The sequence below is a fragment of the Falco cherrug genome, chromosome 1, assembly GCF_023634085.1.
Source record: "Falco cherrug isolate bFalChe1 chromosome 1, bFalChe1.pri, whole genome shotgun sequence".
Classification (NCBI taxonomy): Eukaryota; Metazoa; Chordata; class Aves; order Falconiformes; family Falconidae; genus Falco; species Falco cherrug.
Window position 1 is genome coordinate 12,650,575 of NC_073697.1, and position 277,834 is coordinate 12,928,408.

At 42.1% G+C, this 277,834-nt stretch overlaps 7 protein-coding genes and 1 long non-coding RNA gene across 34 annotated transcripts; 3 read left to right on the forward strand and 5 right to left on the reverse strand.

The window, feature by feature from the left end:
* Positions 1-780: 780 nt before the first annotated feature.
* On the reverse strand, positions 781-63,301 carry LOC114015844 (uncharacterized). The gene is made up of 3 exons (XR_003560008.2): positions 63,199-63,301; positions 4,064-4,184; positions 781-1,117 (listed from the first exon to the last, which is right to left on the reverse strand). It is a non-coding gene; the product is annotated as an uncharacterized LOC114015844 (long non-coding RNA).
* LOC102052488 (short coiled-coil protein B) lies at positions 55,174-70,254 on the forward strand. Of its 5 annotated transcripts, none has more exons than XM_055713127.1 (5): positions 55,178-55,369; positions 64,414-64,488; positions 64,592-64,675; positions 65,255-65,393; positions 68,615-70,254. In XM_055713127.1, exons 1-5 carry the CDS (start codon positions 55,306-55,308, stop codon positions 68,694-68,696), a joined length of 444 nt encoding a protein of 147 aa, XP_055569102.1. In that variant the 5' UTR covers positions 55,178-55,305; the 3' UTR covers positions 68,697-70,254. The 5 variants fall into 5 exon arrangements, with proteins under 5 accessions (XP_055569121.1, XP_014135432.3, XP_055569102.1 ...); XM_027805459.2 differs by having other exon boundaries at positions 55,181-55,369; positions 64,417-64,488; XM_027805460.2 differs by lacking the exon at positions 55,178-55,369 and adding an exon at positions 63,857-64,181 and having other exon boundaries at positions 64,417-64,488.
* On the reverse strand, positions 68,655-100,263 carry CLGN (calmegin). 4 transcript variants are annotated; one of them, XM_055713099.1, is made up of 17 exons: positions 100,128-100,263; positions 95,098-95,142; positions 93,634-93,716; positions 92,877-93,052; positions 91,928-91,998; positions 88,433-88,491; positions 85,266-85,407; positions 84,360-84,441; positions 81,163-81,355; positions 79,091-79,280; positions 78,359-78,472; positions 77,590-77,746; positions 75,114-75,329; positions 73,455-73,574; positions 73,138-73,273; positions 70,364-70,482; positions 68,655-68,778 (listed from the first exon to the last, which is right to left on the reverse strand). In XM_055713099.1, the coding sequence occupies exons 4-17, from the start codon at positions 93,036-93,038 to the stop codon at positions 68,698-68,700; spliced, it is 1,842 nt and encodes a 613-aa protein (XP_055569074.1). In that variant the 5' UTR covers positions 93,039-93,052; positions 93,634-93,716; positions 95,098-95,142; positions 100,128-100,263; the 3' UTR covers positions 68,655-68,697. The 4 variants fall into 4 exon arrangements, with proteins under 4 accessions (XP_055569074.1, XP_055569084.1, XP_055569092.1 ...); XM_055713109.1 differs by having other exon boundaries at positions 93,634-93,719; XM_055713117.1 differs by lacking the exon at positions 93,634-93,716 and having other exon boundaries at positions 92,877-93,039.
* A 5,069-nt stretch (positions 100,264-105,332) lies between these two features.
* Positions 105,333-120,056, forward strand: LOC114015851 (calmegin-like). The gene is made up of 5 exons (XM_055710654.1): positions 105,333-105,549; positions 107,087-107,206; positions 107,388-107,523; positions 110,179-110,297; positions 119,933-120,056. The coding sequence occupies exons 1-5, from the start codon at positions 105,397-105,399 to the stop codon at positions 120,011-120,013; spliced, it is 609 nt and encodes a 202-aa protein (XP_055566629.1). The 5' UTR covers positions 105,333-105,396; the 3' UTR covers positions 120,014-120,056.
* LOC129736117 (short coiled-coil protein) lies at positions 110,407-124,995 on the reverse strand. 4 transcript variants are annotated; one of them, XM_055710665.1, is made up of 5 exons: positions 124,913-124,995; positions 124,228-124,299; positions 124,041-124,124; positions 123,324-123,462; positions 110,407-111,458 (listed from the first exon to the last, which is right to left on the reverse strand). In XM_055710665.1, exons 2-5 carry the CDS (start codon positions 124,247-124,249, stop codon positions 111,305-111,307), a joined length of 399 nt encoding a protein of 132 aa, XP_055566640.1. In that variant the 5' UTR covers positions 124,250-124,299; positions 124,913-124,995; the 3' UTR covers positions 110,407-111,304. The 4 variants fall into 4 exon arrangements, with proteins under 4 accessions (XP_055566640.1, XP_055566644.1, XP_055566652.1 ...); XM_055710669.1 differs by lacking the exon at positions 124,913-124,995 and adding an exon at positions 124,535-124,653; XM_055710677.1 differs by lacking the exon at positions 110,407-111,458 and adding an exon at positions 119,895-120,096.
* Positions 124,996-128,587: 3,592 nt separating this feature from the next.
* MGAT4D (MGAT4 family member D) lies at positions 128,588-168,516 on the reverse strand. Of its 9 annotated transcripts, XM_055696824.1 has the most exons (17): positions 168,363-168,487; positions 167,343-167,503; positions 159,922-159,985; positions 157,193-157,351; positions 153,632-153,772; positions 151,567-151,700; positions 149,319-149,365; positions 147,085-147,198; positions 145,722-145,797; positions 140,567-140,678; positions 139,502-139,632; positions 135,562-135,669; positions 134,498-134,691; positions 132,285-132,363; positions 132,085-132,163; positions 130,224-130,336; positions 128,588-129,676 (listed from the first exon to the last, which is right to left on the reverse strand). In XM_055696824.1, exons 4-17 carry the CDS (start codon positions 157,335-157,337, stop codon positions 129,650-129,652), a joined length of 1,500 nt encoding a protein of 499 aa, XP_055552799.1. In that variant the 5' UTR covers positions 157,338-157,351; positions 159,922-159,985; positions 167,343-167,503; positions 168,363-168,487; the 3' UTR covers positions 128,588-129,649. The 9 variants fall into 9 exon arrangements, with proteins under 9 accessions (XP_055552799.1, XP_055552791.1, XP_055552814.1 ...); XM_055696816.1 differs by lacking the exon at positions 167,343-167,503 and having other exon boundaries at positions 168,363-168,497; XM_055696839.1 differs by lacking the exon at positions 159,922-159,985.
* Positions 168,517-173,859: 5,343 nt separating this feature from the next.
* ELMOD2 (ELMO domain containing 2) lies at positions 173,860-186,511 on the forward strand. 3 transcript variants are annotated; one of them, XM_055696876.1, is made up of 9 exons: positions 173,860-173,975; positions 174,177-174,324; positions 175,134-175,162; positions 176,477-176,571; positions 177,336-177,465; positions 178,402-178,535; positions 179,140-179,208; positions 180,342-180,475; positions 185,424-186,511. In XM_055696876.1, exons 2-9 carry the CDS (start codon positions 174,180-174,182, stop codon positions 185,495-185,497), a joined length of 810 nt encoding a protein of 269 aa, XP_055552851.1. In that variant the 5' UTR covers positions 173,860-173,975; positions 174,177-174,179; the 3' UTR covers positions 185,498-186,511. The 3 variants fall into 3 exon arrangements, with proteins under 3 accessions (XP_055552851.1, XP_055552835.1, XP_055552843.1); XM_055696860.1 differs by lacking the exon at positions 185,424-186,511 and adding an exon at positions 180,886-184,882; XM_055696868.1 differs by lacking the exon at positions 185,424-186,511 and adding an exon at positions 180,886-184,882 and having other exon boundaries at positions 178,402-178,520.
* Positions 186,512-190,414: 3,903 nt separating this feature from the next.
* Positions 190,415-245,636, reverse strand: TBC1D9 (TBC1 domain family member 9). 7 transcript variants are annotated; one of them, XM_055696760.1, is made up of 21 exons: positions 245,130-245,633; positions 230,047-230,157; positions 223,297-223,415; positions 221,419-221,647; positions 220,134-220,395; positions 218,770-218,977; positions 215,820-216,026; positions 213,841-214,011; positions 213,227-213,377; positions 211,484-211,698; positions 209,440-209,557; positions 208,212-208,497; positions 206,910-207,039; positions 203,344-203,442; positions 203,149-203,217; positions 201,557-201,797; positions 196,206-196,271; positions 194,904-194,990; positions 193,930-194,004; positions 193,692-193,792; positions 190,415-192,704 (listed from the first exon to the last, which is right to left on the reverse strand). In XM_055696760.1, exons 1-21 carry the CDS (start codon positions 245,254-245,256, stop codon positions 191,979-191,981), a joined length of 3,798 nt encoding a protein of 1,265 aa, XP_055552735.1. In that variant the 5' UTR covers positions 245,257-245,633; the 3' UTR covers positions 190,415-191,978. The 7 variants fall into 7 exon arrangements, 5 of the variants coding, with proteins under 5 accessions (XP_055552735.1, XP_055552728.1, XP_055552742.1 ...); XM_055696753.1 differs by having other exon boundaries at positions 193,692-193,795; XM_055696767.1 differs by lacking the exon at positions 193,930-194,004.
* Positions 245,637-277,834: the final 32,198 nt, after the last annotated feature.

The window sequence follows — 277,834 nt, forward strand, 5'->3', positions numbered from 1 at the left end:
GGCATTCTCTGCTGTGTTCCCTGAATGCCCCAGAAAGGGTCTGAAAGGACAATTTCCCTGATTCCTTCTGTACTGGATTTGAGTAGCAAGGTTTCAGTAGCAGAGGGGGCTACAGGGAAGCTTCTGTGAGAAGCTGCTGGAAGCTTCCCCCATGTCTGATGGAGCCGATGCCAGGCAGCTCCAAGATGGAGCCACCACTGGCCAAGGCTGAGCCCGTCAGTGATAGTGGCAGCACCTCTGGGATAATGTATTTAAGAACAGAAAAAAGTTATTGTGCAGCCAGAGAGAGGAGTGAGAGCATGTGAGAGCAGCAACTCTGCAGCCCCCCAGGCGGGTGCAGGAGGTGCTTCAGATGCCAGAGCAGAGATTCCCCAGCACCTCTGGTGAGGCAGATCCCCCCCGCATCCCCGGGACCCCAGCCTGGGGCAAGGGGTGCTCGAGAGGGCCGTGACCCGTGGGCAGCCTGCACTACCACAGTAGAAGAACTGCAGCCTGTGGGAAGGATTGGCATTGGACAGGTTCATGGAGAACTGTCTCCCGTGGGAGGGACCCCAGGCTGGAGCAGGGGCAGAGTATGAGAAGCCCTCCCCCTGTGGAGGAAGGAGTAGCAGAGACAGCTTGGGATGACTATGGACTGACCTTAACCCCCATTCCCCATCCCCCTGTGCTGCTGCAGGGGAGGATGTAGAGAAAATCTGGAGTAAAATTGAGCCTGGGAAGAAGACAGGGGAGGGGGGAAGGTGTTTTAAGATTTAGGTTTTATTTCTCATTAACCCACTCTGATATGACTGGCAGTAAATTAAACATATTTCCCCAAGTCGAGTCTGTTTTGCCCGTGACGGTAATTGGTGAGTGCTCTGCCCATCCTTACCTTGACCCACGAGCCTTTTGTTATTTTTGTTATTTCTTCTCCCCCCTGCCCGGCTGAGAAGGGCAGCGACAGGGCAGCTCTGGTGGGCACCTGGTGTCCGGCCAGGGTCAGCCCACCGCATCTTCCACAGTGAACAAGGATGCAAATGGTTCAGCTTCTCTCCAGAGACTTTGTTCTCCCTGGGAGTTCATTGTATATCCTTGTCATATTCAGACTCAGTGACAATGTTTTCTTCCTCTTGATGTGCTGGAAGAAGGATATTGAACTATTTTTTATTCTCTTAGCTAGTTAGATCTCAGACTCATCTTTGGTCTGCCTAATAATAATTTCAATAGTATATCTGTCAGTCTTTATGATACTTCAGGTTTTTTTCATTTGGACATGTTTTTAGCTTTTGGAAGGACACCTTATTCTAATAGCCTCTCTTTGCTGTTTGGAAATAACTGCTTCTTTTTACTTTCTCAGGCATGTCCAGTAAATCCTGTGCATTGGCATCATGCTTCCTCTTTGGTGTCCTTCTGTAGCCTTCATGCCCCCTTTACATATTTAATTGTCTTAGGTGCCACTCTGTTCATTCTTGGTAAACTTTCTCATTTTTACATAGTTCCACGTGTTGAAATGAACACAGCAGTGGTGAGCATTTTGGGCCCTAGTGCTCCCCAAAGATACTGAATCCATGACTGTTATGTCATTCTTAAAGAGCAGTCTTAATGTTCAGCAAGATATATATGCATCTATGTATATATATACACACATGTATGTGTGTGTATATATGTATTTATTATATATAATTGTGCACATTGAAATATAGGGCAGATGTGGCCAGTAAACTGAAAAGAAAGTGCAAAAGAATTTCTGGTTCTTCCCAGATATAACCAGCCATAAGCGAGGGTTTGTTTGGATCTAATCTTGTTTCTGAGTTTGCCTGAAATATACGCTGATAATAATTAGCATTTACTGCATGTAGCTCTCAAACCCTTCTAAGCATCATTATTCTTCTTTGCAGAGCAATTATGAGCCACAGAACAGTGAAGTGACAAAAGACAGTACCTATGATTCTTCATTTCACTCTGCTACATATATTGGCATCTCCTCTATTTACCAGGAACCACTAACTCTGCAAACTACTGGGGGCATTGCTTTCCAGTCATGCTGTTATCATTATAGTTGATTTTATGTGGTGAACATGCCCAGATGAGGTGTTCACAACCTTATTTTCAGTCTCTTTTCTCTGCATATAACAAATACTTGTGTTGTAACAATATAACATAGCATGATTTTCAGGCAATAGATACCTTAAGGTAACTTACTAGTTTCTTCAGCTTGTTTTGCATTTCATAGCTCAACAGGGCATTCTGATTGAATAAGGCAATACAGCCACAAAGCCATTGTTGTTGGGGCTCTGAGCTCAAGGATATACCCATGATTCATGTGGTACATATTCTAGAAAAATCTGGCCCTACAGACCAAGTAGATGTGGTGCTTACAGACATGGTTTGGTGGTGAACTTGGCAGTCCTGGGTTAATAGATGGACCTGATGATCTTAAAGGTCTTTTCCAACCTAAATGATTCTATGACTCTATGATAAGAATAGTAGAGCACTATCTTTCCAAAAGTACACAGTCTATAAACAATACCCCATAAAATAGGAAATAACTAATAGCATCTAACCTAAGTGTATAGATTTTCTTTGCCCAGTTCTTGTCCTATGAGATGTACAGTTATTCCTTTTCCACTTCACCTTTCTGACTCCAGTTTCTTCTAGTCTATGTTACTCATCCAGAACTCAGTAAAAAATAGCCTCAGCTTTGCATGTCTCACTCCCAGGGAGACAACCTGTCAGCACAATAATTTTGCATATTAGTCTGTACCGCTCTAGAGCCTACACCATTTTTTCCACAGTAACTTGCATATTGGTATTTTAAGTTCTAGGTCAGTTCACTGACCACAGTTTAATTTTGGGGGTAGAGTTACTTGCTTCACTAGCCAACCAATTTGTTTTGTTGAGACCTGCAAATGATAGAATATAGGAAGGGAGTACCTTTTCATTACAGGTTTGGTGGGGTTTTTTGAATCTACATTTCCTTTCTGCAAAAGGGAAACACATGCTGCCTCAGCTAGTATGGCACCAGAAGCTTGATGGTTTTTTCTCTGAATTGACCACTATCAGCCATTAATTATCAGTTAAAGCAGGGTCACAGGATTTACTTCCTGTAAGAACTATAGAGAAGAAAAAGCTGAACTGCATACTACCCAGTGGGTAATATTTATCAGCCCTTCCAGCACTCTCACACACTAGATGTAGTAATGCTTTGACGGTAAGTCAAGCTCTGTGTTGCATATCATCTTAAGCTGGAATACCCAGAAACTACTCCCGTTAACCCCATCTTACCAGTTTTGTCCCAAGTATAACTATGCACATTGCCAGCTGGGGGAAGAAAAAAAAAAGGCTTTCTTTGGTGGGCTTTCTTTAGTGTTTAATAGCATGCTGCTTCTACAATTTCTATGTCACTGTCACACCATTCAGTTGCTGTATGGATCAGGTACCTTTATGTACATAAGCGCATCTTGTGATCCATGAAAATTAATCAATTTGAATATTGTATTTATGAAAGCATCTAACTTTGTGCAGACAGGAAAAAACTGAGAGCTGAAGAGTATACAGTATCATTCCATAAACAGCAAAGATATTGTATTGACAGAGTTACTTATTCTTCAGCTGTCCACATCATTTTGTTACTAAATGAATATTTCATAAGAATGTATACTAGTTTGATAGACTTATTTATTTGTGGATGGTTCTTTGATGTGATTTTATAGTGGTGACACTAAGAGGCCAAATGCTGGATAAAGAGTTTCCCCATTTTTCTGTCTTGTGACTCAGAAAGAGGACTGTCAGCTCTCCCACATTGCCTGGTACAGTACCTTGATTGGAATTTCACCTCCAAGACACAGTAACAATAGAAGTTTGGTACTCTACCAATATTTAAAATTCCCTTACAGTCATTGCTAATTTACTGATTCTTAGCTCTGCTGAATCAGCATCATGGAAAGCAATGTCTTCCCTTAATCACTGACAGAAAGCAGTGCCTCTGCAAGGGCAGAGTCAACTAAGAACAGGATTAGGGTAGACTGACAGTAGCTGTATCAACTCCTATACAATCGTTTTAAAATTATCTAAAATCACTAACCTTTCACTTTTGGAGCATGGGGTTCAATTCTGTGTTTAGCCATGCATGAAAATGAGTCCAGCAATCTTGGTTTAGCCTCCACAGAATCATTCATGTAATTTGCCATGACTGGCAGATTTTGCTGTGGAGAAAGAGTGAATACAAATTAGAAAATAAAAGTGAGGTTTTGTCAGCTTGAAAAATCAAACATCAATAAATCTGAATGTCAGAATCACAGACAGCAAATCCAGATCTGAAAGCTTGGACCTTTGTGCAACCCTCACACGGACAGAATAAAAAATGGAATAGAAGGCAGGATCTACTGTAAGCACAACGTAGCAGTCATCATAGCATCAGTGGAGCAGTCACTGAAACCAATACTGTGAGTAGGATGGTTGCACACCAATGGACTACTGAACTCCACTCCTCGACACTCATGGTGTCTCCTCATCCACAGGAGGGGCTCTCAGAACTGCCCACCCGAGTATAGCAGGCAGCTTTGTGTCTCAGACATGCCCAACATCGTGCGAAGGCCAGTAGCCCTGCTTCACCTGTTGCCAGCAATTCTGGGGTGCCGCTCAGAATAGAAGTTAACAGTCTATTTCTGGACAGCGAGGAAGACTGCAAGTGCCTCTTCTCCATAAAGGAGCACTTTCTGAACAATAAAAAAAAACCAAATTAAAACCTATAAATACACATGAAAGAGAAAAAAAATAGGAAAAGATAAAAATAAGAGTGAGAGAGAAGTAAAGAATGGCAACCCCTCATCTGCCATAATCCTCTTCTCACTTGCTCTGGGTGACTAACTCAGATCTAAACCCGAGCCTCCCATACGAAATTAACCCAGGTGACAATCACTGAACTGCCTCAGTAAGGGCAGTGGACAGTCTTTTGACTCAGGCTGTACATAAAACTGCTCTGCGGTTAACTTTTTCTCTTTATGTACAATTTCTTTTCCTTCGACAAATACTAAACTTTGCATAATCAGAATTCTTTGAAAGTAACCACACTTTAATGATGCGCCGTCATTTCAAAGTTTAAACGGAACTGAAAAAATACGGTATCTTATCTCTTGTGACCCAAATCAAGACACGTGCCTGATGCAGATGGCTCATACACACTTTCAAGAAGGAAGGATGTCCTTATAATTGTTTACAGAACATCTGCCTCAAAAGGATACGGATTCTGACTGGAGCCCTGTGCATTACTGCAGTATAAATACTGTAAAACCCACCTACACCTTTCACTTATTGCTCTGTCTAAAAAATGAAAAAAAAAAAAAAAAAAGCCAAGGTGAAAAAAAGATAGAGAAGCACAAGAGGTTGGTTGGTTCAACATAAATATTAGCTGCAACTCTTCCTGTAAGATTTAACTGGTTTACTTTAATAAAAGCAGTAGCAGCATGTGTACAGCAGACACTAACAAAGGGGATGCCCAAAGCACCCACCACCTCTGCAGCTCTCCAGATTATAGTCAGCACTCCAGTCATCGTGTTACGTGGGGAACCCTGCAAATGCAACTCCAGCAAATCTAACCATCTTTGTTACTTAGCGAGGAAACTGCTTGTTTCCAACCAAAACCTTGCCCTTGCATGAATTCCTGTCTGATACACAGCGTAATTCAACCTGTTGTATACTAACTTTAATGTACAACAGCTGTCTAGCACAATGGTAGTCTATATTTGAATATCTAATAAAGATGTTCTGAGCTGTGATTTGTTGTAGAAAACTTTTCAGTTGTAGAATTTTTTTTAGATATTCCTTTCCCTTCTCTTGGATGTGTCTTCTGCATCAAAGACTATACAGTTAGGCTGGCGTTAGTGCTTTTTCCTCTCTGGATCTTTTGACAATGTGGTTTGCTTTTGGGAAGAGACAGTGCCACTAGCAGCAGGAATTAAATGCCCTGTCATACTCCTGTGTTGTAACATCAAGACAGGCTTTTAGCCCACATCTCATTTCCTCAATACTACTTCAAGAACTGTCATTTAACAACAAAAAAACAAGCAAAGCAAAAGAATGACAGCAAAATCTAATTTAACCATCCTTTGGCTAAATCCACCAGGCACATTAGAACCTAATCCACCATAGTCTTATTTAAAAATGGGTGGCTGAAAGGTGCCGTAGGATTTATAAAAAGAAAACAGATTGTCTCAGAGGCTGATGCCAAATAACTCATTGCCTGAGTTATCACTCTTCAATCAAAAAGTATATGAAGAAACTACATAAGTCATTTAGACAGCAATCACCATGGAGTTATGCTGGCCTCTCATGTCAGTGATGAAACAGCCAAATTCCCTGACAGTGGTGAGTTATTCCTTTTATCACTGGCAGAGCTGCCAAAAGAATCATCAAGGCTACAGGCATGGAAAACATGAGGCCTCTCCAAATTACAGTGATAAAAATACAAAGTGTTTTATTACTATACTTTCATCTTCATAATTTAAGTTTTGAAAAAAATTACAACAACATCAGCCACAGTTAGGCAACAATGTGATTACTTTAAACTCAGCATTTAATTCCTGTAAGGAAGCTTTCTTCCAGACCATGATCTTTGGGATTCTGTTCCCACCTCCCTCTGCCCCCAATCTCTCTCATAACTAAACACCTATCTTTCAGCCCTGACAAAGCTAGTATAAAATACTGGGTGTTTTATTACAAACTGTAATTCAGTCACTTTGGAGGTGGATTTTCTTTCTGTAGTTATAGCAATGCCTTAGTATAGGAAGTTGGTAATTTTTTATTACACTTTAACATTGCTAGAGAGGTCACATGCTGTAAGTGAGAGCATAGGTGTTTAGAAGTATTTTTCTGCCTGGCCTGATTGCCTTTAAAAATCCTAAAAAAGGGTAAAAATACATTCATTCTCTTGTATATTTTTAAATACTTGTTTTAAAAACCTAGCACGTACTGAAGAAATGCTAGTTTTGTGGGCCTGATTTCAATTTGAGCAGAATTTCAGTTAATAATGTTGCACACATAAACCCTCTTTTAACAGCCCATAATATTAAACTGAAGACAGGATTGCTAAAGAACTTTGTTATTTTTTCTCCCTATTAAATCAGCGTTACAGACTTTCAGCAGATGTCTTTAATAGACATGGTTATTAAAAAAGTATTACATAAAATAAATTCAGACCATTTCTTCTGTATTACTTACTCCCACCATTAAGAGCAGAATTTCTCCTGTATCTTCAAGTTATTACGTTTATGCCTAATGCAAATAAACAAAACCTCATCTCCAGACACTATAAACCTCTGTCAGCATCCATACAATACCTATATTTCGAAAACTGTCACTGCTTTGCATTTACAGTAACTCCCTATTTTTACAGGTCTAAAAGCTAGCCTTAAGAATGTGTTCTAGTAGATAAGTTTCAGACCATAAGCACTTTCATTTTTTTCAAGCTGGGAAAAATCTACCATCTTTTTTTCAAGCTCTTGGGTGACAAAGAGGTTTTGTTGTGTCAGGTATTTTTCTGAGCTTTTATAACTCAAAAAAGAATTTCAGTTTGGGGTTAATTTCTTGCAATGTATCAGCTAATAGATATGTACCTTTGCAATTTTACTGTTTGGGAAATGTTATTAAATATAGTCATTTTATTCATGGAAAATCTCACCACAGGTGATGTCTCTGGGTCAAACTGCCCATAATACTACATGCCTGAGATAAGCGTATGAAGTCACATGTATGCTCCTGCCATGAAATAAGCCTTGTGATGTGAACGTAACAGTTCTTTATCTCCAACAATTAGGCTGTTTATTCACCTAAGTAAATACAAATTTATGAGCTACAGATCTCCTCCATTTCCCTCCCATCTGCACAGGCATATAAACTGGGAGATGTCTGAGTACTCCTGAGTTCCTAGGCCTTGACCAGTCTTGTCTTCCTATTGGAATCAGCTTTCTCCCTCTACAGCCAGATTTCCACAGAAACCTAATGCACGATCAGATGGGAACAGTGGCAAGTTCTTGGTCTGAATAAGTAGGATACAGGAGCTAGGACAACCTTCAGAGAAACATCTGGAGACTCTGGAGTAACTGTACTGAAAGCAGTGAAGTTATTCTTACATATTTATATATCTATATAAATAAATATGTATTTTTAAACCAAGCAGACTATTTGGTCCATTGACAGTACATAATACTCTTTCTTAACACATTTATTGTGAGAGAAAGACAGAAACAATGGCATCATAGTTAGGTGGTACTATAGTTAAATGCACCTCCCCATCAGACCGCTAAATGTTCAACTTGTAACTCTACAATCGTCTCAACAAGAGACCTGTCAGGGTAAATGCATTAAACACCAATGCATGCAACAACTTTGAACTAGAAATACCATTGATGCATAGTTTTGTGTATTTCCTTGATGTTGGAATACAAAAAGATGCCTGAAAGCGCATCCAGAAATTCTTAGTATGTTGCCTTAAAGGTCCAAAGACACTTTGATTAGCTTTGAAGAGCATCACAGCTCTACGAATCCGATCTCAAGTGCTACGTGAATTGCTCATGTAATACTGGTGCTTTATTGTCACTGTTTGCTGTGCAAATCTTTACAGAGATATTCACAAAACCTTTAGGGTCATACTTTTTTCCAGCAGCAGGCTCTTTTATAGCCATTGAAAAGAACAGTTTAAGGCAATCATTAAGGGTTGTGGGATGAAACTGGAGCAATTTATTTCATAGAATAGAATATTTCAGTTGGAAGGGACCTATGACAATCAAGTAGTCCAACTGCCCGATCACTTCATGGCTGACCAAAAGTTAAAGCATGTTATTAAGGGCATTGTCCAAATGTTTCTTAAACACTGACAGGCACAGGGCATTGACCACCTCTCTAGGAAGCCTGTATAGACAGACAGAGGTACTTCCACACAAGCAGCACCCTAGCTTTGTGACTGAAGGGTCACCAGCTCAGGGTCATAAATTTAGTCAACTCACTAGATTTTCAGGCTTCAGGAAAAGAGTCTTCATTCAACAGTAATCATTATTTATGTTAAAATTTCAAGCTCTTTAAAAACTGGCAAGGAATTTTAAAGAAAATGAAAGCTATTTTCATTGTCCTCCTAATTCTGATGGAGGAAAATCACAGTGAGAATTTTTAAGTAAATTAGGAAATAAAAAACCAAAAGCTACCCCAAAGCTCTGATTGCCACTGAGGCATATTCCAATTCACACTATGAATTCTGATACTCCTTCATGGTGTTGAATGAAGAAACCTCATCTTTTAAACAGGAAAGCGCATCTGAGAAGCTTGTCCAAAGCATCCTAGTTTTAATATCCTCTGGTAGTAAAGCAGCCGTAACAACCTTGAGTTGCCCCCCAGACTCAAGACAGCTGTAGCTGCCTAGCTATATGTAGTATCCACATACAGCCCTGAAGTATGAGACATGAAGCACAGAAATTGTTTGAAAGAACTGCTGATGTGATTAGGCAACACCTGAATTGATCAGACACTTCATGGCATAAGTCATCTGGATGGCCCCAAGAAGTGTCTACATCTGAGAAAGGGAGTAAAAGAAGAAAAAAACCAAACCCAAGTCACAGTTCTGCTGTATCCCCAGATACAACGCAGCACAGCAGGTAGTCTTGCCCACCTTTACATCTTTTCTCTACTATGCACCTTGGCTGCTTCATCTGCTACAGACATAAATCACTGTTGCCTAGAGGGGCCAAAATTTATAAGGATGCAACCACAGACCAGGGAGTTGACGACTGTCGCTGACATCTGAGAATAGCTCTGAGTAAGCTGCTGCTTTTCTGTCAAGAGCAGGATCATTTTTTTCCCCTCTAGGTACACACATTTCATAGCAACACATTCTGTTGCTATTTAGGATTCACTGGCCACTTCCATTACAAACGTTCTTTTCCTGAGATTTACAACCAGAGCTTTTGTTACAATGTCCAGTGCCAGACAAAACTTGCCTCATTTTGGGTTTCACTGCAAAACCAGGACTACAGCCACCTTCACAGAAATTTTTGCAATTTTTTTTGGCGAGCTCGAGACAATTACTAGGTGATGTTAGAACAATACATGGCTTAAGGTCAAGAGTCCGCAAAACCTCTTCGACGGCAAAGTGATGTGGCTGTTTAAAAACCAAAAATAAGGAAACCTCTGCATTCAAAGCAGAATCAGCATTGAGTGGAGGGCTGAGTCCAATGACTGAAACCAAAGAAAATGTTTGTGTGAACCCCAGTGAGAATCAAAATAGCTGCATTTTGCACTGCTCTATTTATAACTCTATAATTTTAAATGGTAAGGCCAAAAATAGTCATTGCAATATGTCAGCTCAATGTAATTTTTCTTTCCAAGAGACATAAATCAGTCTAAATTTATTTTTTTTTAGAGAGTAGTGAAATAAATAATAAATAATTTTCCAGATAATTTTAGAGGGGTTTTTTGTACTGAAGTTTTAGTCCTTTGTGGCAGGAGTTCCTGGCATCTGAATACGGCCTTTCCCTCATCTGCCTTCATTTAGGCTATATGCCTATCAAGGGACTTCCAGAAATATGTAACGATTTAACAAGGCAGCTAGTTCAAGTGGGGGATAATTAGGCTTTCACCCTCCCCTTCCCTCTGTGCCACTGTTTTTACTCTCTCCGTCTCCATTGTACCCTTAAAAGCAGCGGATCTGCAGCCAAGCATTGCACACTCCCCACAGCCAGCAACTTCCTCTGAAGCTGCAGCGTGTAATTACAACCAGCTGCGAAGGGCTGCCGAGAGCAGGACAAGCAGCACCGTCCTGCCCAGACAGTAACCCCCAGGCTTCGCTCTGCAGACACCCCAAGGAGGCTCCCATGCTCCTGCATTAAAAGTTAAGAGTGAGCAACAATCTGCCCCCACTTCCCTGTACCAACCGAGATACTAAAAGGACGGGGTACTTCGGGCTCCATCCTGCTTCTCTCCTACCCCTAAATCCATTTCTTTGAAGGGAAGAAGAAGTTCTTCCATGGCCCCTGCTGCTCTGACAGACCCACGCCGGGGCTACCGGGCAGGCACACCGCTCTTTCCCCCCGACTGACAGCAGGCACTGCACACAGCACAGCGAGCTGTGCCATGAGGCTGTGGAACTGACAGTGACAGCAAATGGAGATTAAGACTCTTTTTTTAATTGTACTTGCTAGCTCCTGTGAGCTTCACCTGCAGTGCGGGATTTTAGCCTTTAAAACACAGAACCCTTGCTGCCAGTCGCCAAAGTTCAGGGTAAACCCAAACAGTATCACCTGAGGCGTTTGGGACTCAGGGATATCGGGTATATACAGACGGTGCAAATTGCCAAATGTTTTGCAGTCATTTAGCACCAAGACCACAGAACACATGCACTGATGAACTCTTATCTCTTAAAATTTATAGCTAAAGAAAGCAATACCAGCTGCATTGAACATTTTGCTCAAAACAACACAGAAATCTGTGATGGAGTTGGGAACTACAAAACTTGCATTCTTACCCTAAGATCACGTTAGAATTTCAGAATAATAGCATTCAGACAGTGAAACTGTATTATATACAGAACTGCAGACTCAAACTGTATAGATAGGTAGATACAGCTCAAGTGAAAGAATCCTACACCAAATCACCCTGGGTTTTCTCTTACAGGATGCTGACCTTCACACAGGTATGGTAGGAAGCTCTCACGAGGCTGCACAAACAGGAATTTCTGCAAAAGGAGGAGAATACAAAGTGCCCCATAAACCCATGGCATATACAATTAGGGCATCAGTATCGGCTGCATCCACGTGCAATGACTAATAACAGTAAATGAAAGTATCAGAAGGGCCGAAGTGATTTAGGAGCACAGCACGTATTGTCAGAATATATTTTACACTCTGGGAATTTAAAAATTCAATAAAAAATTCAATAATGGGGTTTGGTGTTTATAAGTCTTTTTTTTTTTTTTTTTCCTTCCTTTCTTCCTTCCTGGGTGGAGGAGCACAGTCAGAACAGTAAATGAAACCATCATTCCAAAGTCGCAATGTTTTTTTGTGCCATAATACATAGCTGTGTGGGAATCCTGCCAGGTTCACCATTTGCACTTTCCTCATGGGTGTAATGCCTTAAACACTCCAGCTTTCACGCCATACTTTTCTTTTGCATTAGCGTTGCCTGTACAGCACACGCATCTACCTTTCTTTGCCTCTCATTGCAACACCGGGGGGCATTGCACCCTCCTCACTTCTCAGGCTATAGTTTTGCATTACATTGGCTTTGGCACTAAAACAGGCTTAAGAAATTGCCCTCTGCTCTTTGCCTTGCCCACTCTGTTTATCCCGATTCATTTCACTGACCCCTTTCCAGCTGATCTCATTAACACTAGCAAAAGAGGGAAGCAAAGGGTGGTAAACTCTGGTAAAAAGAGGGATAAATGAGCAATGAGCAGACAGACGAAAGCATGTCCTGGTTTTTGCTGGGATAGATAATTTTCTTCCTGGTAGCTGGTACGGTGCTGTGGTTTTAAATTTAGTATGAGAACAATGTTGATAACACACCGATGTTTTAGTTGTTGCTAAGTAGTGCTTACTTTAAGTCAAGGACTTTTCATCTTCCCATGCTCTGACAACGAGGAGGGGCACAAGAAGCTGGGAGGGAGCAGAGCCAGGACAGCTGACCCGAATTAGCCAGAGGGATGTTCCATAGCACAGAACATCACGCTCAGTATATAAACTCGGGGGAGTTGGCTGAGAGGCATTGATCGCTGCTGGGGGACTGGCTGGGCATCACTCAGCAGGCAGTGAGCAGGTATATTGTGCATCACTTGTCTGTCTTGGGTTTTATTCCTCTCTTTTTGTTGTCTCCCTTTTCATCATCATCATCATTATTATTATTAATCTCAATTATTAAACTGTTCTTATCTCAGCCCATGGGGTTTACCTTTTTTCCAGTTTTCCTCCCCATCCCACTGGGGGGTGAGCAAGTGGCTGTGTGGTACTTGCATGCCAGCTCAGGTTAAGCCACAATGAAGTGGTAAACATTAAACCATCTTTGATGTGGGAGAACATACAAGGAAAAAGTGTTCTCAAAGAGCTTGGTTATTGGTAAATCAACTTTATTCCTTTGAATGCTTCTCTCTGTTACACATACTCCACTTTGCATGATTCAAAGTGGCAACCAGAACACTTGGAGTGGGACCTCAGAGCCTTCACAGACTGCGTAAGTTTCACTTTAAGCTAAGGCAACTGAGATAGGAAAGCAGAATGGGGGCATAAGAAATGCACAGGGCAGCAGAGCACAAGGACAGGAAGGGTGCCTATAGCTTCCTGTAACAAAGGGGAAAAAAATACTAATATAAACCCAAGTGCCTGAGTTACTCAAAGAAACATCCCCAGAAGAGACCTGGAACAAGAGCCCAGTCCCGACCGCTGTCAGGGTGTTTGTAATTTACGGAAGTCGCACAGGTAGCACAGGGAAAAGCACACACATGAACTACGAAACTTTAGTAGCGTTTTGCACTCATGGTGACCTGGTGTCAATGATGAGTAAGCAAAGTGGTGAAGTAGCAGGAGAGGCTATATAGGCACAAACATATACCGCTGGAGTGCCTACTTTTTTGTTCTGCCTTTTCAATTTCTGATAACCTTCTGAAATTTAATTCCTTATTCTTCTTCTTTAAGATCAATCCAAATTCCTATTTTTCTACCTTCAAGGATGGGCTCACACACCTCACATAAAATCCTAATCTTGACTATTCATTCTGAATGTTTTCTTGAGCAAGAGCAAGCCCAGATGACCACCTCATTTTGGGTGATTTGCAGCTCCCAGTGGCCTGGCTACAGGATTTGCTAAAGGAAAAATCTTAGACTCCTAACTATGAACAAGCTTAATACCCAAACAAAAATGTTTAGGTTTTCATACACCTAACATAACAAAGCACTAACAATTCAGCATGCAAACTCAGAAGACGCTGTCATACAATTACCACCCTGTTGGTACCACTTTCCAATCAAACCACAGATTAGCTGAGGCCAGGAGATACCTCTGGAGATTATCCACTCCAAGCCCCGTGCTCCATGCGGGTGGCTCAGAGGTGTGTTCTGTTGGGGTCTGAATATCTCTGAAGATGGAGACTCCACAACTTTGCTGGGCAACCTCTGCTTGGTCACCCTCACAGTGAAAAAGCCTTATTTTAGGTTTAAATTGAGTTTCTTGTATTTCAGTCTGAGCCCACTGCCTCTCGTCCTGTCACTGGATGCTACTGACAAGTCTGGCTCCATCTTTACACCCTTCCATCAAATATTTAGGTAATTTTTGTAGGAGGAACCATATCATAGGAAAAGGTTGACAAACACAAGCCTAAACCACAAAAGGTCATCACTTCAGTCTTGACACATAAAAATATGCTCCACTGCTATTTTGCTATCAATATAATTAAAGCTGCAAATTCATCATCTACCCTTTTCAGCAAGGATTCTGTTCATCTGCTTTACTTGTGTATATTCTCTATGTTCCTCTGCCTGCTCAGTAATCCCTGGGATGATTTGATAGCAACTAAGTTATTTTATGCTTACAGATATACCAGCACAGTTCCAGTTAAAAAATTCTGCTGATTTATTTGTGTGTGAAACAAGAGGCCAATCCTGACTAAAGGCAAGCTACAAAACTCTGCCCAGTTAGCAACCTATCCGTCAGCAAACTATCTTTTCAGCACTTGGTGAAAACAACAAAATCCTTTAATGTTTGTTTTTTTTTTTTTTTAAAGTGTGATACAAATCAGGGAGTTTCTCATTTTTAGCAAAGAAACAAAAGGTAAATTTCTGTTGAGGTTTATACATGTACCAGCAAGTCTTTCCAGACAGTCTAGGAAAAATTGTCAACAGTGTTGTCAGACTTCAGAAAAATAATGAGTATCTTATTTCAACGAATGCAATTTGATCACTAAATCCAACCTTCATGAAAGAGAAATGCAGTTGTAGGTTTGGGGCCTCTTACACCTTCCCCCAAAAAGCTGACAGTTAAAAGCTTGTAAAAGCTGATGGAGCTTTAAAATCAAAAGCTTACAAATTTCAAAACACCCCTGATCTGCAATATCCTAACATTCCCTTCCCCCAAGTCATCTCTGGATAAAGTGTCCCAGTGGTGACCGTGCTTGAAAGCATGATTTTCTTTGTTACATTCAAGTTCTATAGAACTGTTCACTATACATTCACTGAAAATTTGGTCTTGGCTAACTATTTTCCTCTGTTAGGTTTTGGTCTTAGCAAAGTAAAACAACTATTGCAGTTTTGGCACAGCAGAGTAGGAAATTTTGGCGTTGGTTTTTTGTTTTTTTTTTACACTCCTTTTGCATCACGAGCAGCTATTAACTTGCCCTGAAATCAGAATGTACCAGTGGGGTGTGGGAGACAGTTTCTGGCTACATTTGCAAGCCTGGTAATTAGAGATAATCTTTTATTTTTATCTGTACATTTTTGAAAGCTAGTAACTGTAGTGCCCCAAACCTGCATTTTTACCATTTTCCTTCAGAGAAAAACTGCGATTTCAGGTATGCTGATCATGAAAAAGTCACTCTCAAGAAAGTGGACATAAGATGGCAGTGCAATGAATAGCAAAAAATCCTTATTAGCCTACAGGCCAAAGCAGAGATGGTGTAAGACTGTAAAGATGCAGGCTAGGCATGGATAGCTGTTCTGATTAAGGGACAAAGCATTAAGAAAGAACACAGCTTGTTAGAGCTGTCAGTATCACAGAGTGGCTGGAATTACTTAGAATGGTTCAAGGTAATAAATCTTCAGCAAATTACTGTACTTAAGAAAGGAGAAATTTAGACATTTTTTTCTGAGATTTGACCTAACAGTGAAGTACAGAAGGTTATGGAATATTTGCCCGAAGGAAGAGAAACAAGGCTTATCCCTGGCAAGTTTTGAAACCACACCGGAAAAAGCACTGAAGTACCTGGTACACAATAATCCTACACCAGGAAGGAGAAAGGCTAGATGATCTAAAAGGGCTTTTCCATCTCTGCTTTCTGTGATTCAGTGGTAATTCCACTGGTCAGTTCTATCTTCAAATACAAAAAATCTAACATCAACTGTAAGCATCCCCTGTTGAATGCAAATGCTGTAGAGTAACTTACCTCTTCACCCCAGTACAGAATGCAAATGCTCTTCAGAAATGAAAACAGATCCCATGTTCTAAGCTACTTTTATTGGAATATGCCTACATTATGGTTAGAAGAAAACACAATAAAAATGTGAACACTCACTGTGCTTGTACTTACAGCAGTGATCAGGCGTGAACGACCTGGACACTCACAGTAAAATTTCTAAATGTTGAATGGAAATTGTACAGATACTGTTTAATTGAGGTAGATTCTGTAGGTACTGATATAATGTTGCTCAGCATGAGTAAGAGTGATAGAATGAGAATCTGTGAACTTTCAAAGGTAGGCTTATACCTTTCTTACTTGCCTTTTTTTTTTTTTTTTTTGAGCTGATGCTGAAGAAATAAAGAAAAAAAAGAAGTGGTATATTTTACATAGACTCCTCTGAAAATCTTAGTCTTTTCACCTAAAATAACCACTACCTAGTCTTGATCTCAGGTTTGGAAAGAACTGCAGTTATCTGCTCTTCTGAAATCCAGAGACACATGCTGTTCTTTGAAAGCTCTTGTTCTATCACAGTTGATCACAGGTGAGTAGCAAGGATTGGGCTGGCAGTCCCTCTAAACTTCATGGAACAGCTGAATTACATAAATGGTACTAAAAGTGAGTAAGGGTTGTAGGACTGGATGATGTATTAACAAAAAAGCATGCACAGAACGCATCAGCATTACCACATCAGTTCGTATGAGAAGTGTGCTTCTGAAGAAATTTCTCCTGATCGTTCCATCCTGTCTGGTTCATGCCGCTGAGCGGTGTGAAGCTGGATTACTCTTAATGAAGCTAAACTGGAAGATGTGTTGCAGCCATTACTGGCCATTCAGTCCAGTGCTCCAGACCTGAGCTAGTACGAAGTATCCTGCAAGGCATGCAGCACGGTCCTCAGCACCAGCTGGAGTCACTGTACAGATCCACTCCGGCTGCGTCACGCTACTTGCTAGCGCAGGTGCAGCCATAGCCCCTCCAACAGCCCCCTCCCCAAACCCGACACTAACGAGCCGGTCGGGAAGCTGATGGAGAACCCGGAGCAATACCACGCGCGTCAGAAGCGCGGCTCATCAGCGACTTCCACCTCCCTCCTCAATCAGGTTCTCTCGATCATCCCAGCACTGCATTAACTCGGGCCGAAATCCTGCGGGGCGGCTTTGCAGCCCGCACGCCGTTCGGTGCCTCGGGGAAGGGAAGGGAAGGCGGCCGCTCCAGCCGTTCCGCCCCGCCATCCCCGGCCACGCCGCCCCCGCCGCGGCACCGCGACCCGCCCCGGTTCCCCCCCGGCGCCCCAGCCGGCTCCGCGCTCCCTGCCGCCGCCGACCGCGGGGAGCTCCCCGGAGGGACCGGCCGAGCGCCCCGGGCCGAGCCCTGCGCTCAGGGCCCTCAGCCCCGCGGCACCGGCCGCCGGAGCTCCCGCCTCGCCCGCTGGGGGGGCGCCCCGGGCCCGCGCGTGCCCTGCGGGGGGCGCGGCTCCGCCGGGCGCTGCAGCCCCCGCAAGAAACAAGGCTGAGGCGGCGGCCGCCCGCACAGGGCCGTGTCTCGCCCGGGGAGCGGGACCGGCGGGGTGCGCCCGGCACCGGGCGCTGCCTGCCCGGCTGGCGCCGAGAGCGGGCCGGTGTGTCGTGTAACCCAGCCAGCAGTGCCACCGGCCCGCAGCGCCGGGGCTCGTAAGAACGGTGCCCGTCCAGGCGTGTCGGTATGTCGCATCCCGGCTGGGGGAAGCCGTGCGCTCACGCCTGGATCGGTGAACTGCTGCGCGGCCGCGGCCGCTCTTGGCTTCCTACCGCAAAGCTGCGGGGGCACCAGGACAGGGAGCAGCGCCCGGCCGCGGCCCCTGCCGCAGACTGTACTTTGCAGGGCTGGTCCAGGCCTGGCAGCGCCGGCACCCCCCCGGCAACCCCCCAGCCTCCTGCAGCTGCAGCAAACCGCCCCCGCGGAAAGCGGAGGGGCAAGGCGGAGCGAAATGCACCAGGAGTAGCTCGCCTTGGAGCTAACTTTACCAAAAATGTTTTTTTTTTTTTTTGAAAAAACAAACCTTTTTTTGGGGTAAGAGAGCAAATGTAAATGATGGAGATAAACAGGTGTTGCATTTTACCCGGTTTTCTATTTATCCCCTGCCAGATGCTGCAGGTTGGCCTTCTGCTTTGCAGCCACGCCAGTGCAGGAAAACAGAGGTCAAACACATAACACTGCCGGACAGGACCCTGACAACCACAGCACTCGTCACATGGAAGGAGACTGAAACATCTTGGCTCACAGGGCCTAGCAAAAGAAAGGGGACAGGGCTGCTCTTTGCACGGGTATCCACCACAGAGAATGTTCAGCCCTGAGAACAAGTGAAAACAGTGGAACTGGGCATCAGCACAAATATCTGAGCCACCCTCAGGTGGTGACGGAGGTCCTGCAGTGATCATCCAATCAACACAGCCTAGGCAAGAGGGAGAGCTCACATCTTAAGAATTTATAAAAGCAGCTGCTTCATGGACTTGGCAGTGTTAGATTTATGGTTGGACTTGCTGATATTAAGGGTCTTTTCCAACCTAAATGATGCTGTGAGTCTGTGGTGGTGCCTGCAGTAGTAACGGCTTGGGTGGCCTCTCAGTTTTACATTCCCGTTACCTCCTTACATCCAGTCTAGAAAGGATGAGGCAGCCCAATTCTGAAACAGCAAACAAAATGTCTTTTGAGCGCTCTCCACTCTGAAGAGGCACAATGCACAAATAAGAAGATGAGGAGAGCCCCTACCTACACATATGACAAAGGCAGGGTGGGCACACAGAGACCAGGCTGGGCCTGAGTGGTCGGGTGGCCTTTCTGCAGAAAAACAGACCTCCGACACGGGACAAGCAGTATGTATCAGCAGTGTCATTCTGTGGGAGAAAAGGCAAACGTCGTATCCGGTGTGTAAGCAGCAACTGCTCTGTGAGACGAGTGAAGTAACCCTCCTGCCTTACTCAGTACTATTAAGGCATCACCCATGACGGCAGTGCCTTGTTTTTGGCACCGCATTGCAAGAATCATGTTGATAACTGGAGAGAGCAGCAAAGAGCAATGAGTGATTAGAAAACACGACCTACAATGAAAGATCAAAAGACCTGCAATTGTTTAATATCCAGACTGGAAGACTGAGGAGGATTATGGTTTTCAAAGGAAAGGAGCAATTTGTTCTCCATGCCCATCATGAACAAGAAGTAATAGATTTAAATTTCAGCAAACTTTTTCAGTGATAAGCACAGTGAGATGCTGTAACACATTGCCTGGAGAGGTTGTGGTATATTTGTCACTAGAGAACAAGTTAAACAAACGTATTTCCAGACTGACATAAGCAGAGTGGAACTCCTAATGGGGATGTAGTTTATGACTGCCAGAGACCCCTTCCATTTTTTGCTGTTACTTTATGAGAGAAAAAAATGCCCTTTTTTTTTTTTTTTTGCTTTAAACACAATTATGATTCAATAAAGAGGGATACTATTTCCATTTCTTTTTACTGGCTTACTGCATGAATTGAGAAACCGCAAGTATTTCTGTATCTCAGCTCCCCATCAATAAAACGGAGGTAGTAATACACAATTTATGAGAGTACTGCGAGTCTGTAATGCATTATTGTAACCTTGTGGATGCTGGGAAAGAAGGCGGTATACAAATGTAAAATATTTCCAGACCCTCAGTTTCTTTTTCATACTTGGAATGCTTTAAATACTGCGATTTGTTTTCCTTGCTTCTCCAAGAGTTTATAGGCCAAGTACACTGTGATCTCTACCAGTAACAGCAGTGCAGCTCTTCCCGAAGAGGAACAAAACAGAGTTCAACACTGAAGCTGAGAAATGCCTCTAGGTTAAAAAAAAAGAATCACAAACCCTAACCCATTACATTTCATACTACTACAAGTTTCTTTTATCATGTAAATTTCACCAGAAGAAATTTCTGATTCAGAAACAGTGATCCTTTCTGCTCATATGCTGAAAGGCCTCCTGGAAAAAATCTACCTCCCCAAAACAATTGGTGAACGCGAACAGCCAACACTAGCAGTGGATGTTTAGAAGACCCGTCCAACTAAAGCAGAGCTGAAGTATCTCATTATTAGTTCCCTTCCAAGATGCAACAATGGCTTATATTCACTAGAACTTTAGAATATTCTTTGTTGTTAATAAGGTTTATATATTACAAAAAAAAAAAATCACGTGAATATGGCATACTGTATAATCCAGAGCGATAACTGCAGTTCAGATCCACTAAAAATGTTGATCCCAAATTTAAATCATTTTAAAAAGCCTTATTCAGACACCTCTTTCTAATCCTCTTATAAACAAAGACTTCCTTTCTGCAGATTTCTGCAACAATATCCAAAATAAACCCTGCCCCCTCTTGCCATGCCAGGATCCTGCTCTCCTGTCAGCCAGGCAGCCGTTCCTCTCAGTAACTGATACAGACCCCCAGAGCCCAGTTTCTCTGTGGTACCAGGATGGTGGCTGTGACAGCGCAGTGCCTGCCGGTGTCCAGGACAGAAACTCTGCACGGGGAAAGCAAGAAGGACAGTGCTGGAGATGGAAATACGGCTATGGTACACATCAGTGCAAGGCCTACCAAAAAACGTTGGAAAGCCCTCCTTGATCCTCGGCAGGAACATTATCCTCATTCCTGTTGTCTGCTCTAAGATGACATTTTCAAGTCCAGTGCTGACATACATGTTTCCAAGCACACGTATATATGTATCAGTTTAGCAAGAGACTGGGCTTATTTACACATAACTTGTTCCTCGTGTGCATCTACATTTAAATGTTTAATAACACAATTCTGGAAAAGTAATTTGAAAAATAATTTCCTTTTAGCATACCAGCTGATGAGATGATTAAGTCACTAATACTTTGTAAGTTCTCCAGCTCCCAAGAGACCTCTTGCATTTGGTATTACTTGTAGAAGTGCAAAATCCCTAATTCCTACCTAGCTTAAGTCAAAACCCATTGCAATCAACTCGCTCTCTTAAGAAAAAAATATTACAAAGATATCACAACAGACCTGCTGCTACATTCCATTGCTCTTTTTTTTTTTACAGCACTGCTTTTAAACTGATTACTTCTCATTTATTGAAACTGAAGACAAGTATTACAAACTAAATTTAAAAGCATATTTGTATTATTTTAACAACTAGAGTTCTATACAGGAGTTGGATTACTTTGCTCTATACCATTTGAAGATGCAAAGAAAAGTTTTGCTAAGATATGATCAGCAATCAAATGCTTATACCACATAGGAAGTCAAGGAAAGTCAGACACTTAACCCTCACCTGTGCTTATCAAAAGCCTCCTCTGCAAGATGTATCATATATGGCTTTTGCTATTAAAAAAAAAATAAATTAAATCACCGTGATGAGCAGAAATTGAGAAAAAAGAGATGATCTTATTAACAGGGTTGCTCAATATTTGGTACTATACATTATTTTGAACCTTTATTTTATGCAACTCTCTTAAGATTTCAAGTGATAGCACTGCAACTGCCATCTCTCTTCTGTAGCTGGGGAAATCCTTCAACATCCTTCAAAACCTTTTAGTGGGAAAATAAAAAAAAAAAAAACCAAACAGGAGAGTTGGTTCTCCTTGACTTCTGTCAACTTTCTGTTCTGTAATATTGTTTTTGTGTGCAAAGCCATCTACATCAACAGTTCTTCACTGGTCACTGTCAAGAGATTGTGATACTTTCTGGCTAGCTGACACTACGTACCAGTACAATTCAATGATAAAGCAAATTTCTAAGTTCTATCAAAACCAGTAAGTTGTACCTAGTCAAAGCCATCAAATTACAAACATACAAACTGGTGTTAGGCAATATAGTTTCTTGAATCAGCTACAGAGAGGTCAAAAGTAAGGCAAGAATGACTGCAGTTTTGAAGAAGGACCTTGTTTGTGGGTAGAGTCAATCTGAAAACTGAAGTAGGGAAGGAAACAAACATGTACTGTTCTGACAAGTAGTGCAGGAGTATGAATCACGGAGGGAAGTAAAAGATGAGAAAGGAACTGATTCATTAAGATAACTGCAGTAGCCAAAGAAAGAGTGGACCTGCAAACCAGAGAGCATCATAGTTTAGGCAGGATACTAGAGTATCTACGAGAACTACTCTGATGTACTAGGACCATGAACTGATGGAAGGGGCGGGAGGAACCAAAATTGTACCAAATATCTAAAGAAAAGACATGGCATCCAAAAGCAGTAGGTATTAGGAAGTGCTCAAAGAGTGAGTATAGAATCAGTCACTGCGAAAAAGGCCAGAGAAGCGAGGGGTCAGGAAGATGGGAACTAGTATTGACTGGTCAAGGACTGGAACAGGGAGCCTGGAGGGATTAAATAAGGAAGAGGAAATGAATAGGTGAAGAAAGCAGCATGGAATGAGGGCAGAGAAAAAAAGGATGACTAGGAGAAGGACAGTCTGGAGGAGGCAGAGTATAAAGGGTCATAGTTGTCCTTCTGACAGAAGCTATCATTGCAAAGCCTGGAACAGCCCCTGCCAGGCCCGAATCCCAGCTGTGGAACCCACTGCCAAAGGCCTTTTGCAGTGTATGTGGAAAACACGCACCAAAGCAAATCCAAGTTTTTGCAAAAGATCTGAAGTTACAGAAGTGCAGAAGATCTGTACAGATGCCAGTATGTTTATGCTATATGCCAAATACAAAATAGCATCTCCCAAAGACAACAGCAAGTTTTGCCAAGCTATGCACTCAAATATTAGCAAATGCCAGAACTACCCTTACCATGCAGCCTTTTTCGTGTATGTGTTATGACACTAATTACATGATCATGTGCTACTTTTCCCACAATGTCCTTACTTAAATAGAGCAGCTCTGGTGACAGCACAAAAAGCTATTCTCCATCTCGTTTCTGCTTCATTTGTTGCTGGAAATGGAAAACAGTAAGTGAAGCAGAGACTTCCAGAAAGAGAAAGGAGTATGTCACAGTTAAGACACCTGAAGAATACCTTGGTATGCTACTTCTATTCCTGCCCCAAGTTTTCCATGTAATTCTAGTTCCAGTGATCAACTCTGCAGACATACTCTGTATTCACAGTTTTGGTTTAGCCAGTGGAACTTGTGCATTCAACTTACCGACGTGCTATATATTAACTACTCCAAAAACTCAGATCTTATGTGCATTAAATGAGATGCTTGTAATTAATGCATACTCCTAGTACCTTCACATCTGATTTTGTCCTCCACAAAGCAGTATCAAGGCTTCCTTTTGTTCACACATGGGAACTGTGCACAGCGACTGTCCTTGACAAGCAACCTCCTTAATAGTCTCTAATATAGATTCCTATGCTTGTGAAACACTCAGGCATGTTATGGATGCACACCTATAAGGAAGGCCTCAGGCCACACACTGAACAAATATGCAAAACATTAACCCCCCCCCCCAAAAAAAATAAATTCAGTAAGTCTTTACAGCAAAAGCAGCATGTGGCTGTTAACGCAAATAAGCACCTCCATAACCCTGCTAGAGAGGTTAAGCAGTCATGGAAATGTGGCAGAGGTTTCAGTGCTAGATTGTAAAAATCCTCTAGGGAGACTGGGCACATATTTAAGTCATGCTACAACAAAACTGGAACCTTTACACCACTGACAGTGTTACCTGTACATTCTAAGTTATAGACTTCTATTTTGATGCACAGACTTATCTAACACTGTCCATGCTAGACACCAAGACAGACAAATGGGAAAAAAATGGGAAAAAAAAACCCCAAACCAACAGGATACAATGATAATTCAAACGGTACGTCACAATGAACATTAAGTAGGTTAAATAAGGTGTTAATTATGACACTCCTCGATTTTGAATACCTGACTTTGCAGTCATAATAATGTTATTCCAAAATAGTTGTGTGTGGATAGATTATGGACAGATACAGACATAAAATTATTCTCATAAATGAGTGTCAAGAGAAACAGTATGTTCAATGCAGTGATTTTAAAGAATATTTTAAAGCAATAAATTGGTTAGTGTCCTTACATCTTTATATTTTATTATGAAAAAAACTTTTATTTTGAACAACTGTTGGGTTTATTAATGCTATTTAATAGTATTCATCATTCTTAAAGCTGACAATTATTCCAAAGCAACTGATTATTTTATTTGTCAGCTACACATATTAGGGCAACAACAGCCTCCTTGAAACAGGTTCTTAATCCTCATTAAGTTGAAGAGCTGTCAGTAAATATCATGCGAAAGACAAGGGTATTGATATTAGAATATGTAACAGAGGTTCAAATCCTGTTGTCCCAAACTTGGTTACAAGAGAAGATATTCTGTCCAATTAGTGAAAGGTGAAGACATCTGGAAGCACAAGGATGTAATGATACAAGCACACTTAAAAAATAACAGGGCCCACATGTTAAGTGGGACTGTGGGATTTCAGCCAAGATACACGTGTGTCAATCCCGATTCAACTAAACTCCTCTTTTAGAATTCTGTCTGTGCTTATGTGGCTGCAAACATTCAGATCCAACGAAGTTAAAAAGAACTGATGGAAGCTACAGGATTTCTAATGAACTAACAGAAGCTGTTGTTCCAATAGACCAAGATGTCATAATTTAAGAAAATTAACACTGTCTTTTCATCTACTTGCTAAAACGTCCGTGGTGGTGTAAGTGATATTATTTATAGCATGCTATGAATAGCTTCTTTTCAAGTGTGGATACAGTTTTTTGGATAAAATACATTAGAACAACTGCAGAGAAGCTAACAAGAAGTCTACCCAGCCCAGTACGCTGTATCTCCAGCAGCAACCAATAGACTATGCACAGGAAGAGTATCACTATATAATTGCCATGTTCGTAAAGTGTTTGTATCTCAGGGATTTCCTTGCTCCAGAGTTAGAAGCTTAATAGGTCTGTCTTCTGTGCTTTGAAAATGCACCCAGTCACTTTTATGGGAACACTAACCTTCCTGTCATACTTTCCAAAGAATACAGCATGATAACGCAAAATAAACTGTGCATAGTTTCATGCCAAGTTTCAAGATTAGCTGTGATGCAGAACAGATGAACTTTTGAAGCAGCATTAGATAAGCTGTTTAATTAAGCGAGTTCAGATTTCTTAGGAAAGCTACCGGGGTTGTTTAAAAGAGTAAAGAACTCTGCAATAGTAGTAGTAGACATGCACAGTGTCAAGTCAACACCAGAATTAGAAGGAAAGGTGAAAAAGAACCTCTCTCTTATGATAACAGAAAAGTCCATCCAGAATTAGTAAATCATGATTCATTTCAGCAAATGACAGAAAGGTCAATAACTTTGGATAGAAAGCAGATTAAAAAAACTTGCAAAATCAGCTATCTCACTTCTGAGAAAGCTAAAGGCATCCAAGGTAAATAGAATTGCTGTAATCCCCACTGCTCATCCCAAGACAAATTACTGGTTTTAGATGAGACAAGGAAGTTTTTAGGATGCATGATTCTGTAACATCTGTGCAAAACCAGAAATGAGAATTATAGTTCCTTTTTAATGCATCAAGGCTATTGCCCATGTTATGTAGTAGCATGGGCTGATAGGAACATACTCATAAAATGAAAGACTTGGCAGTAAGAATCTGACAGCTGCCTTGTGTATGCATTTCAGAGTACTTTTATTCTGGAGCAGTGGTGTTGGAAGCTTTGTGGAGAGCATTATATTTAAGGAGTCAGTGATCTTGAGAAATCCATTTCTGCTCTTTTGGGCCTTGTACTTCAGGCTTGAGAAGCCTGTACATTAGCACGAGGAGCCTCAGTAACGACCGCATGCCCCACGTCAGCCTGTGCTGTGTGCCAGTGGATGCTGTAACATTCCAGCCCCTCAGGAGAAGATACACAATTCTGCGTGGTCCACAACAGAAAAGGCACCGTGGCGTGGGTGGGAAGAGGAACCTCTTCACAGACAGAATCTGTGCAGTGTGCTGTGGGAAAAATCCATTCAGGGCCCCTCAGATCCACAAATGCGGGGTTCCCACCGTCTGAAGGGCCTAACATCTACTCAATCTCTGTATTCTTCTTTTTATTCTACCTTATTAAAACAGCTATTTTATTAAGACCTTTGTTATCTCATCTTTCCTATTGAGATCCAGAAAGAAAGAATCCTGCACCATCTCTGTCTCTCCCTGGCCTGGGCAGAACACTAGCTGTAGGTTGATTCTATAGGCCTTTTAGTGTTTGGAGTATATGGAAGTGTGGTCCCGGTGCCCCACTGATTTCATTTCATCCAAGACGAATCAGTTTGTACACTTAGATCGATCCACGATTTGAACAAAAATCCCAGCAAGTGAGAGTGATCATTGCATTCATGATCTGACCAACACAAATGTAAATTCACCCCTAATTTAAGATTAGCAAGTAGACTGCCTAGGTTTTATGCACAAGTACTATGGACTAAGACCTGAGGAAGAAATGGAAAACAGGATAGAGAACAGAAATGAAAGGGAAAAGCGGCTTAATTTTTTGAAAGACATGTTTCAGGATTAGGTTAGGTAGTTTACATAAACAGGGAAAGGAAGTAAACGTATGATAAATAAGAACTGGGCAGTAACTTTCTCCGAGAAAGTTTTATATAAGAGTTGTATTGCAAAAATGGTAGGACAAATTCTGTTTTAACTTACACCAACATATAATCACACATATGTGCAGCTTCCCTGGAAACCTGTCTCCTCAATTTTCTCCAGAGAAGTTAGCTAACAAAATTTCTGCTGCTTTTAGCTGCTGAAAATATTGGGCATGGAATACATGACTAAGTAATTCTGCAGGAATCCCATTGTTGCCAAATCTGAATTTCAGTTTGAATTTTAGATTATTTTAAGTTAAAAACATTGTATTAGTCTAAGTTGAAGGACAGCATGTGCACTACTCCAGACACTTCAAGCCCTACTACTGCACATAAGAATTGGCGCTCTGAGGCAGATGCCACTGGCTCCAAAGAATTAATGCTTTTGAACTGGGAGACACACACTAGTTTTATTACCCAGTTAACTGAGCTCCCTGAATACACTTGGCTGTCTACAAACAGCAATGTGCTGTGACAGCTCAGGGATCCAAACTGTTATTACTGAAAAAAAAAGAAAAAGAGGGGATATCAGTTATTTAATTTGCACAACCTGTAATGTAAGTAGTTTAGAGAATGGACTATACAGAGAAGTTCAGCAGCTGCTTGTAGTATAATGTATTCAAAACAGGAGTCACTTCTGATTATGTACCGTTTCTAGTAAATCTCTAAAGTTAATTTCCTGTTATGCCCAGGAAGGCTCCCTCTTCAGAAAGGCAGTGTGTGGCCACAGGCAGCTCTGGGGGCAAGGAGGAGCAGGGAAGATTATAAAAACAGTGGAATCTTTCAGACCAGACTGAAGTATGTTTTTGCGGAAAAAATCCTTGGTAAGCAGCTGTAACCCATCGTAAGACAATGAAATTGAAGGAAAAGGAAAGAAAAGACTGATGCCTCCAACAAGATGAAGCTCAGTTCAGGTAAACAAATTTATGGGCATGTAGTGAGGCAGAACAGTAACAAAACCCACAGGCTGCAATGAGTTGTCAAGGTATGAGTCTTTGCAAAAAGACTTCTCTGATTTAATTTGATAAATAAAAAGTAAGAGGGAAGGGAAGAAATTGCACATGTAGGAAATTTAAAATGCCTTGAAGGTAGGAACAGGTACTGAGCTTCTTAACAAAAAAAAAAATTTAAAGAACCACCAGCAAAATAATTTCCATCCACTCCATCATAACCCAAATGTTTCCTTCTTTAATCTAAATATTCATGGTCCTGAAAGAAATGTGAAAAAGCTCCGAATTAAGACAAAAGTGAAATGATCAACAATTAGAAAGTTGTTTTCATATACACAACATTGCTGTAATTGTTGAAGGGTAATGAAACTGTAAACCAGGAATTTTTCTTAGCTCAAGAAACTCTGTGAAGATGATGTAAGAAGAATCTATGAATATTTTTGAAAGGAGATCTCCCATCTGGTTTTGACTTTCTATCTTGATCAAGGAGTTAAGTGGCTGAAAAAAGGACAGTGCACAGGAAATTCTTCATTATGTAAGAAATTGTTAACATGCGTTTCAGTTATTGCGAAGAGCGAAATGTCTGGGGAGACCTCCTTTTCACCCCAAAATTTTACAGACTCTCTTTAAAGTAAGAAATCAGAAGGAATAGCTGAACTTTACTAACTGAATCTTTTAGCAGTCCTGAGGTAAAACCTGAAAATACTCACTCTCCAACTGCCAGGTTGCAGTTATTAAGTGATGGCATTAGTAAAACAAATTTAAGATTACTGCAAATTCAGAAACCCCCCCAGAGGAAGCTGGCTGATTGCTTCGCCTTTTCCCAGGACCAAACCACAATATCTTTCTTCATAAGGCCACTGCAAAAGCAACATGACATTACAGGTTGAGTATTTCTTCGGCAAGATAGATTTCTCTGCTACAAATACATGTATGTAAAATTGTGATTCTCAGAATGTACTACAAACAAAAAGCAATCATTCAGAAATCCTAGCCTGTCTTTTAATCAATCCTGTGCTCTAACGAGCTGTCTCTCTTGCCTCTCAAATAACCTACACTTCATTGGTTTTCTTGCTTTCTGCTTCTGAAATACAGTCACTCACATCTCTAGTTCAGTGCCTTAGACTCTACGTTAGTTATCAGCAACAGGGAAACCTCTCATCTCCTCTGTTGGCTTTTCCAGATGTTTTTTGCCATGAAGACCATGCTATCACAGGTAACAACTTCTAGCGTTTCACTGCTGAAAGGAACTAATTCCATAAGGCCCAAGCAAAACATGGCTTTGCATGCCCCATAATTCCACCTGTGACTAGCTGGGGTATCAGATACACTCCCAGTCTGGGTCCCAAACGTCAGCTCTGAGAGTGACTTAGCCCAACACACAAAAAAAAAATAAATCAGCAATTCAACAACTGACTTAAGGAATGATTTACCTAACTTTTATCAGAACATTTTCATGAAAAAAACCCAAATATATTTCCACCTTGTCCATGTTACTCTACAGCTTTTTTTTTTTATTTTCTCCTTCTCTCCCAATTTTCTTTTAGCAAATCAGGAGAGGGTGTTTCTAGTTCATTCCTGACGTGGAGTGGCTGGACTAGAATATGAACATTCTGTTCTAATTCATTACTAGAAACTAAACCTGCAAATCATACATTATTCTTGTATCATGGAAGCTTTCAAATGCACTAGAGACTAATTGTGTTCTCTGTGTTCCTCCTTCCAGGGAACTAGGATATTTCCACTTCTGACAAGCAAGGAGGAAAAATGACAGCTGAGCTTTTATCAGCAGACACATTTTTCACTTCCCTGCTCTCCTGCATGGAAAGATAACACCTCGCAGCACTGTCTACAGACAGACACCACCAGCATGGTTTTGCTTATGCCTAGACTTAAGTGCAGCAGCAACATCACAATACTGTTTTTCACAGTCATGTGACATGTCCTGAGAACTCCTGAATCCAAAGTCCCCATCAAAGCGATGCACTTCATCTCCTGCCTACAAACTCTCTTTCATACAGCTGATGGTGGAAAAGTCCTGCAGGTTTAGTCACGGCTGTAAATTTCAGCTAGTGCAAGTAATTTCTCCATGGAGAGTCTCTCCTGTAGCAAGCTAGCAACATCATTTGTGTCCTGTGTCAGCCAGTAAGTTCTGAAAGTGGAGTCCAGCATCAAAAGGGCTCTGAAACAGGTGAGCTGAGAGCCACAAACTCCCTTTTCAGTTCTGAAAAATGTTAAATCATGCTGTTGACTCCTGGAATGGTTTGCCTTTTTCATCCAGCCTATGCAGTGGTTTTGAAATATGGGTAAACTTACAGATAAACCTTCTGTAATGGGAATGGAGCCCTTTAAAAACCTGCAGACCTGTGAGTTCTGGGGGAGTCAGACAGTTCTGCAGTATTTCCATGCTCCTGACCCCCCTTCCTCCAAGCAAATTCTTGTCTCACTAGTTATGCCTAAGGTGGCTTCTCTCTCTCTCCAGAACAACTGCTATTTCTTTTGCTGTAATTACAGATTGATAGCCTTCAGCTTATTCTAAATCATGTGCAAGAGTACAGATTCCTCTTCAGAGGTGTGGTAAGCACCAAGACATCTTCTACATGTAAAGAGACTCCTGATTCTCTATGAAGCTCTGAAGCTTCGTATGTCCCAAGCAAAAACCCAAACCCCATTCATATTGCCAAAGGCCATATCCTGCTGTGAAAAAAAATCTATTTCCTCATCTTTTAAAATGATTTGATTTTCAAATGGTCTACAGAGAATCTAATGCTAATAATTTTTCTCAAGTATATGCAAGACCCCAGAAATGGCCAACAGTGCAGTTAGATTATTCTGACAGATTTCCTCTGTGATCTGAAAAGCTTCTGCCCTCTTCAAAACTGCTTAATTAGCCAGCCCCTACCCCACACACCCATTTTGTACAGGATCAGTATAATAGGACTTGGGTCTTTGTTATGTTGGGGAAAAACATTCCAATGCCTAAGCAGATCTTGGACCATTCTATTGCACAGCATTTGAACATATAGCATAGTGCTGAAATACACTAAATAGAATCTCTTGACTGTCCCTGACGAGCATTTTTCTCTCAGCTGGTACTAGGTCTGCTAGCTCACACTTTGTGAAGCTAACCATCGCAGTTATTTCTCGCAGGGCAGGAATATTCAGCAACTGAACATGATCACATTGTTGTTCAGATCCACACAGACTTCAGCAGGTACAATCCCTTCAGGATTTTTCTTTCAAAATAAATCTTTCTCTCACTACGAAGTCAGCGTAACTTTTGAGCTTTGAGCTTTTACCTCTCAGATCAGGTAAAAGCATCCCACCCTAGCAATAAAAACATTTACCACGGGCAACCCTATAAATTTAAGAATTCTCCTTCTCCCCTTCTTTCCTCCAGCCTCCAATTATCAATATTTTTTCTGCTTCACTGCATTTTTTTAACATTGCCGCGCTTCCTTCTTTTAAAGAACAAACTTCCCTATCTGCAGGATTTTCAAACCTGCCATGAATGAGATTCAAACCTGCTTCCATTTTCCCTGCAACCACACCAGGGGTTGTAGGAGTTACAGCAGTGTCATCCCATCTCCCACAGCAGCAGCTCCTGCCTCAGTTGGCCCCAGCCCATGGTGAACTTGCCAGCCCCTCTGCAGCAGCACAGCCATCCCATCACCGACCTCAGCCCAGGACAACGCAGGTACTCTGCCTTTCAAGCTGTACTCAGCCAAGAATACTTCAACTCCACTAAATGTGAGAAGACATGCACTGAAGGAGAAGTACAAGCTTCAGGCCTCATCCCAGGAGACACAGAGCCATTCATATAAATGCTTAGCACCAAGGAGACTCTCCGTATTTTGTTAAATTAGATCCAGAGCAGCAAACACATTTAATTCAAAGTGCATTTTCATACACAAATACATGCCGTACTCTTCAGACCTTTTAGAGATTTCTCTAATACTGTGTTTTACTTCTCATGGGCTTAAACACAGTTTTCCTTAATTTCAATATAAAGATTTTGAGAATCCTTCTTCTGGCTTTAGAGAAGATATTACTGTGTTTTTTTTTTTTTTCTCCCCCAAGTTTAAAGAACTACCCTGTTCAGTAAATTTTGCTCTTCATATTCCAAAATTACAAGGATAAGTGAAGTTACATCATGTGAGTTATGAAGTGATAATGTCTTTAGTTCTGCCCCAATCAGAAGTGTAACTGTTTAAGGCTCATAATAATCATGTTCAAACATATTCAGATTATAATTACTTTTCTTCTGATAATGATAGCCCGTCTGATTGGATGATTACCTATTTGACTTTGATAAGTCTCGAAGGTCAAAGAAGATAATTACAGACATCTGTTTTCCAAGAAAAATAAACTCCTGGAAAATAATATTTAAAGTGACATCTGCAAATAAGCATTTTAATAGCACGGTGCTCATGTAAAAGTCACAGGCAGGCAAATAAAATAACAAAAGCAAATTGTAAAGTTACCAAGTTGTCACACTTCATTTGTAACTGTGCAAATTTTCTTTTGTTACTTACATAAGCATAAATAACTTCAGTTTGGCCAGAATATATTTGAGTAGACATTAAGAATAAAACCAAATGAAATAAAAGTAACATATGTTTCATACATGTTTAAACTATTCTCACAGGTATCATTTACTTGAAAAAGAAAACGGTGTGTTTAATCAAAGAGGGTAGCAGATTATGTACCCCACCTGTTGCTGTTTCCAAGGAAAGAGGAGGAATATTATTCAGAGAAAATGAACGAAAGTATTTCAGGGTCCTAGCATGCAGTGATCAGAATGAAATCACTTTGATTTGTGCTGTCATGCTCTCCAGTGGCCAAAGGTGCACTGATTAATCATTGGTACCAAGGCCACGGACTACTGAAGCATTAATAATTGGTAAACAAACAAATCTAAAGCAAAAGTCACATACATTTGTCTCCAGAAGAAGCAAGGAAAGAGCCATAGGACCTAAGACAAATTTTCTGTAATGTAATTGTTCTTCACTCGGATGCATTTCCTTTTGCCTTGTACCCTCTACAGCAGGTTTCTCTTCGGGGAAGTGAGCACAAAAATGCTGTCAAACCAAAATTCTCTGCTCTAATAGTAACTTATTCATTCTTAATCTTCACCCATTTCTTCTGCATCAACAAAATCCTGTAGTCTAAATAGCTTTCCTCCTCAGCAGGCACTCAAGTAGACACTTTAACAGAAGCTTCTGCACTGCTTTCCTTGTGCGTCTGCCTTCACAGAATGTAGATTTTATTTATTTTCTTTACAAAAAAAGGTAAGCAATTATACTTAATAACTTTATGGATGCTCCTCAGTGATGAAGACCTAATTTCTGTAGCTGAAGAAAAGACAGAAGTCACCATAACGTACTAAAGCCAACAGCTGACCAGAGACACATTTTCTTGCTGTTCTTTGTAATTCCAAGTCATAGTAAGATCAGCTTCAATTACTTAAAATATTCTGTTAGATTAGTACACACAATCATCCACTTAGTTTGATCTGTAACCTTTCCAGTTTTGTGAAACTTCACCTTGAGGCAGGATTCCTAAGTTCTTCTACTTAGAATATGCTGGTGAAAAGAAATCAAGATACTATTACGTATCTTCCAAACTAGTCTCCAGAGGTAGACTGAAATCAAGTTAGAATCACCATATCTTGAACAATGCATCCAGTTGGGCTGTATAATTGCAAATTAGGATATCATAAAACTGGGAAATACCTGTTCCAAAAGAGATCATACTAAGAAGCAAAAAAGACCATGCAACAGAATGAGGAAGAACACAAATTCTTGGATGGTGAAAACATGCCAATGAGCATTGTGTCTTACTCAGGAGGGAATACAGAAGATGATAATTAGGACAGTCATCGGCAACATTAGACTCAGGCAGCTGGCCCATGTCCTTGGAGAAGCAGCTAGATGAATTTCTATTTTGTACTTTGAAATATTAAATCCAAAGATCAGGGGCCTGAGAATTTACAATCTATTTTGAAAAAGAATAATCACACAGTTCAGTTAATTTTAAAGTATCAAAAAGTGTCATAATCTAAAGATAAGCAAATGGAAAATATAGGCAAGTAGGTTGCTTTTTCTACATTTCGTGAAAATCTGAAGACCTGAGAATCCTGACAGTCATAATGGACAGATCCTTTTCAGGTAAAGTCTGATTTACAGTATTGTGCTATAGCCCTCAAAATTATAATAGACACCTATCTTTTAAAACAAAGTCTGTTACCTATTGTCAAGGAAATACAATGCTGAAGAAAAGGGTACTCAAACTTTGTTAATATATGATAATAAAAATGTAGACATTCTTCTGAAAAATTTAATTTTTTTAATTTTTTTTTTAGAACAAATGCAAGTGAGTTTGGTAAGTACTGAAACAGGAAAAGTAACAAGGCATTAAATGAGAACAGAGATGAGTAACGGGATAGATTAACCACAACTAAAATCGGTAATGTACACGTACACACCAGCAAACAGTTCTCCAGGGAAAGATGAACAGTCTAAAGAAATGAGCCACAGAGATGACAGGAGAAAAGATATTCTCAAATTAGAGAAAGGGAAAAGAGCTCAAGACCCATTAATGACCTTGCCCGAACTTAGACTAGACATTTTTATCAGTGCTGGAGTTTTTTGTCTCCCGACTTCCTAGTCTCAATCTCTAGGAAGCATTCCTCTTCTCCTGCTTCCACAGTAGCACAGAATAAAAGAAAAGAAACAAAACCATTTGCCACGACTACTCTGATATAGCAAGACAACAAAGACCTGTAAGGCAGTCAGCAGCAGGCTAACACTACAGTTTACACCAGTAGAGGTAACTGCTGCTAAAATAGACACCAAACATCTTTGCACAGAGTAGCACTTCTCATTCTACCTGCCGATTTTCTGATCTCCCCAGCTCTGATCTAACTAGATCATGACTTTGGAGTAGGCATAGAAGAGCACCCAAGGGGCTGGTAGACCCCAGACTGAGGGGAAAAAAAAAATCTTGGGCTGTTCCTTATCTGCCAGGATGGAGGTGGGAAGAGAGAAGTAGAACCTGCTTTTCTCATTTGATGCTGAATCACAGACTACAGAACAATTGCTCTTGCTTTGAACAGCTTGATGGCAAAGGAAATAATGCTGAGGCTTCAGGGTGTATGCTGTATTTTCTGGCACAAGTACTGCCCTTAAGTCAAGCGGGATACAATGGAAAGGAAAGAAGAACTAATCCCTTGGGAAGTTTGCTACTTGCCCAGGATCCACGTCTGTCTTCTCTGTTCATTCATCTCCACTCAACAGCGTGGTCTTCAAGCTCCTTTTATTCTGTTGCCTACTGACTTAAAAGCAGGCTTAAATACACAGACTTTGAAGGAAAGCATAGGATGTCCTGAGTGTTCCCCCTGCCCCAAACAGGCCTTAAAGCAAATCATTATATTACTACATAATTAGCCTTATTACTATTATGCCAAACAGAGCAAGACATAAATAAATAAAAATAATTCATCTCGGAAACTCATGTTTGCAGAAGGTTATCAGCTGTGATAACATCCCCCTGAATGCAGGAACACTTAAAAAACTTAGGGAACATTTCAACAAACTAACACACTGATGTTACAGTTTCTTAGTTGTCCTAGCTCTTAAGAACTTGAACGTGTACTTCCCAGTGCATGTAAAACTTTCCATCTTTTCAGCCGTAACACCTAAAGAAGATGCATATAACAAATCCAGAGATCCAGGTTGTGTGCATCTATTGAAAAGCTGCACCCAAATCATCATTTTGTGAGTATCAGTGTTACCCTACTCGATGATCAGGAAAAAACACAGAACAATGGATGCACCTCTTTATTTTTTTAAAAAAAAAAAAAAAATTAAAGGTCAATTTTGACTGTAAAAAAAGTCATTTTTCAACAGGTTGAATGTCATTCAGTGCAAGAGATAGTTCATCTCTGCGAGCAGACTGAGCTGGCCTGTCATCTCAGAGAGGGTAAAGGAGTTATTTTGTAATCAAATTATATTTTTAGAGCATACACCAGGCAGTGGAAGAGAGACTTCTGAACCAGTTTTGACACTTCCTGGCAAAAGAAACAAATACTATAGACATGAGAAAGAATAAGTTCAAACTGGATTTTCAAAAGTGCTCAACATTGGTCCAACCTATGTTTTGACACACAGACCTTACTATATAGTCAGTAACAACAACCACGTTTTTGTACTATGTTTCTGGAGCTACATAATTGTGCTGCAACAATGTACACTAAGTATTTTACGTGGCAATAAACCAACACATATTTACAATATATGTGTGGGCAAGTTTTTAATTTCTTTAAGTAAAAGAGGAACAGCTCTCTGGTAGCGAATAACAAACGCCAAATCCTTGTTCCCGACATAGACGCCTGTTGCAGTAACTTCACAAAGGGGAAGCTGTCATTCAAGCACATTTGTAATTGCTATTCCTTTTGAAATTTTTATTGAAATATGAGACCCAGGTATAAAATGAGACCAAGACAACCTAAGAGTTAAATGTTATTCAAGTCTCTCATTGTTGGAACTATGGGTGAAATTAATGTGCCACTCAAGAAGCAATATTAACCAAACAAACATTATTTCACCTGATGAATGTTTAATTTTCTTTTCTTTCATAAGCTACCTAGGCAAAGTATAGCATCCTGAGATCTTTGAAGATAATTCAGTATCAGCACATTCTTCTGCTGTAACACAATTGACAGGAAAGGAATTTTAACTTCTCTAATGCTTGAAGAAGACCTTGTCTGCCTCCTTGGGCTGTGAAATCTTAACCAGACAGCCTTAACAGAAAAGAGGTGTCACATCATCTATAATATTGCATGGTAGGTTAGATGACTTTTGAGCATCCTAGAGAGAGAAAAAGGTATAAACCTTTAAGTAGGACACCACATTTTTTGCAGCACATAATGAATTTTAAGAGCCAAGAAGCGTTCTGCAGACAGTGACTGAGTAGGCCTTCCAGGATAGTCTTTCCTCACATGAAATCACATGGGTTATGGCTTTCCCTGGCTGCCACAAACAACAGAAAAATTAACATGATGGAAAAGGCTGTTTGTCCTTACAGCTGTAGGAACAACAGAATCAAACACCATTATTTTACACCATTTAGTCACCCTGAATGATTCCCATCAATCTCCCTTCAAAATTATCCATCTGCATCTGGGGAGCAGTGTGTATATAGGGGCCTCCTCATAAAGGCAGCACAACAGCAAGGAAATGCCTTTAAGTTTCATGAAGCAGTCATGGGCATTTATTAGTTTTCAAGACCTGTACTCTTCAGTTCCCTAAGCTAGTTTGTTTTAGCGACAGATGCTAGAAATTCTAACAACCAGAAAAAGTGAACATGTCCCAGGAAAACTGAAATTTCCTGTGAAAGGACACAGGACTACTAATGTCAGTGACAGGTCCAGCTGTCAAACTGTTCCCTGGAAAAAGGATTGTACAATGCCAGGTGCGTTGTGAGTGTACCACAGAAGTCAGAAGCAACAGCAGGTACCTCACTGTTACAAAAACACTGTAGTTGAAAGACCGCTGCAGTGACTGACCCAGACAGAAATAACTCACAGCAGAACATGATGGACCATCAGTATTTTCCACCCGTAACTCCTTCATGTCTCACCATGCAGTGCTCTCTCCTTACATCATGTACTGCTCTTCAGGAACAGGAGCCACACATTTATGCAGAACCGTAAGTCTCACCTCCCTGTGTAACAAGCCTGCTGCCCTTTTTTTTGCCTTCTTTAAGCAGCTAAGTCACTCTACCAAAAAAATTCCCAGGTCTCTGCATTCTTCTCTTATACTTCTAAAATCTACATGCAACTGCAACTTTAGTGAATTAAGAATTTATTTTCAGCACCCAATCAAGTAAAAGGAGTAGATACCAACACATTATCTTGTTTGGAGCAGCAAGCATCCTTCCCTCACATTAACTCTCAACAAGATTTCATGGGGAAGTACTTCAAGAAAGTTCTTAGAGCTACAAGCTAGCTTTCAGGTGAACTAACATTTTGGTACATAGGAAAGACTGTTTGGGAAACATATGAGAAAGGTCCCCAGCAACAGAACATGGTGATGACTCAGCTAGGATTTAAATTTTTTTAGAATCATAAAACCATTTAGGTTGGAAAAGACCTTTAAGATCATCGAGTCCAACCATCAACCCAGGACTGCCAAGTCCACCACTGAACCATGTCCCTAAACACCACATCTACACGTCTTTTTAAACACCTCCAGGGATGGTGATTCCATCACCTCTCTGGGCAGCCTGTTCCGACGCTTGACCATCCTTTCAGTCAAGAAACTTTTCCTGGTATCCAATCTAAACCTCCCCTGGCACAACTTGAGGTCATTTCTTCTTGTCCTGTCACTTTTTTCCTGTGAGAACAGACCTACCCCCACCTGCCTACGGCCTCCTGTCAGGCAGTCGCAGAGAGCAGTAGGGTCCCCCCCAGGGTCCTTTTCTCCAGGCTAAACACCCCAGCTCCCTCAGCCGCCCCTCACAACACTTGTGCCCCAGCCCCTTCCCCAGCCCCGCTGCCCGTCTCTGGACACGCTCCAGCCCCTCCGTGTCCCTCCTGCAGCGAGGGGCCCAAACCTGAACACAGGATTCCAGGGGCGGCCTCACAAGTGCCCAGTATAGGGGAAAGATCACTTCCCTAGTCCTGCTGGCCATGCTATCTCCAATACAAGCCCGGATGCTGTTGGCCCTCTTGGCCACCTGGGCACACTGCTGGCTCATTGTGTTCAGCCATGCATCAACCGGCACCCCCAGGTCCTTTTCCTCCAGGCAGCTTTCCAGCCACTCCTTCCCCCAGCCTGTAGCGTTGTGTGGGGTTGTTGTGACTCAAGAACAGGACCTGGCACTGAGCCTTCTTGAATCTCATACAATTGGCCTTGGCCCATCAATCCAGCCTGTCCAGATTCCTTTGCAGAGCCTTCCTGCCCTCAAGCAGATCCAACACTCCGCCCTGACTTGGCGTTGTCTACAAACTTACTGCAGGTGTACTCAATCCTTTTGTCCAGACCATCAATAAAGACATTAAGCAGGACTGGCCCCAGTACTGAGCCCTAGGGAACACCACTTGTGACCAGCCACCAGCTGGATGCAACTCCACCACAGTTTTTTGGGCTTGGCCATACAGCCAGCTTTTAAGTCAGCTAAAAGTGCACCCATCCAAGCCACAAGCAGCCAGTTTCTCCAGGAGAATGCTGTGGGGAACGGTGTCAAAGGCTTTAGTAAGGTCCAGGTAGACAACATCCACGGCCCTTTCCTCATCCATTAGGTGGGTCGTCTTGTTGTAGAAGGAGATCAGGTTAGTCAGCCAGACCTGCCTTTCATAAACCCCTGCTGGCTGGGCCTGATCCCCCAGTTGTCCTGTGATGGCACTCAGGATGACCTGCTCCATAACCTTCCCTGGCACCAAGGCCAGGCTGGCTGACAGGCCTGTACTTCCCTGGATCCTCCTTCCTGCCCTTCCTGTAGATGGCTGTCACATTGGCTAACCACCAGTTTTCTGGGACCTCCCTGGTCAGCCAGGACTATGACGGAAAGCAGCCTGGCAAAGCTCCTCTGCTGGCTCCCTCAGTACCCTCAAGTGGATCCCACCTGGTCCCACAGACTTGTGCGTGTCTAAGTGGAGCGGCAGGTCACGAATTGTTTCTTCCTGGGCTGTGGGGACTTCACTCTGCTCCCCATCCCTGTCTCCCAGCTCAAGGGGCTGAGTACCCATAGGGTAACTGGTCTTGCTACTGAAGACTGAAGCAAAGGCGGCATTAAGTACCTCGTCCTTTCCTACATCCTTTGCCACTGTGTTTCCCCCCTGCTCCCTCCAATAAAGGGTACATATTCTCCTTGGCCCTCCTTTTGTTTCTAATACATTTGTAAAAACATTTTTATTATCTTTTATGGCAGTGGCCAGCCTGAGTCCTAGCTGGGCTTTCACTTCTCGAATTTTCTCCCTGCAGAACCTCGTGACATCCTCATAGTCCTCCAGAGTTGCCAGCCCCTTCTTCCAAAGGTGGTAAACTCTAAGTATAATACACCAAAGCAGAATTATGTATCTTTTTAGCAACATAAATTATTTTTACAATAAAGCTTTATTCCAGGGTTCAAACATCAGAAGAACAGGTCCAGTTATCACCCTTAGAATTTCTAGAGTAGCAAATTCTGTGGTCGCTTGTTTGTCAGATTCTGCCTGTTTTCTTAACTCTAATGAACAAACTGCTTAACTTGTACACGAACTGGGAGAAAACTCTGAACTTTCTACTCCGCCCAATGTCATTTTTCAGTAAGTAACACTTAAAGACCCAAACATTACTACCGAGTAAGGAAGGAGATCAAGCCAAACTTGACTAGTAAGTGGTTACTGTCAGTGCAACACAGGGCTGGTAAAAACCCATAAATCAGTAAACAGGGCTTGGTTAATAATTTAAGCCCAGTCAGCTTCTCTGCTGGTGTTTGAGACTCTGTATTTATTCAGTCCTGCAGGCCCTTATGTTTCAGTTTAGCTTGTGAGAATCATCACCTGTAAGGGCGGACATACAATGCTTATGCAAGGTTACAGTACCAATGCTGCTCATATGAGGAGCACTGAAACAGTGAAGAAAAAGACCAACTTTGACCTTATAATCAGATTTATGCAGACAGACTCTGGCTGCAGTACGCTGCCATATGAAAGCAGGGCTTTGAAAACCCTTGCTACAGCTTACTGTTTATCTCTTTCACCTGTCTTTTCACCCTTCCTCCCAGTTCCTCTCAAATGAACAATTTGATAACTGTTTTAATAAACACCTGCTGGAGACAGATGACCCCTACTTCCATTAGAAATTAATTTGTTCAGCACAAGCAGACTACCTGTGTATCTTGTACATTCTTGCTGTACAACATATCTAAGCCATGACTCTACTTATCCATCCACACAGCTGAAACTGATTCTCATCTCGATTACCACATCCTTCTCTTTGGCCTTGACAGATGCAATCTTGCCTGTCTTATTTCATTCAAAATACTACTGACAAAGATGATTTCTCTTAGCTCATTCTTTTGACCAGCCCATCTCCCTTCTTCTAGTTTTCAAATAGCAGCTGTTTCTCTACTACAAACTCAGCTCACTTGGTTTAGTTTCTAAGGCTTCCCAATCCTCTTCCTCCCTCATCTTCTTCTGTCCTACAGATATGCTCCATTCTGATCACACCGTGATGCAAGCTTGCATGCCTAATCGTTACATTCCCGAGCTTTCTGCCATGTTTTCCCCCGGTGATTAGGAGATCCCTAAAGATAGCTGCAATGTATTGGCAATATTGCCCTATTATCTTTCTCCACAATTCCCGTCAGAACCCCGTTTCCCTTGATGCCCTAAAGAAAAGATTTGACAATAGTCAGACTGTCAGTGTGTTGAAAATACTGCCTGGCATATTGCCAACATTATCCCGCTGTTTCCTCACATCTCCTCCTCTTTTTAGTTTGTCTTAATTGCAACCTCTTTGGAGCAGCGATTGTTTTGTTCTGTATTTGTACAGCATCATAGTGAAATCCCCATCTGCAGCTAAGGATCAGGTACACAACATAAATATAAACAATAACAAAACTAAAGAGGTTCACAGTTTCTTTGAGAAAATACTGCACGGCAGAGTCTGAAGAGCTGCCAGTAAGCTCGAGTCATATTTGTAAGGAGGACTACATTTATGTAAATTATGCTGGCACACTTTCTCATTTCAAAAGGACGTCATAATATCTCTAAGTACCGTTTCTGGCAAAGCATTATTTAAAAATATATTTTGGCAGAAACCAAAAATATTTCAGAGTTAAAAAGTTACAAAAAAGCATTCTGCTAGGGCTGTTGGCACAGCTGTAAACAGGATCCTCAAATTACTGCACTCTAGATTAAATCCAGAGGTAAGTTTTACTATGAAAGCAACTATGGTGCAGGGAAACTCGGCATTACAAACGCTTTTTTCCTCCCCTGTGTCTCATGAGTTCAAGTATTTGAGGTAAGCATCTCACCTGCCCATCTGCACAGCTTTTCTTTATTCTTAGTTTCACATGAATGAATTTAATACACCCAGTTACACAACCCAGTCCAGCTCTCCCCAAAAAGCACATCTCCCTTTCATTTTATCCAGCCTGGTTCTCTAGAGTCTCTGGTGATTGAGAAGGTTTACACACTTGGTATAACCTGACTACAGTTGCCCTGTAGTCAAAACAGCTTGATCTGGATTAAATTTTACTCCACTAAATGTCATCCTTTCACTTCTAGCATACCACTCCATGTAACTCTTCTCCATCTTTGGTACTTACCTCATCCAAATATCCAGAAGCATGTGGCTTTGCTAAGGTAAAGCCATAAAATTCATCTAATCTCTCCTCATAAATAATATTTCTTCTGAGGATGTGTTTCATAATGGATTTAGTACTGACTAGGACACAGGAAACTCATGATAAGTTCCCAGTTCTGCTGCCAGACTTCAACTGGAGGCATTCACTATATCCCTTTCTGTTCAATGGGGATCAGAGTATCAGCTTGTTTTGTGAAGTACCTCGTACCAAATTATGAAATCTGAGTAAAACCAACAGAGTTTGAGGTATGTGAGATCATCAGAAATATCCATACAGCTTCTCTTTTTTGTGATTTAACTATCCAGTTTGGGCACATTTAGAAATACACTAAAATAAAAGATACAGATAAAACATCCAAACTTGTGTTTAAAAATTCACACTGAATTTGCTTCTCATTATTATTTCCACAATTCCATTCAAAAGCCCACTCCAGAAAGGAGCTCTGTTGTACAAAGAGAATTAATGATTGTCTCTTGACTACGTATGCTCAGAAGAAGCATGATGAATGACTACCCCTTCTTGCATGTTTCCAACGTTCTTTGAAGTTCATGCAAGTTTTTAATATTGCCAGTGTTCTTTATTCATCAGTTTTATCTTTTGCTACAGGAAGAAACCAGCCAGCTACTAAGCATGTCCCTTTGTCCATGACTTCACATCTTATCTAAGGTATATTAGGTCAGGAATCAATTCAAAGACAACTGAAACGTTTCTCAATAAGCTCTGAGACCTACACATCAAATGTCTCCCATCACAGAAACTGTGCCAAAGTTTTGTAAACCCACGGATTCTTTTCATATCCCTTGCTACCTTCAGCATTCTTCTTTCTTTTCTTATATGAAATTCTGTGTGGCTTTCCAAGGCATATTGTCACTATCTCTCACCAGTCTTCCCTTGCCATTGTCTGTTTTCACACAACAGAAAACAAGCAGAAGTATCCAGTATTCTTCAGACTGCCTTTCTCTTACTGAACTACTGCACTGCATTAGAAAAGCTGGTTCTCTAACCTAAACGGGCAGGTTACTGAGCTCAGTTCTAAACCCCACCCTTATCAGACATAATTAACTTTATCATACTACTGGTTTTCCAGAAAAGGAAGAAAATTGTAAAAAGTACCCTTTTAATTATACTGTCTAAAATGACTTCAGACTCCAAATATCACTCCAATTATTTCTAAAAGATAAGTCGTATTGCCACGTTACACACAATAACTAGCTAGTGAATCTCCATACAGTGTAACTGTCAGCACACAGAGAAGAAACTCCATGCTCTCCCAAAAGAGGTCACAGGAAAACTATGTTAAGATCATGGCATTTAAGAGATCCGTGCATTATTTATCCCCATATTTAACAAACGGTCACATGCTTGAGCTACTGGAAAATAACTGCAAGATTGCCTCAAGCCTGCACCACCGTGCAGTCCTGTGCATAGGCATCCGATATGACCAAACAGTGATACCCCATGCACAGCTGTAAACACCTTAAAATGGGTATGGCTATAAAGGCAATGAGCTGTGGGATACTGAATGTTTAGCCTCAATATAAACAGAGAGGCAGAAAGAGGAAGAAAGTGAGCGTGTACATCTCCACTGATGTTACTCAGTGACGCTAGTGCACTATAGCGAGTAAATGATGCAGCTTTACACAGAAGCTCAGCTTTTTGTGTCCTACCATCTTAGTTGCTATGCTTCTTGCTTAGCTACCAGAAGAGCTTGAATTCCTATAGTTTATTCATCTGTCCCAAGGCCTAACTTTTCAAATCTTTGTGCACAGGTGACAACTGCATTGCTTACTTGAGCCTCATCACCCAAAACTGATTTAAATTAGGGATGTGTGTTGTGGATATTAGATTCATAGCATTAAAGTGCTAAGATTAGGAGTGAACAACAACAAAAAGCAGAAGTACAAATGCTGAGCTTTGACTTCCTTGCTCTGCGTGTGTAAGAATTCGTTGCTGAATTTTATTTCTCTGACACTCCTAGAATCAAGCAAACATTCTCTTCAAAACTAGGCGCTTTTATAGATTTAGTTCCACTGTCTATTCTACTCAGAAATACATTCTGTAAAAAAAAAATAAAAATAATAGTTACAAAAACTTTACATAAATGTTGGGTATATTCAGCAGAATTAAATGCAACTGAACTATCCTTGGACTTTCCGAATTAGTCTGTAGTAACTACATGCGTTCCTGGTACACCACAGCTATGCTGCAGAATGTCTTAAGTTTAACTCACCTTTGTGAGCTGCTCTGTGAGCTTATGAAAATACTCATTGCCTCATCCATAATTTAAAATCAATGACACTGTATCAGGCAATGATTTAGTAAAATGTATTTCTCCATTAGCTGCTGGTAATTGGAAGCTGACCATGCTCTCTGCTGACCCAAGCAACAACTGTCACAGCAAGTTCAATTAAAAAATAAAGTCTTTCAATGAGACCTCTTTTTCAAACAACAGAAAGAACATTTCCCGTTAAAAAAAAAGAAAACACTGCCCTCCTTTGGATCACACATCAATGCTCTTCTTCAGTTTAGAATGTAGCAGGAAGATCTCTTCTGGAGGAATGTAGCCTGGCACGGCATCATTTAGCAGATTCCTGTGTAAGGTCCATCTTGAAAGAGACCTTGCAAACCACAGGCCACATTTTGTTCTAAAATACCAGAGTACAACTGTACTGTAATTTAAAGCAAAAAGTGGGAGAGCTTGCTGGTTTGCTTTTATAGGGGACTGAGAGCCATTTTAATATTTTTTACAAAGTTGCAGACATACCTGGAGAGAAAATTAAGTGGCACAGGAAAACAGAATTTTTGCCTGCTGTATGTAGATGTTGATGAAAGCTAGATAAACCATAATTAACCAAATTAGAAATCAGAGCAATTATCAGTGATCAAAATTTAGAAAAAAATAATCATGGTTTAAAATCTTATCTAAATGATAAAACCCTGAAAAACCATGCATCTCATGCTATGTTTTCTGTGGACCTGGGAGTATTTATTAAATTTAACACTTTATGCAGTAGCCCCTGGAACCAGCCCCCACTGAAATGACAACGGCACACTTCTAGACACTTATTTAGGGACATTACAAAATGGCTTGGCAACGCCTCCCCTACTTTCAATAGAGAGGATAATTTGCATACAAAGCAATGGATTTTAGCAAACCTGTAGGTAGCACTCTCAGCTAATCAAAAAAAATAGCTGTAGAGATCTGGTTTCCATACACATGCAAAGTAAACAACACACAAGCATGAATAGTTAGCATTAATGAATGTCAAACTCATCACTGAAGACTGGTTGTTGATTCAGAACACTGCTGGAGTGTGGAACTACCACTCCACTGGGAACTAATACAAGGAAAGGGTCTGAAATCTACTGGGAAAGTCAAAGATGAAGGGGACCTTCTGTGCAAAGAGTATTAAGAAAAAATGTTTCTTTTTCTTGTTGTAAGGCAAATACACCCTCTGACAGTTTGATTAAGGATAAAGTACTTTAAGAGTCACATCCTAAGAGTTTATTTAGGTGGTTGTTGTTTTTTTTTGTTTGGTTGTGTGGGTGGGTTTGTTTTGGTTTGGTTTTTTCAGCCACAGTTCTTCCTCAGAGTTGTCAAAATTAAAACTGAGTAGGCATCTTAGGATCTGGCTCTTCATACATTAGCTCAATGTACAGAACTAATAAGCCTTTTTTACAAAGAAACCATGGAGCTTAGAAAGCTGTTTATCCATTAATTTCATGTACATGCAGACTCAATCTTCACTTTGTCAGAAATTTTTCCACTGGATGCCACCTCTGAAGTTATTGCATTCCCAAAGGGTAAAACTCATGATAATGTAATTATAAAACAATTCTTCATTTTCCACTATGAAGGCATTATTTCACATTAAGCTGTTCAGTATAATTTTCCTAAAAATAAGACCAGATTTCCCACTCATCCCTCCCCTGTGGAGCAGCTACTAGACTCTTGCTTTATATTTATGATCAAAGAGTAGGGAGCTGTGAACCACAGCACAGAGGTAAGATACTGCCCATCAAATAATAGTAATTTGCCCCTGTGGGAGGCAACCTACTATACTGGGTCTGCCAGAACTCAGCAGGAGTCAGGACTTGCACAAAGTGGCTTCCGACAGAAATAGGTTCAAGTAAAGAGGGCTGAGAAGGCAAGAAAAGGTAAAGGTACACAGGAAAAGGGCTGGAGCAGGAGAAGGGCTGGAAGCATGAAGCTGGGATACTGAGAAGAAAAGCGTGTATCAGAATGAAGCAAGGAGAGGAGAAAAAGGCAGATGTCACAGCTTTGCCTTAGTCTACAGAAATATTCTTCCCTAAGACACATAAAACTAGGGGTGTTCAGGGCTGCCTTGTATTTGGGTAGGTACAAAGCCTCTGTGATTAATCCTGTGAAACTGCATTAAAGGTCAGATTCCCTTCGGTGGCTAAAACTGCATCTCAAGTGAAACAGAGGAGACCCGAGACCATGGGAAGCTAACAGATGTGTTACTGCCATTGTCCCTGGCTTTTCACCATGACAGAACAGCTTCCAGGTCCACCCCATGTTACACAGAAACTTCAACAGGGGCATAGACAGAAGACGACTTCTTGCTGCTGCTTCACTTGGTCCCTTTTTTGGCCCATGCGAGCTAATTCCACCGCTAGACTTGCAACATCTGAGAGCAACTTCTCTGCTACTTGGCTTTTGGTGAATTTTTTGATAACAGACATTCCCATACAATATGTACTGTTACTGTTGCACAGACCTTGCAGCTGGTTCTCACTAAATGAGATATTACAACTGTTACAATTTTATCCTGGACTGTGTTAACATAATGGTGTATTTCTTCCAGCCTCAACTCTTGAACTGATATACTTTGATAACATCTTAGGCTTTGATGCACTATTTAATAGAAAAATAAATAAATAAATAGAAATTTACTTGGGCCTGAAGGGGTGTTAGAAGCATTAATGCTCATGATTAAAGAAAGCCAAGACTAATAAAACAATCCCAATATGTATTTGTTTTTTGAGACTGAACCATTTACAAAGTAGCACTTTTGAGTCTCTGGGTTTGGCTTTACTATCACAGCTTCGTTCTTTCCTTCTTAAATAGTTTACTTGGCTTGGAAATTGAAATTCGAGTTTGTTTACCACACTTACCTGTTTTCTTCCCCCCCCCTTCTGCTTTCAGGTTTCCCAACTGGAAACCTTCACTCCAGCGGGATGCAACTGCCACCCAGGTAAGTTGGCAATGGAAACCACTCAAACACAAATATAAGAGATAATACCTTGTAACAACCACTCGCACAGTCTCAAACTTTTTTTTTTTAAACTCCTAAATAAAAACCCACCTTGATAAAGCATTTTTATGAAGTGACATATGGGAATAAAGTGTTCCACCATTTAAGTGTTGTGACTCCAGGAATTAGATTCAAAGTAACAGAATTTTTTCTTAATACATTCAGATTCTTCACATTTGTGTTCAGCTTCAGCCGCAGCTCACAGGTATCGCTCTTTTAAACTTTCATTCCTTGTCACAAGTCTTGCATTTTAAGAATAATAAAACAAGAAAAATATGATTAGATAATTTCAGACTTTTTTTAAGGAAACACCAACTATTGTTAAGACTCATGATAAAACTAAGAACTGGGCACAATTCTATTAAAGTCATTGGGAAATAGCCCGTTTTATAGGGGTAAAAATGTGTTCCAAGATCCCTTCCTCCAAAAACTGTTTTAACATACATGAGGACTCTCTCAACTGAGATTTCTCTGATATTGTATTATTACAAGCAAAATTGATCATCAAGTCCATTAAAAGCATTAGACACCTTAAATAATTCATGTCTCCAGACTAGCCTTGGCCACAGATACCATTGGCAATAACCTTCCAGGAGACTCATACTAAAGAAAAGCCAGCATAACTGCAGCTTAAATAGGCAACGTCCAAGAATAAGCAAGACACAAATGACTGAGCAAATGTGTCACATGATTACATTCCACTGGGGATTTCTCAGAATTCTAGAAACCAGGTATGTGACAACAGGCAATGTGAGATCTTCAAATGGAGCACCTGTATGCAAATGATAGCAATACTCATTAAAGTATGGGACATTGAAAAATATGTATTATAGACTTTGTCCTTCTCATTGTCAGCCTTTTCCAATCTGACTGCTGACTGACCGACACCTTATTCTGCAGGGTGCTGCACGGGCCACTCAGCAGGCAAAGTGCAGCAGCCTGTTTAGGTGCTTTTGCAAGTGTTTCAGATACGTGACAGACCACGAGGCAGGCAGCAGCAGAGAAAGTGACAAATGCCCAATTTGTTTTCGCTAATAAATTGCCAGGGCTTTGGAATTCTGCCTGGTACTCTGGACCCAGTCTTCTTCACCAGTGGCACATTACAGAGCTATGAACAAGTAAAAATACTCTGTAAAGAAAGTCCCTTGGTATACAAAGTATGCAAGACCAGCATATGCAGTTCCGCACGACCCTCTCTTTCAAAGCCTGTGGCAACAGCAGGCATCCCAGTCAGAATACTTGCAATGAAGCTGATGAAGCCCAAGGTAGGCAGAATTAGGCCCTGAAGAGATCACATTTGTTTTTTCAAAAAAGGTTTGAAATGGCAAAACACTTTAAAACATCTCCCCTATTTTCCTCCTTGTTAAGTGCTAAGATTCAGAGAAGATACAGAAAAGCCAGTGGGCTGACATACTGTCAAGACTGCGTACCAGTATCTGCCTCACCGCTGTAGCACAGGGCTCATGAAAGCCAACTTACTCTGCTCCTGAAGCTAGCAGTTAACTCTGAAGGCAGCACTGAAATCTCTGTTGCTACAGCTAGACTGCTTAAGTACGCAAACTAGCTATCTCTGCACCTGAACTGTTTTGCAGGAAGTTTCTATGGTTGCATTGAGATCCACCCGGCTTTGCAAAACAGAGTAAAATCTGTTAGTATTGTATGAATTTAATTGTTCATTAATCAACAAATGTTGATGTTTGTGGGACCTCACCCCACCCCACCCCCCATCCACTTAATGGTAGTTTTCATGACTACACATTTTAAATCTTAAATGTTTTGCATTTAACTGCACTGTGGAACAGAAGAAACATGCGAGTTAGCTGGTTACAGACCAGGAGGGCTCTAGGAAGGACTGAAAAGAAGGAAAAGTTCCTATGTTCTGACTGGTCACACTCACTTTAGAAGGATGCTAGTGGTCAGACACATTAGAGAACACTGTCAAAAGCATAAGGAACGCATACCCTGGAATAGTGTATGCACTGCCTGCCTCTCTGCATCTCTGTATTACAAACAAGTGGAGGAAACATTTCGTGTGACTATAGAGCGATGAAAGAAAAAACGGAGTCTTAGCTTGTTGGAGAGTACCAGTATAGAAATGGCCAACCAATAATTTCCTAGTATCTTTAACGAACACAATGAAAAATTACTAGACATGTAGAAATTATTTGAGCCAACACTGTTCCTGAATTGCTGCCATCTCTAGAATTATAGATCAATAGAGTGAAGCAGAACGGGCTTTCATTCAAAGGGAAAAGCAGATCGATCATTCCAAAGTCCAGTGGACAGCCCTGTTCTGCTGCACACTGCACATGCCAAGTCACCTAGTTAAGAATTATGAGACAATGACGTATCAGATGAAAGAGAAAGGAATGGGAAATGGAAGAGGACACACTAGTAAAATATAGATAGGCTCGCTCATTGCCCGGTCAGGGTTTTACTGGAACCATAATCAAAATAAACTTTAAGAAGTATTTGAAGTACTCTGAAGCAGTAGGGGGGTTTTATTATTTTTGTTTTTTAATTTAGCGGGCAAATGTTCTCTGAGTCTAGGCAGATGCACAAATCTGGAATCTGAGAGCAGAATGGACAAGTGTGAAGGAAAGTGTGTCTATTTTAAGACATACATACCAGATGTTATGAACAAGTCACTCATTTTCAGACTGCTTATCCAAATTTGAAAAAAAAAATACTAATGCAGAAGAGAACATGCTTGCATTTATGAAAATTAAATGCAATAAGTAAGTGGATATAAATGCAAGTGGGCAGTTGTGGAGGGTTTCCAGGTGGCCAATTTTGGATGTAGCTTCAGAAGCAGCATTTGCAAATAATGATGCTCATTTGAGTAACATGCCTTTGAAGAGTATCTCAAAATATGCAAGACCATCTCAGCCACAACATGGTTTGTAAGTATCTTACACTGCTAAGTGATGAGTGAGGAAGGAAGCAGGGAGAAGAGAATATACACCTAGGAGACTTACTGACAAGTATAAATATACCTCAGTTTACAGGTTAAATCTGCAAATGACACGTTTAATAAGCTTCTGTCACCACCCTAGTAAACTGCTGTTCTGCAAGTAGGTTACTGTCATACAGTGTCAGTCAGACTAGCTTTGAACATCCTGTGAATTTACTAGTACGATTACTGCTTTATTAGCATGCACTAAACACGTGCCACAGTTCCTTTCTGTCAAAGTTCATTAAAACAGAAATACACTGGCAGCTGTCATTTCCTAACAAGGCACATATTTTTTAAAATGCTGTGTCTTATATACAGTGTGAAAATGGTACACTGAATGCATTTTTACAATGTTTGTGTAAGAAAAATAATTCCAAACACTTTGTCTGCTAGAAAGTATCGGCAAATTTATACAAATGTGTATTACCCAATTGTACAGTCAGAGCTGGATTCTACTCTTTACTCAAACCTTACTGTCTTACTTGAAAAAAATACAAACCAAAAGGAATATTTTTGGTTTTGCTTTTAAATGTGCTGACTAAAAGCAGGAGGATACAGTAACTCCTAAGAATGTAAACCATAGTTTTCCTATTTCAGAATCCTTTAGTCGTTTACTTAATATACTGTGTTGCTTACATCATATACATCCACATTCGCAAACCTTGTCTTCAAATTGGACTCTTGATCAAACCACTGTATAACAAAAGCAGATGAACGCACTGAGACTGTATGGTGCAAGCTGATGGAAGATCAGCCATCACACCTGTGTTGCAACAAGGATTTAACCCACGCAGAGTACTCTGACTGTCCCAGTATTCTCTGAAATCAGCAGAAACCTTCTTTTACTTGAGTGTTTTTCTGACTTAAAAAAAAATAAAATATCTTTCCTATTATTGATACTTAGAAAGTATCAGAGCAACAGCAGGCATCTCTACACAATTACACTCTTCGAACAAGGAGTCAGTGAGGTTTTGCCGAGTGATGCAGACAGCAAAAGTTTCTCTCAACTGATCAACCTCCTGTCTCTGACCCCACTCTTCCCTCTTGCCTTCCCAAGCTAGAAAAATATTTGAAGTACAGCCACTGAAAAGTGTTTCCAAAAGGCACTGCAGCCATGGACTTCCAGGGATAACAAATTAGCAGTGTAACAGGAAACAAGGGAAGCAGGTGAAAAGGGCTGTTGAACTTTTGATGTTGTAGCTCAGTTCATAAGTGCAAGGCTGAACCCTAAGAAAAAAAAAAAAAGAAAAAAAAGAAAAAGAAAAAAGTGGTATTGAAGTCTGCCTAAACCACACTATAAGCACTGTTCCACTCTTAATGTAAGGAGGAATCACAGCACATGCTGTGGTTTAGCTCAAATGTTCCATACATCTGTACTTAACTCTGAGCCAACTTCCTATTCAGGTCACTATTAAATCATTTTAATTAGGAAATAGTTACATGGTACTTACAGTAATAAAAATATGGACCTACTACCAGGCAGGTTTAGCTACGGTGTTTTAAATCTAAGGATCTAAACCCCCCTGTAATTCTGTACTTGGCACAAAGTTGCCTTACCCGCTACAAAATCCTGGGCCTGGAGAATGATTTCAGTACCAAACCTGAAGACATTCTTGGGCATTCATCTGCATCATTCATGACCATCGCATCCAGACAGTGGTATGTTAATGTGCTTGTTATCAATTTGCATCAAAACTGGGCTAGCACATGGCTACATCAACTGACGTTGTTGCTGTAAAGTCAAACAAAAGGCTCACAGGAGTGGCTGTAGGAGAGGCTGTCCCCATACTTCCCCTCCCCTCAACCCCCCTCTGATAGTTTATGCCACCTATTTCAAAAGTCAGCCTGACAGCTGCTAAGTACTCCACAACCTCTGTTCAACTTAGTAATGAAGCCCTCAGAAAGATGAACTGGTGTGTTATAACCAAATTAACTTTTACATTAATGTCCATTACTCCGGTGAAAATAATTCACACATGGCAATAGCTACACTCACTGTACTCTGACAGTTAATTCCATTACACTGCTTTCTTTTAAGCTGGTCAGAGTTCCTCTGCTGTGGTTCTTTTTGTGTTCTTCCTTATAAAAGAAACATAGGACAGCAAGAAATGGGTACTTGGACTTTACATTTACATGGCATCTCCTATGCACAAACTTTTATTTCACTAATAAAATATCAGGCCACCACCAAAGAAAATGTTTCTCACCACAGCACACAAAACCAAGCAAGCTACAGATATAACTCTATAATGCCTTTAAAATTTAGAACACAGATGTATGGTTGAACATGAAGAGTCTTTTGGGGAATAAAGAAACAAGATCACATCTGTAGATCCTCTCAGTTAAACCCCCTCACTCTTGCTGTTGGTAAATGAGTCTCTATTTCCATGAACAAGCTGTGTAGGTCTCCTCCAAACCTCTGATTCCCAGGTCCTCACAAAAAGCAAAGGCTGTCTGTAAAACAGTGTAGCTCCAGAGTCCTGCGTTGGTCTTTGCTTATAGAATCATAGAATCATTTAGGTTGGAAAAGATCTTTAAGATCATCAAGTCCAATCGTCAACCCAGGACTACCAAGTCCACCACTAAACCATGTCCCCAAGCATCACGTCTAAGTGTTTGGTTTTTTTTTTTTTTAAACGCCTCCAGGGATGGTGATTCCACCACCTCCTTGGGCAGCCTGTTCCAGTGCTTGACCACCCTCTCAGTCAAGGTATTTTTCCTAACATCCAGTCTAAACCTCCCCTGCACATACACATGCACCCAAACACGTATATCTATACTTTCCACGCTGTCCTTTGGAAGTAGAGGCCCCGACTGAGGAAACAAGCAAGCAAACTGTCCAAAGGCCTCTTTCAAAGAGAGCTTTAATGAGGTCTGAAACACTTGCAGAGCAGCCTTATTTTTGACCCCTGACTCTGTAGGGCAGTAAGAATAACTCCTTGGGTAACCCGCTCTTTGGTACCACTTGAACCGAATGCACTTGGCACAAAGGCAAGAGCCTGACTCCGTAAGTTGCAGGGATCAGTACATCTCACATGAGGTAGCCAACCTTCTCCCCGAATCATATTCTCCTGCACCCTGAGGAGTCTTTCTTGCTGACTCTTATTAAAATACAGCTTTTACTCTGCATCACTTTTACTAATGGCTTTGATCTAGACATGAATAACAACTGCACAACATCCATATCCGCTAGGCTACCGTGAAAGTCTGTCTAAAACCAGCTAATAATTTACATGGAAATTGTATCTACCAGAGGGAGCCCATATGGCCAACGTAACAGAACAATATTGACACAGGCTAAAGTAGTTAATGAAAACTTTTAGATAAGGGCTACACAGTTCAGACAAGATACAACCCTCAATTCCAGAGGTGTATGATTTTAGAAAATTCATAGGTAACATATGATATAATTGCACATGGCTTTAGGATCTGCCCTTCCAAACTGAGTTATTGAAATAAATAATATTTATTATTGAAATATTAAAATACATATTCTACTGTATGTAACATGTATGAGAACAATAGAAGATGTAATAAAGACAAATGATCAAAATGTTTTCTAGCTTTACTATTATCACCATGAGAGCTTTGAAGCATGATGCTACATCACTGGAAAAAACAAAAAACCCCCCACCTAACGCAGACCACCCCTGTGATACTCAAGTATTTAGAATGAAACCAGCAGGTCTCTTTACATAGACTACTCAAGACCAGTAAGGTAAATTTTGAACCGGTTCTGAGCAATGTGAAGCAAAAATGAGTAACTCTCAACACAATTCTGAATCTGCAAGATGTGCTTGGCTTTCATCAATCTCTGAAGGCAGCTGTCAGTAACTTCACTGACACCAACAGAAAAGCTTAAATAAAATGAAGCAGTTAAAGGACAAGAAGTAAAACCTAAGTAGCTGCATTACATTTGCGATTTCTGTAAGCTGCACCAATTCTGATACTTAGTGTCTCAGGCCCTTTGTCCTGCAAAGTCACATGCATTTACCTTTGCACACAGAAGACATCTCGGGAGTCCAAATCAAGATTATGTCTAGAAGTGTGAAATGCAAACTGTAAATTCTGAGAACTATCTCATTCTGCTGTTCGACAGTGCTTCACAAAATGAAGATTCAGTTTTAGTGAGCCTTCAGAGAGGTTCCTAATAACAATTAAGAAAAAAAATTATCTGTTGACATCTTAAACTTACAGCCTTTTTCTAAATACAGATTAAAAAAATTAAAAGATGGGTAGATTCTTATGCAGCCCCACTGAAAACGAATTGGTTCCACTATTCACCCTACTGTCTTTAATCAAGATGAGGGCGATTTATACTTTTAAACTAATTGCAAAAAACATTCTATTCCAGGACTACAAAAGAAAGCTATTTCTAAAGAGGCAAGTAGTTTGAGGTGAATTTCTAGTTTATATGCTCAAACTATGTCCAGTTTTCTTTAAGAAGCTAAACAAGATTATTGAAGTGTGGTTTTCTTTGAACTCGATTTCTCTTCCCTCCTCCCGCCTACTATCACAGAACATCACATGCTCACTTACATAACTTCACTTGTTCTCATTACCTGATTGGTTTTGATGCAACTGTTCATGTAAGTAAAATTAGTCACATTCCTAAGTATTTGGAGATTGCATTTTAAATTTGCTGCTCCCAGATCTATCCATTGCATTTCCTTGGACTGCAAATAACTTTTTTGAACACTTGAAGTTACTGTCTCTCTTTTCTCTGTCAAAAAGCCCTCCAAGAAAAACCCATACACAGCCCTAGAGAAAATCAACAACAACAAAAAGCCAGCTAGGGTGAATACACAGGTTTTTCACAGAAAGAACCTGCAGTAACAGCGTTTGCTCAGCACATATCTGACGGAGCAGAACTCAGAAACCTTCTAGCTTAACAGCTTCCGGAAAAGAGCTCAAGGTTCAGATGAGATACCACACAGAGTAAGGCGAGTGTAGTTGCCAACAGTATGCAATAACACCTGTGTGTTGGACTCATTAAAGATTTAACCAGAGAAGTCACGTGCACGCTGAAAAATGGCTGACAACTGCCATGCCTAACGCATGTCTGAAAAGCTTGGAAAAAAGGAAGCAAAATGGAGTTACCTTCGGATGAGGAGGATGGCACTTTCACCAACATTTCTTTGGCAGATGATTCAGGTAAGAAACTACAGTAATCTACTGATACAATACGAATTCCATGGGTTGTTTAATAGTACTGGGTGAGCACACAATCTGTAGATCCTAATTACCAGGTACAATGTATTTTCAGCAAATGCCCTCAAGTAAACTTTTCTAGTTGTTTAGCTGAATAAGCCTTGTGATTAGCTAAGAATTGAGATTTTGGGGGTATGGAGGATACCACTTTTCACATAATAGCATATGGTAATACACATTCATAATCTGAGCACATACAGCCTTTCAGCGTTTAGAAAAAGTTCCAGAAATGTTAACTCGGTAGTTACTACTGTCACAGAAAATACACATAATGTTGGCGCTTTCTCCTGAATATGGAATGCTAATCTCTTTGACATACTCTAGTGAGAGCTCACAAGAAGTGATGCAAATTAATTGTAATGGAAATAAGCTGATCCATGTAAATCCCCACTATTACGCATCTAATTATTTTAAAAGAAACTACAAAAGCAAAGACTGCCTCCCTTTTCCTGCCCTTCTAGCTGATGGAATAAAAATTATTTGGCACGGAAAATAGGATAGTTCTACATACTGAAAAAATGAAGTGAGTTAATATGAATTGATAATAAATTATTTAGAAAGGTGCGGCCAGAGTATCAAGTTGATCACATCAGCATGGCTGCCACAGAGCTGTGCTAATTTACACTAGCTAAGAATATGGATTTCTTATTAATAATACAAGTCCTAGTCCCCCCCTGGTTTTTTTTTCTCTTTTTTTAATTTTTAGCATAAAGAAGGTTGCTGCACATGCCATCTTTACCTCCTACATGAAAACAAACCATGGAGTTAATCTTATTTTTAGAACACCATTTTCTGGCAATTTCATATTAGTGTGATGGTGCTGAACTGGATGTTCGAATGCACTTAATTTATATAGCATATAGCTTAATGACATCAAGATGTGGTTGACCCAAAGTATTCACAAGAAGGTAAAGTGGCAGACCTTGGTCCAAGTTCTGCAATAATTAAGGGTTCTCCTGACAGTGAATCTCACTCTTCCCCCATAGCAAGGTGTAGAACAGTAAGGAAAAGGTATCCTATGAAACACCATTTCATGACTTGCTGCACAGCTGATAACATGGCAAGAACAGAGGAGGGGCAGCATACAGCAGCAAGATTGTCTAGTCTTTGAAAAGCATCCATAAGTAGCTGATCTAGGGATGACTCCATAACACTGGATGGATTTGAATCTGCTCTCCCTCACAGATGGGTGTTTTTGCCATATTACTTGCTTAGTCTTTCAGAAGATGTCAGGTTGCTTTCTTTAGAAGGTGAATGCTCACTAGCCTCCTCTACTACTCTAACCTCAGACCCCTGCAGCTTGGAAAACGTTAATACACATGAGAAAACTAAGGCACAAAGTTAAAAACTCTCTAATTCAAGCACCAGCTGACACCAGATACCCAAGTCAACCTAGGCATGCAGGGCTCGATACTCACAAATGCCAAGCCCTGACAGATGTCACTGCTATAAAAGCAGCTGCTCAGCAACAGTGCAAATAAGATTCTACTGCATCTCAGAAACTGAGCCCTTCACTTCCACTAGACTCTTGACTTCAGTTACACATCCAAGGTCACAGAAAGCTCATGTTCACAACACAGAGAGGACCACAAATAAGACGACTTTATGCAAGATCTGCTACCAATATCAGAGCTTTTCCTCTAGCAGGAGGTGGGGACAGTCACTCAAAAGGAGAGAGATAAATTTAGAGTAACTGAAAATAAGTGACATTTTCAGGCAAGCTTTTAGCTTGAAGGCATAGAGGAATAACCCTGGTCTGTTTCATCTGCCAGAAGGAAACACCTGGAGGCTAGAGAGAAAGGTATTAGAAAATTTCTAACATATAATAGGAAGAGGCTATCATATACTTTGTAGGAAACAGTCTTTCTTATCTCTCCCAACTGAAGTTAAGACTTATTACAGTAACAGGGGCACAGAAGGCAACAAACAGAATGTGCCTTGTAGCTGTAACTGTAAGGCTGGAGAAGAATGTTAATACTAGAAGAACAGGGAGGGTGAGAGAGAAAAAGATTCCTTACGATGGACAACAGCAAGTTCAAGCAAAGAATAAGGAAACTAGACTTCCAGTATGTAGATCATAAGTGGACTTTGAGGATGACCTGACGTTTTAGAAGCAAGTGTTCCATAATTAAATTTTAAGTAGGATCACAAAGATGCTCTGGTTTTAATGACCTTGAGTATGTTTGTAATTGTGTAAGGCTTCCCCCCCACATCTTCTTAAAATCTACTGGAAAAGATACTGAACAGCCAAGTAGAACAACATGCTGTGCATGTACAATCTGAAGCATAATCAGAATACAGCCTTCATATCACAGTTTCTTTAGTACACTGAAAGGCCATTGTGGCAAAGCAACAGGGGTTACTGAGCCTGGTTAACTGAGCGCAATGCATGAAAATTTAATAGCTATTGTTCTTTCAAAATAGCAGTTTCTCTATTTAAGTACACAGGTATTAAAATTAAGTTACTTCCATGTAAATCAAGATGAATGCAAAATGGTAGCAAGGCAGAAGTTTCTTGATGTGTATTTTAATAGCAGTATCAAAACCACATGAAATCAAGGAAAGCATTCATTAAAAGCATTTGTGGAAATATTTTCACCTTTGATTATAAATGAAAATACTTCTTTCAAGTCATATCTCTGGATAAAGTTCCCTCAACAGATGACCTATTCAAACAAGAGCACAGAGGAAATTAAATCAAAAATATATCAGTGAGATGCCCCACAGCTACAACAATTTCTTTATTGTTCTTCTGATCAATGCTGTATAAGTAAACCAAGGCTATCTTTCTTTGTCGTAAAGAACCTAGAAATTATCTCACTTTTTTTCAAATACGCTTTACAGAAAGCCAGCATTGAGGACTACATTTCTCACGTAAAACCCTCCTTTTAAAAAGCAGATACAAACCCCTAAATATTTAGAAATGCAAACCAATTTTTCATCTCATTAAGTTACCAGTAAAGCTTTATGGAACCCCGCTAAATTTCCTTCCACAAAATCTGATGGCAAACCTATAGCTGGTGATTACCAGGAGGACGGAACTGTTCACAGGCCAACATTATGTCATATACGTCAGTATTCACAGCCTAAAGCTGCAAAGTATTCGGTTGCTCAGTCTATTTAAAATTTTTACACAACCTTGCAAAAGATAGAATGCGATTAGTTAGAAGGCAGGCCTCTTCAAGGTTAAAAAGAAAACATGACTTTCTAAGGCTTTCTTCTTGTAGACTTTCTAAAGAGACTGAATCTTTCTTTTTTTCCTCCAACTGTATGCTCACAGGTTACGTCACCTGATGAGGTCCCGCTCTGATAAAGGCCCTAAGGCACTACTAAAACAGTCACAATAAGTAAGGACAAAGACAACAGTCAGACCAATGTAAGCTGAAATAGCTGCTCATTTTCCATCGTTTCATTTGGTTGAAAATGTGCAAACTAAGAACTACTCAAATTCTGCATTTGACAGAGGTCTGAAATTGTAAATTTGCATAAGCCTGTTGAGGTTACTCAGAAAGAGTAACAAGAATTGCAAAGAATTCTGGTGTAAAGCGACATTACTTGAAAAAAAACCTCAGAGCCTGTCTCTTATTTCTGCAGAGAAACAAAATTACCAAGATTTGTTGTAAAGGGCCTTGTGAGTTAGCATTGCAAGGAAAAATAATTAAGCCGTTTGTATTCCTTTTTGTCTTTGTGGCAATAATCAGTTAAAGGAGAAAACGGTACGGTTCAAATTGCAAATTCATCTCGGAAATATGTACTATACTTTCCTCTGTTAGTGAAAAGGAGAATACATTTCTATTCTAGTGGTGAACAGCGAAGCCTCTGTCATCAGTCAGCTTACGCAGCCGCCTCTAGTGCCTGTAACGCTGCCAAAAAGGAAGTGAAAGGCTTGTTGGTTTGCACTGTGTACCAAGGAAAAAACAGAACATATACCAGAGTTTTAGACATAAACCGTCTGAAAACGTACGTCATTAGCAGCAATGACTTAGAAGCCCAGTCCAGAGCAATAAAATGACCTCCTGTAGTTTTGTAACTGTACGCATATATGCATTCAGGTTAACTATCAGTGATGCTCCATACCCTAGTCAGATTGTTGCCATTTTAAGCAAAAAATGCTCCTTCAGTGAAACTGAATTAATTCCTTATGCCAGCAACGCGAGCTAGCTTAGGAAAGCTTATTTGGAACTTAGGATACAAGTACAGATAATTGCATTTGTAAAGTGAAAATTGTCGTTCCTATAAATTTAATACAGATGACAATATTATGAATGCCTCTTCCACTTTAACCAAATGCCTTAGAAACTATAAAATGAATTAGTAAGAAAGAACGGGATTAGCACCTGTTCTTAGTTACCTCCAAGTCAGTTTTGACTTCAGGAGCTCTAACCCACTGCTAAAAATCATGAGCTCTTTTTATAACTCTTCAGTCAGAAAGTAGACTTACCTGAAGCGATCTAATGTGTAATGTAAAACAGTTCAATAAACCAAACGGTGGAACACTACTTAGGGCAGTGTTCAAGTATTTCCAGTAATAAAAGAGAATCCTCTTATTTCTTCTTTTAAACTGCAGAGTGGCTATTAGCATGTTGTTACGCTGCTCCACAGAAGAAAACGACTAATTTCCACCATTTGTGAATATTATTTAATTTTCTTGATAAGGTATATGTTCTCTAAAGTAGAGAGCTGTAAGTTTGTAAACAAAACTAAAAAAACCTGCCCAGTCTCTCAGCCTCGTGCCACATATTACAAAGACTCCAAGCAAACAGCCACATAGCAAAGCTGACAAATTTGCTCACACTTACACGTAATTAGTATTTACCCCATTAATTTTGCCTCTCCCAGTGAGTGGGAAACCACAGAGAAGCAAATGCTGCCAGATCCCTGTCAAACAGCAGCCAGTCTTTAGAAGGATTGTTTCAGGTTCTCCTGGGAACAGTCCCCAGACAAGACTTGCCATGCTGACAACTTACAGAACAAAGAAATTACACTTCCTAACACAAGAGTTAACAAAACACTACGGGCTGATAAAAGCAAGAATTGTTACTCAAGGGCTTGAACTGGCCACCTCCAGCCAAAGGGGACACAAAGCACCCCCCTAAAATACAACATACTATTTGGTTACTTGACACACATGCGTAAGTATGCCTTCCCTGGGACACATTCTGCATTATAAAAGGAATCTGATTGTTTGGGATATGCTGTAAATCCCTAAAGCTTCAGGTTCAAAGAGCACAACAAATGTCATTGATGATGTGTTACCCAGTGCAAGACAGGTGAGGTAAGGAATTTGAAAAACCAATGGGTAAGTCATGTAATATGCTACGCTTCTGTCGTTTTGGTCGATCTCTCACAAAAAATACTTTGAGCGGTGGGCTTTTTTCTCTGGTGTATTGGGCTTGGGTTTGTGCTTGTTTGTTTAAATCTAGTAGCACATCAGATATTTAGAATACTGGCATTGAGTTCTTTGTGCTGGAAAACAGAGAGAGGGTTAGGAAGGCAAACCACTTCCAGGGAAAGCAAGATGAGCAAGGCATTCTCCCTGTGGAATTTGTACCCATCAGCATCAATCCAGCAGTCTTGGTCCCTGGACTCTGCAGACCTGCAGACAGCAGGCTCAGCACTTAGCACTTCCCTCGGCAATCAGGAGATGAAGGACAGGTAAAGAAAAAAAGCAACATGCACGGATCTTGCCATGACAAGGAGCCGTGACATAGCCAGTTCACACAGAAACAGTTCCTAAACATTGGGGCCCAGGAGCGCAGGCCAGCTGCACAATCTCAGATACTAAGGTAAAGGGATTCATAGTAAGCACTTACAGTAGGAAGAGGCATTGTGTAAGATCAAATATGTCAGAGTATACTGCAGTACAAACCTAAGGAAGCATCTGCGCGACTGTTTAACACTAACCTAGTAACACACAGCACCATGTAGACTAACGATGCCATCTGTTCTCCGCTGACAGCCCCTCTGCAATGCTAGCAGCAGAGGCTCAGATAAGACAGTTTTCTCTAAAGGAAAACCAAAAGACCTCTCACAAGTTAACTTCTGAAAAGGACTGTCAGCCTAGGGCTCATGCTCAAACATCAGAGTTAAGAATCAAAAGAAAATACTCCAGTCAGAAACCACAATCATGCAAAGTATAATGAACCCTCCTCAACAGTTTACGAGCCAAAGTGGAAACAGGAGGTAAACCAGCAACTCTTGGAATTACTACTCTGTTTTGGCTACAACAGCATAAGAGCCAATATGTCTGGTTTCCATTCTGTCCCATAATTTCAATGTCAAGGATTTTCCCACTTTCCTCATTTGGGGACAGTTTAGACAATAAACTACAAGTGTTACGCACTGAGCAAAGTGGAATTTCCGCAGCAGAGAGGTGCATTTCCCCAAGATTAGCCTGCAATATTCCCCCCTGCCCCATCTTACAGCATAAACACTGCAAGATCTTCACCAGGTAAGCAAGCTCTCCATCCATCTGTATATTACCTGAAGACTCGGGCCATAGTTTTCCCTGTTAATCAGAGTGCTGGAGACTGTCTCACTAGAAAGAATGAAGAAGCCTGATTTCCAGGCTTGCCACACAGCAAGTGCAGCAAGCAAGATTGTAACAGGGTGAGAAGCACCTGTCATTTTAAAAACAGCAATCAAAGAGAGTTACTAGCAAACCCCTAAAGCCCAGCCACCACCTGAGAGGACGGCTTGCAGGGATTAAGGAGGATTACTGGGTGAGTTAAAAAAGCCTTTTATAGAGAAGGTGATAGACTTTTAAGTAAACCAGCCAATGGAACTGAGAACAACAGGCTCATTTTTCAATACAAACAGACTGCAGGAGTTTAATTAAAATACATTTTCTTAACTTGAACAGCATCCAGTCCAATCTGAATTTAACCAACTGTGAGGTTAAAAGAAGTTATTAACAGGCTGTTAATCATACTGTGGAGGCACCCAGAAGATGTAAATGATAAACATGTATTTTCTGAAGTGTATTAAAAAAGCACAGCAGAGGGCACAGTTCCCAAATACCTTATCCCCCTGAGTATTTAAACAGCATCAAATTATTTCTTTATAACCAGATACATTCTTGCAACACATGGGTGCGATATCAATGTATTTCACTGCAATATATGGTTTAAGCAACACAGTCCCTATAAAGATAGCATGGGTTATGCAGTGCAGTCACTTCCGTGAGGCCACTAAAACTAGCTTGGGTCCTGCATGTTGAATTTACTGTGGCACACAGGGTCCAAATGGAGCACGACATGCAGCACGTTCTGCAAGGATTATTCCCTCCAGGGAGTCAGGAAAGAACACAGAGACTGGGCCTTGGTCTGGAGCTACCAAGCTATGAGATGAGAGCAACTATGAGAAAGTTTCCACACCATGCGATCTCCAGACGCAAGGAGCTAAACCACACATTTCATAACCTGGACAATGCTGCACAAAAAGCTTATCGATCTGCCAGGCGGGAAGCAGCTTGGCCAGAGCAGGTGAACCCTGCTGGGCCCCGGCCCAAGGCCCTGCTCTCCCAGAGCTCCAGGTGCTACCCTGAGAGTTAACTGCGACCGTGTTTCAGCTTTCAACAGCTCCCCTCGAGCTCTGCCAACCTACCAGGCTCCGAGCTCCAAGGGAGCAATGCTGCAGCCTCCTACTGCGGGCTCAGCACACCCTGCCTCGGCCCGAACCCCTGTGCTGGCCCACCAACACAAACCCCACGGAGCAAAGAAACGGCAATAGCAGTTAAAACACACGCTTACTAGCGACTTCCACTGTTTTACCTGCAGTTCAGCGGGGTCTAACGGGAAGGGCCCGCGCAGAGTGACAAGCGCCCCTCAGGCAGGCGGGAGGCCCCGCCGGCTGCGCTCCCCTCCACCCGCCAGAGCCACCTGCGGCCGCACCGGCTGGGGCGGGCGGGCTGCGAGTCTCGGACCGGGACCAGCGGGCAGTGGGCTTCGAGGCAACTATTTGTGTGCGGGGGGGGCCCGGCCGGCGCCTGTGTGTGTGCGGGGGGTGCGGGGGGTGCGGGGGCGGTTGGGCCGGCCGCGCTGGCGCAGCCGCCGCAGGCCGGAGGAGCGGGGCTCCCCGCGCCCCGCCAGCCGGGACACGCGCCCCGCACGCGGCACGGGGCGGGGCGGCCGCGGGGCTCCGCCCTCCCGCCCGCCCGCCAGGGAGGTGTCGAGGCCCCGCCCATTGGCTGGCGCGGGCGCAGCGGTGCGCGCGCGCAGGGCCAGCCGGCGGGGAGGCGGCGCAGGCGCAGAGCGGCGGCCGGGCCGGGCCGGGCGAGGCCGGGCCGGGCCGGGGGCGGGGCCGGGGCGGGCCGTGCCGGGCCGGGCCGGGCCGTGCCGGGCGGGGGGCGCAGCCCGCGGGGAGCCGGCGGCGGCAGGTGAGGAGGCGGGGCGGCGCGCCGGGCCACGGCCGCTCGGGAAGGGGCGGGCGATGCTCTAGGCCGCGGTGCTGGGGGCGGGCGGCGCGGGGTGCTGCGCGGGAGGGCCGCGGCGCTCCGGCGGGCCCTGCGCTGAAGCCCGCTGCGGCGCTGCCCGGTGCCCCGGCGCTGCTGGGCCGCCCTGCGGGCAGGGGCAGAGCCGCCGGGGGGCGCGGGGAGGGGCAGTGGCCCCGCGGGCTCGGCCTCCGCGATGGCCGCGACGCGGGGTGGGCAGGGCAGGGCCCCGCCGCCGCCTGAACCGCCCGTTCCAGAAGGATCGGCGCTGGGAAGGCGGCAACGGCATCGCTGACACGCCGGGTTATTTTATGCGGATCTAGAGTAAGCCAGAGCTGTTATTTTTGTACGCTGAAGCGTAGTTACTTGGAGAATCATGTTTACGTACTGCCTAAAGCTCTAGGAAAAAGAACCCGGGAACGTTAAGAAATGCTGTTCTGCCTCAGGCTTGAGCGCTGGCTTTCAACAGCGGTTAGAAAACGCACCTGAACCCCAAAGGCGGTTAGGTTTACTCTTGCCTCAGCTTTTTGTTTTGTTGTTGTTGTTTATCTTTAAGCAGACCATCATTCCGGAATACGCTCTTCAACAGTGGAGAGAGCCCATTCTACAGTGATGAACGCCGACATGGATGGTATAAGTTCTTAATGTTCTTGTTCTTCATTGTTATTTTTTCTACTTGATATGATTTCCAGCTGTTACAGAGGTTGTATTCAAACTCATATGATTTATTGCAGCTGTTGAGGCTGAAAATCAGGTGGAATTAGAAGAGAAAACACGGCTTATTAACCAAGTGTTGGAACTGCAGCACACACTTGAAGGTCAGCAGTTTGATGCATCAGCACTGGGTTTTTTACAAGCAGGCAGTAATGAGCAAAACAAGAGAACCTTACTGCTCTGCCCTACCTTAGCCAAAGTGTCTAGAAGTATGTCACTTGGGCAGCTGAAGGTACATAAGCAAGGTCTCAACTATTTTTTTTCCCCCCTCTTTCTGCAACATCATGTCTGCTCGACATATAATACACATCAGGCAGAAGGGGGGCAACAGTGAACTTTCCCAGGCTCATTAGCTGACGTGTATCTTTGAGTCTGCTCATCACTGAACTTTTGTTTCCGTACAGTTTAGCCTGCAGTAGCTTAAATCAAAAATTCAAAAGAATAAAGGTACAGACTAACAGTAAGTTTACGGAACGAGTTGGTCAAAACACTCCGCTGCAAAATAATACAGGAAAAATGGGCTTTAGATAAAACTTGTGAGTAGCACAGCGTCTTTTAAGATAGTACCTTATAGACAACGTTTCCCTCATTAAAGTGTGAATAGTTTGATGTAGGCACGTAGAACGTACTCATTATTGTATGTGATAACGTCTAATATTTTTCTTATACCATCACCTTCGCAGATCTCTCAGCACGAGTAGATGCTGTTAAGGAAGAAAACTTGAAACTGAAATCAGAAAACCAAGTTCTTGGACAATATATAGAAAATCTGATGTCGGCGTCTAGTGTTTTCCAAACAACTGACACAAAAAGCAAAAGGAAGTAAGGGTTGACTCACAGATGATGTCATTGTATTGCTGCTGTCTTTTTTTGTTTTAATGGGCACAGGCTACATGAGCTCAACTACCTTAGTTTGTGGCTTTACTGGATACCTGAAGATGATAAATTTTGGTGATAAACAGAATTAAGGACATATTGTGTATTGTTAAGATTAAGCAATTTGCAAATGTAGCGTAGAGACTTACTAAACTTTTGTATTTGTTTTTAAAATGAGCATACCTTGTTGAAAACTGGATTTGGTTTGTCAGGTGAAACAAAAGTCTGTTGGTGCTCTTTGAGGTCTTAGGGTAGGATTCGTGACTAGCAAAATAATACGGTTATAACCAAGTCGGGAAAAATATTTGAATTGCATCACCTCTTTGACTTAAAATATATTTAGTGTCTAGTACTGTTAATAGCTCTGCAAAGCACCTTTAAACAAAAACCTATAAACCAGTTAAAGAATTTCTGTGAGGTAGTGACAGCATGACCTTATTTGTAGGGTTTGCGTACAGAAAAACACTTAAGATGTTTTGGGAAGGGGGAGGGTAAGGGAAGAGGAACAAGGTTAAGCAACTTCATCGGGGAAATACCAAGCTGATGCAGTATCGGAGTGTAAGGTGTACACTTCAAACAGTTTTCACTTTCCTGTTTCCTCAAAGAGTGATCAGGCACAGCATCACCATGTATAATCTTCCAGAAGTTCTTCAGTTTTTGATTAAGAGTTAAATTAAAATCTGAGTAATGAGCTTTACAGAAACAGGTCATCAGTGTTGCTCACGCTCGTTGTGACCAACCTGCCGTGAGGAACCGAGTACAGGTCTTTCCTTGCCACCTGTTACTTTCTTCTGCAGTGCCAAACTTGTCATTGCTTCAGGCCTTAGAGCCACTGTTTTCCTGCCCCAGAGGCTCAGCTGGTGAAGTGCTTCGTGAAGGTGGAAGCTAACCGAGGAGCAGCTTCAGTTGTAATTAAATAAGGCGGCCTTGGTACTATTTAGTCTTCCCTGACTATAGAAAATTCTCAGTCTGGGATCTGGCATCCTCTCGGGAAGACCACTTTTACTAAGCTACGATGTGGCTGGTGAGAGTGCAGGCTGCAGAGGTCCGATACTCTTGGAGTTCCAAAGATGACCGAGTTTTAATAGCAAGGCATCCTGGAACTGGATTATCATCAGTTTGTTAATTTCAAAGCACTTTCAAGCAGCCATGATAGCAAGGTCAAGTATTTTTCCTGAAATACCTGTTCAGCTATAAATGGACTACACGCAGGAACTGCGTGTGAAACCTCAGTGTTAAAAGTGTCAGTGGAAGGGTGTTCCCCTTTTGCCTGGCTTTCCAGATCTACAGCCTCAGATCCCCTAAAGCTCTGACATTTCTCCCCCAATTACTAGCATAACACTAGATCCAAGTAAGCCAGCATGCAGAAGGATGTCTTCTATCTCCAGGTTCCAGATAGTCAAAGTCATTAAGTCTGTGTTAGAGTGAGACGGGCCTTAGCGAGTCAATTACTGCGAAGCGCACCCTTGAGTCGTGGCCTCACAAGACCATCTTACCCATAACAAATGGCTCCTTATTTACTGAAGCGAGGCACAAGCAAAAATGTTGATGGGGCATTAATTAAGACTTTCTGGGAACCCGAAGTTCAAAACCCTAAGGGAAGACTAGCATCCCCTGCCTGCCGGGGTGACCAATCCCTGGGGTAACTATATCACAGCACAGAAAAAAAGCCACCCCGAAACCACTCCCAAATACCGGAACAATTCCAAAGGACTTTTACCAGGCTCAGACAAGATTCATTCAAACGGAATGCCAGACTGTTCCCTGACAGCTCACAGTAGCTGTTACTAGCGGGATACGGCATTGCTCGCAACTTCCATTGCTGAGAAGGCACAGGCAGGCAGAGTGCTCACTTCTTAACCTTTTGCATGTAGACCCTAAATAAAGAGGGGGGAACCTGCATTTAGCTGTCAAAACCCCAAGCAAAAGGCCAGAGGCCTTTCCGTGTAGTTTGCACAAAACGGAGCCCCAAATAATTAGTTTTTGAACACTTCAACACGAGCACTTGAAGACGCTGGCTTCCTCATTAGGGTTAATTAAGCATTCGTTTGTTAAGAGACTTCCATGGAACCTTTGCTGACTTTACTTGTTGTGAGAATATTTCGGTGAACTAACTTCTTGTCAGGCATGAGGAAATCTGTTAGGTTCCTTAGGAATTAATGTATTTCTACTTGGGTTTAAGGTAGAAGTGCTTTTGCTAGCCTTTTACGTTCTACTAACAGTATTGGCAGCTGCCAAGCAGCAAGAGGTATCTGGTGACTGCAGTTTTATTGTTTGTTTTAACATACAGCTGAACTTTAACAAAACAACGTTTCTTTCACAATAGGCAGTTTATTCAAACTGTATTATGAGAATGCCCAGTTACTCACATCTGTAAAAAACTTTTATCAATCAAAAATTCTTATCTATATTAATAAATTTCATGTTAAGCAAGAATTACTAAATATTTTTAGGAGGCAATGTACACTTAGCAAGTGTTCTATAAACAAAGGTTATCCCACTCTGGCTTGGAACACAAGAACTATAAAAGTTTGGAAAAGTTGCCTGTGGATCACTTCTGCAGATTTGGTATCTGCATCCGAAAGTGAAACAAGTCATGTCAATTATCACTTGCTCTAGGAATGTTCTACTTTAAAATATCTCTTAAAAATAAATTACTGTTACCAATGTCTAAAGTGAACAGGTGACCACCAATCTAACAAGATCAACTAAGATAAATAATTTACAATAAAATTGTAAATCATCATACAAAAACAGTTATTGCATTTAGCTCTGCACAGAAAAAGAGTACCTTTTCTCATAGCAGCGTGAACTGCTATAGCTGTGACCTATCTCTACTATCATCCACTTGTAGCTGAAAAGTGTAAACAGCTAATTTTGTGCTAGAGCTGCAAAAATATGATAAATTATTAATTTTAAAAAATACTTGGAATAAGTTTATCCCCAACTAGTATTAATTTCTAGGAATCTTCACACTGTAAGAATCTTCACCTTAAAATCAGTTGGCCAGCTTGTAATTTCACTTCTATTCTGAATTCAAAACATCACTGTACTCCTCACAGATAGTATTTCTCCTTAAAAAAAAAAAAAAAAAAGAATCAAGGAAGTTATGGAAGGTTAAAAGAGGTTACATAGCAGTGAGTCCCCTTTTTTCCTTCAAATCGCAGGAACTTGCATGCTGTGAGGCCTGCTGAAGTGGCATACCAAAAGTTACTGTTAGTTAGACCTACAAATACTAGCTGGAAGTAACTCAGTGCTTTTGTACTCTCCTTTTGCGCACCGATTTCAGCGGACCATCTACAGAACCTGTGCTTTCATCAGCTTCTTTCATCTGAAAAAAATAAAAAAAATCCAGCATTAAAATTGTAAACCCATTTTAATTTATTGAAACTGTCATGGTACTTCATTCCTCCTCCTAACACCCCCAATCACATTATCACTAAATGCAACACTGAGGCGATAGGACATTTCTTTTTCCACAATACTAATTTAACAATGGAGTGGGTAGAAGACTTTTCCTTTCTGTATTCAGAAAGAATAGTACCATCTAAACTGATGCCAGAAATTTGGTTTTGCCCATTTACTCGCTGGCTTAAAAGCAGTGACACTAATGAATTTAGCAACTTCCTTAAAGTGTACCTTAAGAATGGGAAATTAAAATTTGCATAAGTAGTATTTTAAAGATTTTAACTGCTGCCTTTGAAGAGCTACAAAGAGAAGAAACTGTTCTTAAATCAGATGTGTTCTTCTCAGTTTAAAAGTGATTCGCTTGCAGAGGTGCATGAAAAGCCTTTCCAACATGAACTCCGCTCGGACAATGCATTGCTTCCTCACTTTCCTGCACCACCTAATGGCGAGCACCCCATTCAGAAGGAACAGCTCACAGAATGTGGCACAACCTGAGTGAGGACATGGTGACATGACGTCTCTCAAGTAGGTCACTAATTCATGACAGAAACTTCTACGCCCTGAAAATACCCAGAGAAAAGCAAGTCATAACCTCAGTGCGATACCGTGTAATGGTATACACACATTGAGATCTTGTAATTACTTTTACAAAGAGTCATACGCATTTTAATGGGGTTTATCAGATACTCTTTTCCTAGGGAAATGTACCAGGGAAAAAAAAAAAAAATAATCTTACAGGGACAAGAGGAAGTACTGAATAAGGGGAAATTGGTGAAGAATCTCAGTGGTGAAACAATGCACAAGATGACCAACATAAATACCGTGGGTGGGTCTAAAGCATTTCAGACATACCCGAGTTTCTAAATGAAAGGATAATGAGTAGCTGACAAGCAAGAAAAGCACACAGAAATTCCATTCTACAATATTATTTTAATGAAAACATTTTACAGATTATCTAGTGACCGGATTAATCTGCACAAGAAAAATGTAATTGCAAGTGCTGAATTCAAAACCAGTATGGTCATTTTGCTTAAAACCTTATTTTGGAATTAGCAATCAAAAAAAAACCAACCTGGAAGCTTAAGGTTTTTCTGTGTCTCACTGAAGGGCTATTCAGTTAGAAACATATTTTCTGTTAAGTATCGTGATAAAGAGATTGACGTCTACCACAGCACCCGAATTTTCAAGACTTGCAATACATTTAATAATCTGTTAAAAAATTATACTCCTGTAAAAATGCTTCATGTTCAGAGACCTGCACGATCACTTCTATACTACAGCCGTACTTTACAATAAATATCACCTCCTAGCCAAAATTGCACAGAAAGAGACATATTTCACAGACTTACACAGAGCATTTGCGGCGTCACACAAATAAAAACACATTCCCGCCTCGTGATTGGTTTAATGGCTCAACGGAAGAACTCTCTTCCTGTAGGTAACCAGGCTTAGAGGTGCGATGTTGGAGAAGGGCAAAGACAAAACTGGCAGACAAAACGTGAGCTTACCTGATCTTCTGAGCCAGATTTATTTGACTTATCACCTTCTTCTTGACTTCCATCTGCAACTTCATTTTCTTCTTGCTGTTCATCATCATCAATATCTTTACCACCTTCACCCTCCTCTTCTGCGAAGAAATTAATTTTACTTTGTAAACATAACTGCATTAAAAATGCACTACATCCAGGCACACTAGTAAGGAAAAGAAGCCCATTTCGGTCTTAGAAGGAACTGCTTGTTTACAATAACCCATAAAAACATCTCTGTGATCCAGAGTAGAATTCTCATGAATTAGTAGAAATCGATCACCGTCGGATCTAATAACGAATTTTAACAGCTTCCAACTAGCCTCTTTTCGCAACAGCATATGCTCTCTTCAGACTTGTAAGTGACTGACTAAAATGAAAACCTTAAGTTGGTTTCCTTTAGGGAAGTGCTGAAGTCCAAGTATTCTATTACACAGTTTGAGACTGGAGTCCAAAACAGGACAACTCGGGCATCACAGATCTTTGCCTAAATTCTGACTTGGCAAAGTACAATACTGCAGTCACCAGTCATCCACCGTGGGGGACACCTACATCCTAAGGTAATCCCCTCTGCAGCAGGGAATTCTTTTGGCACGCTGTTTTGGTTGCGGGACAAGCAGCTCTGTGCTTACCCCCTTCTTAGGCATTATTGCAATACAGAAACCAGTCAGAAAAGCACTGTACTTCCCTCAGCTCACCTGAAATATGCCCACTACCCACAAATCGGTAAGCTTTCTATGAGACCTGAAGTCAGTTAGACCTTTGAACTGACAGGGACTGGAGAAGAAGGAGGGGAGCTGTAAAAACCCTGTCTTTTTACTCTCCAGAATTCCCTGGACAAACCATAGGCTAAGCAACAGAGGGGGTTTCTGCTTTCTTACTGGGGCCACGTCACTGCACTAGAATAATGCGTGCCCAAAGTATCGCGAATTCTAGGCTGCTCTCTGATCAGCACATAGGTTGCCCTTCTAGGGTAACCAACTCTATAGATTCTGCGTGTTTTATGAAGGAGGCCAGGCACCCAACTGTTTTGATTTCTAGTTTTTGGGCTTCAGTACTTACAAGCAAGCACTCCCACGCCTGCATTTTAGGTATCTGTGCTCGTTATAAAAGCTAAACCTCAGCAACCACAGCATGATTCAAAGAGAAGTTACTGAGATTTGGCAAGTCTCTACTTCAAACTGAGGTCTTAAAGTGAAAATTTCTAGAAATTGAGTACCCTTTGCAATACTTTCTATCAAGAGCAAACAAGAAATCATACCCGCATCTGACAGAAAGGACGTAAGATGGCAATTTACAACTAACAGTCTGCCAGTGGCTCAGTTACAAACAGTAATGAAGCAGTGCTCAATTCTGTCCTTGTCAGGTCATGCCTGCGTCCCATAAGCACCACCTTCAGCGTTAAAAAAACAAAATCACAAAGCCAACACCACCGACACCTCCAATTCTTACTGCTTCAGCTCAGTAAAACCGAAACAAAAGTAACCATATAAATTCAAACAGCAGTCACATATAAGAGACAGATATAAAATGCAGGAAGTTACAATGCTGAAGTGCTGTACCTACAGTTTATGCTAATGTAAAAAATACACGTAGCATAACTACAATAATTAAAGGCCTAGGTAAGGCAGATGGACCAAGCGTGATGCGGCAAGCATTGCGCCAACAATGTACTCCATTCTCTAAGTAGTGGCGTGGGAATATCTGAGGGGATGCCGAGCAAACTTTGAAGTCATACAGGCAGAAGCCGTCAGCACTCATGGAACACAGTGCAGAGACAGATGAAACCCACAAAGTTTCAGTCAGTAACACAAAGTGATGTCAGTACTAAGAAAGAAAAAACAAACAAAAAAATTAACATCTGCTAGGTTTCTAGCTTTCCATGCTAGTCACTTGACACTTTCTTTGTTCCTTCCGAGGAAAAGTAAAGGGGCAGAATCTTGCAGAGGTCTGAGGCTAAGGATTTTCTTGTGGAAGTCAAGATCTTGTACTGTAGGTTAGGTGATTTGCTTTTTATCCATTCCTATAGACTCTGGGAAAAGCTAAGAGAACCTCAAAGCCATAGTTGAATAGTACCAGTAATCTTTGGCACAGTAACAGAACATTATTTTCTCCTTGGATGCCAAAGCAGAGCTCAACTACTGAATCATTAATTTCTCCCTTGGGGCAGCAGGGCAGACCTCGGCAGGTATGCAGTGCGTTGCTAGAAGGCAACACAAAGGAAGCAGCGGACTTCAGTATTGCAATTCTACTACGTTTTCAGGCTTTATGAAGAGTTACTAAAATCAGTGACCAACAGAATAGTTCCAGGTAGAAACCCTGACACAGATGCATCAGCCGAAACCTTTACATTTAAGGCTTAAAGCTATTCCAGACACGTTTTAAAAACAACAATGTGACTTTAAACACTTCATGTACCCAAATCTGAACCATTCAAATGTGGTCGATACATGAAATATTTAGAAGGGAGAAAATATGCATCACTGTCTACAAACATGACTGTTGGAGGCACGTTAACTGACTGAAAGTGAAAAAGCACTAAGGAGAGCCATACTTCCCGCTTGTATTATCAAAGAGCTATTAGCCACGGACCACCACTCGCTGGAGGTTGCCAAAGAGAAAAAGGAGACCCGGAGCAAGGCTGGTTTCACACCTTCTAAAACAACTGGTTGTAATTATTGGCAATGTAAGCTGTGAACTAGTCCTATTCATGTTTTTATATTTAATCAGGCTGCAAGCTGGCTTGCTCATCTTACCATCTTCAGCAATTTCTTCGTTTTCTTTTTCTGCCATTTCATCATCTTCTAACTCCTCTCTCTCTTGTTTTGGTTCTCCCTTTGTAATTGGCTTAGATATATCAGGGGGTTTTAAGTCAATATCTTCATCTGTTTTCTACAACAGATTAAGAATCAATTTACATTTAAGCTGAAATTAAGAATTACACATAACAGCCACTGTAAGCTAAACAGTATCAACAGCACATTAAAAGTGCATCTTATTGCACAGATGCTCAGAGTTGTCAAATAAAATATTAAGAATAAAGCCAAATAAAAATACAGTAAATTTCTCTAACCTTTGCTGGCCAGCAAAACAACACACCTAGGCCAACGGGGAGACCCAATGTCAAGATGTAAAGAACCCAGAGCCATGGGTGGTCTTCCGCAGCAGTCACCAGTTGACTAAACATACCAGGCTGTATTAAAAAACAGTAATAAAAAAATTTTGCATTTACGTCCTTTTCAACATTTTAATAGGTTTAAAAAGTCTACTGTATATATTTTAAGCTTTACCTTGCCCAAAGTAAACCCTTCTTTACCTTCGCTTTTTAATGACTAAAACAATATCTATTTCGGTAGTCGTAAAGGAACAGCTTAACACACTGCAAATAAACAGCAGGTGCTGGGTAAGAAGGAACAAACCTGGTACTCCAAACATACCAGACCGGCCACTACTCAGTTTTGTAAAGTGGCATTTGGAGTCTTGGCAACCTCCCACTTTACACCCTTCCCAGCTGTGCTATTTTCTCCCCATGCTGTACTAAGTCAGCTGAAAGATCCCGAAGCATCAAGAACCTCAGAGCATCAGCCGGCCTCCTGAAGAGCAATGTCTTGCTGCGTCTGTACTACCATAGTCTCTCCCCTGAGAGCCGATTATTCAGGGCGTAAACTGTCCTCCCAGCCCAGTTCTGACTTACACGGTAGAGGTAGGAAGGCAAGTGCCTGGTCCAGTAAGACCTCTGAAAAGGGTACATCAGCAGCTAAGGTAGGACATTTGAGAGGCACAGGGGAGGGAGGAGTCTCAAGGGAATGTTTTTTGCTATTGTGCATGCAGGGACAGATGCAAGTCCAGACATAAACCCAAAAGATTTCAGAAAAGGGAAAGACACCGGGAAGAGGTGGATTTCCTCACTGCATGGGCCGATTTGCTGTTGCTACTTGCTCATCCTGTGACAAACAGCAGCTGTCAGGAATTGGCCACATTTGCCACCAACCCATCGCTTCTTTCCCACAACTGCTCTTGCCACTCAAGGAAAACACAGGCCTGATAGAAAGAAACTGTAGTCAGTAAAGGCAGCCACTAGAGGGGCTCAGGGTCCCACACGTCAGGACAAGTTCATCCTACAGCACAGGCCAGAGATCTAGAAAAACCTGTGGCAGCTGGCCAAGTGCAGTATACAAACAAAATGTGGATGCAGACGTAGAAACAGAAGAACAGATGCAACTCCGTAAACATACGTGCACTATTTTCAGAGCTGCATAATGTACGTCTAGAGCAGCCAGAGCCATAAAATTACTAAACAAAAAAACCATATGACTATATATCCGTTTGTCTCCCATGAGGAATATCTAAAGAACATCTATAATGGAGTTAGCCACAAGGGGAGGGGGGGGGAAAAAAAGAGGTCTTTGAGTGTAAGTAACTCAGCTTCCATTTGCTGACAGGAACTGAATTTCTAGCATCACCATGAAAAGCAGAAATCCCATTAACTGTAACGCGGCCCATTTCTTGCTAGGTGTTTAAGGAAGGTGTTACAACCTTTTAAATCAAAGAGCATATTGATCTAGGAAGGGCTAAATGCCAAACTACAGGAAAAACCCTATCATAGTTACTCAGCAAGATTATTAACTGAAGACAAATTAATATTGTCAGCATTAATTGACAGAAAACTCTTCCAACCGTTGCACGTCTTACTCGCTGCTTTCAGCTATCGAGAACGTAGTGAAGTTTATACCTCATTAGCACTTGCTACGAATTTCTTCAAGCCCCAGCCATCTGCTGCCCAACGGTCTGCTACTTCTTTTTCTGAACATATAATGAAGTTATCAAAGTAGATATCGGGTGTCATAGACCAGAGTTCTAAACCAATAGCACTGACAGTGGTCATCTTGAATGGGTGAAGATCTTCAAAATAGTCTGGGTTCTGTATTTTTCGAGGGCTCCAGATCCCCTTTTAAGGAAAAAGGATGTAATCGCGTTACCTATCCCCAACTCAAAAACAAACCAACTGAAACAAATTTTAAAATAATTAGAACTTCCTGGTTATTTTAAATGCATAATTTAAAAAGACAAGCAGTAGGGTTTAACCTCCATAAAAACCAGAGACCGGCAGATGGGTGTCAATTTTCTGGCTTAGAGCAGACCTCTTAAAATTAGGGGGTTTTGCCCACACAGGGTTACAGTAGTAACTTGACTGTACAAAGTACCTCTTGTCCTCCTGGTACTGGTGGTTCCAAGCACAGACTTTGTAAGCTTCCTAGAGTAAGCCTAGGAAATACTGCAGGGAAGTAAGACATTGGTGTTACTTCTTCCCATAGTCTCTCCCTACGTAATACAGAGTTTTGGCTTTTGTTCATCAGTGTGAGCGGACTGAGAACGGGCTGAACGGCGGAGCTGAGAGGGCTGCGACCAGCAGCGCAGAGCCCAGCTGGAGGCCTGTGGCCAGCGGTGCTGCCCAGGGCTCAGCGCCGGGCCCAGTCCCGTTCAGCTGATTCACCGGTGACCTGGGCGAAGGCACAGAGCGTCCCCTCAGCAGGCTGGTGGCTGGTACAAAGGCGGGAGGAGCGGCTGATGCCCCAGAGGCTGCGCTGCCATGCAGCGAGAGCTGGGCAGGCTGGAGAGCTGGGCAGGAGGGACCTGATGGAGCCCAGCAGAGGCCGGTGCCAGGCCCTGCCCTGGGGGGGCACAGCCCCACGCACCAGCAGGGGCTGGGGGCTGCCTGCGGGGAGGCAGCTCTGCGGGGAAGGGCCGGGCAGTGCCGGGGCACAGCAGCTGCCCCTGGGCCGGCAGCCAGCCCCGGTGGCCCAGGAGGCCGGTGGCGCCCTGGGGGGCGTGAGGAGGAGCGTGGCCAGCAGGCGCAGGGAGGGGATCCTGCCCCTCGGCTCGGCCCTGGGGAGGCCGCCCCGGGAGTGCTGTGCCCAGCGCTGGGCTCCCCAGTTCCAGAGACAGGGAGCTGCTGGGGAGGGCCCGGCGGGGGCTGCGCAGGGGGTGAGGGGCCTGGGCACCTCCCGGGGGAGGGCAGGCTGGGACACCCGCGGCTGCTCAGCCTGGGGAAGGGAGGGCTGAGAGGGCTCTGATCGATGGCTGCAGACATCTTCAGGGCCAGCGGCAGGAGGACGGGGCCAGGCTCTTTCAGCGGTGCCCAGCGACAGGGCGAGGGGCAACGGGCACACGCTGAGGCACAGGCAGCTCCCTCTGAACGGGAGGAAGAACTTCTTCACCGTGAGGGTGGCAGAGCACTGGGGCAGGCTGCCCAGAGGGGCCGGGGGGTCTCCTTCTCTGGAGACACTCAGAACCCGCCTGGACGTGATCCTGTGCAGCCCGCTCTGGGTGACCCTGCTTTGGCAGGGGTTGGGCTGGGAGGTCTCCGGAGGTGCCACCCAACCCCGATTGTTCTCTGATTCTGTGAATACAGCATATACATTTTCGTAAATGTACAATATTTTGTGGCCAGTGATGAAATCTTCCGAGGTAAGCATCTATTGCCTACTGGCCTAAGACTGCAGGGGAAATACCTGCCATGATCCACACGGTCCCTTCCAGTATATAAACTGACAGCGACTGTAACCAGACAGGTTAGTGAAAATCTTAGGGTAGAAAAATTCAGCCTTGTAACGCCTGTGCAAATCAGAGCCAAATTTTGTTTACAAATGTGCTTATAGGACCTTGGGCTCAACACAATCCCCAGCCGTAACTAATACAATGTAACTACCTTTAATATCCAACTGACTACCTCTTATATCTGGAGGGGAGGAGGGGAATTTAGTTATCCAAAATTGATGCTTCCTCTAAAGCTTGACCTAGTACATCAATCTGCTTACTGAAAGGTTTCATTCTTTTAACAGACCCATACTTAAAACCCCAACAAAAGAGAAAAGTATTTCATTAAACGATAACATAATTGAGAATACAATTCTACAGAGCACATTGAATAAGCGGTACCAGTGCAAATCATTGCAAAAGCAACTTCCAACAGAGAAAGTGTTTTACTATAGAGAGCATTTCTATTTTCTAGTATACGTGAAGAAAAAAAGGTGCATTCAATACAAAAAAGCTCAAAACGTTCAGTGAGTGTATTCAAACTCATTTTAAATATAAATATACTGTGAAAGAGCCTAGCTAAATATACTTTATATTTAAATATAAATACACTTGACTCGCTCGCTCTGTTGAAATCTCTACCTTTTAACAACCTACAATATTGCTATTACCTGATAATTAGGATTATCGATCAGAGGTGCTTTCCATTTTCCTTTATAGTTTGGGTTATTCTTCATAGGACGCACCCAGTGTCCACAACCAGGTGCAGTCTCACACTTTGGATTAGGGATCCGAGGAGCTTCCCACTCCCCATCCATTTCTTCATCCCTACAGGAAAAAAAAATAAATTGCCAACAACCTATTTGAGACTGGACTAGCCTGAGCCCTAACACTCAGTCTGAAGTTAGGGTCCACACACATTTTGCTATAACAACCGCAGAATTCTGACCAGCTCACAGAACTTTACCCAACAGTATAAACCCCCTTTTTTTTTTTTTTAAGGAGTACTACACCATTTTGTTTTGGGTTTGTTGGGTTTTTTTTTTAAAAGGTCGTAAGTTCCTAACTGCCACTTGAAACACTTCTCTGTAAGAAGCTTAGCAATACCCTTGAGACTATAAATTGGTAACTTGAAATTATCATGTAAAACTCTTTCATGGTTTAACACTGTAGCAAATTCTCTCAAAGGCACTCTTCATATTCTGTTTTTGTTTATATATCTTCAGAGAACAAAAGGCAACGGACACGTTCATGTTTTTCTAAAAGCAGTCCCAAACCAACAAATATTTGGCCATACCTTATACATTCCAACTTACTGCCTCAAAAGACTGTAAGATTTGGATTGAATTCTGATCCACAACTCCTAGTTTGCCACAGAGAATAGGTGGGCTTACCTGTAAGATGCATTAGCCACCTGCACTTACTGAACCAGGTTCTTACCAGTCCTTGGGTTTTTTTGCATTAGGGTCTGGAACATACTGTGGTTCATCATCAAGCCACCCCTCGGGCTTAACAGCATCACGGTCTTCTACTTTGGAAGGCTCATCTTCATCCCTTCAATTACAGACTTATGTTAGGAAATACAGCAGCCTGACTTTGAACCAACACTCCATTCAAAGGACTCAAACTGGCATGAAAGGGATTATTTTCATAGGCACCACAGAATTAGACACACCAAATTAAACATCCAATTAACTGTTTCTAAATATCTGAGTTGTATTTACATTATTTCAAAGTACTACGTAGCCCAGAAATTGCTACCATCAATCAGAATAGAAGGTGTCAGTCAGGTCTTTCTATTAAGTTTTTCCCTCCTCTTCCCACATTACCACATGAACCACAGTTGAGGAAGCAGAAATCACTGAAGGTAAATTAAGACTATTCAGTGAAAAAAAACCACCCCTCTTCCTAATCTTTCAGGTACAGTAATCTTAGCTATTAACTGCTATCATGGAAGGTACAAAATCAGCAAAAAGCACAATTTTTATTTCTCTCCTTAGAAGATGACCAGATCCTTGTACCCACAACAATTATGTCTTCAACTTTAGTGCTTTTAGTAGTGAAACACAATCCCATTGTCATTAGCAAAAAACCAAAATAAAATCAGTCAAATCCTTCAAATTAACAACCTGCGTGTGAGAAGTAGTGTACAGATAAAAATGTTCTCCTCACCAATCATCTGGTTTGACAGCATTTGGATCAGGTATTTTTGGTCTCTCATCCCAATCATCAGGCTTCTTATCACTAGGATCCTCTATTTCTTTGGGAGGGTTTACTGGAGGAACCATATCCTCAAGAAGACTTCCTTTACTAACAACCGATTGGTCAATTAACATTTCAAATGTGTCATCTGGCTTTAGCACTACATTGAAGAAATTCGTATTAAAGGAATAAGGGAAGCATTCACTTTACAAATATCTTTAACCAAAACCTATATAATAAACACAGACTCAGACAATTAATGGCAAACAGGATCCTCGCTATAGCAGAGCAAGAGACAGACTCCCCACTCAGGTACTGGATCTGGACACAAAACATTAAAGTGGCTACAATTGCACAACGTATGACCAGCGTCAGGCCCCCCAAAATGAAGCCTCTAACAAATCCAATTGCTGGATCACATCCAAGCACATTCTAAGAGATTTTTCAAAAACCTACCACTTAGCCAAAATTCTGCTTCATTTATTTATTTAAAAATAGAGACAAAGACAAACCTCTGCCCCAAAAGGCATCTCTGCTACCAAATTACAATTTCACACTTGAAAGCATAGAAATACAAGAACTGTGTCAGCAACACAGCTGAAGGATCATCAAAGAAGTAATTTCTCTCCGATTCAAATCTCTGATAGCTATTTCCCTCAAATGCCAGACTGCAAGTACAGAAAATCCTCTTCAAATGTTTAAGTATTTTAGCAAGTGTGAATAACTGAGAAGCCAGGGTCACAGAACTAGGCAGCGTCACTCAGTAACAGACATTGTATCCAGATCCATTTCTCATAGCCCGTAAGCATATTTGTAAGTGCTTAACAAGTATATTCAAATGTCCATTCAACACAACAACAGTTATTAATTCAAAATAAATACTGTTCCACTTTTACAAATGGTTTTCTAAAGATGGATCATGAAAACCAGAGTAACAGCGTTACAATGACAGTCTGGTAATACGTAATTTAGCTCTTGCAGCCTAGAAGTTTAACAGTATTAAAATATACATAAGTGCAAAAATTAAACACCCCTATAACTTTAGATACAATACAAAGAATTTATTTTTAAACTTCTGTTATCAGTCGCATTAGAATCACACAGCTCTATGGAGTCTATTTGAACAATTAGAATAAATGCAATCCAAGTTTAAGTAATTTTAATCATAATTTCTTAAGAACAGCCCAAACACAAGAACACATGCATTCCCTTACCACAAGGACAGTGTTTACTTTCACTTATTCATACTATCTAAAAGTGAAAGTCTGCCATGGCACACTACAGTAATCTATTTTAAAAAACAGTGTTTTCCCATGGCACAACAGTTGAATATGCCTTCCATTATTACGCAATGGAAGTTCAAAAGTACAGTCAATTTTGCTGTATTTGCAGCATGCCACAGATGAGCCTTTCTCTGACTGTTTATTCTTCCACAGAAATTAGAAAGGGGGGGGGGGGGGGGGGAAGAACCAAGAAATTCAACTTTTATCTCTGCTGTACTGTTCATTGGTACAGAAAGAGATGTCCCATGAATTAAACCCCGTCCATATTCATTTATTCACCTTCAGAGAATGTGATTAACATATCTGTTCATGCACACTGCTGCAGATGCAGGTGTTAGCGAAAAAAATCTTAACACATGGAGGAGAGTGGCGGGTGGCGTGCTGCAGATTTAACTGAATTCCTGTGAATTCTTAATGTCTTCCCAGAGTATTCAACAGTTGTATGTGTCTTTTAATATTTTTCTTAACAAAAATATTGTTATCATGATAAGTACCTGGAGTACTAAGCAATTCTTCACACTAAAGGCTGGCTAGGGCTGGTATGTTTTTTCCTGTAATCGAATATCAAACAGCAGCATTTGAAAGCCACTTTTATGTCCTGCAGTTAAGCCCAGTCATTACATCATTTAAGCACAAACCATTAAGCAGCCACCCCTCAGAATGAGCAAACAAACAAAAACGCAAACAAATACGAAGCTTCAGCAGACAGAAATACATTTTTAATCTTTCCAATTTAAACTTTCAAGAATTAAACAGTACCTAGAGTATATAGATGTGTCTTCTTGTCCAAATAGAATTTTTTTAGATCTACATCTGGACGTTTTGCATGTTTTTCATCATATTCTCCAGTTTTAGGATTCTTATGTCTGAAGATAAAGTGTAGTTTGTAATCTTCTCCACATTTATCTGGTCCAAACATAATAGTATAAGGTGTTTTGTCAAAAAAGTATTCCTGTAGAAGCAAGAAAGCTAAACATGTGTTATACTGTACAGTTTATCAAGTGATTTTGGGTACTTTTCCTTGATGCTGTGGCATACAGCATAGTCTCCTGAAAACTGGTATGATATGTCATGAGAAGAACTGAACAGTCCTCATGAGTTTCGGGTGCTCCCTGTTCTCAGGGAACAGCCTAACCATAGGGATCACTTAAGCCTCCTCAAGGAGGACGAATATATTTATTTAGAGCTTACCCTTACATAGAAATGCCTGTTACAAATCAAAACACCCCATATTTATATCCTTCTACAAACAGTATACTAAAAGATGGAAAGGAAGTAGGTACTTTCTTTGTAACACTTATTCTTCCATAAAGATAAAACCCAGGATATTCTTATTCTGTATTTTATCAGTTCCCTTGCTCCACATTAAATGACAACAACCACCAACACTGGAAATATCAGGTATAGTTATTCTCTCCTTCAGAGTATGTTGCATGACGCTGTTCAGACATGTCAGTATTTTTCAACTATTTATATGATTTTTCTATTTGGAATACACAGTAATGCCTTATATTCTTAAACAATTGCTTGAAGGAAGAGGACCGCATGATTTCCGGAAGTTTTCTCCTTGAAGATATATTCTGACGCAAATGTATTGTTTGAAATGAGTCTGTATTTTTAAAAATGTTTTGAATGCAAAGTAAAATATTTTCAGTTCACACACTAGAGAGTGCATGTATTTAAGCTTGGTCCTTCTTACAACATTCTGCAGTCTTAGGAAAATGTTACTGATAAGAATTAACAACAATTAAGTGACTATTCTAGTAGCAATAAGCATATATACAGCATTGAGACATGTCCAATTTTAAAGTTAAAACCCCCACAAAATAAGAAAGAGAGAACACTGACTCTTAAATCACCTCAACACACAGCCAGTGAAATTCCAAAAAGAGTACCGGATGAATTGTGAGCCAGGCCATAAACAGGCAAACTTTGCATTTGCTGTCTTCTGGTTTACCTTCTAGTAAGACGACAGATGCTGGAGAATTACAGTTTCATGTGTAACTGAGCTGAATCCCTTTGTCTCACACCTTTTAAAACGTAGAACTTTTCAGTTTTACTACCATTTACACACCTTTCTGTTATGGCAGATGCCATGCCTCTACTTGTTCTCCTACAGCCTGGGTGTTTTTCTTATCTATTAGTACTCAAGTTATTTACGCACAAAACACATACTGCCATATGAATTTTAGGAAAATGGAAGAGCATTAGGAAGCTGCATTAACGCTTTTATCACTTCTTAGAAATGCTTGCAGGTAACTTCTTATGTATGTCACCACCTCCTAAACTCTTGCAGAGGTACATTATATGTCATGAAGAGTCCCACTGTTAAGTAGCTCTTCCTGACTGATGACTTGTAAGTCAGGTCAAGCAGTGTCTTGAGCCTATCCTTAGCAATCTGCTCTTCATTTTGCACATACACAGGGCATCACACTTCACTGCTGTTCTCCTCAGTACTTGAAAGTCAAGGGTATGGCCTCACGGGTCAAGGCAGCAGCAGTAGCACAGACATCTCAGGGATAAAAGCACAGGTGAAGAATCTTACCCAGAGAGAAAATTATGAATTCCACCTGCGCTCCTGTTAATAGGGTTGGTTTTTTTTCCAGACTATTCCTTATTATTTTTCCCATGAGCTTGCCTTTCTAGCTTACCAAATCTTGGTGAGCAAATGAAATCTGATGCATCTCAAACACAACAACCTCTATAGCCTATACAAATTATTACTCTGATTGCCCTGCAAACTTCTGTTACTACACTACTGCATGTTGGTTCAAGAACACCAATTAGCCACAACCCTGTAGCAGTTAGGGTAGTCAGCTTTCAAGTAGCTACAGCAGCCTGCTTCAGGATTGGAAGTACCCTTATTTCGTGTTTGTACTGCTGACTCAGCACAAGTCCACTAGCTCATGATGTAACATAACATTTTGAAACCACACTGGTTATTCCAAGTCTGTCCAAAGCACGACCCTGTTCTGTAACTGTTGCTATATACCAAAAGCACCAGCTCCCATCAAATCAGCTGCAGCTACCACTGTATGCATCAGCCACCCTTACTCTGTCAACACAAAATCTGCATTGCCCAAGCTCCTACGCAACAATTCACTGCCAGTTCTGAACATTAAAAAAAATTGCTAAAATATCCTTTATTACAGGCTAGAAAGCTTACATCTACACCTCAGTGTAGCGTCAGAAATACTGAAAGCAGAAACTACCAGTCTGCTTATGCTACAACCAAAACTTGACTAGAACAGGCATTTTAAGTAAGAAATACTTGATTGCACTGGCATGGTAATAAAGAGTTTTGCAGACAAGTTTGGAAAAGGCAGGCAAGTTCACATCAATATACCGAGAAACAATCTACAAAATGGTCCAGCATACCAAGGCACTTACTAATTTTTCCACATCTGATCATTCAGACCTTTTCCTGAGAACAGAGATTCTCCATCACTTTCAGTTTCTAAACCCAAGTTGTGGCCCTTTCTAAGATGTCACATTGCATGCCATGTAGTAAAAACAATTGCTTCACAAGTTATGAGTTGAGATTCTATGGCTTCTATTATTGCAGAAAGACAGACTAAACAGATGCAAAAGTCTTTTGTCCTGGACATAAGACATCACTCGTGCAAAACCAAGAGTATGTTAACCACAGCAAACTATCTACATAGCTTACTTGAAGTTTTAGACTACCTATAAGTTTCATTAAAATAAATGGAAATTATAACAAGAATAGCATTATCAAATATTCCACCAGTAAAAAAATGCACAACTTCAAAGGTTTTGTGTATATATAATAAATTATATGTATATTATCTTGCCCAATCTTCTGCTTAAACATTTAGTAAGCCTTTAAGAATTTAGGATGCATTAGGAACTAGTTTCTTATTGACATTTCACAAGAACAATTATGCATTCCTCAAATGAACAACTGATAGAAAATGTTAAGTAAGAGGACATACCAGATTCAAGTCATCACTACTGGAGAGAAGTTTAATATATGCACCACCACAGTCAATGCCTTCTTGAAAATTCACTTCATATCTGGGCAAAGAGCAAGTTAAAAAAGCCATTCCAAGTATCAAATACAAATTAACTTCTAATCTGCAGTTCTAATTATGAATACATTAAGACCGTGCATTAGTCACTACTGCCAAAACACTTCTACAGGACCAAAAGTTTTTAAATGCCACACAAGCTATGCCAGCCGCGATGCCAGTCAAAAAACACCACAGTAACAATTGCTAACTAACAATTGGTATCAACAGTAAGAAAAATTTCAAGGTGGTATCAACAACATGCAAACATCAAAGTGAAATTGGAACCGGAGAGAGTTCTAAAAAGTTTGTGCCATCTTTGAAACTGCCTGTATGGCACACTAACTTTAGCCCAAGGAGTTATCTGCGTATCTGTTAAGTACAACAAAGCAAGTCCAAGTATCTGAAAAAATGAGTCATATTGCCACGGTGCTCATCATCATTAATATTGCTATAACACATTCAAGATTCAATTTGCTTTTACAACCTACACAGAAGTATTCTGTAAATGGAAAAACACTGTATTAAGACTACACAATTTAGATCTTTTAGAGCAAAGACTGAAAATTAATTAGCTTTTTCAGCTATCTCATAAAACATTAGATTTCTGTCCAAAAGTATTTTACAAGAGTTTAAATATCACTTCTTAACACATATACTACAATCTTACTTGATTATTCAATCATTAATACATATAGTTCTGACGGCTGTGGATATGATAGGTCAATGCTATACAGAAGCCAGTATTTTCTACAGGGGTTCACATTACTTTGACTTAAAGACTCCAATAATAGTAAATATTATGTAAAAAAAATATGAGGGATTACTTACTGAACAATCAAAGGCTTATTATTGAAAATAAATGCTTTTGTTAACTTAGCTGATATTGCATGGTGCTTTGCCACCGATTTTAACACTAATCCTCTGTCTCCAGGCATTGCGTTTTCTTTCAGCTCTTCTACTTCCCATCTTCCTAAAACAGACATACACAGTCTTTCAAAAAAATGTAGGCTGAAGTAAAGAAATCAGTCTTGTTGAAAGCAAAGAGTTAGCAGCAAATAAAGACTAGTTGCCAAAGCATGGAAAAAATCTTGGTATCTGATGACAAAGAAGTTAAACACTAATCATCCAATTAATTGTTGGCAATTCTACTGTGGCTACAAAACATTGCTCAAGTCCAGCTTACACTTCCCCAAATTAAGAGCTCTACAGCACTCAAAAAACCCCACATTCATTGTACACAAATTTGCTGCTTTTATCTTTCTATCAAATCAGGGATAGAGTGTTCTAGCCCGTACTTTTCAAGAATTGGAACCAGAATTCCAGCTCCACAGTTAGGTGATAAAATAAAATTTGTGTGATGCCAAAGACCCATCTAACCCAATGTTCTGGCTTAGACAACAAAGAGAAAAGAAAGCTTAGGGAAAAAGACTGCAAGCAGTTGTAACAAGTGAAAAGCTGCTTCTTTCTTCTTTCCCCAAGCAGCTGTTTCTACAGCAGTAAAAATCCCTGTTTCACAACTGATTACAGCCAAAAGAAAGAAAATTAACAAATAAAACTGAGATTTTGATAAACAGAATTTTCCAAATAAAATAAAAAGCCAGTCATGGACACCAAAGTAGGAAAGAACCGCATCTTTACCATAATCCACCATAAAGCAATGAAGCTGAATAGAAAAGCATATACATTTAACAAAAATTGTTTTATATCACAAAATTTAAATCTATTGCACAAACCTGTAGCATATGTGAATATCCACTGGATCTCTGTTTAATTGCAATATTATATGAAAGAATCAATACATTCTAGATACGTCATTTTATTCAAGCCTAAAGCTTGCACTGCAAATACAGAAACTGTTTCAAAGCTCTGGTTTGTATTAAACAAGTTTTATTGTAAAAAATCTATTCCAGTCTTAAAATATTGGTGGATAATTAAAGAGATGCTTACACTTCAGGTATGCATAGCTCTACACAGAAAAGCCTACTCTCCCATTTCACTAAAAAGGTATTCATTCTAGACTATTAAGGTAACACCAGCTTTCAGTATTTTAAAGATGACACGTGTAAAGTATATGTTATTCCTTGTTGTTTTCATATTTACAGAAATCTACAAGAAAACTTCAATATTGTGGATCTCTATACTTAGACTGTGGTATCACACAATGCCTAGAGGAACATAAAATATTTCTCCAGATTTCAGATTTTAGATTTTAGATTTATTCCTACCATCGTCACAAAAAGCATTAGTCACAAGGCACTGTGTAAGCTAGATATCCACATGGTTCCTCCACTCCTGCTTACATCGAATTAGAATCTTTCAGGTCAAATCTAATCACATGGGAGATGAAGGTCCCCATGCAGAGTCTTTCCAAGAATTAGCAGATTTCATCTTAAAGACAAACAAGCAAGCATACAGCTTTAAAAATAAAAATTAGATAATTATAAATTCTCCAAGTTTGGGAAAAATACAGTTGATTACACATGTGGGCAATATCCAAAGAACAAGATTTCTAAGAGGGTAGTTATATTTTCTCAGAGATTAGCAGCACAAGATTCACTGATTTTTTTTCCAGGAATGAACACAGCACAAAATAAATAAGACTTTGACAACTCCCTGTAATCTTGTAAGAAGCCTGTGTCAATGTGAACAAAAGGCAGGAAATGTAACTGCAGCATGTGTTTTAGAGAGATTCATAAACTGCTAAATCCAAATGAAACAGCTATTGACTTTTATGCAACTGAAGCGCGATTTGTGAAAGGTCATTAAGGAAGGGCTGATATGTATGTCAACAAATCCCTAGTTTCTTCCAGTCTGCTCAACAGAAGAGAGGAAAATCCCCTCCTCTTCAATAGTGCTCCTTCCTGGAAACTAAGGCCAAGCAATAATGCCAGGCAAAACAACGAGACCAGAACAAAACCCACTAAGTTGGAAAATAGTTCAAAAAGGTCTTTTCACCACAGACTTAATGTTGAATTGTCCGGGTGACTTTTAGAAATATGACTGTTTCAACATCAGAGACAATTTCTATCTGAGGCCAAGTAATGAGATGTCTGTTCTTACAAGCATCTCATCTGTATGGGTATCTGCTCTGCAGCTTCTTTTACCAGTTATATCTGGTAACGACTAAACCTAAAAACATCTATTCTGTACCATTTTGCACACCAAAGTCCTACAAGTTATGTTTGCTTACCACTTTCTATTAACATTGATTTTATTTCACATAAGAGCAGTAGCAAATACTTTTCTTTTGCAGCAGTAACTTTTTCTGTTCTCCCCACTTGCTCTTCAATTGGATAGATGCATGTTGCAAAATTGTTGCCACAGATGACGTATCTGTCAAATAGTTTAAAATTACATTCAAGGAGGCAGTTCTAGCCTATGAATTTTTAAGTCGAGCGCAAGCCCCAATGATAAAAACCATCGAAACAACTTGTCAGTATTACTTCCCAAATTTTAGACTACTGTAAAAAACCATTCAAGAAACACTGGAGAACGCTACATGCAAGTACAGATGATCTGAAAAAGTATTTTAAAGAAAAAATCATTCCATTTAACTTTTGTTTCAGAAGCCAGACTGGGAGACCAACCCGTGAATCAGTAGGACAGACGCAGCAACATGGAACGTGCTGCTTTAGAAACGTGTTTAACAGCTGAAAACAAAGCGGTAAATCTCTCTGATGCTTTCAGAGAAGGCATTCTCAAGAAGCACTATTCATAAACAATCCACACTGAGCACTCAGATGCCAGAGGGTATTCTCGTATGACTCATTGCAACAGGTTGTTGGGATGACAAAAAAATTATCTTCACGCTAAGTAACCCAACAAGCAACATTTCACATCTTAGTTTCAGGATAACAGTTGTTACACAAACTAACACTTCTGACCCATGTAATCTCAGATTTCAAAGATAAGTTCAGTGTAAGGGGTAATTACTTCTCAAAGAACAACAGAACAACAGAAATTATGTAGTGGAAGTAAACATTAAAACCACTTACCATCGTATTTAGCAATGTTATCATCCGTGTCTTCTTTCTTGGTTTTAGACAACACCCACCTAAAACAAGAAGCGTAGCAGTTACTGAACTGTGTAATGCTGTATTATTTAACAAGCACAGGAAAACCAGCTTTTGCTTCTAGGCTGTGAACCTGTGATGATGATTTTGACACTCAGCATCATGGAACTTAGTTTAGTTCAAAGAACATGGAAAGAAAAATTAAAATATATTAGTCTAAAATAGCATTTCAAAATACTTCCTAAGACTATAGATGAATATACAGTTACAACTCTAAAGTCATTCAGTTGTTCTCAATAAACTTCAGTTTTACATACAAGCTGAGTTTGACAGAATGTAACAATATTGCATAAGCATAAAATATCAAAAATACATGGGTAATAGCACGGTTCAAGTGTAAAACCTTCAATATGATAAGGAAAAAAATTACCCAAAGAAACCTTAACACTATCTGACAGTAACAGTACACACGCATAGCAGAGGATGAAAGGAAGAGGCAAAAGTGTCCATATGATGCAGGAGGGGGCCTGGAAAGCAGGACCACAAGTAACAACCAGTTAGTTGAAAGGAATGTGCTTGAGCTTGTGGGTCACAAGCCCTGGTGATAAGGGACATGAGAAGTTACTGAAGGGTATAGAAACAGGGACTAAGTATCGAGCTGAGACTACACAAGGAATAAGGCGGTCTGTTTGTCAGCTTACTCAAGGACGTGGTGCGAGAACTGCAGACATTGTTATCTTTAACTATTGCTGAATTGCTAAATAGCAAGAGATCTCCACACGAGCTGCCACACAGTTATAGAATAAGCAAGTTTTTTGACCAATCAGAATAAGATGTAACAATTGCTTGTGTGTATATAATCATGATATTAGGCTAATTAAAGTGACATTTGCTTGCATCAAGCTGCATCCCGTCTCTCAATCGCGGCAATATCACAAATGTAATTATGGACTGAACAGATTCCAACAGGGATCCCAACAGGGCAACAAATTCCTGACCTCCTTGATAGTACGAACAAGGCAAACTCAGCTTATCATATTAAGGGGATAAGCACATACCCTACATACAAGCATTCATCTGGAGCAGAGAAGTAAAAAGAAAAAAAAAAAAAAAAAAAGGCAGTCCACTCATCTGGTCATACAGTGGTTCTATCCTGAGCCATGCACAGGAATATCTTAAGCCAACACTGTCACTGAACTCTTCATTGTACCAACTACAATACTACATTCTCATGCTTACTTCTGTAAAGCACTATTTTCATTCATTCTGAACTATCCTCTGCATAGACTGTTTCAGGGATGAATCTTTATCTTGTCTGCCTTGAATTTCAGTCAGATTTGTTCACTGTTAACAGAAATACTGGGAAAACTTCACAGTATAAATGGCAAACTAGAGCCTTGGTCTACCAGAAGACTGACCAACGAGGAAATAAAACAACTCTACAAGTCATGCAGATTTTCAGGGCCCATTCTCAAGAAATAATTTCTTTTCCGGTGATTTACCTAGTCAATTTATATGTACACTTTTCCCTAATTTTAGGGAAGAAAGGCAACATGCTGCTTACTTTCTCATACTTCCATACTTGGTATTGTTATGTAAATTATGTACAGCTAGACCAAAAATCCCAAGCACTGTAGCTGAAGCTTGTAGTATTAGATTTAGTAAGGCGACTAATCTTTGAACAGATGACACAAAACTAGAAACTGAGATAAATTATATCATTCAAGTACCCCAGTTAGGTTTTTGCATTTGTTAATCAAGGTTTTCAGTTGTTTGGTGTTTCTTTTAAAACACCACTTACAACCTCTTCTATTTTATAATTTTCCTGTCATCATTGGTACTGCTTTTGTATTGCACTTCTTAATATTTAGAAGTAACATTAAGACAAGTGATACATCGAAGACAGGAGCTTGTTAACTTACTGTCCTTCTACATCTGATCTAAATATATATCTAAAATAAAAGAACATGAAAAAACATAATGTGAGTAATGACAGGCTAATGTTCAGTGGCCTGAAGTTCCCTGTAACTCTACAGCAGAGAACAGTTCAGAAACAACTGGAAAAGGGAGTAAGATTCTATCTTACAGAAGTTACTGGTGCTTGTTACCATGCTATTTTGTTTACAGTTTAACTAGTGCATCCTCAACAGACATAAACGTCTTAGGATTGTAAAACCTCACTCCTACAGTAGTTGGATCTTAGTCTTCTGACAGGAGGTAAAATATAGGCAGCTTTAAGTTCTATCACAATGAATATATCACATTGCATCTCCTTTCACCTCTATGTCTGGATCTTCATAGGAGAGTTAGTAGTTCCATTGATTTTAGTAACATAGGAAAACACCTTTTCCCATGATTGTTCACAAATCAAGGAGATGGGTCTTTTGTTCAACAGCAAAAAAAAAAACCAGCAAAAAATATACCAATGACAAGGTCTGACTTGTCATTAGAAGAGAGACTTACTTTCATATTTTAAAAGCTTTTTTCATAGTAAGAAAGTACTCGTAACAACTCATCACACCAGCTCTTATTAAAGAGATTTCTACTGTATTCACAGATTCTGCCTGGATACACACTTACTTAACTTGAGCCAGTAAAAGCATACTAATCTGGTTTGATTCAAAAAAGAAAAGTCAGTGATCATACAGATCACATTTACATGGTACTCATTTGTTTTTCACTGGTATTCTACACTCTTTACATCTGAGCTAGAAAGAGGACTGAAAGCCAAGCTGTTTCCCACCTAAAAGTAGTAAGTCTATTCCAGAAACAGAAAATAATAGATTATATTCACTCTTATTGACAGTGCATCAGTGGCAACTGACTATAGCTCACAACACACAGGTTTTCATTGAGCAACACAGATCACCCAGAGTACAAGTTACACCTTACACTGCCATACTGTTGGAAGAAAACTTGTAAGATACAGACAAGACAAAAATGTCTGGCTTAAGAATTGTGAGATAAACCTGAAGATTATTCTAAAATGTCAATGCAGTAAGGTCAAACTACCTAGAAAATACTTCAGTAGTCTCAAATATATAATACTTATTGAGTATGGGAAGTAATACAATAAATAAAAAAACCCACTAAAAAAAAACTTAGCTACAATGCTGAAGACACTGCCCTCTTACACATAAATAAGCAGAAAGAGTTTGCTAATGCAGTGTAATAGCTATGCACTTCACCTTGCAGCTACCTGAACTGGCTAAATCTTTAAATTATATTTCTTTATGTTGATTAACGTAGAGTTTATTACAAGCTTCCTTAAAACACAAAAAATAGCAACATACCTGAAATGTTACCTGTCCAGCTTAACATTATGATGTATTTGGAGCAAGTATTACCAGCCTTTCCAATTCTAACCCCTGTAAAACTTAACTTTTGTAAAGATACTAGCAAAAAATACAAAGTCAGTCCTGCCACTGTAAGTTAAACTGCCGAAAGTAAGTTTATGCCTTATAACTTTAAACTTACCCAGTCAATACTCCATCAAAGGTTTCTGTAAAATACACTTCCCCAGTTGGCTTTGGAGTCTGGTACACAACCTAAAAGACATGTACAAACATACACACTAACCTAAATTACAATTTTTCCATTTGCAATACACTATCATACCTCCAAAAGTAGCCCACCCAGACAGACCACCAGATTTCGTTCGTTAGAAATACCTAGCAGCATAAAACAATTTTCCCTGTCCCCAACTCCTCTCATTTCTACAGTCTGGCCGCATCCCTCTAACAGTGAGCAATTTCACATCTGTGAATTTTAAAAATTGCTTCCCGTGTTCAAAGCTAATAACATCTTATGTGTAACAAACACCCTGAAAATTTACTGAACTTGCACCAGTACTCTGCTTCCTCCCTACTTCTTTCTGTATGGGTTTTCCATCCTTCTGTTTTCCTGTCTACTTGGCACATCACAGCTGGGCTACATATTAAAAAGGAAAAGTTGAAAAAAATAACTTATGAAGTACAGGATAATAAATGCAGAAAGATTTTCTGGGAATAAAGACAGTGTCAAAAGGCAGCTGTGACAGATGAAATCAAGAAACTGGCCTAAAGTCAAAACACCAGTAAGACCAAGATTCTTTCTGCTTTCTTCTCTAGAAATGGCATGTTAGGATTTACAACAAAAGGTTCTGGCACCTAGATTGAAGCACAGACTAGCGAAACCTTCTTTATGACTATTTACCACAGGCAGATCTATTTTACACATTGGCATATTACAGTCATTCTTTAAGCCCGTCTTACACATCACACACAGCAACTAAAAAACTCTGGCTGATGGGTTTGACCCACTCAATTGTCAGCTGCATATTAACTTGCTTTTTTTAAAAATGCATTTGTCCACCAATTTCTCTACTAGTTATAACTGTGTATCTTATAATTAAACAAGCTTTAGTTAAAGACTTCCGTAATCTTACCTCTAAGGAAGATTTATCTCTGTCGACATCAGCTTCTTGAGACTGCTTGTCAAAATCCTCCACTTCAACATCTGCATCCAGGTTTTCTTTGTTTTCAGTTTCTGCAGTCACTGAGCTAATTATCAGGACACCCAAGCACAGCCAATCCCACTGGAAGTGCATCCTGGTTATATAAACTGAAAGTTTTAAATATCATCACAAGGACATTATCAATACTATTACAATTTTACTCCAGACTATCTACAGTAAGAAATAAAGATCATAAAGCGTTGTCAGTACAGTATTTTAGTATAGTGCTATATCTTAATTTGGAAAAGTTCTTACTACACAGCCCTGACTTTTTCCCTTCCTGTTGTCCCTCCAGGAGTGCTTGTAGCCTGTTCTCTTATCTTGCCACATCATTCATACCAAGAGTGAATCTGACTGCAGTATATATGTGTTTTTAAGAACTAGGTAAGACTGCTCTTATTTTTCTCATTCCTTAACAAGCTGAATAAGTAATCAAATTTGATCAGTCTCTATAATGTAGCAAAAATAACATCCCTTTTCATTAGGGACAATAAAATGGATAGATTTAGGACATATCTACTGCCAGAATTACTCATTTGTATCTGGCTCTTCTTCCACTGTCTGTCTTTATAAGAGTGCAGAGTTTATAGCAACTCCAGCTGAAACTGTCAAAAGAAAGTATAAGATTGTTTCAGAAAACATTTTAAAATTATTCAACCAGCAAAAGTTTCAGCTTAAATGCAAATACCTTTCTAAGATCAGGGAAACCAAAAAATCTTTAGTCTGTGTGACTAGCGATAGCAGTTAACGACCCCAGCCTCTCGATCTGACCTGCTGGCGAAAAAGAAAAGATTTTGCCCAGTATGTTTTGCTTCACATCTGTAACATACAAAACCAGTTTTATATTAGAACATCCAGTGGTTTGGAGCAATGCAGTATCAAGCACAAGTTTCCTCAATGGTCCTGCCAAAAATGCTTGTTTCCGAATCTGGTTTTGTCTGAATTTGGAAATAGAAGGAAGACAGATTCTAGATACCACTGCACAGGTATTTATCCTTTGGTTCTTACTAATTTCTATCCACAATAAGTTTAAAAAGATAGACGAATACTGATATTTAGTTTGCTATTGTAAGACATTTCCAAACCTTTCATTACTTTCAACTAGTCATACTAAATATGCTGCTACTGAGGTGCTTTCTGCACCTGAGAAAGCAGTCACCCTCTTAGTTGTTTCAACACTCTTTAGAGATTAAATTAACTCTACAACCCTAAATATCCCAGAAATTCAAGACACCACCTTATACTGGAAGTGTGAGTCACCTTCATTCTTCCTGGCTTTATCAGATTTGCTGAGCAATTCAAACATTCAAGTTTCACCAATAATTACTAATCATTCAATTTATAACACCTGCAAGTTCTATCAAGCAACACATATAGAGATCAAACAGTATCAGGGCTAAAATACCCCACATCCCAGCATGACTGTACTACAAGCATCCAAGAAGAAAACTAATTATTTTTCCTTATTTAAGATCTATTAATTTGATATTGACTGCACTGATTATACTTACAGCCAAAACCTAGAAGTATCATAAAGAACTGAAGTGTTTCACACACTAACACTATGTCAGCATCATGAAATCATCAAAAGCTTCCTTTCTTGGGACAAACACCTATTTTCCATAAAACTAAATTAATTACCATTCTTTTTTTCTCCCCCACTATTAACTACAATCCCTACCACATGTTGTGGGACTTTCCACCCTGCTGTGCATTTCACTTGAGGGTGGCAAGTCTATATAGTTCCCTCTTTTTTTCAGTTATTAACACAGTGATGCATCTCAAAAGTTACCTCAAGTTTCAGTAGTTTTTTGGGTTTAGGTTTTTTAAAAAATTTTAAATACTGCAGATACTGTTAATTCATGCACTTCCTTGGCCAATTCTAGAACTTCAAACAATCCTGCCCTGAAGACTTCAAGTCTTTCAATTTATCATACATGAGCATTCAATCTTACGGTGCACTTTTGAACACCATTGTCTGGAGGTTATCACAGTTAGTTCTACCATCCCCATTTTCTTGTTCTTAATCATATTAGGACAAACAGTTGAAGAACGTCATATCAATGCCTTCTGGGCCTCCTTAGCTCTTAGCTAAAGTGCTATATATTAACCAGGTATTAGACTTGCTTTCTTAGCATAAAATTTTGCCTACCTTACTTTAGCTAGTTTGTCACACAGGTGGTCTCCTCCTCTTCTCCTAAAGCAGATGAAGAGATACATCTTTCTTGGTCAATATATTTCAAGTGTATTTTGACGATCCAAAATGCCTTTCACTTACATAGCTGTAATTTTACTGTAATTGGCCCCATCTACTTTTGTTCCATACACACACTAGCAAGGGCATCCAAGAAATCAGACTAGTACTCACCTTTCCCACAGTTCCCTTCCAAAACTACTGATGCTTTCACTTCGTTCACACCAAGTCTTATGACTACTCCCTGACCCTAGCCTAGGACACTCCTAATTTCATTTAGTCTTCTATTGCAACTCTTACTTTTCCCTTCAAGAAGAGAAGGCACGCTTTTTCACCTTTAACTTTTAAACACTTTTAAAATAATCCCAGAAACACTGAAATACATCACCAAGAACAATTACAGTTATCACTAAATTGCCAGGCAAAGATGGTTTTAAACAAGACCATTACATCTTTTACTTTTGTGAACTCTGCCAGCACTACAGTCTTAGAACGTCCAATATATCTATCAACTAAGCTGAAGATTCAAAACAGAACTTCACACTACACATTTGTCTTTACACCCTACTGAACTTTCATAATTAACACATGAAGGCCTATGAAAAACTTCTCTTATTCTTTCCTAAGGTGACCATAAAAACAAGGCGAAACCATCCCCACTGTCAGAAGTTCCTCAGCAGAACAGAACAAGTTATCCCAGTCTATGGCACTCACACAAACGACGACCATGTTCACTAGCAGTACTGGCTAAATGCCAAAGACCAGGGACTTCCAAACCATCTTTCACGGAGCTACAGCAAATAGGTAATTGCAAAACCATACATCTTGACAGCAGTTTCAATTAGGAACATGATAATAGTTATAGCATGACCCATGAGAGAACTGGATAGCTTTCTTCAGATTTCAAAGCTGTAATCACAGAAACTGAGTCACAGAAATTCATCCAATAATTGCACCTCCAAAACAGGATTCCAAATCATTCCTTTTGGGATGGGCAGCTTACATTCTGCTTGCTCTCTATGTATATATTAATGGAATTGTCAATATGTTTCACTTCAGACCTGTAATTTTTAAACTTAATTACTGCATGGCTTGGTCGCTCTTTACCATGGGGATACAGGTAACTACAGAACTTTTGACACACCAGAAGAGACATCTGAGCCAGCAGTACTACTGCAAAGCATGCTCTTGGGACCAGCCACCATGCTGCAACATCAGTATACTATTGCACCTAAATTAATGAGTCACAGTTTCTGAGACACATACTAGTATTTAGGAAAGACAACAGGCATAAACTGAAAAAATATTCTGACTAGACTATTAGAAATTCTTTTCCCCATGAGAGCAGGGAAGCTGTGGTACAGGCTGCCTAGTCACAGTCCTCAGGGTTTTCCAAGACCAAAGGAATAAAGCTCCGAGCAACCTGAACTGGCATCAAAGCTGAGCCTGCCGTGGTGCAGCACATTGGAGCACAGACTTCCTGGGGACCCTTCCCACCTGAATGACTTCATTTCTGCAGATGGTTGAACACCACAAGTACATCAATCTTCAGACCTCTGCACCACGATCTTTTGAATATTCTACACATGCTATTACATTAATGTCATTGTCATTCTACTTGATGCAGAACTATGCAGAGGTCAGGATCCTTTAGAATATTACTAACCTTTCCCTGGACTTTGAAGGGAGCCCTGCCTTTTTCATGAAACACTCAGTTCTGCATTCTCAAGCAGAAAGGAAATCAGACTGCTGTTAACAGCCTTTCTCTCTCAGAGGTCTAAAGCTCCTGCATCCAGTACCATCTGTACCCAGTAGCAACACATGGGCTTCTCCTATGGCCACAAATCAATTCCATCCAGGGCAACAGAAAATAGGGGGGTTTTCCCTTCTTCCATCCATGATCATGTGCTGCCTTATTACTCCCCTATACAGCTGTACCGGCATCAACCTCACCAAGGACAACATCCATCTAAAACTAAAACTGCTCCACAAAAAGCACCCAGGAGTTCTTACACAACTTTCTATTTTTTATTTTGTGTGAAAATTATACTATCTTTTGCTAAAGTGTTAAACCCACTTACTGAAGTGAATACTAAATGCATAATTTAGCAATTACTCAAGACACAACGCTGCCGTCGTGCAGGTGCTTTTTCAAGCTATTTTATTGCTAGAGTCAGCTTGACTAAAACCTCCAGGAAAACGTTATTAAAAAAGGAAAACAAAAGTTTGCATCAAGCAGCCACTCAGTGTTCAGGCAGCGCCCATGACAAACCAGTTTCCCGCATGTCATACGGAGCCCGCTTCTCGAAAGACCACGGAGGGAGGGTCCGCAGCGCCGCAGGAGCGACCCCGGCCCCCGCGGGGCGGCTCGCCTCGGGCACCGGCGCAGGAGCGACCCCGGCCCCCGCCAAACCCACCGGCGCAGGAGCGACCCCGGCCGGCCCCCGCCAAACCCACCGGCGCAGGAGCGACCCCGGCCGGCCCCCGCCAAACCCACCGGCGCAGGAGCGACCCCGGCCGGCCCCCGCCAAACCCACCGGCGCAGGAGCGACCCCGGCCGGCCCCCGCCAAACCCACCGGCGCAGGAGCGACCCCGGCCGGCCCCCGCCAAACCCACCGGCGCAGGAGCGACCCCGGCCGGCCCCCGCCAAACCCACCGGCGCAGGAGCGACCCCGGCCGGCCCCCGCCAAACCCACCGGCGCAGGAGCGACCCCGGCCGGCCCCCGCCAAACCCACCGGCGCAGGAGCGACCCCGGCCGGCCCCCGCCAAACCCACCGGCGCAGGAGCGACCCCGGCCGGCCCCCGCCAAACCCACCGGCGCAGGAGCGACCCCGGCCGGCCCCCGCCAAACCCACCGGCGCAGGAGCGACCCCGGCCGGCCCCCGCCAAACCCACCGGCGCAGGAGCGACCCCGGCCGGCCCCCGCCAAACCCACCGGCGCAGGAGCGACCCCGGCCGGCCCCCGCCAAACCCACCGGCGCAGGAGCGACCCCGGCCGGCCCCCGCCAAACCCACCGGCGCAGGAGCGACCCCGGCCGGCCCCCGCCAAACCCACCGGCGCAGGAGCGGCCCCGGCCGGCCCCCGCCAAACCCACCGGCGCAGGAGCGGCCCCGGCCGGCCCCCGCCAAACCCACCGGCGCAGGAGCGGCCCCGGCCGGCCCCCGCCAAACCCACCGGCGCAGGAGCGGCCCCGGCCGGCCCCCGCCAAACCCACCGGCGCAGGAGCGGCCCCGGCCGGCCCCCGCCAAACCCACCGGCGCAGGAGCGGCCCCGGCCGGCCCCCGCCAAACCCACCGGCGCAGGAGCGGCCCCGGCCGGCCCCCGCCAAACCCACCGCCGCAGGAGCGGCCCCGGCCGGCCCCCGCCAAACCCACCGCCGCAGGAGCGGCCCCGGCCGGCCCCCGCCAAACCCACCGCCGCAGGAGCGGCCCCGGCCGGCCCCCGCCAAACCCACCGCCGCAGGAGCGGCCCCGGCCGGCCCCCGCCAAACCCACCGCCGCAGGAGCGGCCCCGGCCGGCCCCCGCCAAACCCACCGCCGCAGGAGCGGCCCCGGCCGGCCCCCGCCAAACCCACCGCCGCAGGAGCGGCCCCGGCCGGCCCCCGCCAAACCCACCGCCGCAGGAGCGGCCCCGGCCGGCCCCCGCCAAACCCACCGCCGCGGCCCCGGCCGGCCCCCGCCAAACCCACCGCCGCGGCCCCGGCCGGCCCCCGCCAAACCCACCGCCGCGGCCCCGGCCGGCCCCCGCCAAACCCACCGCCGCGGCCCCGGCCGGCCCCCGCCAAACCCACCGCCGCGGCCCCGGCCGGCCCCCGCCAAACCCACCGCCGCGGCCCCGGCCGGCCCCCGCCAAACCCACCGCCGCGGCCCCGGCCGGCCCCCGCCAAACCCACCGCCGCGGCCCCGGCCGGCCCCCGCCAAACCCACCGCCGCGGCCCCGGCCGGCCCCCGCCAAACCCACCGCCGCGGCCCCGGCCGGCCCCCGCCAAACCCACCGCCGCGGCCCCGGCCGGCCCCCGCCAAACCCACCGCCGCGGCCCCGGCCGGCCCCCGCCAAACCCACCGCCGCGGCCCCGGCCGGCCCCCGCCAAACCCACCGCCGCGGCCCCGGCCGGCCCCCGCCAAACCCACCGCCGCGGCCCCGGCCGGCCCCCGCCAAACCCACCGCCGCGGCCCCGGCCGGCCCCCGCCAAACCCACCGCCGCGGCCCCGACCGGCCCCCGCCAAACCCACCGCCGCGGCCCCGACCGGCCCCCGCCAAACCCACCGCCGCGGCCCCGACCGGCCCCCGCCAAACCCACCGCCGCGGCCCCGACCGGCCCCCGCCAAACCCACCGCCGCGGCCCCGACCGGCCCCCGCCAAACCCACCGCCGCGGCCCCGACCGGCCCCCGCCAAACCCACCGCCGCGGCCCCGGCCGGCCCCCGCCAAACCCACCGCCGCGGCCCCGACCGGCCCCCGCCAAACCCACCGCCGCGGCCCCGACCGGCCCCCGCCAAACCCACCGCCGCGGCCCCGACCGGCCCCCACACACACACGACCCCCAACCCCCCAAGGCCCTCAACCTCCCTCCCCGAAACCCACCCCCAGGGTCCCGACCCACCCGCTCCCACGGCCCCGCCGCCGGCCAGGAGGGGCGGGCGGGCTGGGGGCGCTACAGCTCCCCCCTCCCCACCGTGTGCAGCCTAACGGACGGTAACGGCCGGCGCCAGAGGACCCCCCACGGGAGGGGGAGAACACGCACGCTGAAGGGCGGGAGGCCCCACCTCCACACGCGGCGCGCCGGCGGCGACCCGCCCTCGCACCAGCCGGGCAGCGGCGAGTGAACGGGCGCTGCAGGGGCCCACCGCCGCGGGCCCGGCCGGCCGCCGTGCCCCCCCCCGCCCCAGTTATCCAACACCGCCACGCAGACAGTGGCCGCCCGGCGCCGAGGACCGGCCCCCGCGGCGGGCCCAGCACATCCCCTCCCCGCGGCAGGCGCGCTACCTGCGGCGGGATGCGCTCCGCGTCCCGCTGGCCGAGCCCTGCCGCCTGTCCGGAGCGTTAACGGGCAGCGCATGCGCACAAACCCCCACCGCTCTCAGAGCCTCGGCCGCCGAGCAACAGGTGCTGGCGCTGCGCCGCCTCAGCCAATCAGAGCGCAGTAAGCGCAGCACTGCCCAATCCGCCCGCGGATCGCCACCACGACTGGGCGCCGCGGGAGGCGTGTGGGCGGAAACGACGGGCAGGTAGCCCCACCAATCGCGAACGCCCTCCGTGCGGCATGCACCAATCGCGACCTCGCCCGGGGATGACAGCCTCCCCGCACGTGGTGCCCGAGCCAATCGCCCCGCAGCACCGCCCCAGGCCGCTCCTCGGCCTCGCCGCCGCGACGCCGTTGGGCGGGCGAACTCCGGGTGCGGGAGCGGGATTGCTCCCCCCGCCCCTTCCCCCGAGTCTGTCTCCTCCCCGACCTTGGGGCCAGCACCGGGCCCCGCTGTGAGGGAAAGATTCGGTCACGCTGGGTTTGACGTGATTCGGGGGGGTGGGGTGTGCTCCAACATGAAGCAGTTAAGATGGACTCTGGTGACAGGACTTTCGGATGTGAGGGCCACAGCCAGTGGGACATGATGTTTACGCGTGGTGTTACCATGCTGTGGTCAGTGATGAGAAAAAAAGGGCTTTTTCTGCATCTCTAGTTGGAGTGATTTAGCTCAAATTAACATCACCCTTTATTACAATTGGAGACACAGCCTGGTGATCCAGTCTGCACTTGAAGGATCACTAGGTACTGCTTCAGTTCCTGAGTTTTGGAAAACCTTGCCCAGGCCTGCTACTCTGAGGTGATTCCTGGCTTGAGTCAAGTTGTACCTTTACACTTTGGGCAGGGCACAATTTATGAGCATTTAAAACATCACTCACAGCACCGATACTCAAAACGTGCAGGAGAGGGCTGGGACAAAAGCGATTCCTTGAGGGATCAGGAGGAACACAGAAGTTGTTCTATTTGCCCAGCTGCTGACAAACTGGGTCAGGGATTGGTATATTTGTATGTGACACTGTGTCACTTGGTGACTCACAACGTCAGAGCCTCCTAGCCAAAGGCTGTAGGGGCTGCCGTCCTCATTTCAAGCTTGACGTTTGTTGGGGACACCAAGCATGATGCCAGTACTTGTGAGATGAACCATATAACTACTGCCACTGCCTTTCATTCTTACTGTTGAATCTCTTCAAAGGGTGCATCCGCAGCTCTTCACAGAAGACTGAGACTGCTTTTAAAAAGTACACTTTCAGGCAGCCAAATGTATCATTGCAGTACCAGCCATCCCCTCCAATGTGGGCAGATTTCACTGCCCAAGAAATTCTATTAAGGCACATACACAGAGTTTTTCTTTCTATGGCCAATGAACTGTGGGTCTGTGGAAGATGAGAAGGAAGGAAATCCAAAAATTGTTGATAGCCATAAGAAAAAGTGTTACTTTTTACTCATAAGTCAGCCTCTTTCAGTCAGTGCTCAGGCCACAAGAATCTGGTTTATGTTATTTAGTTCTTACCATGTTGAGGAAACTGTCTTTTGGACTTAACAGTTACGATCTGTACACCATTAAGCTAAGCTTCCCCCTCTCCTAGAATAATTTATAACTTACAATAATTTTTATAGGTTCCTCCATTTCGTTTATGTCTACCACATACTAGTTTGTTGACTCAGAATGGTTTGGAGTTGCCATTAGAATGTGTAATAGGAATTGTAAATCCAAATGCTCTTTTTTTTTTTTTTTTGTGATATTCTGCCTTTCAAGTGTTCCAAGGTCACTGTAAACTGATGCACAAGCTTAAAACTTACATCGATTATATTTCTCTTTTGATAGTGTCATCAAAACTTAAGCTTGCCATAGATTATTACAAGCTCCAAAGAGCAATGTAAACTTCACAACTTAAACACAGTGCATATTTATGTCATAGAAAAATGGCAAAATTTCTTCTCTTGTTAAGGCTTAGCTAGAGCTGTCTAATTGTTTAAGATTCTGTAGGACTATGGCACCATTTCTCAATCATATGATTCTATGATTCTAATGCTGATCAGGAAAATCTGCTGTGCCTTAATTCAAATCCTTAATTGTACTTAATTCAAAAGTACATTATTTAATGTACTTTTGAGAAATGGTACCATAGTCTTACAGAAACTTCAATACAGCTAAAAAAAAAATAAAAATTAATGTTCTCGAGCAATCCATCATGAAACCAAGTGTTGTAGTTTAAACCCAGCTGGTAACTAAGTACCATGCAGCCGCTTGCTCGTTCCCCCCTCACCCATGGGTGTCGGAAGGAGAATTGGAAAGGAATGTAAAACTCTGATATTAAGAACAGTTTAAGAATTGAGATACAATAAAAAACAAAAAACCAATAATAATAGTAACAGTTATAATGTAAAAGAGGGAAAAGGAGAGAGGAATGAAATCCAAAGGGAAGGGAAAAAAGAAAAGCAATGATGCACAACACAACTGCTCACCATTTCAGACCAGTTCCCCCTATTCCTCAAGCAATGATCAGCAGACCCAGCCAACCCCACCCCCCACCCCCAATTTATACACGAAGCTCGTTGCCCAGTTTGGGTCAGCTGTCCTGGCTGTGCCCCCTCCCAATTTCCTGCACCCCTCCAGCCCTCCCGCCTTTGGCAAGGCCTGAGACACCATAAAGTCCCCAACCACACCATTCCCACACCAAATCTAAAACACAGCGCTGCACTAGCCACCAAGAAGAAAATTAACTCTGTCCCAGCTGAAACCAAAGGAAACAAAGACAGATGAAAACTATCTTCGCAGCTTGAAGTACGCATACATTCTTTTAGAAGCATTTGCAGAATTAAAGATTTCTGTTTACTGCAGAATTGTTAATATTCCAACCGTTCATTGTAAGCCCTCTGTGAAAGATTTCTCTGGAATCTTACATTTATGCGAATAAATGATAGTTTAAAAAAAATCCCACAACCCAAAACGCTCTCAGATAAAACAATTAGTATGTGCAACCGATAGTATAGCTAACAAATTTGTGACTTACGAGTAATAGAAAAAGTAAATGTTGGGGAAAACTGGGATCCTTGTGTAGTGGACACTATCCACTTACTTCCTCAAATGTGACAAAGATTTTCAATTCAGTAAGCAAATACATCTTCAGCTTTGGATTAAGTATCTCCTGAATAATTTTTAATAGATATTTGTGTTAAGAGTCTAGTGTCTTCTCAGTGTACATTTAGCATGCATTAGCATTTACAGTACATGTTTGCTTGTATTAAGCTGTGCAAAAAGTCACAGTGACCCTGATGAGATTAGGGGCCTACATAATGAATGGAAATAAAAACATTTTAAAAAATCAGTAAAGCCAACTTCATAACTGCCTTTTGAAGACAACTGTTACTCCCCTTTCAAAAATCCCTCAAAAAATTTAAGAATGGAGACACACTGTTCAGAGGAATGAACAACTGTGCTCCAGCAAAAATGAAATTGGGTTGAATAAGCCTCCATTAATATTGAATTACCTTGAAAAATGTGCCTTCTTCCCATGCAGGCATTTAACCTGATTAGGTATATGTACAATGAGCCTGAGGTAGTCAATATTTTTGAGACTATGTTTTAAACTATGTGGAAGTACTGAAGTAAAATTTCCTGCGGAAAGAGCTTGGTGATCTGGTATGGAACCTGAAATTTCTTTCCAGTGCTCTGCCACCCTCACGGTGAAGAAAATGTATATGCTGTATTCACAGAATCAGAGAACAATCGGGGTTGGGTGGCACCTCCGGAGACCTCCCAGCCCAACCCCTGCCAAAGCAGGGTCACCCAGAGCGGGCTGCACGGGATCACGTCCAGGCGGGTTCTGAGTGTCTCCAGAGAAGGAGACCCCCCGGCCCCTCTGGGCAGCCTGCCCCAGTGCTCTGCCACCCTCACGGTGAAGAAGTTCTTCCTCACGTTCAGAGGGAGCTGCCTGTGCCTCAGCGTGTGCCCGTTGCCCCTCGCCCTGTCGCTGGGCACCGCTGAAAGAGCCTGGCCCCGTCCTCCTGCCGCTGGCCCTGAAGATGTCTGCAGCCATCGATCAGAGCCCTCTCAGCCCTCCCTTCCCCAGGCTGAGCAGCCGCGGGTGTCCCAGCCTGCCCTCCCCCGGGAGGTGCCCAGGCCCCTCACCCCCTGCGCAGCCCCCGCCGGGCCCTCCCCAGCAGCTCCCTGTCTCTGGAACTGGGGAGCCCAGCGCTGGGCACAGCACTCCCGGGGCGGCCTCCCCAGGGCCGAGCCGAGGGGCAGGATCCCCTCCCTGCGCCTGCTGGCCACGCTCCTCCTCACGCCCCCCAGGGCGCCACCGGCCTCCTGGGCCACCGGGGCTGGCTGCCGGCCCAGGGGCAGCTGCTGTGCCCCGGCACTGCCCGGCCCTTCCCCGCAGAGCTGCCTCCCCGCAGGCAGCCCCCAGCCCCTGCTGGTGCGTGGGGCTGTGCCCCCCCGGGGCAGGGCCTGGCACCGGCCTCTGCTGGGCTCCATCAGGTCCCTCCTGCCCAGCTCTCCAGCCTGCCCAGCTCTCGCTGGATGGCAGCGCAGCCTCTGGGGCATCAGCCGCTCCTCCCGCCTTTGTACCAGCCACCAGCCTGCTGAGGGGACGCTCTGTGCCTTCGCCCAGGTCACCGGTGAATCAGCTGAACGGGACTGGGCCCGGCGCTGAGCCCTGGGCAGCACCGCTGGCCACAGGCCTCCAGCTGGGCTCTGCGCTGCTGGTCGCAGCCCTCTCAGCTCCGCCGTTCAGCCAGTTCTCAGTCCGCTCACACTGATGAACAAAAGCCAAAACTCTGTATTACGTAGGGAGAGACTATGGGAAGAAGTAACACCAATGTCTTACTTCCCTGCAGTATTTCCTAGGCTTACTCTAGGAAGCTTACAAAGTCTGTGCTTGGAACCACCAGTACCAGGAGGACAAGAGGTACTTTGTACAGTCAAGTTACTACTGTAACCCTGTGTGGGCAAAACCCCCTAATTTTAAGAGGTCTGCTCTAAGCCAGAAAATTGACACCCATCTGCCGGTCTCTGGTTTTTATGGAGGTTAAACCCTACTGCTTGTCTTTTTAAATTATGCATTTAAAATAACCAGGAAGTTCTAATTATTTTAAAATTTGTTTCAGTTGGTTTGTTTTTGAGTTGGGGATAGGTAACGCCATTACATCCTTTTTCCTTAAAAGGGGATCTGGAGCCCTCGAAAAATACAGAACCCAGACTATTTTGAAGATCTTCACCCATTCAAGATGACCACTGTCAGTGCTATTGGTTTAGAACTCTGGTCTATGACACCCGATATCTACTTTGATAACTTCATTATATGTTCAGAAAAAGAAGTAGCAGACCGTTGGGCAGCAGATGGCTGGGGCTTGAAGAAATTCGTAGCAAGTGCTAATGAGGTATAAACTTCACTACGTTCTCGATAGCTGAAAGCAGCGAGTAAGACGTGCAACGGTTGGAAGAGTTTTCTGTCAATTAATGCTGAATATTAATTTGTCTTCAGTTAATAATCTTGCTGAGTAACTATGATAGGGTTTTTCTTGTAGTTTGGCATTTAGCCCTTCCTAGATCAATATGCTCTTTGAATTAAAAGGTTGTAACACCTTCCTTAAACACCTAGCAAGAAATGGGCCGCGTTACAGTTAATGGGATTTCTGCTTTTCATGGTGATGCTAGAAATTCAGTTCCTGTCAGCAAATGGAAGCTGAGTTACTTACACTCAAAGACCTCTTTTTTTCTCCCCCCCCTCCCCTTGTGGCTAACTCCATTATAGATGTTCTTTAGATATTCCTCATGGGAGACAAACGGATATATAGTCATATGTTTTTTTTGTTTAGTAATTTTATGCCTCTGGCTGCTCTAGACGTACATTATGCAGCTCTGAAAATAGTGCACGTATGTTTACGGAGTTGCATCTGTTCTTCTGTTTCTACGTCTGCATCCACATTTTGTTTGTATACTGCACTTGGCCAGCTGCCACAGGTTTTTCTAGATCTCTGTCCTGTGCTGTAGGATGAACTTGTCCTGACGTGTGGGACCCTGAGCCCCTCTAGTGGCTGCCTTTACTGACTACAGTTTCTTTCTATCAGGCCTGTATTTTCCTTGAGTGGCAAGAGCAGTTGTGAGAAAGAAGCGATGGGTTGGTGGCAAATGTGGCCAGTTCCTGACAGCTGCTGTTTGTCACAGGATGAGCAAGTAGCAACAGCAAATCGGCCCATGCAGTGAGGAAATCCACCTCTTCCCGGTGTCTTTCCCTTTTCTGAAATCTTTTGGGTTTATGTCTGGACTTGCATCTGTCCCTGCATGCACAATAGCAAAAAACATTCCCTTGAGACTCCTCCCTCCCCTGTGCCTCTCAAATGTCCTACCTTAGCTGCTGATGTACCCTTTTCAGAGGTCTTACTGGACCAGGCACTTGCCTTCCTACCTCTACCGTGTAAGTCAGAACTGGGCTGGGAGGACAGTTTACGCCCTGAATAATCGGCTCTCAGGGGAGAGACTATGGTAGTACAGACGCAGCAAGACATTGCTCTTCAGGAGGCCGGCTGATGCTCTGAGGTTCTTGATGCTTCGGGATCTTTCAGCTGACTTAGTACAGCATGGGGAGAAAATAGCACAGCTGGGAAGGGTGTAAAGTGGGAGGTTGCCAAGGCTCCAAATGCCACTTTACAAAACTGAGTAGTGGCCGGTCTGGTATGTTTGGAGTACCAGGTTTGTTCCTTCTTACCCAGCACCTGCTGTTTATTTGCAGTGTGTTAAGCTGTTCCTTTACGACTACCGAAATAGATATTGTTTTAGTCATTAAAAGCGAAGGTAAAGAAGGGTTTACTTTGGGCAAGGTAAAGCTTAAAATATATACAGTAGACTTTTTAAACCTATTAAAATGTTGAAAAGGACGTAAATGCAAAATTTTTTTTATTACTGTTTTTAATACAGCCTGGTATGTTTAGTCAACTGGTGACTGCTGCGGAAGACCACCCATGGCTCTGGGTTCTTTACATCTTGACATTGGGTCTCCCCGTTGGCCTAGGTGTGTTGTTTTGCTGGCCAGCAAAGGTTAGAGAAATTTACTGTATTTTTATTTGGCTTTATTCTTAATATTTTATTTGACAACTCTGAGCATCTGTGCAATAAGATGCACTTTTAATGTGCTGTTGATACTGTTTAGCTTACAGTGGCTGTTATGTGTAATTCTTAATTTCAGCTTAAATGTAAATTGATTCTTAATCTGTTGTAGAAAACAGATGAAGATATTGACTTAAAACCCCCTGATATATCTAAGCCAATTACAAAGGGAGAACCAAAACAAGAGAGAGAGGAGTTAGAAGATGATGAAATGGAAGAAAAAGAAAACGAAGAAATTGCTGAAGATGGTAAGATGAGCAAGCCAGCTTGCAGCCTGATTAAATATAAAAACATGAATAGGACTAGTTCACAGCTTACATTGCCAATAATTACAACCAGTTGTTTTAGAAGGTGTGAAACCAGCCTTGCTCCGGGTCTCCTTTTTCTCTTTGGCAACCTCCAGCGAGTGGTGGTCCGTGGCTAATAGCTCTTTGATAATACAAGCGGGAAGTTTGGCTCTCCTTAGTGCTTTTTCACTTTCAGTCAGTTAACGTGCCTCCAACAGTCATGTTTGTAGACAGTGATGCATATTTTCTCCCTTCTAAATATTTCATGTATCGACCACATTTGAATGGTTCAGATTTGGGTACATGAAGTGTTTAAAGTCACATTGTTGTTCTTAAAACGTGTCTGGAATAGCTTTAAGCCTTAAATGTAAAGGTTTCGGCTGATGCATCTGTGTCAGGGTTTCTACCTGGAACTATTCTGTTGGTCACTGATTCTAGTAACTCTTCATAAAGCCTGAAAACGTAGTAGAATTGCAATACTGAAGTCCGCTGCTTCCTTTGTGTTGCCTTCTAGCAACGCACTGCATACCTGCCGAGGTCTGCCCTGCTGCCCCAAGGGAGAAATTAATGATTCAGTAGTTGAGCTCTGCTTTGGCATCCAAGGAGAAAATAATGTTCTGTTACTGTGCCAAAGATTACTGGTACTATTCAACTATGGCTTTGAGGTTCTCGTAGCTTTTCCCAGAGTCTATAGGAATGGATAAAAAGCAAATCACCTAACCTACAGTACAAGATCTTGACTTCCACAAGAAAATCCTTAGCCTCAGACCTCTGCAAGATTCTGCCCCTTTACTTTTCCTCGGAAGGAACAAAGAAAGTGTCAAGTGACTAGCATGGAAAGCTAGAAACCTAGCAGATGTTCATTTTTTTGTTTGTTTTTTTCTTTCTCAGTACTGACATCACTTTGTGTTACTGACTGAAACTTTGTGGGTTTCATCTGTCTCTGCACTGTGTTCCATGAGTGCTGACAGCTTCTGCCTGTATGACTTCAAAGTTTGCTCGGCATCCCCTCAGATATTCCCACGCCACTACTTAGAGAATTGAGTACATTGTTGGCACAATGCTTGCCGCATCACGCTTGGTCCATCTGCCTTACCTAGGCCTTTAATTATTGTAGTTATGCTACGTGTATTTTTTACATTAGCATAAACTGTAGGTACAGCACTTCAGCATTGTAACTTCCTGCATTTTATATGTCTCTTATATGTGACTACTGTTTGAATTTATATGGTTACTTTTGTTTCAGTTTTACTGAGCTGAAGCAGTAAGAATTGGAGGTGTCGGTGGTGTTGGCTTTCTGATTTTGTTTTTTTAACGCTGAAGGTGGTGCTTATGGGACGCAGGCATGACCTGACAAGGACAGAATTGAGCACTGCTTCATTACTGTTTGTAACTGAGCCACTGGCAGACCGTTAGTTGTAAATTGCCATCTTACGTCCTTTCTGTCAGGTGCGGGTATGATTTCTTGTTTGCTCTTGATAGAAAGTATTGCAAAGGGTACTCAATTTCTAGAAATTTTCACTTTAAGACCTCAGTTTGAAGTAGAGACTTGCCAAATCTCAGTAACTTCTCTTTGAATCATGCTGTGGTTGCTGAGGTTTAGCTTTTATAACGAGCACAGATACCTAAAATGCAGGCGTGGGAGTGCTTGCTTGTAAGTACTGAAGCCCAAAAACTAGAAATCAAAACAGTTGGGTGCCTGGCCTCCTTCATAAAACACGCAGAATCTATAGAGTTGGTTACCCTAGAAGGGCAACCTATGTGCTGATCAGAGAGCAGCCTAGAATTCGCGATACTTTGGGCACGCATTATTCTAGTGCAGTGACGTGGCCCCAGTAAGAAAGCAGAAACCCCCTCTGTTGCTTAGCCTATGGTTTGTCCAGGGAATTCTGGAGAGTAAAAAGACAGGGTTTTTACAGCTCCCCTCCTTCTTCTCCAGTCCCTGTCAGTTCAAAGGTCTAACTGACTTCAGGTCTCATAGAAAGCTTGCCGATTTGTGGGTAGTGGGCATATTTCAGGTGAGCTGAGGGAAGTACAGTGCTTTTCTGACTGGTTTCTGTATTGCAGTAATGCCTAAGAAGGGGGTAAGCACAGAGCTGCTTGTCCCGCAACCAAAACAGCGTGCCAAAAGAATTCCCTGCTGCAGAGGGGATTACCTTAGGAATGTAGGTGTCCCCCACGGTGGATGACTGGTGACTGCAGTATTGTACTTTGCTAAGTCAGAATTTAGGCAAAGATCTGTGATGCCCGAGTTGTCCTGTTTTGGACTCCAGTCTCAAACTGTGTAATAGAATACTTGGACTTCAGCACTTCCCTAAAGGAAACCAACTTAAGGTTTTCATTTTAGTCAGTCACTTACAAGTCTGAAGAGAGCATATGCTGTTGCGAAAAGAGGCTAGCTGGAAGCTGTTAAAATTCGTTATTAGATCCGACGGTGATCGATTTCTACTAATTCATGAGAATTCTACTCTGGATCACAGAGATGTTTTTATGGGTTATTGTAAACAAGCAGTTCCTTCTGAGACCGAAATGGGCTTCTTTTCCTTACTAGTGTGCCTGGATGTAGTGCATTTTTAATGCAGTTATGTTTACAAAGTAAAATTAATTTCTTCGCAGAAGAGGAGGGTGAAGGTGGTAAAGATATTGATGATGATGAACAGCAAGAAGAAAATGAAGTTGCAGATGGAAGTCAAGAAGAAGGTGATAAGTCAAATAAATCTGGCTCAGAAGATCAGGTAAGCTCACGTTTTGTCTGCCAGTTTTGTCTTTGCCCTTCTCCAACATCGCACCTCTAAGCCTGGTTACCTACAGGAAGAGAGTTCTTCCGTTGAGCCATTAAACCAATCACGAGGCGGGAATGTGTTTTTATTTGTGTGACGCCGCAAATGCTCTGTGTAAGTCTGTGAAATATGTCTCTTTCTGTGCAATTTTGGCTAGGAGGTGATATTTATTGTAAAGTACGGCTGTAGTATAGAAGTGATCGTGCAGGTCTCTGAACATGAAGCATTTTTACAGGAGTATAATTTTTTAACAGATTATTAAATGTATTGCAAGTCTTGAAAATTCGGGTGCTGTGGTAGACGTCAATCTCTTTATCACGATACTTAACAGAAAATATGTTTCTAACTGAATAGCCCTTCAGTGAGACACAGAAAAACCTTAAGCTTCCAGGTTGGTTTTTTTTTGATTGCTAATTCCAAAATAAGGTTTTAAGCAAAATGACCATACTGGTTTTGAATTCAGCACTTGCAATTACATTTTTCTTGTGCAGATTAATCCGGTCACTAGATAATCTGTAAAATGTTTTCATTAAAATAATATTGTAGAATGGAATTTCTGTGTGCTTTTCTTGCTTGTCAGCTACTCATTATCCTTTCATTTAGAAACTCGGGTATGTCTGAAATGCTTTAGACCCACCCACGGTATTTATGTTGGTCATCTTGTGCATTGTTTCACCACTGAGATTCTTCACCAATTTCCCCTTATTCAGTACTTCCTCTTGTTCCTGTAAGATTATTTTTTTTTTTTCCCTGGTACATTTCCCTAGGAAAAGAGTATCTGATAAACCCCATTAAAATGCGTATGACTCTTTGTAAAAGTAATTACAAGATCTCAATGTGTGTATACCATTACACGGTATCGCACTGAGGTTATGACTTGCTTTTCTCTGGGTATTTTCAGGGCGTAGAAGTTTCTGTCATGAATTAGTGACCTACTTGAGAGACGTCATGTCACCATGTCCTCACTCAGGTTGTGCCACATTCTGTGAGCTGTTCCTTCTGAATGGGGTGCTCGCCATTAGGTGGTGCAGGAAAGTGAGGAAGCAATGCATTGTCCGAGCGGAGTTCATGTTGGAAAGGCTTTTCATGCACCTCTGCAAGCGAATCACTTTTAAACTGAGAAGAACACATCTGATTTAAGAACAGTTTGTTCTCTTTGTAGCTCTCCAAAGGCAGCAGTTAAAATCTTTTAAATACTACTTAAGAATGGGAAATTAATATTTGCCTAAGATACACTTTTGTTACTGAAATCTTGGAATGATGAACTTATCAACACCAATGTGATGTAGATAAGCAGACACTTCTTTAACAGCTGGGTGCGTGAGTGAGTGAGTCCTCTCATGATCAACGCACACCAAGTTTCAAAATCATACACCATATATAGAACGTATTCATGCATATTCATTAAGTATTCATGCATAATCATAGTATTTCCCAAAAATCATTAACATACTCTCCTCCCATATCCGATTCTGCGCAGTAAAGGTTAGAAAGGTCCACAAATGGGTCTGGGGTACGATTTGCGTAGGTGGTATATGAGTCGGTGGTCGCGCTCTCCCCCTGCCGGAATTACCTTTTACTAAAGTTCATGGTTTCTTGGCAGGTCACTACAAGTTGTTCCAGTCGACCCTCCCCAGTTCCCATTAATTCTATATTCCAACATTTCAATACACTTTCTACATACAGAAGACTAGTCAAATGCACAGAAATCTGTAAAATCCCAAATCTGTTACCTAAGTTTTAAACAATGATTCTAGCCCATTCTTCTGGCCTTGGTACAGGGCTGTACAAAGGATTTCATAGCAGCTTTTGCTGTGCAACTACAAGTTTCATTAAAATATATTTCTTATTCCAAATGATTTTATAAAATCAAATAAAGTCAATTAATTCTAACTTATTAGCAGATCTGTAACATTTCCCCCCTTTGAATGTGTTGAAAATTATTATTTCAATACTTTCACATTATTTACATAACATTTCTTTCAGCATATTTTGGTGGTGGACTTTATCTTGGTGGAATCAGTTGCTACTTCTCTCATGATCATGCGATTGACTGCAATTCTATTGGTAAACTGTTTCTTCAAACAAGCATATACTAGCATGAGCATCAGAAAGACAATCAGTAACAGAAACAAAGTTTTGATTATGGACTGTATCCAAGAGCTTAGATTCCATCGTAATTTGCTAAAAATTTTTCCCAGGCATTCTTCTGACATATTTTCTTGAATTGATTCTGTTTCCTTTTCAATTTTACCCAGTAACTCCAGATCATGTTCCACATCTTGGGTGACATTTGGAATATGAATGCAACAGTGGTCTAATCTATCCTTGAGATATCCACATACCCCATGCTCTTTAAATAGAAGCATATCTAATGCCATTCTGTTTTGTAAGGTCATCCTGGAAGTCGCCTGTAACTGTATAGTCAATTCCTTAAACCCTTTCTTGGTGACGTTTGCTAACTTTTCTCCTTGACCTGTTAACTGATAAAGCCGTTCTCTATTTCTATATGATGCTATAGGATTCAAAAGTGATGCAAGAGCCCAGCCAATTTTTACTCCGGTTGATGGTTTGTTCCAAGTATCATCATCTGTTTCAGACCTCTTGGTTCATTTTAATTTCAAACTTTCCAAGGGTCCTTTAAATGGTATTTTTTTCCAAATTGGACACAATGTTGACATGCCTAAAGTAATTTGTTTCACCTTACTATCTAATGGTAAATGAGTTGTCCAGGTTCCATCACTTAATGCCCAACTATATGTCCTGGATTTTGAATAGTAGATTTTCTGCAACTAAACAGAGTTCCTTCCCTAGGTGTAAAGGTGCTGGTTAAATTGAGAGTATTCTTAAGACCTCGGCAAAACCAACCATATTTTAAAGCAGCTGCCAAAGGAGGAATTCTTTGAATTATTAAATCTGCATTGCTGCAATCGTACACCTTTCCACATTTCCACTGTGGCACTATTTTGTGCTCCTTCTCTCTCAATGAAGTTGCTTTATCATTGACTGAGGGTAAAACTGCAAAAGCTTTTCCATCCCAAATAAAACACCAAGGAGTTCTGGCCATGTACTGGAATTGGGAAAATATGGACATGGACCATATAGAGTCCCATTGTCCTACTAATTGTGTACCTTGGCCAGTTTTGTTACACTTCCATTCCATGATACTTTTGTTCACATTGGTTTTAAGTTGTACATCATAAGAACACCATCCTAACTGGGGATTTGGACCCCCAGGAAGAAGAACTCGAGCTACGGCACTAGGTCAGGATCCTGTTATAAAATCATAATTCAGTAGTTTTTTACAATCTGTTTCTTTACCTGGCGACTTCCACTGTTTTCTGATAACCTTTACTTGTTCATACCATTGAGTTACTGGCCTTTGTTCACAATAAGTGGTTTCATTTTTATGTTCCAGATTGGTCAGATTCATAGTTAAAATTCCCCATGGAATAGATTCATCTACTGCCCTCGGTATTGGTAAACAAGCAGTAATCTGCGTAACATTTTGCAAAATGGCAAATCCTTTAATCAATCCTAACATCAATTTTTCCTCAAACATTTGTTTGGCAATGTTAATCACTTGTTCTGTTTCTAATTGTCTTTTGTTCCTGTCCACCAAGTCAGTCCATGATCCTACCAACACTACTGACCAAAATAAAAGAACAATCAAAACCTGATATTAAAAAAATAGACATGTTTCAAAGTCAATTTTAAAGTCTCTGAGTCACGGTTAACAATCTTCCATGGAGTAGGTGCTTTCTTCACCCCAGTATAATGTATCCAAGTACCTGATTCTGCAATCTTGATAGCTGTAACAGCGGTTAACAGCATCTGAAAAAGGTCCTCTCCAACGTTCCTGCAAAGGTTTGGAGGTCCAGGTCTTCACATAGACCTAGTCTCCTGGTAGGAAATCATGCATTGAATTCTCCAGGGATAAAGGTCTATTCCAAATTGCAGCCAAAGTTTTCCCTTGAGAAAGCAAATAGTTACACACATCCTGTTTTCCTTTTACATGTATGTTTGGATTTGGTTCTGGAGACTCATATGGTTTTTCATATAATAATTCATGATGACTAACTGAGGTTCCACTCTTTGGCTGTACCCTGATTCATAGTAATGCCAATGGAAGTGCCTGAGGCCACTTTAGATTAGTTTCTTGACAAATTTTACTTATTTGTCTTTTTTAAGTCTGACTCATCCTTGCTACCTTCCCACTAGATTGTGGCCTCCAGGACGCATGTAAATCCCAAATAATACCCAATCCTTTGCTAATACTTTGAACTACTTCTGCAACAAAGTGTGGACCTCTGTCAGAAGAAATTCCAACAGGAACTCCAAATCTTGGAATTATTTATTGTAGTAACCAGTTCACTACTTCTTTTGCTTGTGTGGTGCGACAGGGAAGGGCTTCTGGCCATCCTGTAAAAGTATCAACCCCCACCAGGATGTACCGATACCCATTTTGTCTAGGTAACTCTGAATAATCTACTTGCCAATAATCTCCAGGTTCTGTACCAGATTTCAATCTACCCATTTAAACTTTTTTCTTAATCACTGGATTATTTTTCAAACATACTTCACATTTTGCAGTTATCATTTTAGCTATTCCCAACATTTTAACTGATACTTCTTGTTTCCGTAAAGAAGTTACTAAGGCTTCCGCTCCCCAGTGACATTCCTGATGTCTTGTTTGAATTACCTCTCTCATCAAAAGAGGTGTAACCACTACCTGTCCATTAGGGGTTACCCACCATCTGGCTAGGTTTTTCTTAGCATTTAATAACTGACCTAATTTGTCATCTTCTTCTGAATATCTTGGTTTCTCCCTGGGAAGGATTACTGTTTTAGAAGGAATTACTGGTATTTGTAATGCTTGTTTCTTTGCTACCTTTCTTGCCATTTTGTCAGCCAAATTGTTTCCAACAATTATTTTTGTGTTCCCAATTTGATGTGCTTTACAGTGCATGATTGCTACTTGATCTGGTTTCTGAACTGCTTGCAATAATTGTAAAATTTCCTTTTGATGCTTAATGTTTGATCCTTGAGAGGACAACAGCCCTCTTTCTTTCCACAAAGCCCCATGGACATGCACTACCCCAAAGGCATATTTTGAATCTGTCCACATTATTTACTTTCTTGTCTTTACTTAATTCTAGGGCTCGAATCAAAGCATTAAGTTCCGCTTTCTGGGCTGATGTGGTACTTGCCAATGCTCCTGCTTCTGTAACTGTAGTATCTGTTGTTACCGCATATCCTGCATATCAGACTCCTTGCTCCATAAAGCTGCTTCCATCAGTATACAATTCCCAGTCTGGTCGCTCCAGTGGTACATCCTTCAGATCTTCACGACTGGAATAAACATACTCGATAGTAGCCAAGCAGTCATGTTCCAGTTGTCCTTCTTTCTGTATGGAACTTAAAAACACTGCAGGGTTTACCAGGTTAGTTGTCTTTAGATTCACATCATCCTGTTCAATCAGTACCACCTGGTACTTCATCATTTGGCTCGGAGACAGCCAATGTATCCCCTTCTGTTCTAAACAGTTATCACCATGTGTGGGACACAGACTGTTATTGTTCTTCCCAAGGTCAATTTCCGAGCTTCTTGTATGAGCATCACTGTTGCCACCACTGCTCGAAGGCAGTTTGGCCACCCTCTACTCACTGTGTCCAGTTGTTTGGAGAAGTATCCAACTGGTTGTTTCCAGCTTCCTATCTTCTGAGTTAACACACCCAGTGCAAGGCGTTGTCTTTCATGAACAAACAACTGAAAATCTTCGGTTACATCCAGAAGTCCCAAAGCAGGTGCAGACATTAAGGCACGTTTTAACTCTACAAAAGCCTTTTGCTGTTGTGGGCCCCATACAAAGGGAGAATTCTTTTGGGCCTCATACAACGGTTTAGCTATTAGCCCATAGTTCATAATCCAAAGGCGACACCACCCTGTCACTCCCAAAAACACTCTGAGTTCATAAATATTTTTTGGCTCAGGTATACTGCAAATGGTTTATTTGCAATCTTTTCTAATTGTCGCTGCCCTTTTGAAATTTCAAAACCCAGATATATCACAGTCTAGCAGGCTATTTGGGCTTTCTTCCTGGATACCTTGTACCCATTTAGTCCAAGAAAATTCAAGAGGTCAATAGTCACGTAAACCTTTCTTCTGGTATGTCATCCACATATTGTAAATGTCCAGGCCTTGATTTGTCCTGTTTCCAGATTTCAAGCTCCTTTGCCAGCTGATTTCCAAAAATTGTTGGGCTGTTTTTAAATCCTTGGGGTAATCTTGTCCATGTTAACTGCATTTTTTGCCCAGTTTGTGGATTTTCCCATTCAAAAGCAAACAGTTTTCTGCTTTCCCTTTCCAAAGGTATACAAAAGAAAGCATCTTTCAAATCAAGCACTGTAAACCACTGGTAAGTCTCCTTTAACACTATTAACAGCGTATAAGGATTTGCTACTACAGGATAAATATCCTTAACTGTTTGATTCACTGCTCTCAAATGTTGCACCAGCCTATATTCACCCGAAGGTTTTCTGACTGGTAAAATAGGATTATTATACTCAGATTCACATTCTTCCAAAATTTTATACTCCAAAAAATTTATCAATCAATTTCTTTAGTTCCTGTCTATCTTCTGGTTTGATTGGATATTGCTTAATTTTTACTGTCCCTGCTCCTTTAAGTCTATTTTGACAGGCTCTGCTAGTTTCAATTTTCCAGGAATATCTGCTTCCCATACTGTAGGGATCACTGCCAAATCCACCTCCAGTGGAATTTCTTGCTCCTTTACTTTTTCTTGTATCATCAGGATTTCTCTCGTTTTTGACTCAGGTATTTTCAAGAAAAATTCTCCTTCCTCAAAAACAATTTGTGCATTTAATTTGGATAACAAATCCCTTCCTAACAAGGGTATCGGACATCCTGGTACATACAAGAATTCATATATAATTATCTCATTTCCAAATTTCAAATCCAGGGGTTGCAGGAATGGCCTGTTCTCTTCTTTCCCTGTTGCTCTTATTATATTGGCTGGTTTTGTTCCAGTTTTTCCTGTACAGGTATTTAGTAACAAAAACGTTGCTCCTGCATCCACTAAAAATTTAACTTCTTTTTCTCCCAGCTTAATTATAACCAGAGGCTCAGCTGGGTTCCCCTCCAGTCCCCTTCAATCATCTAAAACCATTACTTTGGCTATCTCCTGCTGAACATTTCCATTCCATCAAATCCATAACTGAAAAAGGCACTTTCACGTACAGTGGCCCATCATTACCAACTCCCTGTTGCAGGGGAGCTATTGTTTGTGTCTGCTGTCGAGTTCTCTGGGAAACAGGGGTATGAATTACAATCTCGGACAGTCCCTCCTCCACGTCCTCTGTTCCACTACTCTCCGGTTCCTCCACCTGCTCCTGTTCCCTAAATTCTCGACCCCAATTCCTTTCTCTCCTAGGAGGGGATATATCTAATTCTGGTCCTTCATCAATTTCAGAGGCAATTCTCTTCTTCAAACAGTCCTTCCCAATCTCACAGGTTGAGCAACAGGATTTTTTTTTTTCATTTTCTTATTATCAGAGAGTATAGCCATTACCAAATTATCTCTAATAGTTAGCTTACATTCATCCTGCCAATCTTTTCTTTGTCTTAAGTAAAAAAAAAAATCCACATATGGCATTTCACTCCATTTCCCCTCTCTTTTACAGTCCGGCATTAACTGCAGAATAGTGTTATAATTTAGTGTCCCATTCATGGGCCACTTTTCCTGATTATCCAACGTATACAGAGGCCACCAATTATTACAATACTCAATCATCTGGTTTTTTCGCAAATCATCATGTAAATCTCCCCAATGTGCCAATAAACATCCCAAAGGAGAATTTTTTCGGGATTTTGTCATTTGCAGTAAGATTACCCATACTTTTACTTTTAAACAACTGAGTTAACTTAGATGCCATGGTATAATCACTTTACAATACACAATCACTCAAATCTGTCACTCTGATCCGTAGATCTGAACTCCACAGTCGCTTTCGTGCTCAGTTGCACGTCTCACCCTTACAGCCACACTCACACTTTTCCACAATTGTTACCTTAAACAAAGGTATATAACACAATATTACACACTTAATTTTCTCCTCAATACACAACCAAAGTAAACAATTCTGTATCACACAAAGAAAACTTCTATCTTCTTGTTAAAGGTGCTGCCTTAGAGAACGCTATTAGCATATAGGTTCTTTTATCTCCGCTATGTTCTTTTATATCCGCTACTGTCCAACCCTGCAATAGCTTTCGCTTATGTCTTACAGGCAAACGCCTAAACTTCCACTTCCACAAGGATCCTTTAGTCCAACCCTGCGCAGCTTTCGCCGCGTCTGACAGGCAGACAAATACAGTGGGACTCTAACCCACTTCCTACAGTGCGCTTACTTTAGTGGAACTCTTAACCCACTTACTACAATTACAAAAAAAGAAGTGTCTTACCAAAATCCAGGGAATGTTGCGAAAAGCCTTACAGATCGGGAATCGATGGGTATCCCCGAGAAATCCTCGGTGCCGGCTGGAACTGATCAGGTCCCCAACTCCTCCAGTCTCCTTCAGCGAGGTCCCATCTGGGTCGCCAAAAACTGTTACCGAAATCTCGGAATGAAGAACTTATCAACACCAATGTGATGTAGATAAGCAGACACTTCTTTATTAACGGCCGGGTGTGTGAGTGAGTCCTCTCATGATCAACGCACACCAAGTTCCAAAATCATACACCATATATAGAACTTATTCATGCATATTCATTAAGTATTCATGCATAATTGTAGTATTTCCCAAAAATCATTAACATACTCTCCTCCCATATCCGATTCTGCGCAGTAAAGGTTAGAAAGGTCCACAAATGGGTCTGGGGTACGATTTGAGTCGGTGGTCGCGCTCTCCCCCTGCCGGAATTACCTTTTACTAAAGTTCATGGTTTCTTGGCAGGTCACTACAAGTTGTTCCAGTCGACCCTCCCCAGCTCCCATTAATTCTATATTCCGACATTTCAATACACTTTCTACATACAGAAGACTAGTCAAATGCACAGAAATCTGTAAAATCCCAAATCTGTTACCTAAGTTTTAAACAATGATTCTAGCCCATTCTTCTGGCCTTGGTACAGGGCTGTACAAAGGATTTCATAGCAGCTTTTGCTGTGCAACTACAAGTTTCATTAAAATATATTTCTTATTCCAAATGATTTTATAAAATCAAATAAAGTCAATTAATTCTAACTTATTAGCAGATCTGTAACACTTTAAGGAAGTTGCTAAATTCATTAGTGTCACTGCTTTTAAGCCAGCGAGTAAATGGGCAAAACCAAATTTCTGGCATCAGTTTAGATGGTACTATTCTTTCTGAATACAGAAAGGAAAAGTCTTCTACCCACTCCATTGTTGAATTAGTATTGTGGAAAAAGAAATGTCCTATCGCCTCAGTGTTGCATTTAGTGATAATATGATTGGGGGTGTTAGGAGGAGGAATGAAGTACCATGACAGTTTCAATAAATTAAAATGGGTTTACAATTTTAATGCTGGATTTTTTTATTTTTTTCAGATGAAAGAAGCTGATGAAAGCACAGGTTCTGTAGATGGTCCGCTGAAATCGGTGCGCAAAAGGAGAGTACAAAAGCACTGAGTTACTTCCAGCTAGTATTTGTAGGTCTAACTAACAGTAACTTTTGGTATGCCACTTCAGCAGGCCTCACAGCATGCAAGTTCCTGCGATTTGAAGGAAAAAAGGGGACTCACTGCTATGTAACCTCTTTTAACCTTCCATAACTTCCTTGATTCTTTTTTTTTTTTTTTTTTTTTTTTAAGGAGAAATACTATCTGTGAGGAGTACAGTGATGTTTTGAATTCAGAATAGAAGTGAAATTACAAGCTGGCCAACTGATTTTAAGGTGAAGATTCTTACAGTGTGAAGATTCCTAGAAATTAATACTAGTTGGGGATAAACTTATTCCAAGTATTTTTTAAAATTAATAATTTATCATATTTTTGCAGCTCTAGCACAAAATTAGCTGTTTACACTTTTCAGCTACAAGTGGATGATAGTAGAGATAGGTCGCAGCTATAGCAGTTCACGCTGCTATGAGAAAAGGTACTCTTTTTCTGTGCAGAGCTAAATGCAATAACTGTTTTTGTATGATGATTTACAATTTTATTGTAAATTATTTATCTTAGTTGATCTTGTTAGATTGGTGGTCACCTGTTCACTTTAGACATTGGTAACAGTAATTTATTTTTAAGAGATATTTTAAAGTAGAACATTCCTAGAGCAAGTGATAATTGACATGACTTGTTTCACTTTCGGATGCAGATACCAAATCTGCAGAAGTGATCCACAGGCAACTTTTCCAAACTTTTATAGTTCTTGTGTTCCAAGCCAGAGTGGGATAACCTTTGTTTATAGAACACTTGCTAAGTGTACATTGCCTCCTAAAAATATTTAGTAATTCTTGCTTAACGTGAAATTTATTAATATAGATAAGAATTTTTGATTGATAAAAGTTTTTTACAGATGTGAGTAACTGGGCATTCTCATAATACAGTTTGAATAAACTGCCTATTGTGAAAGAAACGTTGTTTTGTTAAAGTTCAGCTGTATGTTAAAACAAACAATAAAACTGCAGTCACCAGATACCTCTTGCTGCTTGGCAGCTGCCAATACTGTTAGTAGAACGTAAAAGGCTAGCAAAAGCACTTCTACCTTAAACCCAAGTAGAAATACATTAATTCCTAAGGAACCTAACAGATTTCCTCATGCCTGACAAGAAGTTAGTTCACCGAAATATTCTCACAACAAGTCGAGTCCGCAAAGGTTCCATGGAAGTCTCTTAACAAATGAATGCTTAATTAACCCTAACGAGGAAGCCAGCGTCTTCAAGTGCTCGTGTTGAAGTGTTCAAAAACTAATTATTTGGGGCTCCGTTTTGTGCAAACTACACGGAAAGGCCTCTGGCCTTTTGCTTGGGGTTTTGACAGCTAAATGCAGGTTCCCCCCTCTTTATTTAGGGTCTACATGCAAAAGGTTAAGAAGTGAGCACTCTGCCTGCCTGTGCCTTCTCGGCAATGGAAGTTGCGAGCAATGCCGTATCCCGCTAGTAACAGCTACTGTGAGCTGTCAGGGAACAGTCTGGCATTCCGTTTGAATGAATCTTGTCTGAGCCTGGTAAAAGTCCTTTGGAATTGTTCCGGTATTTGGGAGTGGTTTCGGGGTGGCTTTTTTTCTGTGCTGTGATATAGTTACCCCAGGGATTGGTCACCCCGGCAGGCAGGGGATGCTAGTCTTCCCTTAGGGTTTTGAACTTCGGGTTCCCAGAAAGTCTTAATTAATGCCCCATCAACATTTTTGCTTGTGCCTCGCTTCAGTAAATAAGGAGCCATTTGTTATGGGTAAGATGGCCTCACAAGACCATGACTCAAGGGTGCTCTTCGCAGTAATTGACTCGCTAAGGCCCGTCTCACTCTAACACAGACTTAATGACTTTGACTATCTGGAACCTGGAGATAGAAGACATCCTTCTGCATGCTGGCTTACTTGGATCTAGTGTTATGCTAGTAATTGGGGGAGAAATGTCAGAGCTTTAGGGGATCTGAGGCTGTAGATCTGGAAAGCCAGGCAAAAGGGGAACACCCTTCCACTGACACTTTTAACACTGAGGTTTCACACGCAGTTCCTGCGTGTAGTCCATTTATAGCTGAACAGGTATTTCAGGAAAAATACTTGACCTTGCTATCATGGCTGCTTGAAAGTGCTTTGAAATTAACAAACTGATGATAATCCAGTTCCAGGATGCCTTGCTATTAAAACTCGGTCATCTTTGGAACTCCAAGAGTATCGGACCTCTGCAGCCTGCACTCTCACCAGCCACATCGTAGCTTAGTAAAAGTGGTCTTCCCGAGAGGATGCCAGATCCCAGACTGAGAATTTTCTATAGTCAGGGAAGACTAAATAGTACCAAGGCCGCCTTATTTAATTACAACTGAAGCTGCTCCTCGGTTAGCTTCCACCTTCACGAAGCACTTCACAAGCTGAGGCTCTGGGGCAGGAAAACAGTGGCTCTAAGGCCTGAAGCAATGACAAGTTTGGCACTGCAGAAGAAAGTAACAGGTGGCAAGGAAAGACCTGTACTCGGTTCCTCACGGCAGGTTGGTCACAACGAGCGTGAGCAACACTGATGACCTGTTTCTGTAAAGCTCATTACTCAGATTTTAATTTAACTCTTAATCAAAAACTGAAAAACTTCTGGAAGATTATACATGGTGATGCTGTGCCTGATCACTCTTTGAGGAAACAGGAAAGTGAAAACTGTTTGAAGTGTACACCTTACACTCCGATACTGCATCAGCTTGGTATTTCCCCGATGAAGTTGCTTAACCTTGTTCCTCTTCCCTTACCCTCCCCCTTCCCAAAACATCTTAAGTGTTTTTCTGTACGCAAACCCTACAAATAAGGTCATGCTGTCACTACCTCACAGAAATTCTTTAACTGGTTTATAGGTTTTTGTTTAAAGGTGCTTTGCAGAGCTATTAACAGTACTAGACACTAAATATATTTTAAGTCAAAGAGGTGATGCAATTCAAATATTTTTCCCGACTTGGTTATAACCGTATTATTTTGCTAGTCACGAATCCTACCCTAAGACCTCAAAGAGCACCAACAGACTTTTGTTTCACCTGACAAACCAAATCCAGTTTTCAACAAGGTATGCTCATTTTAAAAACAAATACAAAAGTTTAGTAAGTCTCTACGCTACATTTGCAAATTGCTTAATCTTAACAATACACAATATGTCCTTAATTCTGTTTATCACCAAAATTTATCATCTTCAGGTATCCAGTAAAGCCACAAACTAAGGTAGTTGAGCTCATGTAGCCTGTGCCCATTAAAACAAAAAAAGACAGCAGCAATACAATGACATCATCTGTGAGTCAACCCTTACTTCCTTTTGCTTTTTGTGTCAGTTGTTTGGAAAACACTAGACGCTGACATCAGATTTTCTATATATTGTCCAAGAACTTGGTTTTCTGATTTCAGTTTCAAGTTTTCTTCCTTAACAGCATCTACTCGTGCTGAGAGATCTGCGAAGGTGATGGTATAAGAAAAATATTAGACGTTACCACATACAATAATGAGTACGTTCTACGTGCCTACATCAAACTATTCACACTTTAATGAGGGAAACGTTGTCTATAAGGTACTATCTTAAAAGACGCTGTGCTACTCACAAGTTTTATCTAAAGCCCATTTTTCCTGTATTATTTTGCAGCGGAGTGTTTTGACCAACTCGTTCCGTAAACTTACTGTTAGTCTGTACCTTTATTCTTTTGAATTTTTGATTTAAGCTACTGCAGACTAAACTGTACGGAAACAAAAGTTCAGTGATGAGCAGACTCAAAGATACACGTCAGCTAATGAGCCTGGGAAAGTTCACTGTTGCCCCCCTTCTGCCTGATGTGTATTATATGTCGAGCAGACATGATGTTGCAGAAAGAGGGGGGAAAAAAATAGTTGAGACCTTGCTTATGTACCTTCAGCTGCCCAAGTGACATACTTCTAGACACTTTGGCTAAGGTAGGGCAGAGCAGTAAGGTTCTCTTGTTTTGCTCATTACTGCCTGCTTGTAAAAAACCCAGTGCTGATGCATCAAACTGCTGACCTTCAAGTGTGTGCTGCAGTTCCAACACTTGGTTAATAAGCCGTGTTTTCTCTTCTAATTCCACCTGATTTTCAGCCTCAACAGCTGCAATAAATCATATGAGTTTGAATACAACCTCTGTAACAGCTGGAAATCATATCAAGTAGAAAAAATAACAATGAAGAACAAGAACATTAAGAACTTATACCATCCATGTCGGCATTCATCATTGTAGAATGGGCTCTCTCCACTGTTGAAGAGCGTATTCCGGAATGATGGTCTGCTTAAAGATAAACAACAACAACAAAACAAAAAGCTGAGGCAAGAGTAAACCTAACCGCCTTTGGGGTTCAGGTGCGTTTTCTAACCGCTGTTGAAAGCCAGCGCTCAAGCCTGAGGCAGAACAGCATTTCTTAACGTTCCCGGGTTATTTTTCCTAGAGCTTTAGGCAGTACGTAAACATGATTCTCCAAGTAACTACGCTTCAGCGTACAAAAATAACAGCTCTGGCTTACTCTAGATCCGCATAAAATAACCCGGCGTGTCAGCGATGCCGTTGCCGCCTTCCCAGCGCCGATCCTTCTGGAACGGGCGGTTCAGGCGGCGGCGGGGCCCTGCCCTGCCCACCCCGCGTCGCGGCCATCGCGGAGGCCGAGCCCGCGGGGCCACTGCCCCTCCGCGCGCCCCCCGGCGGCTCTGCCCCTGCCCGCAGGGCGGCCCAGCAGCGCCGGGGCACCGGGCAGCGCCGCAGCGGGCTTCAGCGCAGGGCCCGCCGGAGCGCCGCGGCCCTCCCGCGCAGCACCCCGCGCCGCCCGCCCCCAGCACCGCGGCCTAGAGCATCGCCCGCCCCTTCCCGAGCGGCCGTGGCCCGGCGCGCCGCCCCGCCTCCTCACCTGCCGCCGCCGGCTCCCCGCGGGCTGCGCCCCCCGCCCGGCCCGGCCCGGCCCGGCCCGGCCCGGCCCGGCACGGCCCGCCCCGGCCCCGCCCCCGGCCCGGCCCCGCCCCCGGCCCGGCCGCCGCTCTGCGCCTGCGCCGCCTCCCCGCCGGCTGGCCCTGCGCGCGCGCACCGCTGCGCCCGCGCCAGCCAATGGGCGGGGCCTCGGCACCTCCCTGGCGGGCGGGCGGGAGGGCGGAGCCCCGCGGCCGCCCCGCCCCGTGCCGCGTGCGGGGCGCGTGTCCCGGCTGGCGGGGCGCGGGGAGCCCCGCTCCTCCGGCCTGCGGTGGCTGCGCCAGCGCGGCCGGCCCAACCGCCCCCGCACCCCCCGCACACACACAGGCGCCGGCCGGGCCCCCCCCGCACACAAATAGTTGCCTCGAAGCCCACATGCATAACCCATGGTATCTATATAGGGACTATGTAGCTTAAACCATATATTGCCGTGAAATACATCGATATCGCACCCATGTGTTGCAAGAATGTATCTGGTTATAAAGAAATAATTTGATGCTGTTTAAATACTCAGGGGGATAAGGTATTTGGGAACTGTGCCCTCTGCTGTGCTTTTTTAATACACTTCAGAAAATACATGTTTATCATTTACATCTTCTGGGTGCCTCCACAGTATGATTAACAGCCTGTTAATAACTTCTTTTTACATGATAATTTCAAGTTACCAATTTATAGTCTCAAGGGTATTGCTAAGCTTCTTACAGAGAAGTGTTTCAAGCGGCAGTTAGGAACTTACGACCTTTTAAAAAAAAAACCCAACAAACCCAAAACAAAATGGTGTAGTACTCCTTAAAAAAAAAAAAAAAAAAAAAGGGGGTTATACTGTTGGGTAAAGTTCTGTGAGCTGGTCAGAATTCTGCGGTTGTTATAGCAAAATGTGTGTGGACCCTAACTTCAGACTGAGTGTTAGGGCTCAGGCTAGTCCAGTCTCAAATAGGTTGTTGGCAATTTATTTTTTTTTCCTGTTGGGATGAAGAAATGGATGGGGAGTGGGAAGCTCCTCGGATCCCTAATCCAAAGTGTGAGACTGCACCTGGTTGTGGACACTGGGTGCATCCTATGAAGAATAACCCAAACTATAAAGGAAAATGGAAAGCACCTCTGATCGATAATCCTAATTATCAGGTAATAGCAATATTGTAGGTTGTTAAAAGGTAGAGATTTCAACAGAGCGAGCGAGTCAAGTATGTTTATATTTAAAGTATATTTAGCTAGGCTCTTTCACAGTATATTTATATTTAAAATGAGTTTGAATACACTCACTGAACGTTTTGAGCTTTTTTGTATTGAATGCACCTTTTTTTCTTCACGTATACTAGAAAATAGAAATGCTCTCTATAGTAAAACACTTTCTCTGTTGGAAGTTGCTTTTGCAATGATTTGCACCGGTACCGCTTATTCAATGTGCTCTGTAGAATTGTATTCTCAATTATGTTATCGTTTAATGAAATACTTTTCTCTTTTGTTGGGGTTTTAAGTATGGGTCTGTTAAAAGAATGAAACCTTTCAGTAAGCAGATTGATGTACTAGGTCAAGTTTTAGAGGAAGCATCAATTTTGGATAACTAAATTCCCCTCCTCCCCTCCAGATATAAGAGGTAGTCAGTTGGATATTAAAGGTAGTTACATTGTATTAGTTACGGCTGGGGATTGTGTTGAGCCCAAGGTCCTATAAGCACATTTGTAAACAAAATTTGGCTCTGATTTGCACAGGCGTTACAAGGCTGAATTTTCCTACCCTAAGATTTTCACTAACCTGTCTGGTTACAGTCGCTGTCAGTTTATATACTGGAAGGGACCGTGTGGATCATGGCAGGTATTTCCCCTGCAGTCTTAGGCCAGTAGGCAATAGATGCTTACCTCGGAAGATTTCATCACTGGCCACAAAATATTGTACATTTACGAAAATGTATATGCTGTATTCACAGAATCAGAGAACAATCGGGGTTGGGTGGCACCTCTGGAGACCTCCCAGCCCAACCCCTGCCAAAGCAGGGTCACCCAGAGCGGGCTGCACTGAGCCGTGTCCAGGCGGGTTCTCAGTGTCTCCAGAGAAGGAGACCCCCCGGCCCCTCTGGGCAGCCTGCCCCAGTGCTCTGCCACCCTCACGGTGAAGAAGTTCTTCCTCCCGTTCAGAGGGAGCTGCCTGTGCCTCAGCGTGTGCCCGTTGCCCCTCGCCCTGTCGCTGGGCACCGCTGAAAGAGCCTGGCCCCGTCCTCCTGCCGCTGGCCCTGAAGATGTCTGCAGCCATCGATCAGAGCCCTCTCAGCCCTCCCTTCCCCAGGCTGAGCAGCCGCGGGTGTCCCAGCCTGCCCTCCCCCGGGAGGTGCCCAGGCCCCTCACCCCCTGCGCAGCCCCCGCCGGGCCCTCCCCAGCAGCTCCCTGTCTCTGGAACTGGGGAGCCCAGCGCTGGGCACAGCACTCCCGGGGCGGCCTCCCCAGGGCCGAGCCGAGGGGCAGGATCCCCTCCCTGCGCCTGCTGGCCACGCTCCTCCTCACGCCCCCCAGGGCGCCACCGGCCTCCTGGGCCACCGGGGCTGGCTGCCGGCCCAGGGGCAGCTGCTGTGCCCCGGCACTGCCCGGCCCTTCCCCGCAGAGCTGCCTCCCCGCAGGCAGCCCCCAGCCCCTGCTGGTGCGTGGGGCTGTGCCCCCCCGGGGCAGGGCCTGGCACCGGCCTCTGCTGGGCTCCATCAGGTCCCTCCTGCCCAGCTCTCCAGCCTGCCCAGCTCTCGCTGGATGGCAGCACAGCCTCTGGGGCATCAGCCGCTCCTCCCGCCTTTGTACCAGCCACCAGCCTGCTGAGGGGACGCTCTGTGCCTTCGCCCAGGTCACCGGTGAATCAGCTGAACGGGACTGGGCCCGGCGCTGAGCCCTGGGCAGCACCGCTGGCCACAGGCCTCCAGCTGGGCTCTGCGCTGCTGGTCGCAGCCCTCTCAGCTCCGCCGTTCAGCCCGTTCTCAGTCCACCTCACTGTCCATTCATGTAAGGTGCTAAAGCACTTCGTGTTAGGAGAGAGAATGACTTCAAATAACTCAATTTTGCCTTTCATTCATGTAAACTAAGTTGTGTTTTACTCCCTTGTACAAGCTTTTGTGACTAAGTATCTCAGACTCCTATATTAGTAGAGGGAAAAACATGACCTGAAAGGTGATTCTGAGCAAGGTCAGAGGGAGGTGGCTCTGCCCTCCTCATGCCAGGTAGTTTGCTGCAGAGCCACTTTATTTCCCTTTTTTCCCTAGCTGCAGTTTTAGCCACTGCTTTTTAACAAGACACTGGTCTCAGTTTCACTCAACCCTTCTTTTTACTGTAAGCGCTGATGGATAAAGTTGTCCCTCTCTGTGTCTCTAAGCGTTCTGGATTACTGCATTACTTCTTAACATGCATTAAACACTTAATCTAATGAAGGCTGCAGTATTTGATCCAAGAAATATATGCATACGTACGTATCTATATCTACACGCACAAATATCTAGCACCACAGTGTGTGATACTATAAATTATCAAAATAATATTAGAGATGGTCTTTAATGAAACTCCCTTCTGAACTGTTTTAACATTAGAAAATTATTTTCATCTTATTCTAAATAAAAATACTCTTACATTAAGAATACACTTCTACATTAATTTAACCCATTTAATACAAATCCATGCACAAGTGTACAGTGCAGTTTATTTCTCGCTGTCTGCTGTTACGATGCAATGCATGTGCAGGAGAATGAGGGCACAACCATGCTGCAAATATTAAGGAAGCAATCCAGGAATTCTGCACATTAACAGGTGGATGTCCAAGGTGGATTGTAATTTCTCAAAAACATTTCAAATCAGACTACTGTGGTATACCTTCTATTTTCAAATTTATATTGAGTTTTGCCTTGTGACCAAGAATTAAGTATCAGTACATACTGACTGTCAAATTATAGGATCCAAAACTTTATTTAAATAATTTACTTTCTACAAAAATATAGTCATACATAATACCCTTATTATTTTCTGTATTTAATTCAATGCACAATTCACTGAAAAGATTTACAATCCTCCAAACAATACCTCTTTAAGTTTCAAGTTATTCAAATGGTAAATTGTAGGCACTTCCTATTTAAAAAATATTAAACATAACTTATGCTACATTAAGGCTGAAACACACTTCTGTTAAGTTTGAGATTCATTTTCATGTTTTCAAGATGTTCCTATTTCTGTGGACTGCTCTAAATACTTGCAATGAATATTGACAACTTTTTTTTCAGTTTCTACTTTCCCTCCAAAACTGACTAGTTCTTAGTGGAGTTGAAAACTGTGTCCTTAATATTTTTCAAAAACATCCATATTTTTAGTTCTGGTGAAACTTACCATACTTTTTTGCTTAAGTCCCTGAGACAGGCTGTAATGCCTTATCAATTGTTTATCACAGTATGTATCGAATGTTGCCATGCTAAGGTGAGATTTTTATATAAAACACCTTATCAAGAATATCTTATAGAAATTACTAACATAACTGGGTTCTTTATATCTTTTAACTATTAAATCTTTATATAAAGAATATTATCTCAACTCTTTCCTAATACACAGTATTAAGAATTAAATGGGTTTGGATTTGTTCTTTTCACCCAGCCAGTTTTTTGTTGCTGTTGGCCTAGTTTACAAGCAATTTGTAACAAGTGACATGGCAAAAGAAATCGTTTTTTTCAGTTTTCAGATGCCTTGATAAGTACCTGAAAAAAACCAAAAATACATTATTTTCTAAAATCTGCAGAAGCATTGCCTAAGACATTAGCTTTTCCCTTGTTCCAACTATAGCTATAGTTTAAGGCTGTAGTAATTCTCAGTAATTCTCTCCAGTTACTTCTGCCAAATACTTCCTACTTATGGGTTCACATGCATTCAGAAACTTGGGTGAAACTTGAATAATAAAAAAAAAGTAACATGTTCATCTGAAAAAATGTGCACATTATACCTAATATCCAAGATAGTGACTGGAAAAGCTAGAAAAGTCTCCCTGTCTCCTTTGGTTGGTTGGTTTATCATGACCCAAATTCTGGTGGCTGTACTTACAGCACTGCAAAACTGGAGAATTGCCCCATTTGAGTATTTCCAGCACTTTCTATGAAGTAAATTTAAGTTCTCCCCTGAATAATTACTATAATTCAAAGTCCCATTCAAAATTAAATAAAAATTAATGATTATCAATACTGTATGGTAAGAAGAACTGAAATTCATTTAATAAAGTTTTAATTAAAATGTTTTTATTAACATGCTTACCTCACTAATGATTGCCCATACAGGAGAATCAGAATTGACCAATAAACGAATAGCCTGTATTTTTCCTATTGACTGATCGACACTGCCTTCTGCAATTCCATTTTCAAAAGCCCCTAAATAAAAAATAAAACAAGACCTGTAAAAGCTTATATCAGAATGAAATACACTTCCAAGTAAATTTATACAAAAGCTCTAAATTCCAAATTATAAATTAACTCCAGCGATAGGACATTAGGGGAAAAAATCTTTTGGAAGAGGTCAAACAGTAAGATGAAGCTATAAACAAGAAGGATTCATTCCTTCAGTTACAGCAACTAGGAGCTGGAGAAGAATACAAGAAAACAAAAAATCTATAGCTACAAATGTTAAAAAAAAATTTTATATGTGTTAGTAGTGACCATATACATATGGCGCACATGTTCATGTAAATAATCTAAAAGAGCTTTTTCTGAAAAGTAAGATTATTTTTAAAAAGATATTTTTAGGAATCATGGACCAGTTCTGCTGCATTTTTTCACCAGTTCAATGCTTTTGAACTAACCTTGTTAAACTGGCATTAAATCGCTGCAGACAAATGAAAAACGCTCATCCCATGTCTGATATTAATTTCTGATCAACTTGCTTGTGCAACTGTGAGTTGCCAGCATTTCAGTTTGGACCTCTACTTAGAACAAAACAGCCATGAGGAGCTAGGAGAGAGGAGCCGAGGTGGGAGAGAGGAGCAAGTCAAAGCAAACCAGAAGCCCTGGTGAGGTGAAAGTGGTTCATTGGGAGAAAAGTGCAGTTATGTGGTAGAAAAGACAGAAGAAAGTGGCAAGCAAAGCATATCTCCCAATAGTCTGTTTCTGTTTGCATACTAGCATTTTAGTTGAGGTAACAGCAGAACCCGGGCCTTGGCAAACACGCGGAGAATCCCCAGTTCATTTAAGAGAAGCCCCGCACCACCCTGAGGAAGGAAGAAGGGGAAGCAAGGGTGGGGGTCAAAAGGGGGTTCTCCATTGCCTTATGCTTCCCCTTCATTTCAGGTTGGAGCACAAGCTAATGCTGTCATAATCAAGAAATCCTTATCTTCAGCTAAGGCTGCAAAATCCAAACCAGAATCAATTATCCGATGTTGGGGGCTGACCCTGGCCGGACACTCGGTGCCCACCGGAGCCGCCCTGTCACTGCCCTCCCCAGCCGGGCAGGGGGAGAGAAAATGCAGCAAAAGGCGCCTGGTTGAGACAGGGACAGGGAGCGCCCTCCGTTACTGCCATGGGCAAAAAGGACCTGACTTGGGGAAATTAGTTTAATTTATTACCAATCAGATCAGAGTAGGGTAACGAGAAATAGACCCAAACCTCAAAACCACCTTCCCCCCACAGCTCCCTTCTTCCTGGGTTTACCTTCCTTCCCGATCGTCTCTCCCCCGCCACCCCCCCAGCAGCGCAGGGGAACAGGGGTCACCTCAGCCCCCCACATGCTGTCCCTGCCGCCCCCTCCCCCACAGGGGACCCCTCACACCCTGCCCTGCCCCAGCCGGGACCCCCGGCAGGCTGCCCCCCACCGCAGCCCCTCAGGCCCGGCGGGCTCCAGCGTGGGCCGCCTGGCATTGGCTCCATCGGACACGGGGGAAGCTTCCAGCAGCTTCTCACAGAAGCCGCCCCTGTAGCCCCCCTGCTACCAAAACCTTGCCACACAAACCCAATACATCCTGTTAAGACCTTGCAGAGACTGCAGTTAATGTGCAGTAGCGCAAAGGGTTTCTTTTTGTCACTAGTTCACCTTGGAATATTACAGAGTTACTAAAATTCTCAAATGCAGAAATATTCTATATGTAAGAACAAAATTTCTGGTTCCGAAGTGACAGTAATCAATTTACCTATTTTTAAATATCCGTCTTTGGTTGCTGGGTAGTTAAATTTACCTCCATTGTCAACCAGTTCTTTCCTTAGCATTTCCTGTAAAAAAACAAAACAATAAAATCTCCAGAAATATTTTCTAGGGCATGACATTTTATGCTGAACATCATTCTTAACATGAAATAGCACTGTGCATTACAGTTGGAAATGAGAGACTTACATCAGCTGGCAACACTTCCACGGTGGTGTTAAACAGTTTGTCACCTGGGTGCTCCATGTTACCACTCCTGAAAAAATACCTGATGATATGAAGGTATATTATTTCCAGGTATTCTATACTTTAGAAAAGTTCTAGGGAAGTAATTCTTTCCAGATTTGATAGAAAGTTTTAAATACCTTTTCTTTAATTAGTTGTGGGCTATAAAGAACAGAAATAGGCGTTGAAACTTCCCACTGTGTGATCAAATCATATTAGAAGCTTTTTATTTTAAACAGAACAAGCATTAAAACCGTCTTTTGCTGGAGCCAGGAATGCAAGTGTTCCCCCTTTCCAGTGCTCAATTTCTAAATAAATTAACTTTCCAGGTTTAAACAGCTAAGGAAGATCTGCCCTCTGATCTGTTCCTATCATCCTACAGCCAAAGGTGAGATGGGCCTTTGGAATGCAATGGCAGGAAAAATCCCTGTTTCTGCTAGACCATATGCTACATGCCAAGAGAATCCCCCTTTTTATCAATACTGTTCAATTCAGGTGCTTCTAAATAATCTCCTTTATAGCCAATGAACAGCAGCACTGTCAAAGCTAGAATCCAAGCAAAAAACAATTATGAGATTAAAAAAATAAGAATAAAAATCCCTGTTTGGTTTTAAATGTCTGGCATTAGAGTTCTTAGGCTTTTAGATCCCAAAAGGGCTAATGAAATTTAAAGCATCAGTCTCCCTTTTCTGGTATCAAACATTCAAGACGACCACCAAATATTACAGGATTAACTATACATTTTCACAGGATAGCAATGGGATGAGGCTGGGACTAGCGATTAGGCAATACCATCTGTAAATGAGTTTCATCCAGTACAGCTTCCTAATGACAGGGACATGCAAAAATACAGGCTACCCAAGCTTCCCAAAGCAAAATCTAGTTAACTGTTGATCACAGAACACCAGTGTTTATTACGACTGTTATTTAGCGCAGCTCACTAGATGGAGATACAGGCTTGCTTTCTTAAGATTTTTTTTTTTTTTAAATAGATGAGACATCTACAGTCTTTGCAAAAATGGAAGTCTCAGTTTTGTGACCAATTTGGCGAGGAAGTGTAACAACTGTGAAGGAGTTTTCTCTCTGAATTATCATTAGAGAGATATGGTCATTATGGTAATTTGTGTCAGAGACACTCTCCTGGAACCACATTTCTTGCTGGGTTATTTAACTCAGATCTGTTCTCCAGTCTGACACAGAGAGAAGAAGAAACTTTGCTGAACCAGGCAGAACTGCTTCTTTTGTTGCCAACCTCAGTTTGTATTGTTCATAAAGTAAGTCCTTCTGAAAAACACTTCCCTGTCTCCAGCTACAGGTGTCTCTTCCTTTCAAATACACCCAAGCTGAATGATTTGAAGATAGAGAAGACAGTTTCATCCTTTAGAATGAGAAAAACATGCAAGGTGGATTTTGGCTGTAGATCCAAACACATGAAATTAGAAGTTTGGCTGTGACCCAAGTGTTCAAGCTGTCATTACAGGCAATGGAGATACACTCCATGCAGTCACAGCAACTGACTCAGGTGACCAAACAGAGAATGAGATGAAGGTGTCTAGCTTCCACTGACTGCATCAAGTAGATCTCTGCCACATATAGTAGGAGCTTACACATCTGCCTTATGTAGACATCTCTACGGTAAACACCTACATTCAAGTCTTTGAATCTTCAATTGAATCCCACCTTTATTAATTCACTTTTCATCATTTCCCCACAATACTTGTATTTTCTCTTTGCTTTCACCTACGCTGCTAAGTGTGTGGTCTGGGACATGGCCTTTGACTTGACATCATGCAAACAACCTTTCTGTTGACAACTACAGAAATAAAGCTTTCACTGACTCCATTGATGAGTTATTATGTTATATATATTATCCTATATATTATCATTATAATATATCATTAATTAAAAACAAATTCCTTTGAGAATTATCTTAAGAGAATTTAACAGAAGAAATAAAGGGGAAAATATCCAAGAAGCTCTCTAATTACCAAGGAAAAAATGTATTTCAGGAGGGAAGGTCAAGAAAGGGAGCAGATAAATTGCAAATCATTGATTTTTTGTCAGTAAAGAGGCTATGGTTTATGCGCATGGTTAAGCCCTGGTGATTTTGAACAGACTCAGTAATTTCCAAACTGGACACATGTAGGCTTCCATATTCTATATCATGTGATACTTACTTTTCAACTTTTAGTGGATTTAAAAAGGTGAAGCTGATGTAGTCACCTGCCACTGGAGCTGAAGCCCAAAACCAGTCTTTTCCTTTATAAACTTTTTCCAAGGTATATTGCTGGTATATTCTTAGGCTTGTATCCACTTTTGCAGGTGGATTATTATGTGCTTTATGTAGCACGTTTTGGCCAAAATCTTTATCCTGTTGGATATAAAGAAATGTAATTTCGTTCATAAAAAAAAAAAAAAAAAAGTGCTCCTATATCTTGAATTACTACAGGAAGCTATTCCAGAAAATAATTACCTCAGTGTCAAAAATACACAATCTATTTCTAACACAAACAGAATATTCATTTCAGTGTAATCACTGAGACTTATGTTATAATTTGCAGACAGAGCTGTACCGATTGCTTCTCAGTTGCCTAGATTTCAAAATAAACTTCACCACAGTAGGCTATTTCATAGTTTTCTACTATGCCTTCTGCCAGAACATCTGATACTGGTCTCCGCTAGAGGCTAGGTGAACCTCTAGTCTGATCCAACACAGCAATTCCAATGATCTCACAGCTAGTCTAAATGGGGCCATCAGGACATCCCTGAAGTCTGGGGATTGCTCTTGTCCTTATCAGATACACGGTAGATCCGCAGTTTCCCCTCCAAACTCTCCCTAAAAATCTATGGCCGTCACAATAGCCACACCCTTACGGTACCAGTATACCTTCTTCTTAATAGTCCACGGTAGATTATTCAGCCAAAACAAATCATCACAGCCGTTTGTGTCTGTAATGGTGCAGAGCACGTGAAACCTTGTGCTGCAGAGAGGGTTCCTACATGCCATGAAATGCTACTATGACTGGTACAAGTGTTCAGATTAGAGATGCAAAGATGTCTGTGGAGCAGCAGTGTGCCCCACCTGCAGTTCAGATCCCAGGTCAGCGTTCTCCCCCAAATCTGTAACTGGATAGGGAAATGCCATCTAATGCCAAAGATGCAATGCTTGAAACTGATTTGAGAAACAAGTTGGAACACAAGCTTATAATTTAGAAATAGGGCATTAATTTCTTGTCCTTACTTTCAAATTTTGTATCTTCCCAGCCAATGATGAATAAATTCCTACATGCTGAAAGAGAGATGGTTTAGCACGGATACGTAACTTTGCCTTTTCCTTTTCACAGTGTATCTGGAAAGAAAGTAAAATAAAAGGGAATGAAGGTGTACTTAAATAAAGGAGAGAGACACTAAGTTCCATAAAGCAATTTCATTCTGTATTTAATATCTATATTTAAATGAATAACTGTTAGATTAACAGTCACCTTATTTCAAATACACTGTTTCTAGACCTGAACTTGTAATTCCAGTCATGGTGCTATGTAGATTTAAAGGCTCAACCACCACTAATGTAGGGATTTCTGCACTGTATGCCATCAATCACACCTCAGAGTGGCAAAAATGGATCTCAGATCTGAAACTGATTTTTTTTTTAACTGTTTCTGGTAAATTTCATTTCAACTCTTGGCCTTGCCGTATCATTCTAATTAAACTATTTTGACCAAAAGTGACCTTCTTGAGATAGGTTCTGGTTACATTTCAACCTTTATCATTTTGGCTCTTGCTGCTATGTTTGAGAGGCTTATAATGTACTGTACTATAAGTTATGTATCTTTTACCTTATAATCTGATAAAGCACTTGGGATACTGTATTTCAATCCCAATTTTCCAGTTAAGTACACTTTGTGACATGATATATACCATGGAATTACATAACTGTAATTGGTACTAATCTTGGAGTTTCTTGATTTTTGAATGATAGCAAATTACTATTTTAAATGTAATTTTAGCTCTGTATCTATAGAGCATCATAGTTTGATACAATGAAGCGAACATGCTACAATAATTAATGAGGTGTAATGAAGCATAATGGCAGGGAACAGAACAATGAGCTAAAATGAGACTCCTTGGGCTCTGCCCTCGGTTTTGCCACAGAATTATTATATGAGTTTGGAAGATCATTTAACTTCTCTGTGTCACAGGTCTTACATCCTTAGATTTGAGGGGATAATGTCTTTACCTCTTCAGTCAAGTGCCTTCAGTTCTATAAAAGAAAAATGTTACATAAACTTTATCAATACCTTCTGAAGCTAGAAGGGATAAAGACTTCACTCAGCTGGTTTAAACACCAAAACTCATGGGGGATTTATGGTTTCCACAGTAGTACTAATTAAAAGTTCAAAAACACCTGGAAGGCTATAAAAATAACCAAGTATTTTTATGTTTGCCCACAGCAGATGTTCAGCAAAACAATGTAAAAACACAATGCATGCAAACTGATCCATTGGCAGCTGTTTCTTTGAAAAGCACGCTATACTTTTGTTAGAAAAAAAAAATCATTAGAAGAAAATAAATTTGCGAACTTTCTACCGACAGGGTTTGCAGTTCATCCCCTATAATAACGCGGTCTCTAGCATGTCTCCTGTTATGCTACGGCAGCACCACCAAAAGAGCTACTTAGGGTAGCGGCTGAGAATAACCAGCAGCACTGGACTGGTGTGGTCATTTGTGCAGAAACTGAGATAAGGCTCCTCGCTGGGGCAGGGCTCCCGTCTGCAGCCTGCTGGTCCCCGCCACACTTGCTAGGTAATGTGCTGCTGCATATGATCACAGAGCCACAGTCTGGGTTCAGAGGGACCTTTAAAAATCATGTAGTTCCAACCCCCTGCCACGGGCAGGGACACCTTCCAGTATCCCAGGTTGCTCCCAGCCCCGTCCAGCCTGGCCTTGAGCACTGCCAGGGATGGGGCAGCCACAGCTGCTCTGGGCAGCCTGGGACAGTGCCTCACCACCCTCATAGTGAAGAATTTCTTCCTAATATCTAATTTAGATCTACCCTCTTTCAATTTAAGACTGTTGCCCCTTGTCCTGCCACAACAGACCCTGGTAAAAAGTCTTTCACTGTCTTTCTCATAAGCCCCCTTTAAGTACTGGAAGGCCGCTGTAAGGTCTCCCCGGAGCCTTCCCTTCTCCGGGCTGAACAACCCCAGCCCTCCCAGCCTGTCCTCACAGGAGAGGTGCTCCAGCCCTCCGATCATCTTTGTGGCCTTCCTCTGCACTTGCTTTAACAGGCCCACGTCTTTTGTACGGTGGCCCCCAGAACAAATGATGGTTCACAGGAGGTAAACATGAAGTTTCTGAACCACACAGAGATCTGATGGCTCTGATCATCACAAACTGTCTTTTCCAGCTCAGTGAACAGACGTGGCTGAATCTTGCTATGTTAATACTCAGCCCAGGCTGAAAACACGCCAGACACCCATCACCACAGGATGGCACATAAAAGCCACAACCTGGTGCCCCGTTGGCGCTCCTGTGAGGTGCAGTGTGTGATCACTTAGCGACATCCTTAGTTGCTCGGAAAGGGGAAAGCGTGAGGATTTCTGTCAGCTTGCCCTCTCTGGCACCTGTATGAAAGCCCACTGCCTTAATCTGTTGAACAGAGGAGCAGCAGCAGCTGGGACCCTTGTTCTTCTCCCAGCCTCCACTTTCTGCATTCCCACAAATAGTCCAAGCAGGTCATGCCGCTGGTCATTCTCACCCCAGGGCTGCTCGAGACTGACGTGTCTCAATAGGTTTTTGCAGCCCGCAGCAATTGAAATTGCAATTGCAGAAGTGAAACTCACTAGAAACTTGCTGATACCGCTCTGCTTCAGCTCGGCCAGGGCAGACGCGCCTGAGCTGCCTGCCTGCCTTTCAGGAGCACAGCTTTGTTTTAAGGGTGAATCAGGTCTTATAAGCTAGAAGACTCATTTAAAAAATAAAAGTAAAATGTTTCATTGAGTTGGCACATGCTAGAACAGATCTAGAATAGATGATGTTAACATAACAGTATCTTTTTTTTAATTCTGTTATCACAGGTTGGCAAGAACCTAAATTAAAGGTACTTGAGGCTCACTCTGACTCCTATGAGCCAGCCTAACCCATGCAGTAGGATGTCTTACTCTTATCTGTATGAAGTGGGAACAGAGACTCCTCCAGTGGCCTCACTAAGTGTAGAAGCAGGGACCTTCCGTTATCCCCAGGGGTCACCCCTGCTACGCAGTAAAACTTGAAGCTTGTTTGTTCCGCTCCCCTCCATCTCCAGCTCTGCACAACTCCTGTCTGTCTCTTCTCCCTTCTTTATTAATGCAAAAGTAAAAAAAACTAGCTACACAAATCAAATAAAACTCTTCAGCCTTAAAAACCAAGAAGGAGCAGAAGCTCTGGTCAGTCCTCTATGGCACAGTCTGTTATACAAGAAGCGTGTGGGCAGTGACCAGCACCAAAGACTGGTGAGAGAAAAAACACAAAAGGACATACAGAAATACTCAGCATATCATTTGGCTCACCTGTAGTGCTAGAAACGGCACCTTTTGCAATTCAACACAACTCTTTCTTTCATTTTTATTGAAAAGTGTCATTTAGTTCGATCAATCTACGTGTTTCCCTGCACGTTTGGTTATTTTTCAGGCAAACAGTCAGTGTTTTTCCCAGATAGCAAAAGATTTAAAGCAAAACACTTAAGTTCAGCTTCCTGAAAGAAAGGAATTGGTACGCAAAATTCAGAATGACTGTGATTGCAAAACTGTATGCTTTACTGACTTTCATATTAGCAGGTCAGCAGAAAGTTATGCAAGTGGTAGCCCACGTAGCTTTACATATGCAAAATTTTCTTTGGTGTTGCAGGGTTGCCTACGTGACCAGCTGCAGGCAGATGTGAGCTTGTGCTGTCCATGTTGTGAGCTGATGGAGGCAAAACAGCTCTGGTGTGGAAACGTGAATCTCTGTGTCAGGCATCTCCACGTGCCCTAATGGGCTCAAACACTGTGCCACTCTGTAGAGATCTGCAGCAGATCTTTCCCCACAAACTCCAAAGTAAGTCAGGTTTGAAAGATTTCTATTCTGTTTTTTGAAAATAAATTATTTTGCCACCAAGACTGTTTGAATATTACTTATGTTCATAAATTCATAGACATACTTACTGCATCCTTTTCTGGATTGCACACTTTAACCCAGAGCAGGTGGTCCATAAGCCAGTCTATGGGCTTATCTTTATAGAACATGAGAAAAAAATCCACTATGAGTGGCAAGTCTTCCGATTTAAACAATTTTCCTGAAAGCAAGACAAGAAGTTGCATATTCAGATATTTTCATTGCTGTGCAAAAACCACCAGCTTTATGTTTACTCCTGTCTTAAACACATGGATGTAATTCTGATAGTTAGTGAAAATTTCACACAGAGTCCAGCTTTGAAGAATTGCTTATCCTCCAGCTTGTTAGGATCTTGAACAGATTTCCATCCCATGCCTGGAGATATTCTCACACAGCCAACCAGTCAGTTAATAAAGCACACAGTTATATCCTGGTTCCAAACACAAATCTGCCAGTCACCTCTATCAGTGTGTCGGATAAAATGGAGTCTGAATAATTCCTTAAAATGCTACACATGCAATTTCACTGGCAATACTATACTGACTATCTTTAAATTAAGACCTAGGTATGAGAAGTGTTGCTTTTAAAATACTATCACTGTTCATTTCATTCTCTTGCTGTTTGTATCAGGATATTTTGTTAGGTTTCTTTGTTTGACCTAACACGTGTAAGGTGTGATCACAAGTAAATAGTATTAGAACCAGAGAAAAAATATAAAAAGAAAATTAGACTAAAAATAACAAAAATACTTCCCTATGATATGGGATGCATGTTCTGCTCCACAAAGGAAAGGAAGTGGATTTTTTTTTTTAATTGATTGTTCAAATTCCATTCCTGAAAAGACTACACACTACAGGAGCACATAGTACCCCGAGATGAAACAATTTGCTTCTTATGGGAACCCAGCCACTAGATCCTAAGCTGAGGACACTCTGCATTAAAAAGACAGTTTTAAAGAGCACAAAAAGTAAAAGACTTTTGGTAGGAGCTTTCCTGAAGAACCAAGGGAGTTTTGATACGAGTCCTTCCATGCTTTGAAATGTAATTCTGAGTGAGAGCTACTTGACCTATGCAGCTCCAAGTCCAACTGATCCTGCTGAGGTCTTAATACTTACCAATAAATCCAAGCTGGGAGAACTCCAGAATCATCCACTCTTGGGACTGCTTAGCAGCAAAGTCTTTTATACTTTGAATATAACCAGGTTTGGCTATTATATCATCTTCTAGCTAGGTGAGGGAAAAAAGCAACAAAAAAGAGAAGGCAAGTGGTAGTTTTATTGCTTGCAGAGGGGGTGGTGACGTTGCCGTGTGTAAGCGATAACTGGATTGTGTTTGACTGGTGTGCAGTGTGCACCGAAGCTGTGCCAAAGTACAGTGGATTGCTATTTAGCTTCTACATATATCTCTGTTTCAGTATCATTCACTAAGTATTTATTTACACAAGTGACTATAATGCCATGAGTGCTCCTCACTTTCTTGAGTAAAGACGGCCTCCCTACCTTAAGGGGATCTCACTTAACAGAAAACACGAAGCAAAAAGATAGAGGTTAAGGAAGAAGACAGCAGACAGTTTGTACTGAAGTTGTAGAAGCACTGGTAAGCAGCAGGAGCAAACTGTTTGAGAAGAGAGGCATCTAAAGCAAACGGATGGAAGATCTGTAGAGCAGCCTGGGCAGGCTTTGTCGTACCTAAAAGGTGACCGAGAAGAACTGTGGATGAGTCCTGAGACACTAGTAGAAAGCAAGTTGTTTCAGGGAATACTAGTCATGAAAGAAGGAACGTGCTGTGAATCGCACTGAAGGACAGGAATACACAGAGCTTTTGAGGTGTTATGAAGGCTGACGCCGAATACAGCAGTAGAGCCAGCTAGAGGATACTTGGAAAAGGAGACTGACATCCATCAAGGAAATGGGAAAGGCCTTGGCTGCATTTTTGCACGGCTTTCAGAGAAGAATAAGGGGATCTGAAAAGCCAGAAGCTGTTCCATTACTAAAGCTGAGGATAATGAGTCCAGACAAGGAGTTTAGAGGTAACAACACAAAGGAAATAAATGAATTCCAGAAATAATTAGGGAGCAAGTAATTCAAAGTTTGAATTCAGTACGGATGTGAAAAACACAGCCTTCAGGAGAATGCTGTTGGGATGCAGTGTAATGATACAGTTAATTTGATCTAACTGCTGTACTTTGTTGGCCCTGGGGCTTGCCTGGTGGTGCTGGAATCTGGTTCAGAAAGCTAAATAAGTAGGAAATGACTGTTAGGAGAAAAAAAAAACCCAACCCATGGATTCCTGCTGGGTTTGTGTCCTCAACTGACTCAGCACAGAGTCAGCAGAGCTTCAGAGAGCAGACCCACAGGTTTTAGCTAAATTTGGCCATTATTGCAGGTGTAGGGGTGGCAGGGGAGAAATGCCTTATCAACAGGGAACCCGGGAGGAAGCAGAACAAAGTTTGCAAAACAAGATTAAGAAATCTGGTTTGACCCTGTGAAGAGATCTGGTTTGACCCTGTTAGCTTTTGCTGATGGTAAGATAACAAAACCCAGACAGATGGAGACAAAACTGATCAAGATGAACGCATATTAACAGATTCTGAGATCTGGCGATGGCGCTGAGGTGACAGTTACGCAAAAGAGAACAACAGAAAAAAAAAAAAAAACCAAACATGAACTTACAAGAAATTTTGCATAACATTAAGTAAGATAAGAGTATTATCCAGTAGCTACATGTAAAGGGAGAAGAACAAGGAATCAGAGAGTTTCAGAGAATACTTAGAAGGAAATTGAGGAGCACCCAAAAAAAGACAAAGGGCAAAAAGAGGAGTATCTCAAAAACCTAGTGAGACCACCGTATCGAGAAACACTAGAAGAAAGCATACACAAGTAGTAAAGATGAAAAATACAGAGGCTGTGATGTAAAGGGAGTGTGAATGTGGTTATGAACTGAGAGCAGTTTTGCATAGTGAGAAGCCCGAAACAGTCTTGTCTGAAATTGACATTAAAAGGTGAGTATTAGAGAATGTAGTTTGAAATCCTACGTAGCACAGGACGTTAAAAGTTATTTATTTAACCCTGTACTGAACCCTATAACTTGTGTTCAACTAAAGCACGTCTTCTTGAAAAGCATCTGCCATTGCTTAAGAGATTTCAGTATCGGTTCTTTTTCAGTAAGTTACACTATGTGTGATTATGAACGTTTAGGATGTGGTACCCAAATTCTACTTCCAGTTTTTCTGGCTTCAGCTTACAGTCACTTGTTTTTCATATGCTCTTATCTACCAAAGGAGATAATGCAGTGGTTGCACACAGCTGGATCCGGAAGTTTAAGATATGAACTGTCTATTCCACTTGCCCCATTGTCATGAGGACACCAGCAGAACACACAACCGCAGCTGATTTCCCTTCACTCATCAGCACTTGGGGATGAAAAAAAGATACAGGCGCAATAGCAAGGCTATGTACAGTTCCTAAATGATAGACAATAAATGGGTTTTCATTCATTTTTCTTACATGGGTTATCCATCTAAGAGAAGTAAAAACAAAGAAGCAGCAAAAAAATGGTAGCATACAATGGAAGTGTAGGCATCAGACAGGAAAGGATCTCCCTTTCGAAATTAGGGTATTTTTATATTTTGAATCACTGTTCAAATTGTGTGTGTGTGTTTGTATCAATACAAAGATTAGTAATGGGTGTGTGTGTGTGTCTGTATGTCTGTGTGTGTGACACTGGAGAAATTGTATTAATGGTATAATGGTGCACAGATAAGTGCTGCTGACAATATATGTTACCAGTATATACATCTATGTTACATATAAATGGACAAAGCTTCCCCAACCTCTACAAAGAAAAAAATAATGAGGTTGAAAAAAAGCATGGCAGTAGTTCAGTTAACTAAATTTGAAGTTTTTAACAGATTTTTAACTGAAGATACTAAAAGATCTATTTAATGCGTGGGGTTTTTTGGTTCATCTGAGTGCTAATAGAAAACACTTCCCCAAAACTGCTGTATCTGAGTTTCTTTCAGGTGCTTGCAGATTTGAAATGTTTAATTACTACAGAATGAACTAAGTCTACAGACACAAAGCACAAATTCATGTCCTCACTGCTAGGCTGGGATCCGAGCGCCTGCTTTTATGGCTACGTTAGATCCCATTATCTTGTCTCTGACATTATCACAAGTGTCTCAGGGGGTGGACTCCAGGAAGTGGAAACAAGTATTTGAAAGTTCTCTTCGCTTTTTATTGCTGATTAAGAAGACTTCACAGAAAAGCCTGAAAGAAGAAGTAGCTGGGGCGGGGCAGGGGGGGAGTAAAACCAGCAAAGTAGAAGGGATGCTTCAAGTAGAAGAGATGCTTTAAGCAGGAGAGCTTGAGATGACTGATAGGATTTATTGTCTATTTTCAAAGATTATGTTTGATTGGTAGGTAAGGTTCACCCACAGTGTAACCCCATTAGCTTTAATGGGCTTCACTTCACAAAGCTACTTCATTAAATCCTGATTCAGCAGTATCCTAGAATGAGTGTTTACGTATTTATTCAGCAAAGATCTTGCTTGACTCATGACATCAACTGTTCTGTAGCCATCAAGACTAATCATGTATGCTTATCTTCTTTCGAAATTCAGAAGTTAATACCAGTCACCCAAATGATACTATTCCTGACAAAACGTTAAATAAAATCTAAGCTAGGTCAAGCGTTCCCTAAGATTGCTGAAGTAAATCTTTGTACAAGGCTGAGGAAAGGGATTTTTAAGTTATTTGCTTTCTGTTAATACAAGGCTTCCAAATGGAGGGAGATCATAACTAACTTCGTGGCAGCATGTGTTCCTCCTTTTCACCTGTACTCAGGGCAGACCAGCATCTGTGCTACATCTACTCTACACCTGTACTCAGGGCAGACCAGCATCTGTGCTACAGAAGCGGCTACAGACTGGACACACAAATGAAGAAATGGATATACTAGGTAACGGTATGAGGAAGGCATAGTTTCTTTCTAAGAAAATTCTGAATGCAGCCATAACTGCCACTAGCCCATCACAATCCAGCTGTAACACAGTTCAGTCCTTATATAATACATATAGGGATATATATAATATATCCAAATAACACAGTTCAGTCCTTATATGATGTCTCAGTTAAAAACCCCACATATTCTCAAAATTTCTTTAAAAATGGAAATACATAAGTAAGTAATTTCCATGCAAGCATGAATGCTCAGAGAACTTTGTAATAGAAAGGGCCATTAAGTATGCTTAACATTTCCCTTCACCGTGCCTTAATGCTCTAGTGCACTTAGAAGACTTGGGTAGCACTCTTGAAAACATATGAAAGTCATGGGAAAATACTTCATTTTCCAGTAAACCTTAACTGTTCAATAGATGACATTTTTCTTTGTCCACCTGTCTCTTGTGCCAACGCCAGATTTCAGAACAGAGCACAGGCTCCTGAGCAGCCCAGCTGCAATGCTTTTGTGTTAAATGCTGACGAGACTTGCCCAAGATGCCAGCTCTGGTGGTCATCTGCTTCTGGTAATCTTGTGATGTACTTAAGTGATACAGAGTCTGAGGCCTGTTGGAGCAGGAGAAGACCCAGGAAAACCAAGAACTAAACAAAACGCTGTTCTGAGTTTTTTTTAAAAAACTGTTGACATTCATGAGCTACATGAAATTTTCTGGAGGTGTTCCATTATTGAACAGTCATGATAAATTTGGCAAACTCTGGTGGCGATTATCATCTTTGTGCAGTGCAAATTAACAAAAACCTAGAATGATGGCTAAACTTAAGCCTGAATGCATGGGGATCTTCTTAAAGTCTAATACTCTAAATCCTCTGGAGAATTTAGGATCTGTACCAGCTTGCAGTTTAACCTTGTCTCCAGCATCGCGACACCGGTATGTTTCCGTGCCTGTTAAGGGGGTTTTGGTTCATTGTGATCTGGGCTACAACCTGGACCCACCACCACTCTTCTGTCTTGCTGCACCAAGTGAAAACACATTAAACTGACTTTCTTAACCTAATCAAATTAGGGTTTCATGCTTCAGTTACCTTTACTCAACCTCACAAATGACAGGAAGGTACAGATGGATTTAATCAAATAGTACCTGGCTGCAGGATGTATATAAACACAGAACGTTGTGGATGCTTGTAAAGACCACAGGCAAAATACACAGAAAATGACAACAGATTGCTGTTCTTCTCGAGGCCTTTGAAACAAATTAAAATTGCCAAATCAGTACAGATCTATTGCAGCTACTTAATGATAATATGAACATACCTGTAAATAAAATGTTCCCTTAGGCTGGGCATATAGCATTAAAAAGCTATAATCCAGATTCTGTTTAGTTCTCCACCTAAACATAAGCAGCAAATTCTGATAAGCTTTTTGGGGGGATTGCAAGAGTTATTTCTATAATAAAAGCATTTCTAATGCTTTGCAGTTTTTCCTCTACAGTAAAATTGTAAAGTTGAGCATTCTAACTCATTGTTAAGTGAATACAAATTCCTCTATAATCAGTGTAAACATTTGTAAACAATTGGACTTGCCTATAAAAGTTAACATTAACTAAGCAAAAAATTTTGATCTGTATTAATGCAGCCTGAAACTAAATGCCTAACAAGTACATTCATGTCAAATGACTTAAAGATTCTACTCATTACATTATGAACAGTAGAGGTCAGCACACAATGATTATTTAAAGATCAAAAATTAGGTACTTTTACTGATGAACAACACAGAAGCAGGCTGATAAGCTTCATTTTCAGGTTTAAATCTGTTTAAAACACAGATTTTTCTCTACAAAGTACAGTCTCTCATTTCACCAGATTATAAAGCTGATGTTTGCTATCAATGCTAAAAGACTAGAGGAATTAATCAATATTGGCATAAAAGTCTGATTCAAATCTAATCATATCTGAAACTTAAGTATAAATATGTAAACATGCTTATGCTCTGAAAGATAAAAGGTTTCTAAACCCAATATGCATACACTTGCTGATTTCCTCCAACCTAAACTGTCAGTACTGCAGCTCTCTTGCTGCACTGTCGGGAAAACTTCTGACAAATTAGTTATTGCTGATTGAGAGAAAATTACTTTCCTCCAATAAATCAATTTTGTTGAATTATAATCTCTGTCTCAGTGAATTTGGGGCGCATGAGCGACTGAAATCACAGTTAGGATATATTATTAACAGTAGTATAAAATGTCCACGATCACCAAAAGTTAGGTCATTAATTAAACCCACAGTAGCTGTTACTAGTCAGCTAAGGGGCCACATGGGGTTTCCTTTGTGTGCTCACAGAGCATCTCCCTTACCTGTCACATAAAAGATTTTCCTATTTTTTCCTTTATGACCAGATCATCTAGCCTATCGCCCCTTGGCATGATCCATCTGGTTTAAAACCTGCGGGATGCCTAGAATCAAGACCCAGAGGAGAAGCCTTGGCTCTGACCCTGACACTGCTGTGCAGCACAGCTTTCCTCAAAAACCCCTTGTGTAATAATTTTTTTTAAAGTACACTTGCTGTCCATTAGCTCTGAAATACAAAAACATTATCATCTCAAACAGTGTTGACTTTTGCAGAATTTTCCGTTTTATACTCATAGCAAAAGTTCTTAGATTTTATACAGCTATCTTACCTTACTCTGTCCTCCGAATCCCCAAGTGTTTTCTTCAGGTTGGAAAGATCTGGGTAATAGGAAGCAGGAGGAGAAATAACCTCTAAGACTCCAGACTGGATTTCTGTGGGGAAGCTGAGAAGAGAAGCTTAGTGAGACCCCATTCCTCAAAATAACTTTTAAGGGCAACCACGCACAGCAGCTCCACAGAGTTACGTCTGTTCCTCCAGAAATGCAATTCACAACTCCAGCAAAGAAACTAAGTCACAGGGGTGGCAAATTAGGAACCAAGAAGGGGTCTTTGACAACCACCAGAACAGACAGGACAGTAACTCATCATGAGTCTCAGAAAACAGTGAAAAAAAGTGTGTCTCAGAAATCCTGCCCTTCCTGCGTCTATAGATGCCTACTTGTAATCCTGAGATAGTGGCCAGAATGCAGCAGTAATTCACAATCAAATCCACTATCTAGAACTACACACAACTGTTCCCCCTTGCATGACAGCTCCTCACACTTGCTTGAACTCTAATTTTATGTTCTAGCCAAAATTATACTGTCCTGGAGTGGGAGTTTGGTATGGGCACTGTGGATCTAGTCTCTGCTCCAAGGATTAAATTTTCCATTGAAAAAGTCATTGAAAAAATGTGTAATTGACTTTAGGAGCCAAATCTGGAAGTCAAATCTCCTCCTTCCTGCAGAATATGTGGGGGAAAAAAAGGATCACTGATGCTTATGAGAAAGAATCTCAGTCTTACTGTGTAACACTGACAAAGCATCCACTCTGGCCGAATTTTTTTCAAAAAACATAAATAAATCATAAAAATTAATTCACTTCTGGGGGAAATCTGCACCCTAAATACAGCCTGGAAAAACCCTGAGTGGAGCAGGATGTGCAGAAAAGCCTCAAAAGTGAAGCAAAAGGGCCACGTTTCCAATGATCTTCTTCAGGGTTTTCTGTTTTGTTTTATTTTGGGTGGGTGTCCATCTCTCTTGCCAAGTAACAAGCGACAGGACAAGAGGAAATGGCTTCAAATTGCATCACGGGAGGTTTAGACTGGATATTAGGAAAAACTTCTTCACTGAAAAGGTCAAGGATAGGAACAGGCTGCCCAGGGAGGAGGTTGGGTCACCATCCTTGGAGGTATTCAGAAGATGTGTAGAAGTGGCACTTAGGGACTTGGTTTAGTGGTGGGCTTGGCAGTCCTGGGTTAATGGTTGGACTCTATGATCTTAAGGGACTTTTCCAACTAAATGATTCTATAATAAAACACTGATACAAAGACTGAGAGCTCTCTTGTAGTCATTTTAAAGAAGGAGAGAAGGGAAAGGCCGTTTCACCTCAAATACTGGCCAAAGTGGGGTCCTGTCAGAGTAACCACTTCACAAATAAGTCTGTGCGTCAAAGAAACCAGCAACACCAGTACGGCAGCATGATGCACATTTCATCTCTTGCTTCTTTCAGTCAGCTGGGCATCAGGGCCTTTAGCCTCACCTGTTTTGTGACTGTTGGCTACCCTCTACCATTTCTTAGAAAGCAGCTTTTGCAAGACAAAATAAACCTACTGAAGAGTGTATTTTTTTGCCCAAACATTTTAATTTAGTAGTTCCTCTCGAGCTGCTCTAAGGATTTTAACAGGCACAAGATGCTGTAAAAGTCTATAGGAAAGAACGATAGATAAGAGCAAGCAAAACTGCAGGGGGAACTAAGCCTTCATTTGACAGCTCTTGCAGTGATTTGGCATGGTAAAAAATACCCATCTCATGTTACCCGCCATAAAATAGTATTTCACGTTATAAACTTAATCCCATTGCTGTCCAAAGTCCATGCCTCTTCATGAAAAAGAGGCAAACGAGGAGACAAAGACAACTAGAAAACACGACAGACATCAGAATGCATTGCAGGGCTGTGAAGTCAGTGGGGACCTCACGCATGTAGCCTCAAGGTGCCTTGAATCGCATCGTTAACTTTGTGCAGAAAAGACTTCGGTTCAAGTAAATATTTAGCAGAGGCTTAAGCTGAGACCTTGTCTGATTAGTTAAGGCATATTTATGAAATAAGAAAAGGAAAATAAATCCTTCTGTTCTGAATTTCAGTGTGTTACGATACACATAGTGAGTGCACCTTTGCCTCATTCATTAGCGGTACCATTTCAGTATGGCAGAGCTGTAATTTATTGCTGAAATGCTCTAACTCTTTCCATAAAACCTCAGAATGTCTTTACTCGCTGTTGGGTGTTACACTCTATAGGACTTACCTGGTTTTAACACTTTCTGCAACTCTGTTAACATACTGTGCATTCACCTGAAAGAAAAAAAAAAAAAAGAAGGGGAGGTTCATTTCAAGTCACCCATTTTTGTATTCAGCAACATTTTGTAGGGAATACTTATATGCAAACACTTCATTTTTATTCTTTTCATTCCAAATAAAAGCAGTATGTTATAGCAGCATTTCTACTGAAGGACAGTATCGCATTTTCAAGCCAACCGAACTTTCAACGTAGTTGAGATTAGAACTGAACTATCTCCACTATGGTTTCTGCATTTTATTTTTTCACTGCTTCTGCAGGAGGCCAAGCCATTTTCTGCCTAAAGTTCTGTTCCAAAGCTTTCAGTTATGCCAGAAAATCATAGTCATATGACCGTCAGTAAAAAGAGCCATTTCAGGTTGATCACCCCAAAATCACAAAGAAGCCTGAGGCTGTTGAGCTGTCACCTAAGCAAAATTTTCTAAAGCTAGCGATACTTAGAATTTTTATTTAGAGCTTCTTCCTAATATAACAAGCTTACAGCTCTTAGTCCGGAAATTTTGAGGACGTACTTATTCATTGCTGTTTCGTAAAGTAACAGTTTTAGTGTGCAAAACACATCTGTTAGCTATACTAAAGAGTGCTAAGTTTTATGGATGTGATTTCCAAAGCAATACAATACCTGCCTTGGCAGTTCAGATATTTTTTTTTAGATACTCGTTTTGTAAAAAAATACTTGTTACCAGCTACATACTAAAATTGTAGTAAGTAAAAATGATGTGAAGTGGTAAGTAAAGAACTGTGCTAAGAAAAAAACACCCAAACCCCTGCAAATCACTTTCAGTCATTAAGTTACACTGACTTAACCTCTGATGTAAACATTTACATTGATCCTCTGAAACTTTCTGGGAAAAAAGGAGGTGTGGATCCATCATCAGTGAACACACCTGCCCTCCTCTCATCATAAAATGTTCCTATCACCTCTCACATCAGCACGATCAACCTGCTCTAATTTACTGCACGGCTGAAAAAAGGAAGCTGCAAGAACGCGACTTTGGGGATGGGAGAAAGGGGAAAGACCGATTTTTACAAATGTAGTTTAATCCTGAATTGGCTGAAATGGACTATTACTACAACCAAAGGTACTATTTGTTAAAAGTGCCCGGTTAGGACTGTCCACAGTGGGAGACTGTACTATTCAGATGTTAACCCTTAAAAACTCACAGAGCTCTCTGAAGCCCGGTAAGAGAAGTTTATCCTACTGGCAGCTAGGTAAAGCCCGTCGTTGCCAGGGCACTTCATTAGGAAACAGCGATTGTAAAATAAGTTCAGCTCCTGAGATTGATGCTTGAAGAGGATCCACAGTCACTAAAATCGGGCCTATCTACTTACCTCTGTGGTCCAAACAGAAAAGTGGAAGTCACGACCTAAATAAAATGAACTATGTTCTGTTTGACAGTATTACAGCTGCAAAAGCTGCTCTAAGTGATGACTGAACTAAAAAAGCAAACTTTAACAGTTAACGAACACTCGTATGAAATTTAATGTTCCTTATGGAAGGACAAAGAAATATGCAGAACAACTATGAAGTCTGAATAATCGCACAGTCTTTTTACCTTCAAGTAACTATCACTAGCTAATTCCCTTCTGTAGCTTTTTTTCCAATGTGATCAAGACATTTCGGAATGATAAAAAACGTCATTTACGCCTAATATTTTACCTTGACCACTGTTTACTTTCCTAAACATGGAATGGTTCAAGTCTCTGAACAGTTTTCTTTTTCACAAGAAAAGCCATCGCACACGAAGGCAGCGAGGCTCCCAGCATGTCAATGTCCTTTGTGAAGCATGGTACCAAACCAGCAGATAAATCATCTGAACTTTTGTTAGACCGAGTAAGTTTACTTTTTTCAGGTTCTAAGGAACTTTTCTGTGGAGGATTTGCATTTCGCTCTTGAAGTAGAATACTTTCAGAGAGAAATCATGAGTTGATACGGGTTTATTTGAAAATCTGACTGCCACAACTGTGTTTGTAAATGTGATACGACTTCTTACCCTTCGGTCATCTGAGTTACAGTGGGTTTCCCACATATGAATGCCGAGGCACTAACTCCTCACTGCCTCCTCCAGCCCTGAAGAAACCCCCCCCAAAGGCCAAGCTAGCAGTGTTTTGCAGCCTCTCCTACACAATCACACTAAGACATAAATCTCCACATTGTCTTTCTATCAGCATACTGCACCTTTCCGCGCAGACTTACCTCTGCTACAAAGATGATTATTACACAGTCATTCTTCTGCTCTTCAGAAAGTTCATACAGTAGGGAATGCAGCGTATTAATCAGATAATCTTGTTTTTCCCTTTTCACGGTAGGAATACCCATCACCAGTGAAACTGAAAAAAAAAAAGTCCACAAACCATGTAATTTTAAGCCAGGTAAAGGGAAACTGAAAATACATTCTAATTCTATTACAATTAAATTACAATTTAATTGTGATGTGACCATGAGACTTGGTGACAGTTAATTCTCCTATAGTACTGTGACAGCATTTGCTTGATTACCTGGAAGGGGAGAACTTTGCTAACCAGCTATGTTCAGGTTAGACACACCTGTGCCTGTGTATAACCACCAGGTCTATGCTGCGTGGGCTGTCAACACTTGAGAACTTGGAGGTATTACCACCTCCAGCAAACACACAGGTATCTGCTGCTGAGTTTCAAAAGTGGGTATTGCAAAACAAGTGCTAGCTCTTGGTATAAAGTTGGAGGTCTGAGGAGTAAGAGTTAAACCGACACTGCTCCAGTGAGCAAGTTCTCACAAGAGGTGAGCGCTGTGTATCTCAGAAAGGGATCCAACTCAAAGGTTTTTCCAAGCTGTTTAATTAACATGAATCAATGGCTTTGACATAATCAATGATAAGAAGAAAGGACCTTGGATGTTATTGTTATTAAGAAGAAAGGAACCAAAATTGTCTCTGGCAAAGACTCTACTGGTAGCAAACCTGTGCTGTATTACATCTTTAGATTGCAAGCAGGACATCTCCATTTTCACTGGTGTGGGCATTAACCTAAACCAGTTACCTAATACAGCTCAGTAAACCTGTGGAATTCTTAGTCCTTGCAGATGATTCCTGTTCACCAAAACCTTGTGAGTCTGGTAAGGAAGCAGCAGACTTTGAAGGAGTAGGTGCAGTTAGTGACTTGCTCCAGACTTCATCACCCATGCCAGCATCAGCTCAAAAATGTCAGAAAAGTTCCGGCGTTCCTTCCCAGCACATAACCTGCTAAACCGTTGGGGTTTTGTTTGGATTTGCATGCCAAAGGTCAACCTGTACTTGTTAAACTGCCGTCTTGCTATTGTGATTTTCATGTACAAATAAATGAAAAGTAAACACAGAGCATTCTTTTATTACTTATTATTTTTCTTCCTTTTTTCCTTTCTTCTTTTTTCCCTTGCTTGTGAGTGTATCTGGTTTTCTGACGGTTTTTTGCAAACCCCTTTGCTGACAACCTCTGATCTCCTGCAGACTGACACCGATCTACGGGCGCTCCAGTGAGAACTACAGCACTCAATCACGTTGCTACAACTACACCTACTAATGAGAAGACTGCAAAAAGTTATCCATTGTCACAGGCAAGGGCAAGGATTTTTTATAGTTAAATCACAAGTGGTGCAAACGTTTCTTTATGTAAAATCACCCCTGACAAAAGTCAGAATTTCAACAAAATAGAAAACCCAGCAAATTGTTCCTTGTTCGCTTATCGCTTTTGAATGTTCTTTTTACCTATCACTTAACAGTGAGGAGAAGATGAAACTTTGTAATTTGTATATAGGAATTAATTATCATTTGTGCAGGTGTCACCTGATTTCTCATGAGGATGAAAAAGTTACATTGAAGATTTATTAATATCCTTTAAGCGAACATAACGCCTTTCCATTTGCTTCTAACCTTAGCAAACTGAGGGCATTATAAATTCTCCTTGGCTTCCTCACTCGTACTAATTTTGTGGGGGAAAAATGTCAGCTAATGCATCTTAGCTATATCAATATACAAGTAAAGTAAAAAATAACACTGTTTTTCAATGATGACTACTTTTTGTTGGTATTTCAGAGTTTATCACAATACTTTGGGGTAAAAACTTGAAATTTGAATGGGCATGGTAAAAGCGCTTTTGCCATCCCTGTTCAAATTTACTCCGTTTGGCAACATTATAAAGTTTAGGGAGAAAACCCACTCTGAACCGCAAACTTCATATGCTTCATTGCTAGAACTTAATATAAAATATAAACATATGGAAAATATAAGCCAAACTTTATTTCCTACCTCCAGTTCTCTGTCGCCCAAAAATAATATCTGGGAAAATGGCATCTTCATACTCTCGAAGGTGAGGTAGATAGTAGTACATGTTTGTAAGATGCATGGGGAGTTTTCTGGTAAGGTTTAACATTTTCCACTTCGTATCATCTTAAAGAAACAACAAACCCACACACACACATAAAATAAAAAGCCAGCAGTGAAGCCTATTATTTCAAACTGTCTTCCTCAACCGAATACTAGCAGATTACCACACACGAGGTTGTTCAGTCGGAACTATTCCTCAGAAGTGATTATATGTTACCCTCCTGTGGTAATAAACAGAGAATTGCCCAGTATGACACCTCACCCCAGGCGATGGTGCCCAGCTCCGAGCCTGAATGTCCTGGTAACTCTGCCTGCCCTTCCCTGTGCCTAAACCGCTGCAGGACCCAGCCATCTTAAAACACAACAGCAGTCATTTTAAAAGCAGCAGGAAAAAAAAAACCCCGAACACCTGGTTTGACTTTTGCACAGTTGGCAAGTGACTTTTTAAATGAAAAGAAATACAGGTTCTTATTCACAGCTTTCTTAATTACTTAACACTTAAGTGCTTTCCCAAAAAATGTAACAGAGGGTGGTTTTCAGGGCTCAAACACAAGTTCTCAGGTTAGAAAAAGTCCTACGGCAAAAAGGACAACCCCATTCAGGCCTTTAGAAACTACTCAAGAAACAAAACGAACTTAAGAGAAAAGTAGGGATATTTTTTTTCTTTAGCAGTTTAAAATAAAGATGAAAATAATCAGAATATTTATTCATGTTGAAATAACTCAAGTGTGACCTTATAAAAATAATCCTGTTCTTTTTCTTTTTTTACTAAGCCATATAAAAACCAGATACCATTAATTTACTAATTTATCTTCCTTGATATATACATTCATGGATGTTCCGGTGGTGGCAAAAATTGTTTAGAACAGATTTAATAAAAACTTGAACAACTTAATTCTAACATCATTACAAAATTAATTATAAGCTTGAAAAAAAAAAAAGTGCTTAATGTACGATACCCATGGGGGCAGAAGCGATAATGCACCATGCCATTTTAAAAAAGGCATTTGAATGGCTTAAAATGAAGCTGTATTTATGAAGAATAGCAAATGGTCTTTCTCATATTTAAGAAAACTGCTTGGAAAGAAAACTGAAGATCACTCCAGACTTTATTTACCATCGTCTAAAGGCTTAAATCTTGCTTTCCTGACACAGGCAGCATATGGCTCTAGAATTCTGTCATTCTCCGTGGCTGAATTTTTCTTTACCCTCCTGGCTAGCTACAATGTGTACGTCTTTTTGCCCTGAAAGAAAAATAAAGCTCCCACGGATTTATCTAAGGTAATCATACTGCAGTGGGTGCCTCCTCCAGATGCCTTATCGGTTGTGCAAGGAGGCTGGTGCTAGGGCACGCCGCGATACCAGACCCACGCCTTAGCCTGAGCCAACAAAGTCATGTTAACAGCCCTGCAAGTCACAGAAAACTTGAAAATTATAGTTTCATAGTCAGGAAAGCCACAGAAGGTTTATTGACTTAGATGCACCGTTATTTTCCCAAGAAATGCCTCTAAGGTAACTCCTCCAATTTACCACCCTTCACAGTTACTTGCAACAAGTCCTACAAACAGCCACGTGCTCAGATCAGTGAAGCCCGAGGCTTACTGAGTGGGCAACATTTGTTTGAACTTTTTCAACTTCCAAAAGATATTCCCACTGAAAATTAGGACTCGACAGAGAGCTTCACCACTCTACAGAAAACTTTCAAAAAACAAAAATCCAAACCTATATACCTGTCCAGGCATTTGTGTATGAAAGAGAGACCCACAACTCCTCCCGCGCTGCTTTGCTGGAATTTTGCTGCATAGAAACTTTTTTTTTTTAAACCACCTTCATAACTTTTCAAGTATTTCCCGCTTTTATTTGGAAGCAGTACCTATCGAGGGTTGGGCAAGGGACTTTGGTTTTATAGCGTACAATAAACTTTTTCATTTTTGCTGTATGGTAAAACTCGGCTGGAATGGGAAACAGAAGAGGAAGTAAAAACAAAAGGAAAACTGTTCAGTGATTGTAAGAAATTTCAGCTTTGAACCCTGTGAACTGACAGCTTCAATGCTCTCCGATATCCAGCTGGCTCCAACAGGAATGAAGAGCAGAGGGAAGGGGAACTTGCACTCTCCTCTGCCGCTATCGGGCATCAGGCAGTAACTCCTCATCCGCAGGGTGTGGGGCTACTGGGGGCTGACACCGGGATCTCTGCCTAAAGCTCGTGAGGGGCCACAGCCCTGCCAACACTCAACCATTTGTTTATACGCATCTGAACAGTCCCAATGAATTAATATTGAACAAACAGACAAAAAGAGGCAGGGAAGAAGAAGATAACCAGCTGGCTACGCAAAGCTGGAACGCTCCTTGCTCCTTCTTCCCCTGTAACAATGCTGGGTAATTCCCTATTTTAATTTAACGCCAGCCCACGGTACTGAATGCAAATAAGGATTTTTAAAAAGTAGTTTTCAGTAGCATCCAGACTCTTTGAAGTCTTGATGTGTTGTGGAATGCCTCCAGCGCAGAGATGGATGCGCCTTCTAGTTCTCCTTCTCTCCCCTGGGAAGTAGCTCTTCCAGTCTGAAGAGGGAGGAAGGCAGATCCTGCACTACTGCATCGTTACTTTTAGGGGACAGAGTCAAAGTGCCTGATCTATGGTACACAACTACACTGTGCAGACAGATGGGGATGGACAACAGTCTATAAGCAAGGATCTAATCTATTTTTAAATAAAAGTTTAAAAAACAAAAAAGTTTAAAAAGTTTTTTTACAGTTTTAAAAGAAGTTTAAAAAGAAGTTTAATGGGAAGAAGCCAGATCGCTAGAGTCAACTTAATTGCATGTTGGTGTCCATCTTAAAGCAAAACAAAACAAAAGGCAAAAAGCTGAGACACAGACACCCACCCCCCCACCCCCCCCACACCCCCACCCCCCCATCAAAGGTTTTCTTTTAATTGGCATCACTTGCAAGCATTCGCATTTTCTTCAGGTTATTAACAAACTACTTGCAAAACAAAAATAAATTCTAGAGGGAACATTCTTAGGCTGTACCCCCGGCCAACATCACTCCACCTGGACAGCAGAGCGACCAGGACTGCGGAACATCTGACGAGGTGTACCTGCCTTCCAGATTAGACACAGACCTAGTATTTATCAGAGTGTAGTCACATAGTAAAAGCTGGTAAAAATACCTTAGTCAGTGCTCTGCTGGCAGCAAGGGAGGGCTAAGCAGTGTAAGAAACCCCATTAGCAGCATGTACAGCTTTGCTGTGATGGCACCGCTGAAGTCTATTGTGTCCTCCCTTTTTTCTCTTATTTACTAACCAATCCCATTTAAAGAGGGGCTACAGATTACTTCCCCACCCTTCTTTTTTAAAGCAGAAACTTCTACCTAATGCTAATATAATCTAATCAATTATTTTTCTCCACACACCAGTGATAAAGCAACTTGAGCACACAAAACTTTGAACTGTTAACACAGTACATTTGTATACATACAAACCTGTATGATTTGTTAAGTTCATTCTTTTTGCAACTACATGTTTAATTTCATCTAGGGCACTGCTCAGTTCGTGCGATCTCTTTTTATTTTCCTTTTCAGCATACAATAGTCTCTGTCGAAGTTCCAGAAACTGGCTTTGGTACATGTCTAACTCATTTCCTGCAATGAGAACATAATTTCTTTTCAAAGAGGTGAATCATGCGATGGAATAAAGAAAAAGTTTAGGAGACAGTTCAGAAGATGTGACCAGAAGTGTATAAACAATAATAAAAGAGGCTGCTCACAGCTTATTCATGGAATGAAGAAGCCTGGAAGAGTATTAAAAAGTAGGGTTTAGGTAGCATAGCTGGGTAACGGCTTGAAACTGAAGACAAGAACAAGAATATGACATCCATAAAATGGAAAAAGGCAGAGAAAGACTACAGCTTGCAGGGGAAGGTGCTATCCAGGAAAGCCAACAGTATTTTTCACTAAAGTGACAAATCTCGATGACACTAAGATTAAAATACAGATATTAAGTATTCAGCCTTCATCTGCAAGTTAAAAAGCATCTGCAGTATATTAAGAACTATTAATAAAGATGGTCATTTGCACTCTTGGATAATATTTAATTAGAGAACAACTGAAACCATGCTCTGGATTGAAGAATACCTCCATAATACGTAGCCCACCTTTGATGAAATACTCTACAATCGTATCAATATTACAAACACTGTACTCTCAGTCATGTTTTTCAGGCACCTCTGCTGTTCATTATCTTTAAGATAATGTTATGTTTACAGAAGATCCACTTTCCTGAGAAGCAAGTACCATTTGAACTTCCCCGATAGCACAGATGACATACAAGGCTCATACCGGTTGGTGCCTCCACTGCTCATTGCCACGAGAACAAAGAAAAGTTAGACTTATTAAAATGAATATAATATTCAGTAATGTCACTCACTTTGCAATGGGAAGTAAAAAAAAAAAAAAACCAGTGCAGAAGGGGCCTTCTACTTCACTTTAAAATGTTTTATAACGCTGGGGGGTTTTGGTGCTGTGTTTGTTTGGGGTTTTTTTAGTTAAATGTTGTTTAGACACTTGATCCATTGACTGTGCTGAGTCCCATCCTTGGCAGGACTCATTTTCTCAGACCCATCATTATCCCTCAGCACTCCCAGTAAATTGCCAGGGAATCTAGCCTGTAAAAGAGACTAAGAGCAAAATGCCAGATAATATAAATTCGTAAGGATTTGCAGAGGCATTTAAAACTGGAATTAATTTGTATTTTGGATAGACAGGGTTTTTTATTTACAGTAAACACAATCCCTTAATTTAATCAATAAATGTATGATTGAAAGACCTTGAAGTTTAAAACACTTAGGAAGAACGTAGCTAGAAAGAGAGAAGAAAACGTGTGATCTGCATTGTTATTATTATTATTATTGGTCTCACTAAAATTTTGAAGTATGTTTAGTAAAATGCCCGTAAAATGAATGCTTCCTAAAATTTTCCGACAGCCCTAAAAACATTTTAACTTGCAAGAAAGGCGTACATATCTAGCAGTATTTTGTACTATGCAACTATGAATGTATGTTTGGTGTTGTTGAAGGGAAGGGAAAACTGGATTATTTCAGCTGTGTGCAACAAGAAAGCTCTACTTCTTTCTATACAGCTATACTGTATATTATAATGTATTTCAATTATTAAACCGTTCTTATCTCAACCCTTGGGGTTTACCTTCCTTCCGATTCTCCTCCCCATCCCACCGGGGGGGGGGGGGGGGGGGGCAGCGCAGGGAGTGGCTGCGTGGTACCTAGTTGTTGGCTGGGGTTAAACCACGACACTATAGGAATGCACTGTCTTGTTTTATGCTTTTCTTTAGCAGCTGTGTTTGCAATGCCATAATCCAATCTTTACCTTTTTGCTTTAGAATGTATATGAATAAAATGGAAACAGAAGGTTTAAGCTGATTTAGGTGACAGACACTAATCATACTGTTTTCACAGCAAGAAAGTGGTCCCAAATAAAGCATCAATACATGTAAACACAGTGGAGATTCATCTTGCAATTCCAAGACTAATTCAGAGGCATAAACTACAGATACAGTAATGGATGGATTATTTTTTTTTAAGTTCCAATTGCCTTTGTTAGGAGTTAGATAGCATCAAGTGCCAAGAAAATGTGGAGGTTTGATGCAGTAAAGTTCCATATGCTCCTGGGAAAGCGCAAACAAAATCAGCATGACCACAGTCTTAGGGTAAATACATGTTATCACAGGAGCAACTTACTGCTGCTGAAAAGGGAATAAATCATTCTGTAATGGAAGTGTTTCTTCATAAAACGTTGGAAAGACTTGTTCCATTGACATTTCCAGTGCTGTATAATGTAAAATTTTGCTAAAACAAAGCAAAATTCCCCTCAGTGCAATATGTTACAGAAGGAATCAGTACGGAAATCGCAGCAGAATAACATTGTAGTTCCTCTCTCCAGAATTCTTTCAATTATCCAGTGTTAGCGTGACTCAAAACTAGCGGTGTCACTACTGGGCCGACGTTTTTGGTGAGCACCAAGTAACTGTATTTTTATTTTCTTGCTTACAGGCTATCGGTGAGTGCGCCCAAAGAAGCTGGCATTTGTCATCAGCCTTACCTAGTGCTTCAGGCAGAAGAGGGAAATAGCATTTTAGAGTCTTTCAGAATTGAAGCCTCTGTTCAGTTAGTAGAACAAGACTTTTAATAATTGCTTACCTCATCCGATTTTGACAGCTGGGGAAGCATGGGTTTGGCAAAAGGGATGTAGTATTCACTCACCCTTAGCAAAGAAGGAGTTTGTTATTATAAACATACACAGTTTAAAACAGAACCTGAAATGTTCTAGGTGTTACTAAAGCATAAGCAAATGAGCAGTATTAACTACCAGTAAACCTTTGACAGAAAATGAGTGTTTGGAAAGCAGTACTGAACTTTTTGTATTTTGCTATGCAATAAGGTGCTGCCATGAACAGTATTTGTTACCAATATAACTGTAGCAAGCTAAAGAGATAAAATTAGAAGCATTATGAAGCTAAATACTCTTAAATATTTATATGGTCATTAAGTTTAAATGGATTTTAGTGTGCGTGTGGAAAATGTTGCTCTTTAGGTATCGAAGGATCTCCAGAGAACTAAATGAGCTGCTTGCACTAGCTGCTTGCAAAGAAGCAGACAGGGCATTTTCACAAATATAGCTGGTTCTGGCAAGGAGGGTCAGGAGAAAGGAGCTTTGGTTTTATCATGAAACACTGTCTGCCCCCAGCAAGAGCCCGACTTGGCAACACCTCGTCTACCAGCAGTTCTATCAGCAACAGGCAGCGTCAGGCTGCAAGTAGAAAATTGTGAGATGAGGACCTATGGCAAAACTATAAGAAGTAAATGAAGGTAAAGGCTTCTTTTCCCTTCGGTGAGCTGAAGATGAATCACTGCTGGGCTAAGAAAACCCTACTAGGAAATTTCAGTGGGGTTACAACTGGCTAATAGTCTGGGCAGAAAACACCCCAACAACCAACACGCCAACCAGATGCAGTGACAGCACTCAAAGCTTTTTCAACAAAATTTCAGCTCTACTGCAGCATTTCCCCTGGCTATGCTCAACCATCATATATATTTTGTCATATATACTTACAGCTACTGTAATTCTAAGATGGTGATACTTAAAATGCTTTTAAATGTGGTTGTTATTTCCTAATATATATAGATATAGATATATACAAAACTTTTTGCACCGGATACTGAAACTGTTAAGAAAGAACGCTCATTTCTAAAGCAAATACTCATTCTAAAAGTCAACTGATTTTTTTTCTTAGCTCAATGCACACATACTTCCTATTATCATAATATGCTTCCAGTTTTATTAACAACTGATTTCTGGCAATACCCAAGAGCTGCAAAACAATTCATCACTCCTAGCATTCAAAGAAAAAACAAAATAAAAGGAAAATTGGGAGTGGCAGAGAGTAGGGAAGAAAACATCCCAAAGTCTAGCAATGACTCTTGTTCTTATTTCTTGATTACAAGGCACGCTGTTGATAAAGACACCTAAGACCTGTTGATAAAGCACCTAAGACTCTTTCTTTCAGAAACTGAATTTTGTGTAATGCCTTCCTTGAAAGAAAACTACGTAAGCACACTTAACTGCAAAAGACCTTGTCATACTCTGCACTTGGAACCACTGCGCACTGTTCAGGTTAATGAAGCATATTAAACCACTGAGGCATGCATCGCACTAACAACTGTGGCTGTTTATTATCTTCCTGGAACTGATCTAAAATAGACCTTTCTCAATCCTGTTACACGCTTTGCAAGCTCGGGTATTGTTCTCTCAGAGTAAGGAGGGGGGGAGGGGGGAACAAAAATCTCCCAAACAATGCATCTGCCTTAGTTCAGAACAGCCAGTTCTTACGCAAACACTTAAATTCAACAATGTGCTAATGTCTAATGGGATTTAAGCACCTTCCTGAATTTGTGCATGATCTTTTAATATTTTGTTTGTAGCATGACAGCACGGAACTGTTTGTGTCTCCCAACAGGTTAGAGACAGCCGAGCAAAACCACCATGAAGTCAGAAGCTGCTTCACCTGCACTGAGTTATGTTCACCCATTATGTTTCATGTCCAGCCCAACCGGGGTAGCTTCGATGGTTGAGCTTTAAGCACAGGACACAGCATGCCTTAATGCGTATCTTAAATGTTCAGGAGCCTCTGAAGTCAGTCAGCGCTCGGGCTGGTTTATTTTACATGGCTGAAAAGGGAAGGTTAAGTGAGCAGGTTAAGAAGCTTCTGATTGTTCCTACTCATCCATCCATCCTGTCCATGCCCTGACGGCAACTGGGCTGCAGGGCCCGTTGCGTTAAGTAGGAGGAGAAACACTAGTTTCAGCCAAGCACAAACCTCGGCCTGCTTCTAACTGAAAATAGGTAAACAAACTTGTTTCAAAGAAAATACAACTTAAGTTCTAATATTTTCTTAAATGTTGGCAAACAATTCTCATTTTAGATCTGAGTTTTTTCCTATATTAGAATGTTGTGAAATGTGATCTTAAAACATTCAGTCAGAATATCACTATACAGGAAAGCAATAGCATTAAAATAAGTGGAAAAATATAGAAATTGAATGGATATTGTATGGTGTTTGCCCATAATTGGCATACCTTGGTTTTAAAACAGTAATGTTAGTAACAATACAGGTTCTTAATAGCAGTGGAAAATTCTGATCTGAATATGGCCTTTACCAGTTAAATAAAAAGCACTCATTCACTTCAAGCAATGGTTATTGTTTCGTTCTGGTTAGTATTTTAAATATTTTTACTGTTCTGTCCGATGTAGCAACAATAACTCATTTACACACGCATTTAATGAAATGCCTAGCCACTGAAGTATTTCTAGATACAACTCGGTTCCTCAAGACTCAGTGTGCTGCATTAGGAAAGCGTGAAGGTCATGTGTTTACACCTGTTTAAGTACAGGTTGTGATGAGACACTTGCACAGCGAACAACGAGAGTTCTGAAACGTTCCCTATCCCTTTCTCTGTGAAAACCAACAGCGGTCTCATTTTGTACCTGAATCTTTATAGGATTTATGACTCGGTTACTCTGCTTTTGAGGACAAGGCAGCCACTATTCTGCCTCAAGTAACTGCAAGAAGCAGCAGACTCTTAGTTCAGTGAATTACATATTTAGAAGCCAGTACAACTATACAGCTTTTGTAAGTATTGCATATGAATTTTGGTGTAAAATTTCGGATCAGTAAATACTGCATCTTAAGTCTCATTTGAGGTCGTTGTATGCTGTGGGTTTTTTTAACACCTAAATGCAGAACGACACAAGACACTGAGTAAAGCCATCAGTGGACTGGAGAAACTGCTCTTACCTCACTGCATTTCCAGCTACATCCCGACTGCATATTGAGGCAAAACCTGGAAGTGCAGTAAGCTCTGTACCTCTCAGATCCACTGGAAGGAAATGCATGCAAGGAGGGAAGGTGCAGCGTGCTGTCGTGGTTTAACCCCAGCTGGTAACTCAGCCCCGTGCAGCCGCCCGCTCGCTCCCCCCGGTTGGATGGGGGAGAGGATCAGAAGGTACAAGTGAGAAAACCCATGGGCTGAGCTAAAGACAGTTTAATCGGCAAAGCCAAAGCTGCACACACAAGCAAAGCAAACCAAGGAATTCAATCCCCACTGCCCACGGGCAGGGAGGTCAGCCCCCCTTCCTCCTTCTTCCCCCAGCTTCATAAGCCAAGAATGACACCATATGGTATGGGATATCCCTTGGGTCAGTGGGGACCAGCTGTCCTGGCTGTGTCCCCTCCCAGCTCCTTGTGCCCCCCAGCTGCTCGCTGGTGGGATGGGGTGCAGAGCAGAGAAGCCCTTGGCTCTGTAAGCCCTGATCAGCGGTAATGAAAACATCCCTGTATTATCAACAATGTTTTCAGCACAAATCCAAAACATAAGCCCCACACTCGCTACTATGAAGGAAATTAACTGTATCCCAGCTGAAAAGAGCACACCTACCAGCCAACTGTGACAAGAACTGTGGAAAATGGTGGTTAAGCACAGCCTAACAGGCCTAGAGAAGGCAGGAAAATTGACTCTTGCATGTCCAGAAATCCGGATAAGCTGCACTGGCTGAAATGAGAACGGCGTAATTCAAGGCTCCTTATCAAATCTGACAATTTGCCACTGTTTAATTGAAGCTTTGAGCCAGCATGTGCCAGTTGGGTCTGGCAGGAAACCTGCGCAGAGCTCCATCACAGATGACAGAACCTCCTGAGGACCTGTGCTTGGGTGCACAGCGGGAGCAGGGGTCAGCCAGCTGAAGCAAGGCAGCACACCGTGGGCAGAAGATTATTGGAAATAAAAAAGAAATTTTTAATCAGCTGTTTGGACTAGCCGTGTACATGGCTATATTTCAACTGCAAAAAAATACTTTCATTAGAAATACCTTTTTGACCCTTTGTAGCCCTTTGCCTGATGAAAGTTTTGTGAAATAATGAAAAAATTAGTATGTTAAACAATTTAATAAACCTTAAATATACTTCTGTGAACACACAGCACAAACAGTTTATCTCTTCTTCACCCCAGTTCAAAGGAATAACTTCAGAAATCCAGATTTCACAATGTTTGACTCGACATGTATATATTAACATGCTTAGGTCTTTGTGACATCACATTTTAGCATCGCATTATCCTAAGTTCCAGGCAAAGCTTAACTTTAATTTACTTGGTTAAAGTATCCCACAAATTCAGGTGAAGAGGGCAGCAACACATTACAACTCAGTTCAAGGAGACCTAATCCTGTAACCCGTACAAGCAACATGAAGGAGCACTGCCATGTGAGATGATACAATTTACCTCACTGCTGTGACTTCCAAAAAAAGTAATTGTTATTCAGCCAAACCACCAAAGTTTCTTCTTATTCAGGAATAGCGTTTCCTCTGAAGAAACTATGTAAGTTCATAACGAGTTTATTATGAACTCTTGCCTTCTCCTTTACTGTTTTTCAGGTGGTGTGGCAGAAGGAAATTGCTACTTCCTTACATTTACTTTCATATTTTTGTATACCTGTGATATTTCTTGTTGATTAATATCTACATGGAAAACAGTAGCTAAAACTGTGTGAGAAAATCACTCCATCTATTGTAAGTTGTATACTACTTCCCATAACTACAAATCTGTATGAAGAGTATTTATATGAGAGCAAATACTTTTGGTCAGGTGAATTAACAAGTGGACTGTAATTCAGTTTCGCAAGAGTAGGAACATCTACATCATCCTGACAACTGCCTTTCCTAGCCTCTGATGCAAACTGTTTCAGACAGGTTTTGCTTGGGGCATGGGGAGGGACCGAAGAGTTCACAGCAAAACCATGCAGGACGTGGAACAGGTGTTGCTACAGCGTCCATCTGATTACTTGCTAATAGCAGCCTGCGTTTGCAAGCACTCCAGAGGATGCTGAAGGAATCAGCGTGCAAGTTTAGGCAGACAGTTCCAGGTTTTGCTGAAAATCTGGTGCTTACTAATTGTCTCCTCCATAATTAAGTTTTCTTTTTTTTCCCCCCCACAAAAATATCAGCCTATTTAAAATGAAACCTGTGCTTGTATTTATAAAGCAATGGAAACAGTGACTATGAAAACATCTTTGTAAGGATAGTTAAAATGTATATAATATTACCCACAACAGCTGAAGCCTAGTGACTTCGGTAGATTCCGAACCTTCATTTTTAAGGGCATGAGTGACATAGGAGCATCTTTCCTGCCGTGCCAGTTCAAGCGACCCATACTCAAGTTAAGCCTCACAACTGCAAGTCAATGCTTAAGCTCCACCGAGTAGTTAGAAGCAGTACCAAACAGCCAATTATTTACTGCTGTTGTTGACAGCAAACACATTGCAACTCAAATCTCTGAAGATAGCTAGCCCTTTAGCGTTTGAACGAAATGCTTTTAAGTGTTTAAAGGTTCCCAGCTTAAGCTGTTGATTTTTATTTGCACAGAGTCGGGGGCAGAGCCAACTTACACACTTTCAGGGGCTGAAAGGCTCTGAGCCTGCAGCCAGACTGAACAGTGGTTTACAGGACTATTATATAGCTTTCATATTATGGAAGTACTTGCCCTGTCCTATGCCCTGTCCTAGTTGTACAACAGACAAAAAAAGATTATTTGCTCTCCCAATGTCACTACAATCCAAGAAACAGTAACTGGATAGAAACTGGAGGGAATACTACAGACTACTGCTGCTTAGCATGATATGCTGCACTCAAAGATTGAGAGTATCCTAAACCCTTTAACGGGCAGAGCAGAGGAGGAGACTGAAGTAAGAGGAGGTTTAACAAATGTGTGGAAGAAAATGAGCAGGAGAAGAACTTTTGACAAGTAAGTGAAAGAGTCTGGAGCTGATAAACTGAGACAGTACTTGACCTCTCTGTAACAGGTGTAATAAGTGAAGATAGCATTAGAAAAGATAACAAACACCACATTTGAGATGGGAGACAAGTGGGAACTCCTGTAGTGCTCTGGACATGTCACTGGAGAGGCAAGTTCAGCAGTGCGGAAGGGAAGAGAGGTTTAACAGTAGCTAAGCAGAGGTATCTGACCGTTTGCAGAGGAAAAGATTAATGTCAAAGCACCTTCTTAAATAGGTGTTCTTTGACAACAACAGAGCATTAGCTGGTTTGCTCCCAACGCTTCTCTCTCAAACTGTGGAAAAAGGTAACAACATGCGGCTGTTCTTGGGGTATTTCTGGATGGGCAGAAGGCTTCTGTCTTCTAACATCACTCAGGAGCAAAGACTACCCTTCCAGTGAAATAAACTTAGCACAAAGTCATTCACACTGTGCTGCCACCTCCTCCTCTAGTTACCACTATCAACTCTTTTATTTACACATTTGTGAGATTTACCAAACTGAAGAGATATTGTGTCTCTGAACACTACGTATTTACATTTGTAATAGTTAAAAGTTTGTTGAAAAAAAACAGGTGCTAATAATAATTAGGAAAATGATACCATCTGAGAGGAATTAATTACTCTGTTTACTGTGGGGGAGGCGACAACTATGGAAAAAGTTAAAACAACACATATAGCACAACACATATTGCTCCCCCCCCCCCAAAAAATAAAAAAACCCCAAACAAAAAAACCAAACCCAAAGCAAAACACCCCAGTACAGAAAGACCAAAAAGAAAACAGGATGAAAATGGCATTTCAGTAACAAGGAGTCACAAAATGACATGGTGACAGGGGTGGTAACTGTGGACGGAACAAACGCTGTCATTCTATCATCTCTCGGATCTTGGTTTCTTAGGACACACCCTGCCTGTACTTCTGTTTCTCCTTCTCCACTCCTAGCAGGATTGCCCCTGAGAAAATCATCAAGTATTGCAAGATAAACAACCATACAGCTGACAAGAAATGATAAAGGCAGGAGGATCACCACCATCAGTAGTCCGTTGGGTGGCTGAGATCTCTACTGCCACTTCTTTCTGTTACAGAAACAATGAATATAAATACATTAACAGCTAGTTGGAGCTCTGTGTTCATCACAGAAATTGCTAATTGCCTTGTTCTAATTCTGCATTTATAAACCAGACCTTTATGAGGGTGTATATAGGCAGTACTTAAAGATCCCCGCTCTCACCCTCACCTGAAACGGTCACGTAACAAGCCACGTCTGCAGGTCTCAGAGGTGCTATGGGAAGAGATCTTCTAATTTATTTTTGGAAAAGAGCATCAGTTTTCTCTTTCCAACGTAGGCTCAGAGAATCTTAGACATGGCTTTCTGTAGGTCTACCCAACATGTGCCACCTATGTAACCCATTAAAAAGATCTTAGGCAATTTTAAAGTTTATAAATAAAAACACTCAGGTATTTTTTCTATGGATTGAAGATCGCGTTCCGGTGCTGGCAAGGTGCACATGGAAAAGCAACTGTACATGAGGCGCAAACTCAACTGCAGGATGGATAACGCTTCTTCATCCTCCCTTGAATAATAATATTAAAACCAAACCCACGGCCAAACTGACAGCCATGGCAATCGCCTTGACACGTTCCCTCCATCCCAAAGCGAGACCCTAGTTCGTAACTTTTATTAAATTGTTTCTTAACTTTGTTCCGTTGTTAGTTTTTTGGTGGGTTTGGTTTTTTTTTTTTCAATCGGACAGCTTTGACCGAGGGTCAAATCCCGCGGGCTGTTACACAAAGCTACTGGAACCCGGTGCGCCTGAGCCCGGCCCCTGGGGAACCGGGGTTCCGCACCCACAGCGCACCCGGCGCCCCGCTCCCGCCGCCCCCCCGCTCCCACGCGAGCCAGCCGCCGGGCGCCGACCCGGGGCCGCCGGCGGGGCTTGCGGAGCGGCCCGCGGATCAGCCCCCGCCCCAGCCCGCCGTCCCGGCCCTCCCCTCCGTCCGCGGCGGGCGGCAGCTCCGCGAGGGGACGGGGCGACCCGCCGCCTCCCGCGCCACGACCTCCCCTCCGCGGCCCCGGGCGCCGCCGTCCCGCCGTCAGGCGGCCGTTGCAGCGGGCGGACCCCGGCCGTCGGGCGCGGGGGGCCCAGCGCCGCGCCGCCCCCGACGGCCCGGCAGGAGGGAGGCGGCAGGTGCCGCCGGGCCGCCCGCCCTTGACGCCCCCCGGCCGGGCCGCCCCCCCGGCCGCTGCCGCGCTCACCTCGGCTGCGCTGCCACGCCGCGTACCACAGCAGGGGGACGGCGGCGCCGAGGCACAGCGCCGGCAGGAGCGCGCCGGGCCGCAGCCGCATCTCCCGGCGGGGCGCTCCCACCCGGGCTCCGCCGCGCCTCCTCGCCCCGCCGCCGGGCAACTGCCGGCCGCGCCCGCCCCCGCGCCGAAGGGGCCGGGGCAGCGCCGCGGGGCACCTCCCGGCCCCCTCCCCGCCGGCAGGGCCGCCGCCCCGCCCGCCTCACGTTGCCGGCGGAGCGGCGCCCGTCGGGAAGGTCCCGCGGCGGTGGGGGTGGCTCCCCCCGCTGCGGGCCGCGGGGCCGTGAGCCTGCCGCCGCAGAGCCCTCCGCACGCCGGGCCCCCGGCCCCAGCGGCTGGCAGGTGCTGCCTCGCCCGGGTCACACCGCCGAACTGCTTATCCGGTACATCCAAAGCCAACGGTGCGTTTGCTTGCGTGTTGCTTGTAAGACTGTGTCAGGAAGCCAAGCAATTGATACCTGCGTTTAGCACTCGGGTAAAGAAATAAAGCTTTTTGCTTCATCGTTAAAGTAAGGAAAGCAGCCGCAGGGATCTAAGCTGATGCAGTTCTGATGTACGCTGGTGAAGGCATTTTGCTTCGTCCACCCACACACGTGGTTTCCCACCATGGCAGGCACACCTCTTCTCCTTCCTACATCCTCAGCAATCCATAAGCAAACAAAAAATTGTCACCGTTCAGAAGACGTCTTCTATAATGTAGTTTAAACAGGGAAGGGGTATCTTACTTGCCGGGCTGCCCACAGTCTGTTAGAGGGACACAGTTCTAATAAACCACCTGTTCTATAAGAAAAAAGGCCCTCCTTTTTATACCTGATCAGCAGGGAGCCAGTGGCCTTCGCTTTGACGTGTTCTCTACCTGCTCACAAACCTACCCCCCATTCCACACCTGAAATGATGAACATACAGTTTCCCGTTCTGTGCTGCAAAGACCTAAAGGACAACTGTCATCATACTGGACGTGAGTCACTGATTAAAGCAGTAAGCTGCTCGCTACCTACTCTGTAACCTACTTCCTTAACTTATTACTAGCCTATATAATTTATTACCTTCCTTACCCAAAGGATATAGTATTTTATATAATTTGGTTTATAAAAATATGCTTATATTCTTAATACACAACCTCTTCCCTCCCTTTCTCTATTTGTGTACTTAACAACTACATCTCCTCTTAGACCAAAACCCAAAATCATTTGGAATAGTGTTGTGCAAAGCGAAACAAAACCCTGTAACGCTGGTGTCCAGGCGCAAGCCCGCGGGAGGCCCAATGCGATCGCTGCCTGGTGCATGTGCCACTCTGTATATACTGCCAACAGTGTATCTATGTCCTGTTTTGACAGTTAATCTTAGACTCCCCAAATGGTACTTCGTTGCTCTTGAGAGGTTAGTGTAACCTTCCTGTGTTTGAATGATGATGTGGATGGGTTTACTCCTCTGTTTACTAATGATTTTGAATTATAAATGTTATTATTCATTAATAATGCAGGAGACTGATAGTAGCCTGCATCGCTGTACAAATGGAGAACTAAAAATCTGAGTATGGCTCCATGAATCACTGTGAAACCTTAAGTGAGACCTCACTATTCCTGATCTACACTCCTTCACTCTAAACCTCCCCCTTCCTTCTGTTTCTGACTGTATCATTAATATTTTTACAGACAAATCTTCTTTAAGCTACATTTTGAATACCTATTTGTAATTGTTCATACTAACCAATGTGATTACGACTCAAGTTCTCTCATGCTGTTGCCTCCCCATCGCTGTTTCCCTCTCCAAGCTGACAAACTAAAAGCACTATACTTTTGATGGAAGACCAATGTAGACTTTAGCACATTTGCAGTAAAATAGAGGTTTAGAACTAGGAGTAACAAGTAAGCATTAAATGTGTCACATGTAATGAACAAAATGCCTTTGAATTGACTGGCTGTTGTTTTATCTGTTACGAAGCCAAAGCGAACATGTAAATGATGTGGTCAAGGAAGAAGGCCAATGGAGATAAGAATAACAGAACTCTAACACATGTTCAAATTTAGCTTATTTTCAGAACCAGTAAGAAAAAACCCCAAACCACCACATATTTCCAGAAACTAATAACAAACCTACACACTGTACAGGGAATGTCTGTGGAGACTGCCACTGAATGCATTAGATGTTATTTATTAAGGCTGACTATAAAGCATACACAGTTTACTCAGCCATGCTGCGTTGTGGTGATCATTTACTTAATACTGACTTCTTGGGATAGCGCATTAACTTACTATGAGGTAGTGCATTAAGTGTTCCTAAAAAAAAAAAATATCTAAATACCCAATCACTGAAAATGCCATGAACTTCCACTGCCTTGGGACCTACTTGCAAGCAGGCCCCCTTACTCACTTAATGCTTTCCTAACATCTTCCTCCCAGCGCTCTCTACATATGTTATTTCACATGCTCAAGAACTATGTACAACTGGAATAAGACGTGCAGGGGTTTTGTTGGAGGGTGTGTGTGGCGTGTTAAATGTTTCAGACCAGTTTTGCCTCTCAGCAGCAGACTTTCTGCCATTTTGGCGAACTGATCATCTTTAAAAATACTGTATAGAACATGTTGCTGCATAACCTGTAATACTTAGCCCTAAGCAAGTCATTCAATGGACTAGTTCCATTGAGGTGGCTTGCCTGCAAGAAAAGGGTTTCTAGGCTTGTCTTCATGCTTTGTAGCTGAATGCTAAGATGATTGTGTCACATTTTCGATACTGTTTTCACACATCTCTGTGTAAGCAGGAGTAGAGATAAGAAAGATTAAAATAAATATTTGACAAAATACAGGCTCATGGGTGAAACAAGCAATGGATTATATTGCATGCGGGTTGCAGCTGTCCTTGATCTACAAGGGTACAGGAACAAAGAATAACTACCAGTAACAATAGGTAATAGTTGCTGCCATGGAAAGTTTTCTGACCGTGTAGAGATCCAACTGATATTGCTGGTTCAAGTCCCCTTTTATTTGCTCTGCTCTCACCTAAGAAATATGATTTTAAAAGGTAAACAAAAGATCATTATCTTTCCTCCAACCAAAGTCTCTGTGAAGGTAATATCGGAAGCCAACTACTGAACACAGAAAGAGGAAGCTAGAACTCTTTCTCTCAAGCTACCACTTTATATTTTTGACTGTCCTAATATAATTTATGGATTGACTGAACATGACGATACAGAAGCATCTTGCATGATTCAGGTACTAACAGTTGTGTAAAATCAAACACGCTCACTGTTTTGTGAGTTATAACAAGCTGTAAAAAACCTGTCCAAAACATGTGCTTTAATATTTTTAAATAAATAAATGTAACTGGTTGCAGATTTTACTTTAAAAAACAGATTTAAGTAATGAAAATGTTGTATGAGCAAAAAAAAAAAGTACACAATAGATAAAAACTGGCATCTTTTAAACTCTTGCATTTCAGAAACGCTTTAGAACAAGACCTCAAAAACTGTCAAGCTTACCTCAACAAATCTAATTATAACATAAACAAGTATGGTGCAATGTATTGTCAACACCGGATACTCTACACGTCAGTCCCGGAGACTGGAAGCAAAGAGAACTAAGAAAACAACGATCATGTACTGTATTTATTGTTACGATAAAGTTTAAGATTGTCATAAACCAAAATAGGAAGTGGAACAAATTCCAAAATCTGTAGTAGAAGTTGCCTCGGTTGTCCACAATCCATGCAAAAAGGAATTTCTTTTTAAGTATAAATAACAGGAAAACCTGTATTTGTATTGGTATGAACTCTTTAATCCATTAAAAGATGCAACGGAAAGTGAAACTCTTGAAGCAGTTAGGTTTTATTTTGATATACATCAAGAAAAGTCTCATCAGCTAGAAATGTCCATGCTGTTCGCACAGACCCACACTTTAAGGATGCACCTGCTGGACTTTCTAAGTAATTCCGGTAGCTCATGCTCCTAATGAACTGAGAACAATCCACACGTGGGCATAAGGAAGTGACAGCAAGGACCTGACCACCCTTCCATTGCTGTTACAATTCCTCTGCCTTCCCAACATCAGACTGTTAACACCCCGCTGCTGCTGAAGCCAGGATTCTCCCGAGGACAAACTTTCAGCCTACCTGTGTTTAAACACTGTAGCAGCACCAGTGCTCGGCCAAATGGCCAGATGGGAGGTGTAGCACAGTCTTTTTTCTTGATCTGGATTATTTGCTCAAAGTTGTCTCACATACAAGCTAAGCAGGAGCTGTAGCTTACCCAGGCCTTGCAACGCAGATGAATTTCTTTCTTCTAATTCCTTTTACCAGTTCTTAGGCACTGGATCTTTGATACTTTTTAAAGGTGTTTTTTGTTTTTTGGCTTATGTGTAGGTAACGCGATAGAACCATCACGCCATCCTCTCACCAAGTAAGAATACTTTTTAATAAAGGGAAATATTTATTAGTTTATTTTTGTCCAGCAGCACGCCAATGCTTTAAAATCCAGATTACTTGCTTAAGAAGTTACACTGAAGAAACCAACCACCTGCTGCCTCAACATGCACCGCCTCTCCTCGTGGTTGTGAGGAGCAGGAATCAGATCTGCGAACAACTGAAGCTCACATATCAAGGTTTCCCCCACATGAAACTCTGCACCCCTCCAAAGGGAGGGTGCCAGACGTGTTGGCCCCCCCTCAGAAATCCTCTGTGGGCCACAGGCCACCAGACCTGCTGTGTGGCTTTTGATTCTGTACGAAAGGTGCTTCAATTTCCTCACATCAAAAAAAAAAAAAAAAAAAAAAAAAAAAAAAAAAAAAGTACCAGAATGTGGTCAAGCAAGTCTGTCAGCTGTCTTCCAACCCTCCAAATTTTGCATACAATTCAGAGGAACGGGCACCCCTTCCGCTGCCCTCAGAGGAACTGTTCAACCCATATTTACCAAAACAATCGTTAATTACAACACAAACACAATGGGCGCAGCAACCTGGAACTAAATGAAAGGCTTGGGCTGAACCTCTTCCCTTCAGCCACGGCAAAGCACCCCCCCTTAGAAGCGCCGAGCCCAACTAAATCCCCAACGTCCTTCCCGGTAGCGTTGCCTTCAGCTATAGCGGCACCTTGTATGTATAAATATATATATATGCATAGCAAGGAGCCTTCAGGCACGGTTTTGTGACCACTAAAGGAGCACAAGCGATCCCCAGCCGTTTTGCACGGCGCCGCCAGCAGGCTGGAGGCGGTGGCCAGCGGGACGGCCCGCCGGGCTCAGCCTTGAGGGCCCGGGGCCGGCCTCCGCGGCGCTACCGGGGGCGGCCTGCGCCTGCCCCGGGCTAAGGGGGCAAGAGGCGGCGCTCCCCGAGCTAGGCCGCCCGCTCCCCGCTCGCCCCTCCGCCCGGGGCGGAAGGGCGGTGGCAGAGGGAGGGCGGGGGAGCGGGACGGGGCGCCGTTACGGCTCCCCGAGGAGAGCGCGGCGCGGCCGGTAACGGCCCCCGGCCCCTCCGCACCGGCACTTCCGCCCCGCCATCACTTCCGGGTCGGGGCAGGCCGGCTTCCGGCGGCGGGATGCGGGGGGCGGCTGGGCGCCGCTAGGTCGCCGCCACGGTGGGCGCGGGGCGGCCGTTGGCGGCGCAGGCGGGCGGCGCGGCGCTGAGGGGACGCGGCGCTGAGGGGACGCGGCGCTGAGGGGACGCGGCGCTGAGGGGACGCGGCCGGGCGGCCTTCCCGGAGGGCTCTGGCGGGGGCGGGAGGCGCGGGGGGCGCGGCTGGGGGCGCGGGCGCTGACGCGGGGCTCTCTTCCCGCAGAAGATGCTGGTGCACTTGTGGGGCTTCCTGTACAGCAGCTACGTGCGGTTCTGGCTGAAGTGGCTGTGGAGGCTGCTCACCGGCAAGTGCGAGCTGCAGCGCCTCCTCGACGGCTGCGGGGCGGGGGCGCGGCGGACACTGAGCATAGGTAATGCGGACTACCGGCCGGGGGGGGGCTGTCCTGCCGGCCCGGGGTTGGGGTGGGGGCTACCTCTGGAGAGCTCTTTAGAAACGCCGTGGAAAGCGGGAGGTGGGAAGCGGTGCCTGTCCCCGGCCTGTCCTGGGTCGCTGTGCCCGCCCCGCCTTCCCGCCTATTCCCTGAGGAATTTACCTCAGAGTGCCAGGTTTAGTTCCCTCTGCCCGCTCGCCAGGGTAATTCCAGTTCGCTGCAAAAGGGGGTTCGGAAATCTCAACATTCCCCAAGCTTTGCCTTTGTTTTTACGTGCCTGTTACTAAAAAAAGCCCCGCAGAGCAGACACAGATGCCTGCTGCGGGGGACACGATACACACACACACACGACGAGTGCTTAACTGCACCGCTCTGCTTGATGCAGAATTCTGGTCAAAAATAGTAATTTAAGTATCTACTTATAGTTCTCGCCCTTTGAACAACAGTTTGAGGAAGTGACTTTGCTTCCTTATTGTCTGCAATAAACACAAAAACATTTCTGAGAAAGGAGACGTTCTTCTCTTGACAGCTTTGTACAACTGATGGATGTTTTAAAAAATCCGTCTCCTTTCAGCATTGTACTGGAGGTCGATAAAAGGATCCATGTAAACTAAGACCTTCAGTTACCTGATACCTGTTGATTCTAAGGTGCAGTGATTTTTGATTCATTACATGTATATAAGGGATGCAAAATTTTATACTACCTGCATGCCACAAGAACACCCATTGTCATTGATTTAAAACAACTCAGTTCAATTTAACTCTGACATATTTTTTTTGTATTACAGAACATTCACTGGAATCATCAAAGAGTAAGGTAAAAGATGCTAGAGATTAAACTGTAATTAAACCTTCTTTCAGCATCAGATCCCAGAAAAGAACATGTCCATTTACTTTCTGAGGGTGGAGGAAAGTAGGGGAATAAAAGGCAGAGGGGAGAGAGCAGTGTTTTGGGTTCTGGATGCTAGGGTTAGTCAGGGTTTCTCAGAAATAGCCCCATGTCCCTATTTGCTTCCGTCTCTCTGAAAGATCACCTGCTCTCTAGCAGGAAGTTGGACACGTCGTTAAGAGCTGCTGTTCTTGGAGAGGGTCAGTTCTCCCTGTCACACCGGTCTCTTTTGCTGGTTTTGTAGAAACCAGAAGTGTGATACCGACAAAACAGTTAAACCCAGTGTATGCAACGGTGTCTTGAGTTGTTGAAAAAAAATGTCATGCGAGTTTGCAGGTAGACATTTAACTGACAAGCTCATTCCAGTTGTACTGTAGCAAGTTAGACATAAGCTGACACTTGAAACCCTCAAATTTGTGTGTCTGGAACAAAACTTTTCCTCTTTTGACAGTGAGGTGACTGCATTCTGCCTTTTTGTAGCTGTGATGTTGAGAAAGAACTAGTAACTGCCACAAGCATCTTTGTTGCAGTAGAGCACAGTATGGGTAAATCTTTTAGCATCTCTTAATTAGGTCAAATGTATTAACATTCAATTTTATAAGAGTTAACCTTTTGCTTTACTGAAATGAAGCTGCTTTGGTGTTAGCACGAATTCTGTTAAAGAATGCACTGTAGCCATAAAAAGTTTAGAAGATGAAGTAAAATTGTTGTGATTTTAGGTGGGCACCGTATAATTGTCATTACTAGCGTTTGCCCTTTATTCTAGAAGACTGCAAAAGAGCAGTATCTTACATCAAGTTTGTTTGTTTCACACCAGCATTGAAACCTCAACTCTGTTAGCTCTCCTAATTCTGAAGCATTATTTCCTTGTTGAAGTTTTACCATGTCTGCTCCTCCGTAGCTGTGTTTGTTTCAATTGGATTAGGAAAAACATCTTTCAATTCAGCATTTGAAAGCAAACAAGAACCTGGACTAAGCAACTCTTGAGCTCTTTATTCTTTGTGGGACTTCTGTGTAATCATTGTTTACAGTCTGACAAAGTTATAAATTATGCTTTTATGTAATTAATACCTTTTATATGCGAGTTGAGCCCATTTGTTGTAGACAGTTGCAATAAACTGACAGTTCTCCTTTGATAGTAAAGAATACATACACGCCAGGTATACAGAAGCTGAGAAATAAGAATAAAGTGGATAGATTTCTGCATTCCTTATTAAGCCTTTGACTGTGTTAACTGCCTAGGTTTTAAGAAATGCCGTACATGTTGAGGAAGCTGAAGTAGAGAAGTGTGTGAGAGATGTAATGAAAGAAAAGAAAATTGAACAGAAGGATACAAGGTATGTTTGGAACCCGAACATTAAGTTCTTCATTCCAGACAATTCTGACTTCTTGGCACGTTCTTGCAGTTGCTTAATCTGATAAAATATTTAGGCCATTAAGCACACATCTTTACAATGAAATTAGAAATTAAGGTATGGTTACATCCTCTTGAGTTCTAGAAAATAAATTGTGAAGTTTTACTTGACATGGATTTGGGATAACTGCACCTCTATCTTGTAAGTCCCTTCTGTTACTACTTATTTCTAAGTAATATGATTATTGCATAGGTTGATTACGTGAACTGTATGTAATGGCTTGGATATTGTTTCTGTTCATCAGTATAAGTAATTATGAGTAGCTGAGAGGAAATATTGTCAATAGTCAAAATTTTAAGGTTTGTGAAATGCTTCTTTGAAGCTATAAATATTTCTGACAGTTTCATTTTAAGACTTAGAAAAAGGCTGGGGGTAAGTGAAGGTAAAAAGAGTCAGCATGGTATACGGAGTTTTCTTGTGTCATCACAGATTTTAGCTATTTAGCTTTTTCTTCCATAATTTAAGTGACAGGGCCTGACTGAGTTTTTCTAAGTAAAAATAAGTTCCGTATATTAGTATATTTAACCAGTATGCTTTAGTTTGAAAGATAAATGTAAAGCACTCCTAATTCTAATGTTCAAATTGCATTAAGGTAAGAAAGGTCTTACCTGGTAGTTCAAGCAATAATTTATGGCTGACTACGCCTCTTTAACAGCTTCTGTGTGGTGTTTTTTTAATTATTTCAGGTTTAAGACAAATCTGCATATATCCTTACTGCAGATATCTGGTTATAAAAAACTGTATTTGAATGTGGAAAATCTGAGGAAGGTCCCATATGATTCGGAAAATGAAGAACATGAGGAACAGTTAATTGAGGTAAAAATAATATTTTAAATACAAAAGCTGTTTGTTTGGTTTTTTTCCCCTCCAAGTCCAACAGCTTGATTTATCAGTAGTATTCTTACCAGCTGGCCTATTTAAAGCTCTTTTCTACTTGTGAACTGCTAAGCGATTATTGAAGTGACACATTGAAATGCAACATTAAAGCAAAACAAATTAGTAAACTAGAATTACTTGCTCTGGGATTATTTTATGTGAAATCAGACGTAACAACAAGAAGTAAGTAGGAAAACAATTTTGTAATGGGTCACTGAGGAATCCTAACTAAAGAGATATTTAACCTTATGCACATGTCTAACATTGTAAATGAATAATTACTAAATAAAAAAGACACTAGTGTTTTCTTATATCGCATCCCATCAATGTCAGAGAGGGTAGTCTAATGCTGGAAGATAAACCAATCAGTAATGTATTTTAGGTAAGAATAAATAATAGCAAGCAAATAGCATAATACTGCTTGAGGCTTTTCTCAATAGCTTCTACTGTGCAAATATATTAGCATGTCATTTTCTTAGCATTTCATAATTAACTTGCTACACAAGTCCCAACATTGACACGTTAAGTAAGCATTCACTGAGAATTTGTATTTCGGTTTATAGCTGTCCTGTTAGAAAATGATGCATAAATTAATTTCTGAAGTGAAACAAAGTCTTTGTTTCTTTAGTGTTGATGCAGCGGCTTATGTCTGTGAAGGGGAATTATCGCATTTAATGTTAAATGTAATAATTTTCATAATTGCTGAAATAAGCCATTGTAGCGTGACTCCAGATTGCCACTAACGGAAAAGAACAGCATGCAGATTGTATCCTGTTCCTTGGTGAATGGTTTCTAATGTGCAGCAGCAAGTGTTCTGAATGATGTGACCTGGAATACTTTAGCAGCTGTGCATAACATGGAAGCATATTTGTGCAGCTTTGGAATTTGCTGATGCCTCATGAGAATCTGAAGGCCAGAATCACCAAGCAGTGGTGTGACATTGGCTTCCAAGGTGATGATCCCAAAACAGACTTCAGAGGAATGGGCCTGCTGGGGTTAGTGAATCTGGTGTAAGTGAAAAGAAGTATTTATGTTGTAACTAATTTTCAGTATCTGTGTATTTTCTCTAGTTAGTGTTGTTTCTAATAATGACTGAATAGAAGCAAATGTAAGTGGTAGCTTCTGTACAGCAAAGCCTAGTGTTTTCTAAATAAGTCAACATTTCTGGCAGCTGCACATCTGTAAACGTGGTTGGGTAGAGGCCAACAAGCAAGGGGAACAACAGAAAGTTACCCAAGACACCTTTTTTCTTGTCATATGATAGATTCAGTAGGTTATAACTTAGAAAGTAACATGTCAGAAGCTTAAAAAAATCCTGAATTACTGTAAGGAAAAAAACCACAGGTTTGCATAACTTTGCTAAGCTAATTTGCAGACTGGAATGAACTTCTTATTTGATGTTCAGACACAATGATTTTTTTTTTTTTTTTACTGTATTGGTTCATGCTGAATATAATCTAATTTGCTACCTTCTCCTTGGTTTTCATTTTTTGCCATTTTTCAGTACAGAGTAGTTGTCAGCTTTAAAGCTACATGTTTTTATGTTGAACGCGTTAATATTTTTTCATATGATCTTAAAAAAAAATAACGGAAGATTCTGTTTTACATTGACAGGTATTTCAGTAAGCATTACACTGATGAAGCTCGTCAGATCCTTTCTCGTTCAAATCACCCAAAGCTGGGGTAAGTCACTATAGGACTTTTCCTGGCTTGTTCTGTGCAAGAGCTCATGTGAAGATTGCCAAGTGCATGTCCTGAAAATAAAGAGGAAAATATTTGTGTGTTTTTCCATTAAAGGATGAAAAAAAGGGCCAAAGCAGAAAGGCGTGAAAAACTGAACACAGAAGTAAATTTCAGGCTGGGAATTATGTGCAGCTTTTTTTTTTTTTTTTTTTTTTTCCTCCAGAATAGACTTGTTGGGACAGAAAATACTGCAAAGTATTGGCTCTGGTTAGCACAGTGAACACCTTTAACGTAATTGTTAGCTTTATGTGTAATAAGCTTAGGTTTGATTTAGAAATGAATATTAGTTTTTTGGCCTTTGTACTAATCCTGTGTGGGGATGGTATAGATTATCTCTTATTTGCTAGGTTTCTGTTCTGTAGTAAGCATCTACAAACAGATATTTTGTTGTTCAGCTTTAACTTCATTTCTGAAAACTCTGTGTATTAATACACTTAGCTCATTTTACAGGGAAATATCCTCTAAAACGAGTCCGATACAGAGGGAAGCTGGTAAACCTGTGCCTATCACCTGATCCATCTAGTCCCCAGTTAACTCAGCCACCTACCAAGAATGAGAGGCTTTCGTGACTTCAATTGTAAATCATACTGCCTCACGCAACTAGGTCATGAATAGGATATCCGAGATGTTTAGATCAATTGAATACCCGTATCATTGACACAAATTAATCCCTTTCTTTTTTTCCTGTGCCGTGCAATAGAAAACCAGGGTTTTCCAGCTTGAAGAGGTTGAGATGGCCAGTCCATTTATATTGTAACAAACATTTTTGATGTCAGATTTTTAATATTCCAGCAGATGTAATTATTTCAAATGAGCAGATGGAGGTCAATGTTGATTAGCCTTAGCATCTCATTATTGCCTAATGGAGGCATTTGCCATACTATCGTATAGAAAACTAGCATTTTAAAATAACTTTCTACATGATTGGATGCACCAGGGAATGGAAAGAGTGGTCTGTAGGCCAGAGTCAGCTTGTCCACAAGCACCATCAGAAAAAATTGACTCTACAGTTACCTTAATATAGACCATTTCAGATCCATAAGGTAAAACGTGACCTATGATTGGTGTTGCAGATATTCTTATGCAATAGTTGGAATCAATCTGACAGAAATGGCATACAGCTTACTTAAGAATGGTGCTTTAAAGTCTCATCTGTACAACATGGTCTCTGGATTGCCACAGATGGAGCACTTCCATCAGTTTTACTGTAAGTATCCGTAGCTGCTTTAGTACAGACTGCTCTGGGGAGGCCTGCAACACAGGTTAGGTTTTTTTGAGTGCATTTCTGCTCTTTTCTCATTAGGCAGAGCAAGCTGTTTATCTTCTGGATCAGGTGTTGGAAATGCACCTGGTGCTTATATGTGCTACAGAAATGTGCATTTAAGGGATAAATTTGGGTGGCTTTCTATATATTAGAGACTGCAGTCTGAAAACTCAGTATTTGTAGATAATTTTTTCTTTGTTCATTGTTACAGTGTCCAAAAACCTGCAGTTGACCAGGATGGAATAGCCTCTGTTTTAAGGGATTGAATAGAGTCTAAGGGATCATTCTAAGTCTAGCTAGATCAAGGTAGAAAACTCTGCAGGTCATTTTTGCAGATTTTATTTTCTTCACAGGTTATCTGGTTTATGAGTTTGACAAGTTCTGGTTTGAAGAAGAACCAGAAAGCATTATGCACTTCAACCAGTACAGAGAGAAATTCCATGAAAAAATTAAGGGACTTCTACTGGATTGTGATGTGATACTAACCTTACAAAATACAAAGAAACCTTAACTCCTCTGCAGTCTATGAGGTTCTGCATCACAAATGGAATTATGCATTTGGATGGAAGTTTTGCATGTTTCACCAAAAACTGTTTAATAACAGAATTTTTTTTTTACATTTTAAAAAAATAATCAAAATTCAGTTAAGAAAGCTTGGACAATCAACTTCTGTTTACAGCTCTTTATATGCTATTCTCCAAAGGACAGCTTTTTATAAAAAAAAACAAACACAAAACAACCCACAAACAAAACCCCTAACCAACACACTAACACAAAAACCAACCCACAAATTTGAAGAGCCTCTGAATCACTTGCTTTCACAATTTCTTTAATACTTCTTGGCGCAGGAACATGAAGCAGATATTTATGCTGCATCATGTTTTCCATGAATAGGTTTGACTGTTAATTGTCTTTTAAAAAACTTTTTAAAATTGAAGTTACTCTGCTTTTAGACTTTTTGTGTTCTTGTTCTGTACATGTAGTTGACACTCATCCATGTTAAATTTTTCTGTAACGAAGAGGTCCACAAAGGGGATGTATTAGTTGCTTATTATTTTGGAGGAGAGGCTTAATCCATCAACATACTGACATACTTACTAGAAATTACTTCCAAGGAAGTTGTTTTTTTTTTATCTATGGATTTGTGTCAGCAGATTCCTATGCTTGGAAAAAAGCTTAGTTTGCAAACGAACAAAAAGAACTACAGATCATCAGTGTGAGGATCAGATCCTCAGACTAAAGCTACTCCTAAAAATATTCTTACTGTAAAAATATACAATTCTTTCTGATCTGATTGAATCTGCTCAGGTTGTTTGACTGTCTGTCTGTTGTCAGCCCTTTCTTTTAGCAGCTAATGGAGTATTCTCAGTGGGAAGTACAAGAGAGTTAATTAGCCCTTTTATAAAGTTCACTTGTAAAAACCTTCATTGCAGCTGCAGTTCCTATTTTGTGAAAATAAATCCACACCTGAGTACAAGTCTCTGACAAAGATGTATTTTCCATGGAAGGGATGCAACTGCGATGTGTTGCTTAGTCTTGGCATCCTCAGACAATCTAGTCAATAGGACTTCATATCTATATTGTAACTAATTATTGCTTAGAGTAACTTTAAACAGATTTGGTATGACCATCACTTCATTTTCTAAAACCTACTATTAAATAAGTGCCTTCTGCTTTATTCAATCAGCATTTTTATGATTCTGTAACCAGATCATACCCTTAGAAGCTTGATTTACTTGGGAAAGACTCTTTCAGTATATACCTAAATAGCACACAGTGGCACAAAATTTGTATGCTAACAGAAGCTTTCATGCCTTTTATTTTTTTTAAATCATCTCAGGTAAATTAGTTAACTTCTAGTCAATGACTAATCATGAAGAGATTCCTGAAGAATACAAACACTGAACGCAAGAAGAAAAAAAAAGACAAGCCCCATTTTGTAATGAGTAATGTTACACTACATAAGTATTAAACGTGTTGTTAATAGTATTTAATACAACATCTCCTTGGAGATAATCAAAACCCAACTGGACATGGTCCTAAGCACCTGCTTTAGGTGACCCTGCTTTAGGCAGGGGGTTGGACAAGGTGGTGGTGTCATATCACACATCCAGAGGTGCCTTCCCACCTCAGTAGTTCTGTGAGTTGGTTTTGTGTAACGCGGGGCTTCTTGCACTGCATCCACCCAGTTGCTCTTGAGCCCTTAGGTGTCAGTGGTCTTTTATTTGTGGGAAAGCTCCTGATCAGGGTAGACAGGGTGTGTGTAGGAGGTAATGCACACTGGGTTCTTTTTATGATACGCAAGGTACAAACAAGAGTTAAACAGTTCTCAAGTTCAACACGTGCAGGGTGGAAAAGGGTTAATTTCATCTGTGTTGGGTTGATGCTGCTCTACTAAAAAAAAAAAACAAAACTAATGTTAAGATGCTTGGAGGGAGCATATTTATGGTTATGCCATGGTGTGTAAACTGAACAGCTAAAGTGACTGGATTAGGTACAAAACTGACCGCGGGAAGCCTAGTTCTGCTGCTCTGAGGTACTTGGGTCCTGGAATTCTCACCACTGAAAAAGCTGAGATCCCGTGGAGAGTGTTCTGGGATTTGGGTCGTGCGGCAGAGCTCTGGTTCTCTGACCCTTGTAGATACTGTACTGTACATCCCTAAAATCCGAGGGAGGAAGCGGGAAGCGGACATTCCCCCAGTGGCCGAGAGGTTAGTTGTCTGTTACTTTCTAGCCTCAGCTTCTGTCATGTTTGTCTTCCTTCATTAATAATTGCTTGTAGATTTCCTTTGCAGGTGACATGAGACTGACCTTTTAAATTTCAGAAGCCACCCCAGTATGTTTAGCAGCAGCAGGAAAGGAGATCCCAGTCTCTATTGTCATCTACCGCTTGCTAGCAAGTACCCCCGTGCTAGACTCTGCAACCTTTTTTTGTTTTTTCCCCCGATTTTTGCAACTGTTGCCAAAAAGAAATCTACTCGGTCCTCTTTCCAGCCCCGAAACTTTCACTCTGTTCCTTGTTCAGGAGGAGACCGATGGTTTAATTACTGTTGTGGCTTTTAAAGCCCAACCATCAAGTTTCAGATGTCCTATCACACACCTAAGGTGTTTTAGTGTAGAATGTAGATTAAGACCGATGCGAGATGCATAGTCATTTATTTTTTTTTAAAATCCAAGTGTTAGATGGGAGTAAACTGTGGCAGTATACAAGGAAAAAAAGTAAAGCCAGCCATCATCAGATGAGTGAGATATATGGGAATTAATTAGTTTGCATGTAGTAACTATGGTGAATGTTTATGTTAGGCTCCAATACAACTCCCCAGTAAACAGTTAGGATTTGCATGTAGCTTCCTATGAACAAGTAGCCCGGTCCTGTCTAGGAGTCACTGTGCGTAGGTAGACTAGTACTGGGCATCCCTGTTTTGCCCCAGTGGTAGGCTAATTGTATTATGGTGGTAGCTAGAAAATATATGGAAAAAGGTAAAATTGTGTTTAGGGAAGGGAAGAACGATGTTTTACTAGTCAGTGGTATTTTATACTAACTGTGTTGTAGGGTGACAGTCCTAAGGTTATGGAAGATTCAGAATGGAGGTAGGCCACCTTTCTGCAAGTTGATATAATCAATTTGTTGTTATTTTTATTCTAAGAGTCTTGAAACCTTGGTAAATACTCTTGTTATTTATTAACTGTTGTGTTTTAAAATATGTGTTACTAGAATTCACAAGTACTGTTAGTTTTCTAACTTGCTGCCTCTTTAAAACATTCACTGTGTGAAAGCTTATATGCAATTTAGAAAAAAATAATCTAAAACTGAAGACAACAAGGTGGTTCTCTAAACTTTTTGTTGTTTCCTGTAGCAAATCTTCTAACAAACTACCTCCACTTTTGTTGTTTAGTGTACACTTGAAACATGGTGCCACTCCCTGAACTAATTAGTCTGAAGATAAGTAGAAGTTTGACCACAAGCAAAAGCAAAATCTAGTCTTTTTACTAAGTAAATGCATTGTTTCATAAGTAACCGACTTGGTTGGAAAGCGATTTGAAGATGGTGCTACTTAGGAAGGAAGAAACTGAGAATGTTTTTAAACTGGTTGTGCTTCTGCCATCTGGTACAGCACTGTAAAGAACAGGGCATTTTGTCATTTTGTCCTAAAGGACAATAAATAGGAAAAGGGGCCAATTTTAAGCACCTCAGATGAATAGTTTTGGATTTTTACTCTTTGAAAAAGAAAACAAAAAAAAAAAATGAAAGACACACCCAAAGCCCCAAGCATTCATTTTCCTGATTTTTCATCCTAGTTTAAATAAGAAATATTTTATAAAAAAATATTGTTTAGCCCTTTTTTTTTTTTTTTAAGAAATATTGTGATGAAAAAGTTTGTATTTAGTTAGGTGGGAGTTCAACAGTCAGTATTCTTGAAAATACTTGCTAGTGAATGCGTGGTAAAGGTGTAACCTATTGTTTCTCTGTCATACTTGTTTTGTGTTGCTGTAGTACACGAGCGATCAGTCTCTGGACCGGTGTTTGTTGTACCGGTCTGTATATTGTCTTTCTCTAGGGGAGAAAAAACCCACAGCCCAAGACAGCTCGTGGGCAATTTCTTCTTATCACACTGTGCTTAGATAGCTGCATACTAATAGCAATTTCTGTTTACCACAATATTAAAGCAATAATGTAAACTGTGATGTCTATGTAATAGAAAGATGTTTACAATGGTAGCAAATAATAAAAAAACCCAGTTACTCCAAAATATTGTCAACATTAGTGTGTTATGGCCTGCTAGAAAAACATAACAAGTTCCAGTTAGCCCTGCTCTCAGTTCATGCACGCGCACTGTGATATGGCAGAAAGCTTTATCCCTTCGTATTTTTTTTTTTCCCCCCTCTCCAGCTCTGAGAATTTGCTTAGAGGTCCCTGTGGCTCTCGTACTGGGCTGTGTTTGTGCCTGGGAAAGGCATTATTAGGAAACGGCGCTCCAGCACAAGCTGCTGAAATGGCAGGCAGCAGAACAGCTGTGTCTGTGGAAGCTGAACTGGAAAACACAACAGCTGCAACAAAGGCTAGCTGGCTCACATCTTCTAGTTTGTAAATAGTCATCCATGACACGTGCCTTAAATCAAACACCAGAAGAAAGGAGTAAGATCTAAATCTGACAGATCCATACAAAAAGTGTTGGCTTTTAACTCTCAAGATTAGTGTGATACCACAGGAAAACATGCTTACATGCAAGTCCACTTGAAATCTTACATCTGTTGTAACAGGATACGGTGCAATCAGAAACTCCGAGCTCGACACACGTTACAAATGTGTGTTACGGCCTAATTTAACTCTCACTCCCCTGACCTTTCTCAACCTGTTATTCCTGATGGAAGCCACAGCTGCAGAGTGTGGCACACGCCAAAGGTGAGAGCAAAGGTGCCCTGCTTTGCAAGCTGAGGGGTGTCTCCGTCCATCTTCTCACTTTGTCTTACACCTGACCTGAAGGGTGGTGGCATCCCTTGCTTCAAATTCTTATGGTTCGTGCCATGGAAAGCAGACCTTACTTCCTTGATGTATAGCATATATTAAAAGCATGTTGTGTTGGAAGGAGGCAGAGTAGTTTTGCTGAGTTTCTTTAGCCAGAGCACTACGTTGCTCTCTTTAGTGATGGACCAGAGTTTTGATTATGGAATGTAAAAGAATATTACACAGGTAGGCTGCCATGCTCTGCTGCAAGCGGTAAAGATTATTACTGCTTTACTTCAGTTGCTTTTGAAATCCTTGCTTTAAAAAAACCCACAAAACCCACAGAAAACCAACCAAACCCAATCAACCCCCCCCCCCAAAAAAACAACAAGGGTTTTGTTTGAAGGACCTGGAAGTTAACTCTTGGAGTTAACTGGAAATGCAGATATTTTTTTTCAGGAGTGCGAAACTCCAGGAACAAGACTGAAAGTTGGGGAAGAACTCTGGAGAACTTCTCTGGAGAAAGAAAGAGAAACCCTGATGAGTTTTAGTGTTCGGGTTTTGGTTTTTGTTGTTTTTTTGTTTTAAACCAAGAGACTATTTTTACCTTTGTCATTTCTACCATGCCTTCATCTCCATATAAGCTACATTAAATAATTTACTCGTTTTTTCAGTTCCATTTGATTTCTCAGGTAGCCTTTGTTTCTGCCTCTGAATTTTAGGCCAAACACATCTATTAACATACCAGAATACCACTACATGAGAACAAGATGTCACCTGTAGTCATTTTTATTTCTTTGGAAGCACACAACAGGCCCTGCACTATAGAAACATCCCACTCCTCCAAACCCCGAATGCCAAGTTGGTCAGTTACGCAAATACCAGTTATTTTAGAGAACAGGATGAGGACGCAGCTATGCAGGAAATATAAGCAGAGATATTGAAGACTGCAGAAAAGAGAAAACCAGAGTTAAATTCCCTTCTGATGCGACATGCTGCGTGCGAGACGTTATCTGCCACCATTTATTGGGAGCATCTTGCACTGCAGTTGAGTGCACTGCGCTGTATTTCCATCCCTTGCATTCCCAGCACTGAAACACTCGTAGCAGCAACACTGCGACTACCAGCTTGTGTCACGATTCTGTTACTAGCCATGTTCCAATGTAGCATTCACTGCCACAGTTTTGTTCTAATTATTTGCTGTTGGGCTAATCCATATTTTCACTATTGACTAAATCCGCATTCTAAATGTGCATCAAAAGACACAGTTCCCACTTGAAGTATATAACATCTGACTCAAGACTATCTTCTAGCGGAAAGAAACAGAGATAGCATAAAAGAAATGTTTTTTTCCCAACCAGAGGATGAGGCACAGTAATAGATGCGACTGCTTTGCTTTCGTTCTTGCTTTAACGTTACACCTCAGTATGTATCTAAACTGGTGAGCGCTAGTCACGGCCCAGCCTTCTCCCACAGCATCAGGTGTTGATGCCAGGGTCCGAAGGACGGCCCCAGGTGCTGGAGCCTCATGCTTTAGCTAAGCAAAAGGCTGAGGCACACTCCACCAGAGGCTGAGCTAACCTACCAACCCATATGCTATTCCTCAGTATTTTCCTCTCTTTTTTTTCCAGCTGTTTTAGTCTTAAGCCCAACTAGTCCGTTTGTCTTACAAAAACATATACAACAGCACAACAGCATCCAGTATTTTTTGCAGTTAACATTTCATTTCTGATAAAAAGCATCTTCTAGCTACAGCGTACCTCATTATTAATGAATTATCAGGAACTGGAACAGACAAAGAGATGATGGTTAAGTCAGTCACAGGGATGCCAGAAGTTTGGAGAGTAACAGCACTGGAAGTCATCACCGCGCGTACAACCCAAGTTGGTGGGACCATGGCAAGGGCGAGCTGTGCTCCCTGCCTGTAATAAATACACCGGTACCGCCACAGCTGCCTTCTCTGAGCTGCTGCTTTTTCCATTTGGGAGGCTGTGGGTTTACAGTGCTTACGCACCAGCTTCATTTTGATGCCCTGAGCACCCTGATGGAATCTGGCCTCTTTGCAACAGTTTCTTGGTTTCTGGATCGCACCAGATTCAGATTGCGCCAGACTGCACCATGACCTACTGTTGTGAGACCCAGTTACCACAGTTTCAAAACGCTGCCACAACATTAAAGATAAGTAATGAAGACCCTCTGACAGGGACCAGGCACAGCTTCCCAAAGAGAAGCACCACCTCTTTGCGTGACCATCTGCGTTAAGGCTACACCATTCTCCCACAGCCCCACCATACATACCATACCAGCCTCTGCCATCTTAATTTACGATACAACACCTGACATACGGCACCTACTGTAACGGAAGCTCCAGCATCGCTGTGTAAGAACTCCTGAGGTGCTTTTCTCTTTACAATAGTTTGGATGTCAAATTTTCAGTAGGTTTAATATAACATAACAAACTTTCTGTCTGCTTTTCCAAAACTCATGTCGGAAACCTTTAGAAGTCTTGAACACAACCTTCAGCTCTAACATCACCTAAAATGCAGGGACTATAAGATGCTATAACAAAGAAAGTAAGTACCATCAATCAGCATATGAGTAAGTTGAAAGACAGATTGGAAGAAAACGAGAAGAATGCTTATGGCTTTTTTTTTTTTTTTTTACCTAGAGTAAACTCCATAAAATAACCTCCCACTGCTCCATCATCAACTGTCTGTCTCTCGGCAGGCAGCACCCTGTTGCCACCAGGCTCCTACCAAGCTAGAAAAGCAGCTCCGGTCAGTGCCCAGTCAAAGATCTCAGCTGTGAAAAGGAAGCTTTTCCTTTTATTTCCGTCCCAGCTTTGAGACGAACAGCCCTAACTAAACTCTACAGTTCACAGATTAAAGAGACTCCATCTCAAAGCACACAAAGAACAAGACATAGGCGCTTCTAAAGCCATACCAACTTGTGTTTAAGTAGCACCCCTATACACAGAAGTAAAACTTGAAAAACTTACTCATTTTCTCGAAGGTTTCACATCACTGTATGCTGTCGCTTGAACTGTAGCTTTCTTCTCATCAGCTCCCACCCAGCTACTGAAAAACAGGTCACAGCAGATCTTGTCATCAAATAGGCAACAGCCAGGTGGCCATTTGGTGTGGCCCTAATGAGGCGAGCCGCCTCACCCCCAAAAAATCTGGAGAAAATCAGCTCACCCAGCTGCTACCTATAGCAAAGCCATTCTTTAAGATGACCTGGCTTACACTCAGGAGCTTTGTTGACACGCTCAGGAAGGTAAGGAAGGCTCCTGGAGCAAAACAAAAAGCAGATACCTTGTAAAACAGCTCCTGTTATACCAGAGATCCACTTGTGGATGTCTCTTTTTGTTACAGCAGAATAATTTTCATGATACCGTGGTACCCCCAGCCCTGTGGGTGGGGTGTGAAGCAAAGCTGGCAGGCCCTTCGAAGACAGATGTTTTTCGTTTGTGCGTCTCTAGGGGTGTGTGGAAGAATGCTGATAGGCTTAAACGTACTTTGCAGTGACATGTTAGTGTGACAGATGTTTAAAAGAGAAATATTTTAGGTATTCTGCAAACTTTAAAAGGTCAACAGGCTGCTTAAGGATGCAAACCCTTAGGGCTGAAGACTTCTGTGATGACTTATTCAGCTGCCAGGCATTACAATAAAGCACCCTGCTCTGGCCTCAGCATCTTAAGTTAAAACAAAGTCATATTCTTCAAAATGGTGCTTATGGCTTCAAATTAATGTCATTATTTGATAAAGATATAAACCAATCTGCATAGTCTCATATGCAGAAAGACTATTGCTTTTTCATACTGTTACATATATTCTACATATAGCTAAATTATAAAGAACTCTACTCCCAACAAAAGGGGGAAAAAAATCAACAGTAAACTGACTGAGGCAAGGGATATACGAGCAGTGCTCTGAAATCAACAGTCGTGTTTTGCAAATTAACTTTATATGCACACAAACAGATGGTAAGCTTCAAAAATGTAATTCACTGAGTAGAGCACCATCCATGTCTGTTCTGTCACTGCCATGGTTTCAGGCTGACATCTCAGCTTACCAGTACCCTGTAAAAAAATACATTCAGATATTTAAAGCTTTAAAAGCATGCCTAGTGAGCTACAGCCAAGCATAGATGGGTCATAAAATATCTGGAGTCTTAAAAAGTAATTACAACTGTTGTCACCAAATGTGAGCATAGCAGGGAAAACTTTAATGAAATTGGGTAGTGTGAGAGAAGCTTGCACGGGTTGCTGACTGCAGATGAAATTAAACACATTCAAGTGTTAAAACCAGGCATGGAAACAACAAAATGTTTTTGTTCTGAAACCTGGTGTTGAAGATCCAAAGTCATTTGTCTGTGTAATAAATCACAATCACCTATTTTTCCCTCTAGCATGACTTTAATAGTTAAAAATCAAATCTGTGCAGAGTGTACTTTATTTGTTCACATAACCTATCTGTGGTTAAAAACCACTTCATCTGACAGTTTAAAAGCATTCTTTCGAAACAAAAGAATTAAACATAGCTTTGGCTAAAAAATCTGCAAGTTACATGGATGCAATATACAGGAGTATAAAAAAAATCAACAGTATTCTACAGAAAATACTCTCAAAACAGCAAATAAAGATTAGGCATGTAGGCATGATCCTGAACTGAACAAATAAGAATTAAAAAATAGCTAACAAAATTTAAAAAAAAAAAAATCCTGAATATCTGTATAAAAGAAGCAAGGATTCAAAGTGCAGGTGCTCCAGTTTCATTTTAACATATTATTCAGTAAGTTGATACAGGATACTATTCATTTTATATAAAGTGACAGTGTTCTCAGTAAGACTTAAACATTCAGTTACATTATCTTGCAGATTTTTTTTAATTACTGCTACTTTACACTGTTGTAAATGAAGACTTACGCAATACAGGCTTTTATTTTCTTAATCTAACAAGGATATAATAGGTTGGTGGTAAAGGTTAGTTTTAAGAGCTAAGCTATATATGCTGCAGATCCAGCTTTAGAAGTATATATATAATTTTTTTTGTTTTAAACTTTTAAAAACACCTTTCGATTTTTAAAAAGACACTCTACCAATCTGTTCTGGGACCTGCATACACTGTCTTTGGAGCACACCAGCAAAATTTCCAAGTCCACTGGTTAGGAACACAGCTCCAGGCAGGGTCATGCTGGAGATCTTTCCTCGGAGGCTGCAGCTGGGAAAGGACTTTTTCTCTGCCGGGTTTGGTGCAGCCAGAGGCCGCCAAATGCTGGGGAAGGCAAATGGGCTCTGCCTTCTGTCAGAGCAGAAAGCATCACGTTTAACCACGTCTGCCTGATGTGCCAGCTAGGCTCGGGGTGGACTTCTCACTTCTATTTGAGCGTATCTCGAGCAGAGGAAGTTAGGAGCCAGGCAGGTGTCACTGAAGTGACGTATTCAAAGTGGTACGTTCAAAAAAAAACCCCAAAAAAACCCAACCAAATGAAGCTTATGTTAAAACTCATTATCCTCTTTGAAAAAAAAGATGGCATGAAATAAAAGTTATCCTTCCGGGATGTTGCCTGGAACTTAATTTCACCTGAGGTCCTATTCAGGTTGACAGTGTCCCTTCAAATTGTAGCTACTTCTTGTTTTTTTTATTTTTTTTCCCAAGAATCAGATCTCTATATATGTCTATTTTAAAAATGCACATAAATATAGGCATTAAGTTTACATTTAGAAATTAAGAACTAATCTTTACCATTTTATATTGACAGCAAGGTTAATAATACACACACTTCACTGACAACTGTTACTTTTTTTCTGTATTTTGAATAAAATTTGCATTTGTGTAACATTTCCCACAGAAAGAGTGATTATACTTCAAGATAGTTAAGTTTGCACCCCAACATTTTCACATTAGTGAAAACAATCATGTTTTGAAAATACCAGGGACTGTGCCAGGTACTAATAAATACAGAATAAAAAAAATAAATAAAAAACCCGACTGCCTTTTATCCCGACATAGTAGAGATTTCATAGTCACTGGCCGAGGTTATTGGCTTACCCCTCATCCTTACATTTTTAGCATTAGTAATCCTAGCCATCATGGACACAGGCTTGTCAAAGTACCTAACCAGTGCTGGCTCAGTCAAAAGGGAAGCTAAAAATTGTTCGAAGGTGATGGCCCAGTCTCTGTCAATGCTAGTGCTTCTACGAAGAGAAGTGGAGTGGTTGCTCCGTACCAAAACGGTGTCTTCACCGATGTCCTCGCAGTGCAGCTTTTCTTCTTCATGCGAACCTGCACTCAGAACTGAGTAGGAGGACATCGAACTATCATCCTTTGTATCATCATCAGAAATGAGCATGGAAGAACAGGCTCCGTTGTCCCTGGGAGAAGAGTCTTCAAGCTTAATGTCTTCCATCTGCATGCCCAGGGCGCTGTTGGTGCAAACGGCCTCCTCGTTGTGGGTGACGAGGCTGCTCTGGAACAGCTTGTGCTGTTCGAGGGGGTACTGCTGGTGTTCTTTCTTCTGAAAAAGCTCACTCTGAATAGTTTTGCTGCAATTGTTACTGCTGCTGTCTGTCTCTTTTGTGGGCTGCGCACTGAAGAGCTTACCAACCTCACCTATCTCCAAAAGCAAGCTCGTCACGGCAGCGGTCGCGTGGTACAGATCTTGCTCATTGGGGTCTTCACTGAACATATTGTACATCGTCTTGCACAGTTCAATGAACTGTCCCTAAACACAGGGGGAGGAAACAGCAGAAAGCAGGGAAGAAATCAGACTGAGATCTACTAAATCAGCTAAAAAAGTCTGGAGTGGAGGTATGACACAATCGTTTCTGTGATTAGACTGAAACTGGAAATAATTAGGTGCATTCTAGAAAGCACTTTCTATGATCGGACAGCCAGATGTGCTGCTTTTCTCAAACTATTTAGAATAAACTGTTGGATGTTTCCTCCAACATACCACAAATGTATTTCTCTGCAGCCACAGGAGGGCAACAGAGGGTGAGCAGTGCGACACCTGGTATTCATTCTGGTGGATTTTCTTGTAGGAATGATGCTAAGTATAATATACATGTATATACACACACGCAAACACATACATGGGTCTGATAAAACTGATGAGAAGTAACGAATAATGAAATAAAAGACCTGCAGCTCTCTTTTAATTGATAGTGGTAACTTAGTTGAATGCCAGCCTTTTGGAATTCAAAACTCGTTATTAAATAGGAAGGGGATTTGATTAGGGCTACCTTAAGTAAGACGCATTGTTCTACAGGGAATAAACCTTCTCTAAATGCTCTGGAGGAAACAGCTGTCCCAAAGGGTCTCCCGCTCCTTAGCAGCTATGGATCTAAGGGGGCTGAGACTGACAATATGAATTACAAAACATAAAACGCTTCTTTCAAGTAATGTGCATTGGACATTATGAGCAAGTTGGTGATAATACTCGGTGTCATATCACCCTTTGTCTAGAGATCAAAATAATACGTTGTCATTCCTATATGCATGTATCTCATTTTTAGGATGTTTTGGGAGCTGAACGCCAGTTACAGTATGTTGAAAACAACGAACCCCTGTCTGTAATCAGCTGACTGCTGCTCTGGTAAAAAAGTATCTGCTTCAAAATAAAACCTTTGTTCAGTGTTAATGTATCAAATATTATGTAGAAAAATATGTATAGATAAAGTTAATGAAAAATAGGTGTCAGCAGAAGTACCTGATTCAGTTTGGGCAAGTCCTTCGTGTTTTTTGCTTTGGATTTGTTCTCTTGGCTCCACATTCGCAGATAATTTCGATTCTCTTGTGAGCTCTTCTTGCCTACCGCCAACAAATTACCCAGAGATGCAGGAAAAGTCCATGAAGAAACCTTAAATTAATACTTTTTTTTCCCATTTTCAAACGAGCATCTTTACAAGAAATTAAAGGTGTAATTCAAATGGAGACACCATGCATACCTTTGTCTGTTTTCAGACTCACTGTAACAAACCCATCATCTACTCCTTGTTTGTTCCTGCTGTCTAGGCCAACAACTAGGAAGTGGAAGGGCAGGGGGAGAGAGAGGTCAGTGTGGTTCTAGATACATACATACTTTTCAGGTGCACAGTGCAAAATAAAATGTTTACACTGCAGAAAACGCAGAGCAAAAAGGATAGGACTAAATGATGATTTCTGCTTATTCTTAAACCTGCTGACAAATTCCATGTGGTTACTAATATAAATACTAAGACAGGGACCACCTTAGGTTTTGTTTGTGTAGTGCAATGATTAGCCTGCATAACCACAACACAAACAGCATCTAGTGTGATAGGTGTTTGGTGGTTATATTAGCACATTTTCTTTTGTCTGTTAAAATTGCCATCTCTAGCCTATTAATTCTCATTTGTATTTTCAAACAACCTTCCTTCCCCCTGTAATCTGAAGGATGGGCAATATTTTTCTTGCATCAAAGAGAAACTTACGATCAAATATTTCAAGAAAGAGAGTGCCATTTAAGACAACAGCAATGAGACCCAGGTTCTCATTAGGGCACAAAAGACTTCTAAACCGCTGAACTACATTTTGGTGTATCTTCTAGCTTCAGTGTTTTAGGATATTTTAAGTCCTGATCGAAGTATGTCTTGAAAGCCAATACATTTACTCTCATTCTCCATCAAGGCATATATGCTGCACTTATCACAAAATTACTTCTACTGCAACAGACCGATGACATTACTCTGTGAGTACTTCCGCAATGCACAGTCCAGGGGAGTTCTTTGTGTACACACGCCTGCACCTCTATGGATATCAACATATTCAAACTGCGTACTTCTTTTTACAGAGAGTACTTCACTTACAAAGTTTAATCCAATAAAAGAGTAGCTTCCTAAGAAGACATGTTGTTTGAAATGCCTTACTTCGTCTTTTCATGCCTGAGACAAAAGATGCCTACCGTGAGTACATTCTGGTGTGATGTCTTCAAAAAAGTACTGAGTAGCTTCAAAAGCAGAGTCTGGCTCTTCTTGCTCAGGGGATGGATCTAAGCAATATAATAGAATTCTTTCATTAAAAATTCCCCCCTTTAATTAAAAACTAGAATATATTTCCATTGACTCATTTAGAATGTCAGTCTCTAGAAGTAAAAGTGTGAGGATGTGATGGGTTAGGAATCATCTCTTTTCAGCTTACAGGAGATGAACTGGACCTGTACGGTCTCCTCTCGATATCCAGCAAACTCTGACCAACAAGTAGCTGTTTGCTTTCAGAGGCTGACTTGCCCATCTTCCCACCTCTACTGCCATTACTTTCTCCTGTGCAGTTCAGCGTGTCCCAAGCAGGGTGTGAACTCTTTCCTAGCTCAAAACGGTCTGTCATGATTTGGTATGAGCTTACCAGTCCCCAAATACCAGAAGCCGCATTCTTAAAAATGGATCTCTTCTGTCATAGTTCAATAAAATTGTATTTTTTTCCAGTTAAATTAGTGAATCACTCAAGCCTACCTCCAGCAAAGCCAGCTGGGAGCAATCACAGACATATGTTCAAAGCACATGAAGATGAACGTTCTCTCAAAACTTCTGGATTATCTTTTCCAGAGGATGTAAATGTGCGCAAGAATTAAACTACTCAAACAGCTCCAGTATACCTAAATTGCACATTCAATGAGGACAGCAACAGGTTCTTTATGGCACACATACGACAGGCCAGAGAGGATATAGTTCCAGGACATAATTTTCTTCAGGGGCAAAACTGTTTTGAGGTGGTTCTGAACTGCCCTTCTAAGGCTAAGTCCAACAGTTTGTACAGCTCCCTTGAAAACACATCTAGGAAATAATCTGGATTTTCCTCGGCAAAGAGTTCTATCAGACCAGAGGGGAAACCAAGAAGAAAACCTGGGAACAGAAACGAGTAGCCAGGGCATGCTAACTTTACTATTAAATAAAGTGCATCATGGCACCAAATGCTGAGGAACACTGCATTTGTTACGCACGGGGGGAGTCACCAACCCCGGCTAAACCAGCAAGCGACACATATGAACGGCCCGTTTGTGGTCAGAGCAATAGAGGACTGCACGGGTGCTTTCAGACTTTCCAAACCCATGTCTGGTTTGGTAGAAGGTCTCTTATTTTACTGCTGCATAAACAGCTACGATACTTCCCACAAATTAATTTTTAATTGGAAAAGCTAGTCATAAACAACTCTGCTCCAAATTTCTGTTCTCAACAAGATGACAGCTATTTTAACATCATTTACTTACCAGGCAAAACATGCATTTTATACAGTAGCTTCAGCTTCTCTGTAAGATCTCCGTGGCATGCGGCACCTAAACAGCATTATACATACACAGTATGTTAATACTCAGCATTCAATGCCATTCTATTTATTGCTACAATAATTCATTTTAGAAGCTGCTACATTCACCCTGGGAACCACTGTGCTCCCTTTACAGCCTGAGATCATAAGGCAGTCACTTGACTTCTAAGATCATACGGTCTGCAGCAGAAACAGCAAGAGAACGCAGACCACCTTACCCTGAATTCCGTACTTCACCCTTGGGTCCTTCATTAAATGTCTTTTTCAAAATGCTCGAAAATAATCTACAGTCATCACAATACCAGTCAGAAGGGCCTCCAGCTGAAAGTTAAGACGACCTTTTTGTGCCGACTTCAGACTTTCTGATCTGAGGATCCCGTAATAACATCACATGGCTTAGAACAGTAAGATACTTCTCAAAAAAAAAGAGAGAAACTGAAGTAAACAGCATTTATCACAGCTTAGCCACTGGCTAAACTGATGTTCAGGCAATACTCTCTAGTGATTTATCCACCTCAACCCTTATTCCTTTCTGGTCTACGCTACAATTAGCTGTACAAAATCTATTTGTATTGTAGCCCCTCTTTCCAATTAATTAAACAGATATCTGTCAATTTTAAAGTACTGAAATAATAAATAATCAGACTTCTTCACAAATATTACTTGTTATGATGTGTAATTCATAAACAAATGAATTAACCTTCATTAATTAGGTTACACAGAGATTCATTTTACTTTACAGGCTACTGTGTCAACTCACCTCTGCGATGCAAACCACAAAATGTGGTTTGGCAAATACTAACAATCACAGTCTACTGTAAAGCTTAAGACTACAATAAATACAGAAGTTAGACCAAAGAACCGAGTACTTCTACGTTAGCCATTCTGCTTTCAACTTTGTTCTTTTTAAGCACAAAATGTCCTTACGTTCCTATGTGGTATACTACACCGTGCAGCTAATGCACTCTCTTCTGGTGAAACTGTGCCTTAGGTTATGCACCCAGGTACCACAAGAACTGCCCCACTGCTAAAGGCAACATGAAATAACCAAGGCACGCAATGGGCTGCAGTTCCGCATCCTCCAGCAACAGCTAGGGATGCATTCACCAACAAAGGATACGGGACACGGGATACCTGGTGACACATGTAGCCTTGTTCCTCTCCCTGTCCCCAGATGGGAACAGAACTGAAAAAGCTGAACTGCTACCACTTTTCACTTTTTGCCTGAGATGAATCTACGTGTACTTCCTAATGTCAGACCCTTTTCCTCCCTCAAAACATATGCAAATAAAGACAACAATGCGAGACCAGATGTCATGTGGACTCTCAGAGACAACCCTCCGGGTCTCCCCCTGGAGAGCCCAGGAAGCTTTACAAAAGAGCAGAACAGCCGACTGGCAATTTGCAGGAACTGCTTGACAGTTAGCTGCAGTGGGCCACCCAAAATCTGAGGATTGATGGTGTGTTAAGAAATGAAAAAATAAGGCCGCATTCATAAAGACAACAGAAAAGGAATGGACCTCTGGTAGACGTGCCCCTGTTATGGAGAGTTTGTATGGGTGGATACCTCTGCTCAGGCCACCGTTTCGACCTGCACACTGCAGTACAGGGCTAATTTCATAGGAGAGCTCAGAGAATTCAGCGGCCTCCTGCACCGCCCCTGCATCCCTGAAGAGCAAGGCAGATGATACTGGTGAGGGCCTGTGAACAGCACTGGGGAGGTGCTTAGTCCCAACCAGAACTCCTTCCTGGCACCCTGGAGTCACAAGTCTTTAAACCTTCAACGGTTCTCCGCAAACCATGCCTTTTTGCCGTCTGAGTCTCAGATGATGCATCACCAGTTTTTATCCAGAACTTTTAAATTTACTTTGTGGTAAGAAAAGAAACCGTGCTTGGAAAAAAGTGCAGCTACACCCTTTGAATCTTTCTACCTGAAACAGCAGCAGTGAACACTGTCACCTTCACGCCGCAAGCAGTGTCCTCACGCCCACCTGCTCTTGCCCCTCTCAGGGCTTGACCAACACCCCCCTCCTCACAGCATGACCAGAACAACTGTCACTGAGCCCCCTTTCTGACCCTTCCCCTTCTGTCAACACCATGCAGGTGTCAAGTCTTTTCTGGGCATAGTGTCATATGTGCAGTTTTCCCCCATCTTCTTTGAGGCCATTAACAAAGTAATTAAGCAGGTTAGAACTTTATTCTGTTAACATAAAACTTGGTAGCAACATAGAAGCGTTGGCTTCACATTGCCCCTCTCTTGAGTGTAAGTGGAGAGGGGTGTAGAGTGTTTGTACAGCATTTAGCTGCCTGAAAGAACTGGGGGAGTGGTGAGGTTAACACTTTGCTTTCGGAACATCCTCCTGCAATCTGTGCTTGGTGAAAAACTCTTTTTTCAGGAAAAAAACCCCATAAAATACACACACGCTCAGATACTCCTTGAGAGATGGAGTTTTCATGGTGCTGACTTCTGCATGAGGCTGTGGCAAGCGCTGCAGTCACCAGCAGTCATTGGGAAGGTGGAAGCGCCGCATGCTCTGAGAAGGGAGTATTGCAAAAACATGATCGGAGGCAGGGGGGCACTTAAGAGTCCATGTGGAAATGGCTCTAGCTTACTAGGATCCTGAGTCAACAGCTGACATGCTGTAATCTAGCGTGGTATAGAGGCGCAGGTAAGCTGCTTCACGAGTGCATACCCCAAACAGCTCACAACCAAGGCTGACGGCCCTTTCTGAGCAGCACAACTCCTAGCGGAAACTAGTCAAGATCACTCCTTTATTTGAACTTGCAGCAACACGACACAGAGTAAGTGTACAAAATATGCCAGGTTGTTCCATCTTTGCTCAGCTGAGGCCCTAGAGGCACCTGAAGTAGGAGGTTCTTGAGCTATTTGCTGCAGAGGCTACAAAAAGGAAATGGAGATTCCCAATTACAATTATGGTGCTTTCACGTCCCACGGATTTCACGCTGACACAGAAGGAAAGGGCCATCAGCCCATGCTGGGACACACAACACCCCTTTTTACCTCCTCTCCGTGGAGCTCCTAGTAGGTGTCAGTGGCTTCAAAGAGAGGCTTTGAGGGAACAAATCCTTAGGGGCGCATGGAATAAGGCCATTGCAAGACAGAGTTGCAAAATGGAAATGCTTCAAGGGCCATGGCTGCTTCAGCCGCCATCAAGCACCCCCTGAGATGGGCCATGCCTGGGAAGTACTTGAACAGACACTTCCTTTAGGAAAGACAGACTTGAGTAACCAGGGCCAGAGCCCAACACTGCTGTTTGGACACAGTAAGAAGAGAGAGGACGGTGCTCACAGGTCACCTCCAGAATGCCCACCCTCTGACCATGCCTCCTGCGACAGCCACAAGGAAGAGGCGACACAGTCCCCTGTTGCTTCAACAGAAGATATTTCTCATTTAGGAGATTTTCCTAGCCAAGGAATATTGGGTTGGTGAGGCAGACTGAAGCAGCTGGTATCGGTGGAATGTTTCTAAGTCCCAGGCATGATGAAATACGCTTAAGCAAATCCATGTTGCCCTTGCTAGCATTCATGTGCCTCTCAAACAAGGAAGTGCCAACAAGAAAGGAGGTTGATTTAAAAAACCCCACAAACAATCACCCTCAGCACAACAAAAACCTCCTGTTTTCAAGCTATGCCACACTGGGCTTAGTCTCTGAAAAAATATGGCTTTGCAGAATGAGCAGTTTTGATTGTTTAGTCCAATGAAGATATCGTTCAGTCATGTTGGCTTATAGCCACATTTGTGCATTTAACATTCATTTCTGTTCACAGCTGCTAACGCCGTTCCTTGTTCTTATTACTCAGTATTAGCTCTAAAAAATGCTGTCTCAACCACAAACCGGTTGATTGTTATTAACAGCATCCTGCAAACAGCAAGAGTAGTTAATCCATGGGTCATGTCTCAAAAGGCCATTAAGTGTTACCTGGCAAACAGTCCCTCAGATACAACGCAGAACTGCATCACAGGAAGCACCGTTTTTTTAAGGTGGTGTGAAGGCAAGATGCGCAATCAGTTTTACTGCCACATGGCTATTTTGTACCTGCGAGAGAGCAGGTGTTACCATTGCTGTACAGAGGATTTCATGCAAGGCTGCATTTGGTGCCCTAATGCTTGAAAATAATTGTTACAAAGAGTTGCTGAAAGCCAGACTGGCAAACCTTTTCTCTCTCAAAAAGGATCTGGAGGAATCCTTGAAGAAACAGCTGGCAGAAACATTAGGTTGCATGAAATAACACATAATAAAATGGTGAGATACTGGTCACTTACAGGGAATAATTCCTGCTGTATTCAAAACATGGCTGTATTCAAAAGTGGCCAGCTCCCGCGCCTCCTCTTTGCTTCTTCACGTCAATCCTAGGATTTGCCTCTTCCCTTTGTTGCAACACTGACTTTCATGTCTTGAAGTCTTGCTTCTTCAAGACTTACATGGGCTGTAATCTCCATCGGCAACACTCAGCATTCCTATCTGACCTGTACCTCCACTTTCTCCTTTTCAGGTGACTTCCATCCTACTCTCTCTTAGTCAGCAGTCTTGGGTATTGATTTCAGAAGTAATACATGTAGTACCTCTCACTGCATATACTGTGAGGTACAATACCTTCCCCTCACACATGGACACATGTATGTGGGGTGTCAGCAGACTTCTAAAGAGAAGCACTTTTATGCAGGGGCAAACAAAACTAGCATCCTCACCCTATCCCTCTCCTGCCCCTTACATGTGCACATAAATTTCTCAAGTCTTCCTGAACAACCAGGGGAGGAAATGCTGCCTCTCTTCCTCTTTCCAGAGCGGGTAGCACTGACAAAAGGTATACATTCCCAGCTTTCAGGGAAAGTTTAAGGAGCAGATAATAAAATGCAGTGTCACTGAGAGGAACATACAGAAGAACATGCAAAAGACTTTCCTAAAGGAAATACTTTGATTAGAATTAATCACTCCATTAAGCACACAAGCTGTAGGTCATTTTTGTGTTGAAGGTTAGCAGTCGGGGAAATCCTCAGACCCTAATGGATGTGTAGTTCACGTGTAGTCCTTCTCTCTCTGTGATACACCCCTGGCAAATGTAGATGCACCTACTGAGACCAGCCTAAATCCGAGTGGGAACCACTGTCACAGACATGATAAAAAGAACTGAACGGTAGCGTGAGCAACTCTCAAAACCAAAGGTGACTTATGCAAATTGGGATATGTCAAACTCAGACTCTTTATCTGAGAGCCCTCCCCTTTAGAAACAAACTGTTTTGGTCTGATTGAGAGTGCTGTGAATTCTCCTTACTTAGCCCAGAGACGAATTCACGGAAGTTGATGAGCAAGTCTCCATTTTCATCAAGCAGCCTGAACAAGCGTGCAGCTAACACGTCTGAATGAGTTCCACATGCCCAAGGAAAGAGGAGAGCGAACATCCCCTTGAACTGCTCAAAGTCAATACGGTACTGCTCCAGGTAAGGCAGGCTGGGATCATGCCGGTCAATAGCATTGCTGTTTCCTCCCCAGTAGCAGCTAGTCAGATGTTCTGCCTGAACAGAAGGCAAATGCTGTGAGATCGTCATCACCATTGCTCTCAATGATACAAAAAATCCAAACAACTCATAAACACACATTCTTAAAACAACACAAGACTAGCAGATGTATTTCCGTCTATCTAGCCCTTGTACTTCTGCGAGAGGTTTCTCCTCTAACCAACACAAAAATACACCCCTCTACATAAAAGAAAAAGCAAAACTTTTTCTGCCTCCCAGCCAGATGAAACATGAAATACCTGTTTTGAACAGAGCAGCAGGCAGCTGCTTACATACATACTTACATACATACATACACACACAGGCTTGCTGTGCTTGGTCACCCCCTTCAGCCTCACCACACAGTCAAGTCAGAAAGGGGATTCATGAAATCTTTATTTTCAGAGCATATGAAAATAGCTGTTTATTTGAAATATTTGTTGTTGAACTGTATAGTCTCAAAACCACTGTGTAAAGTCCTACTCTTTCAGTCTTACTGGTCAGTGAAAGTTCTGGAGCTGATTTCGGTGGAATCTAATTCTAAACGATTCAGAAGGTTAGAGAAAGAGATCCTAGCACTGCAGTGTGATCAACTGGAGTGGGCTGTCCGACTTGGTCTCACTGGTTCCACGGAAGTCTGAACGAAGGCACTGCAGGAATTGTAAGACCTGACATTATAGATGGGAAATTGAAAGGAAAGAAATTCTTTGTGGTATATCAAAAAAAATCTCTGTTGAAATAATACAGAGGGAAAAAGTATCTTATTTTAAGGCAACTGTGCATGAAGGTGAAGCTAAAGCATTTTAACTGCTCACCTTTAAATTTGTGTACCTAATGGTATTGCCATACAATTAACTTACAAGGACACATCACTTCGTGACACTGAAGTCCAAATAATGCAGAATACATCACTGCATTAACAACGGCAAAAGTCAGCTATTGTGATATGGAAGTGTTAACTGTCTAAGATAACAGAATAGAAGCATTTCTGTGCTAAATTCCAAAAGTTGGGTCAGGTAGAGACACACATACATGAGTTTCTAAAGACTGAACACAAACCCCTCTCTCTTCACTTTTTTGTTATAATACTTTTCATTTTTTCCATGAACAAATCATTTAGTGAATTACTTATTTCCTGAGCTTTTAAAAACTGGTGGGTTTGGGTTTTCTTTTTGGTTTTTTTGTTTGTTTGTTTGCTTGCTTTTTTAATATATTCAATAATACAGCAGCTAATTAAACTTTGTATTAAGATAGCTGACAGTAAATAAATCATAGACTCAACCTGGTCTTTAGACAAAAGCAAAGTCCCACATAAAAAAAATGTTTGCATTTCCTGCAGGCACATGACCTTATCTTCACTTAGTTTTACCTTGAAAAGAGCATACAGTTCCTCCAGTTCATCAATAGTAAAAGAAGTCTCTGTCACAATAGTTCGTACCTTTTGAAACATAACATAATCAACAGTTACGGATTTGAAATCCATGTCTCATTGAAAAACTAATTTAAATTATTTCAGAAACTGACTAACCTTAATCTTCGCACAGAACATTATTTCAGTACTTACCACATTGCGCTTTGTAGTATCTTCAAGGGTTTGGATAACTTTCAGCCTTTGTTTGAATCTCATTTGTTCAATTAAATCTGCTCGGATACTTCCAAATTTCTTAAAAGAGAAAAAGAACTGCAGTATAGCCTGTGTATTAATATTTGGAATAGATAGCTTGCCTTTAATGGATTTGAGAAATTAATTTAATTACGTGATATACCACAAATGGTGTATTTAAAAAACTGCTGTTAAGGCATTTTCCTAGCATATGACAGAGTTACAAAGACTTCAGGAACACATCACTAGATTTTGTTTTTCCCAGTAACTTATTTTCATTTAATTTGAAAGGTCTTTATTAAGTTACAAATCCTCACATTTCAAAGCATAATCTCAGTAGTTAGAAACGTCTTGCTTGGCAAATCTCTATGAATAGATTTTTTCTTAACTCCTTCTGTAGGGTTTTATTTCAGCTTGTCCTGGAATATCTCTTAATTGCTAGATTTATATAGAGAGAAGATATTCAGACTAACTGGATCCCCACCAGCTGAGACAGCATACCAGTCCTTATGTTCACAAGGATCTGAAACCAAGTATGAAGAATGCAACTTCCATTTGGAAGTACGTTCTCTAAAGAGCCCAAGTCTTATGTTCAGAAGTTGTTTTTCCACAAAGCACATAACAGTCTCATGGAAGCTCCTGTATATACTACACAAGCATGCTAGGGAAAAACCTATTGGGAATAATATTCAATGTTTTCATACGTACAGGAATGTCTAATTCCTAAGGTGTATTTTTGTGAACTGTAAGCAGAAGTTTTGTGCCATCAAGAAAACACTAACATACTTAGAAATGCACAGATGACCAGCAGGAACAATAATGCTAGATGTCACATGTAAAACTAAGAGGGAGTGGCAAGATACACCTTCATAAGGGTGGATTTGTATTTCCAGCGCAATTGCATCTACAAAAGCAGGTCATAATCTGTTAGCACATTCTTGTGTGATCAAATTAACACTAAAGCTGTGCACCTTCATCACGGACCTTGGGAGGAAAATATGTTTCATGTGTTTGGAGTATTCTGCAAAGAAGCCTTTTGAAAAAACGCAATCTAGATAAACATCCATGAATATCAAGCATCCCAGAGTTCAAAAAAACTTGAAAAAGAGTGGCTCTGAGGCCGCATCTATTCCAGTTATCAGGGCTTATTCTTTGCTCTGGAAGCCAAATGAGATGGTCTGTTCACATCCATACAAGTGAAAGTCACGTAGCCTACAGAAAAGGAAGGCTGCATGCAATTACCTTCTGGGAATGGTCCCTTGCCCATGTTAACTTCCAAATCATAGGAAGAATTTCTGGAAGTGTGTCACTTGTTCTAGGTCAAAACTCTATCAAGCCTTTCAACAGCACAGACCTCTGAGTGTCAGCTGTTTAGTTAAAATGGCCAAGACGCAGATGCTACTACAGATGGAGCTGAACTTTTTAAGGCCTATTTTTTTCCAAATTAGCTAGACACGCAATCAAAGGAATTAAGCACATTACAGCTCTGAATATGTGAGTCTACACTCCATTGACAGCTAGCGAGCTATGCACAGGCCTCTAAAGCTGTAGTGATTATGCATTATTTCAGTCACTTCTACTGTAATTATTATAATGCCAGGCTCTGTGACTTCTGAATTAATTGCAAAATTGAACAAAAAGAGATTTCTTACTGAAAAGTATTTTCAGTAAGTGAAAAAACTACTGGCAGGATAAAATGTATTTGTTATGTGTATTTCAAGAATGCCTCTCTTCTTTGAAAAGAAGTAGAAAGTCTGTTCAGTATCATCACAGACAGGGGTGCTAATTGCTTAATTACCAAAAACTTCCTCTGAATTACTTCAGTTTTCACTGGAGACTTCTCACATATGCATCTGACATGATTACCTAAGAGCTGGACAGGATCAGAGCATGATGGAAGCTAGCTCTTCATAAAACAATCCAAACAGTTCGTTTCTGCCAGTGCTATGCCTTCACCAAGTTCTCAGACTCATCACGTTCCCACGACAAACAACATAGGACAGTCTGCAAGGGACATGTTTTTTTCCCTCTTGGGGAAGTGTGTGTCAGTTTGAGGGAGGGCAAAGGACTCCCCGCCAAAAAAGCAAATTTTTTTCAGCTGTAGGTCAGATGGTTACCCAACAAGTACCTTTAACAGCTTAAATTCTAAAAAGAGCCAAGATATGCTTGCTTACCTGCTATTTTGCTCTTTGTAGCCGCAATAAAGCTACCAGTGAGTTCCCAACCTTTGAGTACACACAACTAACTGAGGAACATAACAGTCATTGAGTAACAGATGTCCTGAAGTTTTTTTATCTTGATAGTTTACTGTTGAATTGTTGGGATTTTTTTTTTTTTAAAGTAATCAAATCAACCAACAACGACTCTCCCAAAACTAATTCTCTCTTTACAACTAACTCCTGCTTTCCTCACAGCTCTTCACTTCCCACGCCATTTGTTTTGCCTAACTATACTGGAGTACAGCTGGTTATTTATCTAGAAAGAGCTACAAGGTTCTGTGCTGCATAAGCCCCACAAAGACAGACTGGCTCTGCCTGGAGTCAGGTTATTTATCTAAACGCAGTTGAGCCAGTGCAAGCTGTCTTCATGATGAGGAAATCTGAAAAATACAAGGGACACAATTTCACAATAAAAGTCCTTCTCCCCATTCTAACACTGTGTGAAGGAGAATATACATCTACCTTGATGCAGTTTGCCCTTCAGCGTAGAATACACTATGGACTACCTACCTCCTTAAACAGGTATCATGTTATTAAAGCAAGGTGGGTTTAGGGACATAGGAAGTGCCTCTGAAACAGCTGTCATATTGCCAAGTATGAACCTACACCTTGAACTAAAAATACTAATTTTTACACACAAGGGTAGAAAAAAGGAAATTAAGGAGTAACTCTTTATAAAGTTACTCTTTAATTATTATAAAAAAATTAATAGCGTAATCATCAGGGGGATTTTAACTGATGGCTTATTTTTTAAATTTAAGGACAATGAAGCTGGTTTGCAAATTATAGGTTTTTTGCAGGCTTTATTCTGTGCTTTACCGATATTGGTTGTTACCAGCTACTTTCACTTGAAAGTTTTTTTAGCTTTGGTGATAATATAGAAGCTAGTGGCCCACGATCATAATCAACACTTGCCAGAAAAAAAGGTAAAAGAAAGTTCCACTAATAATAGAAAGGTCTTCTGAAATCATATAGATTTTACTAGTATTTCAGTTTGGAAAAGCATGAAAAAGCTTAGATGAGAATTAACCTTTTCTGAATTACAAGGTCAGCCTTTTGTTTGTAAATCACTTTTTGGTTGTGGGCTGCTCTCCTTTGATTCTGCAAGCTTCTATACAAAATAGCTCCAGTTAAAAGAAAAAAAAGACTAAACCCTCTCCCCTACCCCATTTCAGACTTCTAAGATGAGTCTGTATTGCTTTTATGTTCTTTCAGTTCCAAGCAAAGCCAAACTACAGAGCATCAAATTCCTCTGTAAAGCAGAACTAGTGTGGGTTGGCAAGTTCCTCTTAAGAAATCCTATCCTACCTCATAGGAAGACCTGATTAGTCTGAAGATATCCACCTCGGGATAAGGCTCTACATCATCACTGAGCAGTGAGTGAAGATGAGGAATGGGTGGAAGAGTGCTGTCCTTATTAGTGACGCTGTCCAAATATCTGGTGGGGGAAAAAAAAAAAAAAAAAAAAAAAAGAAATGAGGAACCCAAGATTCATTTGTAACTCCTCCCTTCTGAGAGTTAATAGAATAAGGGTTACATATAGATTATTAAATGTAAAAATGATCAAGGTGCTCTCTACTAATGAACTACATGATTTTTTGACATCAGTAATTTGACAAAGCCTAACACTGCTTTTTCTCAAAGAAAGGTAAGGTAACACTGGTAATTCATTATCCTTATAAAGAAAGAGCTGAGATACTGCTAGTCACAAACAAGTGGCTTACCGAACAGGTTTGTTGCTTCTGGCTGTTTAAATATGCTAAGAGAATTACAACACCAAGGGAACAAGGGTCAGTGTGCTTTAGTCTACATACCCTCCTGTCCTGCTACTGCCCAACCTCGCTGCAAGGGGCTTTAGGGGCTTGTTCCTCCCATTGGTGCAGCTTCTGTAGATCATCTATCTTCTACCTTGCAGCTGCAGAACACTTAAATCCTCAGCAAGCACTGGGGCTTACTTCAGAGAAAACGTAACCATAGTCTTCCTTAATCCCAAAGAAATTAGAAACAGACTTCAGTAAGGCTATCTATACTAATGAAACTTATTAGGAAAAAAATTTCCAAAGTTTCAGCAGCATATTGAAAACTAAATACTACCACCAAACATGAGGAAATCAGAGATTACACTCAGCAGTATCAGATTGTATTAAATGACTCAATCTGTTTTATTTATCAGCCTCCTGTTTCACTGAAATCTATTCATTCAAGAACCTACCTAATTCTTCTGAGTTCTGTTTAGTCCATTCCCAAAACAATTTCCCTTGAGCTCAAGGCTTTTTCTTAGCAGTGTTCAAAAGGTAGCAGGCAAAAGATGAAGTAACAAAACCCATGTCATCAACTGAAATAATCAATCAAAGTAAGTTTCTATAACAAGGTTTGGGAAGTTTATTTGAATGTCTTGAAAGAATAATTTATATCCTGTTGGTCACTTAATGTTATTTTTAGATAATGTAAAGAGTACCTTATATCAGTGAAAGGGCACTGTAAGCATGTAAAAGATTAACACATACTGTCCTGGTTTAAGCTGAGTATTTCAACATAGAACACCACAAATCAGAAAAGTAAGCAAAAAGAAAAATAAAATTAAGAGACTTTATTTTCTGTAATAAATACCTTCCCAAGACTGTCATGGCTTCTCCATCATCTTTACAGTTAAGCAGCTTGTCTACATTAGCATCGAGGACAGCAAGCGCTAATTGAAATATCACCTTTATTCCTTCACAGAAGAAACAATCCACAACAACCACTGCACTTTCAAATGGCATTACACTGAGGAAAAGAGTGAGGAACCAGGACAGGGAAATGGTGGATATTACACCCAAGTCCTGCATGCAGTCATAAAGCTGTGGAACATAGTCACGAGCCAGCTCTTCAAAGACACCCTGATCCACCAATGCTCCTGTTGAAAACAAATAAGGTTGGGTGTCCATTAATTTGGGAGCAACTGACCACATCACCACTTAGAGGAGAAAAAAATATATACATATACATTCTCTCTCTATAAATACAAAATCTAAGAATATTCTACATGATGCTCACACACATTTTCTCACTTTCAGATGAACAACGATTCAATTTGTATGTACAGTTCAGCAGCTGAACAGAATCTATAGTATGTTTTTTTGTTTTAATGATACATTTTGTAAGAGCTAACAAAGGATCAGTTTGGCCTAACACCTACAGAAGTTATACGATGGCTTAGTACTTACCATTACTAATTAGAGTAAGACTTCTCAGCATCACCTGTTGGAGGAGGCCAGGGTGACTGTAAGGATTTGGATTTATTTCAAGAGAACCCCGTGTTATACATAACCATGCTATAACATCAGTGTTTTAATCAGTCCAGGAAGAGTAATTTCTAAGGCTGGATAAGTATCTCAAGCATTTGTGAGCTACAGTAAGACAGTTCCCACGATAAACTGAAGAGCCATTCACTTCCGTATACACAAGGAGACAGTCATCTGACAACAACAGCTTTCAGATACTTGTGCCCTTTCAAATCAGAGGTAAACAGGCACAAAGACTTCTACTGCAAATTGCCAAAGCTTCCGTATCCACCTTACCTTAATCAGGATCATCTGAAATTCAAATTTTAGCCTTCTGTCTGTTTTTTATTTACTTTAAGCCCACTTTAGAATGCATCTTATCCTAAGTAAATGAAAAACTATTGGCTATCACAGTATCTGTTTAGGGAATTATTTCTATGCTCCTGAACAAACTGTCTTGCCACTGGCATTTACAGTTGCATCTGTGCTACACATACATCTACACACATGGTTGTTTCAGTACAAATAATACCAATTAATTTGCTTAAATTTTAGAAAATTTCTCCATAACATACCAACAACTCTTGTGTTGTAGTAGTCAGGTAGCATACGTTCACACAGAGCCACCAGCAGCCAGAAAGCTTCCTCCTCTTTTGCATAAAGGAGGAGTACTGAAGTGACAATATTCATAGCCTAAAAGAGAGAAAAATATAAATTGCTAGACCCATTTATTCAATATGTACCACAGTAACTGGGCAGGGAAGTGGTTACTAGGGTTAGGAAATTAGCTACATCTCCCCCTGCAGACCCCAAACTCTTCAAGTATTTTCCTGTAAAAACAGTAGGCAGTGGTTTTTCTAGTGCGCAAAGGAAGGCTTAAGAAAGCCTCAAATAGCTGATGAAAAATTGTCAGCGTGTTGGTTTTTTAAAAAGGAAAAAGTAAATCAATATTTTTTTCATAATCAAGGGCCTACTCAGGTGTGCAAGCATCTAGTTACACTGCTATTGATATTCTGCCAATAGGTGCTCTGGGGAACCGGGGTCTGATGCAGACAAAGTGTGTCCTACAGCACTACCGATGGCCGCGGCTGCACCATCCCTTGCAGAGGCAGTCTGCACTCCCCGTGCTTTATGCTCCTACAAAAAGGTCAAGACAGCATCTGAGAATGCAGGCAAATGCCTATAAGTGTCAGCCGTGAACAACCAGAGCATAGCGAAACAGAAGTCTCTTCTGTTGCTTACTCTCCACGTTTGATTGTGTACCTGACAGTTTTTTATGGCCTGTTCCGCTCCATTTCAAATATCACAGCATCGTGCAATGACCTCTGAATTGTTTGCTTACAACCTTTGACTAGACCTCCGTTAGTCTGAAGAAATGAAGTATTTCAGCACCATTTTCTTCTCAGTTTGCCTTCTAAGGAATTAGCTACTCATTTCAGATCCTGTAACATTTTAAGACTCCAGTCTGATCATTATCTGTTTGAAACAGCAACTAAGGTTTCAACTGAAACTCAGAACAACGCTACAACTCTGTCGAAGTCTATGCTACTCCTTTTTATCTTGTCTACCAATGTATTAAATACTTCAGTGCCTGATTTCTCACTGTAACTGTGCGTGAGCATTCGGAATGCCACGAACCAAGGCCCAAGGCTATTAAAAATTACTGTGACAGCTGCAAGAAACAGAATCACAGTGTCCTTCTGAACAGCGTCACTGTTCCTCTGTTAAACAACCTTTACAAAAAGCTATTGTGGCTATTACTTAATATTACATTTGTTATTAAATAATTTATTATGGTATCTGTTAGAGTTGCTTGTACTTTCACTTACTCATGTTGTAACTAGGAGTCTTCACAGTCAGACATTAATCAGGCTTCTTAATACTCATGAATTCAAGCTTCCTTTTTGCAAAAATAGGTAGCAAGACCAAAAAATAACCCACAGGGGCCCAGGCGGTAAGTCAAAGTTACATCGCAAGAAGGAATGATTTGCACCCAGAAAATGCAGTGATCTGAATCACAGGCACAAGAACTTCAAAATCATACACTGGTTAGCATTAACTCTACTGATACACGGTTGTGATGCACAGTGATAAGATATCTTCTAGGGTGCTTTATTTTATTTTATTTAGTTTTAGCTTATTTTTGAATGATTTAATGACATCATTGAAAAAAAGTAAAGTTGGTTCTGGAGGGTTATTACAGCTAATACACTGAATAAGTAGGTAAAAATTTAAGGCTGAACAATAAAAGTTTGTTGTTGGTTTGTTTTTATTTTTTACTTAAAAGAAAAGAACGCTTCTTCAGGGTCCATTTGTCATTTTCTGTAGATGCACATCAGGATAGCTCTATTATCCTCTGTCCGTTCTCTAGGTTATGGGCAGAAAATATGCTTACAGAAAACTATGCACACCTCAGCATGTGCTGCTAATACTTCTGTTAGAGTAGGTCCTTGTGTCAAATCCCTCTGAACTCAGCATTACTGTAATTCTGCGGCACTGAGGCTTTACCTCACACACAGCATTATACATGTATTGTACTTTACACAGCCAAATGCTTGTCTACATGACTGAAGAAATAAGCATAAGGAAACTGACAGAGTGCCAAGGCATTTCAATTACCTGACAATATCCTATGTTTGGATTTCTAAAAGCATAAGCTGTCAAGACTCTCCTTAGAGCAGCAATACCCATCTCGTTCTGGAATGCAGGGTGTTCTGGAAGGGAGCGGTGCAGATCCCTCTCTATCTCTTCTGTAGCAAGATTATACCTTCCCATTGATTTCTCCACTAGGTCCTCATAATAGCCGGGATGAGTGGCCATTTCATTAATGGCTCCTGAGAGCGGGAGAACAGTATTAAAACAAGAAGAAAAAAAGCAAGGGTTAGCAGATACAGTATCTCAGCACTACGATCTTCTGCTACCCTTTCATCTTGAATGTCACCAACAAGAACTTTGAAAAAAAAAATATATGAAATGTTATTTTTGTAAAGGTGATAAAAACCACAAAGGATGTACTTAGGTGACTGAGGTATAACCCCTTCTTGTCTTCTCCTCTACAGGCATTTTATAATGAGGTTGAAAAGGAAGAAGATAAGCATCTCCCTCAGCTGGAACAAACCAGCTATGCAGTCACATGGTATCATGAGCTCTCTCTGCAGCTGGCTGTGGGTTTGACTATCCTAAATAACTCAAAACATGCCTCTGAGAAAGCTACGTGCCCCGAGGAAGAAGTAAATTAATGCTTGGTTGCAGAAAGTATGGTATGTCAGCCAAAACAAGAGACAGGAACTCCTGAGCTCTATTCCAGCTTCTGAAAATGACTGTCATCTTGGGTAGAGCACTTAGGCTGTCTTAGGGATACTATTGCATGCTCACAGAGTGGCTAGGAGATTTCACTGCTGACTTTAGAGCTTCTCTGGAAATGAAAATCTCAGCAGTGAAGGAAATCAAGCATCAGTAGCACAAAGTAATGCACGTGGAAGGTACTAATCATACATAGACCATGAAAATCAGTCCAAACTAGCTATTAATCACACACAGGACAGATCTCTGCATTCCTGTGTATATTGTCTGAAAACATTTGTTTAATGCCCAACAGCAAAGAGAAGATGTACAAAATTAAGCACTGTTAGGGAAGAAGCAGAAAAACCAGAAAGCGTCATTAGATCACCACGTAAAGTCCTTGGTTTGCTCATATGGAGTGGGTACCTGTGGTAACTATCTGGGGAGGGGCAGAGCTACAGGTGGCATACAGTAAGTGAAAGGTTATGAAGAAAGCCTGAGGTATGGACTGATTTCCATATGACTAGTAGCAAAACGAATAAAATTCTTCAACTTTGGAAAAAGTTTAAGGGGACATAGATCTAAAGAATTCTTCATGGTAGATGGAAGATGGACAGAAATATTTTCTCACCATTTTTCACATACTGAGGGCACCTAATAAAATGGTCGAGTAACTTTTTGTTACTATTATTAAAAAACAAACAAACAAAAACCATAGCGGTTCCACGCAACATGCTTAAGCTTTGGAATTCCTTGCAACAACTTGCTGTGAAAGCCAAAAGCTTAATTGGATTCAGAAATTATTAAATAAATGGGAAGTAGGCCTGCTGGTGGTTGTCGAAGCCCCTAGACTGCTGACTGTTGGTAACATTCTTCCCTAATTATTAGAGCCTGTTTGAAAAAGGGTATTTACTGGTCTAAACAGAACTCCTGTCTAAACCAGTGTGGTGCCTGCTAACAATCGCAGCCTTACTTGCTCCAAATATTTTTAGATGCTTATGATCTGCACCTTTAAATATCTTTGAAATCCTTTCTTCCCTCACACTTTTGCTTGTACCCCACATTCAAATGAATACCTACCTGAAAACAGTAGCCAAAGTTCCCCTCTCATGCTTTCTGGAATGCCCTTCAGCACAAGGTCTCTGGTTTTCTCTGTACGATACATACAGACCCCCTGGCCATATTCAGCAAAGTGAATCTTCCAGGCCTGTTCCTTCAAAAACTCTTTTGCCTACAAGCAAAGAAAGGCAGGTATAAAGATGCAGCTTCTCTTTCTAACACTCTGCCCCACTGAAATGCTAACTGCTAAAAAGCTGCAACATCCTAACTTTCCAAGCAAGCAAGAAATAACTTGGCTACAATCAAATTCTTTTCTTAATGGGCTGCCTCCTCCCATTTCTTAGTTTTTATGCCAGCAGACCTTGCTGTTAAAAGAATATTGTTGAAGCAGTTGTACTTAAGAGCAGGCATACAGCCTTTCCTTGATTTACATCCAACTTTGCTTTTTAAACATAGTGCAGTTGGTTTTGTTGGTAAAATGGCAGCATGTTTAACACTTTATTTCTGTGAAAAATACTGCCTCTTAACTGTCTGTGGCAGAACGAAACTCTTCTGGGCCAGAAACATGGATTTTAAAGAAAACATAATTTAACAACTTTTTCCGGTCAGGTACAGCACTCTGAAGTGTATTTTACCAGCTTGGGATTGAACTCCTCAGGCGACCTTCGCCTATACATTGTCATTAAAGCTTGGGTTGCTGTTGGAATGCCATTGTCATTGAGATTGAACTGGCGTTCTCCCTCCGACTCAGAGCTGAGGCTTTTATGAGGACTGGCAGAAATTAAACTACTCGATCTTGTGAACACCTGTAGAAAGCAGTCACAAGCAATAGAGACATGGAGCTGAGCCAGCATCTGGACTTTTTACTTCATTTTACTTCAGAATTATTACATGCCAACGGCTAACAAAAACTGAGCAAATTCAGTCACCCAGGTACTTTCACAGGCTGAGCATATGACAGCGGAAATTAAACCAGTATAGATGAATGAAATTGTTTCCAGTTTCTCAACAGCTACCCCACCCCCCTAAAAAAAAAAAAAAAAAGTAATCAAATTATGTAATTACAATTGCTAAGGTAGCGTTAACTTTAAGTAGTTCTGGGCAATTAAATCAGCTCCCTTGGTCTCCAGTCAACATCACAGGATTGTTGACTCCCCAGATGGCTCCTTGACCATCCAGAATATCAGACTTATATAAAATACGTATTTATGTATGTGTGCGTACACATACACACATGCCTTTGTATATATGTTCATATAGACATACATTAAAAAAAGTTTGCTTTCCCACTTAAAAAAATGTCCTATAGAAAATTCAACGCTGTCAGATTGTGATTTGGAAGAAAAATATTTTGAAGAGAAAGGATTTTCTGACTTCTCAAGCAACTTTGAAAATTTATCACAGGATGATCTCATATAGCAGTTCACACCAAATGCCTGAAATTTAAATGCATGTCTACCTATGTAGTTTTATTACTAAATATAATAATAATGCCGGCAATTATTAATTTGTGTTTCTAGTTCAATGGGTAGAATATGTAGATCCATTAAGGGCAAAAGGCAAGACAAAGTTTCGGCATTATACAGATATGCAATATATGCCCTGGTATACAAGTACAACACACTAATTACACCTCACCATTCACAAAGTAAAAAAAAATAATCTTACTTTTAAGATTTACATGGCAAACAGGGTAGGGCTACTCAGCACAGTACTAAGGTATGGCTTGGTACAACCTTGGGATGTGAGATCACCTACATAAAACCAAAATGATACACTACAAAACCCTTTTCTGCTTTGAGACCTGATCTGCTAAACTTTGCTGGGTTTAACAGATCAGACAAGGTTGCGATATGAAGCACCTAAATTTCATACATAAAATCTAGGAATTCAGTAGAAGCCTTTATATTCAAAGTGTCTGAGAAACATTTACCTAGTCATATCTTTTAAGAACCATTTACTTTGCATAGATAAATAGGGAGGTGGTTCAGAATAGGGCCATCTGATGTCCAGGACAGATTTATTTGCTTTCAGGGTTTTTTTGAGTGTGTTTTTTGTTGTTGTTGGTTGGCTGTTTTTTTGTTAGTTCAAACGTTCCAAAATTTGCTAGCAGTGCACATGCAAACTTGCTCAGCTCAGACATCGTTTTCTGAAGAATCAAAGGATGAGATTTAGCAGCTAAAGTCTTCTATAAGAAGTTTCATATCAACTGATTATTTCTTCAAATTTTCGAAATTCCACAATTACATTTTGACTTGGACAAATTGATAGATATTAAACAGTATTATTCATTTAACCAGTTAGTTAACTATGACAGTTTCCCACAAAATTACTGTAATTTCACAACGTGGCAGCAGGAGTTAGAGGCGCTCTTCCACAGCAATAGTGATTTCTCTTAGGTCTAACATGGAAAGAACAGATATCCTAATCCTCACATTTTAACTGTTCAGCCTAAGGAAGCTAAAGGCATTAACACAAAAGACATTAACAGAAAACATTTCTGTGTACAAAGGTTTAGGTTTACATAAACTTAAAGGGTTTTCCTGGCTTCTCTCTCTCCATACACCAGTTAAAATCCCTTCTTCTAGTAAACGATTCATGTTGCTCCACATACCTCATCATCTGAGCTGATATAGCTTCCAGAAATATTTTTTTCCAAGTATATTTTTGAAGTGGTTTGTTGCAGGAAGTCTGAGATCCTCTGTACAAGAAAGTCTCTGTCTTTCAAGTTGGCAAAGAGAAATGTCATTCTGTTTTTCGTGCTGATTGATAATGGGCTAGGCAACACACTGGAGCTGTCTGCCTTTTCCACTATTGTCACCTAAGGAGAAACAGTAGCTACAGCTTAAGATCTTTCATTAATCAAGTTGCTTAGTCTAAGAAAGAATCTCAACACAATAAACCCACACCCCTTCCTCCTTCTATTGGATCACTATGGACATCCCTCTGCAGGAAAACAGGATTTGGACGCAAGGACTCACAAGTCTGAAAGATGAAGGCTGACATCCCTCAAAGAGCTGGCTTCAGTACATTCTCCAGTAAAACTCCTTTGAGCTACTTAGTTTATTTTCCTCAGGCTTTATTTTAAAAGAATCAGTAAAACAAAATTTCTTCTGTGGGATGCAGATCTATGGGCTTTCTTGCAGGACCTTCAAATCCCTCTCCTGCTCCCCAACACCAGCACAGGCTGAACCAACAGAGACTTTTGCTTACTTTTTATTGCCAGTATATGTGAACAAGCCATTTTTGGGACAACGCTCCTGTTCTGCTATACTGTAGTGGCATACTGTGATAACAACCGTCATTGCAACTGTATTTTCACAGTACATAGAAACCTGCAACAAAGGGAAATGAACCCCATGTCTTTCCTTACAAAGGAAAACATCTAACCATGTGAAGTGGTTTCTGTTTGGCCTTCAGTTGTTAGTGAAATTGTCACTAATCTAACTGAACTCCAACGTGTAAACAGTACTCACACCGTAATCTAGTGAGTACAGGGCATCAGTTCCCCGAGCTTTTGGTAAAGCGTATCAGTACAACGAGATTTTAGGGTTAAGTCATACACTGTGGGTGAATTATGTAACAGCTGTGTGTTATACATTACCAATTATTAGCCTTAAATAAAAAAATCAAGTCTGTGCAGTTCATACATTGAACAAAACAGAAATCACAACCATAAGTACTTCTAACCAGTGCTTTTATGACTTTAAATAATTCTCTAGGTAATGAAAACCGTCTTACTGCCTTCAGGCTAGAAGAGGGCACATTTCAGTTTATTAGGACCTTTAATTTTGCTTTTGCTTTTTTTTAACTTTTTTAAAAATAGTAATCAGCGGTAAGGCATTAGTGCTATAATATTAATAACTCTTTAGCTAAAAGGATAGGATAACCATTTTTCACACAACATTTTCTTTGAAGATATATTTGAAGACTGCAATGCACAGCTCAGGTGATAAACCACTTCTCTGTCCTTCCAACTTCCTCTTATGTGTCTGTTAACTGCAAATCTATTAGTTATTAATTTACTTAAAGCACCTTCACTGACAGCATATTGAAAATAGCTAAAAGGTGTTCCTATGTAATTTTTCTGTTCCACTCTAAAACTGCTTGAGCGTTATCAGCACAAAAGACAAGTTTGAGAGGCACAGGGCAGACATTGTGGTAGTCAGCATGCTCTGCTGTCATGAGAGCTGGCATCCACTTATTTCCTATTCAAGCAGAGACGTGCACATATCTATAGTGCTGATCTCGGAGACTGCACCTACTGGGTGCAGTGAGCAGTGCGGTCAGCCACTGAAAAGCGTCTCTTCCGATCATAATTTCTGAATCGATGCTTTGTTATTGTCTCATCTGTCAAAACATTTCCAGGATATCAGAATACTGGAATTAGGTTAGGGTCTGGCCCAAAGCTTTAATTAAATAGGAAGCTTCCTTTTAATTATTAAGAGTACTGATCAGTTGTTCTGAGGACTGGTGCTACCCAGTGTGTTACTGTTCTCCTTGCTGGTGCTGAGAGTTCACACAAAAGCACTCATCCCTTCAGCTATTTCTTTCTCTTAAAGCTTTAGAGCTGTTTTGAATCCCATGCTGCTGCAGCTGTGGTTATCAAAAGCAGTTGCTAAATATGCATCCAGGAAAAGAGGTCTTGTTAAATACACTTTGTTCTCCTCCTCCACTTTACCTGGAGGACTGTCGTTGCCTTGGCGTTCCAGACAAACAGTGCAACCATAATCTAATGTCTCTTCTCAAATAACCAAAGTCATTGCAACACACTGTGGAGAAGCTGTACTTCAAAGTTACCAAACAAAGACCATTTGTTTTTACTCTTGATGATTTGTGGGGGAAAACAGTGCCTTGAAATACTCCACAGTTCTTCAGTCAAGCCAAACTGTCCTTGGTTACATCAGCTTTGCTACTATTTCCAAGACTTACTTTACACATTTTTCCATGAACCCACAAATCAAGTCAATCAAAAAACCTCCCCAACATAATTTTTTTTTACTGCATCAGTCTTAAATACTGTTTACTGAATACATGTTTTAAGCAGCCAGCTTTAAAAAAGGGAAGCACACCAACTTGTAAAATGCTGACAAATGTTTTCCATACACAGGAATAAATGGTTGCAAGTCTGTATGAAAAGAAAATTCCAATCTTTAGGATTATGAATCTTTTCTTACATTTGACAAAAGCAAATTTTATCTGACAGATTCTTTAATAGAAGGTCCACTCATTAGTCTAGGAAGTTTTATCGCCTGTGCCTCCCTGTGAGGCACAAAAATCATACCATGGGGCTGTAAATCAGAATATAAGTTACAGAAGAGGAAGGACTCATAAGGGTTGTAAAAACTGACAGAGAAAGCTCCCTGTGAATTTTAGTAGTAGGAACTTTGAACTAAGACACACAGTCATTAAATATTACTTAGAAAAAATCAGAATAGTATGCTCACAAGAGATTAAAGGGATGAAAAGAGGCTTTCCTCCAATGAGAAAAACATCAAAGCTAGAATGCAATTTCCAACAGGATATTGCCTTATTATTTGCCCTGTAAATTTACAAATACTTACCTCTCGAAGAGGGATAATAAGGCTGCACAAGTTCTCGTCTTTACTAGTAAAGCAAATGTAGTTTGTAGAGACAAACATCTGACCCAAAATATGCATTTTGTTGAATGGAGTCCAGAGAGTACAGTCTGTGTGTCCATCTAATTTCTCATCCTTGGGAAGTCGGAATAATGCACGGTATCGCTCACTCTTTGCTCTGGCATCAAGATCCCTAAAAAAACCCCAAAAAACACATCACAGAAAGCTTTTCTTGTTTTAAGAAATACATAATACATTTTAAGATACAGTTTACAGAAATCATTGCAAGCTACCTGCAACATACAACTCAGTTAAACACTGGGTGTACAGCAAAACAGTGGAAACAGTTTGCATATAGGGGATGTGTAGTCTTCGCTGCTGGAAGATTCTAAAACTACTTGAAAAAAAATCTGCCATGAATGACAGATACATCGATTGTGATTTCTCGGAGAAGACAGGCTGGATCATCTTTTCATATTCAGTCCTACTTTCTGTGAATATATACAGTGAATCCATTTATTATTAAATAACACATGACTCCGTTCAATACTACACCAAAAATGCTTCTTTGAGGCTTATTTATTAACATGATGGAATCCTCGAGGCTAGAGTTTGTTAACAATTTCAAGACTTAGTGTTGATAATGCATTCAGTGCAAAACACTGAACAGTTAGAAAGACAAATCTAAGTGACATAATGCATGTCAGGTGTCACTAAGTAATGAAAAATCAAAAGCAGCACTGGTTACAATTCCGTATGTTCACATGATCAACATAAATAATGAAAAAATTAACAAGAAACTATCAAATCGCAGTATGGTATCTATAAAGGAAGCAGAAACACTTTCCAGATAATTTTTCAGCGCTTACAAAAAATGACATAAAATTCTCTCTCTGTTACCTAAAGTAAGTTCTAGATAAAATTCATCACCTAGCGTAATTTTTCAATTCCCGTTATAGGGCCAAGTATGCATGTTAGACGCATGTCTTAATAACACTTCAATCGCTTTGCTACCTTCCCCTGGTAACATAAAAGGGCCTTACAACAGATACCTAATGCAGCCAGTGTCAAGAGATATGTTAATGAGCTTCTGAACAAATGAGAATTTGGCTCAAATATGTTTCTTTTATTTTTGTAACACACTCGTATTCAAATGTTTTCCCTTTCTTATTTCAAACAGGAAACCAAGTAATCATATTTAAAGAATTATTCACATTTTGCCACTGCTGGAATCAATCATTCCTTTTGGAGTAACAATAAATGGCAGCAATATTAAAAAACTTTCAGATAAAATCCTGCAAGTAAAAGGACTGAGGAGAAATAAATAACTGAGAACCAGTGCTACCTACCGTTTTAGTGCAGATACTTTTTTGGGTGATTTCTTTTTCAGTTTGGGTAATGACCTATCTTGTTCAAATCCCTCATTGTCCAAAAGCTGTCGCATAGCTATATTGGCAAGCTGTTCCATGAGTTTAAAGGTCTCACTGATATTAAGGAATACTGAGAAGAAATGTTCACTTGACCTTGTGCTCACTTTGATCATATCAGGGAAGAGCAGTGTTGCATTCTTCTCAAGTTGAGTGATATCGACCCAGCGGATAACTAACTTTGCTGAACAGATAAAAAAAAATAAATTCAGTACAAAAATCAGCATATTCAAAACCATTTACCTTCCTCTTCCTATAAAATGTATTCAGCTGAAATTTTCTTGCATCTTGAAAAGCAGGGAGAGCATAAATAGACCCAGCTTGTACAAACAAACTATGATCACCTGACAAACAGCAAACAGCAGAGTTTAAATATCCTTTACTTCTGTGCAGGACACTACACAAAAGCATTACAAAGCTAGGAGGGCTAACATAATCTGTCATTGCCACAGCATGCACTCAGACTCTGATGCCCTCTTTTCCTGTGGAAGCAAAGACACATACTCTAAACACATCAGACAGGCTTACGTTAAAAATTTCACATATTACAGTAATGGCAAAACCTTGCCTCTTCTTCCAACACTGCTACGGGTTAGGATATTGTCCTTAAAACAGGGACTAAATCTACATTTATTTTTGTCAAAATAAAAAAAAAAGGAAAAAAAAAAAAGCAGCAAGCAGCCAGTCGTTCATTAGGGTATGCCTACACAGCTAAACAGAAAGACTTGGGATTGCTCCACACAGCTTAGAATTAACTCCCTCTGGAGCAGACTGCATCCACACTGTAGTTTTTGATCCTGGGTCTGCTCTAAACCCTTTGTGATGCTCTGGTGTTGTACAAGAAATAAATGTAGTATTTGAGGTTGCAAAATCTGCCAGAGTAGTACTGGAGGACTGTGTAAGAGCAGAAGTCATCAAAACTGGTGTGATTTCATCCCTATTCCCTTTTGGACACAGTCCCTGAAGTGAACATGCATCTAAACTATGCCCAAGTATTGTTTTACAGAGAACTACTCTAAGAAACACAAACCAAACGAGGGAACAAGCACACAGTCCGGCAGCATGACAGTCAGGAAACTGCCCCCTGCTCCTCTTTTCCTCAGCAACGTCTTTGCACCCCCAATGGTTCAGCAGGTGAACAGTAACAAACTACAGATTTCCTAACAGTTCTTAGATGCACAGACCACCACTCCACTGTAAAACGTACCTTCCCTGCCCATGAGGAAAGAGTAAAAGCAAAGGTGATTAATGCTGAGATACACCCAGCCCTGACGGGGAACCTTCCCCTTCCAGTAACTGCAGGAATAGTAGTTCACTAATTTCTCTTCTTCCGGCATCCCAAAGAGCTTGTGAAATTTTACTATGGCTTCCTTAAATTTTTCTGTATCGTCATCCTCCTTGATGCCATTGATTTTGTTGTACTCAGCGATGATGCCCTAGTAGGGAGTGAAAGAAGCACACAGCAGGTTAGTTGCCATGGGGTATCAGATATCCTTATCACCACTGCTGTCTGGGCCGGAGGCCACAACAGCTACTGCAATGTCAAGAGTCTTTTGCTTATGTCTCATGCTTCTGCTCATTCTTTTGCTTATATATTTATTTACTTTATTCAAGTCTTTCTGATGTCCTTGCTCCCTACCGGGCCTATGTCAAAAGCAACCAAAGACCAACCACTTGCCAGTACCCTGTTATTAACTAGCCTATCTCAAATACTCCTAACAACCTTGTAAAGCACCTATGAATTGTAATATTTTCACCTTCCGAGAAAACATGCTCCCTGAGGAGACAGGGATAGGATTTAACCAGAAAATTTTCTTTAAAAAAGCAAGAAAAAAGGATCTGTTACTCATTAGGGGAAATATCAAACAACTTTTATGACCCCTCCTAGTGGACCTCGAGCAAAAGAGAAAAGCAAGAGGAAAAAAGGAAATCTCCTGTTAGATTAACTGGCAGGATGGAAAAATCATTCACTTTCAGGTGCAGAAGACCATCATCAAATTTCAAGTGGCAGCAGTCTGGTGAAAAGCTGCTTTTTGATGCCTCAAAGACCACGGTACTTTTCCTTCTGTTCTATACTGAAGTTCTGGTCTATTCGCTTATTTTCCCCGGTTTCTTTTATGCCTCTTCTCTATTGCCTTCTGTATTAAAGTTATAAAAAGGATAGTGACTTCTTGCCTTCAGATTGCTCATTATTTACATGGAAAGCAGAGTATAAGACAGCAAACCATCATTCACATTAAGTATTTGTCCAACCCTAAAAAAATAACAATTTCCTTAAATTGTCACAAGACAGATGTCTTCTCGTAGAAGGTGTTTCCATGATCATCTATGGCCCTCATACCTGATTCACCAGTAAAACACAACCAGGGATTAGGACAGTTGGCTTACTACATGAAATGTTAAAAAGAGGAATGAGACAAAGCCAGTGCTGAGAATACACAGCAAGCAAGTACAGTAATATTGCTTACAATTAATCTCCTACCAAAATATTTATTTTTAGGTAATTCTTAGTGTGGATAAAGTACTTTTTACCAGTATAGCTACTATCTCTCCTATAAGGAAAAAAGTAATTCGGGTAAAACTGACCAAAAAAACCCCCCAACTCCAAAAAACCAACCAACCAACCCATTTAACCAGTAACTCCTAACACCTATATGAATTGTAAATGCCAACACTACAGATTTAACTACATAGAAGAGGGTAAGGAGACATTATACGATGAGTGTGTGGAAAAAAATATAAATAATTAAAGCTTTGCACTGGAAAAGCAGTTACATAGAAAGCTGTCAAAGTTTAAAACAGAAGCAACAGTGCAATTAATTTTAGAACATACAATGTTTGAAGCCCTGCCTATAGTTTTTATGTATCTACATAAATTTTAAATACACTGCTATAGTTATTTATGTGCACTAATCCCAGTTTCCCTAATTTTTACACACATGCTGTTACTTAGACTGTGGCTTTCCTTCAAAAAAGGTGGAGCAGCCTGGAGACTATCAGGTCAAACTTGTTTAGAATTCACATCAGTTTTCCTTTCACAGTCACATTTATCATTAACAACATTAATAATAACATATTTAACTACCTGTATTTTTCCTCTGACAAATGTATTTATGTCATTCTCATTTTCAAAGATTGAAAGAGTTTGCAACAAATTCTGTTCAAGCCATTCCCAGTGTTCAGTGATTTCCTTCCTTGAGCAACCTGTATATAAAAAAAACACCCCAAAAGTCACAAAATAAATAATTCATGTCAATGTCCTCTTAATAATGAGCAAAAGACTAATAAGACCCGCCAGTAACTGGAGATGCAATATTTCACCAGGTGCTGTGTCCCTGGAAATTCCAAAATTTTCTCCCATAGTCTTTGATTTCATAATAAATAGGTAGCAAACTTCAAGATTATTCTGTGAGAAGCACAAGCTACTTATGTCAGTATCATGAACAAGAATCCCCTCACTTAGAATTCTAACAATAACGACACCAAGCTGCCCAACGTCACATTAAAGAGTTAGCAAAGGTATTACCTGCATCTGATAGGAACTGACAAAAATACCCGACAGCTATATATTCCACCATTGTTCCCTAATTATTCACCATTACATATATTTATAAATTATGAAACAATTATAAAATTCTGAGAGTAAAAGCTGAAAAGGATCATTTTCCTGACAAGCCTATTACAATGTCTCCTCCTCAAAAGAACAGTGCTGAAAGACCTTTAAGAAAGCTGTATCTTTTCAGGGGAAGAGGGTTGTCAGAGGTGGTTACTTTTAATGATGAAAAAATAAACCAAGCTTTGATGACCCTAGTTTGCTTAGGAGATTAAAAGGGCTCAAGTGACATATCTTTGATACTGAGGAATCAGCATACATGCAGTCTGTAAAGTGATACAGAAAAGCAATAAAAAAGCTTCTTGTACGAACTAGAGTTTAGATATGCAAATTTTTTGATTCTATTTTACTTGAGATTGATTGTAATAAATACAACTTCCATTTTGACCCCATTCTCAACATCTTGCAGAACAAAGTTGCTGGTGCTTTTCAGAATCTCTGTGCCCACTTTGAAGCAAGGATAATTCAAGCACTCACAAAAAATTGTTCCCCCCCCAAAAAGGATGTTGAGGGAATTACCGGGCCACTGAACACATTTTCAGAAAACAAACATTACATGTTCACACAGGAACACCTGTACCTGAAGCTTGATTAGAAGTACCCCAATCCAGGCACGAAACAGCATCAGTACTTTTCATCAAACCAGATTTGGCTCATTTTACTCAGAACTAGCAAATAAATGTACCTACCTGCTAACTAATGCCTACAGACCCCAACCAAGCGAAGGGGCTCATGTGAAGCCACCATTAGAAAAAGGCTGAATTGCAAGCTGTTGCTAATACCGGCTTCAGCTCCACTACAGGCACAAATTGTCACATGCCTGTGCGTAAGCGTTTCCATGGTTTGCAGAAGAATTCAATGCAACAATCTCAAACACATACCAAACAGTCGTTTTCCTTATTGTTCAGCTACAAATGATGGGGGAAAATATTCTTTCTACAGAATACGGTAAGAGCTTTACACAACTCCAATGAAAGCAACAGAATGCAAAATTCTGTGCAACTTCCATGGGAATTTAACAACTCTAGCTGTAGTATGGATACATAAATCATGTTGCAGAACAGCTTGCATATGTAACCAATATTTCAGAACCACAAGTGATTTCCACTGCTGCTTCTCCTTAAAACTACTGGATGCAACCAGAACTTTCTGGAACTCAGGAGGTGGTCTGAAGACTAATTTCTTCCTGGCTTTTACACTGCTGTCAAAAGCAATGATGAAATACATGAGCTATGTATATAAAACTAGACTATCATCAGAAAAATTCCTCGTCTCTTGAACAGCAGTGACAAGCAGGGCAGACACTATTATGATGAACTATTTCTTAAAGCTGTCTATTTCTTGTTTGCGGTTCATAAATTATTTTTCATCCTTCCTTATTAAGCAGCTTTGGTTGATTATTCTCAACCTGTAACAAACCACCTCATTGTTTCTGTTGCTGTTTCTCTCCACTATGTTACTGTTTACTCTCCCAGTCTCATCTACAGCAGATCATGCAATCAGGCCAAAACCCGCAACACAGTTCTCATCAATTTAACATCACAGTCATCTTTCTCTTTGCTTTGTTCACTCAGGATTAAAAACCACTTTTCCGGCAACGCTTTACACTACAGGTCTATTTTAACTCTGTTACTGGCAATTCTTTGCCTGTCTTGCATATTAGAAGCGTTCTCCGCTGTGCCATCATTGGCCTTTTAGGTAAATCAAGCAATACCTCTAACTCTCAGGGAAGGGAAAAAACATTTAACGCTGCACGTTGGAATACAGACCCTCAAGAGTGGCAGGAAATAAAAGGCAAAACGGCTGCAATGCGTAGAGTAGGCTACTAATCACTCCTTCCCTTCCTCTAAGTGGTACGCTCAGCTTATGGTATGCTCCATGTCTGAAACCGTGTAGTGCTGGCCAGCATCCCTGGCAGACCAAGCTATTCTCCTTGGCCTTCATGGAGGAAAGTAATAAATGTGTTAAACAGAAGCTGAGAGCTAAGGGAGGTCTAGACAGGAAAAGCTGGAAGGAGGAAGGATGCATGGTGCTGGAGAGAGGATGAGAAGGGCCAATCGCCTGGCAGGTGGGATGAAGTAACAGCATGAACAACACGGGAACGTCTCTGGGTGTCAAGGTTAGGTTTCTACCATCTGGGTTGGTTTGTCCAAGCTACGAGGTGAAGGTACAGAGGGAACGTGACCAAGTTCAGGACTAAGAAGAAAATTAAGAAGTCATATAAACATGCTTTCAAACACATTCAGAAGTATAATCTCAGTATTGTTTCAGTCAGTGCTTGAGGAACAGGAATGGCTTAACTTGAGACGTATGATGAGACTGTCACATCTGGTCTTTTCCTCCAAGTAGATACTTACCCGAGACGTTTATCTGTCAGCCTGAACTGCTGCCATTAACAGAATGCACTGCAAGAGAACCTGTAACACTTCAGAGAGCCTAAAATTGTTCTTGCAGGCTCAGGAGTGGACTGGCAAAACCTCAGTTTGTGCAGAAAGGGGGGAGAAAATAGCTACAGCTAGTAAACTCAACAGCATTCTAACAAAAGCTTGTAGCTTTGTTAACCAAAGCTCATGGGCTTTTGTGAAAACCTTTTACGAGGCATGTAATAAAATTTCAGTGTTGGTGCTTTAAAATAATCCATAATTCATTTTTTTTATCTGTAAAATACAGATTTAGAAACTTCTATGGAAATACATATAATTACCATTACCACAAAACCCCTACAGCAACGGTTCTAGACCTGATAAACACACAAAGCCACAGTAAGAATGACTGATTTTACAGGTGGAGAACGATCTAAAAAAGTTGTTCATTTCCAAACTGAAATTACATATGCCATCATTCTTCCCCCTAAATTGAGCACTAGCAGATTGGGGATGGACACTGACATGGGACACAGAAGGGCTACTGCAATATGCAAAGCTGATGACATACAACAGTTTGGATTCTTAGACCATTAGAAAATTAATATGCTTAAAACTGATCTTGAAAAGTTACCAAGAACATCTTTCCAGTATAGTTCAATAGACAGAACTCTAACCCAGAACATCTTCAACGCAACTCTGCACTGGAGAAAGAGCTCTTGACCAGCCTCCATTACAAAGCTAGAAAGCCTCAGATCTACCTGCTAGCATTCTCATACAGCCTAGGTCAGTAGAGTTAATACTCAAGAAAATTCACATTCAAAATTATTTATAAACAAATCTGGGGTCTAAACATAACTTAAGTCATTTTAGAGCAACCAAAACCCCTTGGATCGTTTTTTACCCTCTGAATAGTCTTGTACAGAACAAGACCTAATGTCATGCAGCATGAACGATCCAGGAAACAATCACATTTCTTCATGTCACTCTGTATAGCTACTTACTGAAGACAGAGATTATTGCTCTATGGAAGGCAGAGGACAATATGAAACATTTCTGTAAAACTAAGAGATTACAAGCACCAAATAACCAGCAGTCTACCCCTAGGGAACAGGGAGGGACAGCTGTACAATGTAGGACAAATCAGGCAGCCAAATCCCTTAGTAACCTGTATAATTGTAACACCCCTTATCAGTTCAGAAGGAATTGCTTTAGTTGCAAATTCATTAAAATAACCACAGCACAGAGCCTTAGGCAACACTGGGCTGCTCAGCTTCAAGGTTGCATAGATAAATAATTTGTTCTCTGTAAAATTTTACCTTCCTCTAAGACCCACACTATTCCCCTCAGGTGATGAGACTAAGCTAGTGTGGTCTCACAATCTAACAAAAATAACTAAGCCAACCTACCAGCTAGATATTAGGAGACCAAAAAATTCAAGAAACACTTCGACAAAATGGAAGCACAGATATATACATTAACTACTTTAGCAATTTCAGTTAGGGTTAAGATTTGTAACTGAAGATCACATTTATTAAAACTAGCTTAAATGTAATAAAACCTGCAATATTTGTCACAGAAGAGAAACAAAACCTTCATAGTTCAGCAGCAGTATAAATTTCTGCATTTGTTTATTCTGAGGCCATAACTCATCTGACTTCAATTTTGTGTCCTTTGTTATCTGAGAACACACATTGCAGGTATAAAATAATAGCAATTATCTACAGGTGTCATGCAAAAAAACTGCAAATGCACTTCAAGTCACAAGGCCTATTTCCAAAGTCTTAAAAATTCATTTCTGGATATCTGCACAGTGTCTTTCAAGAAACACTTTTATCAAGAGCTTTGTGATACATTATCTTCTTTGGAAGGAAGTCTGCAAATAGCAAGAAAATTTGTGCCCTCAGTTGCTCCCTTTCAAGTTTATGGGACAGAAATGCTTACTAATTGCTGTGCACTTATCTTTGGATGAAAGGAAAAAGTTATTGTACGTGTACTTCAAACCACCTCTGCTTGTGCACAAATAGTGTAAATAAACATACTGGCAAGTACTTCCACCATTCCTTCTCATGACTGAGATGCATGGAAAGCTGATATCCAAGGTCCCACTACTTATGGTTACAGTAGGGTAGCTGACAGTAAAAAGCAAGCAGTTAAATGAAGATTTGGAAACAACCTTCATAATACTGACAATTTCATTTGTATCTGTTTTTACTATTAGCCGTTGCTAAAGGCAAATTGCATTACACAATTTTTTTAAATCTTCAGTGAGTTGATACTAATAGGTGTAGAGGGAAAAGCAGCTGTTTAAATTGATGCCTTCTTTCAGGTCTGATAGCACCGAAAGTAGCAAGAAATAGTTCTGCTAAGATGAGCTATTAAAAAATTTTCTATTCAATTCAGAACATGACAGAGCTTTGATATCACCTTTGTCAGACACATAAATCATATGCTTATAAGAACAGAGCCTGCTTTGAACTGCTAAGATTATTCGATCTATGGCAAACCTTCATCCATTCCTTCTCCTCTTCCCTTCGCAAGAGAGATTCGTCTGGAGGAAAAGTCATCCAAATAATCTAAATGTCAAATTTTACTGGGAGAATGGGCAGATGAGAGGGCACTCTTAGGCCAGAAGTAGTCCACAGCTTCATTAACTAGTATTTTTGAATGCCAGGGAGCGTTGGGAGTGCTGGAAGTCACCAGTCTACTAAAGAGATGACAGGCATGTATGCACTTCTCATTTGTCCTCTTCCTCAATTTTCTTTCAAACGAACAGAGTTCTGGCTGCTGCCTAAAACAGTGTTTGAAACTTTAGAGCTAAAAGAGTTGCATTCACAAGTTTCCATTTGCTAAGACTGAAAAGCAATACTATCATACTGAGGATCTGACCTTACAAGCTTGCCCAATTAAAGCTAAATAACCTCAACCTTCTGCATTCAGCTTCAGACACAATTTTCAGAGCCAGCAAACACAACCAGCATACTGTTTCATGCTACTTGCAATGGGTATCTGACCACAGAAATAAGCATTTAGTATTTACACCATCTGATGCATGCAAAAATCCTATTTAATGTACCAAAGTAACTGCATTGATTTCACCAACTACTATAATGACAGAAGAAACAGTCTTACAGTTATATCTGTCAAAGTTTGAGCCACGAAGACCAAAACTTTTCAGAGTTGTTGCATCTAGGTAAGAACATACTCATCTGTATTTAACTCTAACCTAGCTACCATCTTACTGAATTTCTGAGTACATCATATTTAGAAGGACAACACACTGCCTGAAATAAACGTTCAGGAGTTGGGCAGCCCTGGGATCTAGATGGCATTTATCCTGAAGGAGACTGAGCTCACTATCTAGGAAATGCCATACCAATATTCAGTACTCAGGTGAGACCTGGGGTTGCAAGTTTCCATTTCAAGGCAAGCCAGATGCCCCGTCTGGGTCATTTGGGGGCTATGACCCAGGTGCTCCTCCTACCATACTCTTTAGAGATACTCCATCACCCAGGAATGCTGTGCTTTAAAAGTACTGTAGGGAAGAGCCATGGGCATGGAGAAGAGCATGCAAGGAAGAGGGATGGATACTAGACTGCTTGTCTGGGAACATCTTTGGGAGATGAAGCATGGGATTTACTCAGTCATTGTGCATAACACACTCACACATGCTGGCATTCAAGGTCTGAATATTAGAACCTCTGGAGCTTCTTAGTTTAACCACTAGAGCAGGTTTTCATCCTGCCCCATTTATTTGTCCTGAAATGACCGTGCTCAGTAGGCAGGATGCTCTATTAGTTATGTGGAACAGTGTCCAGGAAGAATAAAAAAATCCACATGTCAGTATGTTTGTTCTTACCACAGGCGATAGTCCAATAGACCAAGGAGTCTGGTGCTTGGTAGAGGATTCGATATGGTGCCACTCTGGCACTGGAGTCCAGGACAACATCAAGAGTACCCACAAGGAGACCTATGGAACAGGAAATTCTGATAAATACACAATGATAGATCATCCAAGATCCCACAGGAAAGGGCTCCACAGTCATCTGTCCCCCCTCCTCCTCTTCCATTTCACCCTTCACAGCAAAATGCAGACCTATGTATTCATCCTCACACTTACTGCCTCATGTTGTGAAGAGGGAAAGTGACTCAACAGGGAAAAAGTCTTTGGTTTCAACAAGACTTCAACTCTTAAATATACATTGATTCCAGCATTGATAAAGGCAGATGAATTGAAGCAAAGCAGAAGGTAGCTGTTTTATAAAACCACATTTGAAAGTTATTTAGCTCTTTCCTGTTTCGTGTTGGAGCCCTGGGAAAAAAATAACCAAACCAAAACCCAACAATAACAACAAAAAACCCCACCACCGCAACACCAACAAAAAGCCCCAGACAATACACTCTAAAAGGGTTCAAAACTCAAAAGTCAGCTAGAAAAAACTAAGACTTGAAGCAAAAATAATTATGCTACTTAATGGTCTGATTCTCTAGGGTAGAAAGAATCAAAATGCCTAACAGTCAAGCTGTTTTCCAGCTAAAAGGATACTGATGAAAAACAAAGCCATACTGTTTTCCCGAAGTAGCTTTGAAAATTCTTTGCTACTGAGGGAGCCATCAACAGTTGCATACCAAATGCTACCAATAATCCCTAACTATACCTCCACAAACTCTAGATCCTATTTTTATAAGAAATCACACACAAAACTTTAACCCCCCCAAACCCTCTCCCCACAGGAAGCCCTATTTATTTTTAAAAGATGTAAAAGTTTTCCCCCTTTTCATCTCCACAAAGAATTTTCAACTTCCCTGCAGAGATGTCAGACACAAATTGTCATGTTGAAGTTCTCAGCAAATTCACATATTGAAAATAGATGGATGAACTTTCAAAGGTTTTCTTCCCCCACAAATATTTACTGGGGTAGAAATCAGGGGTTTGGTGTAAGAGATAAAATAAACAAACACACAAAAAAACCCCATTCTAAAACACTCCTGTTAAAATTGTCTTCTCCTTTCAAGTGGCTGTTTTCATCTTTTACTGTCATAGTTTTATTAGTTCCTCATTCTGCACTGTCATAACTGGAATAGAAGACTGCTTCTCTCACTGCTCTTCTTTCAGATTTGCTTTATGCATCACAAATATATAAAAGCACTACCTGTTTTCCATCTCAGTAGATCCCTTAAATCCAAACTGAAACTAGTATTTGGAAATACCCCACCTATCAGTGGTTTCCCCCCCATTCTATGTTTTTTATTTGCACTTTATTTTATACAGATCTTCGCAGACCAGATCAAACGTAATCTCTTCCTGCCTGATGCATTAATATCCACCACTTTTTAATCCAAGAAATCTGAAATACATGGGAAACAAGGCTGAACACAACATCAGATTGATAACATTACAGAGCTATCTGCTGATACCAGGATACGAACACAAAATATCAATGTAAGATATCCCAGTGTTCATTAGTCTGACTAGCTTCAGTTGTTCCTACTGCCACCTTAAACCCCCACACCTCATGCATTTTGAATACTGGTGTACACGGACAAGCTGCCTCTGATCAATCCTCCATCAGACTTCCTAGATACAGCTTGACTCCTTTCAAACTCAGGAGACTGAAGTAGGTTATAACGTTCCTTTAAACGTCTTTTTTTCTGTTAAAAATACTCTCCACTCTAGCTTCACAAAACCAGCATGGCCTTGGTCCAGAAAGCACATGTGTGCTTCAATCACAGGCAAAGATTCTCAGATGCTTAAAGCTGCTAGCAAGCTCAAGTACTGCTCAACCGGAGTGCAGACCAAGCCAGACACTACACTGGTTCATCACCTGGGCTTGCTGCAAGCATGTAGCAGAGCTTATGCCAAAGATTCTTCACGCTTTGCAGCCTCACATGTCTACTGACAGTACTAAATATGCACTAGGCATGACACAATATCTAAACAAACTTGTACGCTGGCCAAATGTAATCTTCTGTGAGGTACAAATACTGTTAAGTCCCTGCACTCTGTAAAAATATGCTTGTTACTCTCCTTCTGCTATATTTCCAAATCTGTTGGTGTGTGGGTGGTCCTGCCAACCAACTCTGCCACTAGCTCTAGGAGGACACCGCAGCTGTAAAAAATGGGATACACAGGTTAAGGTCAGGGCGACAGAACAAACCTACCAACTTGGGCTGACATCAGGCTATGAGGAGCTTCCCATCCTACCTTCTCCCTGAGATATAGGAGATGGGAGAGAAACATCCCCCTGTGCCACCAAATAGGAACAATGTAAGATAGAGCAGTATATTAAAGGAATGTGGAGAATATTGAAGAAAAAAAAAAAAAAACCAAACAAAATCAGAAGAGACTAGCCAGCACTGAAACAACAAATGGGAGGTCGGTAAGGGAAAGAAAAGAAAAGAAAGAATACTTTCCACTGGTGCAGTAAGTAGGAGTTGCCCAGTGTCTTCTCACAATGCAAACAGGTTGTAGAAATACCCATGCAGTGGGGTTAAAGGAAGACAACTCGGAGAACTCCAGAAGACCCCATGGAAATTCAAAAAGTCTAGCTTACCAAGATAATTGCAACAGACAGTTTATCAGTAAAATGTTACTTCTATCACAAAATAGCTGTTTTGATAGATGATATATGTGATATGTAAAAAGTGATTCATGTGTTCTTATATACATTAAAAGTCAATTAATATTTACTCTTTCAATCATGCAGCTAGCCCTGATCGCTGTCCTTCAGGAACTGTTCCATTTTGCATTGTAGGTCAGTGGTTTGGGGTTTTTTTTTTGGTTGTTTTTTTTTGTTTGGGGTTTTTTTTTTGGGGGGTGGGTGGGGTGTGTTTTTTTTCTCTAATGCAGACATGTGATGCAACCAGAATGAAATCGCAGCAGTTCAGACTGATAACCTCTCTGAGGGATTTTTATATGAAGTGTTCATAATAAAATTTTTAAAAAATATTATTTTAATATTCATTAATTCTTCATCTTGCAAGTACTTTTTCAGACATGATTAAGAAAAACATAACCAAAAGTTTCCATAGGAAGTTTCCATGGGCAACAAAATCATATTTCTTAGATTAGACTGGTCCTTGGGCAAGATCCAGTGAATTATTCAGGCTTCAAATCATGTGACTATATACCAATTTCAGTTTTTCTCCCCATTATTTCATCAGGTTTCTGCCTACATAGTGAAAGAAGGGAAAGAATTCTCAATGTATGAATACTAAATCTGCAAGTCCTTGTTCAAGCAAGCAGTTTTCATGAGCAAAGGTTTAAAGCATGTGTTCAAGTTTGTGGGATTAGCATCAGGCTAACTGATGACAACCCTGATCCTGAAGGCACCCAAGCACAAGTAACCTTGTATCAAGGAACAGTCCCATCACACACACGTGCCAAATGTCTAGAGTGACCATACCTGTATGAGGGGGCAGGAGGGGAAAAGGGAGCGATAACGCCTTCATTTTGATACAACTTTTCGAATAGTCAGCCTGCTCTTTTGCAAACTTGGGTTCTAAAGCAAAGGTCCAGAAAATTGTTCAGTGTTTTCTTTCTTTCCTGTAAAATACAGGTATTAGCAGAGGAAAAGCAGTGAAATGTAGCATCTGAAACCAGGGAATACAAAGCCACAACTGGCTAGGGGGCCTCGGCAACTGCTCTTATGTTTCTGGAAGGACATACAGTGCATTAGAGTGTATTACTGGAAAGGGGTTCAGTTACCTGATGCAATTTATGCTGAAGGAAGAACTCATACTACTTTTTACTTATCTGACCATTGTGCCTCGCGTTCCGTAAGCTGGAGGGGGAGCCTATAGCCACTACATGAAGTGTACAGATGAGTAGTCTGTATTCATGCTTTCAATAATGATGTACTGTACTTGTATCCTTACACCAGCGGTCAATTTTCCAAACTGGTTTTTGCTAGGAGGGATTATGATCACATGAAGCCTGACGTCCTGCACAAGACAGGCTCCCTTTAAGTCAAATTATTTGTATCTGACCAAAGGATATTTTCCAGAAGGATGGTCATCTTGATTTGAAAACCAAGCCAACTGATTCAGCCAGTTAAGACTCTTTGAAGCACCGCAGCACTCTCTGCTCTTTGGAGACCACCATTTCGGTTGGCTTACAGTCCAGACCAATTACAAACTGTCACGTACAGTAATGAAATCAAGGGATGACCTGCAGTAGAATCAACTTACTACGTTTTAAGTTACCATCACTGAAAACACACACACTTCAGGTACATGGACTTGAACACCTGTAATAAGGCACAATACTTTCAGCTATTTGGTTATCTGTGGCACAGATCTTTGCTGCAGGAATATTTTTCCCTCTTTCATTTCTTTCTTTTACAATATAACCAGTGATTATTTTTTTATCTTTCCTAAGAATTTGCAAGTTTCTTTGAAAAACACCAATTACTGGTGTTTTTAAAGGAAAAGCAAGTTTAGACACCTTAAACGTGAACAATATTTTTATTAGAAAAGGATTTTCTCATTGAAAAACAGCAACTCTCTTTCACAAAAATTCACACTTTGATTTAAATAAAACACACACAAAGATCAAGTAGTCTTTTATCACCTTTCTACAGTCCCCTTGACAGCAATCTTATGATTATGTACATGAGCCTGTAGTGGTTTACCTGCTAAAATACACAGGGTTCTCAAACTACATTGGATTACATATTCAAGAGTAAAGAGCTGTATGATATATTGCCTCTAGCGCACTTTATTAAAACACCAAAGCCAATTTATTTACTGTTTATGAATGATAATAAATATAGACACTTCAGACCTTAAAAATTACCAGCAGCCATGGTGCTGTGGCACAGCAAACGCTATCAAAAAGAGCGGGATAGTATCAGTGACACTTCCCATTGAGCTTTAACCATGCAGTCCTCAGACTCTAGGTGATTTCAGCACGCAGCACTGACCTGTGGTACATCCATTCTTCAGTGTCACCCACAACTTGCATCAAAGCTTCGCCTAGAGCTGGAAGGTCACCCCCACAGCTGGTGCCACTGTTGTCCCTGATACTGCCACCCAGGGTAACCTTCCCCTCCTCCAGTTTGCCAAATGACAAACATGTTATTCACCTGGCTCCTGAGAGCAGAGCCCTGCCCTGCTGCATCCTTCTCCAAGTTCCACGCTAATATAACCTACAGCCTGACAGTCTCTCAAGATACCTGTTGTAAGAGATTTTTATCTTAAAAGTGCCTAAAAAAACAGCATACGTCTTTTTAGCATGTACAGCAAATACAGAAATATACCCTCTAAAAGAGCTAAGATTTAATACGGGTCAGACTGTGACTCTCAGAGTCATGCTCATGAGCTCTCATTTGGAGAGTCCCACAGATGCCAGCAGCCTATTTGTGTATGAATTCAACACCGCAACCAGGAAAACTTGCAGTGTCACATGTGTCATTAGTAAGAATTTTTCAAAACAGGCATTGTGACATTCTAACACTGAATGAAACACTTACTGCTTAAACTGTTTCCAACATTTAAAGTGTGCTGATGGCCCCTTCTCTTTCCACTAAAGATGGACACATAATAATGACCTCCAGTCACAAACCTGAAACATCCAAGGGACCTATTTGGACTGTAGATGTCAGCTGATTCTGAGAAAGTCTCAATCAATAGGGTCGACATAAGTCATATTTGCACGCTGAGCATTCAGTTTTATATTGATTTCCTGGACAAAGAATAAACTCTTCCTGAAGTTTAAGCGTTACTTCCTGGACTATCAAAACAATAACTCATAACAACACATAGCTGAAGCATACAGTACAAACTATTGTTTTTCCTGGTAACTGTAATGAATCATTACTCTTCCATTCTTTCTCAAGGCAGTCCATGTGATTACTTCTCTCATTTGTTATTACAGGATGAGGTCATCCAATTAATTGTACGTCAAAACCCAACCTACAGCAGCAATACGAACTGCACGGGCAATACTGTGGACAAATAATTTTAAAGGCTAGGGTCAATTTATTTGATTTAATTTCATGGGAGAGCCTAAATGAATGGTAAATGTTATACACCACTCAAAAATAATTACAATGTTAAACTTCCAATCCTGGCAACAGTATCCACAAAAGTATGAAAATAACATCTTCATTGTGAGCACCACCCTTGGAACTTCATGAAGGGTTATACAGTTTTGGTTTATAGGTGTTCATTCATACAGACAAAAGCTAAATAACATCTAAATACTTATTTGATAACTGCCTTCCCATGTGGGTTATACAGCATTGGCTTATAAGGACATGTCATATGGTATCTAGAAAAACAAATTCTTCCTCTGAAATTAAGGCCTAAGATTTGTTAAATCTTCCCCAGTGCCTGCCTTTGTTGCTCTCTTTCTACCGATCCAGCTTTCCAGAGCATTGATTTGCCCAGCCACCATTTCCTTTGCACATGAGTTTTCAGAGACCTTCAGTGAAACTGACTTTGAGGAAGTACTGTCACCCTACTGACATTTAGCAAGAAAAGCAGCAAAACCAGTACTTGCTTTTTCTGTCTTCAGGCTGATGAATACAAACAAGAGAAGACTGAAAACCCAAACCACTAATCTTTAAAAAAGCTCAGGAAGGGGCAGTGTGATGATCTATGGCTTGACTTCTGCAGGATGCAGCGGTTACAAATGATAAAGCTTTCATCCGTCCTTCAAGTTTAACAATTGTGATTGAATTAGACTGTCTTTCAAATATCTTAATTTAGAAGTGATCAGCAATTAAGTGTCTACCACAGTACTTGTCAAGGTGTTCAAACAACTCATCACCATCCCTGTAAAAAACTCAAACCTAAATCTGACTGGGTTTAGACTTCCAGCTTTTAGAACTTTCTGTTATGTCTGCTAAGCTGAAGGGCCCTAATCACTTGAAGATGTAGCCACATTTGTCAGTGTTATCTACTAAGCAGTACTTAAAATATTTCAAGCTTGTAAAACCGGTTTTCTCTTCAATAGAAAGGAAACCAGAATGTGCATTATATATCTATCTATCTGTTGCTACATATAGATATATACACACACAGCAGCAGAACTGCCTTTACTTCCATTGAGGCCCAGTTTGCAGATGACGAAACGTCCAGGTACAGAAACTCACACAATAATACATCCAAACAGTAAGTTCCTAGAAACAAACCTACTACCCTTAACCTGAAACAAAAACCTAGTGGAAGTAAAAGGCTGAGTAGAAAGATGAGAACTGACAGTACATGCTAGACATATGCTTCACATACAGGTATGTGAAGGCTTACAACACAGAGGAAATTGATATTTGGATAAAACCTCAAACAATCTTACACGCCTGAATAAATTTTATACTACATGTCAATCACACCAGACTACATGAAGTGATGGAGAAACAGTGAGAAGAATACAGATGGAGTTAACAAAGGTTATGGTATGATACAAAGGTTCAATATGATACAAATATTTACTCATAAATTTGTAAAAAAAACCCCAAAACACCACAACCAAATGCAATACTTAAGAAAAGCATGATCAAGTACCATTGACCACAACAGCAGGGAAGTCACTGAATTTCACTTAAAACTAATTCTTTTTAAGTATCTCATTCTCTCAAAGTAGCATAAGCAAATTAAGTAGATTTCATCCAAGAGCAGAATTTAAATCAGCTACATCTGCATCAACATAAGATTCAGATAAACTATGTAAGATTAAAGAACAAATCAAGTATGTATGAGCAACTGAAGAAAAAAAACCAATCCAAATAAACCAAAACTCAACAGTCACCACCACCACTAAACTAAGAAAAACAGTTGTAAGCTGAACCAATAAAATCAATGGTACAATTTGAGAACTGAAGCGTGCACAGTAAATCCAGCTTGAACTAAGGAACAGTCCTGGAGCACAGCATAGTCAAATACAAGCTAAATCTGAAAAGAACCAATATCTTCAGAAAAAAATCATTCACAATCTAACTGTTCTAACTGAACACCTGCAGACAGAACAGATTTCAATAAGCTATCAGAGGAGGCACTTTACCAGGGAAAGGAACACCGAACAGAAAAATCTCAAGAACTTTGGCTAATAAAATACTGGAAAACGCAGGGGGCAAGCACAAGACAGGACTGTGAGGAAAAAAAAATAATCGAGAACAGATCAAGAACTTACAAGTTGAAACTAAAACTGCTGCTGTAGTAGAAATTCATACACCCCTACCTGGAATCTTCAGAAAAAAAGAGAAAAAAAAAAAAAAAGAACAATGAGAAATCAAGCCTAAAAAATACAAACTTCCTTTTGAAAAGAAAACAAATGGAAAGATTTTGAAGAAGTCCTCCAGAACCTAAGCCCACCTAAGCATCAGATTTAAAGGCAAAATGCAAACGTAGATTACTAAATATCAACATTGATCAGACATCAGTAGTATGATTAGTGATCAGAGCTTACAGTCCTTTATACACCTTGTATCATCATACTTCGCAAAATCAGTGGCAGCAATAACTCCTGTCTATTACAGGAAAAAGCAATACAGTGTGATATTATGAAGGATAAATAGAGATCACAAACCTTAGGGAAGAACAGAGAAAGCTGAACGGATTCTGTCTACACCAAATATTTACAGAAGAAAAATCATATGACAATACATATGTTTTAATTACTTTTCAAAAGCATTTCAGAATATATACAGGCATATCTCCTAGAACCTTTTTTAATTCTACAGAACTCTTAACTGAAACTGTCAATGGCCCAAATCTTTGTGAAATATGATATATTCTTACAAGGATGCTTACTGGACAGTGGAGTGATGGAAATATGGAAACTGATGTGAAGAAGTGACACTTTCTCTATGCCTTTCAGCGTGGGACCAGAGTAATACCAAAAAGCCCATAAGCAACACAAACTCTGGTACATGGCAGAAAATTACTGAGAGGCTTAGACATTTATTGCTTACTATATTGTGATCCTGCACGACATTTCCAACAGAGTTTCATACCAACTGAGATCTCAGTAGAAACAACAGGCCATCCCTGAATGCCACGTGTCAAGCAATAATGTTATGTCAGAAAGCAAAAAAGGTAAATGACAGCTCAGCCTTTATGGTTCCCACTACTCAAAAGTGTAAAAGATGAGGTAACATCAAGGAAAATCTTTGACCAAGAAGCATTACAGCATAGAAACCAGAGCTACCCCAAGCACCATCTCAGGCACTGTATCTGTGCAAACAGTGCGTTGCCTGTAAGAACCGGAGATCAAGAGAAGCATTAAGCAGGAAGTGAGACACCTTCCAATTTAGCGCTATGAAAGCATCTGGGACTTCAACAGAAAGACTGGTGAGTCAATCTGGAGAATCAAACAGCAGTTCAACCCTAGACATCTGCCTGTCCTCTTGAAGTGGAAATCTGCTGGCGTGAAGAAGCAAACACCCCCACAGCAGAGCCTAACTAGAAGCTCAGCAGCACCAGAGCAGATATGGTCTAACACCTAATGACAGAGCGGAGCGGAAGGGACTGGCTTCCACCCCACAAGCCCACAATGAACATGGAAAGCTGATGGACAGGCTGACCACTCACGTGAGTTCTGCTAAGTGCATGCATTTTGGTAAATGCTCTATTTCAAGTGTCAGAAAGCACATACTTTCTACTCAAGTGGACCAAGTTTGATGTGCAAAAACCTAACTTCTTGAGTCAACAAGGACAGAAAGCGACAAGTTTGTTAAAGCGGGTACCATCCCTTCACCAGGCAGACGACATACTGGCCAAAAGCTTTTCTAAATTTTAAGTATAAAAGGCTTTCAAGCAACCTCTCTGAATCAAGAGGTTGCGAGTAAGATAGAATCTTATCTCCAAATTAGGGCTACTAATTGTGTTGTCCAGCAAGGCTGCAGAAAAGTGTTCCGAGACATAATTTTTAATACTGTGGCAGTGTTCTATCAGATTTGACATTGAAGGCTTGCATCAGCCAGCTGAGCTCAGAACCTCTCCTTTCTGCCTTTCCAGCATGGAAATTACATGACAACCCCTTCTGCAAAAATATCTGGGGAGTAAGATAGTACTTCATCAATGTCTTTTATCACCAGAAGTCAGCAAATTTCCATCTGCTCTCTTCTGCTCAAGCATTTAAATCATCTTTGGCAACATCTCACAGACTTAGAAACTCATATTGAATCTTTCACACATGCGCTGTCCCAGCTGTAAGCATAAATACCCTATCTGCAAAATAATTCACTCCTAAAAAAGTTCTTGCAAGCTAAGAACAATTTATTTGCTTTGGCATTCAGAGAGATCTTACAATAACACTTCAAACAAAATTACTTATAATTTCATCTCCACGCCCAAAAGAACCACAGCAGCCACAAGCTAATCATAACACACCCCCAACCTCTCTTCCTGCAAGCTCTCAGTGAATACATTGCTCTACCGTCAACTACCAGTGGCACTAATTCCTTGCAATATTGTTTCCAAATAAAATAGTTTGGCAAGCATCACCACAGCATAGCAGAAAGCAGTTTGAGATTTTTTAAAAGTGTCTGTTGCATCAGAATGCATATACACTTATTAACAGAAAGAACATGACTCTCTTCAGTTATTTATAAACTTTATGACACGCTCAGGATCCTTACACCCATGAAAGGAACACAGTCACACAGGGTACAGTACCCAAACGATGGGAGAGATCTGGGTTCATATCCGCTCCAAATGCCTCTGCTTCAGCTGATGCAGGCTGATGTGTAACATGCTGGATCCCCCAGGAGAAGGGAGCATTTCCTACAGGCCAAACTACCAGGCTGCCCAGGGAAGGAAGCTGACAAGCAGGAAGCAGAGGAAGTGTGAAAGAAAGGGTTAAAAACATCCAGCACTTTTGAGAAAACAAGAGGAAAGAAAATACTTTTCCCCCTATTGGTGAATAAAAGGAAGGTGAAACTCCTCAGTGAAGGTCATGCAGAAGCAAAATACAGGCATGGCATTATGTGCAAGGCATGAAATAGTTTTCGTTATGGAGAAAGTTCACCAACCATCAAATACTTTTAAAGCAGAAAAGTACATTTTTTGGTCTTCTCCTAGAAGATCACAGAGTGATGCAAGATAATGCAAGTTTGCAGAACAGCGAAGAAAATCAATTTAAATTCCAGTCTACAAGTCCTTCCTATTTTTCTTTTGTTAAAAAGGAAAACAAAAACCAAACAACCCTTCAATTAAGGCATGCTTACAAAGGAAAGTCACATTGATGCGACTGGTACTGACACAGACACAATCACTTAAAAGAGTCCAGGCCTCAATTCAGTATAAAAATGGATCCACTTTGCTCAGTAGAAGAGCTGTATCACTTAAATAAACTATTAATCAAAAACCTTGTTAGCAGAGGTGACTCCTAGCGACTCACTAATTAGGCACTGTCCTAACACATAACAAGAAGATCATTATTCTTCTTCTAACTTGTTACAATCCAATATTAAAATAAGTGGGAAAACATGTCCCATGTCCAAATAAGTATTTAAATAAGAGGGTCTTCTCTTCAACAGTTCATAAATCAAGGCCAAGAGGAGAGTATTGGTGCAGAAAGGGCTGATTTTTCACCCCTTCCCCCAAAGTGACCGATACTCCTTTTCCTGCAAAGTGTTGCTGCGCTTGGGGTGGATCCAGGAGAAGAGGTAACATGAGTACTGCCCTTCTGCTTCAACATAAAGCCACTGAGAATTACTTTCACTCGCTCCCAAGGCTTTTAAACTTGTTTTCAGACTGAAACATGACAAAAGACCAAAAAAGATCCAGTCTTCTGGCTTTTGCTTTGCTGATGGTAACCTCCATCCACAGCATGGTAATAAGGAAGTGATGGAGGACAGGTAGCACAGAGACCCTGGCAGCCACTTTGAGGGCGGATCATCAGCCTTCAGCCACATTTTCAGTGTCACAGCACCCAACCACAGTGCTGCCTGAAGAGGTTCGTCCCCAGCCTTCCCTCATTCCCATTCACCCACGGGAAAGCACTCCCTCTCTTACTTCAGCCATGCCAATACAACCAACATTACAGTGCAGCCTCAGCTAGAGTTCTTCAAAGTTTCACATGTTCGCAGATGGAGAGAAGGGCATTACACTGGAGCCCAATCAGTTTGCTGACCTAGATTTAAGGGCAACACCAGAGAATCAATACTTCTCATTGTCCAACCACTGCTTAAGTTACATAGTGAAGCCATCTCCCATCAAGCCCATAGTCTCATCAATTTGAAAGTCAAATGTCAGTCTACAATTTAAGACAAAATTACTTCAAGTCAATAATGAGGGAGTAAAAGTCAGCAGAAATTAGATCACAACAAAAAAAAGTGACAGCTGTATTTACATCCTCTCTTGCATATATGAATTCAGACCACTGCCACCACAGTGAAAAAATCTTGCATACAATATTTATAATCAACTTCAAGGACACAATCTGGTTTCCTACAGAGCAAACAGGCCAAATTTTGTACCACAATCATGGGTGGATAATTTTTTAGATTATATCTAAGCAAATTTCAGCATTACGTCACTACAGAAAGGGCAAGTAAGGGAAAAAAAAACACAACAAACCCAAACCAAAAAACCACAAAAGGTTCTTTTTGTAGTTTTTTCACTTTCAACCAGACAACCTCCACCTCTGTCATGACAGCTCTATCGTTATCATCTACAGGAACTTCCTCAGGATCATCCTAAATGCTATCATTATTGCAAATTATGAACCCTGTTGACTGTTTCAGCGAGTGTGTTTATTCTGAACCCTCAGGATCAGCTAGGTTCCACAATACCTTGCTTTTAACCAATCTCACCTACCAAGAAGAATCCATTGGCTTCCTTCACCTGCCTTGGCCCTCAATGAGTAGACTACAGCTGTTAGAACAATGGGTCTAAAATTCCAGTATTTCCATTAAAAACCAATAATCATAAGTTCCACTTATTACTGTGCCTACCAAGCTGGGAGCAGCCTGGACACTCTACATCCCTTTCTTTCTTCCTCTCACACCTTTTGTTGACCACTGTGTCAAAACCCCATGTGCTAAAATGGCAAGGTCTGATAAGTTCCCATACAGCCCTTTAAATGTTGCCAGCACTAATAACTTTCTGCACTCTAGTAATTGGTGTTTGTTTGGTTCTGGTTCTGGCAACATACTGCAAAAAGCTGAATCTTTTTTCCAACCCTTCCCCAAACAAGCAAACCCCCTAGAAATTGCATAGTTTCTTGTTCCTACCTCAATGCTATAGCAGCTGCAATTCCAGGCAAAGCACAGACACTAATAAGCGCCATATGGAAAGCAGTTTTCAAAATCAAAATGCACAGAGAACTTTTGCATTGTAAATCACATTCACTATACAGACTGCATTCACATACTGAAATAATGGATACCGTGCACAAAAACTTAAATGCGGGGTGGCTAGAAAATGCAGAAACAAAGAACTATTTCTGTATTCTGAACTCCTACCAAATACTGCCAGCTTCTCTGACCTTCACCCAAAAAGGAGTACACATTAATGAATCCTACTCCCACTCAAGGATTAAATCTTCAAAAGTGACCTTTCCATCTGTACAGTGGCCTATTATACATACAACTCCAAGAAGGCTTATACATACATACACTGTGAAACAGGTTGAAGAGAAACTCCCAAATTCTCAGAAAGTTTCCCCAATAACTGAGCAATGTTTGGAAAATTGACTGGGCATCTCAAATGATCTCCAATTCAAAGATAACATAGTCAGGTAAAGAATGCCTTGTCTGGCCACCTACAGCAAGAGAGAGGAATAAACTCTCAAGAGGCCTGGGCGTAATCCATGAAAGGAGAGTCTGCAAAGAATTTCTCAGTAAATACAGCAGGGGTGAACTTTTGAGGCAAGACATGCTTTTTATGGGTCTGACAACACTGTCAGTAATTCAAAAGATTTAAAAATAAAAATCAAAAATCTATAGCCAATGTGGAGTGGCTGCTGGCCACTTTCCACACAAGAATGAGGTGGTTTATCAACTACAGCAATGAAGAAAACTGAAGATCTCAAGAGCCCACATGAAAACACACTTAACAGTGGTGCGTTAGTTTAGATTATAAATTGTTTACAGGTCCACAGAGCATTCAAAAGCTGAAGAAACACTTAATCTCCTGGTAAATACGCACAGGACCTTGAACCAAACATAGATGAACGCTGTATGTTTATTTTGATTAGCCCGAACAACTAGCTGCAATGCAAGCCGGTAAGGAAGAAACCACAGCTTTTCAGAGAACCCGTGGGACTATTTCTGCCGATTCAAGAGGGACCGGTGCTAACAGCATCGGGTTCTGCATCTCTGATTTCACAGAACCGCACATACGTTGCCTAAAAATGATGAAGTCTCGACAACCGTATATGCCCAGTATTGCAGAGACCAAGATGCACACGACCCAAGCATCTACAAAAGCGTCTCCGGTTGCCAGCAGCCGAAAACAAAGCGTTCAGGGAACACGCCCGGCAAGGACATCCCGAGGAATAGGGAGAAGCTGAAGTAAATCTGCCCTCAGAGCAGGCGTTTGTGCATTACAACCGGCTGTTATTTTAAAGAACACGTGTTGGAGGCTCCAAAAGGCACCACACGCACCCCCGGGAACCCGGGCAAGTCACACCCCGACACAGGGAGGCGGCGCACACCGGCGATCGCCCGCAGACCCTCAGGGAGCCGCAGCGCGCTGCCCGCACCGGCGCCCCCGGCCCCGCCGCCTCATGGCGCCTTGCCAGCCCCCGGCCACCCCCGGCCGCCGCAGGGACGGGCCCCCGGCACGGTGCGGGCCCCACGCTGCCCGGGAAGGGGCCGAGGAGCGGGCAGCCCCCCCCCCCTCCGCAGGCAGCCTCTCGCCTCACGACGCGGTGCCGCCGCCCGAGGGCCGCGATCCGGCCCGGCCGCCCCGGGGGAGCCGCTGCGGGAGGCAGACGGCGCGGTAGGCGGCCCCGCCCCTCCCTCCCGGGACCCTGGCCGCCGCCGCCCTTACCCGCCAGGCCCCCGCCGCCGCCATCGCCGCCGTGCCCCTTCCTCCTCTGGAGGATGAAGTAGGGGTTGGCCCGCTCCGTCACCCACAGCGCGTTGGCCAGCAGCACCTCCTCGGGGTTCACCCACATGCTCCCAGCGCAGACAAAGGCCGGCCCGCCCGGCCGGCCGGCTGCGGGGCGCGGTGACTCACGCACGCACCGTCCGCATCAGTCGCCACCATGCCCGGCCGCCGCGGCGGACGGCGCAGCCCCGCGGGCACCAGCGGGCGCAGGGCGGAGGGGCGGCAGCCGCATGCCCCCGGGGCTCCCGCCGCCTACCCGCCCACCGCCGGGCGCGGAGGGGCGGCCGCAGCGGCCAGGGACGACGGCGGCGACCCCGGCAGCTCCCGCCGCAGCGCCGAGGGCAGCAGTGACATCAGCGGCCGGCGGCGGCGCCCCGCAGCCCGCCCCGCACGGAGCCGCCTCTCGCTCTGCCTGGCGGGGGGCGGGGGCCGCGCTGCTCGCACCTGCGCGCACGGGGGGGCGGGGCCGCCGCGCGCCGCGGGGAGGGGGGGGGCGGGGCAGCAGCCACCGGTTTCCTCAGCGCGGCGGTTGCAAGGGCGGGTCCCGCGGCCGGTGGCGGGAGCGGCCGCCCCGCCCCGCCCCAGCGCGCCTCAGGGGCCGTGTCCCTTTAGCAGCCGCCGGCGGGCGGTCCCGTCCCTCGCGTTAATCTGCCGGGTCGCTGGGGAGGAGACGGCAGCGCCCTCTTCCTAACCGCCGGCCGGGAAAGGGTTGGCCTTCGCGGCTCAGAGGAGCTGGTGAAACGGGGTGGCGAGAGGCAGGGAGAGCCCCGGCTCTGTCAGCGAGGGAAGCCGCCACAGCGGGGGCGGGACCGGCCTCCTCCGCAGCCCCGTCCCGCGTAACCACCTTCCCCGCCCTGCCCAGCGCCGCCGCCCGCGAACTCCCCTCTGAAGACCGCATCGGGGCGTGTGTGCGTGTTTCTGAGGGCTTGAAAAGCCCTCAAAGAAGCCGGTATACTCGACAGGTACGCCAAGCACACCCAGAGGGTATAGCGGTACATATAGATAACACAGGTATGTTTTGTACCCTTGCAGTTCCAAACACTGTGTGGTTTCCAAGTTGTCGGGAAAGGACTGGACTCACTGGCCTGCCTGTAGTCAGAAAACTGTTACTGTCCAACCTGTACTGTCCAAGACTGTACTTGTCTTCGGTTTATTAAAGATGTTGAGTAAATTAAGCCCCAAGGGAAATACTAAAACTATGTTCCACGCACAAACTTCCCATATGCAGGCCACAGCTTTACAGTACAGTTCAGCCTTCCATCAGCTGGTGCTGGCACGGAGCTGGTTCCCAGCCCTCATCTGGTGGGGATGGACGCTTGGTCAGGGGAGAAATGGTGCTTCATCTGAGGTGGTGATGGCGCTTTTACTTCAAGGTAAAAAGCTCAGAAGAGGGAAGTGAGTGTCTCTGATGAATGCTTAAAAATTGACAGTCCTGCTCTCAGTCCCCCTGCACCATGGAGAACATTTGTCACCGAGGCAGGTCTCGACAGTCTGAAAGACAATGTAGAAGAGTTTCTTCACCCTTTCCAAATTTATCACAGAATCAGATTATTTTGAAGGGTAGTATTGAAATGACCTCACCCTTTTAACGGGAAGGGTTTCTTTAAGAGTAGTGTTTTTAAAGAAAAATTCTGAACAAGTAAGTTCCTTATAACTTTGAAAAAAAAAATAATAAAATGCTGAAATTTCACCAGCTCTAGTTAAACCCTACATGCCAGGGAGCTTGAAAGTTAAATTGCAGCCTGGCTAAAAGTAGTGGCAAAAATTCCGAGTAACTTCCTTTAGTAAGGGTAGCATGTCACACACACAAAGCCCGTCAACGTTCCTGTGTTGTCATAGCAGTCCTGTTGGCAGTGGATACTAGCGGCATCATCACTGCCGACAACCTGCAGTACAACTACAAAAGCCATACTGACATTTTAGGAAAGAATAACCAAATCATACTCCACTACAGTCAGATGGTGATCAAGTTAGTTTTCTTTGTGAACAGTGCAGCTGACCTCAAGGAGGAAAACATCATCATCAGAGGCTGGGAACTCCTCCTCCTCCCCATTCCTAACTTGCTTTTCAACAGCAGGCATGGACAGTTATCCATGCAAAACTGTTGGCGCTCAAAAAACAGCTGCCAGGCTTTATTAGTGCCAATTAGTCGGTTCTGCATGTGAGTAGGGTGACATATGTTACTGGCATAAAGAACACCAAAAGCCTAATTTCTAACATCTTTCCTATTTATTTTCCATTAAACATTCTAAAACATTTCAATAAAACTGAGAAGAAATGAAATGTCATTACTCAAATAAATGGCATTTAAAATGATGTTATATTGTGTCTTTTTGCTGCTGTGTTGTAGATAGTATTCAAGGCATTTTTAGGTGGAAACCTGGTCTACTTTCATGATAATGAAAAATGTGTTATGCTATCATGGCTGACCTTTTTGTTGAAGCCAATGCAAATATTTTCTCCTGCATGCCCATCACATTTTTATCCCTCACATAAAATGTTTGTCTATGTGTAATTTTTTTTGATCATAATGCTCCATTATAATGTTTCAAAAGTTTCTTTTTCATCAGGTTGTTTGGGAACAAAATACAGTCCTGTGAATTATAATAGAATTTTTAAAAAATCTGAAATAGAAATAAAGGAATAATTGCCCCTGCCTGTTTTGTAATGGTTTGTTGAAAAAGCTGTATCAGCTTGAAACTTCGGTGTGGTTTTAACACTGAATGGGACCGTTTAAAGATCTCTGTGCCATTAGGTTTAAAACTTCAACATATGCCCTTCAATTCTGAAAAAATAATTAAAGAAATCAGGAGCAGATATAAATACAAGCTAAGGAGTTATATCTTATAATGCTATATTATAAATCTCTCAGGGAAGAAAATGAACAGGATTCTATAGAGGGATGACCATTCTGTGCAATGTCGTCAGACTCACAGACAGTAACAGTACTCAAGCAGGAAAAAGATTAAATAAAGCAGACATTTTACCATTTATTCCCTGGAAGACCTTCTTAAAATGGACCTCTTCTCTTAGATGCAGCCAACTAGCATTTGCTAGTGGTTCAGGACAGCCGTTCAGTGGACTAGGAGCAAAGATAAAACACCAGGACGCCGCAAATTATCTTTGAGAAATGCACGTGTTGTTCAGGTTTGAACAATAGCTGTCGAGGCCCTACACGAGGACTTACCTTAGCACGGAGAAGCACCGAGCCAACATTAGCTAGAAGCTTAGAGCCTTCAGCTGCTATAAATCAGTAAGTTATTTGTACATGGAGAGGTGGGTGTTTAGATTTTTCTGAGAAGTGTTTTATAAATAGTGCTAAAGCTTTAAAAGACTGGAAGACATTGCTTTAGGTGTGATGTGAGATGAAACAGAAAGTGTGTGTGGGGGGGAAAGCATCTGAGATTTCTTAGTGTGTGGTCAGCACTTGTGCCACAAGCCTTAGTGTTTATATGCCCGTAACACCCTGTATTGAAGAAACTCAAAGCATTCAAAAATAACATTGCTTTTCTCATGTTCTTGCAATTACATATTACAAGCACTTTTATGGATGAGCAAACTGAATCATACAAAGTAACTCTTGCTTTGGGTCGTCCGGCAAGTCTGTGATAAAAGTAATCAAATCACAGCATCTGCTAGCCACAATTCCCCACTTCCCAGCTGCGCTCGCAGTATCTGTCAAAGGCAGGACCAGGGTTAGTCACTCACAAGCCCTTTATCATCCCAGAATAATTTTATGCTCCTTGGGTCTCGTCTCAAAAGCCGTTAATGGGTTGGTTGCATACAGAAGTCCCATTTGCATCAAGTGCCTGTGGTAAGATGTACATTTTGTATAAAGTATAAGATTCAATGCGTGTCTTTACTCCAAACCAGAACACGACCTGCCTGATAGGAAAGAGTTAACTCCTGTAGGACCGAGGCAGCTATTCAGTACCAGGCCACCAGAAATACCTTCTACCATCCCAGGAAGACAATGTCAAAATGTGTCCCAAGGGAATGTGGAAACAAAATATTTCAAGGTCAAGGAGCAAGAAAGAATCCCAAATAACCCCCAGAAGTTTGCAGCAAGAGGTGGGGGGCATGTTTAGCAGTATGAAAGCAATTTGAGAGGACAAAGCGTGCCCTAACTGCATAGGCTAGATAAGCATCCACACCTCGTTAAAAGGATACTGACAGAAATTTTTTTGGGGTTTAGTTTTGCAGAAGAACAAATATAACTTTTTTTTAACTCATTTTCCTTTCTCTAACCTCTCTTGCCTGTCTTGTATGCCAAAAATGAAAAAACTTATTGGCTTCTGCATTAATTTAGCTGAAGTGAAAGGTGATTTCAAAATAACAGGCTAGCAGCAGGGCATTCTGTTCCTATCAGTGTGGTGATTCTTAGAAGGGAAATGTCTAGCATTTCTTCCGGGTAGCTACACAGAGCAGCGGGGTAGATCTTCACAAAGCTCTAGCAGCTTGTTTTGGAGCTTGGCCTGCCAGAGGTGGGACAGAAGAGCAGTGTTCAAATGGTCTCAAGCATGTGGCAAGGCACCAGGGAAAGCACCTGACCCTCTGGCAGTAGCTTTTGACAGTGTGACTCCTGATTTACCCATCCGTATTCAACAAGAGGCTTTTACTAAAGCTACCTACCTACCAGGAGGTCTGTTACAGCTGAATTCTTCTGTTTGCAGATCTGACAGGAAACATCAACTTTGAAGATAATATCCAGCTGTCTGTGTCGCTTCCCAGAACGTTTTCATTGCCTAGGAAAGACTGTCAAATTCAGGACAAACAAACTGCAAGCCTTCAGTCTGGATGAGGAACCTTTATTTCCAAGGAAGGTTAAATAAAAGTTTCACATTCTGTGATGCATTTTTGCACTTCCCTATAATTATGACAGCTCTTCTTGAATACACCATGTACTACTTTTTCCTCTCATTGTGAACGTTAGCTTTTTTAGTCCAGTCTTTTGTGAGATTTTGCTGATCTCCCATGGCAAAGGGACAACTTGTTGCAAGTTGATAAAAAGTAGTACCCTACTTTTCAGCAAGATGTTATGTTTAACTACCCTTCGGTATCATAATGACTCCTTTACTCTTTCTAAAGCACTGTTGATGTCCCAGGCTCTACACAGACAAGGCAGCGACCTGCCTGCAGCCCACACATCTGTTTGTGGCCTGACTTGCTTCATGAGATGCGTCAAATAGGACAATTTCCAGCTCTCCTGACACATCTATACTATCCTTAGAACTCTGATAATTTCAGAAGTGAATGTACTGGAATTGGATACGGTATTTTAACAGAGCTTTACCAATTTTTGGTTTATTTTGACAGAAGCAAGGTCTTTGCTACTTTGGAGACATTCTGTCTGAATCATTCTTTTTTGACAGCACTGCACTGGGAGCACACAGAGCACTTTATCCAAAATCTTTGTGCAGGAAGAGCTTTCCACAGCAGCCACCCATATTTTAGATATAATTGGCACTCTGCCTCACACCTGGTTTAGGGACATAAGCACTGGGCTGTAGTAGAATGATCTGGGTCCTGATACAGCAGTGACCTTACATCACTACTATCTTGTCAATCTTTAAGTCTTTAAAAAAACGTTGTCATTAAAGATCCTTTAGCGCGGTGTTGATCATGTGGAGTGTTAAAATTATATATGGACTGCTCCACAAACCATCCCACTCACCGTTGTCTCCTTGTTCTGAAATCTCTCTGTGAGTTTGTTTTATATCCAGCTGTTATGACCAAGTTAATTCCATATATGATTATCTTTACATTTAAAATTGCTTTGGCAAAATCCAGGCAATTTCCTACAACAAAAACAAAGCCAACGTAATCATAGAACTGAGAAAAAAAACAATAGCTCTTTGAATATGCCTTAAGAGGCTACACACAGCTGAGCTATTGTTACTAGCATAAGCGGAAAGCCAACATTTGATGGCAGCTGATACTTTAAATGCAGCATTGCCTTGAAAAATGTTCTGCTACCATACTTCAGGGAGATGCTAGAAAAAAATGGAGGCGTACATCTCTGTAACAGCATGATCTGCCCCTTTCTTTCAGATTCAGCCCTCCAGCTTCACCCTGCACCTTCAGGAGCCACCAGCAGTCAGCCAGATGAGAAGTCATTGAACCAGCTGAGCAAGCAGCTTCATTGGCACTGCTTCTTCAGCATGATGGGAGTGAGAAAGTTGGAAGAAAAACACTGGCAAGGCATGAGGTTTCTTTTAAAGATTTTGATGGTTTCATTTTATGCTCTTATAATTAATAACTTGAACCAGTTGGAGATGATAGATTTGAGGGACAGCATAAGTTACGGTGGACAACAGAGAAAGGCTGGACTTGATTTGGCTTTAAGAGTGTTAACACTCAGTAATTACTTCCCCGGGAAGCTTTTCATTAACTACTTACACTAAGTACTTGAATTTAAATACTTTAGTATGTGTCATAAGACTTAATTAACTTTGCTCATTCATAAACTGGTTAGGGTTGTTTATGCTGAAGTTCAGAATAAATTTTGTTTACCCTCCAATGACATTCCTTGCATTTCTATGTATTGTTTTTGTTATCGTTGTTATGCTAAAATCAAGCACACATCTGATTTGAAATTATTTAGGGAAGCCACATTGCACAGAAGATCAGGAACACACCTACATTAGACCTATGGAAACACAGGAGAAAAAACAGGGTACTGGTTTTTGTGTATTGAATTATTTACAGATCTAATTTAATCTGCAGTTAGTTTACTCTGGTGCTTCCCTCACTGTTAGTCTGGGGTCTCCAGGAGTGTTTCTGGCTGCTGAAACCAGAAACCCGCCTCAGAGATCTCCAAATTGTAACTGGGCAGGGAGACATCGTGAAGCAGAATAGAAGATTTTCCCACCTGGTTTAGCTTACAAACTCATTTAAGAAATAAGAGTCATAGTAATATGATTGCAATTCTTCTCTTTAACTGTGGTGTCCCTTACCTTTTACCAAATAATCCAACATGATTATGGAGGGAGTTGACAAAGATGTTTATTTGGCAAGTGCTAGCATAGAGATGGTAACATAATTTGTGGGTGCAGATGTGTTCATTTAGAGCAAGTCTGTAAAAGGGGGTGCTGTTTCGTTTATTTGTGGGGTTTTTTGTGTTTTGTTTGTTTTTCAATAAATATAAATTTGTGCTCTAAGTTCTACTAATGTCTCTCATCGAACAGGCTTTTCAGAAGACAAATTATCTTTGATAGTTATTTCTGACACAGTGCTACATGTCTTTTGAACATGGGTCAAATTGGGGGCATCATTTTTAGTTAAAACTTCTTGGTGTTCTTACCAGGGCCCTTTTTAGAAAAACAGTGGGGGCAAGTCAGGTATAGCTGAATAATCACTACCTTAAGTATTTCACAAATTAGTGTACAGTGTATTTTTGTTTCATTTTACCTTTTTAATTTTTGTCTTTTTAAGTGTCTCTGAGATGTCCTCTACTTACTTACAAAATATAAGATGTAGCATACACCAGATAAATTCCTAATAGAACTCCAATGCAATCAATGAAGATACATCAAGGAGGAACCTTGCTCTGTGCCACTAAACACTCAAAAATTTACTATGTGGCAGCTGGTAATTGATGCTTAAAAATTTCTGTTATATGTTCTTAAAGGAACTACATAGTTCCTGGAATGTTGATAGAATATGCTTGATTTGACATCTAAATGATAGGTAATAAACTGTTTACCAGTTACTTGCCTGCTTATTGAAAATAACATAGGCAACACCAAAATGAGTTAAGGTACTGAAATTTGAAAAAATGACTTACTTTGAAAACATCACATCAATTCCAGTTGAACACATTAAAATCCCCCGTAAATAATGTCATCATACTTTGTGTAACCCAGGAGGCCAGGTTTCCCATAGCAGTTGATCCACATAGCCTTGCAAAACCAGATACATTAATTGGTTTATGTTAATTTTCTGAATGAACTGTGTAAAGAAACACTGACCTGGATAATGGTGAGATATTTTTCAGTTTCTTAGAGCACTGCTGCCTGCATGTAATCAGGGGCTTTACAAGATGACTTTGTGTGTTTAGCTGTAGTGGGCTGACCCTGGCTGGACACCTGGTGCCCACCGAAGCTGCTCTGTCACTGCCCTCCTGAGCCAGGCAGGGAAGGGAAAAACTAAGGAAAGGCTTGTGGGTTGAGATAAGGACAGGAGCCATCTGGCATTGGCTCTGTCAGACACAGGGGAAGCTTCTAGCAGCTTCTCACAGAAGCCACCTCTGTAGCCCCCCCTGCTACCAAAACCTTGCCATGCAAACCCAATACATTATCTCTCTGAAACCTAAAAAAAGATGAAAGCATGCAAATTATTATTATTACTATTGGCTTTGTAGATCAAATAAAGAAAACATACATTTCCCTATTCATTAAAAAGGAGGCATTGAAATGCATGGGATGAGGCAGTACTCTGTAAGACAGTGTGATGCCAGGACTCTTTGGAAGAGGATATTTAGGTAAAGAGAGATAAAAAGTCTCAATTACCACAGGAAGAGAAAAGGTATGAAACAATATTGTGAAAAAACATAGAAGGCCTACTCTGGTTCCTGTCAAAACAAGTAAACAAAAACAAGTGTTCCCCCCACTTCACCTGCTTGAAGTTCAGACCTACCTCATGTCCATTCAGTGATTGGATTTAACTTACCTCCCTCCAGGGTGGTGTCCAAGGGGAAATAAGTTGAAATATGCCTGGCCACAGACATGTTGCTTCATCAGCTTAGCACCAGCAGTCGGATCCTGAGCTGTCTGGAGTTGCAGAGGTCACTACAGGGGTTGTTACCATGCTTGGGTGAATGTTAGGGAGAGGATCTAAGTCACCACTCACCCCTCAGCATTTTTCTTTAATCTGGTCTTTCTCACCTCCGTAGTCCCAGCCTGTAAAATCTGGTATTTCTTTGTTAGGATCCTCTTTACTTTCTTCCAAAGACCTCTGCTTCCCATAGGCAGAAAAGAGTGGCAGTTTATTTTGGTAATACAATAAATCCACAGCAAACAGCTCAAATAAGAAGTGTCTACCCAAATGAATGTAGAAATCAACAGTTGATGGAATTTCTGTGCAGCTCCCTGCTGGCCAAAGAACACATTAGCAGCATGCTCATTTCATCGTGCAAGTTATGGAAAAATACAGAAATTGATTGTTTGAAATTAGAAAGGCAAGACTAGTGATATATTGCAGAACACAACAACTCACAGTCCCCCTCCCTCCTGGAAGAAACTGTTGTTGCAGACTGGGAAATAAATTAATGTGTTTGCTCGTGGTGATGTCTTGTGCTAATGGGTCCTGTGGAAAGAGCAGCTCTGCACTCCCTGTGCTGATGGAGCTGTATGGGAAGAATGTGGAGTGAGGGAATAAGGGACTAGTAGGTGCTGGTCGGAATAAGATGCTCCTCAGAAATACTTCAAAATGATTCTTCAGTCATAACAATTTCCCTTCCATCCCACTGCCTATGAAAAACTATACACAATAAATTACATGTTGCAGTTGACTGTATATTAGCGGTAGCTGTTTGTAGAAAAGTATAGTCTGGATCATTTTCAGGTGGACATTCCCAGTGATACAGACCTCACAAACCAGGAGGTGGAATTTCTTCAGATTTTCCTCTTTTGCTTGAAAACAGCCACCGAGAAGCAGTTGTGGAAAATAGCAGGTCTAAAAGAAATCAGTTGAGAAAGTCACACATCTCAAGTCATGACCATGCAGAGCTATGGCAATTGGATTGCAGCCCATGCACTACACCAAGAGCTTTCAGTACAATTTGTATTTTATAATCGCTGTTCATTCAATTTGCAGTTCACATGGACTCTCATGTCCGGGATGGTCTGGCAACAGCAGTTCTAGTTATTTGTGTAGTTTTGTTTTATGTCCTATAATAATTAATTCTGACGCCATTTTACTCTTCTCACTTACCCTGATATAGCAGGAAGGATATGTAGAAGTTGATCTGTACCAGACACGAAGCATCTATCTGTTAAACATATCAGAGGTCATTTTTGTTCTAAAAGCCCAGTACATTTTTACTATAAAGAGCAACATAACAGAGTAATGTTCGAAATCAAGAGTCAGGAAGAAGTATGTCTTTATTAAAAGCTTTATTTCCAATTTTTTTTTTTAGGTGGAAGTTTGTGTTAGGAAAGGCCTTCAGGACATTGTAGAAACTAAATCAACAGTAGCAGAGAGGATCGTGCCTGTGCTTTCTACTACACATACCCAAATCTGTTCTTAATACTTTCAAAAAAATCTAGTACAGATGATAGGTACTCTCAGCTCAACTGCCACCCTGCTTGCCACTGCAAGTTAAACTATAGCACCCTTACGTAACGATGTAAACTTTAATTTTACACATTACACTTTGGGGGTCAGGGAGGGGAACTCCATGAACAGCCCTGTTTGTGGTAAGGATTTTGAAATCATGAAAATTGTAATAACGTATGCAAAGGAAAAAATAACACTGAAATAATGCAAATGTCTGTAAACATAGATATATATTTTATTAGTCTATATGCATGCATTCATATATAATGTATAAAATGCATGTGCCAATAATAAAGGGTGAAAGCCAGCATCTAGCAAACCATTTCTTAATGTTATTTTTAAAGGAATTTGTCAGTATGCATACTATGATCACATCCTCATGACAATTTCCAACAGCCCTGAATTGCATCATTTTGGAGAAACTCGCAGTTTTAGATGTCTCAGAAAACCAAGACAAGCAGGAAGGTCAAAGTTCAGATGTAAGAACTAAAGAACTGAGAGACTTCCAAGCCACATACACTACTGACGTAACTGAGGTATCTGCAAGGTAAAAATTGAAGCTGTCATTTTCAGGTAATATCCAATTAAAAGATTAATATCCACTACTGTTCTGCTTACAACCAGCACAGTTATATAGTCTTTGCTGCCCCAGGAAAACAGTTCCCACTATTGTTTCTTATGATGGAGAAGGCCTGCTGATGCAGCCCAGCTGCTGCATGGTAGAAGCTACAGGGAGCTTGTCTTCATCTGGGTTTCTTAATGAAGCCACAGTAAGTCACACCCCATTTTAGCAGTGCAGACAAAAGCAGCTCTTTGGCAGGCTCCTGACTGCTGCTCTCCCTCCGTCCCACCCCCCCTGGCTGCCCACCAAGCAGCTGCTGAGAATCTGGGATCAGGGCTTCTGTCTCCACACAAAATGCCTGTTTTGCCTGGCTGCCCTGCTAGCCCGGGTGCTCAGCCAGCTTCTCCACCAGTCTCCTTACCATCACACAGCCAGCCCCTGGGAAAAAAGAGGTGTTCTGGGATAGAGCTAGCCTAAGTAGCTGTAAGCTGCATAGGCTCCAGGTTAATTCAGCTCAGTACTTGCCTGCTTTCCAGCATCTATAAAGGCCATAATGTCCTCCCACAGCTCCCCCGCCACCAACCGAAGGCAAAGACAGGTTTTCCCTTATTTGTGGATCAAAGCATATTAGTATAAAGCACTAGAGTACAAACAGCAAAAGCACTGTTAAACCCAGTAAAAACGTGCTTGATAGCAAAATATTGACTATCACTGGTGATACTCTCATAAGTCGTTGCTTGATAGCAGCAGAGTTCAGGGTAAAACCATGCCTTTGAGCCAAAAACCCCAAAAACCCCTCTCTGCCAGGGGCTAGGAGAGGAAGACTCATCATTCTTCAGCCCATTCTTGGCTATTGTCAAATGAAAGTAAAAGAAAGGGATGGGAGAAATGGAAGAAAGAAAATGCAGAAAGGAATTGTTAGTTTGAAGGAAAACATGAGAGAAAGTTATATGTAAATATAGCAATAAAAAGCAGAGAGAAAAACAACTAGAAATGTATGGAAAAAAGGGGTAGAGAAGAAATGAAAGAGAAAATGGAAGAAATAAAAGAAAGGACTGAGGCAGCATGTCAGGCTGTCACAGTGTTTTAACATTGGCAGATTCTTTCAGTACCTTGGTACCTGCTTTCTTGCAGCACAGAATTCAGTTGACAAAACCGTCACAGCAATTCATGCTGAGGTACGCGCAAAGCCAACTCTGCTGGATCGCAGCAAGTGCTGCCACAGCTGTGCCCTGTGCGTTGCAGTGCTAGTGCCTCACTTTCTGCTCACTCCATTTCTAGCCCCTCTAGGGCACTTCCTTTTGTCAGGGGTAGTTTCCTTCTGGCTTTCTAGCCTCAGCTGAAGGCAAATCTCTTGTTACTTTGGCTAGCGATTGCCTAGGTCCACAGCATGCTAGAAGCACCACTTTCTACTCTAGCAATGCATTATTTTCCACCTTCTCCATCACAATTGGATGTGTACACACATGAACCAGAACAAAGAGGAATTAAAGCTCTTCACTTAACTTGTTTTCCAGTTCGCAGTGCATGTATCACTTAACGCTCTAATGACAGCATGGAAGCAAACCAGGTACCCATAGCATCTTGAACAACATTTCCACACACAAAATTAAAGACATGCAAAATAAGCGATTTTCTCAGTTTTCTTGGCTTCACTCTTGCTCCCACATCAGTATGCACTGCATAGCGGGACCTTGCTTTGGCTTTCTATACAACTAGAAGGCATTGAAACAGCACGCAGAAGTGTCATCAACAGTCTGCCCAGTTTGGGAGCTGTTTCTCCACGTGGCAGACCATGGAGCTGTACCCCATGGAAACCCGAGGCTGTTCACTGGCAGCTGCCTCCGTAAGGAGCATCCTTGCCTGCAAGACGGAGCTTCCAATTGATGCAAACCTAACCCAGGAGCTGCATCCCCCACATCAATAACTGTAGGTCCAGCACTACCAGCCCACACAGTGGTATCGGTCTGATCCACACAGGATCGTATTGTCATTGAATTAGAGCGTGGTAGTAATGTCAGTCCTGTGCTGCCTCCAAAGGACAAAACATTTGAACCTGTCCCCAGCCTGTCACAAAGTTTCAGTCACAGGTTTTGGACAAGATTTGAAGGATCAGGTGTTCCAAATGATCTGATCCAGCACAAAGCCCTAAGTTACAAGTACCATATTGTTGAACTGCATCTCCAAAGCCAGCTTTTACTTGTTATTTTAGTTGATGAATGGGGATTCTGAAAATTGCCTATGGAGACACACACAGGTGCAAGAATCTTCACCTGTACATCACCTTTTCATGTAGGGGCTGGAGATAATGCGGAAAGGAATGTTAAGTAGTAAGAAGAATGGTAGTTTATCATAGAAGAAGTCACAAACCAATGTGTTTGTTCTTAGACAAGGTTACTGTTGATGCCAATACAGCTGTGGATCACCCAGCTTTGTTGGGGTCTGTACAAGCCACGTACCAGTCCTAGTAAATATGAACACTGAATTACCTGGGTTTATACTAGCAAGGTATCCAAATATCATACTGGGTGCACCACTGAAATCAGGGGAACAGCCTCTGGTACAAGCTTAATGCAGGGTCAGGCTCACTCTTCCACAGCAGAATTAAGTTGCCTACTTTCAGTGCACAGTGGCAAGGCAAGAAATAAAAACCACAGCAAAGCCAAAAACCCCAAACAGGTTCTAACGAGAGATCACTTCACACAAAGAGAGCCTTAAGCCCGTTAATCCTGCTGGCCAGCATCAGCCTAATTTGAGCAGCCTTTGCCCATTACACAGAAAAGAGTGAGGAACATGCTACTGGCTAAGGGAAAAAACAAAGAAACCCACCAAGAACAGTAAAAACAATGACCTGGAGAACACAAATAATTCAGAAGTTGAAGAAGCAGACATTTGATTAAAGTGGGAAAGGAAACTAAATTGGATGAGGGTTAAGTATGACAATGCAGTGATGAGGCACCAGAAGAACAGAATTAAAGGAGTAGCGCAGAAAGGGTTTCATATCAGGTGGGACAGAAGTGTCACTAGAAAGAAAGGTAAAAAAAAGAAAACAGTTGACAGACCAAATATAACAGAATAAATGAAAAATAACAACAGCAATGAGAAAGGAAGGGAATAAAATATGCCAGTACCTCAGACTGATAGCAGAAAAATTTACTTAACACTCTCATGGAAAAAAGTCATTATCTCACAGCTAGTAAGTATATCAATGTGCACATCATGGCTGTCTTCCTGAAATGATTCTTGAAATCTCTATTTTGTCATGTAAAGAAAAAAAAAATGGGATGTATTGAATGAATCTTTCAAAATAATTTCTCAAGACATACACATTTAAAGTAGTATTATATGCTCCGTCAAATCACCAAAAAGGCTGTTTCTGTGGGGTTTTTTTGCTTCCGGGATGCTGTGAAGAGAGTTGTTAGTGGCACATAACCACATAACCGTAATTTTTCTAGGTATGACTGAGTATGAAATTGTGTCACAACAGGTAGAGCACCAGAGGTGTTAACTACTCAGCATAGCTGTAGACTAAGTAAGTTTATTTTTTAAGTTATAACATCTATTTTTGGAAACACTACCCCATAAAATATCAGCTATAAATTATTCAGAGCTGTCCATAAACACAACAACATACAAAAAGAGAAAACTCCTTTCTAAGTAACTCATAATCCATCTTAAACCAATTCCAAGGCTGAAACAAGTTTAAGTACAAAATGTTAAAATTTCATTAACAATTTTACCAGTTAGAAACTCTGAAATAACTTTCTGTGCTATTCTAAAAGGTCCCCCACTAATAAACTCCATTAGTATCTCTGTAGAATCAATTTGTTATGTGTACGCATTATTAACAGCTTTGTAAACCCATGCTAACGACTTTGGTATTGTCCCCTTCCAGAAGCCACTGAAGACCAATGAAATACCTGACCACCTGTGGATTCCACTGCCCTCTCCCCCTCTCCAAAAAAAAAAAAAAAAGAGCATATGCAATCCTTTACCTAGAAGTGGTGGATAACCTGGAGGAGCTCCTGTCCCCATCTTCCCTCACTGGGAGTGAAAGGGCAGATGGTGTCACCAGGAGGGCAGTGACACTGCTGGTGCCGCACACTGGTGATCCCTGGAGCCCATGGGAGGGCCTGGAGGGCACAGCATGCTGCCCTTTGCACACTGCCTTGGTCTATTCCCCTGTGACAAGAAAGAAGGCATCATGTTTTTTCCACCAACATGCATCCAAAAGAGAAAATACAACAACAACAAAATCACAAACATGACTAATGCACAGCCCCTTACACTCTATTTTGCTTCTAAAGCATCTTTTACCTTGTCTATAGCTCTGATCCTCAGAGGTGGTGGTGGTGCTTTATATCTCAACCTGTGTAATAATCCTGGTGTTTCTGTGGGCAAGGAAGCTGACACCATCTCTCTTCCCCACGTGGAAGAGTTCACATGCAGCAGCTATCTTAAAAGTCCACAGCTCATAGCTCTTTACAAATCAGCAACTGCAGGCAACAGAAAATTAGGGTTGAAAATAATGACCATGAAATAATGTGGGTTTTTTTTTTCCTTGTGGAAGCACAGATGGCTTCCACATAAAAAGCAAAGTCTGTGTCACTCCATATATCTGTTTTTGTGGTATGGGATGGAGGCTTGAGCATTCAATCTCCATAATTTTACAAATAAAATAGTTTTCTCCTAAATTACATCTCTGAACTCAGTTTTTCCAGCAGCTTATCCATGCACAAACTAGTATTTCTGTAGCTATGAAAACCAGTTGTGGAATATCAAGGAAGTTAGTCAGACAATATGTTGAAAATTATGGAAGGTGATCTGGTACAACAACTTCAGAAAAAAAAAGATTCATTCAATTTTATGTAACACAACCACTAAAGTAGTTATAGTCCTAACTTATTTCAGAATGCACGTGTGTGTATTTATAAAAAATGGAAAACCCTCAAATCAATTTATTGAAATCTGAGAGAGAAGCAGCCAGGGATACATCTGATTCTCTGTACAGCCTCATGACTTATTTTATTTGAGGTTTGCTCTCAAGGGAAGAACAGGCATGGAGCTTTCCAGTCACTGAAAAGTCATGTGTGTCTTGTTCAGACTAATTTTTTTTCTCCTCACCTAAAAAAGCAAGGGAAAAAAAAGGAAGCAAACAGAAGGAAAATGCTATAGAACATGAAGACAGGCTCATGCAAACACACACAGACAAATTTTAGGTAGCCAAACGTCCTGTTTTTCCAAGCATGTTTCAGCAGTCACAGGCTTTCTTGCTCATCTATCTATATTTTTTAATAATGTTTTCTCCTCATTCCTATTGTTTTTGTAAAAACCAATGATGTACTTGAAAATGCCTTTTGGAGGCAACCCTGCAAGTTTCAGCAGTTTAGCTGTCTGTAACACTAAGGGCACTCTCTGTCAAACATGGCTCTGCTGCTTGCTTTAGATCCCATCCCTCTGATTGTGCCTGCAAAAGCATCCGACACTCTTGGTTCAAACCTGTGAGAACATAAACTGTGCTCCAAAATAGAAACATCTTCAGATATCAAACATTTACTGGGGCAAGAACAACACTGAAGGGATCCATGAATTACCACCACCCTTGTTAGCAATCTCCTGTAATGGGGGATCACCAACAAGATAAATTCTATTTAAACTTAGAGTTACCTCTCACTTGGCTTAGAAGATGCAGAAATGTGCCTTCCTGACGCAGAAGGACCTCAAAAATGCTCTTCTGTGCAGGATTACAAGAGGTTAACATAGCCCACAACATTTAATGAGTATGGAAACAAGGGGTCTGGTCACAGGTGCAGAATGTGAAAAACCAGTTACACACTGGTTTCCTCTACCTTTCCTGTAAACAAACCAACCCACAACCCAAACCCAGCTGATTTGTAGAGAGTCATTTACCCTCAGATAGTCTTGACAATAAAGTGCCAGTACTAGTTTCAAAAAAAAAAAAAAAAAAAAAAAGCAAGAAAAAAGGAAAAACACCCCAGTGCTAAAGGAAAATTGTTCTGACCCGGTGAGGTTTTCAGCTGTAAGTCTGTCTCTCAGCATTTCCCATGTGCTCTCTAGTAGCTGAGCAGCAAAGTAATTGGAAGAGAGGAAAAAATGGATGGGGGGTGGAGGAAGAAGTAAAATTTGTGGAATCTGGGTAATCTGTTCAAAGAATAAAACTCCAATGCAATAATCACCTGTGTAATTATTTCAAAATAACTCCATGTTCAGACACATTTATTTAAGAATAATTTTGCTTTCATCAAGCATAAATCTGAAAGTGGATTATACTGATCTGGACTAAGGGACTCCTTTTACCCCCAGAATAAGATTATGCTCCAAGAAATCATCCAGATACAAATACTGCACTATAAATCTACAACCTACCTTAATTTTAAGGTGTAGACCTGTGCTTTGCAGAAGGACAAAGTTAAAAATGATGGCTGCTATAAATATTTTCAAATGATACTTTAGTGGCTGCATTTTAGTTCATGAACAGGGCAGCAGCAATAATCTGGAAAAATCTCCAAGCCTCCATCAATTGCCAATCGTTGCTTAGTTCAGTAGACCTAGATCAGTGTGATACTGACTGGAGTAATGCTGTGGGGACAACAGTGGCTTTCACCCGGTGCAAATCAACATGCCAACAGACTTATGCCAATATATTTTGGATGTCTCCCTAATGACCTGGTATTTTGTTTCCACACATCCCAGCTGGCCGATCTACCTTTCTGTTGATGGCTTGGGTAACCAGGGGCGCCCACATGTTTGTTTCCAGGTGTTCACCCACACGTCCAGCTGGAAGGCCTGGTAACAACCAGAACAGCCAGGCCCATCTTGAAGAAGATTTTCTTTCCTGCTGCCTCACTCTACTTTATTACCTGTGCCCCTGAAATATTTATAAAGCTGCACTGTCTGCTTAACCAATCACATCTTTTAAACTTATTTATGAGGGATGACAGATGGGGTCACCAGGCAGGGAAAGACTGATAGATGGTGCGAGTGTATTATCACACCAAGATGGCATGAAAAAAATCATTCTTTGATTATTAAGAAAGAAGATTCTCCTACCATAGATAAACAGACCCCACTATCTGCTGCACCTCCGTCACCCTCAGTACACGGGGAAGAGCTGCCAAATCAGGAAACCTTTATTGCTAATTTGCATTTATTCAGCTTATAAAAATGCATCTACTAAAGCTCAGAGGTCATGGAAGAATACTTATTTACAAGTCCCTTGGCAGAAATATCTTTTTCATAGCTTACATGTCAGTGGTAAGCAGCATCAGTGAGAGACTTAACCATTTCATCCCTTTGAAGGTTTAACTCTTTTTGAATAACTACACTAGCTCAGATACCAGGTGGGTCACTTGCACAGGCTTTCCTGTACTGCTCAATCCAGATCCCCAGCCTTGCTCTTGCTCCAGCAGATCTAGATTTCAGAGTGCATCAAGCAATCCACTCACCCCCATCTCTGCATCCTCTTTGTGAAGCATATTGCAACTCTCTCACCTCTTTAGGTCTCCAAGAGCAACTAGGCCTGGGTAGGAGCTGGAAAAGGGGAGCCACTCTGTTCATGAAAATATACCTTTCTATGGCGCTGTGAACAAGGGGTACAGATTTAAAGTCCCAGAACAGGGTCAGCTAAGCTCTGTCACCTTCCCTCACTGGGGCACACAAGGCTTTTTGCAGTGCACTGAGGGGGAAGTGCTTTTGGAAAGGAGTCAGGCTTCCTCCACAAAAAATGGAAACCTTTACCTGGCAAAGGAGGGACCCAGGAGAGCAAGTTGCACGTTCTCATTGTTCTGCACGCCAAGCAGCCGAGCATCAGCCTTGGAGGCAGTGCTGGTTTGTCCATGAGGCTCGGCAAGCTGACCAGAAGGTAGTTCCTCCACGTGTCAGTGACCTTAAATTTAAAAGGAGCAAGGCAGTGAGCTCAGGAGGAACGAGAAAATCCTGCGGTGGGAGCAAAGAATGTCCCTGCAGAGCCATGAGCTCAAGGGATGGAGCACCACCTGCAGACTGGCTGTTGTGGCCTTGCTGGGACACCTCTGCAGCACCATAGGATGGCAAATGTGACACCCCCCCCCGCCCAGGGGGTGCAGCCCAGCCCTCCCACTCACCAGCTCAGACAGACAATACCATGGATCCATCTTTAAAGGGTGAACACTGGGAGCGATGCCAGGGGTGTCAGCAGCCCTCTCACCAGCATCTGCTTGGCAGGATGCAGAGGCGCATCCACACCATGGAGGCACCAGGGCCTCTCGCAGGGTGACCCCACTCCAGCACTGTTTCTTTTAGGCGGTTTCACCCTCACAGCCCTTCCAGAGCTGCGATATGCAGGGGGGAAGGTGATGACTTCTGAGGTAGAAAAGCTATTTGCAGCGTGCCCCTGCAGAGAGCATGCCGCTGTGCTGCATCAAGTATGATGAGATCTGGCGGGGAGTCACATCTCCTTCCTCTTTTGAAGGAAAGCGCCTCAGAAATATCACATTAGGAGCTTCCCTCCCCCCTTCCTTGCCATTAAAGGCAATTTTGTGTAGCTATTCACCCTAGGTTCACATACTTTGTGCCTGAAAACAAGCTGTAGAAAAGCTCGTTTACCCAGACTTAAGGACAGTATGCAGGGGCAGTGTGCCCATCCATACTTCTGTTGTTACAGTCCTGACCCCCAGTGTAACTAGCCTGGGCACGGTGCTGGTGATGAGCTCACGGGAGATGCGATGGGACTGCCAAAGCTGCAGTAAAATAACCCTCCCTCCCTGGCACACAGAGACCAGTTAGCGGACAGGGTGTTGGTGTCACCACCCTCGTCCTTGCCATTTCTAACAGCTTGGTTATGTCTGAGCATCCCCCTCCTCTTCTCCCCTTGACCACACGGGCAGCAGCCTTTGGTTGAGTCCCCCTGTAAGAAATCGGCAGCCAGGAGCAAAGACTTTTCCAGAACTAATACAGGAACAAGTAGTTCAGCCAGCAAAGCATTTACTATCCGGCAATGACTGTCAGGCACCAGTGTCCAGTCTGCTCGCTGTTTATTCATCACCTTGTTTCTCCAGCTGAGGTATTTCAGTTCCTTTCCCCAGGGTCTCCGTCTGTACCATGTCTGCACTACAACCCATTCTGTGCGCCTGGCCCAAGGGACACGTGGCCACCACAGCACTGCAGCCCCTGCACTAGCACCATGTTGCCTTTAGAGCAATTAGTTTACTCTTATTTATTTTCCAAGGCTCTCGAAGGAGCTGTTGCCAGATGCTCTTTCAGGTATGCCCTCAGCCCTTGCAGACAGACAGATGTTTCTGGCAGGGGGCTGTTGTCTCCTGTGGCCTTTGAAGGCACAGGCTCGGGCTGTGGTGCAACCAGAGACCCTTTGTTGTACAGAGAAGCTCATGTTTATATCTCTGAGCCCGGATACAAATTCCAGCTGTACATACCACCAGGCTAAGGGCAGAAACCATTCATGCAGTCACATAGCTATATATCACTATAAGCATGCAGACACCTTTTTGCTACTAGATAACCATGTTTATCTTTCTTACTCTCCTTCACAATACCCAGCTGTTCTCTCATGTCCTGCCAGGTCCCCCATTCTCCATCCTCCTCTCATTTATCTCTCTTCAGATATTCTCTATCCTCATCTCTCTTATCTCCTATCAGTAATGGTCAGACATTCTCCGCACTCCTCTCACACATGTCTCTTCAGACATTCTCTATCCTCCTGTCCCACAGCCTCCTGCCTCCATCAGCACCTCTGCCCAAGCTCCTGGTGAAACTGTGCCGCACCGCTGGAGCGATAATTTAACTGGATCAGTCTTTGTAAAGAGCAGCTGCCCCCTCGGGTAAGCCCAGCTTCTCCTGACAAGGGAGCTTCCCCTACCTGTGCCGGGCCAGCTGCCGGGGACAGGCACCGTGGCTGCTTCTCCACCATGTCCCACAGCCTGGCCTCTGGTTGTCCAGTCTCCCACTCCAATGGGAGACCACAGCCACAGTACCGCATTGCCTCCAAGGACCAAAGATGTGCTTCATCTTCAGTCCTGTCTAGTCTTTAATTTCTTTCTCATTCTGCTTGCTAGAAGGCACATGCTGCACTTCCAGCCAGACAGTCCCTCTAGCCACACTACCTAATCACTGTGTGAATCACACACCTTCCTGGTGAGGAGAGGCAAAGCTGCTCCTGCACTACCTCTAACTTCCCCTGCTACTTCCACCAACACCGCCCCCCCCCCCCCCCCCCCCCAAAAAAAAAAAAACCCAACCAAACAAGTCCCTATCCATGATTTTTTTTTTCTTTTTAAAGCTCAGCTATATAGTTAGGATCAGGAGTCTATCTGGAGGTAGCTGGAATCATGAAACTTCATTGTTAATCAGCCAATGACTTTGGCTGGGATGACATTTTCCCAGCTATTTTTAGAGTATGACTCAGGCACTGCGCTATGGAGCCTGCAAAATCCCCGTGGGCTGATACCAGAGCCTCATTCAAAGCTGTGCTGAAGCATCACACAAGAGGGAAAGGGAGTCAAAGCGGGCAAAGGCTTCTGTTCACCTGCCTTTGGGGCTGTCTTTAGAAAAGCAAATAAATAGGGGAAACAAGGTGTTATGGCGATGCAGTGGGATATTAGGAACTGGAAGGGAAACCCTCTTACATGGCTCTCACGGGAGCATTTCCATCATGTGCTATTGTGCTGGTGGAAACAAACCCAGAGCCTTGCAAGTGCCCGCTCCTAGATGGGCAGCTGAAAACGCAGATGAGAAGTTTGGAGGTTTTTTCCACAGCCAGTCACACGGGTAATTGAAGCCCCTACTTCCCTGCCCATATGAGAGTCTGCTGTTCAAGTCTTCGCTCTCACCTGGTCTCCAGTTATTGTCTTGAAGAGACAACCCACAGACTCAGTTAGTGCCTCTGTTTGGTGGGGTCCAAGGACGCAGGAGCTATTGGGGAAAGGAAAAAGGCATCAGTCTTGTGAACTGCCTTGTTCTCATGCATAACTGTTGTATGTCACTGCGGGGGGGGCCGATGGGGATATCCTTGGAGGCTACATTTTGCACATATTTAAACCCCTGTGTGGTCTTTGAGACCTGCCAGATGAAGCAGCACACCACTGGAGAAGCCATTCCTGCAAGCTGCGTTTCTCTTACAAAGGATAATGCAAACTGAGCTCCCATCAATCAGCTCTAATACAAGTCAAAAGTAGTCACCACTTTATAAGAACTAAATCTCTGTTTTCTACTGTCCCCGTGTTTTATTTAATAGTGTGTGCGTGTATTGGTTTTTTTTTTTTTCTTCTTTCTGGTAACAAAGTAGATTTAGTCTGAAGTGCAATGGAAAGGAAACTCTGGCTGTGTACCAGAAAGAAATCATCTAAGCAGTTATTGCTTGACATGAGCACCCTCAAGTATGTTTCCAACTTGAGTGTAAGCAGGCAGCAAGGTACCTCCGTGCCCAGTCTGGACATGGGTAGCCAGGAAGCTCCACAGGGGTGGTGAGGCCAGGAGCACACACACACACACACCCCGCCCCCAAAGAGCCTGATCCTCCCTGTACTCTGAAAAGGGAAGCAGTAAAAGCCACTGTAGCCACATCCACAACACTAAGCTGTTACAACACACACAGAAACGGTGTGCAGGGAAAGGTCAAGCTGTCCTCTTCCTATTGCCCATCCCCTAGCTCCCGTGCTTGCTCAGCCTGCTAATATCCATCAAACAGGGTTTGCTGGGCTGCTTATTACAGCAATGTGTTAACTACAGCTTAAAATTAAAAAAAAAACCAAACGCTAGAGCTCTGTAACACATCATAGTTAAAATTAATCATTTCCTTAGTGCCACGGTGCAACCAATTACTCCTTGACCACAGACAGGTGTCAGGGGCATAGGTCCAGGCAGCTGCTAAGGCACCACAGCCACCCTGCTGCACTGGGTTAGAGGCAGTGGCAGGAGAGGGGCTGTTAAAAATGCCACCCCTCCACCATCTTCCCCGCCACCTTGCGCCATCCAAACCGCCTGTGCCCACTCCCCTGCTTGCTTTGAGATGCCAGCCTGTTGTTCCCCCCCGCCAGCAGAAGCAAGGGTTTCCTTCACTTCCTACCCTGTTTCTTGAACATCTTTCGATTTTATTGCATGCACGTGATCCTCCCAGCCCAGCGCTGCGAGGGAGCCGGCTGAGCCTGCGGCAGGGGCAGCCTGTCTCCAAAGCCAGCAGCACCGCATTGATTTCTACCAGCCGAGGGTCTGGCACTCGGCCTTCCTGAGGAGATGTTACGAGCGAGACATAAAACATTCATAGCGTGTGTAACTGGGCACTGCAGTACTACGCATGGATGGCAGAAAGCCTTTCTTCTGGACCGCACCAGCCAACAAGGGCTCAGTAGAAAGCTTTAAGCCCAAGGAACTTGTGTTTTGGTTTGTTTCCATCCTATAATTATTTTAATTCTACCTAGTACAGCTACAAATGTTACCTGTGGCACCATCATCTCAAGCAGCAGCAAATCCCACAGATCAATAGGACATTGCATTGTGGTATTTCCTTTCATTGCTTTTAGATTTCATATGTTTCATGCCTTTATCTCAGGCAGGAGTAAATAACTAGATGATTGTTTTCTGCAGTGGTATTTTACACGTCTCCTAAGCTTCCTGTACAAACCAAGTAACCAGATATCCATCTTTAATGGGGTAGAAAGTGCTTTGTATTCTACAAAATTTACAGCTCTCCGGGTGCTTCTTGTGGCAGATACCAGTTTTCTGAGGACTGACTAAAAATGCCCAGAGCACTGCAGACACAGGACTGAACACCAGCTAACACAAATCCCAGTGCAATTTCCAGCCCCCCCCTCCCCTCCAGCTTGCCAGGCAGCCGTGGCTCCCCTGCCCTCGGCAGCTCCCCAAGACTGGCTGCAAGAGGCACAGCCCTTGATATACAGCAAATACACACCACCAACGTGGGTTTCGCATTGCATCACTGTAGGGCAAACAGCCCCACCACCACATTGCCCAGGAACCTGGGCTTGTGATGCTCCAGGCATGCAGGCAAGCGGATGATAAGTGAAGGTGGATGATAACCACCACTGTGAGAGGCAGGTGGCTGCCGGGCCTGAATTTCTGTAGGTACAAACTGTACAGAGACTATAGACTGTCCACAGCCAAAGAGCAAAGATACTGTGGAGAAAAAAAAATAATCCCAAAGCAAAAAACACCCACCATACTCCCAGCTCATGCATACACACCCCAAAGAGAGAAGAACCTTTTCCTTCGCCTTTTGTATGATAAGCAAAAACCAGGTCAGAGCTGCATGAGCACCGTCAGTGCAGGAAGGTGTTGCTGCAAAAAATAGCTCCTCCTGTGTGATCAGAATATGAACATCTGAAAACTTGCACTAAAAGGGTAGAAGGAAAAATGCACTTCAAAATACGTCAGAGCAACCAGTCTGCCTTTTACTAGCAATTTGCTGCTAGCTCCTGGATACTTCAGAGGGACACCACAGAGAACTCCTGCCCTTCCTCTTCATGCACTGCCTAAAATGCATTTAGGAATTGCTCCCTGCAGAGGAAGAGGGACTGGGAAAGGCACTGGGAGGCCCATACCCAGTTGGACTGGTTTGAATGATGCTTGCGTTTATCCAGTTTGCCAGACTGGGCATCATCAGCAGGAGGGCTGACTGATGGGTGACATTTTCCCTCGGGCTAGAACATTGGGAGGGAGATGAACCCTTTCCACGTGGCAGCCCCAGGCTTTGAGCATCCCCAGGGGTGGGTGGGTGGGTGACCTTTGGCAGCTGTTGAGGGCTCAGACCTGACCACCAGCTGGGGCACATTCCCTGCTGAAGCCATTGCACACACATAAGTGTTGCTGGGGTACAAAGAACAGAGGAGGCTGTCTCCTCTGGTATGCGCAGGACCTGCGAGGAGGAGGTGGCTCTCCCCTTCCAGCTTCAGCAGCTACACACGTATGCGGAGAAGCCGAAGCAGCAGTGACCAAGGGAGCCTGCCTTTACGTGCCCCAGGTCATGGAAGTGAGCCCCCAGGCATCAGTGGCCCCCTGTGGCACTGAGGGAAGGCAAACCCCTCTTCCCATGACCACGGAGCAAAGAGGCCATGACAGACGTGCTTACCAAAGAGCCCAGTGGTGTCACCCAGGACACAGCCGCTGCGGTTCAGGGACACCCAACTCCCTGTGTGGCAGTGCTCGTGGGTGCAGCAGCTGCTGGTCCTTGGGGTCAGGCTGGAGCTGGGGTCCCCCATGCCAGCCCTGGGCTCAGCAGTGCTGCTCCTCTGTGCACAGGGCAGAAGCCAGGCAGCTTCCTGGGATGCAGCACTTGCTAGCATGGGTGCCATGAATCTGTGGTCGTTCTGTTACATTTTCTAAGCTCTTTTCCTAACTGTCCCATGAGTGCCTGCACCCAGAAATGCTCTGGAATCCTTTGCATAGGCGAAGCCAAATGCTTGCATTTGCTCTGCTATTACTGTGGGCTTGACCCACCATCAGAAGACCCCTCTGAGCTTTCTGCACCTGCCATTTATCCAAACCACTGCTCCCAACATACAACTCCGCAGCCTCTTTTCCCTCCCCAGTCAGTTCACATGCAACAGCACCACCTCACTGCTGGTTTTTTGTGTCCTGTCCCCTTCTCTCCTCGTTTCTTCTGCTTTGCCAGTTGAACTACGTCAGAAAAGGCACCACACATCCCAGAGATTTCGAAATACCCTGCTCCATTGTAGCCAATTTTAAGAGACATTTCTTTAAGGCGTAACTCATCTGCAGCTGTCTGCATGCAATAATTTGTTGCCATGTGACAAGCTCAAAGTCAGGTCAACACAAAGAATTACAGCAGTAATGGAGAAGAGGCAGGGAAGGAGAAATGCTCCTGAACATCTAGACTTCTGCAGAAGCAAGCAATAAATGAGGTCTAAGCCTAACCTAAGGAACAGGAGGCCCAATTGCAACCTCACTGAGTGGGAGTCTAGAATAAATGCATCAACACCTGTGGGGCTGCAACAGCAAACTGGATCTGACCAAGAGGCTCCAGGTTGGGGAAAAAAAAAAAAATCATACGAAGGAAGCAAAATTTAGGGGACTCCATCCACTGTCATGTCTTACACATGTGGGAAACAAAGGTACCCAGCAGGTCTGGCTCCTGCTGCCTACTCCTCCATCAAACTCAAAACGACCTGTCACATGGGTCTCTCCCACCAAGTTGCTGCCCCAGCTCAAGCTACTGGTCTTCTTCAGCCACCAGCATCCCTCCAGCAAGGGGGCCACAAACAACACCTCCTGCACAGCTCTGTTGAGCCCGTGCTCTCACAGCTCACACCAGTGGTCCAAGACCATTGATTCCCAGCTCCAATGTTTAAAAGAACCCCAAACAAACCCCTCTTCCTTAACATGCATAACACTGAACCCCCCCTCAATACAGCTAACCCCCGAGATCTTTATTTAAAAAAAAAAAAGTATTTTAACATGTTGCTTTCAAAGGTTCTTTTGTAAAAAAAAAAAAACAAAAAACCAGCCAGCAGTGTGACCTTCTTCTGAAGAGGAGAAAATGGAAGCATGGATATTTTTTTGAGCTTTAAACACTTTAATAAAAGCTCTCAGTCAGGTCTTTGGAGTAACTGCAGTTTCTGTACCCCTTGTTCAGTGTCAGAGGGCCACAGTCCTTTGAAAGGGGGTAACCAAGTTAGTGAGAAAGGAGCAATGAGGATGACCATGTTTACAGTAAATTATTTAAAGCAAAAGAAAAGCATTTGACTTCCTGGCTATCAGCAAGCATTATATAAACCAAAAGGCAGGAGTAACCTATGTTTCCATCCAAATTTGAGAAAAAAAAATAGGACAGATAATATTTCCTAACACCAGCAAGAGTAACAGTATTTAGGGACATTTCTGGTGTTACAACCAAGGGCAAACCAAAGCAAGCTGACACTCTTCTTCTAGAAAGTCAAAGTTGTATTTATGCTCCAAGTGCAAATTATATTTAATGTGTCACCCATGTGGAGTCAGACTTCACATCTTGGAGATGGTCAAATAGATTTCTGAATTGCTCTGTTTAATGTCTTAGATGTCTGAGGAGTGAGATTCAGTAGCACTGATTTGCTCCTTTGCTAGCGAGGTTTCATCTCAAGGGAGATGATCTCACCGCTGCATAAGATTATCATCTGCAACACAGGAGAGAAAAACTCTCGCGGTCAGAGCAGAGCTGCTTCGCCATTGATGGAGCTTGGCTGCCAACAAAACACATGTACAGCACTCAAGCAGTAACTACCACCGCCCCGGCCACGCGCTGTTTCTACACCCTTGATCTGAGGATGTACTCAGTCAGTTCACTCAACGCTCCATCACCAATTTGCCCAAATTAAGCCCACACTATGCAAAGATTGTCAGAGACGCTACGGACCCCAGACTGGGATGGGTTTGATGTCCTCAGAGCCTTCTAACACCAATCTGCCTGTGCCAAGAGTAGCGCAGCTCTTGCCCCTACCCGCACAGCCCTCCCACACCACCTGCCTGTAGTGGGAACATCGCTCCTGAGAGCATTTCAGACTGCATCACCGCTCCCGAGTGGACATCTCTGCTGTGGGCTGCATCAGCCTGACCACCCAGCGGTGGATGTCTCCCCCCAGTGAGCAGGGGAGCTGGGGGAAAATCATCAGGCTTAGCAGAAGCAGGAGTGAAACCCACCTGTCTCCATACTGCCCACTTGCCCCGTCGAGCCCTGCTCCGCAGGGGGACCTGGAGAGACACGGCTCGGCCCTGCAGCTGGCCTGGGGCAGTCACGCCGCTGAGCGGGTCCTCAGCCCAGAGTAATGCTCCCTCGTCAGGTAAGGAGCCAGCCACCAGGGAGTACCCAACCCCAAGTTATTTTTGGGGAAAAAAATTAGCCTTTTGATAAAGAGCACACGTCAAACCCAAGCAAACCAAAGGGTCCCAGGGAGCAATGCACCAGGAGCACTCAAGGAGCATTTTAGACCATGAGCTGGGCAGACCACTCCAGCAAAGGACAACCAGTTTCAGGGGGAAAAAAATAAAACACCAAAAAACCAATCAATACACTTCCCTACCTGTCAAAGCACAAGCAAGTCCTTTCTTCACAGCCTGACCAGCAGCTCCCCAGCGTTACTCCAAGCCATTTTCTTCCACAAGAGAAGGCAAAGCAAGTCCCTAAGATGCAGCAAACAAAGGGAAAACAAACAAACAGCACTTTCCTCTCCAGGGCTCGGTGGGTTTTATAGCACCAGCCCCACGGGTACTGCAACTGCCGATTGCTGCACCCACCCCCCACACCTGGTGGCAGGAATGACCCCGGCTGGTCACCGCTACCCCCATCGCACGCAGCTGGGGGAGTTCGGCAGCTGCTTGTGTTTGGGGCTTCGCTGATCGCAAGCAAACACAGAAGTTGTTTCCCTCAGCACTAACGATCCTTTTCAGAGCAGCTTCACAGCTGACAGTCACCCAGGGTCAATTTTCTGCAAGAAAACCCCCTTCTCTGTTGTCCTTTAGGACAATTACTTAAAAAAACATCACCCTGGCCAGAAGAGCACTGTAAGAGACACACCGTGTGTGACTCCCCTCATCCGCTCTTTGGTATTTTCTGACTCACACTCAAACCAGCTTGAAAGCAAAACTCATCTCCTGCCTCCCCAGAGTTCCTCCTGAGGCACCTGGTGTGAGGGCTGGGCAGGAGGGACCTGATGGAGCCCAGCAGAGGCCGGTGCCAGGCCCTGCCCCGGGGGGGCACAGCCCCACGCACCAGCCAGGGGCTGGGGGCTGCCTGCGGGGAGGCAGCTCTGCGGGGAAGGGCCGGGCAGTGCCGGGGCACAGCAGCTGCCCCTGGGCCGGCAGCCAGCCCCGGTGGCCCAGGAGGCCGGTGGCGCCCTGGGGGGCGTGAGGAGGAGCGTGGCCAGCAGGCGCAGGGAGGGGATCCTGCCCCTCGGCTCGGCCCTGGGGAGGCCGCCCCGGGAGTGCTGTGCCCAGCGCTGGGCTCCCCAGTTCCAGAGACAGGGAGCTGCTGGGGAGGGCCCGGCGGGGGCTGCGCAGGGGGTGAGGGGCCTGGGCACCTCCCGGGGGAGGGCAGGCTGGGACACCCGCGGCTGCTCAGCCTGGGGAAGGGAGGGCTGAGAGGGCTCTGATCGATGGCTGCAGACATCTCCAGGGCCAGCGGCAGGAGGACGGGGCCAGGCTCTTTCAGCGGTGCCCAGCGACAGGGCGAGGGGCAACGGGCACACGCTGAGGCACAGGCAGCTCCCTCTGAACGTGAGGAAGAACTTCTTCACCGTGAGGGTGGCAGAGCACTGGGGCAGGCTGCCCGGAGGGGCCGGGGGGTCTCCTTCTCTGGAGACACTCAGAACCCGCCTGGACGTGATCCCGTGCAGCCCGCTCTGGGTGACCCTGCTTTGGCAGGGGTTGGGCTGGGAGGTCTCCGGAGGTGCCACCCAACCCCGATTGTTCTCTGATTCTGTGAACAACCTCCCTGCTCCTGCAGTGCTGCTGCCAATCGTCTCCCTGCAGGTGAATGCACTCCAGGGTTGGGGGGATGAAGTAATTTACACCTCGAAGCTGTACCGCCAGCCTGTGCTGTGTCTTGTGGGAATGAAACTCAGCTTGGATAGGTAAGGACCTTGGCTGAGGTGATGAATGGTACTAAGGCTGATCCAGATACTGGCTGAATTGTGTCCAGTTAATGGTGTCTGTGTACACATGGGTTTTTTTTCATAATTGGGCTGGAATAGGACGTGAGATCCAGCACCCTACAATGGGCATCATGCTCCAGTTTGGGGTTGTGTAGTGTCATCATCATCATCCCTCCAAGTCCCACTCCCACTTGACTACAATTCCCTGCGCAGGGTGACTCTGGCATTCGTGCCTGGGTCTGTTCTTCCACAGACTGATCTGTAACCAAAGCCATGCCAAAATAACCTGCTTTAAAATGTTGTAAGTGTGTGCACAAACGGAAGTTCAACTGTTTTGCTTTAAAAACGCTCCTTTAGCTAAAGTGCAGCTAAAATATGCCATCTTCTTCACCCAGGGGGTCGGGCTGTGGCGGAGGCTGCAGCACTGGCCTCCAGCCCTGCTCTTGCCCCTGTCCTGCTGCTCACGCCACCATCAGTAGTTGTCCTTGCTCGGGTTTCCCTTTGGTTTTCCTCTCTGTGAACAGTCCTGCTCCCCTCCAACAAATCTACTGGGCCAGATGGATGCACCAGCAAGCAGAACCCCTGCTGCACTTACGGCTTTCCTGGGCTTTCCTGCAAATACCCCCCGGGTGACCAGGGGGACCTGCCCAAGCCGGTGTCAAGGGCTAATTGCAGCCCTTCAGTTCAGCGACCTCCGGCCCTCTGTCCCCATCCTGCAAGGTGCTGTGCTCCTCCAGCACCTGCCGACTTGCACCCCAGACCTGGGGGTCTCGTCTGGGGGGACCCCCTGTGCTTCTTCACGCCTGCTGAGACGGCCAGAGAGCTTCCCCCGACCCGTGCGATGGCCAACGGGGGGGGGGGGGGGGAAGCCTGAGAGGGCTCTGTCCCTTTCATTGGCTGGGGGAGGTGACAGGGACCTCGGGCTGGCACAAGGGGGGACACTCAAGGGACGGCAGGGAAAAACACCCCAGCGGTGCCTTTCACGTATTTAACAGAATAAATACTCCTTATTTTAACTCAATAAACAAAGACAATCCCGCCGGGTGGAGTCATAACCACCGCCGGGTGGGTGCCGTCGGCCCCAGGCAGCCCAGCAGCGCCCGGCGGGGTGCGGGGGGGAGGGGGGGGGGGCACCGCACGCCCGCGAATGTCCCCCAACCCCCAACCCCACGGGTGTCCCCCCGAGGCCACGGTGCCCGCCCGGGGCCGGGCCGTGCATTTGCGAGGCGGGGGAGCCTCCTGCCGGAGAGACGCGCTGCGGGGAAGGAGCGGGATGCAGCAGCTGCCTCCGCCCCGAACGATAAACGCCCCTTGGCACGCATTTTTTGGAAACCCTTTCTTCTCATCCCTCTGGGCTGCAAGCCTGCATCACCCTCCAGCCCTTCGCCCCCCCCCCCAGCCCTCACTCCTTCGCCTCCAGCGCCTCCAGAAGCTGAGACTGGGCAGAAAACACCGAACAGCACAACCAGCCTAACAGCCAGCACCTGAGTGGGCACCCCCCCCCCCCCCCCCGGTGGGCACCCACCCCCCGGCACCCCTAGGCTTTGGGGGTCACTGGCTGGGATGCGCCGCCTGCACGCTGGGTGGGTGCATGCAGGGAACAGCCGACACCCGTGGGTGCTGGGAGTGTTTCCCATCACGGTGCTGCGTGGTACCTTGGATGCGGTCCCACCGTGGGGCTTGTGTCCATCCTCCCTGCCCGGCATCACGCTCCGGCCGGGACCCCCCACGCTGGGCAGGTGAGGAAAGGGCAGTGGGGTCTGGGAAGGGCAGCGGGGCCGTGCTGGGGCACGGCGCAGTGTCCCACTGCGTGAGGTTGGCCCCTGCACCTGGGAAGCGTTGGCACCACAGGGATATAATCGACCTCTGCAAAACCGGGAGCGACGTGGAGGGGGGCGGCTGCCCTGGTGGCTTTACTGCTTTGTGGGCACCTGCTCCCGGTCTCGGCTGAGCCAGGCGCGGGCTCGGTGGGCGGCTGAGCCAGCGCGGCTGCCCCGAGCAGGGACAGAGGAACAACGTCAGCTGAGCTACGGGCTCTGAGAGATGAGCTCTGGGGCTCTGCCAACACATCTAAGGCGTTACCGCTCCCAGACGACTGCTCTGTCCCCCTGCCAGGAGCTACCATGCTTCCTAGCTGGAGCAGGAGGATGGACATCTGCCTGGGCTTCAGCCACCATGGGTCGCTGCCGGCCTCCCTGTGCAAGCCTGTCTTTGCTGTCAGGCGAAAGGATGGACCATAAAGCCAAGCTGCTGAGATGCACGTGTCCAGAAGGATGTCCCCAGGAGCAATGTGGTAGCCTGCAGCAGAGGGTGGCCCAGGCACATGAGGGTGGTGACACTTTCCCGCTGCCAGGGCTTGCTGGCAGCTTGTTTGCACAGGGATCAAAGGCTGAGGAATGAGCTTGTTGCAAAATTACACCCTCACTTACTGAGCACTGATTTCCTATGACTTATCTATGACAGATGCACCAACCCATTAGATGGTTGTGGGCTGTGAAGGTCTCTTATTCCCCCTGGGATGCCCCCAGACCCGATTTGCCTGTGTTACATACAGAACTGCCTTCTCAGAGCATTTTTTTTCCACAGTGGCTCCCCAAGACCCAGTACAGATGACCGCGTCTCCCCTTCAGGTGTGCAGCACAAAGCTGGCTTGCTTTCCCAGCATGGTTGGGGTATCACAGGACAGAAGGGACCCCGGGCTGCACATATCATCGCACGGTGCAAATCTGGGTAAATTCCGTTTGAACCTCGAGCCCTCCCCACCGACCGTGACAGGGCTGAGGGTCACCTCCTTGAATCACAGGAGTGAGTATTATTCGCCTTATTCCTTCTGGAGAAACAAAACCCAACAGAGCGTAGAACAGCACTGCTTTATTTCCATATTTTGACCAGAAACGAATCCCATATATAGTAGAGAAGAGAGTGATGTAACACCAGCCCCAAGTATGTGCTTGCATCCTGGAATTAATTGCCTTACACCCCTCGTTATTTATAGCCCTGATGCCATTCCCAGCAGCTCCACGCTGCGTTCCTTCTGAGCGCGCTGCCTCCTGCCAGATCCGCAGCACTGGCGGCAGCTGTGTTGTGTGTGCAGATCACATAGCAACTGCGCACAGCTGCCTGCCAAGGGAAACCGGCCCCGCTCCCTCGCTCCCCTGGCCAGTTATTAAATGAAGGCAGAGAACAAAGCAGTG

Bases quoted from the DNA above. Each gene is read 5' to 3' on its own strand.
- MGAT4D (XM_055696796.1), bottom strand. From the start codon at position 168,453: ATGCGGCTGCGGCCCGGCGCGCTCCTGCCGGCGCTGTGCCTCGGCGCC. The intron at 135,670-139,501 runs GTAAGTATGTCT...CTTTCTTTCCAG, and splicing joins GCAATCCAGAAAAGGATGCA to ATACACTGTGAAAAGGAAAA. The intron at 130,337-132,084 runs GTAAATTGATTA...TTTTTTATTTAG, and splicing joins AGACGGATATTTAAAAATAG to GGGCTTTTGAAAATGGAATT.
- LOC129736117 (XM_055710665.1), bottom strand. From the start codon at position 124,249: ATGATGAATGCCGACATGGATG. The intron at 124,125-124,227 runs GTATAAGTTCTT...GATTTATTGCAG, and splicing joins GATGAATGCCGACATGGATG to CTGTTGAGGCTGAAAATCAG. The intron at 111,459-123,323 runs GTAAGGGTTGAC...TGTTCTTCTCAG, and splicing joins GACACAAAAAGCAAAAGGAA to TTTAAAAGTGATTCGCTTGC.
- ELMOD2 (XM_055696860.1), top strand. From the start codon at position 174,180: ATGCTGGTGCACTTGTGGGGCTTCCTGTACAGCAGCTACGTGCGGTTC. The intron at 176,572-177,335 runs GTATGTTTGGAA...TAATTATTTCAG, and splicing joins ATTGAACAGAAGGATACAAG to GTTTAAGACAAATCTGCATA. The intron at 179,209-180,341 runs GTAAGTCACTAT...TTGGTGTTGCAG, and splicing joins TCAAATCACCCAAAGCTGGG to ATATTCTTATGCAATAGTTG.
- CLGN (XM_055713117.1), bottom strand. From the start codon at position 93,038: ATGCACTTCCAGTGGGATTGGCTGTGCTTGGGTGTCCTGATAATTAGC. The intron at 70,483-73,137 runs GTAAGATGAGCA...ATTTCTTCGCAG, and splicing joins CGAAGAAATTGCTGAAGATG to AAGAGGAGGGTGAAGGTGGT. The intron at 68,779-70,363 runs GTAAGCTCACGT...TATTTTTTTCAG, and splicing joins AATCTGGCTCAGAAGATCAG to ATGAAAGAAGCTGATGAAAG.
- TBC1D9 (XM_055696753.1), bottom strand. From the start codon at position 245,256: ATGTGGGTGAACCCCGAGGAGGTGCTGCTGGCCAACGCGCTGTGGGTG. The intron at 223,416-230,046 runs GTAAGAACAAAC...TTTTATATACAG, and splicing joins CTATTGGACTATCGCCTGTG to GTTGCTCAAGGAAGGAAATC. The intron at 196,272-201,556 runs GTAAGGAGAATT...AATGCTGTTTAG, and splicing joins TGAATTCGTCTCTGGGCTAA to GTGCCGCATGCCACGGAGAT.
- LOC102052488 (XM_055713127.1), top strand. From the start codon at position 55,306: ATGGAGTTACCTTCGGATGAGGAGGATGGCACTTTCACCAACATTTCT. The intron at 64,489-64,591 runs GTATAAGTTCTT...GATTTATTGCAG, and splicing joins GATGAACGCCGACATGGATG to CTGTTGAGGCTGAAAATCAG. The intron at 65,394-68,614 runs GTAAGGGTTGAC...TTCAAATCGCAG, and splicing joins GACACAAAAAGCAAAAGGAA to GAACTTGCATGCTGTGAGGC.
- LOC114015851 (XM_055710654.1), top strand. From the start codon at position 105,397: ATGACCACTGTCAGTGCTATTGGTTTAGAACTCTGGTCTATGACACCC. The intron at 105,550-107,086 runs GTATAAACTTCA...TTTTTAATACAG, and splicing joins TCGTAGCAAGTGCTAATGAG to CCTGGTATGTTTAGTCAACT. The intron at 110,298-119,932 runs GTAAGCTCACGT...TATTTTTTTCAG, and splicing joins AATCTGGCTCAGAAGATCAG to ATGAAAGAAGCTGATGAAAG.